At 28.9% G+C, this 270,235-nt stretch overlaps 11 protein-coding genes across 34 annotated transcripts; 10 read left to right on the top strand and 1 right to left on the bottom strand.

Annotated features, from left to right (window-relative positions):
• Positions 1-10,936: 10,936 nt before the first annotated feature.
• On the top strand, positions 10,937-52,210 carry LOC149892904 (uncharacterized). Its single transcript, XM_090092290.1, has 14 exons — positions 10,937-11,054; positions 21,292-22,646; positions 23,329-23,445; positions 25,008-25,139; positions 27,126-27,332; positions 27,525-27,617; positions 27,708-27,817; positions 28,626-28,803; positions 28,970-29,078; positions 32,239-32,444; positions 32,583-32,708; positions 37,158-37,257; positions 51,627-51,666; positions 51,807-52,210. Exons 1-14 carry the CDS (start codon positions 11,023-11,025, stop codon positions 52,089-52,091), a joined length of 3,090 nt encoding a protein of 1,029 aa, XP_089948416.1. The 5' UTR covers positions 10,937-11,022; the 3' UTR covers positions 52,092-52,210.
• Positions 52,211-57,556: 5,346 nt separating this feature from the next.
• LOC149892903 (uncharacterized) lies at positions 57,557-96,383 on the top strand. The gene is made up of 14 exons (XM_090081496.1): positions 57,557-57,709; positions 64,149-68,020; positions 68,563-68,679; positions 68,947-69,078; positions 72,137-72,343; positions 72,553-72,645; positions 72,732-72,841; positions 77,981-78,161; positions 78,328-78,436; positions 89,040-89,245; positions 89,384-89,509; positions 93,920-94,019; positions 95,743-95,785; positions 95,930-96,383. Exons 1-14 carry the CDS (start codon positions 57,678-57,680, stop codon positions 96,212-96,214), a joined length of 5,613 nt encoding a protein of 1,870 aa, XP_089937622.1. The 5' UTR covers positions 57,557-57,677; the 3' UTR covers positions 96,215-96,383.
• Positions 96,384-104,060: 7,677 nt separating this feature from the next.
• Positions 104,061-118,737, top strand: LOC149892902 (uncharacterized). The gene is made up of 4 exons (XM_090081632.1): positions 104,061-104,203; positions 113,994-115,204; positions 116,530-116,664; positions 118,281-118,737. The coding sequence occupies exons 1-4, from the start codon at positions 104,172-104,174 to the stop codon at positions 118,373-118,375; spliced, it is 1,473 nt and encodes a 490-aa protein (XP_089937758.1). The 5' UTR covers positions 104,061-104,171; the 3' UTR covers positions 118,376-118,737.
• A 9,352-nt stretch (positions 118,738-128,089) lies between these two features.
• LOC145187905 (ubiquitin-conjugating enzyme E2 Q2-like) lies at positions 128,090-136,757 on the top strand. 8 transcript variants are annotated; one of them, XM_090081701.1, is made up of 13 exons: positions 128,090-128,296; positions 131,398-131,708; positions 132,024-132,227; positions 132,532-132,603; positions 133,802-133,845; positions 133,940-134,030; positions 134,110-134,194; positions 134,331-134,394; positions 134,823-134,916; positions 135,350-135,408; positions 135,696-135,843; positions 136,024-136,096; positions 136,243-136,757. In XM_090081701.1, exons 2-13 carry the CDS (start codon positions 131,544-131,546, stop codon positions 136,272-136,274), a joined length of 1,131 nt encoding a protein of 376 aa, XP_089937827.1. In that variant the 5' UTR covers positions 128,090-128,296; positions 131,398-131,543; the 3' UTR covers positions 136,275-136,757. The 8 variants fall into 8 exon arrangements, 6 of the variants coding, with proteins under 6 accessions (XP_089937827.1, XP_089937846.1, XP_089937842.1 ...); XM_090081694.1 differs by lacking the exon at positions 128,090-128,296 and adding an exon at positions 128,324-128,462; XM_090081685.1 differs by lacking the exon at positions 128,090-128,296 and having other exon boundaries at positions 131,334-131,708.
• Positions 136,758-138,293: 1,536 nt separating this feature from the next.
• On the top strand, positions 138,294-153,886 carry LOC145187594 (recQ-like DNA helicase BLM). 2 transcript variants are annotated; one of them, XM_090081552.1, is made up of 25 exons: positions 138,294-138,507; positions 138,915-138,959; positions 139,647-139,683; positions 139,926-139,960; positions 140,138-140,277; positions 141,645-142,421; positions 142,537-142,583; positions 142,761-142,873; positions 143,102-143,255; positions 144,806-144,942; positions 146,495-146,562; positions 146,747-146,842; positions 146,949-147,041; positions 147,283-147,539; positions 147,651-147,884; positions 149,042-149,169; positions 149,363-149,497; positions 149,671-149,797; positions 149,958-150,142; positions 150,249-150,453; positions 151,677-151,823; positions 151,914-152,126; positions 152,423-152,719; positions 153,260-153,459; positions 153,657-153,886. In XM_090081552.1, exons 2-25 carry the CDS (start codon positions 138,940-138,942, stop codon positions 153,829-153,831), a joined length of 4,020 nt encoding a protein of 1,339 aa, XP_089937678.1. In that variant the 5' UTR covers positions 138,294-138,507; positions 138,915-138,939; the 3' UTR covers positions 153,832-153,886. The 2 variants fall into 2 exon arrangements, with proteins under 2 accessions (XP_089937678.1, XP_089937686.1); XM_090081560.1 differs by having other exon boundaries at positions 138,298-138,562.
• A 294-nt stretch (positions 153,887-154,180) lies between these two features.
• LOC145187841 (centrosomal protein of 120 kDa-like) lies at positions 154,181-169,569 on the top strand. Of its 7 annotated transcripts, none has more exons than XM_090081572.1 (20): positions 154,187-154,420; positions 155,649-155,833; positions 156,233-156,322; positions 156,422-156,545; positions 156,989-157,140; positions 159,229-159,423; positions 159,741-159,968; positions 160,093-160,251; positions 161,762-161,859; positions 162,062-162,211; positions 164,767-164,872; positions 165,072-165,127; positions 165,830-165,926; positions 166,066-166,197; positions 167,090-167,218; positions 167,494-167,592; positions 167,821-168,060; positions 168,142-168,333; positions 168,436-168,491; positions 169,069-169,569. In XM_090081572.1, the coding sequence occupies exons 1-20, from the start codon at positions 154,381-154,383 to the stop codon at positions 169,307-169,309; spliced, it is 2,769 nt and encodes a 922-aa protein (XP_089937698.1). In that variant the 5' UTR covers positions 154,187-154,380; the 3' UTR covers positions 169,310-169,569. The 7 variants fall into 7 exon arrangements, 5 of the variants coding, with proteins under 5 accessions (XP_089937706.1, XP_089937698.1, XP_089937710.1 ...); XM_090081584.1 differs by having other exon boundaries at positions 154,360-154,420; positions 156,979-157,140; XM_090081580.1 differs by lacking the exon at positions 168,436-168,491 and having other exon boundaries at positions 154,185-154,420; positions 169,069-169,101.
• Positions 169,570-169,707: 138 nt separating this feature from the next.
• LOC145187818 (uncharacterized) lies at positions 169,708-171,032 on the top strand. The gene is made up of 2 exons (XM_090081812.1): positions 169,708-169,833; positions 169,976-171,032. Exon 2 carries the CDS (start codon positions 169,993-169,995, stop codon positions 170,557-170,559), a length of 567 nt encoding a protein of 188 aa, XP_089937938.1. The 5' UTR covers positions 169,708-169,833; positions 169,976-169,992; the 3' UTR covers positions 170,560-171,032.
• A 308-nt stretch (positions 171,033-171,340) lies between these two features.
• LOC145187534 (transmembrane and immunoglobulin domain-containing protein 1-like) lies at positions 171,341-181,538 on the top strand. The gene is made up of 12 exons (XM_090081680.1): positions 171,341-171,818; positions 172,022-172,204; positions 173,334-174,305; positions 174,603-174,788; positions 176,279-176,404; positions 177,792-178,097; positions 178,587-178,718; positions 178,862-179,026; positions 179,455-179,565; positions 179,927-179,966; positions 180,898-180,993; positions 181,074-181,538. The coding sequence occupies exons 3-11, from the start codon at positions 174,194-174,196 to the stop codon at positions 180,977-180,979; spliced, it is 1,260 nt and encodes a 419-aa protein (XP_089937806.1). The 5' UTR covers positions 171,341-171,818; positions 172,022-172,204; positions 173,334-174,193; the 3' UTR covers positions 180,980-180,993; positions 181,074-181,538.
• Positions 181,539-195,998: 14,460 nt separating this feature from the next.
• LOC149892901 (methylthioribulose-1-phosphate dehydratase-like) lies at positions 195,999-198,893 on the bottom strand. Of its 5 annotated transcripts, none has more exons than XM_090081771.1 (10): positions 198,810-198,893; positions 198,584-198,646; positions 198,181-198,284; positions 198,054-198,102; positions 197,736-197,797; positions 197,140-197,198; positions 196,910-197,045; positions 196,669-196,729; positions 196,475-196,581; positions 195,999-196,235 (listed from the first exon to the last, which is right to left on the bottom strand). In XM_090081771.1, exons 2-10 carry the CDS (start codon positions 198,611-198,613, stop codon positions 196,157-196,159), a joined length of 687 nt encoding a protein of 228 aa, XP_089937897.1. In that variant the 5' UTR covers positions 198,614-198,646; positions 198,810-198,893; the 3' UTR covers positions 195,999-196,156. The 5 variants fall into 5 exon arrangements, with proteins under 5 accessions (XP_089937897.1, XP_089937904.1, XP_089937922.1 ...); XM_090081778.1 differs by having other exon boundaries at positions 198,742-198,847; XM_090081796.1 differs by having other exon boundaries at positions 198,595-198,646; positions 198,810-198,825.
• Positions 198,894-200,502: 1,609 nt separating this feature from the next.
• On the top strand, positions 200,503-239,952 carry LOC145187969 (adhesion G protein-coupled receptor V1-like). 2 transcript variants are annotated; one of them, XM_090081476.1, is made up of 64 exons: positions 200,503-200,691; positions 200,913-201,263; positions 201,428-201,529; positions 201,849-202,706; positions 202,925-203,183; positions 203,322-203,603; positions 203,941-204,062; positions 205,463-205,546; positions 205,695-205,776; positions 205,949-206,049; positions 207,005-207,155; positions 207,681-207,892; positions 208,032-208,537; positions 208,626-208,846; positions 208,955-209,139; positions 209,277-209,418; positions 210,266-210,468; positions 210,668-210,768; positions 211,150-211,263; positions 211,632-211,858; positions 212,126-212,355; positions 212,502-212,802; positions 213,098-213,316; positions 213,531-213,799; positions 213,910-214,345; positions 214,550-214,716; positions 214,963-215,224; positions 215,431-215,681; positions 218,725-218,945; positions 219,061-219,446; positions 219,528-219,967; positions 220,070-220,349; positions 220,553-220,880; positions 221,201-221,835; positions 221,999-222,366; positions 222,681-222,926; positions 223,141-223,540; positions 223,889-223,965; positions 224,102-224,256; positions 224,477-224,932; positions 225,170-225,530; positions 225,683-225,721; positions 226,184-226,671; positions 226,985-227,147; positions 227,466-227,707; positions 227,920-228,070; positions 228,171-228,474; positions 228,570-229,249; positions 229,722-229,854; positions 230,352-230,581; positions 230,794-231,020; positions 231,355-232,993; positions 233,119-233,393; positions 233,494-233,695; positions 233,803-234,510; positions 234,643-234,930; positions 235,006-235,110; positions 237,068-237,190; positions 237,284-237,365; positions 237,573-237,675; positions 237,829-237,986; positions 238,166-238,287; positions 238,460-238,627; positions 238,872-239,952. In XM_090081476.1, the coding sequence occupies exons 1-64, from the start codon at positions 200,542-200,544 to the stop codon at positions 239,259-239,261; spliced, it is 17,961 nt and encodes a 5,986-aa protein (XP_089937602.1). In that variant the 5' UTR covers positions 200,503-200,541; the 3' UTR covers positions 239,262-239,952. The 2 variants fall into 2 exon arrangements, with proteins under 2 accessions (XP_089937602.1, XP_089937609.1); XM_090081483.1 differs by lacking the exon at positions 225,683-225,721.
• A 1,948-nt stretch (positions 239,953-241,900) lies between these two features.
• On the top strand, positions 241,901-268,731 carry LOC145187608 (sodium channel protein 1 brain-like). 5 transcript variants are annotated; one of them, XM_090081511.1, is made up of 28 exons: positions 241,971-242,029; positions 244,771-244,820; positions 244,952-245,232; positions 248,065-248,273; positions 250,095-250,223; positions 250,896-250,987; positions 251,098-251,295; positions 251,477-251,525; positions 251,956-252,100; positions 253,334-253,471; positions 253,734-254,318; positions 255,147-255,335; positions 259,230-259,415; positions 259,514-259,672; positions 260,276-260,438; positions 260,574-260,614; positions 260,707-261,105; positions 261,210-261,383; positions 261,642-261,767; positions 261,935-262,252; positions 262,372-262,509; positions 262,866-262,979; positions 264,407-264,677; positions 264,829-265,071; positions 265,256-265,408; positions 267,118-267,375; positions 267,691-267,801; positions 267,970-268,731. In XM_090081511.1, exons 3-28 carry the CDS (start codon positions 245,158-245,160, stop codon positions 268,599-268,601), a joined length of 5,295 nt encoding a protein of 1,764 aa, XP_089937637.1. In that variant the 5' UTR covers positions 241,971-242,029; positions 244,771-244,820; positions 244,952-245,157; the 3' UTR covers positions 268,602-268,731. The 5 variants fall into 5 exon arrangements, with proteins under 5 accessions (XP_089937630.1, XP_089937656.1, XP_089937637.1 ...); XM_090081504.1 differs by lacking the exon at positions 244,771-244,820 and having other exon boundaries at positions 241,901-242,029; XM_090081520.1 differs by lacking the exons at positions 241,971-242,029; positions 244,771-244,820; positions 244,952-245,232 and adding an exon at positions 247,454-247,650.
• The last annotated feature ends 1,504 nt before the right edge of the window (positions 268,732-270,235 follow it).

The following is a 270,235-nucleotide window of genomic DNA, read 5'->3' as shown; positions in this document are numbered from 1 at the left end:
GGACTAGAAAGGCACTGAGCATGAACTTTAGCGAATTAGTATTATCAGATTTCAAATCGAAAAATGGTGCTAGGCTAGAACATAAAAATGAACATCAAAACCAGGCTAGAACTCGAAGAAATGGATCAGATTAACACCGAGCAGAAGCTTCTTCGCGCAGTCAATCAAGCCTGCTACGTTTCATTTTTGTTATGTAAAAAACGAGCATTTTGCGTTCTTATTATATTTTAAAGTTTATAAAAAGGATTTTTAGTTTGATTTAGGACTTTAAGAAGTTAGTAAATTTAAAAGAGGTGGATTTGAACAAAACTAAGTTTATTTGCGCTAATGGTTTCTCCTGTACGGTCAGACATTTTAATGTCTTTCACAGCAAGCAAACGACGTTGAAACAACGTTGAAATAACGTTGATCAACGTTATTTCAACGTTGTTTCAACGTCATGTGCTTGCTGGGTTATTTGTAGTACAATGTCTGGTAGGAAGAAAAGTGGGTGGGACTTGAGGAAACTTGAGGATATTGCAAATACTACATGCCGCCCACTTCTGGAAACATGATGATATTGTTTATCCACGTCACAAACCTCCGTTTGCAAACGATATTTTAGGAGCCTGATTTTTTTATTGTGAAAAGAAAAATAGTTATAATAACAGATAGTCCATTTTATTTAAAAACATTATAGAACTTTTGTGGAATATGATGCAGCTGCTGGTTAATTTTTCTTATAATGCGCGAATTTTTTAATGTCGTAGAACAGCAATGACAACATTAATTCAATACTTCGTTTTATATAAACGTTTCTTATCTGAAACTTCATTTTAATTTATTTCAAGGTACAATTTTAAAAAAGACACAGGAATCATTTCTAAATCAATCAGCGTCATTGTCTACGGAACAAGCGCTCGTGAAGTCGGCTAAGATAATAGGAGTGCGCTTTGAATTAATAAAGCGCTTAGAAGTTTTGCTAGAATGCATCAACTCGGATCGTAAAATCATTTTGGATAAATTCAAAACCTACGCAAGAGAGACCTATAGATTGAACAATATGGATGATATCTTATGCCTATTACCCATTATAAAGTTATATTTCATGGCAGAGCCATTATGGAAACGTGCATTCTTCCAATAGGACAACATTCTGAAAAAGCCCAAGAGGTTGGAAAAAAACAAAACAGGCAGTTTAGGGAACATTTTATACGGAAAACATCACAAATGGACACAAATGCTGATTTTTTAAACAGACTGCTAATTACTTCAGATCCGATTATAGCAAGTTTGAGAGCATGCCCAAGAACTAAGCATATTAAAATGAATTCTGAATTGTTAAGTTTGTTAGAAAGTGAGTAAATTAATACAGATTTAGAAAGTGACAGTTTTGTGGACTAATCTGAGGATTCACTTGATGAAAATATCATCGCCAATGATACCAAGCAAATTAGTAATCTATTTTTACCTCTTTCAAAATAGGTTTTGTGATTTAATTGTAAAATGTAAATTTAAATGTCTCTTTCATAAAAATTCTTTTAATGTTGAAATTAAAATCTAAAATGATTGTCATATTAGGGTTTGAGAGGCCAATTTCATTAGGAATCATCCAAGAAACCCTCAGGAACAGAAAATTTTTTTTAAAAACGCAGCCCTGTGCTATTATATGAAAAGATAAGAGTGTGTAGCTACAAATTCCAATCTTATAATATTCTTAACGCACAGCTCTTTTATAATAATGTATTAACTATAATTAGTTTGATATTATTGAGAGAAAATTGATAATAAAATTTATTATTAATTTTCCTTCAATAATATTGAGTTTAAAATAATTATAAAAGGAAGATAATGAAGGAATGCGTTTCAGTTAAGCATCTAACAAGAGGTCTTAAAGACGCTGTAAGTAAACCTCTTTTAGATATCTTTAAGAATTCGTCTTACCGTCTTACGTTTTAAACGTCAGACGGTAAGACGAATGACCTTACTTTTAACAGAGACGTTTTAAAGACCAAAATAAAACCTCTTAAGGACCTCTTTTAGACGACTTTGTGGCGGCTGAACAGAGATTTATATTAGTAGTCTTCGCAGAAGCTTTAAGACGTCTAAAATACGCTTGTGTCAGCAGGTATTCATTGATTCGCGATATTTCGACCTCTTGAACAAAATATAATCAATCTTTAATCCAAAATTTAGCCTTACACTCTAATTTTTTCTTTTACATTATAAGAGGTTTTTTTAATTTTTTTTCCTTCAAACTCAAAGTTTTTAAATTCGAATTCAATTGCTTTTTCTCAATCAAATCGTGTTTTCTTTCCTACCATTAACACTTGTTACAAAAATAGTGGTTTGAATATTTTTGAAATAATATAAGCATATCTCCAAATATTTTAAAATATCAGCTGGTTTTATTTCAGGGGAGAAGAAACGTAAGCTAGATTTAAAACTAACTTCCAGAAAAACTCAACAGAATCTGAGCCTGTGTGGAAACCATAACAAGGTATATTCTATGGAAACCATTGTAAGGCCTCCAGCAACAAGAAGACAAAAACTGCACAAAAGGATCCGTTAGCAGTGGGATAAGCCAGTGCATTTTTACAAAAAAAACTCTTGTGACGAAAATAAACAGCAAAGTAACAACACTTCACAAGCAATTGGCATTTTTCTAACTCCATTTTCTGGAGTAGATGTTTGAAAATCAGACTATATATTACACCGAGCAATTAGTAGATGGACTTTGACACACCTAAAAACATCAATTTAAAACGAAATATTGGGTATAAAAATAGGAATGGCTTTAAATAAAAGAATGAGGAAATAATTAACCCTACTGAATGAGCATTCATTAGAGATTGTCAACTATTAAAAAAAATACTGACACAGGCCAGAAACTTTAGAATTTTACTCGATTTATACCGAGCAGTCAGTAGAATCACTTTTAGCTACTTACCAACACAGGATAAACTATTGATAATCAGGCACGAATCGCACCAAACAACTACTTAACCCGCTTTAAAATGTCAATTTCTAAACAAATACTGGCAGGGGCTAGAAATTAGAGAACTAGACTAGGCTATCACTGAGCAATCAAAAGAAGAACTTTAAACTAATTAAAAACTTAAATTTTGTTTCAATATTGAAGTTGGCTGGGGAATATGGGAACTAAACTAGAATTACTCCAACCAGTAATTTAATTCACTTAAAAATGTCAATTTTAAACAGACTTGAAGTTTGAGAAAATTAGATTAGATATGTAGTATACAGTACCTACTCATATTATTAGACTCAAACTCAATTTTTAGCTTTTTGTCTTTTTTGTGTGTCTAAAATGCAATACAAGCTTAACTTTTTTGTTATATAATCTATATATTACTACATACAAAGCAAATTAAGAAAATTAATACTTGGTGGTGAGTCCTTTTGACTCTATAAGAGCTTTGACACGCCTGGGCATACTATTTATGCACTTTGAGGTCAATGCTTTAACTTCAGCATCTATAACCCATACATCAATCAGTTGTTCTGTAAGCTTTTGTTTACTCGTTATTATTTCCGCACTGATTTTGCGTTTTACTAGCTCCCACAGATTTTCAATAGGATTCATACCTGGAGAATTGCCTGGCCAATCAAGAAGCTCGATACTCTCATTAGCATGAAATGTCTTTATGAATTTTGCAGTATGGCATGGAGCACCATCTTGTATAAAACCTATTTTTTCACCCTTAGGAAACCACTCTCGTATCTGTGGAATCAGGGTGGTCTGTAGGACAGTCTTGTACTGATCTTGCTTCATTGTCCCTTGTACAATGTAAAGTTGATCGGTACCCCTGCTTGATATGCATGACCATACCATTATGGATGCTGGGTGCTTTACCGTGTTTACAACACATTCTGGCTTGTGTTGTTCTCGTGGTCTGCGGCGGACAAATGTGGCTTTGTCTTCTAAAGTTTGAAAGGTAGATTCATCACTAAATACAACCTGAATATAGCAATAATAATTGATGTTTAATAATATTTAAAGTATTAGTAAAATCAATTGGGGAAACATCACTAACTTTACCCATTATTAATCCTAAAACCACAACAACATTTACTTAGTTGTTATATGACAGGAATACTTTAAAAAAACACTTAAAAACAACTGAAATTTCATTATTTGAGTTTTTAACACAGTCTACAGTATTATTAACATATAATTGAACATATAAAGACATAATTTGAGTTATGAAAGATAAAAACAACTAAATGTTTTTAATTTTTATATTATTAAAATTTAGCATACCTTTTATAGAGTTGAAAATATTGTTTAAAAGTGTATATATTTCATAAATGTTTCTAATCTAAAACAAAAAATGAATGATAGGAAGTTATATCACATATAAATAGGAAAACGTAAACAGCATTAACCCCTACCTAACAAAGAAAATCCAAAAAAGTAACAGTCCTGAATTTTTTTTTTGAGTCTAATAATTTGAGTAGGTACTGTAGTTAGCTATGAAATGAGCACAACGTAAATCGACCACACTTAATTTAGTGAGTGGATACGCCGGCTGAAATGGTCAACTCGAATATTGGAAGCATAAACACCGCTGGTTTAATTATCCACTGCAAAAAGTTAAAGCATCTATATCTTCAATCCTGTCTACAAATTCAACAGTATCCTCGACTCCACTCGGCACAGCTCATCTAATATCCAATATCAACTGTGTTAATCCATTCTATTTTAAAACATTCTACTAAGAAATGATTTATAGGAAAGTTAATGGGCTCCGTGGAAAAAGTACTTAAGTAAAATTTGACAGTTTTGAGAAGAACGAGGTTAAAGTTTTTAAGATGACGCTGAAATACCATGCATTTGGTTAAATGAGCTGAAACATTTTCTTCCATCAAGCACATACTGTTACGTATTTGAATAGCGTTTTAAACTTGATTTGTAAAAAAAAAAAAAATGTTGATTTCTTGGTGAAGTTAAGGTTTAGCACTTCGGTATTTTTAAATCTAACATTTTAACTACAACAATTTTTTATTAGCTTTACCAGCAATGTTTTAGTAATTTAAGCCTTTTTATCAATCTAAAATAATGCCCTTTATACACTTTGTATTTGTAGTTCAAGCAGCTGTTTCTATGCTGCTTAAAATCCCAAATAGATGAAACTTTGAAAGTTCATTTCTTTCAGACACTGAAAAGTACATTTCATTCAGACACCGTCACTAGTATACACAAGTGTCACAAGTGAAAGAGAAAATTAGAAAGTTAGACTCTCTGGAAGGTGAACATTTGACAGAAATGACTAAATGTAGGTTTCCACTTTTTCAGTAGACTCAAGGTTGTAGCAAGAGGGCCAGTCATTATAATTCTGCCGACAGGGGTTCTAAAGCCGTGTAAACAAAGCTCCTCTTGGAATAGCAATACCGTAGGGAGCTTTTATAACCTTATCTAGACTAGATTTAAAATCATTTACCCTGACCACAGGTTAATCATCAATTTCAAGGTTGTCTGTAAATGGATGCTCTAAATAAACATTTTTTCAAAAACTATGAACATTTGCCTTTTTTATAAGATTGAATATGTCAGTTTTTGATACTGTAATATTGCATTCTGCTGTGATCTGGAACTAGGTATTTAATTACTATTTCAATAAAATTGATGCTAAATAAAGTTTGTAAAAATGCAACAAAATATTTGCTATTTTTTCTGAGAAAAACAGTACACAACTGGAAAGAAAAGTTTAATTTGTATTTTTAACTGAAATTGGAATTTATTTTAAACTGATATTGTGTTATCAACCAAAACTTTCGCAATAAAATTTAAAGTAGTATTCTTATTTTGTATACCGCAAGAATACAGTGTTAATGGCATCCCTGATACACATCCCTGATATCAAAAATGCAAAAGCTGAAAAGGAACTACTTTGTTCGAAAAAAAAAAAAATACCTTTTCAAAAATCTCATTTTTTAACGTATTGTTTGAATGATAGCTTTATAAATTTTGCGTTTTTTACAGTATAAGTACTTCTTTCTATTGAATTATGAAATTTTAATTTTGATTTGATAATAAAAATAGGGCTTATGAAGTTTTTTTGTCTGCTAAAGTTTCTTTATTTTTTTAAAATCTCATTTAATGACACATGAAATAAATTGCAAATTCTTGTTTTAGCATTTTATGGCATAAGTAAATTTCCATCAAATTTTTCGAATCGAACTTTCACTTCTATTCTGATGGTGGTAAGTAGAATTTTCAAAATTGTATTTTCATCAAATTTTTGGGAAACAGCTGTTGCTCATTTAATTTGCGCATCAAGTGTCAACAAAACTCACTATTTTGAAAATGCCAAATATAATAAAATCACATGAAGACTGAAGGAAGACCGTGTGTATACTTTGTATGAAAAAGTGTACTCTTACACCATTTCAGATTAAAGGAATCAAAGAGCAGTATTCGTGTTAAATTGACTTTTATGATGCAAGTGTGCCTAAAGGTATTTGTGACAGTTGCAGAATTAGTTTTCAAAGAAAGCACGATGGAGGGAATATCAGTATTTTTCAATTTTCCACTATTGTTATTTGCCCCACTACAAGGGGTCAGATTTGTAATTGCTTGGTCTGCAAAATTAGCCGTTCAAAGCTAAATGAAAAACACCCCTTTGGAAAACTTGATCACTTCTTAACCTGCAAAAGTTGAGAAGAGGTGCTCAGTTTGCTTGACAGTAATTGGAAAAGGATTGAAACACAATTGCACTCAATATACCTTTAGAGAAAACATGCTCCAACTTGCTTCAGCAGACCCCATAGAAGCTAAACAAATTGTATCTTCAGTTATCACTTCTAAAGATGCTTCACCGCATGGCACTATCAGAGTCAAACAGGCAATAGGTGGAAGACCACTTCCGTTTACACTAGGTAAAGTTTTAAGCTAACATAACTCTGCAATATTTTATGAGATGAATTTGAGAAAAATAGAAAACATTTTATTTTTGCTTCAATCCAAGTTATTTGTTTTAAGATTGAAAACAAAAGAAGTAAAACTAGGTCTATGAGTGACAAATCCCTTTCAGTTGAACAAACATTTCAAAAATGTTTATTTATCAAAATTTGTTTAAAATGAGCATCAGTTAATTGAAGTTTTCATATCTGTTAATTATCTTCATTTGTTAAATCTAAGTGAATATTTTTGAACTTACTTTTTGACAGTAACTTGTTAATAGTATTCTTTCAAACACTTAGTTTTGAAAAATACAATGTCCACTATTCATTACAAAAGTACTTCAATGTAATTCTAGGTCCTTTTTGCTCAAAAAAAAAATATTTTGGTAGTAAGTCAAAGTTGACAGCAGAGGATTTAGTGCAACTTTAGTCAAACACAGAGTTGTCTTATTCAGGCATTAAAAAGCTTGCCAACACTCTGAAACAAATTACAAAATCACCAATTGCTGAACCAAATTATAGAGCAAAGTTTATGCAACTTAGAAGTCAACTTACCAATTATTTTTCTCAGAGTGCAATAGATGTTTCCCTGGATCAAACAAAAACAAGGCAACAATTTGTTATACTCTGCAAGAATCTTAAAGAGATGCAAAATGCGATCTTGACACAGAGAAAAATATACTCAGAACATTTTGTCAAGCTGGGGTTTGATGGTAATGGTGGCTTTTTCAAAATCAGTCTTGGAATTCAAGAGCTCAATACAAATAGTCCTATTCCGTGCCCTCCCCTGCAAAAAGACCTTGACTTGCCACTCTGCAGCAGACAGCAGTGTGAAACGACAGCTTCTTATTGCAGTTGCTGAAGAGTACCAGAAAATTATAATGCCACATTTGTCCATGGTCTATCCTGAAAATATTCCATTTGTTGTGTCATGTGGCTTGAAATTAGCAAACAATCTCTGAGGTTTGCAGTCACATGCAAGTAGCCATCCGTGCACATTGTGTGACACTGATTTGTGGAATATGGAATTATTGGAAAAATGTTGGAATCTTCGTACTCTTAGATCACTTCGAAATTGCTTTGAAGCCTTTAAAGCTGCTGAAAAAGATTTGAAGAAAACAAAAGATTTCAAAAATATGGTCCATGAAACTCCTTATCTCTATGCCAAAAAGTGAACTTGTATTTGACTTGATTGAACCCATGGAGCTACATCTTCTCCTGAGGGTAGTGAACCTCCTCTAAAAGTATTGAAAGACAGTGGTCAAAAGCAGAAAAAGGGCCTACTGCACTTCACATCAAAACCCAGTCTTTTCATGGAGGTTATATTGCAGGAATTGTTTGCCACAAACTACTGAAAACCATTGATGTGCATCAAAGGCTTGCTGAACAGGATAGTACTTTCACAAATTTTGGCATTATTGACACACTAAAAAAGTTCGGAAAAGTTATTTCTTCCTGTTTTGGAACATCTCTTGATGAGAACTATTCCTAAAAAATAACTGAATTTAAGAGCTTATTTACAGCCTTGGAAAAAGTACGCCTGACTCCCAAATTTTATGCTGTGTTCTATCACATTGCAAAATTCATTGAAAAACGAAAAGAACCTCTTTGTAAGTTCAGTCAACAAGCAGCTGAATCTCTGCATCACAGTTTTCATTCTCACTAAAAGCGATACAAAAGAGCAGCTATCCTGAATATAGGAAATGGCTGCAAATCTGTGTAATGGACTTCAACTGTAAACATTTGTAAATTGGAACAGAAATAACATAAATATCCAACATAAATTTTATGTTCATTTGCGTTTATAATTTATTGTTATTTGAAAGATGCATTTCAGAAATCATTTTTAGAAAAGCATTACTAATGCTATAAAATATAAGAAGCTGTCATTAACAGATTATGTTTAATAAAAAGAGAATTTTAAAAATGAATTTTTTCTCTCCTACAAATAGTTTCATTTCGGTTTTTTCAATTTTGATATCAAAGGTGTGTATATATTACTCGCTCCAAAGGGTTTCTCCGGAACATCAAGTTGGGGTTATAACAGTCTTGGGCCATATGTGTTAAATGCATAACTGAAAGCGAGGTTTTTAAACAAATTTTTATTTTCTGATCGACAAGATTTTAGAAAAGTGAGTCTCAAACTATGCTTTATCTTTTGAAATGAAATCGGATAAAAATAATATAGGCGAAAAAAAACAAACCAATGAAAATTTATGAACTTTTATTCGATTTTATTTATAATAATATTTTCTTTCTAATAATATTTTCTTTATAATGCAGTAGCAGACCCATTCTCTCTAGTAAGAAAGGGTAATTTTTAACAAACGAGAATCAGACAATTATATCTTTTAATGCTATTGTCAAGTTCATTCATAAAGGTTCTCAGAACTGAACAATTTAACACGGATTTGATTTCATGATCGGAAAATTAAACACGGATTTGATTTCATGATCGGAAAATTAAACACGGATTTGATTTCATGATCGGAAAATTAAACACGGATTTGATTTCATGATCGGAAAATTAGCTTTATTAGTTTTTTTGTGCTTTTATAAGCTTAGTTTAGAAAAATATTTAAGAAAAGAAAAGATTCGCAAGAAAAGTAATTTTTAAAAAACGAGCGGCGTGTTCTACTTCATATAAATTTCCGTACTTTTTATTTTTAAAAAACTAGTGGCGTGTTCTACTTCACATCAACTTCCGCACTTTTTATTTAACAAATCATTTATTTAATTAATGATTTGTTATTTAATTATTATTAAATAATATAATTCATTAATGTTATTTAAAATATAAATATATAAAAATTATATACGTGTTTTAAATTTTTTAAAAGGCTAAGATGTATTTATTACACTATTTCATGTAAATACATTTGTAAAAATGATGTTCTTAATGAAAAGATGGCAGAAATATAATTTTTTTTTATAAAAAGAGCTATATATGAAAAGCTATATAAAAAGAGTATATATTGTCGGTTTGATGGAAATTACGTCCATCTTCAACGAAAATGAGTGTTTTACACAGAACACATGATTTTGATGTCTTTTTTACACAGAACTAATGATTTTGATGCCTGTTTTCTTGTGGGAGTACTCATTTCGTCAAAAAAAGCTGTCCCTGATTTGTTAAAATTAATCATATCTTCTCACTGAGTGAATAGTTGTTACATATTAAAAATTGCTACTTAAAACACATTTAAACTGAATTATTAACAAATTAGTTAATAAACTAAATTATTAAACTGCGCACTATTAACTAAAGTAAGGGTTAATTAAATATCCATTCATTTCAGAAATGTAAAGCTTACGAGTAAAAACAAAAACTGAAACAAAATTGATAGTAAAATTTCTGAGTAATGAGACGTAATGAATTTTTCCACCGAGCCGTCAAGATATTCTTACTTCAGCTATAAACTGTAAATGTTCTTGATGTAAAACCAACCTTAAAAACAACTCAGTTTTTCTAATATATTTTAATAAAATCTTAACACCATTAAATTTTTAAACTGCTTAAATCATCTTATGTAATATGAAGGTATCATTTGCAGGTAATGATGGTATATGAGAAGTAAAGGTTTGTTATCATACCGATGCTATTACCTTACCACAAATCACTTTTGCACTTGTTGTATTAGCGCTTGAATATGGGTCTTATCGGTATCAGTGGCTGCAATGCTAAATAGCTTGTTGGTGTTGAACTTGAATTACTGTAACGTTAGGTTAATCGCTTTTAGAGCTGCAGCGCTAAAGTTCATTCCGTTGCAAATACTCGAATCTATATCAATATTATTTCCGAAATAATTCAAATTCTTTAAGTTAAAATAGAAATATTTTCAAATTTCACGAAGCAATCAACACGATGTCTCTCTGGAATTCAATTAAATTCTAACAAAAATCTGCTTCTCGAGTGAAGCAAACGACGTTTAAACTGTTTTAACGCATCTCAAATCATTAATCTACGCCGGAATTTAAAATTGCTTTTCTAACTATTCTTTAAATGCGCATGCTGATGTAATAAGCATGCCCATTTTAAATAATATGTACATTTAATTTATATGTCATTCAATTCATTTTAGCTCGCAAGTGAACAGCTTTCACGAAATCGACTAAAATATGAAATTCTATTACATCATCTGCATTGTAATGTAAGTTGATATTTTAATGTTAGACTACTTGTTAATTATGTGAAAATTTCACGAGAAAAGAATAAAAGACAAACAAAGAAAGGAAGGCATTAAATTTTCCGAAGATAATATTAACCCTAGCCCTTGCTGGGATTATTATGGGGTTTTCATCGGTACAAGGCAAAAGTTATATTAGCTCATAACATTTACCTTAGCAACGTGAATAAAAAAGGATTTGAAGAATAAAGCTCATCCAAGTTTTGCCGTAAGAAAAATGAAACTCATCCAAGTTTTGCCGTAAGAAAAATGTTCTGTTTTAACAAACAACTTCGTTTGTAATCTAATTGAAATAAATTGTCGATTTTTAGTTGAAGAGTTTGACTCGTAACATAAAAGCAAAGCTTTAACATGGTTTTAAGGAATCATTTTGCCAGTGATTATAAATGATTAATATGCAGAGTAAAATTTTGTATTTGCTTTTTGAAGCTTGGATTATGCAAAACTTTGAAAGTCTAAAAGCAACTTGCGGTCAAAAGCTGCAAATTAAATGGACGCGCTAAAATCTATATTTTCTAACTTTGCTGGCGTAGGTTATGAGATTTTTATCACTAATTAATTAGTCCTGTGAATTTCATAAAAGCACTTTTAAAGCAATAATCAGTTATTATAAATATTGTTTTAAAACTTATAACACAATGAAAACCTATTTAAAAATAGGAAGGTAGTAATACATATATCAGCCATCCTCCTCTTTTCAATCATTTCTGATAAGAACGTTAGTTTTTTCTACATCTTTTTCTAAATTTTTAATCAGACGAAGAAAAAAAATTTTCCGAATGCATGAAAAGGCTTTTTTTTTTATGATAAACCAAAAAAAAAGAAGAAAAAAGAAAAAAACCAAAAAAAAAAAGAAAGAAGAAAAAATGAGCTACTTTTTTTATTGTTGACTAAGAAATTTTTGCTTCTTTAATAAATCCAATTATTGCGAATTGATTTAGATGAGTGGCATTGATTAAAAGCACTAAACACGCTGACTATCTAATGGAAGAATGGCCTGCCAGTTAGTAATTCAGCTGATTTTTTTTTTTTTTGCAGTACTGCTGATTGATTTTATCACAGACCCTAAACTAATCACACCATATTTTTTATCTAAAGCAGCAGCTTTTTTCACAAAAATTAATTGATGCAATATGTCAGTTTACGAACACGAGCAACAAAAGCCATAAAACTAGGTTGATCGTGCAGGCATTTTATCAAGACGTATAGCGAAAAGCTGACTTCATATACTCATGAAATGTAATAAAAACCTATTAAAAATGTTTAGTTAAAGAAAAAAACTAAAGATTAAAATAAACTAAAGATAAAAATACAAAAAGATAAAGATAAACTAAAGATAGAGAACTAAATGTTTTTAATAAGTGTTTATTACATTTCATGTGTAAATACTGAATATAATTTTGATCAAAGTTGATTTTTCTGAAAGAATTACACCTAAAGAAAGTCATAATATTTGATTTATCTAACAAAAGTTAATCAAGTTAAATTTGATGTTGCAAACCAATGCAGCACCTATTTATTACGCAGTACGCATTTAGTTTTATTGCCTTCTGCTGGTTAGAGAAGACCAATGTTCGATCGTCAGTTAAAAATCAAATATATATATATATATATATATATATATATATATATATATATATATATATATATATATATATATATATATATATATATATATATATATGTATATATATATGTATGCATATATATATATTTATAAACTTTTTTTTAATTACAGCCATACCTCAGGTTTTTAATATTTTTTTACAACTTTTCCAAAAATTTATTCCTTTTTCATTTGAATCTAGCAATTTTTTTTTATGGTGCAATTGTAGAGATGTTAAACAAAGATCGAAAAGAAATAGAAATGTTAACAATGATGATGACCGCCACTGAGGCTCTTCCATTTAGTTGAAGCTGTAAAGAATTAGGCAAACTTACACAAAAGGAGATAATTACTTTTCCACTTCTCTTAGCATACACGGCTTTTTTGATGGCGAATGAGATAGGATATATTCTAAATCTGCTCCAAAATCAATAAGCAAAAGCACAAATTTTTAAGCTAAATTGTAAAAGGCAAAATTACAACTTTCTGAGTGTTGCTTTAATTTTATAAGTGATAATTTTTTGTACAATAAGCACTGATAATTAAATTTTATCACTTTACCAGATATGAAACGCCGTTAACACTTTTCACATCTGTAAAGGACTAGTGTTGAGTATAACCAAAATAAATCAAAGAAACCACCTTGTTTTACTGTCTTTAAATTGCGTTCTTTAAATTACCGTCCTGAGTTGCGAGCTAGGATAAAATATGTCTTCAAGAAAGTACCTTGCCCCTAGCTTCATTGTTTCCACAATCGCTTGGTAGAGCTATGTTATTGTACGCATGCGCAAAATTTAAGGAAAAAATATCGTTTTTAAAATGGTTACGGCTCTTAGCAACGAACGTAATTTTTCTCTTGAAACCAAGTAATTGCATAACCTCCAATATAAATAAGTTTTTTTTGTTACTGTTTTAATTTCAATTAGTTTAAAGATAACCAAGATGTGTAGTAAAACACTTGAAACAAGAAAAGAAACATCTAAACGTTTTTTAACATTTGTTGTTGAGAAAGATGGCTAGTTAACTTAGCGTGATTTGTTTACACCTTTTGGACTCTACGTTCAAGGTTTTTTTATCGTGGAAATGTAACCATATTTCTTGAAAAAGTTTGAGGAGATCTTCTTCTATTTATTTTTTATGGCTGATCTTAGCATTCAATTTTTTAATGAACAAAAAAGGCGCTTTTCTGCATTCCTTATTGACAATTAAAACTAGATTTTATTTGCCTTTAGTAGAGACAAATAAAAGAAAAGAGGAACTATATATTATTTAGAAATGTAGAATGCTGTTGCCGAAAGGGTTTTTAAGTTTGACAATTTTCGTTTTTTCTCTTTCTTTTTCGTGATTCTGGAACTAACACCCTACTTTTAGGATTAGTTTTTTGATGGTAAAATTTTAGGATGTCTTTTAAACGATTTGTTGGGCAGGGGATAAATTGATAAATGCGCTTTAAATTGTTGAACTCAAGATAAATTGATTCTCCACCTTTTTCGCCATACATTTCAAAGACAGCGCCGAATTTTTTCAAAAATGGAATAGCGTGATCTTCCCAACATGTGTAACTTCGGAGGCACTAAAGCATCAAGCCAAGTTGTACTATAAAAATGCATCCACTCAACAATATTTTTTTCTAAGAAAAAAAAAAGATAGCAACATGAATTATGTTGTACTTATAATCCCAGCTTTGTATGTTAAATCATCATAAACCATCAAAATTATGTTGCTAGGCAACTGTTGTGGTTTCAGTATACTCTTCAACCTCAATAACTATAAACACAATAAAATTCCAAAGCGCTTTGAGAAAATCATTAAAGTTCATTTGATATTTCATTTGTCATGTATCTTTTGAGTAGAATATGCAATAGCATGCAAAAAATTTATGAAAGTGTAGTTAAGATTTTGTAATGCTTTCCACCGCTTTCTTGTGCAGGTTTGTCCCAGAGAATCCTTCATCATAAACAAGCTTTGTAATAGAGTTACATAACTTTAGCATAAAGTTTTAGTAAAAAAGAAAAATGTCTCTTTAAAAGATATATTGCATGATTTTATATTGCTTGTTATTATTGTTATTAATAATAATCTTTCAGATATGAAATAAATTTATTTATAAAAGAAATAGAACCTGAAATATTCTATGCACATGATCTCCAATAAAACTTTTACCATGGTATGGTTATCGCTGAACTTTCAGTTTTTGCAATATAGCTTCAATCTGTTGTGTGCATGGTCCTCGCCTTTCTTCAGTGTAGATTCAAACTCCAGAGTATTACATTGTTTTGTCTATAGAAGTGTTACAATTGCTTTTAAATTAAGATTAGTTAAATAGTAGTTTCCAAGAGGAAGCATCGCATAATTCACCAGGTGTATTTATTCATCAATATTAAAAATAGAACTTTGAAGGTCTGAGAGTTGTTTTTGCTTTGACATAAATTTATGCCATTTTTCAGAACAGATGCTGCTATTATTTTTTAAAACTTCTTCTGACGCCTTCAGAATATCCAATTTCATGGACTTCTTCTACAAACATGCTGAAATATTTAAGATAAATCCAAATAGCTATGTGCAGAGTTTGTAAAGAAACCTAGATATCTATGTATCTGTATGATTTATTATTTAAAAAAAAGTTAACTTTTAGTGGCGTTGTACAGCAAATCAATTATCACTAGTTAAATTTGAGTTAAATAAGAGAAATAATTTTACTTGTTCTAAAAGGCACCTTCAAAATTGTTTCTGTTATGGCTTTATTGAAATTTTTTGTATCTTTCTTGAGATGCTCATTACACATAAATCTTTGATAATTGCTTTAAAGACTTTTAAGTGCCCGACATTCTATTTCTACTCTTTCTTCTTTACTAAGTGTCATGCCAAAAAAATACTATAATTTATAAACAATGCTAGCTCCTTGAGATGCGGCACTTAAACATAGTTTAGAACCAGCCAAAAGCAGGGCAACATATGTTAGCGTCATTTGTAAGCCATTAGCGTAATGTAAAAAATTAGAATGCTCAACAAAACTTGATTTGTTAGCCTGTATATAGACTAAATTTCGGTGTTAAAAAAAAATCTAGAAATTTTACGATCAGATTTTACTTTATTTGACTTAAAAGTTCTCAGTTTTCCCTTTATTTACAGCTTCTTTTTCAGTTCTTAACATTCGCGCGCAATTGAATTTCAAGGTTTTTTTTAAAACATATTCTTTGCTTATAACACTGGTCAACAAAAAAATACTTTTTGAATGCACCATGAATCTAAATAGCTTTTTCTAAACCAGTTTTTTGCGCTGATTTCAAATCTGTTTTCAGTTTTCTTCCAGCACGTCTAGTTCTTGAGATATTTGGAATTTTAATTTTCGGACATTCTATACTTTATCCCAATACATAAACATTGATAAACATTCAATATTTCAAGCACCACTTAAGTTTCTATACAAATAAGTCAAAGTCTCTGTAACTAGGTTTATTCGTAAACATTTATACACATTTAATAGTTTAAAGACTGTTGACTAAAGCATATAAATCACTTAAAATCTCTTTGAATATGACTTCCTTTTGTAGACTTTTTCTAGTTCATCCCGATAAAGCATCCAACAGTAGTCAGCTAACATGCTTTCATTCCAGAATCCTTGGTAACGCTTTTCCATCACTTGAATATCTTGGTGGAATCGTTCACCTTGTTCATCACTCACAGAGCCCAAATTTTCAGGAAAAAATGCCAAATGCGAATGCAGAAAATGCATTTTCAATGACATACGACAGCCCACTTTTTGGAAAGAATCGAGTAGCTTTTGAATACAATTTTCATATCCACACAATTTGTGATTCCCCAAGAAGTTCTTACAAACCCATACAAACGCTTTCCACGCTTCTTTTTTGTCGGAAGTAAGTGACTCTTCAAATCCATGGTCTTTCAAAACCTCTCGAATTTGGGGTCCGACAAAAACGCCTTCTTTGAGTTTCGCTGCACTAATTTTGGGAAATTTTTCAACCAAGTATTGAAAACCCGCTGATTCAGTTTTACCTAATGCTTTTACAAAGCCTTTTATCAAACCAAGCTTGATGTGAAGCGGTGGCAAAAATATTTTGTCTAGATCAACCAGCGGAATATGGTAAACGCTGCTTACACCGGGTTCGTATTCAGTTCTCAACATCCAATCACGTTTTACGTAATGTTCGTTCACAGCACGACTATCCCATAAACAAAGAAAGCAGCAGAATTTGGTAAACCCTGTTTGCATACCCATTAACATACCAATCACTTTCAAATCACCACAAATGTTCCACTGATGAGTTTTGTAATCAATAGCGTCTAGTATTATTTTCATATTTTCGTGAGTTTCATTCAAGTGTACGGAATGAGTGATTGGAATACATGGCTTCTGATTGCCAGTATGCAACAACACGGCCTTCAAACTCCTCTTGGATGAATCAATGAAGAGGCGCCAATCACGAGGCGAATGCACTTGGGATAAACTTTCAAAAAGACCATTGACATTGTTGCAGTAGCACAAGGGTCCATCAATGGTGAAAAACCAAGATAAATCGTTGTTGCGCATTCGAAAGTGGCATACTTTGACACCAACTGCTAACAAATTCTTTTCTTTCAGTCTTGACGCTAAAAGTTCAGCTTTTTCCTTGGAAAGATACAAGTCTCTAACCAAATCATTCAGTTCACCTTGTGTGAAAACTTTGGGCTCTTCGCTGTCAATATCTGGATCAAAGTCAACATCAGCCGCATCTTGACGTTCAACATCAACAACACATTCCTCTTCAACAAAGTCTAATCCATCAGCTGGTGGTACTGGAATGAGCAGGGTGCTGTCATGAGGAACAGGCCTTATGGCCGAATCCAAATTCGGGTACACAATTTTGTGCTTATTTTTCGACGAAAATCCAGCAGTATTAGCAGTGCAAAAAATAGCAGTCATTGAAATGATCTTTTGGTTCCCTCCAAATCATCGGTAGAGCAAATCGAAAAGAAGACCTTCGTTTGTTGATCCAATTTCGTAATAAGCTGCAACAACTATAACAAGCCACATGTGGTGCCCAAGTTTTATCTTGATCTCCTAAAGGACAACCGAAATACAGCTTGTAAATTTTCGAGATTTCTGGAGTGATTTTCTTTCGCTGCCCTGATAATGTAAATTGCCCACAAATGTAGCAAAAAGCGCCTGGCGAATTTTTGCAATTTCTAGGCATTATATAAGTTAATTTTATTGAAATAATTACCCTGAAAATAAAGAAACATTAGTATATTTCACACTTAAACTATATATTAGTGCAAAAAACACACATACATCATCTCAAGATTCAGACTTGCTGGAGAAAAACTAAACACAGATTTGGAATCAGCGTGAAAAACTACATATATCCTATATTTACATTTTTTTTAAAGATTTAAATTTGTAAAATTATTTTAGAAAATGTCAGGATTGGAACTATTGATTAATCATAAGTATTTTAAAGTTAACATGGCTTTCGGTTTCTATTTCTGGTGCATTCGCATAATAAAATAGCGCTGTTTCGCTTTAGGTAAACGACCGTGTTTCAGATATATTGCAGCATTTGATAGTTTTGCTACTTCAGATGGAATGAAATTTTAGTTTTGACTTTCTTTGATTTGCGTGACCTCTAACAAAATTTATCTCCAAATGTTATACAAACTATTCTTATATTGTACTGATGGCAAACTGAAGAAGACATAAACACCATATGTACTCTTTGCTTGAGAGAATTATCACGGCTGTATGATTAGATAAAAAGCGAGAGCAACTTAAGTTGATTGAGAGAGAACGATCATGCATCTCAGTGCTACATGTGCGCTTTTTCAATTAAAGAAACAAAACAAAGTTATTAAAGATCATCAACACAAACCAATTACACAGCACAATTTCACATATACAAACGCAATAAAAATTTTTTTCTTTGTAAGTACAAGAATTGAGGCAACTTAACTTATTTGATAGAAACCTGCTGTAGATTATAAAGATTAACATTTAATTTGAATATTATTCAAAGAATGTTGAAAAATGGCTTTAGTTGCCAGAGACATTCAACACCCTTTGTGATGATGAGAACTTTTCTTAAACAATATTGAAAGTAGATTTAGATTGAACAAACCTATGAAATTTTAATCCCAATTATTTGTTATTTTTGAACTCAATCCAAAACTTTTTTGCTAAGTGTAAGAGTTAGAAATTGAGGCCAACAAAATAGTATTGGTTGTCCTAAACATAATTCTCTTTCTTTCGTCGTTCAACCACAGAAAATTGCAGATCGCTTTCATTTCTTTGACGTTTGAATAATATGACTAAATCAAATTTCACGATTACACGTCAACGCTACGTCACTAGAAATGATTTGATTGCATACGCTGTGATTATTTGCAGTCAGATAATGCTTCTTGGTTTTCGGAGTCTTGTTCTTGTAACATAGACAGTGCTTTTTTTATTTTTATATCTGTCCAGGCAAAATAATATCTGCAGAGTGGTACACGTTGCTTGACTTTGATCTGTTAGAGTAAAACTTCTCATTCCTTATTAGGTGAAACAACATCAAAACAGCCTCAAACGTTTATGAAACATTTTTATTACTCAATCATAATTGAATATTCATAATTTTCTTGCTACAAAATTCACTTAACTTGAACTCAACTTGGGGACCATATAAGGCATTATTTACAAAATGAGCATCATATCCATCAAAGAATTGTGAATATTGACAAGAGGCGCCAATAATTCATGCTAAATTTAAATTTAAAACAGATTATGCTTTGAAATGGAAAGATTATACAGCAAAAAGCGAAAATTTGAAGTAGATTTAAAGAGTACCTTTACAAGTTTTCTAAAGAAATTTATAATTACAAGAAACTAATGTATGATAAAATATATTATCTAAATTAGATAACTTCACCTAACATCAGTTAACGTTATTCCAAATAAATCGCAATAGGTTTGCTTTGGTTTTTGTTATGTCTCTACTACAGTTTAGTTAAATGCTGATAAATTGATAAATTCATCGCTTTTTCCAAGATCTTCTTCAAAAATATTAACGATTAGTTTTAAGCTTGGATCAAAAAGCCGGGTTTTTTTCAAAAAAAACCCAGCCCACTGGGGTTTTTTTGGTTTTACTATCTAAAAAAACTCTACAGGAGCAGGAAATGTTCCCTAAAAAAGGTATAATCTAGTGTTTCTGCAGATGAGTCTTGCCTCATAAAAATGGTAGCCAGTTGTAAAAGAGAAGTCTGCTCATGTCTGCCTCTTAAAATTTTTCAAGTTTTGTGAATTTTTTGCATCTTTATACTCCTGTCAAGCCACTTCACCCTCATTTTCATTAAGTCTGAATGAGATGAACTCATTAGTGAATACTAATATCATTTAAACTTATTTATTTACATGCTTTTAGTTCACCAACGAGATAAAAACGAGTATTTTAAAGCGTTTGGAGGTTGGGGACTTGAATAATAGCTCATTTCTGAAGAAAAGACAAAATCCTTGAAATATTTTTTTGAAGAGTAAAATATATCACTTTTTTTAATGAAAACAATTGCAATAAAAGACTTGATTTTCTCCCTAAGTCAAACTTGGAATTTTGCAACAAATGACAACCAAATATTTCTAAACAAAATATAAAGCTAACAATTATTACATAGAATTCTTTTTGGTCATGAAAATAGTTTGAAAGAAACTTTAGGCATATTGAACAGGTGTTAGTAAGAAACAGTCAAAAGAATAATAAAAAAAAAAAAGTCAAAGAATCCTAAACTTCTTGATCTTATTGGGTTTAAACCTGGGTTGAAATAAAAACAACACTCTTTAGGGTTGTAAGACGAGAAAAAATTTATTTTTATTGCAAAGACTCTAAAAAACTCTAAAAACATAACTTAAGTTGCTTTTTTTGGTATAGTTAAGCAGGACTTTATGCTTTTTTTGAAAAAGACGGTTTTTTTTAGGTGGCATTTTTATGACAACTCTAATTAGTTTGAATCAATTCTTAATATTATACTCGGGCTTTCTTATCGTAATTTCATCAGTTTCCATCAGCACTTTTATATTCGAAATATGTTAACACTATTCTTGGTGTCCGTTATCAGCACCTACAAGAGTTCAAAAATAACTCATATCCTTGGTCATATAGTAAATATTTCATATAACTTTTTGAAGTTATATGAGATATATGACCGAAAACTCTGGAAGTTCATGCATTTTTTGAGATTTTCTTTTTGCTAAGAAATGAAGATCAAATGAATAACTTTTTGATGAGAGAAGCTCTCTTTTGTAACTAAATAATGATAAAAAAAACTTTGAATAAACAGTTTTTAACTAATCGAACAGCGGCATGCTTCAAAGAAAAAGGGGATGTTTTACATTTCCCAACTTCATTACTTTAAAGATCAGTTGCTTCTATGGAAACAAAACTTGAAATGAATAGGATATTTTTTTAAAACTCGCTACCTAACTCTTACCCGAAACTTTCTTTCATTCTTTAGAGGAATTATTTAAACATAAAACCTAACAAGATCCCCCTTTATAATTGTTTACATTTTACTAGTCCCCCAACTATGCTTTTCACTTGAAATAAAAGTATTATTTTTCTTTAGATTCCAGTTACTAAAATACGGTGTGAAGATGAGTCAAACAAACTGCATTTACACTTTGAATACTGTGATAGTTTGTCAATACACTTCAATAATTGAGCTATCAAACGGAGTTCCATCAAATGTAACACATCTTACTTTACCTTTTAACCTATTCATTAATCAATCTGAGCAATTCAAATCATTAACTTCATTAAAAGTTCTTCGCTTCAGTTCGAGTCCTATAACTGCAATTCCATCGGACGTATTTATTTCATTAACTTCATTAACCGAGCTATATCTTAATAACACTCAAATAACCAGTCTTCCATCTGACGCATTTAACTCATTAACTTCATTAACACATCTTAATTTAAGTTCCAACCAAATATCCATTCTTCCGTCAGACGTATTCAAATCATTAAACTCATTAACATATCTTGAACTAAGTTCGAACCAAATAACCAGTCTTCCGCCTGACTTATTCAAATCATTAAATTCATTAAAATTTCTTGGTTTAAATTCCAACCAAATATCCAGTCTTCCGTTTGACGTATTCAAATCATTAAACTCATTAACATTTCTTGAACTAAGTTCCAACCAAATATCCAATCTTCCGTCTGACGTATTCAGTTTCCTTACTTCATTAACATTTCTTAATTTAAATTCCAACCAATTATCCAGTCTACCGTCTGACTTATTCAGCTCATTAAAGCCTTTAAAATCTCTTTCCTTGTCATTCAACAATATATCCAGACTTCCGTCTGACATTTTCAAGTCATTAGCTTCATTAACATATCTTGAATTATCATTCAACAAAATATCCGTTCTTCCGTCTGACGTTTTTGAACCATTAACTTCATTAAACTTTCTTGATTTATATCACAATCAAATTTCCAGTCTTCCATCTGACGTATTCAACTCATTAAATTCACTAAGAAATCTCGATTTATCTTTTAATAAAATATCCCGTCTCTCGTCTGAAGTATTCAACTTTTTTACATCATTAACATTTCTTAATTTATCTTACAACCTAATATCCAGTCTTCCGTCTGACGTATTTAAGTCATTAACTTCTTTAACAACTTTTCAATTTTCATTCAATAACTTATCCATTGTTCAGCCTGACTTATTTACGACGTTAACATCCTTAGAAGTTCTTGATTTACAATACAACCAAATAGCTAGCCTACCGCCAAATGTGTTTCAATCAACGACTTTGTTAGATAGACTTCTTTTGAATGGCAATCCATTGAACTGTGACTGTGACCTCGCAACTATGAGTGAGTTACTACAATCTAGAAAATCAAATATTTTTGGAGAGTGCCTTGATATTACAAAAAGATACGGTACTGCGTTGGCACAGTTAAAAGTAAAAGGTACTTTTCATAAACGAAATGAGTAGATAATAATTTAAATAATTGTAATAAATATATTATTTTTATATTATTTATTGCCCCAGTGATATATTTTTTAATTATTTAGTTGAACAATAATACTATTTTTAAATATTTGTTATAGGAAAGTTATCTTTTACAAGTTTCGAAATATGAGAACTATTTTGAGATAAATGCCTTTTTGAAATCTCTATTTTGCAATTACTTTAAAGTTTTACATGCTTTTACAGACCAACAAAATTATAAGGTTCTAGAAAAAAATTTGTGATATCTCAATTAATGATTTTAGTTCAAACTTTTAAGACATTGCACAAAATTCTTTAAGTCAATTGGATATACTTGGGACAACAGGGGGTAATTTAGGACAAAAATATTAAATTAGTTTAAGTAAGTTTGGAACCCCAATATTTAATAATTATTTGAATTAAAATGAAAAATTAGATAAACTTTTAAAACGAGCCTAAAACATTTTTCGTGTTAAACAAAAGTTTAAAGTTGGATAAGTTTTTTAATTTATTTTTATAAAACCCACAAAGTACGCTCAAAAGTGATAACAGCAAAGCACATGAAATCAAGAGTTTATTACTGATAGTATTCTTTAAAGAATTGCTTTTATTTCTTCCAGTGTCAACATGTAAGCTTAAACTTTTTTTGTTTCTATGAGATATGTGCTGCTCACCTAATGCCGACTTAGTAAGTTTTTATGGCAGTAACAAATGCGTTTGTAAGGACGGTTACCAAACAATATTGGGATATGAAACATCTACACAAAAATGTGAAGGTGAAATTTTTCTTATTTTTTTGTGTTTTAGAAATTTAAAATTTACTTTACCGCTAAAAATGATTAGTCCAACATCTTTTTTCATTTTTCTCTACATCTACAGTAGCGTGCAAAAATAACCGGACAAGCGCATAACTTGAGATAACTTATTAATGAAAAGTGCAATTTCTTTTAAATTTTCACTGGAATGTCAAAAAATTGATAGCAATTCGAAAAACGAATGAATTTTTACTAAATCTAAGCAATCTAATCTTAAAAATTCATTTACTGAAATATGCGCGTGCTAAAGTATTCGTGCTAAAGTTTTATTATTAAACATTTTTTTAATTAAAAATATTGTAATTTAAAATAAATTACTTTAACGCTTCGTCAGGAAACCCTTGGCATTGACTACTGCTTGACAGCGACAAGGCATTGAGTTGACCAGCTTCATAATCACATTATTATCAATTTTTTTCCTTTTCTTGTTTCAGAATTTTAAATAAATCATGTTTACTTGTTGTTTTTCGACCTGAAATTTGTCGATCAAGGAACTTTGCGAAGGCCATTGAATTAATCAAATTTTTTTAGTCTTGAAAAAATCTTTCACGAGGGTTGAAGTGTACTTCGGGTCATTGTCCTGCTGAAATATCTATCCTAGAAGCAAGCCCAGACCATAACGTTTCCACCTCCATGCTTTACTGATGGCAGCTGCTATTTAGGATGGTGTTTTTCGATTCTTTATAGAAATAAATGGCTTCTTTGCTGGACGTCTTGCAAATAGATTTGCAGACTTAAAGCGATGCTTAGTTGTGTCAACACTACATTTTACATTACAAAATTCTTTTGTTTCAGCATTTAATAAGACAGCATTTTTGCGTGGATCATTTTTTACGGCACGAATTAAAGTTTTATCTTATCTTTCAGATGTAATTCAAATTCTTCCTGATCTTAAAGAAATTCTATTTTTATTTCTTTCCTTATATCTTTTATATATATCCGCTACTGTTGATTTTGGTATATCAAACTGATCCGCTATGTCTCTTGTAGTTCTACCTTGTTCAGTTGCACGCAATACCGCTTCTTTGACAGCTAAGCTTGTATATTTTCCCTTCGCTATTTTCAAAGTTTATTCAAAACAATCTTCTTTTTAATAAACATACTTTCTGTTTTATTCACCGTTTTTAAATATTAAAACCAACAAAAGTATTGGAATTTTATTATTTTAGTTCTACCCGTATACTTTTGCACGCGCATATTTCAATAAAATGAACTTTTAAGATTAGATTGCTTAGATTTAGTAAAAATTCATTTGTTTTTCGAATTGCAATTAATTTTTGACATTCAAGTGAAAATTTAAAAGAAATTGGACTTTTCAATAAAAAGTTATCTCAAGTTATGCGCTTGTCCGGTTACTTTTGCACGCAACTTTCACAAGTTTCAATAGTTTTCTTAAAATTATAAATGTTAAACAAGTGTAGATTATTCTTTTGGACAATTATTTTTCCGCAAAACCCCAAAGCCGTTGCTATTTAGTTTTATGGGTAAGCTTAGCTTTTTATATTTTTTATACTTTCTTTAAGATATTGACGAATGTTTAAAAGATATCTCTCCTTGTACACAGAATAACACTCAGTGTGTCAATAAAAACGGAAGTTTTTCATGCCCCTGTCAGAATGGTTGGGTATTAGATACAGACGGTATCGGCTGTGTTGGTGAGTTTTTTAAATTCTTATAATTGAACCAAGTTCTGAAGTGATTTAAAGCATAAAAAGTTTAATTAGGAATTGTAGTCTGCTTTTTATAGAATTTTCTCATTTTACCTAAAAGTTCAAGCCTCTATGTTGATTCTTTGCAAAAAAAAAAAAAAAAATTTTGCCCTAGATGCAATCGGAACCTTTTGATGCAAAATAACTGCTTAAAACTGTTATGTTAAGATATTAAAATAATTGCAACATAACTGTTAATAAACCTACTTAATTATTTGCTAAATGAAATTTCGCAACAAAATATATCTCACTTGAATTTATATCTACTTTATCTACTTTAAGCAAACATATTTCATTCCCGTCATGAAAATAATGTGATCATTTTTTACTTTCATAATACTAAATATTTTTGCAAACACATTTTACTTCGAATGTCTTGTCTTTATAAAATGTTCATATGATTTACTTAGAAAATCGTAATTTGTGAAAATCTGCAGTTGGCATAAAAAATGATAGCTAGCAATCTTTTAGATAATGGTTTTTTTATGGAGATGCGGCCTCGTTTTCTTTTTTTAATGGTAAATAACTTCATAAGTTAGAACAGCTTCATCTTGTTTATAAACAAAATGATTGGTCAAGCGAGAGGTTTTTTTTATTTTAATTAGGGACATTTTGACATCACGCATATGAAATGTCAAACTGTTTATACGGTTTTTTCAGTATTCATAAGGTTTTTTGAACAAACTTACGCGGCAGCAGCGTTTTCAAATAGTTCAACTGTATTACTAAAATCAGTGTTCTTTTTCGTGGAACTAATATTGCGCCATAATAGCGAACTACTTGCTGCTTGAATATAAACCCTGAGACCTCAACAAGATTTAGTTTTAACAGGACAGTGCTACTTGCTATTCAGATTACGAAACAATCAATTTACTACGTAGTCGTTTTGATGACCAATTTATTTCTCGTCTCCGACCGGAGATATAACCACCAAGCGTGTGATACCACACGTGTAGGGCTTTTTCTTTGGAGCTATCTAAAGTCTAAAGTCTTTGCTGATAAACCAGCTATGATTGAAGCATTGGGAGTCATTATTATTTTTGTTCTTTACGATATACCGATGCAAATGCTCGAGGAACTCTTCGAAAATTAGATCCTCAAAGTTGATGAGTTAAAATGGAGTTGTGGCCAATATTTGAAAGAGATCATCTTTAAAAAGTAAGTAACAAGAATGGTTCTATATAATAAAAATAATAAACATTGATCATTGGAGATTAACTAATTGTGCTTTTTTTTAATTAAAAGAAAAACCTCGTGAATAATCATTCTTTTTTACTACACCTGTTAATTTTTGAGGAAATTATACATCGTATGCATTTTATCGGAAAATAAAAACTGATTGAAGATCTTATTTTTGTTTTTGTTACATGATTCAACTTTTCTAATATTCATTATATTATCGATATTTTCATTCAACTATGCAATTTTCCGAATCCTAGCAATTTTAAAAAGACAAACTCACTAAATCAATGAATATAGTACCTAAAGAAAAATATTCAAATGATAATCAACGGAAACTTGTTACAAATATGATTAAACAAGAAAATTCTTAAAGAAAAATACGAGAAGTTAAAATATTGCTACTTCAATAACAGTAGAAGCCATTTAAAAGGAATACAAACATTATGACACAATTGAAATTCACACTGGACTAGAACGAAAGCGAAGAAAAATCCAAAAATAATAGAGAAAAAATTAAGAATCACAAAAATGTTATTAATAATCTCGCAAAAAAAGGAAAAATAGTTTCCATAATTTTTGGCATACTAAAAGTTCTAACGTTACCATTTAAAGTTTATTATTGACTCAAAGATGTTTCTGTTCATACTTTCTCTTTCTGACTTATTTTAAAATGCTTTACCAATTATGTCTAACATTTAAAGTCTCTATTATCACTGATCATTCAAAAAAGGAAAATGTTTTTGCTTTTAGTATCAACAATACCTAGATTTATTTACGTTGAAAATGAAGAAAAGCAAAAGTTGAATCTGCATTGGAAGCCTCCGGAATCCTCATCCAGTGCTATTTTAGGTTATTTATTGTGTTATCAGCAATTATCTATGGATAGAGTTTTAGTGTCGGGGAATATCATTTGTAAGGAGACTGGAAATATTACAGCATATAATATTACTGAACTAGGTCGGTAGGTTTTAATTTGTACCAACTGTGCTACTGTAACATTATTACTAACGACTTTGTGACTTTCTTAGATTTCTTTTTTAAATCAAGTTTCATCAAAAGATACTCTCAACATACTCTTTGTTTTTATTTTATGACTTTATTGTCTTGCATGCCATTCAACGTAATTGTTTGCATATTTTTTCGCTATAGGCAAATATAGCAATTATAGCATTCAACTTTCGGCTAAATACTCAAATGGGAAAAGTGCACCAGCTATTTTTTCTGCATTAACTCAGCAAGACGGTATTCTTAAAATTTTTTCTATACTCAATTTTTATTACTAAAAACATTAGCTGATTGTTTTTTATCGACGTTAAGCTTCTTTTCTTTTAGTTCCTACCAATATTCAAAATGTTGACTCATTAAGCGTTTCAACAGAGACTTCAATATTTGTAAAATGGAATGCTCCTGAAAATGTTTACGGAATCTTAAGAGGTTACACAGTAAGTTTAATATAAGTTAAGTTTTATTGATGTATTCTGAAAATGACGAAGTTGTTGTTGACGACGTTTATGTATGTACTCTGTAAATTACAAATTAAAACAAAAATTGATTTAAACAATGCAAAAGTATACTTGAAGTTGAAAAACTGAATACAAAATTTAATGAGATTGCTTCTCTGTAGAATGAAGTTTAAGTATTTTTAAATTATTTATCACAAGTTTTCATTTTAGCTATTTCCGAAGAATGCATTTCAAAAATCCTTCTCAAAATCATATACTTAAAGCTAAAAATGGCATTTAAAACAAGAATCATGTTACTTTGTTTTTTTTTATTTGAGGTACATTAAATTCATTGAGACAGAATGCTCTAAGCCCGATTGCAGTCCTTGAACAATATTTTTTGCCTTTATGGTTTGTTTTAGAAGAACTGCGAAGCACTTTACAAAATTAATTTTGGGCAAAGTAAAGTACAACCCAAAATTAATTTTGGGCAGAGTTGTAGTTAACCCTTCATATTCATGCTTAAGTGCTAAAATGTGCAAAGCCTACTTCTTTCTGAAGTCAAATTTCCATTTCTGTTATAATGAAAACTTTTAAAAGTTAAACTGTAAGCATTGTTTAAAATGAATAAATACAATATCATTTCAATCAAACTTTAGGATGTTTGAAATTTGAAGGGAAATTTTCTTAATAGTTTTTACCGTTAACAAATTTCCTTTTATAGGTTTGTTGGTCATTTTCTTTTCTTTTGGTAACTATTTGATAAACATACCGTTTTAAAAGGGTTTTATATTTTCTTAACCTTTAGGTATATTACAAGAAAGGGTTAAACTACACCTGGGTTTTGACTCAATGTTACAAGACAAAGAATGAGACCTGTTTAATTGACAATCTGTCTCCGTACACAAACTACACAATAAGAGTTTTGGTTGAGAATGATGTAGAATACAACAGCACTATACTTACAATAGCAACAAAGTCATCAGGTATGTAATTGATTTTCTGCATCTATAAAAACTTTCTTTTATGATTTAAAAGCTTATTCATTAGTTAAAATATGATCGGAAAGCTCAGTGAACCATCACTTATCGTATTAGTAATCTGAATGATTGAAAATTTTTTTATTTCTCTGATTTTTTCTTTTCGCTTTAGTCCCCCCAAATTTCACCGATGCTCTACCAGCTGTGGAAGTAAACGACATAACCGAAAGCACATTTACAATAAAACTTATTCGCTTTTCTGAAATTAATGGCCCCATCAGGTAAATAAGTTTCGTTTTTTGATTTCATGTCAGACGTAGCTTAGAATGAGTCAAATAAATTAAAGTAATTTATGCTTTAAGTTTACCCATTCACTAAGTCAGCCTACTTCAATTCCATCGCGAAGAGCACTGGGATTAAAGTAGGCCGATTGGTGAATGGGCAAACTTAATGTACATACAATATTGCTTAGTTGTTAGTTACATTTATTTTAAACTAATATTATTTGAAGTTATATGAAACAGCTTTTTTATGAAGATTTTTGTGTGCTACTTTTTGATAATCATTTAATATAATTCAATTTGTAAAAAGAAGAGTTCCTTTCTTAAAGAGAGGAGATCTTGTTTTGTTGCTGTGCTTGCAGCAAAAAAGTTTCAACTTACATGTTACAAAAACTCGTTCAGTATGAATGATATTGTAAAGAACTGTTTGCTACTAAAAACTTGTCTTCAATGATGATCTCTAAATGGTCAAAGTTGCAAGGATGGAATTGCACTTTCTGGAAAATAGTGGCAAAAGCCATAATCTAATATTCGTTTAAAAGTTAGTGAATGTAAATTCTAAAACTGCTCAAAGGTGCAACAGTTAAACGAAGTTTTCATGAATGCATATTAAATCATGACTCTTGAGGATGAAACAATCAAATCACGTGATGAGTTCTACTAAAATATTATGAGGAGCATCCATTCCACCGTCGGAAAGAGCGAACTCTGGGTCAAGTTGTTGTGGAACATTAGATTAGAACATGGATGATGTCAACAAAATAAAAATTAAAAGGAAAGGTCATGAATCAGATTTTGTTGCTTTAAATAGATTTCAAAAGGGAAATGAAGAGATGGACAAAGCCTTGACCGGTTGTTTGACAAAGCTTTACAGTACGTGATACCAAAATGCGCTAGAGCAGATCATGAAAACGAACTACAGAGTTGCATAAATATAAAATGGCTCAAAGACTATGACAAAATATATTTGGACCGACAACGGAATAATTATAACGAAATCTGACCTGTCATTGACTGGAGAGAAGTTCACAATTTTATTGAGACATAAAGGAGATGCGTGTTGAGAAACTTAGATTGCGTGTTGAGAAACTTAGATTGTTGGGAATGGGAAACAATGGAACGGTTATTGATAAAAATTAATAAATCTCTTAAGCCTTTCTAATTCATGGTTTTTCGAAACAAAAAGTTGTTTGACTACTTGATTTTAAACAAAATGTTGCACCAGTGATCAATGAAGTCGGCTTTTAGCGCCATTAATTATAAATAGGTCATGAGTGGAACGTCAGTTTACGTAGATGACTATGTTTTCAACCAAAGTATGACGAACTTCAATTGTCAAGACACATTTTTAAAAAAATGGATTAGAGAGTAATAAAAGTAAACAGATGTAGGACAATAGAATATGTGTATTGGAACTCAGTGTGCGCAAAGTGATTTGATCTGAAAGGAGCCAATCTGAACCAATCCCGCGAGATTTAACCAAAATAGTAGTGTTTTCAGCTAGTGGACAGTTATGTAGGTCATTTACGAGTCTGTTGTAACTTACGTATGATTTGTTGGCTTTCAAAGAGAAGAATCGTATATTTCACGAATGATTGATATTTTCAAGTACAATTAATTTCACTTGAAAAATGTGTGCATGGTAATAAAGATTAAGTGCGGGATGATTTGTTTAGCGTTGGTGCACTGTTAAAATTGGCGAAATACTGTTGAGGATGCATGGCTGTGAAAAGAAAGGGTTTAATGTTTGTATTAACATCACAGAATAAGATGCTGTTATACGAGGAATGAGTATAGCTCTGACGTGAAAACTAAAGAAAGTTTACTTTTTTTTACTGATTCCGTGACAGTATTCCACTGTGCTTTTAACGCTTTTACTAAAAAGTCAATGTTAAAGGAAAAGGTAAAATGATGAATCAAGAATAGGAAGCGCATTTCAACAACTAACTAAAAAATACAATGTTAATGCAGAAAGTGATTGTCTCCTAACCTTGCTGCAGCTGATTAGACTATATACATTGAATTGAACTTCCTGTAACTGAGCCATCTTAGTCTAATAATGATGGTTTACACTCCAGTTCCAAGTTTAATGTAAGTCAACCGAGAAGATTGAGTTCTAATCTTCTCCAGAAACTATAAAACACAGCCAGACAAATATGTAACAAATTATTCTGTTTTTCTATTATGCTAGTTAATGAATCATTTTGTGGTATAAATCTTTTTTAATGATTGTAGGTTAGTAGGTAATAATTGTTTTCATTTATAACTATAGTCCACAACAACCACACATTTACCTTGATTACATAAGGAAATATTTCCAGAAACCGCATCATCCTAAGAAGGAAGACCTTCCAGCATACCATCTGGAAGGTCTTCCTTCTTAGGATGGTGCGGTTTCCGGAAATAACTAATGGTACGTCACATTATACGACACATCACTCGAGTTAATTGGTTTTGGCGCAGGAGCACTTTCTTAAAAATGACTCCTGGAACTTCTCGGTAAAGCTTGATGCCTCCAATGAAATAGAACTCAATGCAGGCTTTGTGGATACTGGTTCCGTGGAAACTGGTTCCGTGGAAACTGGTTCCGTGGAAACTGGTTCCGTGGAAACTGTTTCACAAATTGTTCATCTTGCTGGATACAGAAGTTTCTAAACCAAAGAAAATCAATATGGTATCCTGATGATGATGTGCATAAAAAAACATGCTGCATCCTAATGATGATTTTTATGTTGACCATTTATTTTTTATCAACATAAATTATTGCAGCTTACTTTGAGTTGACATTGCAGAGTTCAGATCCAAGCATAGAGAGTTAAAATACCGAGTGAAAACCCGTTATTTAACCAAGTTTTAGTGCATGGAAGATTTTTCTGTTCATTTAAATCATCGATATTGTTTGTATTGCAACCACAAACTTAGCAGCATATATAACCAATGTCAATGTGAGAGAATTTAGAGTAAGAAAAACAAAGTGATACCACGGTTTCAGCACCCATAAACAAAAATGATTTAAGTGATTTGACTTAAAAACTCTCAACACATTTCTTGGTTAGGTATTGTTATTTTAAATAGATGAGTTTTCTTCAGTGTTTTGATTTTTAACAAATTTTTTTTGAAAAGAACTGAAGCAAATTTACCTTTCTAAAAATTTGTTTAGAGATTACCATGTTATTGTTAAAAAACTTGACAGTCCTAATCTTCCTGCAATTAGCCCGGCATCATATTCCAGTATAGATATTCAAAGAAAACTGGATGGCATCTACCTTGCAGGAATTATTTCAGATAAATCACAAACAACATTTTTAGTTGGCTCTAGCTTAACTTCTAAACGTAAAAAAAGAGAAAGTCAAATAACAACTATTGGTGAGATACTTTGCTGTTGAAAGAAATCTTTATTGCAATTTTCATTTTCAAATAGTGTTTGTTTTGTTTGTTTCAAAAAACTGTGAGCCTATTTTTCTATACATTATATTTGTAATCAAAATTGAAGCTTCAAATTAGATGTTAGAAATCCATCACTTTCTTCTGAAACATACTACACTGTATTTCTACGTGGCTATGTCTCAGACAGCGTGTATCAAACAACTGGATATTATACTCCTGTTAAAACAGCCAAGAGTCCCTCAAGTAAGTAGATTTACGTTTGGAGGTGTTATGTGAAACTACATAATGCCAATATACTAAAATTGTCATTCTATTATCTTTGCAAAAGTTAAGAAAAATTTACAAAATAAAATGGCATAAAACACTTCCTCTTTACTTTTACAAGATTTTCTTGATGGTAAATTGAGAAAGGTTAATTAAAAAATTCAAATTTGACTAGTCCATTATTGACCAATCCATTTTATAAACCATCAATAAAAGTAAGAACTGGGAATTCATTTTTTTAAAAATGATTTTGCGATATAAGTCTGTCAACATAGGGGTGTCATTCTTCAAAACGGCAAGTTGACTTTTACTTTGGTTCTTTGTTATCTATAAAATTACGTTTATTTTTTTGCTTGTAATTCAACGGAAAGTTTTGCGAAGTGGATGCAATATAATTTCACGAAGAAAACAGTTCATTATTTTAATGCTGTGCATAGAATAATGCTGTGCATAGATTTCAATTTGAAAAGTAGTTCCTATTTGAAAAGTAGTCTTTCCAAGTAAAGACCTACCTTTTTGTTTAAAACGAAAACTAAAATAGGAAACACTGTTCCATATTAGGAAGCCTTGGAATTTAGTGAATAGGACTCTTGAGTCTAAAATAAGTAAGAGTTGACTGGATCGAATGTTTACTTTAGTTTTGGTATTAGAATGATTTTTGGAATATCATGAAAAGGTTGCTTGCAGTGGTATTTCAAATTGCAGAAAACAAATACATACCTAGTTTATTTAACAAGTACAAAGGCTTAGGCAGGAAACAAGTAGTATTAAAAACTCTTGAAGAGATTTCTCGTTCTCTGCTTCCATCGGCCGCAGTTGACTTCAATGTGTAGAACCAGTGGCTTCAACAGAGTGTCTGTTGATTTTTTATAACTTGTTACAGCAGTTGATGAAATCTAACAACCATGATGCTCAAAGCATATATAATATTGTTGTGCCTTGGATTTCAACAGTTCAAAAAAAAGGCAGCGATTAATTAAGTTGAAAAGAAACAAGCAGATATAAAGTTTGGTCAGTGCAGAGAGAGGAAAAAAAAAACCCTTTAGTTAATTAAACAAATTCTGTGTTAAAGTCAGTAGAAGTGAATAAGTTCCACCCATGGTCATATCTAAACGATAGAAACGGCTACAGATAAGGAAGGAGATGGTGCGCAAGAAGCCAACGTTGCGTTTTCTTTTGACACATTTTGTCAAATGGCTAGAACACTTTGTTAGTTGGTAAAACTCTTTAAAAAAAAAAGGATTTTCTAAATTGTTTGTGTTGCATTCAACAAGGATTTAACTATGGCAATTGCAATTGAAAGCTTTGCCTCCTTTGGATATTGGCCAAGTTTAAGAGCTTTTTTCAATTAAAAGTTTTTGAATTATAATTTGTTTGTCAAAGAGTTTTTCCACCAATCAAGTCTAGCAACAAGTGTAATGGCCACCTATTGTTGAATCAATTGGCCACCTATTGTTGAGACTGAAAGAGCAATTCGTTTAACTGGATTTTTTTTTAAATAAAACATAAAATTGTCTTAACAGATTGTCATTAAGTTGCAACAACTTTTTCTTTTTCTTATGAAGGTACTTTAATTCACGAAAACAAATCTAAAAGTGCTGTAAAAACGTAAAAATTTTAAAATTATGTGCATTCTCTCTTTAAAACATTTAACCGGGGATGTTACCAAAATTTCTTGCTATCATAGAAAGAAAATTAAGCCAAGAATTCACATCCTCTGAAAATTCTGTGGAGTACCCTAAAAACATCCTTAACGCAATAGTGCTTTACAGCTAAAAAATGAAGGAGATATAATTTTCACCTAAAAAGTTACCTTCTGAGACACTTAACGGTGTAATGATAATTAGTAAGACATTCAAGTCATTGTTTTGAGAATTTAGATTATCGACGATGATCTGAATTCTAAGAATGTCTTTGTACCATCTATTATCTATATCCATCAATTCTAAGAATATCACAAGATACCATCGAAACAATTATTCAGGATCATCTTTATTATTGCTAATTATTGACTTACGAAAATTTAGCTGATAGCACTTAAAAAATTCATTGCTTAGTGTCGGAGAATCTCTAATAACAGTCATCCGTTCAAATAAAGCCTAAAAATATGCTCCAAATGATAGTCTTCTTTTTGATCCACTTCCTAAAAGATTTAAAGAAAAACTAAAAGGAGTTCAAATATAGATCAATGACTGTCTCATGCTTGTTGTTAGGGCTATTGAGAAGCAGCATCTAACGCCAGACACCCAAAGCAAAACAACCTTGAATGACAACGCGAAGCCTTACTATGTATATGTCATCTGAGATTGCCTGAACAACGATGCCATTGCAATGATAAACCGTCCACCGCATTCGCTGAGTATGGAATACTTTAATTATGAATGAGTTATAGTTTGAGCTATTACATTCTTTTGTTCTTTTAATTCTTAATATCAACGTTTCTGGACAACCCCAGGTAACTTAAAAAATTGATTGGATTGTTTTGAATCAGTAAATAAAACTTTTTTAAATGCAGAAGCCCGCAAAAAGTGATAAATAAATAACTCTTTAAAGTTCTTCCGACATAACTTTTTGCCTTTTTATTGAAAATAAATGAAGTTTTTTAGAATTGTCCCTCTAATGAGATTCCATATTATAACTAACTCAAAAAAGTGATAACTTGTAACGGAAGAAAGAAATTCCAGTTTTATTATATAATAGAGAATGACCATGAAGTAGAAAAAAAAAGAAAGGTTTTGATATAGATTCTTAGTTTCAATGGGCAACAAGTTGAGCATTTTGATAGATAGCATACTGAGTTGTTACAAGAATTGGGCCCCTCATCAATATGTAAGCGTTTGTAACTAAAAAATCATTCCTCTTAATTTGGTTTCTTGGTTTCATCAGAGAAGATATCAAGGGATCAACGAATGAAGAGCTGATTTATTGTAAATAAAAGCTTTCTCGACCAAAAAGGATACATGAAACGTCTTCAAAGGAATTCTTAAAATGATAAAGCAGATAAAACATTAGACTCTTATCAGCTTTTATTCGACGGTCCCACCATGAGAAAGAGCTGCAAGAAAATATATTAATTTTTAAGATAAACTGATCCAAATTAAGATAAGATTTCAAGAAATTTATATAGCAAAGCATACTATTTGTATCAAGAGAGAAATTTTTTTTTCTTCTTGATATCAAAAAAGTATGCTTTACCATATAAATTTGCTATAAAAAAAAATTTTGTTTGAGAATACTTTTTCTAGCATGAAACTTTTCTTTTTTTCTATCCTTATATAGAAAAATTTTAACTATTTGTAAAAGTATTAAGGAATTTACATCTAAATAGTGATTGAAACTCGACTATTTTATGTTGAAAAGTATCAAAACAGACATACGATGTAAAAAATCATTTTCTGTGCAGTTACTTTAGTTTTTGTATAGAGGAGATTCCTTTACCGAGTGACTCCCTAAACTCTGAGCTACCTTAATTTATTTGATAAGTAAGTCAAATTACTTTGTCATGTATCATAAGATCTTTAAAATAAATTGCTATTTTCCTCCTATTTTAACAATCGGATGTGGCTTCTTGTGCAGTTTATAATTGCAATACGTTGCTAATGGTCAGGGGTAAACTTTTGGTGTTCCCGCTCTGTTTTTTACAATTAAAAAAAAATACTCTGAGTTGATGTCCATAGCTTTTTTAAGAAATTTATTTACCGAATGGTATATAAAGATAGTCTCCTCTCAGTGTTTGATTTTCAGAAAAAGCCATCTTGTATGAGATCATCTTGTTTTGTACTAAAGGCTATACAGTTACTTTCTATCTAGGACTGCAACCTGATCATTATATTTTTGATCATAAGTTAGATTATTTAGCTCTGATTGGTGCACAGCACTTTTTTCGCCTTTACTTTAGAATGCCATTTTATGAGTAAAAAAATGAATCGTTTAAAACGTTATTTAAAAAATTTAATATCTAAATTGACATTTGAAACATATTTAACTATTTTAATTATTTACGTTAAACATTTTGAGATCAAACAGAATTGCTTCTTTCTTGCGCGTGTATAAAAGATATTTGTTAAAATTATCTCCAAAATTTGTTTTTTTAAAACTTCACAAATAAAAACAAAAAAGTATATCAGTTTAGCTTATGTTTTTTAAAAAGATTACTGGATACGCAGAGATATTTGGTTTTTGAATTTAATATTTTATTATAGCAGAAACTTTCAATAAGTTATTAGATGATATCAAGATGGTTTTAAGATGATTTCAAGATAATTCTAAAGTGATTAGAAGATAGTTACATGATGAATATAAAATAATTGTAAGATGGTTATAAGATGATCTTAATATTATTAAAACATGATTATAACGTAAAATAAAACAATGCAAACAGTTAAAAGCAAGTTGATTTTGATTAACAAATATATACTTTTAATTTAGATAATTCTCTCTCCATTATTATTGGAACCGTGGTGGGAGTTGGCATTCTGATTTTGCTTTTTATTGGAGCTGCTGGCTATTGCATTCTTCTTCGCTATAGGTATGAAATTCAAATGTAGTTATTGCTCATTGGAAGCATAATGCAAAAACGTTTTTCCTATAAGAGAATTGAAATATTAATGCACAGTTGAAGAAATCGTCCTTTTTTTTATTACAATAAATCACATGATTAATAAAACATAAGTTTCAAGACATTTATATTCTTGAATCTATAAATCTCACAATATTTTGAATTTTTTCAGGGTTGCCAGGTTTTATTTCGGCAATAAGCCAAAAAAGAATAAAAAATAAACCAGAAATAAACCAGAACAAAAAAAAAAAAAAAAAAGAAGTAAAGAAGAACTATTTTATTCAAAAATCTGTTTGGTTAAGTATTAATCTCTAAAACATTTATGAAAGTTCCGTCAATACGTGGAGGTCGTCTTCATTTTCGCATGCATCTGTTGCGTAAATTTCATTTCCGACCTTTGAAATCATTGATTTGGGAATGTTAAAGTCTTTACAACAAATCTTTCGGCTCATTAAATAAGACTTTATGCGAATAACTGCATCCAAGACTTGGTTTGACATTCTGTTTCTCTGTTTGCTTTTCACATAGGTGACCTGTGAAAAGACTCTCTCAACAAAACAGTTAGAAACAGGAATACATAGACAAGCAAGGCAGTAGTCAGAAATGTTGCGAAAAGCGTGATGTCCAAAAATGTCGACATAGTCTCTTAAAGTTATCCAGAATTCAGCAGTATTTTTAGGAACTTCTTTTTCTTTAAAAATATCAGACTCAGCCCGTTCAACGAGACTTACTTTTCTGTATTGGTTTTCAATTTCTTGACTTTTTGTACCCATTAGGTGAGGAAAAGGTAACTTTGAAAATGGAACTTTTTTAACTTGGGAAAGAACTTTCATTGGAGACAGATTTGACAAGCCGTGAAAAATTGATCTGTTCTCTGGAAGTCTTTTTTCAAGCTCGGTTATAGCCCTCTGAAGAAAATCATGACAGTGAATTTTTACATTTTTGACTGATTCTTCAGCATTCAGTTTTGCATTTGGAGGTTGCCCTTGAATGTAAATTTCGCACTCTGAGGAAAATTTGGCTCCAAAATCAACACACTGAAGAGGAAGTACAAAGCCCTTAGTATCAAAAACACGCTGCTTTAAGCTTTTGAAGTGCATATTTAGCTCATTCATTAGATTTTCTGGATCAACATTTGACCCTTGAAAGAGAGAGTTTAGACGCTCAAACTCTTGAATGACTAGAGTGAGAAAAACAACATAGAGGTAAAGGGTGTTGTCTTGGAACATTTAGCTTATTGAAGAGATTTTGTAACGGACCTCAGAGTTTGCATTCATTTCAGCACAAATAAAGAATGCTTTTAGTTCCTGCTAATTCACAAGCAAGTTATAAAAACTCTTTCCTCGAACCAACCAACGAGTTGCAGAAAACTTCTGAAAAGGGGACGGGGTTCCCACGCGGTCATTGTTTCGATTCATGAGTTCAAATAGCTTTTCATACTCGTTTCGACGAAGAACGCTCTTGTTAAAAAACCGGGTAACCTCGCTCAGAAGAAAACCGATTGGAGATGGAATTGCATTAAAAGCATTTTGCGCCACAAGATTTAGAGAGTGACAAATGCACCTCATCATAATACAATTAGGCGATTTAGTTAGTACACGAGACCAGACTGAGTTATCTATGCCAATAACATTTGAAGCACCATCTGAACTGTATCCGATGCAGTTTTCAAGATTTAATCCAATAGAGTGGAGTTTGTAATTCAAAACATTAAAGAGATCTTCGCCAGTTGTTGAGATCACTTGAATGAGGCCAAGAAAGTCATCAACAATTTGTTTCTCTTTTTCTGAAAAATATCTCACGCATATTGTAAGGTGCTTGATTGAACTCACATCCGTTGATTCATCAATGAGGATGGAAAACGGCTTTGATTTGATTTCTTTAGAAATTTCTTCTTCTAGAGTTGATGAGATAACGTTCTGGATTACTTTAGTGCACTTAGTGCGGTGGAGTTTTAGATGTTCCAGGGGACTGCCTACACCAAACTTAGAAATAATTTCACAAAAATGGTCAGCAGTTGAAATTGCTGAGTGACAGCATATACACATAGCAAGCTGAATGTCTGCTTTTTTGTTTACATCTGAAATTTTTACTTGACTTGGAAAATTAATCTTCTTTTGAAACGGATTCAAGGTTTTTTCTCTTTTAATGTGTGAAGCTGCTTTTTGATGTTGCTCTAAGCTACCTTTGTGTGGACGTAGATTAGTGCGGCAGAGGCGACAAAAAGCTTGTTCAGATGCATCAGAGCTTTTTTTTACCCAGGTAAATTCTTTTTCCCATTCACTTCGATAACTACGAGAGTTTTCATATGATTTTTTGTTTGGCATTGTCTGTTTAAAGATGTTAATCTAAAACAAAAAATCAAGCTACAGATTATTAAACTTAATAACCAATAGGTATGATCCAGGGTCGGACTGGCTTGAAAAAACGGCCCGGGAAATTTTGGTCACGGCGGCCCACTTCGTTGTATGCTGCATATATTTCATATATATATAGGGGCGCCGAGAGCCTTCACGCCGCCCATGACTGCGACTATGATTAACGCCCTTATTTTTCTAAATTTACCTATATTATATTTGTAAAGGACTTTTTATTTTAAGTTGCATTATTGTTTATTATTATTTAAAGTATAAAAAAAAAATTTAAACTTCCCAGCCTAAATATTGATAAAAAGAAATATTTCTAAAACACTGCTGTAAGTTGTAGTCTAGAAATAGTAGACACAATCGCTATTCAATATTGACTAGTATAGCAACTTTTTCATCGTTTGACTAGTCGATGCCAAGACATCAATTATTGCATCGTTATTAATTCTCGGAAGAAGGTCTTTTTCACAAGACATCAACATGAATGACTGTAAACTTGACTGGCTCATCAAAGTTCTTAATTTGTTCAAAATATACTTCAATTTCGAAAATGACCTTTCACAAGCAACTTGTGATGAGGATAATGTCAGCACAAATTTGTAAGCCAGAAACAAATTTGAATACGCAAGACTATGCAAGTTAAACTTCTGGAGGACAAAGTAACAACAAACAATACATTTTTTGCAAGATTTGCATTTATTTCTGTGGCTGTCACTGTTTTCCACTTCTGGGATTGTAAAGACAGTTTCAGATTCTTCGGATTTATATTGTTGCATGTTGTCCGAGACAGAGTCAGATACTTCCGTGTCAAATATCAAATTATATTCATCTTCAAGAGTTATTTCGAAACTTTCCCATTTCCTTGCAAAGTCCGATAATTCCGTTTGAAGCTGATCCTTTGTTACACTAGCATCAAACTTTCTGAGCAACCCACTCAGATGCTGTAATGCAGCACTAGGCATTTTTTTCAAAATTTCTGCAAAATTTCTTGGATCTAAACAAAATAAATCAGCATATAGACTACTATGCTCTGAGAATCTCTGTTTTAAACTACTGATTACTTGATCCATTACCATGTTGTGAACATTGATACGAAATTTATCTTTTGCACTTTCAAATAGTTGATTTGCTCTAATTCTTTTCTCTTTCAAACCAGTCTGAACTTCAATGTCGAGATTCCTTTTTCCCAGTTCACTGTTCGCAAGTTCTGAAAAATGTGTAGCTGCTTGAAAAATGGAATCAAAATTTCTATCTACTTTTCTTAACTCATTAATACTGTTTTGAACCATATTATAGGCTCGTAGTACATCCATTCCAGTTGTTTGCAAATATTCAGATAATGGCGTTGTGTGCTCAAATACTTTTAAAAACAATTGTGCCGTCAAAATAAATTCAAAACTTGTCAATGAATCTAAAAGAGCTTTCGCTCTGTAACGGACGTCATTATTGAATTTGATTGATGTAGAAATATCATGAAATGTTTGTAACATGTCAATGTACAAAAAATCAATAACTTGTGTTTCTTGATCGGAGGTTTTGATGAAGAAATTTCCAAATGCCTTAGTAAGAGCTCTGTCTTTCCCCCACCAACGAGTTTCACCGATTACAGATATATATTTCAATTTGCTAAATTCACGCCAAACATTGAAGCGTAAACATGACTCCCGTAAAAACACTGCACATGTGTTCAAAACACTAAATAAGGTAGCAACTTCAACAGCTTTTTTAGTAACATCACCCATTACCAAATTTAAAACATGGGCATAACACCAAACATGAATCTGACCTGGGGAAACTGTATTTAACCAGGTATTGAATCCATTGTATTGACCTTGCATATTAGAAGCTCCATCGGTTGCATTGCCAATACATTTACTTACATCAATGCCTACCTTTTCAAAAACGCCACAAACCAAATCACACATTCCTTTTCCAGTTGTTGATGTGCAATTGACTATCGATATTACACGTTCATGTACAGATTCGGTTACATATCGGATCACAATAGAACACTGATCCTGTACATTAATATCTTGTGTAATATCAATTTGAGCACTAAACATACCGGCTTCTCTAATCTCTTCCACAATCATGCTCGTTAAAGATGTTGTTATTGCATCAATGACTTTATTAACAGTCGTTTTTGACAGAAAAGTGACCAAGTCGCCACGACCTGTTCTGTTGCTAACTAAATCATGCCGGGATTTGCTTTTTTGAACCACCTCTTTGATATGTGCTTCCAACAACGGATCAAATTTGCCAATTAGCAAAAGAATCTCTAAAAAATTCCCATGATCTACACTGTCATCAAGCAATGTGTACCCAGACTCTATTGCACCTCTGTAGAGTCCACGCTTACCAATAACTTTTAAAGTTTCTATGATTCTTTCTAAAATTAAACGATTCTTTTTAACCTCTTCACCATGTTGGCGCGTATAAATACTTATAATATCTTTGGCATTAATTTTTAAAACATACGACTCTGTGCAGGCTGCATGGAGTGCACTTCTTTCATGTTCTGATATTCTTTGATAAATATGCTTGGAATTTGCAATGTTATATCCACTAATGAACGTTGATTGATCTGAAGGTTTGCTAAATGCCAGACAAAAAGAACAAAATAACTTTTGTGTGTTTTCTTCAAAGGTCAGCCAGTGACGAGGTTTATTGTTTCTGAAATAAACGCTCTGGTAATTAATTTTACCGTTTAGATCAAAATTGTTTTGTTTCGGATGAAATTTAAAAAATGATTTCAAAATGTCTGCTTGTGGTTTCGAAAAATAATAATAATTGTTTTGAGTTTCTTCACTTGGCTCGCATTGATTACTGTTCAATTTATATTGAGTGTCAGAGTTAGGATAAGAGGTTGCATTGCCTTCAAAACTATCTGCCGTTTGAAATTTAGAACCATGTACATCTGCCTCATTAGGTGATAATAATACCGCATCAGCGGGATTGCAAATTGAATGGAGATCAGTTATTATTTCTGTTGTTGCTACATCAGCCATATTGATATTAACTATTGAGTTAGTACTAAAAGATGTTGCAAACATGTTCGTTAACTTTTTACATTTCTGGCCATCGTTCTCTAAACGTGCTTTCTTTCTTATTCTTTCTTTCTCAGCACCTCCTTTTCGTTTATTCATTTTCTATGGGGTAGAGTATGTACAAACGAATATATACAAATGTTTAGTATTCGAATTTCGAATACTAAACATTTGTATAACTATTAGACAAATAAATTTGGTTTGAAACCGTAAATTCAAAAGAAACTAAAGCTGTAGATGACTTTACTTTTTCTTTCTTATTTTCTTTTTCATTTTTTTTTATGCAAATTTTCTTGTAAGTTTGTTTTAATTGTTTATAGCACATATATTTTTTGGAAATGGTTTTAACTTAAAAATAAGTTATGAATAATTAATGACTTAAAACGCACTTGTTGAAGTTTTTACGTGCCTAACTTTTTTAAAACTTGCAGTGGAAGCACGCTGGCTAACGCTTGTACTAACACCGCCTAAAGATAAAGCGCGCATGCTGAAACTCACTATTAATATAATACTACTTTCGATCAGCTCAAGATGGCCGCCAAAATTTATATAATTAGCCGGCAAATGGCCTTTAATTAGATGTAATTAGAGGCCAGAAAAAAAGTTATTATATTTTTAGTTAAATTTTAATTTATATTTTATTTGGAAAATAAAATGTAGCCTAACTAAAAATATAATATAATTTTTAATGCCAACCGGCCCACCGGGAATCTCCCGGTATCCCAGCGGCCCAGTCCAAGCCTGGTATGATTAATTTTTAAATTAGATATTTTAAGAAGAAAGCATGATTAATTATAAAACAAAAAAGCTTGATTAAATTGATTTATCAAAAAAAACAACCCAGAATTAAACCAGATTTAATACAATAATCCAAAAAGAAAAAAAAAAAACAAACACTTTTAAATAAAACCAGATTTAAACCAGATTTTCTAAAATAAACCAGAAAAAAATTTCAAGCAAAACCTAAAATAAACAAACCAGATTTGAGAAATCTGGCTTGAAAAAAAACCAGATGCCAACCCTGAATTTTTTCTGTCTTACCCATCCTATCCAAGTTTTTTTTATCGGCGGTAATGTGTAGGTAATCAAATATAAACCTTATTTAGAGGAGTTAACAATTAAATAAAAATAGCATTTATTTATCTATAATATTTTCGTTATCTTTAAAAAACTAATATTGAAGTTATTGAAAATAATAGGGGTTGAACAACTATACAAACGTTTAAAAAAATCTTTACAGGCTATAAAAAAAGATAGTGGGTGAATTACAAACAGCGAGCTAATATCCTTCATGTCGAGTGTTATAGATCCTTCTTAAAATGGATTGTTGGCATAATACAAATAAAAATTAAATGCGTTACTTTCGCGCTTTTTTTATGGATTCCATTGATTTATTAAAAGCCAATAGTACTTTAGTTGGCATTTAAATAACATGTATACCCTTTGTTGAATCCTCCAGGAACTTAGTTGTGTAGAATATTTTAAGACGGCCCGAATTTACGGCTTCTTGTTGTAAAGTAAAAATATGTATAATGGAAGCTTACAGTTTATAACCTTGATGTTAATAAATATCGCGTAGATTTGATATCTATTACCTTTAGCTTAGTAGATCACTTTCAAGATTCTATATTGGAGCCCACGTAGAGAGAGATAGATATTTACATTGAACTTGCTTGTTGAGTTTTAAACCTGTATTATAAGTGATTACAAAGATTTAATCGGATTAAAGTGTGTCACATGTTTAAAATTTAACAGCTTTTTTTTTGCATATCACTGAGAATAAACCTGTTTGCATATTTCTGTATAATGTCTCTAGCAAATAAACGTCGATTTCGCACGACTAATATCAATTCTATTAAAAAACTGTTTGAAAAAGCTTTTTCTTGTATTAACACTTATGATTCTGTTGAAGATGCTGTTGAAAGTCTGTCTAGTTTTCAAGATACACTTGTTGAAAAATTTAAAAAAGTTGAACAGTTTAATGACGAAATTATGAACCAAATTGAGGACGATGCTGAGTTAGAGATTGAGGAAGATACTTCTACTGAGTTCAGTGTCTACTTTCGTAAGAGCATTTTATTAATAACAAAGTTTATTGAAAAAGTAAATAGTTCTAAATCTGATGCAAATACAAGTATTTCTAGTCAGTCGAAATCATACTCAGTCAAATTACCAAAAATAACCCTAAAACCATTTAATGGTCAGCCTGAAAATTGGTTGTCATTTTATGAGAGCTTTGAATGTGCAATTGCCAATAACAATGATTTATCTGGCATCCAAAAGCTGACATATCTTCGCAGTTTAGTTGAAGGACAGGCATCTTCTACTATTAAAGGTCTTGCTTTAACCAATAGCAATTTTGATGTTGCCATGAACCTACTTAAAGAGCGGTACAATAATAAACAACTACTCATATCAGCTCACATGACCTCTTTGCTTACATTAGATAAAGTTACTGATATTAGAGACGTATCAAAACTTCGAAAAACCTATGACAATCTAGAAATTCAAATACGTAGTTTAGAGAATTTGGACATAACTTCTTCTATGTATGGTCCCTTGCTTGTACCAATTCTCATGCAAAAATTACCTGAAGAGTTAAATCTCGTTATCTCAAGACAATTTCAAGGCTGTGACTCTTGGGATATAAAAACAATTCTTGAAATTTTTAAATCTGAACTTCAAGCTCATGAAAAGTCAATTTTGAATGCTTCTGCTTATGATCAAAGACCCTTATCTATTGAGACATTGCATTCAAGCTCCACATATAACAATAGAAGAAACAATAGTACTTCTTACAATAAACATAATAAAAATGAAAGTTTTAAGTGTGCCTTCTGTGACAAGGATCATTTATCCCAACAATGCATGTCTGTAACACAATTAGATGCAAGAAGAAAAATTTTAAAAGACAAAAAACGTTGCTTCATTTGTTTACGCATAGGACATATTTCTTCCAAATGTTTATCTCGCATAAAGTGTTATGAATGTTCAGAGAGACATCATTCAGCCATGTGTGATAAGAAAAATCAGCTCAGACTACCAGACAACCAACTAACATCTGTTGCTGGAGTATCAAAAGGAAAGTCAGTATTGTTACAGACTGCTTTAGTTACAATAACATCTGGTACCACTGAATTACGTAATTGCAGAATTTTGTTTGATAGTTGCTCCCAATTGAGTTATGTTTCACCCTCTATTCGAGAAAGACTTCATTTAGAAACTATTAATCAAAAGAAAATATCTATTAAAACATTTGGAAATCAGTGTATCACTGAAAATCTAGATAAGGTCCAATTCTGTATTCTTGATATGAATGGTGCTCGCATTCCCATTTCATGTTTTGTGAAGGAGATATGTGCTCCTATTAATGGTCAAAACATTAAGTCTGCTATTGAGAATTATAGCCATTTAAAGGGTTTGAAGCTGGCAGACAGTCATTTTACTGAAGGGAATGTACGTATTGACATCCTTATCGGTGCTGATTTCTACTGGTCCATTGTAGATAATGAGATAATTAGAGGTGTTGAAGGTCCTGTTGCTTTGAAATCCAAAGTTGGTTTTTTATTGAGTGGAAATATTTTTGACATTTCAGATAGTTGTGGTGTGCTTCACTCTCATATTTTGAAAATTGCTTCTGAATTCTGTAATGATAAAACTGTTTTTCATAGTTCTATGTCATCTTTTTGGGACTCTGAAACTGTAGGAACAACAACATCTGATATTAACGACTTAGTATATGAGAACTTTAAAAACGAAATTCAATTTAATAAATATTCTAATCGCTATGAAGTTGGGTTACCATTTAAACTCAACCATGATTTAATTAGTGATAATTACACTTATTGTATCAAACGCCTGGTACCTGTACTTAAAAAACTCAGCAAAGACAACAAACTTCTTAGAAGCTACAATGCGATTATAAAAGAACAGTTAACTCAAGGTGTCATTGAAAAAGTAGACAATCATGAAATTAGTTATGGAGATGTACATTACCTACCACATCGCCCTGTAATAAGAGATGACAAGACAACCACTAAAGTTCGCATGGTCTTTGATGCTAGTGCAACTATTGATGGACCATCCTTAAATGACTGTTTAAATGCAGGTCCAAGCTTAACAACCTCTTTGTTTGGTGTACTTTTGCGATTTCGATGTAACAAGTATGCATTTATCTCAGACATTGAAAAAGCATTTTTGCAAATATCTTTAAAAGAAAAAGATAGAGATTTTGTTCGATTTTTATGGGTTGACTATCTAGATTCTGTAAATGGACAAGACCTTTTATCATCTCCAATTGTTACATATCGTTTATGCAGAGTTCTGTTTGGCGTAACATCGTCACCATTCCTACTCAGTGCAACATTAGTGACTCACCTTCAAAAATACACTGAAATTGATCAAGAATTTGTTGAAAAGATGTTGCTTTCTTTACATGTCGATGATTTAAACTCTGGAAGCAATGATCTAAACCAATGCTTAGAGTTCTTCAATAAAGCTAGAAATTGTTTGCAAGAAGCAAACTTCAATCTTCGAAAGTTTGAATCAAACTCAGTTGAACTTGAACAAATGATTCAGTCAAATAGTTATGAACGAAATAATACAACTAAAGTACTTGGTCAAGCATGGGATAAAGATTCAGACGAATTGACATATTCATTTAATGACATTCTTGAGAGCGTTAAAAAAGTTCCTTCAAAAAGAGATGTTATGAAATTTATTGCCAGTATTTTTGATCCAATGGGACTTATTAATCCTGTTGTTGTTAGATGTAAGTGCTTCTTTCAGAGATTGTGTGTTGAAAAGTTTTCTTGGGATGACTTGTTGTTTGGACATGCTTTAGATGAGTGGAACGACATCATACTAGATTTTCGTTCATTAAATAAATTATCTTTGCCTCGATGGATTCTAACTGACTCTTACTTATCCAACACTAATATTAAACTTGAGTTTCATGCCTTTGCTGATGCAAGCCAAAAAGCATTTGGTTGTTGTATCTATCTTAGATGTATTGTTAATGAATCACACTGTTTTGTCTTGCTCATTGCCTCTAAATCTAGAGTGGCCCCTGTAAATAAATCAACTATTCCAAGACTGGAGTTAAGAGCAATGTGTTTATTATCCTCTCTGATGTCTGCTGTGAGAAAGGAACTTAAAAGCTTGAACATTAATGACATTTTCTGTTGGACTGATTCTACTATCTGCCTTCATTGGTTGAATAATATGAATCAAACTTATGAGACATTTGTACAAAATCGATTGATAAAAATTCGTGATTTATTTCCTATACAATTTTGGCATTATGTGGAGACTACACGAAATCCTGCTGACATTATATCCCGTGGATGCTCCTTCAAATATATTATTGATCATGACATTTGGTTTAAAGGCCCTGATTATCTTAATGATGTTTCAGTTCCATGGCCCTCTTACAATTTAATTGAACATAAAGATAATGAAAGTAAATTGTGTTTATTAGCTGCCACCAACCCCATTAACATTAATCTTGAGTTTATTGGTATTGAACGTTTTAGTAGTTATGAACAGTTGAACAAAGTAACAGGCTGGATTCTGCGATTTGTAAACAATTTAAAGAGTCATGTTCAGAAGACACATGTCACAATGACACCGACATTATCTGCTGACGAAATTGAATGTGCGAAGATACTGTGGGTGCGATATGAACAACGTGATGTCATGAAAAGCAAAAATTACAAACAGTTCAGAAGAGATCTTGGACTTCAAGTCATCGATGGAATTGTTCGATGTCATGGAAGAATGCAGAATGCTCCAATTCCAAAAGAAGCTAAATTTCCAATTTTTGTTCCTCGTAGTAGTCAGCTGTCTAAGTTATTGATTGTTTATTTCCATAAGTTGGTGAAACACAATGGTTTAAAAGAGACTCTTTCAGAGCTGAGGACTAAGTTTTGGATTCCTCAGTGTAGACAACTGGTTCGCAACATAATTTTAAAGTGTTTCCTGTGTCAGTATTTTGAGGGAAAGCCTTATATATATCCTCCTTCTCCACCTCTACCTTTGAGTCGTTTATGTGATGACTACCCATTTATGCATACTGCTGTTGATTATGCTGGTCCTGTTTTTGTCAAGAATATTTATGGAGACTGTAGCACTATGTTTAATGGGTGGATATTTTTATTTACCTGTGCTACTACCCGTTCTATATGCTTGGATTTGGTTTCCGATCTTTCATCTACATCATGTATTCGTGGACTAAGACGTTTCTTTGCTAGAAGAGGTGTACCAAGCGAAATTCTATCTGATAATGGTACACAATTTATTGCAGAACAAACACAACTCTTTGCAAGTGACAAATCGATTACCTGGCAATTCAATGTCCCAGCTGCCCCGTGGTGGGGTGGGCTGTTTGAAAGGATGGTAAGGATGGTAAAACGATGTCTAAAGAAAGTCGTTGGTAAAGCTCGTTTAAACTTTGAGCAAATGTTAACATTGTTACAAGAAATAGAAACTGTAATTAATAATCGACCCCTTACCTATGTATATAACGAACCCTGCATAGAAGCCTTAACACCAAATCATCTTGTCTTTGGGCGAAAGCTAAACTTAAATGGTGTAAATAGTGATAGTTATATTGAACATGACTTAAATAAACGACATAATCATTTCCAAACAGTACTTGAACATTTTATAAAACGATGGAAGAGTGAATACCTAACAGAACTGAGGGAATTCCATAAATCTAAACGAAGTATTGGTAGCGTGCAAATAACTGTCGGCGACATTGTTCTGATAGAAGAAGACAAAAAATCACGTTCGCTCTAGAAAACTGCAAAAGTCGAAAAAATCTTGGCATCAAGTGATGGTTGTTCACGTGCGGCAACAGTAAAGTACTTACAAGGAGATGGATCTTTTAGGCATGTAAATAGACCCATAAATAAACTTGTTCCTGTTGAATATGCGAATCAAAGAGAAGGCATTAATGAACTTAAAGTAACATTCGTAAAGGAAAATGATATTCCTCTTGTAATCAAACATTAAAGGCGGGGGAGTGTTGTATCCTCCAGGAACTTAGTTGTGTAGAATATTTTAAGACGGCCCGAATTTACGGCTTCTTGTTGTAAAGTAAAAATATGTATAATGGAAGCTTACAGTTTATAACCTTGATGTTAATAAATATCGCGTAGATTTGATATCTATTACCTTTAGCTTAGTAGATCACTTTCAAGATTCTATACCCTTGACGCAAAAGTTTAATATAGCAACATACGTAAAGTATCATCAAGTTTTCTTAATCTATGGAATGTTATCTTGTAATAACATCGATATGTGAAATTCCATGGACATGTTGCCAAATCTTATAAGTCTTTTAAAATACACCCGAAACATTACAACTTGCTTTTAACTTTATATTTGATGCATGTAGATGTATATGCTTTTAATTAGTAATTGAAACATTTTGAGTGAACAAATTAAAACATCACAACTTGCAGACTATTACTAATATGCATGTCTAATAGACATTGTCTATATCCTTTTATGAAATGTTGATAAAGTTGATGTAAATACTTATGCAAATTAATTGTACCTATTATTTAGCTCATTACTGTATTTAGTCAAAATAATTTTTGAGTAGACTTGACCAATTTTAAAATTTAGGTACAATTAATTTACAGACTTTAAAAACGCTTTAGTTTTTCACTATTGTTTTTAATTTTTTATTTAATAATCTTGATTATACTTGCATACCAAATGCACGTTGTAAAGTAGAATAAAATACATTTATTATATATGTGGTCAATATTATTGCTTAATGGCTGCACCTGCTTAATGATTTAATCACAACATTTTGTGCTTGCATGCATAGATTCATATTTGAATGTGAATCCATGCATGCGATTTATATATGTTACAAAGAAAAACCATTTTCAAACCCAAGGTGTTTTCATTTGGACCAATTGCACAGCTGTTGAGACTAATGGAACCATAATTCGACTTCAATTATTAACAATTGAAACCAAAGGGTTGCTCTAAAGACTCATAGGGTAAACATGAAACCAATGATGTCCAAGTCAACCCATCAATTAAAAACCATCGGGACAACTTTGGGAACCCATGGCTTGAGCATGGGGCCTTAGAGGTTTCGGTTGGTTGGCCGTTCAATTCTCACCGAATGTTTCCGATAGGATATAGAAGCAATCTAAAAGTTTTCTATTTCTTATTGAAACTCAAACTATCGTAACAAATCCTAAAACGTAAATTTAGTACTGAAACTTAAAATTTAATTCATGTTCAATGATTTTTTATGAGCATCCTCCTGCTTATTCAACCTAGATTTTAGTATTCAAAACCAATTTTTTAAATCAGATTTGTATTCAGTTTTCTATAAAAGCAATCATCATTTGGAGAAGTGTTTAGCTTATATATATGTGTTCTTCGATGTACAAATAGGAGAATATTATAATTCAAGTAACATATTTTGTATCTTTTATACCGCAACTTTTAATTGATATATAAAAAAAAAAGAAAAATACTTAAAGAATTTGCTAGTCAATTATCCTCAAGAGACAGGTTATTTTGTAGAATTAATTTAGCAAACTTAAATTGCAAAAAGATGCCCTTTCTAAAAGCCTCAGCTGCATAGTTAAACTTCAACTTAAAAAGGTAGCAATCCAATGGGATATTATATCAGCATTCCATATATACATCCAAATCATACCAAAAATGAGAAAACTTGAAGAAAGTCATTAAGTTTCGCTAAAATAAGATAAAGTATAGCAGAGGTTTCATTCCCTTGTTTTTTACTGAGTTTGATATACTAAATTTTTCAATGTTTCTAAACGGAATATGCGTAGTATGAATTTTTATACTTTTTGTTTTTAGTGTAAATGTGCAATAACTTAGTTAATTTATATCTTTCCAAATTTTCTTCTTTAAATACACTTTCCAGGAAAAAGATGAAAGTTTTTAAAGAACAAATCGTCAGAGAAGTATGTTTTATTTGTAGTATATTTTAATTGTTTCGATTATAATTGTTTTCTTTTTTGTGGTAGTGGGTTTTTTCAAACTCTCTTGTCTATTTTTGTTATCTATTTATATCAATTTATGTCATTATATGACTTTATAAAAGGAGAAGAAGAGCGAGCAAGAAATGAAGCAAGTTCCCTATACATATCAGCCAGATACATTTGTAAACTCTTACAACTCGTACCAAGGCTTAATTGATGGAATATCAGAAGGAATTTATGAACGTGTAATTGATGTACATCCATATGAGGTTGCTCAAAATATAAACTCATCTCATGAACATAGCAATCAAATCCCAAGAACATTTTCATTAACCAATCCACATCACAACGAAAAAACTAATGACGGCAGCGATGTAGTCAATGAAGATTATTTGGTTATGTTATAAATCAATCGTGTAGATAATTAGTTACTACTTTAAAAACAATTTTTTGTAAATTTTTTTCTTTCCTTTTTTGTAAATAAAAGCAATTATTTTTACATAGAATAAAATTAAAGCTAGACACTGATTTGATGTAAAACATTAAGCATCCTGATGTAAAACATTAAGCATCCTAGAAGTAGCTAAAATTTTTGAGAATTAAGGTTAGGATCAGGGGCGTTCTATATCCTATCGGAATGCTTCTATATCCTATTGGAAACATTCCGTGAGAATTGAACGGCCAACCAACCGAAACCTTTAAGGCCCCAACCAGCACTTATTAAGAAAAAAAAACTGTGAAACTCAATATTTGATGTATATTCGAAATAAATTGGAAATATATAAGTGCGACTTTTTGTTTTGTTAGCTACTGAATTCTTTGTTACTTTTGTTTCGCTTTTAATTGTTATACTTAAATATATTGAAAAATTTGAAACGCTTTTTTATGGAATTTGAAATAAAAACACAATTTTTACTGGCCATTTTTTGTCAAAAAATAAAACAAAGAATGCAATAAACGTGAATTTTGTGGCATGTTTATGAATTTAAACAATTTGTTAATGCAGTAGTTTTAACATTAATAGATCACAAAAACAAAAGTAATAGACCACAAAAACAAAGGTAATAGACCACAAAAACAAAAGTAATAGACCACAAAAACAAAAATAACCAAACACAACTTAATATTGATCATTAGATTTTGACCAAAAAAAAAAAGAAGATAAAAGCAATTCTCATAAGTCTTTTCCATTCCTGGACAGTGATTACTCAAAAATGGTGTTATTTTCTTTGAAATAAGTAGGATCCTTAAGTTGACAAAAGTTTTCAAAGTTATCAAAATCAGAAAAAAAGGTCTATTTCTGACAATCCTGCTGTATAAAAATCAGTTTCAAACTGTGATCAAACGACTATAACTTTATGGGGTTTTTCTCCATATCCTTGTAATTTTCCAAGAGATCAAAAGGAACACAAACTCCCAATCTTCATCTCTTTAGTTAAGCTGTAAATTGGAGAAAATATGAAATAAGACAGGCTCTTTATGAGTAGCTAGGGGCTTCTCTCCAATAACGGCTCCGTTATTTAAACCAGCTTTTGGTTTTGTAAATGAATTTCACCCAAATGTGATCAACAATTAGAAAAATATATCGTATGTAAAACTATGCAATCGAAATAACTATTATACCGCTTTAATGACGTCTCACACCCAAGCCTCAAGAAATTTAGCTTGCAAAAGTGAGAATGATCTTTATAAAATTATTTTTGTATAGGAACAAGGCTAGAACTTTCCGTAACATATCTCGGTGCAGTAAAGTTGGTTGCTCGCCGCTATCAAATCATAGAAAATATCTCGGATGGCAGTTACGATTCGTCTAAAAACGAGCAAACCAATTTCGCTTTTCGCTTTTTGCGTTTTAATGATGATCAGAAATAGGAGATTAGAAATAGTTACCTTAAGGTTAGGTATTTTTGAACGAAAAAAGAGAGCTAACACAGCTTATTTGATATTAAATGTTCACTAAAAGAATGAGTTTGACATAAGAAGTTTTAGTGGTTAAGGCTACAAACAATGACAGAAATATGGCTGAAGTCTTTCAAATGAGTTCAAAAACTCTTTAGACAAAAGAACTCCTAAGCAATTTTTGTTATGGCTCTGCACTCCGTTTGAAGTTATGTGAAGCACATGTTATAGAATCATCATTCCAATGAAATTCCTTTTCGGAAATAGTCTAAAACACTATTCCCTTTTTAACCGCAGCCCTGTTCTTTGGAAAATCCTCTTAGAAGAGACAACTCAATTATTGTTTGTTACATAACGGAGCACAAGGATTGAAGCAGTGAGCCACTAGCAAGGAAGCCGAGAAGAAATGTTTAATGTTTAAGAGAACTTGACCTTTTTACCAAAAACACCATTAATGTGCATTCTCTCAAAAAAAAGATAGTTGCTTTTGAATTAATTACATTCACTACGTTAACGACGTGAATCTTATTTGATTCACTCAATTCAATCTGGATGACAATTTGATGACTTTAATGGCATTTCGAGAAATCTAAATCGAGTTTGTTCATCTACGTACTATATTTTGAAAGAGAAAACAAAAGTTGCAGAGAACTTTAAACTTGATGAAATCAGGTGTGCAGAGAAGAGAAATTAAAACAGAGATCTTCAATCACGAAAAAGAATTTCCCAAAGAAGTTTGATAGTTTTTTTCGGTATGAAGAAGTATATCAAGAGGTAAGAAGTATATCAGCTACCGGTAAGCATCTTGATTTTCTGCGCAAATGTGAAGGATCTGAATTCACCTTTTCCCCATGTGTCACTTTATGTCGTTCAGTCTTAAAAAACGAGAGATCTTTCAGCAGGCTTGCTTTTGTAATGAGCTTTTTACGCTCTGCAGTATATTAGAAGAAATTTTCCCTGTTAGCCCAGTCAGAAGAAGATATTGCACTGTAAGCAGAAGAGATTGAAGAGTAGGACTTAGTTTACTACTATCAGGCGTGTGATAATATCATCCAACATTAAAGCTAGTCCAGCAAAAATTGGAAGAAAACTTTTAAGATTTTGGCCTTTTGGCCTTTAAGATTGTTTTGCTTTAAGAACTTGAAATCACCATTCCAGCCACTTTGAGAGACGAATGGTTGATACTAGAAAACAATAAGGTGTGGCATCAAAGTTAGATTCACTCGGCCGTTTGCGGCCCCGATTTTTCAACTTTCGATGAAAAGGATTTGTTTGCACATAATGTGGATATCAGCTGTCATTCTTGATTTCCAGATAATCAGAGATAGGTTTGCTGGGACTCCATATGCGGCAATAACTGGTTATTGGTGAACTTAAACATAACCAAAACTTCAAGGAGCCCCGTTTCGTCACCATTTTTACACACACGTACAAACACAGACATACACTTTCAACCACACATGCACATCCTTGAAAGATCGTTTGAAAAACATAAACAGTCACCCACATCATTTACGCGTGATGATCTCTTTAAGCGGCTATTACAAATCAAAGTTGTGTCAAGCGCAATTATATGATCTTGTTAATTACGCGGGTCGAAACACAAGGTGTTTTATTTTTTAAATCCGTTAGAGATAATTTTTTATGTAAAGCAAACATCAAGATAAAGTTTAACTTAGGATTTCTGTAAAACCAATGTATTTAAAGTTCATTTTGATATCTCTCCTTAACTTTTTTGATTGATCTATTAAATACTTGAAGATTTTTACACGGAAGCTTATGGCTGTATTCATCAGATGGAAGACTGGATATTTGTTGATTGAAAAATGAAGAGCTTTGTATATAATGTTACAAACAATCTGTCTAGGTAGGGTTCAAATACTTGGTTTTCTTACTTGTTTCCCAACAAAAATTCATTCCTTACGACTACTAATCTCTTACCTGCTGTTGTCTACATTTTTATTCCTTTTAGTGGAACTGATTGGTGCATTGGCCAGCAGTTTTTTACTAAGAAGTTTACATAAGCTGCCATTTCGTCCTTGCCAGACTCAATAGATGCATTGCGAATAAAATCCGCAATACTTTCCCCTCCATTTGTTACACGAGTTTTTATTGTGCCTTTTCTTCCTACTTCAGTTTTACATTTTTCTTTAGTGGCTCGCCTTATCCTACTGTCTTTTTACTAAACCTTTTAATGAATCTAGGCGCATGCGTGCATAGAGCAACTTAAGGTTGTTAGTTCTGTCACATTATTTATATGCTTGGTTTATAACTAATACCGTTTTTGGATGCTTGTATCAATTACCAAAAAAGCTAGTTTATTGTTGAGCAAAGCTGCATTTCACGTTTGTTTAACTTCAAGCCTAATTCAAGTATTTTAAAAAAAAAGGTTTTTCTAATTTCAATGGTAACTTCAACTCAAAATGCTAAGTTTTTAGAGCAATAGATTAGCGTTGATATCCTTAGTAACGTGTGCCATGAAAGGAGAAACCAATATTTCTTATATTTTCTTTCTTTTTTTTTTGTAAAAAATAACATTTATTTCTTGATATATTGTGAATTTTACGATTAGCAGTCGATTTTCAAAGAAATTAAATAGCATCAAAACTTTATTAAACTAAAAAGAATATAAACAGTAAAATGAATCGATATTTTCTTTGAAATTTAATCCCATGGACGAACCTGAAGAAATTTAATCCCATGGATGAACCTGAAGAAGTCATGAAAGTTAGAAAAAAAAAATTACTTTCCTTTTTCTTTTAATTTTCAACCATCCGCGCATTTAAAACTTTTTTCTTTTTTTTGCAATGAAAATCGCTCCACCTTTTGCATATATTGACGGGTTGGTAGAAAAACTCACTACGTCCATCTTCAACGAAAATCAGCTTTTTACCCAGAACTAATGATTTTGATGTCTGTTTTCTTTTACTCATTTATTCGAATAGACAGTCCCTATTTTGTTAAAAATAGGGACTGTTTATTCGAGTGAAAATTTTTAATTATTAGGTCTGTAAAAGCATGATTTAACTAAATTATTAATAAATCATATTAATGAATTAAATTATTAAACTGCCCTTTATTAACTAAAGTAAGGGTTGATAAAGTATCCGTTCAGTTCAAAATGTAAAGCGAACATGTAAAAAAAAAATCGAAGCGAAATTGAATAATAGGATTTCTGAGTATAGAGAAATAGAGTGTTTCCACGGAATCGACGACATATACTTCTGCAGCTATAAACTATAAATTTCTTGATGTAAAACTGACCCTAACAAACAACTCAGTTTTTCTAATACATTTTAATAAAACGTTAACAACATTAATTTTTAAACTCCTTATATTAGCTTATGTGATATGAAGGTATCGTCTGCAAGAAATAATAGTATATAAGAAGAAAAGGTTTAGTTTCATACCGATGGTATTATTTAACCACAAATCTCATTTTTTGCGCCTGCTGCATATGAGCAGGAATATGGGCCTTATCGGTATTAGTAGCTCCAGTGCTAAATAGCTTGGTATATCGCTTATAAAGCTACAGCACTAAATTTTATTCCGGTGCAAACGCTAGAATTTTTATTTTTTTATTTCCTAAACATTTCAAGATCTCTAAACAATCTTCACAATGTCTCTCTGGGATTCAGTTAACCCATTCACCGAGAGTGTCTCCAATAGAAGACAGCAGTTTGATCGGATTGTTTCATTAATAAAACTGGACTACAATAATCAAATTTGGTATCATTTAAAAGGGTCAAGAATGTAGTTTGCTGCATAGTTAGCGACTGATATCTGGGTTGTTCTAAAAAGTATATTCCTAAGAAATATATATTTTTAATATATGTTTCAATAAAATCCACTCGCCATTGGTGAAAGAGCTAATTTCTAATAAAAACTTGCTTTACGGTATTTAAACATGACGTTTAAGCTGTACTTACGCATTCTAAATCTTTAATCTACGCCGGAATTTAAGTTTGCTTTTTTTAAAGTTTATATATGCGTATGCGAAGCCATGAGAATGCGCAATTTAAATATTACCTACATTTAATTGTATTTGTCATTTTAGCTCGCAAGTTAAGAGCTTTCACGAAATCGACTAAAAAATGAATTTCTATTATATCATTTGTATTGCAATGTAAGTTGATATTTTAATGTTAGGTTACTTGTTTATTATGAGAATGTTAAGTTTCATGAAGAATGAATAAAAGAAAAGCAGAGAAGGAAATGATTTGGTTTTTCCGAAGATAATCTTAACCCGAGCCCTAGCCCTAGCTAGGATTATTATGGGGTTATCAACGTGGGCTCTAACAACGTCAATGAAAAACGATTTGAAAAACAAATCTCAATTAAATTATGCTGTAAAAATAATAAAATTGTGTTCTTATACCAAACAACTATGGTTGTAATTTAAATGAAGTGTAATGTGAATTACAGGACGAAATGATCAAATTATCCGACCAGATATAAAAGTTTTTTTATGAAAGAAAAAAATGTATTCAATCCTAAAAATAATTGATTAAATAATTCTTCCCTTCATAAAAAAACTTTTTTTATTTGTTAGTTGTTAGTTGAAGAGGATGACTTGCAACATAAAAATAAAGCAGAGGACATGGTTTGAAGATGACATGATTGAATTGATAGTTTTAAGGAATTATATTGCAAGTGATTGCTAATGATTAATATTTACAGTAAAATTTTGCAGTTGCTTTTTGAAGCTTGGTTTAATCCAAAACTTTTAAATTAGGTATAAACGTGTGGTTAAGAGCTGCGAATTAAATGGATGCGCTAAATCTTTTTTAAATCTTTTTTAAAATTTTCTGACTTCGGTTAGGTTTTGGGATTTTTATCACAAATTACTTTTTCTAACTTTATAAAAACAAAACAATCTTATAGCAATGATCTGTTTATTTTAATCTTTCCCGAATATATTATGTTCAAAAAACAAAAAAACCTTGAAAATACAGGATATGTAATAAAAGGGTTTTAACAGGAGCTTTTCTCAAGTATATTAAACAGATTTTATCTTTAATCTTCCTAAACTGTGCACAAGTGTTTTACAAAAATCATGAAAATCCTCAATTGCTAAAACCCTTTTTGTTTTCTATTAATTTGCTGTACAAACAAACTAAACTTCAATTTTAACTCAGTTCTTTGGATCAATTTACTTTTATCAACCAATTAGTTTTTACGTTTTACTCAATAAACTTATAAAAAATTACTTAAATAAACTTTATAAAAAACTCAATAAACTCAATAAACTCAATAAACTTATAAAAAATTACTTAAATAAACTTTATAAAAAACTCAATAAACTCAATAAACTCAATAAACTTATAAAAAATTACTTAAATAAACTTATAAAAAATTACTTCATAAAAAGTTACTCTAAAAACAAATTTTAATGAAAACATTGAACAACAGCAAAACAAAGTAATTTTAGATCATCAACACAAACCAATTACACTATGCAATTTTACAAATGCAAACGCAATAAAAAATTTTTCTTCGTAACAATATTGAATGTAGGTTTAGATTAAACTACAGACAAAAAGTTTGAGGCAGGATAGGAACTTTTAGAAATAAGTGAATAAACAAACTTTTTGAAGTCTAATTTATAATTTAATTAATATATTTAAAAAAACTAATAATTATTATACATTTGTGATCAATAATTTCTAATTTTAACTAGCGTTTTAATTAAGTTTTTGATTCGTCAAACTAACCACCTTTTTTCTGTATTACAGCTGTACAGATCCTCGGCATACGATCAATCAATTTAGACAGTTTATTCAGGTTGTATTGCATCCCATTTTACTTGCAATATGTGCCAAAGGTCTTTCACAGAAGATGGCTGTTCTTCTCGCACATCTTTATCAAGTTCTTCCCACAACAACTCGATCGGATTAAAATCTGGTGATTGTGGTGGCCATTACATTATTTTTAATATTTTCTCCCTTATAGATCCGCTAAATAAGTTTTGCAGATTTTGCTGGTATGCTTCGGGTCATTATCGTGCATAAAAACATACTGATCGGAAAATAGGACATCAAATGCTGCCTCTCACCAGAAGGCAGCATTTGATGTCCTAAAATGTCTATGTACACCTCTTTTGTCATAATTCCTTCAATTTTGAGTAGGTTTCCAATATTCCCCCCAACAAAATTCCCCAAACGACCACAGATCAACCTCCATGTTTCACAGTGGGTATTAAACATTCTTCCGAATACCTTTCCCCAGCAAATTTTCGCACGAAAACAGAACTTTTTGAACCAAAAACTTCAAACTTGGATTCATCTGCTCAAAGGACGTTTTTCCATTCTGACCAATGTTTCTCAACAATGTTCTGACCAATGTTTCCAATTGACCAATGTTGATGATTTTTAACCAAATTTAGCCTTTTTGTTTTATTAATTTTTGCCAAACTATAAATATCAAAATTCTGTGCTAGTTGCTTTTCTTTTTACTACAAAAAAGTATACCACACACAAAGTTTATTAATTTTCATTCTATTAAAGGTATTAATCTCACTATTTCTTAACAGTGAGCTATTTACTGAATAACTGATTATTTTGACAAATCAAAACTCGTACGAGTACAATTAGAAAACGCAAATTAAAATTGGAAATTATTGATCAAAAATGTGTAATAATATTTAGTTTTTGTAAACATATTAATTAAAGTATAAATTAGACTTGAAAATATTTGTTTATTTGCTTATTTCTAAAAATTCCTAGCCTGCCTTAAACTTTTTGTTTGAAATTGAGACCAACAGAACAATACTGACTGATCTAAACATAATGGTCTTTCTTTCGACGTTCAACCACGGAAAAACCGCAGATCGTTTTCTTTTTCTGGCTTTAGTACATTGTAAAAACTGATCTCAAAATATAACTGGAGAGGGTATACGGGAAATAAATTGAAGCCAGTTTTGGCATCCCAAGATGGCGGTTGACTTAACGAACGGCTATGTGAAAAATAAGAAACTGATAACAATCAAGTTTTTTATTTTTAGCTCAAACACTGATAAATACTTAAGTTTCAAATAGAAATCTTTTTTTTTTTGTTTCACATAAAATTAACGAAATATTTCATATTTACTTAAATTTCAAATATAAATATTTTTTATTTAACAAGACATACTCTTACAATAGCTTGTATGTTAACTTTCCATTTTTCATTATTTAGAATAAATATAATAAAATAATATACAAATTCTCAGTAACACTAAGTACAAATTCTAATTTTAGTTTATTTAAACTTAGTTTGTTTAAAAGTTGTGAAGAAAAAGTATTTGTTTGCTTGTGCAGAAATCTCAAATTTCAAATAATTAGCATTTTTTATATAATTTATGTACCTTTTCGTTCTTAATTACACAATGCTGTGAGCTAGAAGGTAAATAATACAACTACATGGTAGGCAGCTGAGTTTCTTTTTAAGATAAAATATTTTTTATGCAAAAACAAGTATTGATATATCCATAACAAGTATTTATATATAAAAACTCTACATTCGTATATCATATCATAATATAATAAAAATATTTTTTATTAGTTTTTAAATGGGACAAGTTTAGTTAATTGCTTCCTAAGCTTTTCTCCAGTTACTTTTGCAGTGTGCTCTTTACTTAGGTGATTAAGATCCATTTTTGAATTGTTTTCTGAAGAAAGTTTTGTCAATGAAAATAAATGGCTGTCAGTTGTAGCTTAGTTAAGCATATGAGAAGTTTGTTCATTAACTATTTCTATATTCAAAAGTTTATTAATAAATAATGAACTTTTTTTAAGGTGTTTTTACATTCATTTATATCTTAAACTAGGAGTGATTATCCCTAAACTTTAAGGGATAATTCACATAAAAAGATATAAATTTATATGTATCATACATTTTTTGATAAAATGCATAATGTTGATAATGGTTTTTTTAAACATATTTAATGTATGTTATCAAAAAATTCCCTTCATAATTTTTAAAGTCGTTTTGAATAACAAGTTAAAAACAGTTGACCTAATTATTGAGAGCTGGAATATTACAAAGAATTATATATAAGTAACATAATATATAATATTATAAAAACCATATTTTGTATTTAATATCTTTTTAAATACCATATCCATTAATTACATTTATGCATTAAATAATCCTAGAAGGAACACCTGAGTTGTGTGTACTTACAGCACTCAGCTAAAAGTTCATGTAGCAAGTACATGTAATATCTTGCTACAAAAATTGAAAGTATAAACTTTGTCAAAATTGTAAGTAGACACCTCTGCCGCTTACCATGCAGTTATGTTATCAACCTTCTAGCACACTGCAACCAAAATTGGTTTTTCAGACTAAAGCCAGATTAAAACCTATTTCGGTTTTTTGAAAAACCGTTATAAATCGGTTTTTCAAAAATCCCAAATATTTCGTTTTTCAAAATACTCAAACAGGTTTTTTGAAAAACCAATACTTGTTTCGTTTAGTCGGTATTTCAACAAACCCATTTCTTTTTGATAAACCCAACTACCGGTTACCATATATCGCATTTGTAGGATATGTTAAATGTTTAGAAAAACGAAATCTAAGTACTGAAAATATTCTCGAAAAAGATCATTACAATTTTTGTAATTAAAGTTTGCATAGCTTTGAAATTTATTTAGCTGTTTTTCAAAGTTTAACTTTATCGGAAATAACATGGTGTTCGATAATATTTAGTGCTCTTTACAGTGGCTCAGGGTAAGCAATATCAAATATAATATATGCTGTCATAACCAAAGTAATGCCACAAGAAAAAATCTGGGATGTATTTTGCAACCAGTACTTTATCAACAGAAAGATCTATTGATATTGGTATAAGAACCAGGTCTCTAATCCGGAGAATAGGAGTGAGACAAGCCAGATACTAAATCAAAATAAAACACCAACTTGAAATTAAGTTACAATGAACAAAATATTTTCACTAGTCATACTTATTATAAAACCACGTCAAAGACATATTGAAGGTTTCTCTCCTCAGAGAACAGATGAACAAGCATATACTCCTTAAATTCTTTGATATACCTAAAAATGATAAAACGCTGCTTACAAAAAGTATAAACTTTTGATTAGTAATGATCGATATTTATATTATGTATATATTTGTATAAATTTATATAAATATATGGAATGAATTTTATAATTATGCATATCACTTACTCTCGTCTTATTTTTCATTGATATCAATTTAAAGGGACCAGCATTTATTCTTTAGACTCATTTTTAATTCTATTAAAGTTTGAAAGCCATTTGAAAGCCAACAAAACCGGTTTTTTAAAGAGGTGACATCAGAATGCAGCTTATATCATTCGTCTAATATTAGGGCTAGTAGATCCTCAGTGACATGTTCTTCCTGTAAAAAATTACTTTTCTAGTTACAAAATTATCTAAAACTGGCTACATGTGCAACTGAATTTATACTTTAGTTTTAAATGATTTTTGGAACTTATATATGTGTTTGTATATAATTGGGTAAGTCGGTTTTACCATTTTTTTCGAATATCAAATTGAATAATGTTACAGCTACTGTAACTAAGGTATAACAACAGATCCACCAATTTTCAGGAATACTGTATTAGAAATGGCTTGTCGATTTGTATTTAAAGTCCTTACATAAAATATGGGCTAAATTTGTTGGTAGCTAAAATATTTGGAATTTCAATCTTTGAAATTTTAAATTCCAAACAAGTTCTCTCATTTCAAATTATCTCGTTTTAAACATATAATGCAACCAATAAAGTGTTATGTTACAGGAGCTAATCAAACTTAGCGCATGTGGTGATTATTGAATCCCTAATCGTATCTACAATCACCACCATCATCAGTTCAAAATATCCTAAATAACTATTTGAAAATTATGGATTTTTCATACATTGACTTGAGATTATACTTATAAAAGGTAATTTAGATATTCTTATAAAATATATATAAATTAATACATATATATAAAAATAACACATATATTTATAATAATGTATACATATATATAAATATATATATATATTTATATATATATATATATATATATATATATATATTTATATATATATATATATATATATATATATATATATATATATATATATATATATATATATATATATATATATATATATATATATATACACACACACACATAATTATAAAATATACATATACTAATAAAACCTAAAAAAAAATAATATCTTGATGACAGAAGTTTTGTATTAAAATTAAATAATGATGAAAAAACATTGGTCTACACTTTTAATCTAATTGAAAATTAGAATGTTTCATTGAAAAGAGGCGGTATTTTACATCATCCAACATCATTAAATTAAAGATCTGTTACTTATATGAAAACAAAACTTAAAATGAACACGAGATTTTTTTAGAAATCGCTAAAAACCTGATTTCCGGAGTTTTTTATTCATTCTTTCTGAGAATTTTTTAAACTTATAAGTTGAGTTTTTTTATTATTATTTAATAATATCCCATTTATAATTACTTAAAAAACACTTTTTACTAATCTTCTAATTTTGATTTTTTACTAAAAATAAAGAAGTTTTTTTCTTTAGAATCCAGTTAATAAAATACGGTGTAAAGATGAGTGAAACAAATTGCGATTACATTTCGAAAACTGAGACTGTTTGTGAATACACTTCAATAACTGAGCTATCAAACGGAGTTCCACCTAATATAACACATCTCACTTTACCTTTTCACCTATTTATTAATCAATCTGAGCAATTCAAATCATTATCTTCATTAAAAGTTCTTCGCTTCAGCTCAAGTCCCATCACTGCACTTAATTCAGACACATTTAATTCATTAACCAATTTGACCGAGCTTTATCTAAATAACACTCAAATAACCAGTCTTTCATCTGACATATTTAACTCATTAACTTCATTAAAATATCTTAATTTAAGTTCCAACCAAGTACCCAGTCTTCCACCTGACGTGTTCGAGTCATTAAAATCCTTAGAGACACTCGAATTATCTTCCAATAAAATAACTGATCTTCCATCTGACGTATTCAAATCATTAAAAGCATTAAAACATCTTGATTTAAGTTCCAACCAAATACCCAGTCTTCCACCTGACGTGTTCGAGTCATTAAGTTTATTAGAGAACCTCGAATTATCTTCCAATATAATAACTGATCTTCCGTCTGACGTATTCAAATCATTAAAAGCATTAAAACATCTTGATTTAAGTTCCAACCAAATACCCAGTCTTCCACCTGACGTGTTCGAGTCATTAAGGTTATTAGAGAACCTCGAATTATCTTCCAATATAATAACTGATCTTCCGTCTGACGTATTCAAACCATTAAAAGCATTACAACATCTTGATTTAAGTTCCAACCAAATACCCAGTCTTCCACCTGACGTGTTTGAGTCATTAAGTTTATTAGAGAACCTCCAATTATCTTCCAATATAATAACTGATCTTCCGTCTGACGTATTCAAATCATTAAAAGCATTAAAACATCTTGATTTAAGTTCCAACCAAATACCCAGTCTTCCACCTGACGTATTCGAGTCATTAAGTTTATTAGAGAACCTCGAATTATCTTCCAATAAAATAACTGATCTTCCGTCTGACGTATTCAAATCATTAAAAGCATTAAAACATCTTGACTTAAGTTCCAACCAAATACCAAGTCTTTCACCTGACGTGTTCGAGTCATTAAACTCATCAGAGACCCTTGAACTATCTTCCAATAAAATAACTGATCTTCCGTCTGACGTATTCAATTCTTTAAAATCATTAAGATTTCTTAATTTAAGCTACAACCAAATATCCTGTCTTCCACCTGACGTGTTCGAGTCATTAAGTTTATTAGAGAACCTCCAATTATCTTCCAATATAGTAACTGATCTTCCGTCTGACGTATTCAAATCATTAAAAGCATTAAAACATCTTGATTTAAGTTCCAACCAAATACCCAGTCTTCCACCTGACGTGTTCGAGTCATTAAACTCATCAGAGACCCTTGAACTATCTTCCAATAAAATAACTGATCTTCCGTCTGACGTATTCAAATCATTAAAAGCATTAAAACATCTTGATTTAAGTTCCAACCAAATACCCAGTCTTCCACCTGACGTGTTCGAGTCATTAAGGTTATTAGAGAACCTCGAATTATCTTCCAATATAATAACTGATCTTCCATCTGACGTATTCAAATCATTAAAAGCATTAAAACATCTTGATTTAAGTTCCAACCAAATACCAAGTCTTCCACCTGACGTGTTCGAGTCATTAAGTTTATTAGAGAACCTCGAATTATCTTCCAATATAATAACTGATCTTCCGTCTGACGTATTCAAATCATTAAAAGCATTAAAACATCTTGATTTAAGTTCCAACCAAATACCAAGTCTTCCACCTGATGTGTTCGAGTCATTAAGTTTATTAGAGAACCTCGAATTATCTTCCAATATAATAACTGATCTTCCGTCTGACGTATTCAAATCATTAAAAGCATTAAAACATCTTGATTTAAGTTCCAACCAAATACCCAGTCTTCCACCTGACGTGTTCGAGTCATTAAGGTTATTAGAGAACCTCGAATTATCTTCCAATATAATAACTGATCTTCCGTCTGACGTATTCAAATCATTAAAAGCATTAAAACATCTTGATTTAAGTTCCAACCAAATACCAAGTCTTCCACCTGACGTGTTCGAGTCATTAAACTCATCAGAGACTCTTGAACTATCTTCCAATAAATTAACTGATCTTCCGTCTGACGTATTCAATTCTTTAAAATCATTAAGATTTCTTAATTTAAGCTACAACCAAATATCCTGTCTTCCACCTGACGTGTTCGAGTCATTAAGTTTATTAGAGAACCTCGAATTATCTTCCAATATAATAACTGATCTTCCGTCTGACGTATTCAAATTATTAAAAGCATTAAAGCATCTTGATTTAAGTTCCAACCAAATACCGAGTCTTCCACCTGACGTGTTCGAGTCATTAAGTTTATTAGAGAACCTCGAATTATCTTCCAATATAATAACTGATCTTCCGTCTGACGTATTCAAATCATTAAAAGCATTAAAACATCTTGATTTAAGTTCCAACCAAATACCCAGTCTTCCACCTGACGTGTTCGAGTCATTAAGGTTATTAGAGAACCTCGAATTATCTTCCAATATAATAACTGATCTTCCATCTGACGTATTCAAATCATTAAAAGCATTAAAACATCTTGATTTAAGTTCCAACCAAATACCAAGTCTTCCACCTGACGTGTTCGAGTCATTAAGTTTATTAGAGAACCTCGAATTATCTTCCAATATAATAACTGATCTTCCGTCTGACGTATTCAAATCATTAAAAGCATTAAAACATCTTGATTTAAGTTCCAACCAAATACCAAGTCTTCCACCTGACGTGTTCGAGTCATTAAACTCATCAGAGACTCTTGAACTATCTTCCAATAATTTAACTGATCTTCCGTCTGACGTATTCAATTCTTTAAAATCATTAAGATTTCTTAATTTAAGCTACAACCAAATATCCTGTCTTCCACCTGACGTGTTCGAGTCATTAAGTTTATTAGAGAACCTCGAATTATCTTCCAATATAATAACTGATCTTCCGTCTGACGTATTCAAATTATTAAAAGCATTAAAGCATCTTGATTTAAGTTCCAACCAAATACCGAGTCTTCCACCTGACGTGTTCGAGTCATTAAACTCATCAGAGACCCTTGAACTATCTTCCAATAAAATAACTGATCTTCCGTCTGACGTATTCAAATCATTAAAAGCATTAAAACATCTTGATTTAAGTTCCAACCAAATACCCAGTCTTCCACCTGACGTGTTCGAGTCATTAAGTTTATTAGAGAACCTCGAATTATCTTCCAATAAAATAACTGATCTTCCGTCTGACGTATTCATGTCATTAAAAGCATTAAAACATCTTGATTTAAGTTCCAACCAAATACCCAGTCTTCCACCTGACGTGTTCGAGTCATTAAGTTTATTAGAGAACCTCCAATTATCTTCCAATAAAATAACTGATCTTCCGTCTGACGTATTCAATTCTTTAAAATCATTAAGATTTCTTAATTTAAGCTACAACCAAATATCCACTCTTCCGTCTGACGTATTCCAGTCATTAACTTCATTAACAATTCTTCAACTTTCGTTCAATTACTTATCCATTGTTCCGTCTGACTTATTCAACTCATCAGCTTCATTAACAATTCTTGATTTACAAAACAACCAACTAGCTCGCCTACCACGTTACATGCTTCAATCTACAATTTTGTTTGATAGTCTCTCTTTGAATGACAATCCATTGAACTGCGACTGTGACCTCGCAATTTTGAGTGAGTTGTTACAAACTAAGAAATCAAATATATTTGGAGATTGCATGAATAATACAAAATATGCTACTGCGTTGGCACAGTTAAAAGTAATAGGTAATTTTTTTGATGAAATGAATAAGTAATCAATTTATACAACTGCAATAATTATATTACATTTATATCATTTAGTCGCGCTGTTATATATTTTTTATTTATTTAGTTGAATAATAATACTTATTTTAACTATTTGTACTTATTTCTTATTTAATACTTATTTTATTTATCTGATTTAGGAATGTTATCTTGTCCAAGTTTCGAAATATAAGAATTATTTTGTAATATATGCCAATTTATACTCGATTATAATTCCTTTCGAAATTTCTTTTCTGGAATTATTTTGAAAGTTTGTATGTTCAGATAAGCTTTTAAAATGACCTTAATATATTTTTATTTTCAAACAAAGGTATAAAATTAGTACAATAATATAATAGTAAGTTTATTAATTTATCTGTATAACCCAGCAAGTATGCTCAGAAATGATCACAACAGCAACGCACATGAAATCAAGAGTTAATTACCGATGTTATTCTTTTGAAAATTGCTTTAATTTCTTCCGGCATCGATACGTTAGTTTAAGTTTTTTATCTTTCATTAAGATATGTGCTGCTTACCAAATGGCTACATAGTAAATTCGAACGGTAGTGACGAATGCTATTGTAAAGCCGGTTACCAACCAAAATTGGTAACTGAAACATCTATACCAATATGTGAAGGTAAAATTTTTCTCATTTTTTTATATTTCCGCAAACATTATAATGTATGTTGCCACAAAAAATAATTACTACACCATCTCTAAATAAAATACTCAACACATAAAAACTTCAAATAACTCTTATTTTTTTTTTTTTTTTTTAAAAAATCTGAAAGCAAAACAAGTGTAGGCCAATATTTTGGTAAATTATCAATGAATAGACCCCAAACCCATTTCTATTACACTTAGGTTAATATTTTATAATCATCATTTCTTTTCCTTCTTCCAGATTTCGACGAATGCTTAAATGCTACCTCCCCTTGTACGCAGAATAACACCAAGTGTGTCAACCAATACGGAAATTTTTCCTGCCCCTGTAAGGATGGTTGGTTTTTCGATACAGACAGTGGCAGCTGCTTTGGTAATTTATTTTAATCTCTTTTGTTTGAAATATGTTTTGAAGTGAAATACGTTTTGAAGTTTAATAAGGAAGATTAACCTGATTTTTGTTGCATTTTCACAATCCAAACTAAATGCGCAAATCTCTATGCTGATCGATAGCAGAGAATAAAATGATATCAATTTACCTCCATGCCCAGCAAGCACACAACGTTGAAACAACGTTGAAATAACGTTGATCAACGTCGATCAACGTTATTTCTACGTTGTTTCAACGTTGTGTGCTTGCTGGGTGGTTATCTCATTAATTTATCTATGGTTTTATTAATCAAACTTTTCTGTCATTGAGTTCTCAGTAGAGATACTTGAAAAATGTTGTAAAGCAATGTTTCTTTTTCTTGTTAATACGGCTTTATTTTATAAAAAAATTGTGATAAAAATATCGTGTTATGTTTACAATAATCAAATTAAATGTCCAGTAGAATCATTTTCAAAATTCTCGGGTAATTAATGCAAAAGGAAAAGTAATATAATATTGAAATGCATTGAAAACAGTTAAAATATATTTGCAATAATAATTAAAAAAGAAATAAGTTCTTAACAATAAATATTTAAAAATCTATTTCCAAATATTTCACAAAACAAGCCATCCAAAATGACATAAAAATTTATATCACATTTTTTTGTATAATTACATTCTGTATCATTATTTGAGATGTGGCGGGGCTGAGTGATCTAAGTGTCAATAAGTGAATAATATATTTTATTAAACCAAAATGATCTAAGTGCATATCCCTTTACAATGCAAGGAGATCTAAATCCAGAAACTAACTCTTTATTAGAAATTAACAAGATGGAGCTGTCTGTTTGTCCACGCATGTCATTTTCTCTAATTGATCTACTCGCGCCATTATTAGACACGCATTGTTTACATTACACAACTTATTTGTCGGTTTGTTAATGCAATTAGTTATGATTCTTATCATTAATGTTATTTATGGTTTTATTTTCAATTATGGATGAATCTGCTTTCAAACTAAATGAAAATTTAGAAAACAAAGTCAGAGAAAAATGGAAAGTGAAAAAAGAAGGAACGGAGTACAAAACCAGTGAATTAAAAAAAAAGTTGTTAAAAAAAAAAAAGACACCTACAAGTGGGGAGATTTTTAGGTTTTTGTTTTTTTTCTTTTTTTATATTTTTAGTTGATTGGTAATTTTAAATTTAGTTGCCCTAATATTTTGCGCATGAAAAAAAGCTCTTCGACAAACTAAACAAGTTGGGAATCAATAAACAGTGAAGCTTTTTAATGGAACTCGTTTAAAGAGATTGACATGGGAATCCCAAACCATGAGGGGTAAAAAAGTTCTAATACAACTTTCACGATAGGAACATGTTTAAAAACCACATTAATAGCATTCTCAGGGATGAAAGCTGCTCAGTTCCTAAGCTTTGATTTAAAAGTGTTAACAAAACGTGTGATCTTCTTGATCTTAAAAGAAAGAAAAATAACGTACAGGTAGCCTCATCAAGATAGAAATTGATATGCACTATCAAACGTCGATGCCGTCGCTAAAGTTATCAAATTCGATACTGCTAAAAGTATATTACCTGGAAGTCAAATATAAACTATTACTACCCAGCGGGCACACGACATTGAAGCAACATTGAAATAACGTTGATCAACGTTGATCAACGTTATTTCAACGTAGTGTGCTTACTGGGTATGGATCTACAAAAGCTCCACAACATACCCAAATTCTCGTCAGTTTTTATGCTTCAACTTTGGGATTCATGAAATAGACATGGCTAATAGCATTATGTGCGTAATCTGAACAGGGAGGAAACAAAATTGCTTCGTGTTTATGGTAAGCGAATAATTCAGGACATTTAACCGCCTACAAACTAAATCTAGAAGTTAAGGTGGCAACTATGAATGGGAACTTAAAAAGAGGATGCCTTTTTTTCTTCTACATTTGATTTATTGCAAACGAAATATTTGATCCAATTAAGCATAAGATTTTTATAGCTACTCAGCTTAAGATAGAGACTTAGCCTGTATTGAAAAAAGTGCAAAGCAGTGTAAGTTATGGAATGAAGACGATGTAAAGCGTGCTGCTCGCAGCTCTAAATTTGACAAATTGTTCAAGGTCCTTGACATTGATAAGAAAACGCTTTTTTATTTTGACACTTCATGGACTATATTTTTGAATGTAGTCGAGGATATGTCAAAACATGTAAAGATATCATTTTTGTCATTTTTTTTATTACTAAAACGTTTATTTTTTTTCTTAAATATTTTTTTAGAACATGGTTAACCTCACGTTTCTTATCTAATAAAAATTTATTAAATAAAATTGTTTTTTTTTAAATGGAAATTGGATTGTTTTTTTGAATTTTCCCAAAACAAAAATTTTTGGCATATAGGTCACTTAGTTCACCACGCCTCATTTATACTTTTTTTAAAAGAACACAAAATGACTCTGAACAAGTAAATTCTGTTCAGACTGTATAATATATTTATATTTATACGCTTTCCATATATGCATTCTATCTATCTATCTATCTATCTATCTATCTATCTATCTATCTATCTATCTATCTATCTATCTTTCTATCTATCTATCTATCTATCTATCTATCTATCTATCTATCTATCTATATATATATATATATATATATATATATATATATATATATATATATATATATATATATATATATATATATAGATAGATAGATAGATAGATAGATAGATAGATAGATAGATAGATAGATAGATAGATAGATAGATAGATAGATAGATAGATAGATAGATAGATAGATAGATAGATAGATTGATAGATAGATTGATAGATAGATTGATAGATAGATTGATAGATAGATAGATAGATAGATAGATACTTTCGCTTTCCTACTATTTCAAAATGTTTTGCTGATTAAGTTTTACATTGAAAATCTTTATTATCAATAATCTTGGAAAAAAAGGTAAAATCTTCTCTACAATTTTACCAATTATGCCTTACATTTAAAATCTCTATTATCACTAATCAGTCAAAAAAGGAAAATATTTTTACTTTAGTATCAACAAGGCCTGGAGTTTTTAACTTTAAAAGTGAAGAGAAGCAAATGTTGAATCTTTATTGGACGACTCCGGAATTCTCATCCGATGTTATTTTGGGTTATTTTTTGTGCTATCAACAAGTGTCTATGGATGGAGTTTTAATTGAGATGAATAAAACTTGTGAGGAGACTGGAAATGTTACTGCATTTAATATTACTAAACTAGGTTGGTGGGTTCTAACTTATATTCATTTTTATTACTAAGTGCGAATGACACTCTCTACTTAGGGCATTGTCAATTTTCTCGTTTTTTTATGTTTCTTTAGAAGATGACATCCTCAAATTTTCTTTTTATTTTCTTTTTTTTTTTTTTAATGTTTTTCTTATTTTGCATGCCATTTAACGTAATTTTGTTTGCAAAGTTTTTCACTGTAGGCAAATATAGCAAATATAGTATTCAACTTTCGGCTAAAAATTCAAATGGGCAAGGTGCACCAGCGAGTTTATATGCATTTACTCAACAAGACGGTATACTTAAAACTTTTTCAATTTTTTTTTTACTAAAAATATCAGCTGATTTCTTTTTTATCGGCGTTAGACTTTTTTTCTTGTAGTTCCCACCAATGTTCAAAATGTCGAATCATTAAGCTCTTCAACAGAAACGTCAATATTTGTAAAATGGAATGCTTCTAAAAATGTTTATGGAATCTTAAGAGGTTACACAGTAAGTTTAAAATAAAAAGTATTTTATTGATTTACAGTGAAAACATAATGCTTGAAGAATAATAAAAAATCAACTATAATGTAATCTAATAGCTTTAATGGCAGACCAATGTTATTTATCAAATTAATCAATTACTAAAAGTTATAATTTACCTAATTCCCAGGATTAGCCACCCGATGGGTACATCCATTTGTTGACGATATTTATATCTTTACATTCTTGAATATATTGTGTAAATTATAGATAAAAACAAAAATTGATTTAGATATTGTAAAAGTGTACTCGAAGTTGAAAAACTGAAATTTAATGAGATTGCTTTTCTGTTGAATGAAATTTAAATATTTTAGAATTATTTATAACAAATTTTCATTTTTGTTATTTCCGAAGAATACATTTCAAAAATCCTCCTTAAAATTATATACTTTAAGCTAATCATGGCATTTAAAACAAGAAACTTTTTACTTTCTTTGTTTTTGAATTGAAGCACATTAAATTCAATGAGACAAAATGGTCTAAACCCGATTGCAGTTCACAAACAATATTTTTTGCAATTATGGTTTGTTTTAAAACACTACAAAACACTTTGCAAAACCAATTTAATGTGGTATCATTAGAAAAGTTTCTTCAAATTCCAGTACAAAAAGTTTAAAAATGCCTAAGTATTTACGTTATTTTGGGGTTTCTTCAATTAGTTATCGATTATTTTTATAGAACCAAATGATAATTTAATGCTCATGCCTGCCCGGAGAGCCTCAAAACATAAAAGTCATGCTCAAAAAATAAAACCAATTGGGTTTGGTAGCCCATACATCCATGTTTCAAAAAATAAAAAAATTAAAATCATCTGCCTAGGTCTAAGGAAAAAAAATGACTTTGATTTTTTAGATTTATTTGTTCCTTGCTTCATTGCCCGGAGAGCCTCAAGCCACAAAAGACACACTCAAAAGTAAGAAATAAATAATAAAACTGATATTACTACTATTGATATGCATAGTCTATACATAGAGGCTTTAAAAATAAAAAATTAAGCCATCAGTCAATGTGTAGGAAATCATTGTTACTTTGAACTTGTCAGTCATTTTGACCTTACTTTTAATGGAAAAAATTTCTTTAATCACCATTTTTTCTTTGAATTTGAATCATTTTTAAACTTAAAACACTGTCGCAAAATAAAAAAAAATATTAAAGTAGTGTTTATAATTAAACTTTGGCAAAGGCTGTTTCAAAATTCTAAATATTATAGGTTTTATTTACTGTGGGTTTTTTTTACAAATTACAAATATACAAAGATAAAACAAATAAATATTTAAAAAGATTTAATCTCATAAATAAATTTTTGAATCAGTTTAAATAAATCCGTAGGTATTTTCTCAGTTGATTTTTTTTGTCACAAACACTTATTCTAAAGTAGCAAGGTTTCAAAATTCATTAAAGATGCAACAGATATATTTCACCTAAATGTGCTTGCTATTACATTCAACCTCACATCTTTCAAGCCAATTTCCATATTGTGGATGTAATTTTGAATGTTTGAATCTTTGCCACTGGACAGAAAAATCGTGATGAAGAGCTTCTAAAGATTGTTCACTGATAGGACCAAGGGATTTTTTCTTCATTCTGATAAAATCATCAATGTGAAAAAAAACGTTGTGCACTTTAGGGGTCACACTTACAAATCCTAGACTTAAAAAAGATGTCAGAAATTCTTCGATTTTTTTTTTCATATTCCTTATCAAGGAAGTTTCCAAAGCAGGCTCTAACAACAGCACTGAATTTTTTGAATGCATCAATTATGGCCAAAACTGATGAATCTAGATTCTCAAAGAGCTGATCTATCACTTCAATATTTTCCAGGTGTTTTTGGCAATCATTTCCAGCAAATTGTCCACCATGATATAGTTGGATTATGATGTTGAGTCTTTTTGGCCACTCATCTGCTTCTGGCAATGTTTCTTTTAGTGCTTTGAACAAGTGATTTACTATCCCAATAAGCAGATGAAGTTCCATTGGGGGAATTAGTTCGAAAATGAATTTGCTTGGATCAGCTTTTAGAAGCGGTTTATGGACAACATTGTTGAAAAACTTTGCCCCACTAATGTCACCACCTTTTGAAACCTCCATCAATCCCAACTTTTATGAGATGACCTGCTTGAAGTTGTCTCTTAAGTGAAATTGCTAGAAAGTCAGAGAGATTTTTGCAGTGAACAGCTGTGTACTCTTTGTGTGGGATTTTTTTGCCTGATGATGCAGTTGTAGCTTTTGTAAAAAAAATTTGCAAGTTGCAACCCTGCGTCATGAAAATTTGCTCGATAGTTTGGCTCAAAAAGAGGCGATTTGGAAAGCAAATTTAGTGTTGTTGCAAGTTTTTTTACTCCGATATTAGACATGCCTGTAGCTTGCTGAATTTGCACCTGGTCTTGGGCACTTAACTTATACTTTTCTGCAGTTGTTGATTTTGAACATGATGCTCCTAAGGACAAATTTTAAAAAACCTTGTTATGAAATGTAATCTTAGAAAAGACAAAATGGGACCATTAAAAACAGGAAAGATACAAAATTTAAGTTACTGAGGGTAACAGGTAATGGACGACCTCCCTCAATCACTGACAGCCTGATTGTCCCACCTGGTGATGACTCTTGACCTTTGATAGTTGCAGAGGCTACCTGTTCAAAAATTTTTTTGTTTTCTGCTGAAATTTCTCTAAGGTTTAAGTTCAAAGAAGTAGAGTTGCATTTATGAGGTAAGCCTTTCCCAAGTGATGACAAACATTCTGAAAATCTTTTCAGGGGATTTTTGGGATTTGAAGTTGTAGAATTATCCAAAGGAGGTTTTTCATTCAGCTTCAGCTTACCAATTTAGCAAATCAGGCATTTACAATTTGAGCCTCTTGTCACAGTCTTGACATTGATAGTTTGAAAATTGTAAAGAGTAGGCAGCTTGACAAATACTCCTCTTTCAACCCTTTTAAGTTGATTTCTACACGTTCCACACATTCCAGTTGGAACTCTAAAGTCCAAAATGTCAATGGCCGTTGAAAAAATATTTTTGAATCTCTCAAAGGCTGCACCAGAAATTGGTGCAGCCTTTGAGAGATTACATACAACACACACTGTTTTTCGACACTCTTCGTGAGATTTGGTACTATTGGGTATTCTGAAAGAGTCCAAGTAAAGTTAAAACTACAAAAATTACTTGCTTGTGTTTTCATTTGATTAAGCACTTATTTTATTGTCAGCAACTAATAAAAAAATTTATGTTTTTACAGCTTCCTTATCCATTAGTATTAAGTACTTTACCGCTTCCTTCCTTAGCATTAAGTACTAAGAAATAAAATAGACCTAGGTATTCAAAAAATGTGGGCTTAAAAAAACGTTTGAAACATTTCACTTTTAAAAGAAAGCGAATTAGCAGGTAAAGATACCCCTAGGGTTATGCAATTTAAAACGGATTAGCAATGAAAGCAATCTAGTTTCATTTTGTTCATTTTATATAGTTATTTTTTATCAAGCTTCATTTTTTTTAGTGATTATCTATCAAATTTTATAGTTATTCATAAATAACTATCATCTTTTCTTCCTTATGTCTTTAGGAAAGGAGCCAATAACATGAGAAAATTCAAAGTCATTTTTTTTCCTTGGACACAGGCAGATGATTTCAATTTTTTTATTTTTTGATACATGGATATATTGGCAACCAAACGCAATTAGTTTTATTTTTTGAGCATGACTTTTATGTTTTGAGGCTCTCCGGACAGGTGTGTGCTGTTATATAGAGCACAAGTGAAGTCTAAATTGCCACCATATGTGAAACAGATGTGTAGCAATAACTTATTTTTTTGGTAGAACTTAGTACCTAGTCATAAAGGAAATGCGAACTAGCTGGAAGAAAAAAAATGATATGTCTGAAGGACATCTTTACCAAATATTTCGACAGATTAAAACCCTATTCATTTTTTAATTAAGTTAGGAGAGGTATATGGTTGCATTAATTGCTACTTAAAAGTAGCGAGTTAGTAGTGAGTATGTTAGATTTATACAGCAGGAGCTGAAGATCTTTGATTATTTACATGCGTACAAGAAGCTTTTGAAGTTAACCTTGCTGTTTTTCGGCATTTCATTATATTTTAATGTATAATTGTCCTCGAATATTTAGTTCATAGCTCTTCCATATCCAGATTCATCTAACTGTTTTTAACCTATGAGACCTTAGTAAGATTTGTAGACGTGTTTTAAGACGTTGTATACATGCAAGAGTCAAATACCAGTACCACAGAATTGGAGCTCCCTCAAGCAGATTAACTCAAAGCAGCAAACAAAATGTGTTAAAGATCTTTAAAGCAGTCATGGCTTGAATGAAATGGTAGTTGGCCTCCAATTATACTTGCTGTGGCTAGTGAAACACAAAATATCAATGTAGTGTCTGCCTTAACTAAAAACCTAAAAAGGACATACACTTTATGCTTTTTTATTATGATTTTACTGAAGAATATCCGAAAAAACTGGTTTGTTCTATACCTCGTAATTGTGAATTATTTAAAAAACACATCTTGGTCGATGTAAAATACATTTTTTGTAATAGTTTTTACTATTAAGAAAATTTCCTTTTTAGGTTTGTATTTATTATTTCATTTTATTTTGATAGCTACTTGTTAAATATAGCATTTTATTAGTGTTTTGTATTTTTTACTTATTAGGTATATTACAAAAAAGGATTAAACAGCACCTGGGTCTTGACTCAATGTTACAAGACAAAGAATGAACATATTTAATCGACAACCTACCTTCGTACACAAGCTACACAATAAAAGCTTTATTTTTATTTAGTAGCTTTTGTACGGAGTCGACCTTTTATTTCTATTTTAATAGAAAAAAATAAAAAGCTAAACTACAAATAATATTCAAAATGCATAGCATAATTATTTATTCAAAACTCTAGAACTTTTGGTTTTTTAAGTCAGTTTCTTTATTACCAGTTTTTCGTCTTAATACACGGAATGCTTTGAAGGCCATTTGACTATTACTTACAATTAAAAAAAGATTTTTTTTTTTACAAGTTTTTGTTTGTTTTGTTATGCCATTTAAGTAACTTTTTTTTACGACGGAGTGTTTTATAGGTGTTTTGTGTTTTTTAATTATCAGGTATATTACAAGAAATGGTTTAACAGCACATGGTTACTCTTTACTCAATGTAACCAGACAAAGAATGAGATCTGTTTAATTGACAATCTGTCTCCTTACACAAACTACACAATAAAAGTTTTGGTGGAGAATGATGTAGAAAGCAATAGCACTTTCTTTACAATAGCAACAAAATTATCAGGTATGTAACTAACATCCTGCATCTTTAAAAACTTTCTTTTAAGCTTTAAAAGCTTATTCAATGTTTAAAAATATCCTATAACTGAGATAACCGTTATTCATAGTATAAATATTCACAATGAAAGAGTTAGTTTGTAAATTTTTGTCTTTCTGATATTTTGTTTTAGCCCCTCCGAATTATACCGATGTTCTACCAGTTGTGAAACAGGACGATATTGAAGAAGACAGATTCAAAATACAACTTATTCGTTTTTCCGAAATTAATGGCCCCATCAGGTTAATAAGTTATTTATTTTTGTTTTTTATGTCAGATATGAAAGTCTATCCCGCTTAAAAAGCTTTTTAGAATGAGTTAAACAAGTTAAAGTTAACTGCACATACTAAGTTGACATAATGAACGAGTCAGCCTACTTCAATTCCATTGCGAATAGCGGTGGAACATTAAAAATTGTTACATGGTTGAAAGTTTTAATAAGTTTATACCAATAATATTTGTAGATTAGTAAGACGCAGCTTTTAATGATGATTTTTTAGTACTACTCTTTGTTTATCGTTTAATGTAAAGAAATGTAAAAAATGGTAAAAAGAAGAGCTTCTTTTTAAAGAGATCCGGTTTTTACTGCTGTACTTGTAGCAAGAAAGTTTTAAGCTGACCTAAATGTATCAGTAACTTATTTAGTGTCAATAATATCTAAAAGAACTGTTTGATGCGAAGAAGGACACATGTTTGATGCAAAGAAGGACACATGTTTGATGCAAAGAAGGACACATGTTTGATGCGAAGAAGGAAACGAAAGGACACCAAATAGCATCAAAACGCTCAAAGTTTCAGGAATGGAAGTACAGCTTCTGGAACAAGGTGTCATAGGACACAATCTATTATTCGTTTGAAAATTAATATTATGTTTGCAATAACTCTGATATCAAATTATATTCTTCAAGTATAAATGTAAATACTAAATTTGTTCAAAGGTGCTAACATTTAAACAAAGTTTTGACACAATCAAATCACGTTATGAGTTCTATCAAAATATTATGAGGAGTTTTCACCGTCGGAAAAAGCGAACTTTTGGTCTAGAGAGAAGTTCACAATTTTATTGAGGCACATACAAGAGATGCAGATGCGCGTGTTGAGAAGCTTAGCGAATATAGGGGAATAGAAAACAAAGCTACGGCTATTGATTTGCCCAAAATCTTAACTACAGTTTATAAACTATTAAACTTCTTTAGTCGTTCTAAACTTTGGATTTTCAAAACAAAAAGTTGTCTGAGACTACATGATTTTGTATTAAATGTTGCACCAGTGATCATGAAATCGGTTGTTAACGCCATTATTGATAAATAGGTCAAGAGTGGAACATCAGTTTACGTAGATGACAATATTTTCAACCAAAGTTTTGATGAGCTTCAATTGTCAAGACATTAGAGAGTAATAAAAGTAAATAGATTTAGGAGAATAGAATTTGTGTATAAAACTTCAGTGTGTTCTTTTTGTGGACAATTGGTAGGTCGTTTACTAGTGCACATTAAGTTATACAGTGGCGAGCAAAATAATTGGTGCGAACCAAAAAAAATTAACAAATACAAGAATATCTTTGAAACAAATAAAATAAAAATTTGAATTTTTATTAGAACTTTTATTTTATTACATAAACAAACAGAAATTAATAAAAGTTAAGTTATTAAATATATATAATATATTTTAATTTTAAAAAAATGAATTCCACACCGAGCAAAATAATAGGTGTAAAATAAAAAATGAAGATGGAAGTCAATAGGGTTGCAAATTATTAATATTTTGTTGCATACCCTTTATTTTTTAATACTTCCGTGCATCTTGACGGCATTGAATCCACTAGTTTTCTGCAAACTACTACAGGAATGCTGTACCAAGCCTCCTGGAGCATCATCCACAGTTCATTTCTATTTTTTGGATTTTGTCCAGAAATTTTAAGTTTTAATTGCCTCCATAAATTTTCAATAGGATTTAGATCCAGTGACTGAGGTGGCCATTCTAAAACTTTTACATTATTGGTTGTAAACCACTTTTTCGCAGCTTTGGATGTATGTTTTGGGTCGCAGTCCTGTTGGAAATGCCAAATTATCGGCATATTTTCTTCGGCAAATGGCAACATGACATTATTTAGTATGTCTACGTATGTATATTGGGTCATAATATCTTTGATCCAAAAAAGTGGCCCCATACCGTACCAGGAAAAGCAACCCCACACCATTATATTTCCTCCGCCGTGTTTCACTGTTTTCGCAGTGAAGCGAGGTGAAAGTTCTTGCTTTGATGGTTTTCTTACATACAGTTTTCCATCAGAATTAAATAAATTAATCTTAGTTTCATCACTCCACAAAATATTACGCCATTTTTTGGTCATATCTGGTCCCCGCCAAGCAATATGATTTTTTGCAATAATTTTTCTTTTCATAATGTTCTTTCTACCAAGTAATGGTACTTTCCTCGGAGTTTGAGCTGGCAACTTACTTTCTAAAAGCCTTCTTCTAACTGTCCGAACACTAATATTTTCATTAATTTCATTTAAAATTTTTGTTGCTGGCTTGAATGGGTCTTTTTTTGAAATAATTGCAATGTGATCATCCGTACGCTGACACGTTTTGCGTGGTCTTCCTCTATTCTCATGTGATTTTTCTCGTTTTAAGGCATTTGTAACTTTATTTTGAGAACATCCCATCGTAACTGAAATTTCCTTTTAAGTTTTTTCTTGTTTTCTTAAATTTCTAATAAGTTTTCTTTCTATCGCTGTGCAATGTTTTCCTCGTCCCATTTTATATCTAATTCTAATTCAATACAAATATGATATGTTATTATTTTATATAAGTTGCATAGATATTGACCTTACCTTTATATCAACAACAAATAAAAATAATAAAGTGTTTTTATTCCTGCAGCAAACAGGTTAAATTAAACAAACACCTGTTATTTTGCTCCACCAAATTTGTAGGTTAAATATATAAATAGGGTATTCCCCTCATAAATTTGTAAGAAATCGGAAATATACTGCTTTCTGTTAAAATAAAATAAGCATAGCTTGTGTAGCAATCAGTTCCTTGATGTCACTTTATAAAATATACTGTAAAATGTCAATTTAAGTGAAATTTATTATTCACACCTATAATTTTGCTCGCCACTGTATATGATTTGGAGGCTTTTATAGAATAGAATCGTTAGTTTAGCAAGATTGATTTTTTCAAGAACAATTAATTGGCGAAACACTGTGGAGTATGCAACGTGGCTGCAAAAAGAATGGTCGGATGTTCGTATTAATATCACTGAACAAGGCGTTGTGATACGAGGAATGAATATGGCTCTAACGTGAAAAATAAGATAAATATTTTTTTTACTGATTCCTTGACAGTATTCCACGGTTTTTTTAACGCTCTTACTGGAAAGTCAAGGTTAAAGTCAATAGCGATGGGTAAGATAATAAATCGATTAAGACTATGCGCGTTGGAACTAGGAATCGCTAGTATACAATATACTAAAAACTAAGTTTACGGTCTACAGTAAAATATACTGCATATTTTACCGAAATTATACCGTAAACTAAACTTTTAACTTATTAGTTTCTTGGCCGAGCCTTAATACAATTTGATTTGCATTGTTAAAAGGCTTAAAACATTTGTTTGTTTTTTATTCAACTTTTTTGATTTTGTGTTTTCTTGTGATACTTAATATAAGTAATATTATATAACAAATATTCTTTTATCTACAACTGGTACAGTTATGTTATATGGGAAATCATTAGCATCTATTGGCCTTTGCCCCTGGTTCTCCCATGTGATATTGGTTTCATTTTTTCTTTTAACATAAATTTTAAATCATTTTTTTGGCAGGGAGAATTTGCACAACCGGACAATATAACAAACCTCTGCATAATAATGCATCGATAATTTTTCAACTGTTGCGCAACTTTAAATAGTATTCCAAGGGTAACATGTTTAACATTCCAAGGGTAACATGTTTCTCCTTTAAGCCCATCTTCTCATTTCTTTAAAAGCTTTTTAGTAGACCAAATACAACTCAACAGGGGTTTCAGAAACCGGTTCTATGTTTGAATTTGGGTCTTTTTACAAAAAAAATATTGCAAGATAGAAAATGTCCGCATCACTCTAAATTCACACAAGACTTTTATCTTTGGATTATAGAAGCCAACGATGGAACCAGACAAATTTACTTTATTTCCGAACCCAGCCCCCATCTAAAATAGTCAAATTAGCGCACGATTAAAATGATTATTTTTGATGTTGCATATCATATTTAACTACTTTAAAAGTAAAAACAAAACAAAAAAAATTGAGAAAAATTTTGACAAACTTTTTATGTTTACTTATATAAGGAATAATCACTACTAAAATTTAATATATGCGATATCATTACACTGGTCCAGCCTGTCCTAATACCACAAAAATTTGTTTTTTATTTTTGATGGGCCAGATAACCCTATAAAAATAGTAATTATAAAATTTGTTCTGCATACTCATTAGACGAAAAAAAAAGATGAAAGGGTTGATAAAAATCATCCTCAACATATTACTAAATTATTATCTTTTTACTTCATTCTTAAAGCAAACCTATTTTTTTGTAGAAAATTGCTTTTTAAAATAAATTCTTGTGTTTTCAAATAATTTTGAAAAAAAAACAGCAAAATGAACATACTCAAATGGAAACAGAAATAAAAAAAAGTAATAAAGTAATCAGAAACATATTAATCTTTTGCACAAAGTTCGAATAATATTTTTTTATTATGTTATTTATAGATTTTTTAAACTAGTTGTAAGTAATTTAATGAAGTTTTTAGTTAATCAACTGAGACAACATATCACTTGTATCAACTGAAGTCTCTAAAGTGAAATCAACAGAAATATTGTCTTCATCATTACCATGATCACTAGTATTAAGAAGCAATATATTAGCAATATTTGTTGCTTTTTCATGGACTGTGGCATTAGTAAACATGAGAACTCAGCCAATTGCTTTATCTTTTGCATATTGGTTTATTTGCTTTGAATGTATAAAATCCTGCAAACTTCATATTCGTTCACTTGCAGCTTCAGAAGTAAGAACAGAAAAGACTATGCTAAATATGGAAATTTACTTTCAATTTACTTTCATTTTCTTTATGTGACTCATCATGATCAACAAAAGATGTTAGTTGTTTGACAAATGCTGTCAGTTTTTTTGGCTTTTCCAATATATCCACACATTCAGGAAGAAGGCAAATATCTTTTACAAAAATATTGATTGTATGGGCAGCACAATCATTAAAAAAATTTTTTTGAAGTTTTCTTTCTTGACCAGTAGGTTCAACTTTGTAAGCAATAGGTTTCATATTCCTATTTTCAACAAGAATTGAATAATTAATAACATAACTCCCATTAATGTTTGAAGATGCATCAGTCACTACACTTATATATTCAGAACTATAAACGTATTCTTTTATTATACATTTTTCATCATTTAATGCATCTTTATAAAGGTACTCTTTATAATGCATTTTCTAGATGGAGGTTTATATGCAGGTCTAAGATTAACATGATGTTGCTTTTAAGCAGAAGAAGGATAAGATGGAAAATTATCCTTGCAAATAATTTATCTATATTTTTGATTTCATCTTTGTTTATTAAGTCAATATGAATTTAGTATAGTTCTTTTAGCAAGCTGCCAAGATTCTTTAAAAACAGAATGTTCAGAGGTTTGTTAAGTCATATTATCATTTCCTTTTGTTTCAACTAAAACACTCAGAATTTTATATAATTATCATTGTTATCATTATTATTACTATTACTATTATTATTATTATTATTATTATTATTATTATTATTATTATTATTATTATTATTATTATTATTATTATTATTATTATTATTATTATTATTATTATTATTATTATATTATTATTATTATTATTATTATTATTATTATTATTATTATTATTATTATTATTATTATTATTATTATTATTATTATTATTATTATTATTATTATTATTATTATTATTATTATTATTATTATTATTATTACTATTGTTATTATTATTATTTTAATGTTGTTGTTGTTGTTATTATTATCATTATTGTTATTATTATTATTATAAATTTGACTCAGATCAGAAAACTCCATAACATAAACAAAAGCAAGTAAAAAAAAGAAAACCCAAAGTACTATCTTAAAACGTTGAAGAGCAGCACAAACAACGTGATATAAAATATAACAACTTAACAAAATATAGATTTTTGTAAATCGAAGAAACAAAAATCGAAATAAAAAAAAAACACCTTAAATATGATAAGTCAAATAATAGACATGGTCCAGTAATTTAATTCATTAAGATAATATAATTATCAGATTATCAAGTCAGTCCGAAAATATTTCACAAATAAAAGTTAATAAGCTAACTAATATGTATACTAACTTTTAGCATACCAAGTTATATGGTAAAGTATACCGTTAAGTTTGTATACCATATATTGTAACCGGCAATGATAATGCAACTTAACTACTTCTTCGAAGATAATTTTGCTGACACATTAAAAAAAGTTTCCATTAGATTAATAAACAAGTTGAATGCAACTAAATGAACAGTTAGATAGGAGAAACATGTGGCTGAGCTCTTTTTGGATTAAGGCTCGATATAAATAAAGGCGGAAACTTTTAAACAGAAGGTTATTTATTGAAGAGAAGATTTTTTAGTTTGTTGTTGTGCTCTTTTGTGGAAAATATGTAACTTACATATTCTATTTTGTGGAAAACTTCACTTAGGCATTCTTTAGATTAATTTTTCAATTGAGTTTTTTAAAGCCAAAACTGAAAGAGAATTAAGTAACTTACATATTTTATTGAATCACCAAATTATTGTTATCTTTTAGTAATGAAGTTATATACTTTATTGCTAAAAGGTAACAATAAACCCATGCCGAGGATGGAAAAATTTTTCTAAAAACTTACTTATGCTCTGTGTCGTTAGATTGGCTATCCAAATATAGTAATAAAAAAGTCGTAATACCCATCAAATATCATACTTTAATGTCTTAAAAAATGTTATATTGTTTATCAGTATTATCCAAAAGTAGCTTAATAATCAATGTGAAAAAAATTATCTTTGAGGTTCAATTAATTCTAATCTTATTAAAAGGTTTGCAGTAAAAATTTACCAAAGGAACATTACTGACTTTGACAAAAATGACAACTTTGCATATTTTAGCATGGAGATCACACCCTGTAGGAGATGACAAAAATTACTCTGCAAAGCTCCATAAATTCTCTTTGATCTCAAAACTGTAAAAACTGAAACCCTTTACATCTGTCTGCAGAAGAAAAATTTGTTTTAATATCTTAATTATTCTAAAATAATAGGAAATAAAAGCACTCCACATTATTTGCATTTTTACAATATCATAAATTTTATTTTTATTCAAGATTTTCATAAACAAACAAAAAATATCAAAGTTTGAAAAAGTTAGGGGCCAGATTTAGTTCTCTATTATCTTTTTTTTATTATCACTTTCAATTTCTTTACAAGCTTTTGCTGTTAAAATCAACCAGACTTGTTTGCAGCTATTTCCCATACTCAGGGTGATCAATTGGCCTTTTTGAATCTATTCCAGTGAGATTGAAAGTTGGTGTGCAAAGCTTGTAATGCCTGTTCACTGTATTTTTCTAGTGGCTTTTTTCGTTTTTGTAATTTATCATTACTGACCTTAACTTTTGTTTCAATGAAATGATCTTTGAATTGTTTTCCTTCATCACCAAACTTTTCATGGAAACTAGGCTCCAAGCTCTGACCCTTGGACATATGATTGATGGATGCATCAAGCTTCCTGTGTCAACACTGTGTTAACTTGTACTTGTACAAGATCCTGAGTGCTCAAGATTGGAACATCACTGAAGAGTCTTTTTGCACTAGAGGAACCTAAAAGTTCTCATTACAGCAAATGACTACCTTCAGTGTTTTAAATTCAAAGTAATCTTGTTTAACTTTTTTTAACTCTATTCAATTACAACTTTCTCATTCAATGGACTTTATTAAAACCCTTAACAATGTTTCACTAAATAAAAGATACTTAAGTTACCTTTGGTTAGTGGTAAAGGGCGACCAACGCCTGCATGAGGTAGTTCAACTGTCCCATGTGGAGAAGAATCTTTGACAGCAACATATGCGGTTGCAATTTGTTACCTTATATTTTTCCGACATTTGAATGTGTTACAGTTTTGTGAGATACCTCTTCCAACAATGGAGAGACAGTCTGAGCATCTTCTTTGAATTTGAGTTATTTCCAATTTTTCTCGATTATTAGTCGGTGCTTTTCAAAACATTTGGATCAAAAAAAAAAGAAGATTAGGCAATCACAGTACTTGTCTCTTGCTGCTGGTCGAACCTTGACAGATGTGAAACCAAAAAGAGGTGGTAGTATGACATCTGCTCCAATTTTTTTTCATATGGTGAATCGGCAAGCATCACAAAGTCTAAGAGGCACTCTGTGAAATCAAGGCTAGATAAAAGTATGCTCCCCAACTCATCAACCATAATGTTCGTGAGAGCCCTGAAAAGAGTTACAAAAGCTCATCAGATATTCTATAAAAAAAATGTATATATGCTTAGAAATCTAATGATGAGAGAAAAAGTGAAATAAAAAGAGAAGAAATCGTTTGAAAACATTTCCTTGAGCAATTTTTATGCAGAGAAAACAGAGAGTTTTTCTGCAGTCATAATGAGATTTGGATTGATTTGGCATTCTTTTTGTTCAGTTTCAATTTAGTAAAAATCCAAAAGTTTCTAAAGTAATTTTTTTGAAATCTTTGTTAATTTAAACAGAAAAAAAGCAAAAAGTTTTAAATATTTGATTACAATTATTTTACAGAATATGCTGAATGCTGAAATATCTTTAACGTTAAAAATATAAGAGCAATTTAAAATATGAACAACAGCTCTTTCCGAAAATAACCCTATATGCAATTTTTTGTAATAATTAGCAACTGTAAACCAGTACAACTATATCAATTTGGAACATTGTCAAAATTAGTTGTCATTACTGCTGTTTAAATGCTAAAAGCTTTGAATGCTGTTATTTACAATTTTTTATAAAGTAAAAAAACTTAAAAGTAAAATATTTTCTTCAAACGAATGTAGAGGATTTTAGTTTTTACAGTTTTGAGATCAGGAAGGAGTCAAAATTGTTGCCACCAAAGGGTTTTTATGGAGCTTTCCAGAGTAACTTTTGTCATCTACTACAGTGTATAAGATCGGAAATCAAGACAAATTTTAATTTCCCAATAAAGTATGCTGGACTTTTGTTAAGAATCTAAGGAAATGGTTCAAGAAAGAAATGAAAATATTTTGTTCTCTCAATACCCATGGCAAAGAAAAGTAAAAAAAGTATTCAAAAAGTTGTTAGTTTGCTGCGTAATATTTCTGGATGAACTATAAAAATAAGAAAGTGATTGTCTCCTAACCTTGCTTCAGCTAATCGGACTATAATGAATTGACATGGACTTTCTTTACCTGAGCCATCATACTTTAATGTAGACCTTTTTATAGTCCAGTTGCATGTTAAGCGTAAGTCATTCGAGATATATCGAGTTCCTATTCTCTCTAGAAACTGTAAAACACAGCTAGTTATCACTTTAACAGGACATCAGTAATTTGCTTTTGTATTATGCTAATTAGTGGATCATTTTGTGGTATAAACCTTTTTAAATGTAGTAAGTTAATGGGTAATAATTGTTCTCATTTATAGCCATATTGCACAACAACCACTCATTTACCTTGATTACATATGAAAATAAACTTTTAAAAAAATAAAATTTAACAAAACATCTACATTACAAGCCAAAATTTTTTTGCATAAAGTTAGTTAATACTACTTTAAGCAAGAAACATGTTTGGAACGGAATAGGAAAAAAAATTGAATAGAAACACAATTAAAAAAGCGTTGTAGCAACCAAAGAATACTTTTGAAGCAAATTCTTCGAAAGGATTATCTCTCAGGGCTTCAGCATACCATCTGAAAAGTCTTCGGATGATATGGCGTTTTCAAATTAATAATGATACGATCAGATGTACACATCACTCTCTTTACGAGTTCTTTATTAGTTTTGGAGAATTTTCTTTAGGGCTCCTGTAACTTCTTGAAGCTTTGTTACTTACTCTTGTGCCTCCTCACTGAGCATGTCAATTGGCAAAGCTATTTGATTAACGAATGACTACTATGAATTAGAACTTTAAGCAGGCCATGTGGCAAGCAGTAATATAGATATAGGTTCACAAATCGTCCAGCTGCTTGGACACTGAAGTTTCTATATCGAAAAGAAGCAATAAAATATTCTGTTGATGTGCATAAAAAAACATGCAGTATCCTAATGATGAAGACATCCCATTGGAGAAACTCAGCATTCATCTTTGGATTTTGAAAATAGCCATTTTTTAAGATGCTGAACCACCCGACCTCCGCATATTAATTAAAACCAAAACATCTTTGCAAAATTTTTTTTGAATGGAAACCTTTACGTTTTGAATATTTTTTTATTGATGATGATGATCTTCATTTCGATCACTTCTATTTTGTTAACTAATCTTATTGTTGCTTATTTTGAGAAGACATTCCGGTATTCAGATCCAAGCGTAGAGAGTTAAAATCTCGTAGTTTAGCCCAGTTTTAGTTTATGGAAGATTCTTCTCTTCATCTTAGTCATTTAGTTTTTGGTGGTTTAAGTGATTTGGTTTAAAAACTCTCCACACATATTTTTTTGGGTATTGTTTTAAAAAAATTAGTTCCCTTCAGTGTTTTGATTTTTAACATATTGTTGTTGAATAGAACTGAAGCAAATTTACCTTTTTTAAAACTTATTTAGAGACTACCATGTAATGGTTAAAAAACTTGAGAGTTCAAATTTACCTGAGATTAACCCGGCATCATATTCCAATATAGATATTCAAAGAAAGCTGGATGGCATCTACCTTGCAGGAATTATTTCAGATAAATCACAAACAACATTTTCAGTTGGCTCTGGCTTAACTTCTAAACGTAAAAAAAGAGAAAGTCAAATAACAGCTATTGGTGAGATACTTTGCTGTTGAAAGAAATCTTTATTGAAATTTTCATTTTCAAATAGTCTTTATTTTGTTTGTTTCAAAAAATTTTGAGCCTATTTTTCTATACATTATATTTGTAATCAAAATTGAAGCTTCAAATTAGATGTTAGAAATCCATCACTTTCTTCTGAAACTTACTACACTGTGTTTCTACGCGGCTACGTCTCAGACAGCGTGTATCAAACAACTGGATATTATACTCCTGTTAAAACAGCCAAGAGTCCCTCAAGTAAGTAGATTTACGTTTGGAGGCTTTGTATTAAACGACATAATGCCAATATACTTAAACTGTCACTGTTATCTTTCAAAAAGTTAAGAAAAAATGACAGAATGAAGTGTCATAAAACAATTTCTCTTTACTTTTACAAGATTTTTTCGGAAGTAAGTTGAAAAAGGTTAACTATAAAGTTCAAATTTGACTCGTCCATTATTGACCAATCCATTTTATGGAACAATCAAAGAAGTAAGAACTGCTAAATCTTTTTTTTTTTATTGATTTTGCGAACTAACTTTAATTTTTTGCTTATAATTCAACGGAAAGTTTTGCTATAAAGGCTCTTCTTCGATATTTGAAAAGTGGATGCATTATATTTTCACAAAGAAAACAGTTTATTCCTTTGTATTGCTGTGCAAAGATTTCAATTTGAAAAATGGTTCGCCTAGTAAAGACCTACCTTTTTGTTTACAACAAAGCAAAAAACTAAAATAGGAAACACTTCCATATTTGGAAGCCTTGGAATTCAGTGTATTGGACTCTTTAGTCTAAAGCAAGTAAACGTTGACTAGATCGAATGTTTACTTTGGTTTTGGTATTGGAATTTTTTCTGAAATGCCTTACAAAGAGTTGTTTGCAGTAGTATTCTAGATTGCAGAAAACAAATACATACCTGATTCATTTAACAAGTAAAAGGCATAAGCAGGAAACAAGTGAGATTAAAAACTCTTGAAAAGATTTAAATGTGTAGAACCAGTGGCTTCAGCAGGCTGTCTGTTGATTTGTTATACCTTGATGCTAAAAGCATATATAATATTGTTGTGCCTTGGATTTCAGCAGTTCAAAAGTAGGCAGCAATTAATTAGGCTGTAAGGAAACAAGCAGATAGAAAGTTTGATCAGAGCAGAGAGAGGAAAAAAAAGTCCTCTCGCAAATTTCACAAATTCTGTGTTAATGTCATTAAAAGTGAGTAAGTTCCACCCATGGTCATATCTAAACGATAGAAACGGCTTTAGATAAGGAAGGAGATGGTGCTCAAGAAACCAAGATTTTGTTGAAATGAAACATTTTGTCGAATGGTTAGAACACTTTGCTAGTTGGTAAAACCCTTTAAAAAAAAAAGTGTTTTCAAAATTGTTTGTGTTGCATTCTACAAAGATTAAACTATGGCAATTGCAATTGAAGGCTTTGGCTCATTTGGATATTGGCCAAGTTTAAGAGCTATTTTTCAATTAAAAGTTTTTGAATTATAATTTGTTTGTCAAAGAGTTTTTCCACCAATCAAGTCTAGTAACAAATGTAATGGTCTTTTAATCAATTGGCCACCTATTGTTGAGAATGAAAGAGTAATTCGTTTAACTGTATTTTTTTAAATAAAGCATAAAGTTGTCTTAACAGATTGTCATTAAATTGCAACAACTTTCTCTTTTTCTTATGAAGGTACTTTAATTCACGAGAACGAATCTAAAAGTGCTGTAAAGACGGAAAAATTTTAAAATTATGTGCATTCTCTCTTTAAAACACTTATCCGGGGATGTTACCAAAATTTCTTGCTATCATAGAAAGAAAATTAAGCCAAGAATTCACATCCTCTGAAAATTCTGTGGAGTACCCTAAAAACATCCTCAACGCGATAGTGCTTTACAGTTAAAAAATGAAGGAGATATAATTTTCACCTAAAAAGTTACTTTCTGAGACACTTAACGGTGTAATGATAATTAGTAAGACATTCAAGTCATTGTTTTGAGAATTTAGATTATTCACGATCTGAATTCTAAGAATGTCTTTGTACCATCTATTATCTATATCCATCAATTCTAAGAATATTCCACGATGACATCGAAACAATCATTCAGAATATTCTTTATGATTGCTAATTTGCGACAATTTGGCTGATAACACTTAAAAAATTCATTGTTTAGTGTCGGAGAATCTCTAATAACAGTCATCCGTTCAAAAGAAGCCTAAAAACATGGTTTAAATGACAGTCCTCCTTTTGGTCCACTTCCGAAAAGACTTAAAGAAAAATCAAAAGGTGTTTAAATATAGATCAACGACTGCCTCAAGCTTGTCGTTAGGGTTATTGAGAAGCAATATCTAATGCCAGGCACCCAAAGCAAAACAATCTTGAATGACAACGCAAAGTCTTACCATGCATTTGTCATTTGAGATTACCTGAACAACAATCCCATTGCAATAATACACCGTCCACCGCATTCACTGAATATGGCAGCTTGTAGTTTTTGAGAATTTAGCAAAATCAAACATTACCTGACTGACTAAAGTTTCAGATTACAGTAATAGTAGCCGCAATACTCAAAGAAGAGAGGCTAGAGAGGTAGTTGAGGATACTTCAGCAATATAGAAGTAATAAGAGGGAATACGTTATTTTTTGATTGAACTATAGTTTTAACTATTATGTTCTTGTGTTATTTTAATTCATTATATTATTGTTTCCGGAAAACCCAAGGTAACTTAAGAACTCGATTAGATTGTTTTTAATCAGTAACTAAAACATTTCTAACGTTACTAGCGTGTAAAAGTATATAAATAGCTAACTTTTTCAAGTATTTTTTTTCATAACTTTTTGCCTTTTTACTGAAAATGAATGAAGCTTTTACCAATTGTTCCACTAGTCTGATTGCATAGTAAAACTAACTCAAATAATTGATAACTTGTAATGGAAGGAAGAAATTTATGTTTTTTTATCACCATAATCATTAAAAATTTTAAACAAATGAAAAATATTTAAAATAAAATATTTGAGAGCATGAAGTAGAAAAAAAAAGAAAAATTTCATTAGAAACTCTCATCTTCAACGGGTCAAAAATTGAGGATTTCGACAAAAACAATTTGATAAAAACAATTTGAACTGGTCACTGAAGTTGGGCACCTAATCAATTTGTAAGAGTTTTTAACTGAAAAGTCATATCTTTTAACTTAAGTTCTTGGTTTTATCAGAGAAGAAATAAAGGGATCAAGGGATGTAGAACTGTTTTGGTCTGTATAAAAGATTTCTGGAATTGAAAGAATGCATCAAATATCTTCAAAGAACTTCATAAAGTTCTTAAAATGGTATAGCAAATTAAACATCAGACTCGTTTCAGCTTTTATTCGAAGGTCCCACCATGAGAAAAAGCTGCAAGAAAATATATTAATTTTCAAGATAAACAGATCCAAATTAAGATGAGAATTCAATAAATTTATATGGCAAAGCATTCTTTTTTATATTAAGAATAAAAATTTTATTTTCTTGATATAAAAAGGTATGCTTTGCCATAATATTTGTTATAAAAAAACTTTTGTTTAAGAAAACTTTTTCTAGCATAAATCTTTTCTTTTTTTCTTTCCCCAATTTAGAAATTTTACTTATTTGCCAAAGTATTAGGGAATTTACATCTGAATAGTGATGGAAACTCGACTATTTTATATTGAAAAAAATCAAAACAGACATGTAAAAAATCATTTTTTGGAAAGTTACCATTTTTTAAGAAGTTAATTTTTAGATATGCATAGGGGAGATTCCCTTACACAGTGTCTCCTTGAACCCTGAGCCAATTCACTTTATTTGATCAGTTAGTCAAAATACTTATCAGTTAGTCAAAATATCATGTGCCGTGCAATCGGTAAAATAAATTGCTATTTCATTCAATTTTAATTATCGGAGGTGGTTTTTAGTGCAAGTTATAATTGAAATACGTTGTTTATGGTCTGGATTTTATCGTCCCATTTCTTTTTTACAATTGAAAAAAATCACCTAGAGTTATTATAGATTTAAGAATATAAATGTCAATATATTTTGATCACAAGTTAGATTGTTGGAGCTCTAATTGATGCATAGCACTTTTTTTTCGTCTTTAACTTTAGAGTGCCATTTTACGCGTAGAAAAAATCTTTCGTTTAAAACATTATCATAAAGGTTTATATTTAAACAAACATTTGAAACATTTTTAACTGGTGTAACTAATTAATTAATTAGTAATTATTTACGTTAAACATTCTGATACCAAACAGAACTTCCTCGTTATTGCCTATATTTTAAAGATATTTACTAAAATTATTTGCACAAGTTGTTTTTTTTTAAAACTTTACCTATAAAAACAAAAAAGTATACCAGTGTAATGTATCTTTTTAAATGAGAAAAGAGGAAACGCAGAACCTAAGGGTTTTTGAATTTAATGAATATTTAATAGCAGAAATTTTTAATAAGTTGTTATAAGATGATTATTAAATGATAGCAAGATGGTTTTAAGATGATTTCAAGATACTTGTATGGTGATTAGAAGATGATCCCATGATTGTAAGATGATCATAAGATGATGATAGCATGATTTTAGCACGATTATAACGTAAAATAAAATAACGCAAAATAGTGAAAAGCAAGTTGACATTTATGAACAGAAACAAAATATAATTTTATTTTAGATAATTCTCTCTCCATTATTATTGGAACGGTAGTGGGAGTTGGCACTCTAATTTTGCTTCTTATTGGAGCTGCTAGCTATTTTATCATTCGTCGCTATAGGTATGGCTTTTCAATTGTATTTGTAAAGTTTTATAAATGTCGTTTTTGTTCAGTTTCAGTTTTGTTCAGTCATTTTTATAAGTTGAATAAATCTAATTTTTTTATTGTAATAATCCACATGATAAATAGTACATGAGTTTGAAGACATTTATATTCTTGAATCTATAAATCTCATAATATTTTTGATTTTATCTCCCATGTCCATCCTAATCGAGTTTGTTTTATCAGTGGTAATGTTTAGGTAAACAAGTATAAATCTTCTACAGAGGAAAGTTGCATCGGTGTCAAGTTTACAATTAGATAAAAATCCCATTTACTTATCAAACGTTGACAAAAAATGATTACAGGGTGTAAGAAAAGTTAGAGAACGGGATTGCAAAATCAAAGTAAATTATATGTTGAGCGTTATACATCATTCCTAAAATGATTTATTCTGTCAGAAAAATTGTTCTAAAAAAAATTGAATTAAAATTAAGTGCGTCACATTCAAGCTTTTTTGATGGATGCTTTTGGTCTATTGAAATCCTATGGTATTTTTGCTCGCATGTAAACACCATCCACACCCATTAGGCATGATTTTAATGACCCAACATACAAATTAAAATGCCAACTTTTCATGATCGAATGAATAATATCTTGGAATGAAGTCAATATATGAGCTTTAATGGAAGTCTTACTGCATGCAAAGATTCATATTTATAAATGAATCTATGCATGCAATCTGTGTGTGTTACCAAGAAAAATCATTTTTAAACCCTTGGTGTAATCATTTGGAAACTCAAGTATCGTAACAAACACTAATAAGTAAATTTGGTACTAAAACTTTAAATTTAATTCATGTTCACTGATTTTTTATGAACATCCTCCTGCTTATTCAACCTCGATTTTAGTATTAAAAAATCAATTTTTATATCAGACTTGTATCCAGATTTCTTTAAAAGCAATTATCATTTTGAGAGGTGTTTTATATATATTCATATATTCACATATATATATATATATATATATATATACATCCTCTTCTTAGAAAAACTAGTTGAAATTGTAATTCAGGTGACAGTTTTTTAAATTAAAATTTGATATTATCTTATTCAGAAAAAAATCCTCTACAACATGATCAAAAAATATTTGCAAAAAGTTTATTCAATAATTAATTAAGAACAAAAGAATAAGCATAGTCATAACTATTTCATTCCACCCTCTATTTCATTCTACCCTGTTTTACTATACTATTCCAATGAGATCAAATTCTTTCCGTCGATTTTTTTACTGAATTTGAAAAGCTCAATTTTTCAATGTTTTAAAGTAGAATATTAGTTGAAAAAAAAGTTAAGAGTATGGTATGATAATGCTTTAGTTGTTTCATTCCATTTAGACTTTCAGAGCTTATTATTTTATGTGGTTAATTTACATTATTGAAGGAACAAAATTTACCGAAAGCTACTAATCAAGTTTATTGCTCTTATTTTTGATGCCATGAATAGTTATTAAAACTATTTAAATAAGGCCTCGTAAATGAAATACAATTAAATTAGAAACGGCATAGAGGAAGCTTATCAATTTTATCAGGCTTCTTGTTGAAAGCATTTCAACCAAAACTTAAATCATTACACAAACTGTTTTCAACCTATTTATACTTTTTGTTTTTTATTTAATGGTGTTTAATGAGTTATTTTAATTTGTGACTTCTTTCAAAACTTTCTTGTTTAAATACACTTTCCAGGAAAAAGATGAGAGCTTTTCAAGAACAAATTGTCAGAGAAGAAGTATGTTCCATTTATAGTATATTTTAGTTGTTTCGTTTTTAGTTGTTTTGTTTTTTTTTGTGTTGTGGGAATTTTTTCAAACTCTCTTGTCTATTTTACTCATCCATTCATATCAATTTATTTTATGATATGACTTTACAAAAGGAAAAGAAGACCGAGCAAGAAATGAAGCGAATTGACAACACATATCATCCAGATACATTTGTAAACTCTAATAGCTCGTACCAAGGTTTAGCTGATGCAATATCAGAAGGAATTTATGAACGTGTTATTGATTTAAATCCATATGAGATCCCTCAAAATTTAAACTCATCTCTTGAAAATAGCAATAAAACCCCAAGAACTCTTTCAATAACCAATTCACATCACGACGAAAAAACTAATGACGGCAGCGAAGAAGTCAGTCAAGATTATTTGGTTATGTTATGAATCAATCGTGTTGATAATTAGTTTATATTTTAAATAAAAATTTTTTGTATATTTTTCAGTATTTGATGGCTGTTCAAAATATATTGCATGTAATAAATAACTAAATAACAAATAAAACAACGAATAATAATTGTAACTTTATGCTTTATTAGAAACTGAATTCTTTTTCTTTTTGTTTCACTTTAATTGTTTTATTTAATGATATTGAAAACTTTGAAATGCAGTTTGAATTTAAAACACACATCTTTACTGAACGCGTTTTAAGAAATAAAACAAACGAAGAATGCAATAAAATGGAAATTTTATGGCGAGTTTTTTGTTTTTGAATTTAAAAAATTTGTTAAGTGAGTAGATTTTGGGTTAACAGCTACAGACCTCAAAAACAAAACTATATGGAACTGGTGATAGAAAAAAGACAAGGAATTAAAAAGAAAATGAAAACAACAATAAACAAACACTTCTAAATATTGATTGTTAGATTTTGACAAAAAAAATGAAGATAAAAGGAATTCTAATAAACCTTTTCCTTTCCAGCACAGTAATTACTCACATCACTGACGTCATTTTCTTTGGAACAGGTAGGATCTTTAACTTGACAAACATAACTATATCAAATTTATTAAGATCAGAAAAAAAGACACGTTTCTGACTATCATGCGCTATAGAAATCAAATATCGAACTGTGATTAAATGACTATAACTCTATGGGATTCTCTCCAAATCCTTGCAATTTTCCAAGAGATCAAAAGAAACAAAATTGCCCTAACTTCATCTCTTTAGAAGAACAGTAAGAAGGAGATATGCAGCTTTCTTTGACGTCTCACATCCTTGCTTCAAGAAATTTAGCTTTCAGAGTGAAAATATTGTTTAATAAAATTATATTTGTATATAAACTTGGCTTAATATTTCAGTAACTTTTCTTTATTACTGTTTTAGGTACGACAGTTGACTAAATCGATTAATGTATATTTCAAGGTTGACAAAAATTGATTAATACTTTTTAAAACCACATAAGTCGACTAAAAGTCAATTCAGTTGAAATATTTGAATAAAAACTTTATTATAATTATATACTCTAATGTTTCTTAAGAATTTATTTTTTAGATTTTAATTCATCTAATCTATTAGATGAATTAAAATCGAATAAAAAAACATAATAAAAAGGAAAATACAATCACAAAGTAAAGAAAAAAAACAGAGGAGTATTTGATATCATTTTTAACAACAATTAAAGCAAGAAATTAAAAAAAATTTGATTATCAAAAAACAGTTGTTTAGATAGTTGGGGGCGGATTGGCGGCTAAAAACTTTCTGGGGTGGCAGATTTATAAAACGTTTTCGCATCCTTAACTGAGTACCATAACACATCACCTAACATTTTGTTTTCAAAAGCATCAACTGGTGCAATCAACACCATAATGAGAAAAAGGAAACATGTTAATGAAATGGTGGTAAATACAGTAAGATAAGAGTTAAGTTTATGTGATACAGCAAATTAGATTCAATGTTCAGATATTTCGGTTGAATTAAAAAAACCGCAATGATTGATATTCTTAAGCACGGCTCAATCTTTACAAATAATTTATCTTTACAAGATAAACTACTTATGAAGATATCTCTTTACTAATTGGTCAGTATCATAACTGTGTTAAAGACTGATAAAATTAAATCAAGTGAAAAAATAGAAAAAGGATGTTAGAATGATTAGCCGATTAAATCTACTTTTAGTCAATTAAATTGACTATTGGATTTTTCAAAGTCGACTCATTTTAACTTTCGACTAGTCAACTTTTAGTCGATTTAGTTAAAGTCGATAACAAGATTTGTTTGAATAAAAGAAACTCTAAGCAATTTTTGTTATTGCTCTGCACACCATTTTAAGTTATTTGAGGCACATGCTATCGAATCATCAACCCCTTAAAATTCTCTTTTGGAAATAATCTAAAGCACTGCACTCTGTTTAACTACAGCCTTGTGCTTTGGAAAATGCTCTAAGAGAGAAAACTCAATCATTGTTTATTGCATAATGGAGCCCAAGGATCGAAGCAGTCATTCTGTAAAAAAAAATCTTTTGGAAATTATCTTATTGTAATTGACCAACATTTCAGATTTTTATCATCATTTTAGAAACCAAAATTAGAGATTGTAAAAAAAACTCACTTTTTTAATATACTTTATATACAGTAGGAGGAATATTTTGGTGTTTAAAGGTATTGTGTAAAAATATCTCTTAATTAGAAAATAGTTTTTGTTTGCCACAAGCAAGGAATTTTTAAGAGAGCTCGACCTTCTCACCGAAAAGTCAACCGTTCACCTTAAACATTTCAGCGAAAACAGCAATAAAGTGCGTTCTTTTAAAAAAAAGTTGTAGTTTTGAGTTTGTTGCTTTCACTACTTTCTGATGGCAGTTAACAACATGAGACTTCCTATTTGATTCCCTCAATTCAATCTGGATCACAATTTTAAGGTCCTAAATGGTTTTCTAATAATCTAAACCAAATTTGCTCATCTGAGAATTATATTTTGAAAGAGGCAACAAAAGTCGCAGAGAACCTTAAACTTGATGAAACCAGGTTTCATCAACTCAGCACATCTGGTTTCATCAAGAAACTCAATGAATCCAGGTGTGCAGAGAAAAAAATTGAAAACAAAGATCTTCAACCACAAAAAAGAATTCCCTTAAAGTAGCCAGGTAATTTTCTTCGCTAAAAAGAAGTATATGGGAATAGTATTTTTAAGGGTTTCGACGTTGCTTTAACGTTGTTTTCAACGTCTTGTGCCTGCTGGGACCTACACACTTAACCACACATACACATTTTTGACTGATCATTTCAAAAACATAACTACCCCCTTCCTTTGCGCGAGATGTATTATATGGACGATCGCTTTAAGTAGTTATTTACAAATCAAAGTTATGAAATCAAAGCGCAAATATATGATTTTTAAATTCGTTAGGGATAACTTTTTACATAATAAACTATTCATATATTTTTAAAATCAAAAATCAAAACAAAGTTTATTTTGATGCTTCTACAAAAATGTCATAATTAATTAAAAGTTTTCTAACTTTAAACAAGGTGAAAAACACTTTCCTGGCTCAGTAAGTTCAGTCGGTTCGTTCGTGAGGCGACGCATTTGTTTGGAGTATAATGAAAGTAATATTGGTAAAATTTATGGTTTCGTTAAATCAGATGGAAAACTGGATATTTCTTGATTGTCAAATGAAAAGCTTTATTTATAAAGCGACACGCTTTTTATCTTGATACGGTACAAGTATTTCGTTTTCTTACCACTTTCCCGACAATAAATTCATCCCTTTCGGCTACTAAACTCTTAGCTACTGCTGTCTGCATTTTTATTTCTTTAATTGAAAGTAATTTAGGTGCATGGGAAGCTGATTTTTCACTGAAACTTTCATTTGGTGCCGTCACTTCGTCTATATCTGACTCAGATGAATCGGATGAAGTACAGTTTTTGGAAATAAAACGCGCGATACCTTTCCGTTCTTTTTATAAGTCAAAATTGTATGCCTGCAATTTGGTTATGCAATAGGGAACCAACCAAAATTTTTTTAAAAAAATGAGTTATTAATTGGAAAATAAGCTAATTATAAAAACCTGTGATAATATTCTACTTATAGTCACAGCAAGAAGCTGAAAAGGTATTTGTTAATAATTTCATCTTGTAAAACTGAAATTTTGTCTAGTTTTAAAATTGTTTTTCTTATTTATCTCGAAATATTGTAAATTTTGGTTAGTTCCCTAATGCATAACTGGGTCCATTTAATTTTCCATCTTGCTATTGGAAAATAAGTTTAAGGCATACGATTTAATTATTCGTTTGATCTAGATCCAGAAAAATAAACAAACGTCATTGGCTTGTGGTCCAATAGAGCTTTAAAACTTTTTCAATAGAAACATAAATGCAGCTTTTATATTCTCCATACGACGCAAAAGCCTCTTTCTCTCTGATGCTGCATTCAGCTGATGTATATGATCTACCTACTTAGCATATTGCTTTCTTCTCAACACCTTAAAAAACATCATTATATTTTTTCTTCCTACTAAAATTTTATATTTTTGTTAAGTGACTCGCATAGTGCTGTTGTCTCTTCACTAAACTCTTCAATGAATTTTGACATATACGTGCACATAGTAAGATAATTACGTAGCTCACTGCAGCTGGCGCTCTCGCATTCATAATGGACTCTAATATATTTGGTTCAGGACTAGTTCCATTTTCGGATGCTTCCATGGAATACCAAAAAACTTAGTTTTTTGTTGATCAATACTGTATTTAAAACTTATTTAACTTCAAGCCTAATTAAAGTGCTTTAAAATACAGTAGCTTTAATTTCTATGGTAAATTCAACTCAACTGAGGTCTTATAATATCGTTACTGATAATTTTTACTCCATCTATGTTGAAATTTATCATTAGCAAACAATCTAATTTCTAAATTCGATTAGTTTCTCAGGAATCTGTAAAATATGTGCTTGTAATAAACTAGCCATAGGACTTTAACGGAAATAATTCAAAAGAATTTTGAATTATTAGTTTTATTTGATTAAAATTACTAAACAAATTTGATTAAAATTACTAAACAAACACACAAATTTATAAATTTGAGAACTTTTTTCGTGTAAATAATGCCTGTCAATGATAAAATAGATCTGTAAGGATAATTTTAAAATGGCTAAAAAAGTATAGCGAAATTTAAAAAAGCTTAAAGTTTTTTGTCAAGATCTGTTTTTATTCAATTTTTTGGTCCGTCATTCACCAGCTTGGTCCTTCATTCACCAGACTTTTTTATAATTCATTTGATAATGCAAAACCTTTTAAAAAGTTATCCAAATTTAAAATTATTTTGCAAAATACGGCCAGATATTTCATGTTTTCGTTTTTCATATTTCAATTATTATTTCATTTATCATAAAAAGCACATAATAACCCTTTAGTTTTTCTCAAATAAAAGTATATATAGCTGGTAAATCATATTATGTTAATATTAAATACTTAGCAATGCTTCCCGTTTGCCATAACTTGGCTTTTATAAATTCTTTAAAACTGTGACATTTTTTCTTCTTTCTTGTAAATATTTTATGTATAAGTTATTTATCCTTAACTGTATATATTTCTATTGTAGAACAACTTAAATATGACAACTTTAGGACGTTTTAAATAAGACACCCTACAGTGCTTTATTTTAGACCAGTTTAAGACAACTTTAAGACGTCTTAAATAAGACAACTTTAAAGGCGTTTTTAATTAGACGACTTACAATCTTTCATTTGAGACCAGTTTAAGACATCTTTAATACCAATTTCAAGTCGTCTTAATTTTGTTTTTAAGACGACTTGTTGTTGGGTGGGAAACGTCCAAAAACACGTCTTTAACTAGTTGCAGACGTTTAGACGGGTTAAAGATAAGTTATATACGTTTTAAAGTCGTCTTATGTTGGGTAAGCTGCTCTTTCTGAAGGCATTGAACCATTTCTTCTAATCATTTCAAGGCCATAGTGACATTTGTCTGAGCATTTTACATTAAAACAAAAGTATCTTCTAGTTCCACCAGAAGTCCACTCAACAAGAGAAATTGAAAATCTTTCTCTGCTTAACTTTTTTTGCTGAAGCTCCTGAGTAATTTTTAATTTCATTGAGTTTGCATAGTTCATAACAATTGCGTTTATAGCATGTCGATCATCAGGGATTTGTAGTCCTTGAGATTTTCAGCCATTTTTAATATCTCTTCAGCTTTGTTACCTATTTTATCAAATAGGTAGCAGAGCTTGGCTGCATAGTTTTTGACGTATTTGAGACAACTTTGGTTGGCAAAGTTTTATGTTTGTGCTTTAAATGATACAAGAAACTTGAAGTTAATGAATGGAATTTTAGTTCAACTGAACAATGTTGGCACTTGAATATTGAATTGTCTTTAATTTCTGACAAAAAAATGCATCCAAACTTTAAAACGAATTTTTTTAGACAACATTGTAAATGGCGACCAGGCTATTTGTACAACCGCACTGAAAACATAGTACAATCTCTCTAATTCGAATTTTATGGGGAAAAGTAAAAGTTCGAATTAAGGAGATTTTCGAATTATAGAATATTGAATTTTATGGGGAAAAGTAAAAGTTCGAATTAAGGAGATTTTCGAATTATAAAATGTTTACTCTTCTCAATCGCATTTCACGGTGACTTTACATTTAATCGAACTACGGAGGTTTTCGAATTGCGGAGATTCGAATTAGAGAGATTTACTGTTTATTATTTATTTACATTTCACAGCGGTACGAGATAAAAGTTTATTGTCAATAAACGGTAAATTTTTTTGATTTTTAAAACAACTTTAAATATTAAAACGCTTAAAACGCTTTTTCAAATTATTCGATTAATCTTTTAGAAACTAATCGATTTACGATTAACTTTTTTTAATTGATTAATCGTTAAACGATTATCATCCCTATAATTAGCTTGATTTACACAAAATTGGTCGATGAACTAGTGCAAAATTAAAGTAATATGAATTTCATATTTCTTTACTTCTGCACTAGTTCATTGTTGGAAATTCTTTTGATATTTCGGTTATTAAAGTGGTTTCACAAACTGCTTTATTATTTAAAATAAAAATGCGGTTTGTTGGACTCAACTTCGCACCGTTATTCAATTGCAAGATCCTAAAATCACACAAACTAAAACATAGTATGCCATATTTTGAGTAAAAATACATTCTGATAATGACTAATCAAGATAGTTTTTCCAAACTTTTTTCCTACATATAGCATGAAAGTTACTTAGCTATTTAGAACTTATTATGACATGTTAATAGAGTACCAGTTAAACGAAAAAGGAAACTTCAAATATCTATCGATGTTATGTAATTAATAACAATAAACTAAAAACCGAAAACGTCAATATTGGTCGAGAAAGATCATCAAGGAGGCTTGAATTTGCGGGAGAACCAAAATAAATTTAATTGAACTAAATATCTCAAGACAACAAAAGTGAATTATAACGATAGAGTATTCTATGATAGTCTTTTATTTTACACGGAAAAGCCTCGAAAGACGGTAAAAAAAATTGCAATCAAATGGTTTAGACCATGGATCGGGAACCTTTTTTAACCGAAGAGCCATAACGGCTAAAAAAAATTCAAAATAGTAATGAAGAGCCACAAAAATACAAAATTTTAAATTTTTTTTTTTTTATTGACTTGAAATCATAAAATGAAATTCACATATTATACTAAGTAGATAGAAAAATCTATAGTTGATAAACGATAAGCCACATTTTTTTGAGAGCCACTATTCTTCAAGAAAAGAGCCGCATGTGGCTCCGGAGCCGCAGGTTTAGACAGTACTGGTTTAGACAGTGCGAGGAAGTGACTGTAAAACGCGTTAACAAAAACGAGTATGTACGTCAAGGAGTAGCACTAGTTACTTCAAAGATACACTAGTTACTTCAAAGATATGAGCTCTCCTCTGTGTTTATTTTGTCTCAGTCAGATCCACTCACAACGGAGCAGTTAGTTTTTTAAAAGCTTTTACTTAGCTACAATTCGCAATATTTGCGCCTGCTGTAGTAGCTTGAATATGGTCTTTAACAATATCAGTAGTTGCAATTCTGAATATTTTGTTGGTGCCAAATCGACTTACTGTGACATTGGGTCTTATGCTCATGAAGCTACTGTACTAAAGTTTGTTCCGGTGCTAATACTCGAATTTATTTCTATCATTTCTGAAAAATTTCTATGATATTTTAACAACTTATACAATTCCTCTGTGGGATTAAATAAAGCTCTAATAACAATTCAAGCACTCGAATCTATAGTCTATAATTCTTTAAATACGCATGGCACGAGCATGCGCATTTTAAATAATAGCAAACGTAGATTTAATGCATGTCATTCAGTTTGTTTCAGCTCACAAGTTAACAACTTTTGACATTGGCTAATAAATGAGTTTCCACTACAGCCTCTGGATTGTAATGTAAGTTGATATTTTGATGTTTGATTATTTGTTATTATGTAAAAAGTAAGATTAAACAAAAATAAAAAAAAAGACAAGCAGAGAAGGAAACGTTTTTTTCTAACACTAATCTTAACTCTAGCCCTAGCTAGGATGAGTCACAGGCTAAATAAGCTTCATTAATTATCGTCAACACTTAACGTCAATCCTAAGAATGTCAATGAAAAAAGATTTGAAGAGTAAAGTTTAAGCAAACTTATATATTCTGTGAAAAGGATAAAATTTTTCTCTTTCACCAACCCAAGTCTGTTTTTAATTAAAATGCGATGTCAATTGCGTGACGAAAAAACATTTATTTCTTCTTTGAAGATTAAATATTTCTTTCCTTGATGATACCTTTTATTGTTTTCATATGATGAATAGACAGCATGACTAACAATATAAAAGCAACGCTGATGACAGGGATTTTAATAAATTATATTCTTAGTTATTACTAGGGATTAATATGCAGAGTAAAAAATCGTAAATAAAAAAAAATAATAACAAAAATGCCTTTTTTAAACTTTGGATTAATATAGAACTTTAATTGCAAAAATAAACTTGCAATATTTTTCAACTTCGCTGAGCGAAGGTCAATTTGGTAGTTATCACTAATTGCAAATTTCATTGAATTGCATCAAAAGAACGTCTTTAAATAAAAGTACCATTATTAAATCAAATTTACAGCAATAATAATTTATTACTATTAATATTATTTTAAACCTTTTAACGCAGTGAAAACTCATTTAAATAGCGTCAGAAAATGCATGTATCATTCTACCAGATAATAAATATATCATTCTTTGAGCCCATTTCCATTGATAACATAGTTTCTAAATCCCACGCATAAGAACGTTTTCAAAACGCCTAAAAAGGTATTTTGATGATCAAAATGCTAAAATTTTAAAAATGTCAAATTCTCTCTTGATATATTCTTTTTATATTGGAAAAACGAGCTGCTTAATTTACCACTGAGTGATTTACACTTAAAATGAATCCGTCATTTGCCTATAGATTCAAGAAGAAGTCCGATATCGAATAAAAACACGCAGATTATCCAATGGAAGAAAGCCCTGTTGTTGAATGCCCTGTTGTTGAATCCCCTGTTGTTGAATCCCCTGACAATCAATAATTAAATTAAATGTTTTTCAGTATTGTTGTTGGTTTTATCAGTCACAAACCTCAAAACAATCGCACCATATCTTTCAAATATAGCAGCAGCTTTTTTCATAAAAATTTGTTGATGCAATTATATCTGATTGCAAATAGGGTTACAGAAGTCATGAAAGCTTCATCGTGTAAGCCTTTCATCACTTTTATGACACATAGCATTGAAGTTGACTTAGATTTTGGAAAATTTTTTGAAAATTTGTATTAAGCATCACTAAAAAAAACCATTGAGTATTTAATTTTCAATTATAAAAAAAACAATTTAATGCACTACTGACGATTGCTTATCCTCCAACAAGCAGCAGGCAGTAAAAATTAATACTTGGCGCTGATTTATAAGCTTGAGCAATAACAAACTGTGTTTCGCTATATTTCTTTACAGCTTTAAATGCCGTAACTTGATTAACTCTTTGGACGTCAAAGAAAAATCAACTTTGATCAAATATATGTGTATGCATGCAACATATACATATATGTAATTTAATAAAATCAACTCAAAAATTGTAATTAATTAATAAAAAAAAAAAAAAATTAATTTTTCCTCAATAATATTAAAAATTTCTGAAAACTGTCCAGGGTTATAGGCTCATAAATAACAAACCTATAACCTTTGACAATTTTCAATTTAAGTATGGTGACCATTTGTATTGTGGGAAATTATTTAAACAAATACATTTCGGCCATTTTAAATAATTGGCTTCATTTTTGTTTTATTTTTCGTTTAACTTTCGTCTTTGTTTAAGTTAAAATGAGATTTTGTAGCCTTTTTCCATAACAACTAAACATAACAGCTAAACATAACAACTAAACATAGCAACTAAACATAGTAATTAGAGTTACATTAATAATTCACAATTTTTTTTTGTCAGGGCATTGTAAAGGCAATTAATTGCCAGCTTTAGTAGGAGACATGTATTTTGAGATTAGCATAATTTAAACTTTTACGTAAGCTTACTAAAGTAACACACTAAGACAAAAAGGCGAATGTGGATTATAAACACTTATTAAACTATATAACAATCTCTTTATAAAATCGGCGTGTGTTTTAAAAACTTATGCGTTACTGCAATGAGCCTCAAATATGCTTATGAACAGATGACTGTAAAAAGAAAGTTGAAAATTTAGTTGTTGCACAAATGCTTTCACTAGATATAATCATTAAAATGCTAAAAATGCAGTTGAATAAGATAGTTGCTTAATTCAGCTAATTATGTAAAATTATAAATGATGTAAAAAAATTTAAAATTATATATTTATATTTTTTGTTTTACATTATAGTCATACCTGAGGCTGGGTTTATTTTTATTGACGGCCGTATATCTTACAATTTTAAGGGAGAAATTAAGAGGCCGGTTTTTAATGTTTTTGACACAGAAAGTTGCTAAAGTATTATTTTAAAAAATGTTCTTCTTGAAGAATTTACTAATTTAAAGAAATTATACTTAAAATGGTAAACGGATATTAAAGCAACAATAATAAGCAAATCGCATCATTTCATTTTTCATCACATCAAAACTTAAATCAACTTTGGATTCGATTTGTTAATCGTTCATATTGAATTCCAACAAAACATTCTTTTTTATATGAACTTCATTTTGAAGATAAATATATAACTAGAGGTGGTATATACATCCTGAATTGGCTTATGAAACCTGTTCCTTCAAAATATTCATGTGAACTTTTGCAAAAAAAATCACCTTTACTAGTTTTAAAGACTTGTCGAAATCCTCCTAAAAAGAGAATATTCCGAGAAGATCAGTAAGATACATTTGAGAAAAAATACACACTTACAAGTTTACATGACTTGAATGAAGCAGTAGCACCATATGGGTTTCAATTTAAACGATTTAAAAAAGGTGTTGTATTTTATATTAAAATAATTAACGAACAAACATACTTTCCAACTATATTAGAATCAATAAGTTGATGCAGACCTGAATGTGCATTTGCCCTGCAAGGGGATAACACTTTTTTCTAACACCATTAACAATTTGGTTCGTTAAAGGACATAGTGCAAAACTTGATAAAACTAGTATGTTAGAAAATTTTCCTTCTTAAAATAGAAACATTAGGCCGGGTGAATAAAAATGAGAAATTGCTTTTACTCAGTAATTGGTCAGCTTAACGTGAATAAAAACTTCAGCAGTTTTCCTCATATATTTATTTATGCAAAGGTAAGCAATTTACTCAGTAATTCCTCAATTTAACGTAAATAAAAACTTATCAAAAGTTGTTGAAGTTTTTGTTCACGTAAAGCTGATCAGTTACTGAGTTAAAGCTAATTTTTATTCACTTGGCCTATTACATTAGATAGGATTAAAGATAGAGAGCTTTATGAGCCGCAAGGCAAGCCACCATATTCTGCTGAGATGATTCGGTATGAATTACTTCTAAGATATACGGGTCAGATCATTATATTTCAACCAGTTTCAAGAAAACTTTGTGGGGCACCATCTCTGATTTTCCTGATTTTTACATATCGTTATCTACATTACGTAAAAAGGTTAAATTTGCACTTTCAAAGTTCCAAGTGCAGCGGTTTAGAAATTATAGCCTTTTAAACACTCTTGGGTGGCCCCCCAAGGTTTCTTGAATGGTAAAAATAGACAACTTTAAAGTCTTATAACTTTTTTCTAACCTTCAACAAGTGACTCATTTTTTCTTGAACTATTTTCAGGATGTTTCTGTCTTAAAATTAGTGATTATTATTAACTTGTATCATATTAGAAAGAAAATATAACCTCCTCAACTTTGGAAAAATTCTGAAAAATGCTAAAAAATGGCAAAATGAAGTTAACCGTAGTTATTTTCTACATATCAACAAGTCCTTACATGTTAGTTTTCTGATTAGCCACTATCGTCTGCAACAAACGGGCTAAGTATAAGCAGCTTGCTACATTTTAGATATCAAATATATCTAGAAAAACATAGTCCACTCGGCTAAAAAGTCCAATTTTCAGCTATTTGGGGATAGCTCGTAAATTTTTCTAGCAGCTTGTATTGATCTGATACTAACAGCAAGTAAGACCATTAGACCTCACTATATAAAAATGTAAACATTATAAACTTGCCATGTTCACAAGAAAAACGGCAGCATTTTTTAATAACCCTGTTATTCAATAATTAGGGTTGAATAGCATTAATGAAAACCATTGCCCCTCTAACAAGTCTCATGCCTCATTTGAGGAATGTAATTTATTAAAATCATTTCTTAAAAAAGGTATGGTTGATTGTGTCCTCCCTGATCTGGTCTTTATACTGAATAGTGGCATAGTTAAAGGAGTAGTAATTATATGGAGCCCTGAATTATTGTTTAAATGTGATACTCAAAAATAATTTTACTTAATCTTAGTATTGCAATTTAATCATTATTTGTTACCTTTATTTTTTTATAGTTGATTAAATGCTAACAATTTAGACAAAAGTAGGACATTTGATTTATGCATTACTGGCAGCATGAATTAGAACCAGACTAATCAAGCCATTATAATATTGATATGATGTTTTGTGAAAATAAATTTTGTAATAAATTAAAGATTGTTAAAGGAAACCTGACAACTGTCACTCTGGAGCCATGGCCGCCGAGAGAAATTTCGGGCCCCGGGGAAGTTTACTTAAGGGGCCCTCATTATGATCAATTACATACTCAGGACCAAAAGAAGCGTGCTCTGGTCATTGTAAATGAAAAATAAAAGTTAATTAAATCTTTTAAAAGTCAAAACAATTTAAATATTTTAAAAATTGCTTTAAAAAATTGTTTGTACACACGCGGGGCCCCGGGAATCTTCCCCGTCCACCCCCACCCCCCTCTCGGCGGCCATGTCTCGAGCATAATAAACTGAAAATCAAGAGTGTTGAAGAAGTTGACAAGAGACTATTCAGGAAACAATAAATTAATTTAAAACAACTCAATTTATAGTGAGGCAAACTTGAGCTTTGTGGGACGATAAAGGAATCCTTGGTGAGATCTCAACAGACATATGAAGTCCTAAAAAAATCGACTACTGAAGTTTTAAATCAATTTGTCAACTTTTAGGAGGATGATAGTAGCAGCAGGTTATTGTCGAGAGCAAAGTATTATATTACTATGAAGACAGTTGATGGTAGACAACACATTCAGAAGTGATTCGTTACAAAATCTTTCAGAACATTACCAGAAATGATTAGAAGAATCAAAATCCATTAGTATAGTTAAGGTGATACTGAAATCGTTCACTCTTTTAAGGCCACAGCATTGTATTGTTGCTGGAAAATCTAGCACTCACACAATCTGTGTTTCTATCGACCATCAAAATCAAATTTTATGGTAAAAGCATTAAATGAATTGAAGTTAAAAGATCTGATTGCCTTAGCTGTATGTTCAATAGAAAATTAACCATGTATGTTTCATGAGTCTGAAAAGTGTCGTGGAAAAGATGGAGTTAAAAAAATTTAATTAACTGGTATGGGATTCAGTGAATGAAATAACATACAAGCAATGGTTGAAGACTGGTAGGTGCTCCTTAGAAGTAATTGTTAAAAGTCCTAATAAGTTTCTATAAGAGTCAAGAGACAAGCTATATAAACTTACAAAACATCATTATGTCAGCAAATCCCAGACATGCTTTTTAAAGTAGATAAAAGAAAACACAAAACCAATGAATCCTGTATCAATATTGATAATTAGATATTAGAAAATCATTTTAGTGAATACTTCCCTGGAAAGATAACTGCTTATAAAGGTGTCATGGTTTGTGTTAGCTGTTTGTAAAAAGCTGCAAATTTTTCCAAGTATCTAATAACAACAAATATATATTGATATCCAGTTAGTGACATTATCACCACATTACATACGCCTAAGCTCAAAAACACAAGAGGCTTTTACTCTTATTAAAGAAAAGGTGAAATGAATTATCGTATGTATTTGTTTTCAATTATTCCCCACTTTATTGTGCATTATGATTATTAAGGAAATATACAAGAATTTTGGGAAAAAGATTATTTTGTTTTTGACATAAATAAAAATGCTGCTATAAAAATGGTTCTTATAGCAACTTCGTAAAATTTTTTAAAACAAACTACAAGCAGTAGGTTACATTCCTCACATAAAGCAGGAGGCTGGTTAGAGGGGCAATAGTTTTTATTAATGCTATTGAACCCTAATTATTGAATAACAGGGTTATTAAAAAATGCTGCCGTTTTTCTTGTGAACATGGCAAGTTTATAATGTTTACATTTTTATATAGTGAGGTCTAATGGTCTTACTTGCTGTTAGTATCAGATCAATACAAGCTGCTAGAAAAATTTACGAGCTATCCCCAAATAGCTGAAAATTGGACTTTTTAGCCGAGTGGACTATGTTTTTCTAGATATATTTGATATCTAAAATGTAACAAGCTGCTTATACTTAGCCCGTTTGTTGCAGACGATAGTGGCTAATCAGAAAACTAACATGTAAGGACTTGTTGATATGTAGAAAATAACTACGGTTAACTTCATTTTGCCATTTTTTAGCATTTTTCAGAATTTTTCCAAAGTTGAGGAGGTTATATTTTCTTTCTAATATGATACAAGTTAATAATAATCACTAATTTTAAGACAGAAACATCCTGAAAATAGTTCAAGAAAAAATGAGTCACTTGTTGAAGGTTAGAAAAAAGTTATAAGACTTTAAAGTTGTCTATTTTTACCATTCAAGAAACCTTGGGGGGCCACCCAAGAGTGTTTAAAAGGCTATAATTTCTAAACCGCTGCACTTGGAACTTTGAAAGTGCAAATTTAACCTTTTTACGTACTGTAGATAACGATATGCAAAAATCAGGAAAATCAGAGATGGTGCCCCACAAAGTTTTCTTGAAACTGGTTGAAATATAATGATCTAACCCATGCTTCTTTGCAGGCGTACAAACTGTTACTTAAAAAGTTCCCTTAACCATAAATATCTTCGTTAAATAAGGAGGTGTTGGTTTTTTAAAGGTTTTAAAACTTCTACATGAAAAAAGAAAAAAGTTTCTAGTGATTGTATTATGATGGTAGACAAAGTGTATTTACGTAAAGTGGCACAATATCATGGAGGAGAGAATGTTTGTGCTGAAGACAAAGACAATTCGTACAAAGGAACAGTTGCATTCATGATAATAGGACTAAAAGAATCGATCCCTTATATTTTTCAAGTAATCCCAGAAGTCACATTTTCTGGAAAACGGCTATCATAAAAAATAGCTGAAAACCTTGAAAACCTAATAGCTGACGGATTCCCTGACAGACAATCATTCAATTAATGTTAATACATTCTCATCATTAGCTACAATGTTCATTTCTGAATCAAAATATTTTATAAATCACTTACAGAAATATGGAAAGAAGATTTACATATTTTATAATAGTGTGCATTTAGTCAAAAACTTTAGAAATAAATTACTAAATGGAAAAAAAATTTTTTTCCCAGATTTTAAAAATCATAATGCAAATACCAATATTGATATATTACCTTTTAGCCCATTATTGTTATGATATAAGATTTATCATAACAATAATGGACTAAAAGGTAAACTTAGAAAAGCTCCTAAACTTACATTGGAAGTATTACATCCTGGAAATAATAAATAAAATGTGCCACGTGCATAAGCATTTACAGATGAAACTAGAATGGCTGCTTATTGCGGAAAAAGTTATTATCCAAATTGAAAAGATGTTTTTAATTTTCTAACTATTTTTAACATATTGGACACTTGCTAAATCTAAACAAAGATTTTCACCTAATATTATTGACAATGCTATTGTATCAGGAGACAAGAAAATGGCTTTTTACCAAATTCTGGCTGGTTTGATTAGTGGTCTCTTTCACCTGTATTCACCCTCACAAATCACACTGCATCAGCATTTTTAGTCAATCTACATGCTTAAGCAGTGCTTGTTGAGGAGCTCCTGAATGATGGATATAATTATGTGATGACAGCTTATTTACAATGTGACCCAATAGATATGTTTCTCACAATGCAGGCAAATGAGTGGGGGCAGATTTCTTGTAAGTTTAGAGAAGGTTTAACTTCAGAAAGAATTTTGTCATGTCTTTCCTTAATTAAAGAGCATATAACCTTTTGGTTAGAAAATCTACTACCAATAATTCATCCTTCCTTAACTATACTTGATGAACTGTAAGGAAGTTATGGAAAGTTCTCTTGATTACAATAAATATAGCAGGCCGCAAAAAAATTATCAAAAAGGTGTAAATGTGAAAACTGCAAAGCATATTTGAGACTACGATCTTGAAAATAACTTTATCTATCTTATCATGTGGTGGATTATTTGTTCCATCCAGAAAGCCTGCAGAATTTGTTCGTAGTGTATTTACCATTGCAACAACTTTTATAGGATTATTCAAACAAATAAAGAAAAAATTCAAAGAGAAAGTCAACTCCCCATAAATTTAAAATGTAATGTCGAAGCCGTAGATACGAAAAGTTGTTTAAATATTGAATAACTGAAATAAATGTTACTACTATACAATTAATAAAGAACTTATTTCTGACTCGCAATTTGTTATTCACCTAATGATTACCTATTTTTAAGTGATCAAGCATGTTAAAATGCCTTGAGTAACCCTTTTAAACAAAGCTCTGAAAGAGTGTCCAGCTGTTTTGTCTAATGGATGCGGTGCTAATTGTATGAATTTGCTGGAAAAGATATTCCTAACACTGCTATTTTGAAGCTGATTGTAGAAATTCAAAATTTCTGGATTATATAGAAAAGATTGTAATTTTTTTGACTAAAGGGAAAACATTTGAAGCCGCCCAAGATAGTATTCAAGGATATCTTGTCATGTCTGATACTGTTAACATATGGTACTTATTAAAGATGATAAATGATCTGGGCCAACACTGTAATGCAACCAAAAAGAGGTTTAGAGAAGTTATGCAAAACTTTTACTTCCTGGTTCGCATGTTTGATCACCGCTAACTTGAGGAATGAAAAATATCCATGATCCATTAAATGAGAATATAAATGAAGAGAGGCTGGTCTAAAGTCATCCGAGTTTCAACTCTCAAGGGGCACGAAATGTTCCCTAAAGGTTTGCTCTCGTGTTCTCTCCAGACTAATCTTATCCCATCTAAATATTGGTTTGTTGTGAAAGAGAAGTTCATGTCCCTCTCAGAGAATACTCATCTAACTTTGATGAATTTTTTCGGTCTTTTTACTCCTGATCAGCCAATTCAGCCTCAATTGAGAGGTACTTCTCAATATTTGGGTTATTTTGGACAAAAGTCAAAAACTAATTGTATTCAGAGAGGGAAATGAACCCGATAAAAATCTAAAAATCTTGACATAACCCTGATAATTAGGCAAATGTATTAAAAATAAGATAGTACAAGTAATTAAACAAGTTAATCACAGACAGACAGACAGACAGACAGACAGACAGACAGACAGACAGACAGACAGACAGACAGACAGACAATACATACATATGTGCATATGTATGTAAGTATATCTGCATATTTATGCTTTAATATATAATAAAGTTATTAATCTACTTTTTACGTTATTAATCTACAATGAATGTTTATATGACTGAATGACAATCATACTTTTTAACGTGAAGCAAAGTACTATTTTTCTTTAGAATCCAGTTATTAAAATACGGTGCGAAGATGAGTCCGACAACGTGTATTTACACTTTGAATGCTGAGACAGTTTGTGAATACACTTCAATAACTGAGCTATCAAACGAAGTTCCAACAAATGTAACACATCTTTCATTACCTTTTCACCTATTCATTAACCAATCTAGTATATTCAAATCATTATCTTCATTAAGAGTTCTTCGCTTCAGTTCGAGTCCTATAACTACACTTCCATCGGACGCGTTTGATTCGTTAACCTCATTGACCGAGTTGTATCTTAATAGCACCCAAATATCCAATCTTTCTTCTGATGCATTCAAGTCATTAACTTCACTAACAACCCTTGAATTATCATCCAACGAGTTGAGAAGTCTTCCGTCTGATTTATTTAATTCATTAACTTCATTAAAAAAGCTTTATTTATCTTCAAATCAAATCTCCAGTCTTCCGTCTGACTTGTTCAAGTCATTAACTTCATTAACACTTCTTGATTTAAAGTTCAACGAAATAGCCAGTCTTCCATCTGATGTATTCAAGTCGTTAACTTTATTAAATGAACTTGATTTAAGATACAACCTAATACCCAATCTTCCCACTGAAGTTTTTAAGTCGTTAACCTCATTATCAGTTCTTCTATTGTCATTCAACGAAATATCCGATCTTCCATCTGATGTTTTCAAGTCATTAACTTCGTTAAGAGTTCTTTCATTGTCAATCAACCGAATATCCAAACTTGCACCTGACTTATTCCAGTCATTAAATTTATTATATTTTCTTGATTTAAATAATAACCAAATATCTATTATTCCCTCTGACGTCTTTAAGCCATTAACTTCATTGAATCATCTCTTTTTTTATAACAACGGCTATTCTAGTCTTCCGTCTGACGTATTCAAAACATTAACTTCATTGATTAATCTTGATTTATCTTACAACAAAATAACCAGTCTTCCGTCTGAGGTTTTTAAGTCATTAACTTCATTAAAAATTCTTAATTTACAACACAACCAAATAGCTAGCATAGCGCCTGACGTGTTCCTATTGACAACTTCGTTAGAAATACTCTATATGAATAACAACCAATTTAACTGTGATTGCGAACTTGCTACAGTGAGTGAGTTATTACAATCAAGAGAAACTAATATTTCTGGAGAGTGCTTTGATAATACAAAAAAAATAATTACTGCGCTGGCACTGTTAAAAAAAAAAGGTATTTTTAATGAATGAAATCAATTCATTTTTAACAATAATTTTAGTTTCAAAAAACAATTTTCTCCCGAACATAGAAAAAATTTATTCTTTAAATTATTTTCTATATGAAAAATTCTAAAGCGTTTTTATGTTTGTCTGTGTGTGTTTGTGTCTGTGTGTGTATGTGTCTGTATGTATGTTTGTGTCTGTACAATTTTCAATAAGTAATATTATCATAGGGTAAAAGGTTTGTTTTTGGCGTTAACGTGCTTTTTGCGGTTATTTGAGCATTATATCTGTTTTTTGCATTATTTTAACGGCAAAGTTTAAACTTTGCATAAAAGTTTTTTAGACACCTTTTTTGATGAAATAGAGAAAGTAACAAATCCTACTTTATCTCAAAAATATAAGAAGTATGAAATTCTTTCTCTAAAGCTTACAAAATATTTTCGAAGGATTTTTATCAGTTTATTCTGCCCTCAAAAAGTACCATTTAAAGAAGCAACAAAATGGAGAAGGACTGAAGGAAACTAGTCCTGAAAATGTGTTAAATGAATTTTAAGGAGGACAGTTGGTTGAATGGCTTGGTGTGTCATCATATTTTGGGGCGATCCTAAAACGAAGTATGATTTAGATAAGGCTACTTCAGATGTACAAAAACTTCGTAAATCTTCGGATTCTCCACCGTTTAAAAATGGACTTCTAACTGAATTTTGGAAAAAGTCCTTTAAAAAAATCCTGGAATAGTTCTCTGTACCCCTGAATCTTACATCAGAGGAGCAGCAATAGTTTCAGTGAGCAAAATTAAGAATTTTTTTGAAAACTTCTACAATTTTTTAGAAATGAATAGTTTGCTTCAAGTAATTGATCGTCCAGTTGCTTTTAAAAGTATTGATTTGATAATTTTAAATTTGAATTTTTAATTCATTTCATTTATTGTAAGTTAAAGTTCAATGAAAAAAATTTTACCTAAATATTTATGTAAACTTATCACACCCTTTTTTTATAACAATTTCATTACGGTCATTTTTTAAAATACCGCAAGACACAAAAGTTTTTACCGCAAGAAACAGATTTCATACCCCAAAAATTAGATTTGTTGGTTCGCTTCGTTTTTTTTAGTAAAATTGTTACGATGCAACTAAAATGGGATAGTAATATGTATAATATTTTCTTTACCACACATTTCGGAGTATGTTTCATTTGAAAAGAGCGTACGACTCAAAAGTTTTAAGTGTTCAAAGTTTCTAAGAACGAAGATACCACAAAAAAAACAAATCTTTTAAAAATTACTCTCATTCTTCCACTAGCAATATGTTAACTTGTGTTTTGTATTTTATAAAGAAATATGCAACTTGATGCCGTACAACTGCTCACCTAATGCCAGACTTATAAATTTGAATGGTAATAACATTTGCATTTGTAAGAACGGTTATCAAACAAAATCGGGATTTGAAACATTTACGCAAAAATGTGAAAGTAAGTTTTTTATTTTATACTTTAGCTATTTAAAATATATCACTACCCAGAAAAAATTGGACGTCCAAGGAAGTCCAATGTTTACTGGGTAGATCCCCAAAGCCGTTACTATTTAGTTTTATGCATTGCTTAGGCCTTTATGATATACTCAACACAATGCACAACGACCGGAAACGTTTTCCAACCTAGCTGACTAAGCTTAAAGCCAAAAGGGCTTCAACAGCGCTTTTTAAATTTCAAATGGCTGGTTTGAAACATGAAGAACTTACCGCGGTGTAAGGTGGTTTATAGTAACGGTTTTGGGGTGTATATATCTCTATCATTAAACGACAGAAATTGTATGTTATTTTGAGTAACAGAAAGTATTTAACATTTGAAATATTATAATTACTATAAATCTTACTTGGGAAATTTATAATAAAACTATAAAAAGACAAAGATGTTAATTTAAATTCCTTTAATTCTAATTCGGGACTTTCAACTTTTGAGAATATTTTTTGTGACTTTAATAAACATCGTTAAATTTGTTAGGATGTAAAGATTTAAATTTTGTACTTCGACAAAATCACAAAATTTCTTTTCTCCGAATGTTTGTGGTTTTGCTAATTTTATTAAAATCAGATTATAACGGAAATATAGGAATGACCCATGTAATTAGTTTCTTTTATTCATCCATATGACATTTGAGTTTTATTATATATTTTTCTTTCATTTTTTGTTTCATATACGTTTAATACATATATAGATAAATATAATGTTGTAATTAATCTAATTCTTAAAACTTTAAATATCAAAATGTGAATTTACTGCTAGAATCATTTGTCACAGCTTCAAGGCTTTTTCCATTAAAATTGATCAGAGATTTTTTTAAAAGTATTTAGCATAGAAGTTGTTACTCTTGGAAACCCTGATTCTATACCAAGAGCAATTGGAATAGTTATAAGTAACAGGTTTTACAGTTTGCTTTGAGCAATAACCTAATCCATGCCCTCATTTCGCACAAAATGGAACTACCTGGTTCAAAATACTTAAGCTTGTAACCTAACAGTGATTCCAAAATCTTCAACATGTGTTCAATTATGATCTTTAGGATTTTTTTTCTATATTATTGAAAATCAGGCCACACGTTTTGTTGAAAGCTGAACTTAATAAATAACATGTAACCTATTGTTTTTAAAAATATTTTTTTTAAATTTGAATTATAATATATAAATTTTCTTTCCTTGTGTTTAATAGAATTTCAGGAAAATTGGAAAGCATGTATTTATCATAAATAGATATTTTAAAAAAAGATTTTTTTTTTAAATGTTTAAACTTAAATCGCAGAATTCAATAGTATAATAACGTAATAAATATGTAAAGGAGAAATTTTCCGAAAGATAAACTTGAACATTCGTAAGTTTACAAATATCAACAATTTATAATTATCAACAATTTATAATTATCAACAATTTATAAATATCAACAATTTATAAATATCAACAATTTATAAATATCAACATTTTATAAATATCAACATTTTATAAATATCAATATTTTATGAACAAAAACTGACGTTTTAAACTTATAAAAGTTCAATTGTTTTAATTTTCTACCTCTTTAAATTTTATTTTCAGATGACAGAAATGTTGCTTTAAGGAGAGTTTATAAAATTACTGCTACACTTAGAAGAAATGGGTGTTATTTTCTTCATAAGAAATGTTCGTCCTGAAAAGCTGTAAAAGTGGCGGTTGTTGTATTAAAGGAGTTTAAGCGAATCAAATGAGATCAAAAGCTTAGATAGTTTTTTGCATCTCGTTAAATGTCAACAATGATTCGTTAGTATTCGGTTACATTTCAATGAATTTTTCCTCAAAGAGCAGCAAAAACCTGTGAAAAATAGCTGCCGCTTAATTCGCTTCTTCATGTAGTTTTTACTGCGACAAAGAGGAATGTTATGAAGGAGAATGTAAAATGAGTCACAGTTTCAGTTTATGAACGACATTTTTTTTTTTGTATCAATATTGTTTTTAAATATGAATATTTTTACATAAATCCTTTCATGTGAAAAGAATGAATTTTTGTTACAACAAATTTTATAACATGACTTAATATGAGGATTTCACAAAAAAAACTCAGATAAAAATGAAAATAAAAGAACACAAATTGACTCAAGCATGTAATAATGTTAGACGCTCAAAAGTTGACAATTTATTGCTCACAGCTCAATGCAATTATTAAATAACTTTTTTTGTTCTTCGCACTAACAAAACCAACAATCTAAATGTTAACAAAAATAGTTTACATAATTACAATTCTCATCATAAATCAAATCTCACTATACACCTCTTAATGCATGAGAAGGAAAATGTCAGATTTTTATACAAGAAAAAAATGTTCAATAAGCAGTATAAGACTTTGCATCTCCACAAAGAAAAAAAATTTCACAGTAAAAATAACGATCCTTATTGAACAACCTTAGACAATATTAAAAATGTTTAGACTACAAAACTATCTAATCTTTTGATATTTCAACGCTAACAATTGACAAAATAAACCAAATTGAGTTAAGTATTCAGAAACCACTTTAGGTACGTCTAATTTGTGTACAAATAACATTTTTTATATAATTTTTAAAAGATTTAAAAAATTTTTTTTTATATAATTTTTAAAAGATTTAAATAGCTTTGACTTTTAAAAGATTTAATTAACTTTCATTTTTAGTTTTTAATGACCAGAGCACGCTTCTATTGGTTCTGGGTATAAAATTTATCATAATGAAGGCCCCTTAAGAAAACTTCCCCAGGGCCCGAAATTTCTCTCGGTGGCTATGTATATATATATATATATATATATATATATATATATATATATATATATATATATATATATATATTATATATATATATATATATATATATATATATATATATATATATATATATATGCCTATTAGGGTTATGAATTTTTGACTATTTAAAAAAAAAAATTTCCTGCTTCATAAAATGATGAACTTTTGTTGGAAAACAATGAAAGCAAGTTCAATTCCTCTCGGTTGTAAAAAAAAAAAGGTCACCCCGCAATTAAAATTACGATTCGCCATTTATTTAAGCTTGTTACTGCTACTACTAATACGAGTGGCTTTGCTGCAAATCATTTAAAACTTCTATAGATTAGAAGGGTTTAGAACTTAAGGACATTGTGTAAAATTCCAAAATATTTTAGACAATTTTAGAACATTCTGGAACAACTAAGAATATTCTTGAACAATTTAGATTATTCTAGAAAAATTTTGACTGTGTATATATAGCTGTTTATCTAATTTTGCAGTAATAACAGATGCAGCACAAGGCGACGTACAGGCCTAGTGATAGTAGCATTCAGAAGAACAAGGATGTCTGGACCAATAATCTGGTAAAATTTGAAGATTCTCGCAAAAGTAAAAGAACGGTCCCTTTGGAAGAATATTCACTAGAAGAAAAGTACAGAATGCCTCTCCAAATGCAAATTATCGCACGCTACTATTTCTTTGGACCAAAAATCAAAGGAAGAAAGGAGCGAGTAGTGGAAATTTCTAAAGAAGTCACTAAATTGTGGAAGAATAGACTGAATTTTTCTTAACTATCTTATCAAGTTATACGAGCAAAGGTTGATAAAATACTGAAATGTTATGATGAATGTGTCAAGCGGGGAAGCTACGAAACTCTTGATGAAGTTTTGATATTACGAAAGTGGATGGAACATGGTTATCTTCCGAAGACTAGCAGTTGTGCCATCTTCAAGTGGAAAACAAAGGAACATTGGAATAATCTACAGGCCAAGCGGCCAGTAAAGGAACAACCCGTCCCTCTAAAAGATTAAAACTTTCTAATGGGTCATCCAACTCATCATCTTACTATCCTGTTTTGTGATTCTGACTCTGAGGCTGACGATAGTGAATATGAAAACGATGAAGAAGACAAAGTTGAGACAACTCCTACGCCAAGCAGAAAACATCATAAAAGCAAAACTGTAGTTGACTTGGTGACCTAAACAAGAGTATCAACAAACAAAGCTCCTATCATATGCAAGCAATTGGCTGGTGAAGGCATTGACATCCCAACTCTATGTCAATCAGCTATTTAAAAGTCAACAATCAAAGAGGCAATCAAGCTGAAAAAAGAAATGATTGAAAAGTCACATATGGAAAGTTGGTTTTTACAATTTAATGGCAAGCACATCGATGGAATCGATTATCAAGTGGACGTCCTTAAAAATGAAAGAAGAGAAATCAAATTGATGCCCCAGGTTTCGTAGATGGCAGGGGAAAAACTATTGCTGAAAGAATTTCTAAACCCCTCAATGAAATTCACCTATGGAATTCAATACAGATAATTGTTGCAGATACCACCAGCGCTAACACTGGAAAAAAGAATGGTGTTGTTGTAATATTGCAACGTATGTTCATAGAGAAACGCATCAACAAATAACCAAAAACGACTTTAGTAACTTGGCTGAAGTACTGAATCCATACAAAAAGGCTTTAAGCTCTTTGAAAAATAACTGGAAGCGAGAGCCATCCATACTACAGATCCCCAGAAGTAACCAATGCGCAGAGTGCGCAATCAATGAAATGGAGGAAATATATTCTTCATGCAAAAGTAAACCCAATTTGCACCTTCTATTCTTTCTATGCAACAAACAAGAGCAAGAGCAAGGTCAACGGTCTGAGTCATTGTTGGATGGAAGATTAGTTCTATTTCATGAAAAAGACATCCTTAATACATTTGAATACATAGTAGTAATTATGTCAAAATCGATTTTTCAATGGCGGAATAAACATTTTTCATAAGATATGCAAATAACAGTTCGTATCGTGCTTTTTAGGTAAAAGTTCATCAAACTACAGAACAGGAGCATAGGGTTAAAACAAAAATCATAACCCAAATGTCTATATACATAAGTATTTAGAATTATAAAGAATCAATGCCCACTGGAAGAACGATCAAATTGCTTGCTGTAAAACATGTGACAAAGCTAAACCAATCGGAATCGAGAAAATTGTAAACAAACCTGTTGAAATGGCGGATGCTTTTGATTTTCCTCAAGTGACGGACATGCCGAAGAAAAGAAAATCATTGGGTTTTAAAAAAGATAACGCAAAAAAAGCTCGAACTTCAAGCCACACAATAGGCAATAACTGCCAGAGTAGGGATGGCAAAATCCCGGACATTCTCAATCCCGGGATTTCAGAGTTAAGAGATTTATCCCCGGGTAATCCCGGGATTTGATAAAAGACAGAAATTGGCGGTGAAGCTGTCAAGATCAAAATGCTCATCAAACATTGAAAAATGATTAATTTATTGATAATATAATTATATTATCAATAAATTAATCATTTTTCATTTTCTAGTTAACTAAAATAGTTTGTTTACTTATGAACCTAAGTAATTTAAATTGTAAAACAATTCATTAAAAAATAACACAGTATAAATAAAAATAATAATTAAAAATAATATGAGTATAAATGAGTATAGAAAATTTTTTTAAATGTAGTAAGAATTTTATTTATTTTTGAAAGTACCACTTTAAAAAACTGAAAGCGTCAATCATTTCGTCGTTCGAATTTTTAAGCATAAAAACCCAGCCTCTGAGATTGCTCGTTTGGACTCCACACTTGTTAGCCGTGTAGATAGTATATAATCATATGCTTTTTGAAGGTGATTACCTCTTGTGGCACCACTTTCAAATAACGAAATTTTTTTTTGAATTTCAGAAGTTACACTTCTACCCTTGTAGGTTGTAGGTTAAAAATATTTACTTAAGTTCTAACTTTTTTTTAAATTTCTAAAGATCTTAAACTATGTCAATTTACTTTTCTTAATCAGATCTATAATTTAAACTGAATCTGTTGCTGTGAAAACAATTACCATTTTGAGTAACTGTAAAAAAGTTTGTTTACTAAATAAACCTTGTTTTGAAAACTTCATTAAAACCGTAGTTGAAGAATTTTTTAGAATCACGTATACATTTCGTTGCATAAGAATCATTGGGCTCTATCTAATTTTTTTTGTTGTTGTGAAAATTTAACTTTCAATTTTTCTTCGTTAAAATGTTTTATTCCTGTCATTTTTTATAATTAAAACTAAACGTCTTTTTTGTTATTTATGTTTCATTGTTAAACTGAAAATAGTATTTATATAACTTTTAAGTTTTTTATTTTTATTACTAATTGTTAATTAAATCTTTTATTAATAAATTCTTATAATGCAAAAAAAAGCAGATAAAACCCTCTTATTCTCGTGAGACGATTTAGAATTAAAATAAAGCCGAAAATTTGAAATTAAACTAATTAAAATATTGCAAAGAGAATAAACAGCTATGTAACAAGTACTTTAACAAAGACAATATTTACTAGACACTTTATGATCTACAAATAAGTTAATAGCTTAATCCCTATTTATCTTTACTTTTTTTATTACATTCCCGAAATCCTGGGAATTTTTGTGAAAAATCCCGGGATTACGGGATCAACAATTTATAAGGGATCCCGGGATTTCGGGATGCTTGGATCCCGGGATCGCCATCCCTATCCCAAAGCACATTTTTGAAGTGCTTTGAAAAAATAAATCTAGAAGACAGAGCAGCTCTTATTAAAGCATTCGATTCTTACCCTTAAAAAGACGAACAAGACTCATTTCTATGTTCTCTTAATACGACAAAGAAAGTGTTAAAGAGAAGACCTACTCGTCATGAAGGGGAAGCCCAGTTCCATGAATTTAGCTATTCTTATCATGTACGAGTCCTGCGTGGTGGAACTTATGTAGAACAGAAAGTCTGCTTTAAGGTAGTACATACACATAAAATCAAAAAATCAGAATAACAAAATGCACAACAATTTACTATTTTTTATTTTATTCAAAGCAAAATAATTTGAAAAAATTAAATTAAAAAAATAGTTGATCAAGCCTTTTTGCCTCGATTAATACTTAAAAAAAGGGTTATTTTATGACATTTTTTAAACATAAAATCTGGAAAACTAAAAGAGTTTGAGATTTCAAAAGTTTACCAGTTCTTTATTGTATAGAAATGTAGGAGTTGACCCAAAACTAAGTCATAATATAAAATATTTCAAAAGATACTGATATTTGTTACTGATTGACATTATTTTGTATAGTTAATGCTCATAAAAAGTGCCATAACATTTTTATTTTTTGTATCAAACATTAGTTTTGGTTCACCTCCTGCTATTAAAACTAAAGAATGTACTGTGAAAATTTCAACCTAAACGCTTATGTGGATCTTGAAATATCATGGTTTAAAGTTAACAAAATCGCTAAAAATTAAAAACTGAGAAAAACACAAAAATAAAATTAAACTAACAAAAGCATTATGATTTTATTAATATGAGCCTGCTGAATAAGCTGGGATTCTGTCATTTTCCTTCTCTTTACCCATTAATCCTTTTCTGATAGCTCTTAATTTTCTTCTCATCTTTATGCCTTTCTCTGAATGTTCTTTATGCGGTCGGTATCACTTTTTCTAAACGAATTTAGCATAAACTTTGAAACTGGCAATCCAAGTGCTTGTATTATTGGTGTTAAACCAAATTTATTTGTTACATGATCTTCTCTTTTTTGTGTGTACTGGTTACAAGCAAATGATCTCTTTTTATTTCTAGAATGCGTTCTTGGCATATTGTTTATTCAACGTTGTCAATGAAAAAGTGTAATAATAACACATAAACAAAGTATGGATTTGCACGCTTTACAAATCTAAAACTAAACTAAATTGTAATTTCAAAGTATGACTGATAACTTTAACTTAACAAGCAGCTAAAGAAATTATCATCGTCAAAAACTGATCATTAATATAACTTTAAAACCAAGTCAGAGGATGGTTGCTAAGGGCGTCGCTATGTCTGAAAAAATAACTAGTCTTAAAAAAGGTGCTTATTTCACTATTTATGTTGAAAATGTTGAAAAAATAACTTTAAAAATGCATTCCTTGTAAAATTTTACGTCTAATATGAAAATGATAATTTTTTTCAAAATTTCAATAAATTAAGAGTATCTACCACCTTAAGAATGCCACAGCTCCAACAACTCTAAGTGAACTTTGTAATTTTCTTGCTCTTTGCACATATATGTCAAGATTCGTTAAAGAGTTTAGTGAAAAGACAATGGTACTACGTGAGTTACCAAATTAAAATATAAAGTTTACGAGATTTAAAAAAATAAATTACGAGAAAATTAAATAAAAAGATAAATATTTGTAGAATTAGAGATCGCAACCATTTGCTCAAAGCATTGCAAGATGAATTTTTACTTGCCAGCAGAAAAGGAGTTCACAATGTTTCAAAGATATAATACCAGCCCATCTTTTGTTAGAGATTTATTAATTTTATTTGATGGAAATGCTGGACATTTTTCATTCTACATTTTGTAAGATATTTTTAGAACACTAAAGTCCATTTTAAAATATTAATCATAATTTTATGTTTTGTTTAAGTTTTAAAAGTTGCCTATGATGTTTTAACACACCATACTGGTACTTCCTTCAGTTAAGACATAATTTTTAAGTATGAAGTTTACTTCTCAGAAAAAGTTATCTTTACTTAACTTAGTGACTTTGAGACATTGTAGAATTCACTAAAATTACATCTCAACTTAGTTTCATCAGTTTTTGCTATTTTTTAAGAAAAATTACCGATGAAAGAATTATTTACCAGAATATAAAAAAGATATTGTTGAGATGTGCTTTAAAAAACTAGACATTGTTCATTTGATGAAATTAAACAAAAAGTTGCCTTTAAGTTTGTGATTCCTGTTAAATCAATTCAAACGTGTTCAAACGTGAAAGATACTTCATTTCAATTCTTTTATCTTTATCAAAAACATCATTCAAAAAGAAAACTTGAACGAAGACATTCATAAAAATGTTAAAAGAAGGTGACAATTTTTTGCTATATTTGTTGCCGCATATCTTTTTTAAAAAATTTAATGGCATTAAGATATTTTCGAAAATATTTACGTAAATAACAAGCTAAGGAATATGCTTGTAAAATTTTTCCTAATTAATTCTTTTTTGATCAATTTTTAACATGTTTTGTTAAAGCACGATGTTTACTTTTTAAAAATTTGCAAGGTTGTGTCAGAGAAGACTTCTTAATAGCACATGGAACTGGATCTAAAATATTCAGCTATAATAAGCAGGAGTTTCTGCTTTGCGTGTACATATTTTTGAAATGAAATATTTTGTGGTATGTACCATGTAAATCCACAAAGTATATATGCTAGACAAGAATCAATTCCTTTCTTAATTAATTCACGAATAAATCATTTAAGTTCACGAATTAATTAATTCACGAAATAAATAATTCTTAATTAATTCACGAACAAATCATTTAAGTTCACGAATTAATTAATTCACGAAATAAATAATTCTTGATTAATTCACGAACAAATCATTTAAGTTAATGTACCAAGTTGATACAAATTTATGGTGCATTATACAATATCATGTTTTAACAAGTTATATTAACAAATTCATCATATTATTTGTAATAATATTCAATTAGTGCGGGGGGGGGGGGGGGGGGGTAATATTTATACTGAATTTTATTACTGTGTTTTTTTCTGTCTAAGTAAGATATAATGTTATAGCGTTGGAGAAAAAAACAGCATTTTTTTTATTCATCTGAAAATACATAAACAATTGAAATTAATGCAGCACTTTTTTTTATAAATTTTAAACACCTCATTAAAAATACGCTGTTTTGTTACTTGTACAGAAATAAGTTATGTACACAATAAAAAACCAGGAATAAATAAACATCAAATAAAAATAAGCTTTGTATAAACTATAAAGTTAAGTTAAGTTGGTATGCAGCAAGCTATATACGGGAGCAACTCTAGACGTACAAGCATTAATATGAAGCTATCGTTGGTTTGATGACGAACGCAAATGTACAAACTACTTTCAATTTTAATGCTTAGTAAATCTCCTTATCACGTATTCATTTTCTAATCGCAAATTAATGCTATTTTTTTTAACTTGATACAAAATAATCTAAAATTTAAACGGTCCAATTGTATTTTTAGACACTGGACAACCAAATATGGCATAATTTGCTCAAGGTAATTCAAAAATAATAAATAGAATAATTTTTTTTAGTTTTAGTATTTTAGAATTATTCTCTTTGGTAGAATAAAATCAATACTAAAACGAATAACTAGATTAAACTCAAAAGTGAAATGCGAAATATGAAATTAAATAGACGTTCGAAGACTAAGTTCCTTTTTTTTTCTTCTGTAGGTGGGGTTCTTACTTCTTTACTCTTTCATATTTTTTGTTTAGCTTCCAGTTTTAATAGCAAGATAAATATTTACACTTACACTCGAATTATTTGTTCGTCATATTAATATACAGCGAACTAAAAACGATCTGATTTGTTTGTGTTTCATCACGGAAGGAAAGTAATGTTTTGTACATAATACCTACGTCATCCGGAACACAGAATAAGTAAAAAAAATCTAACAACTTGTATGCATTCATCTCATAATTATTAAGGGATTAAGAATACCACATATTCCTATCATAATTACTCCTGTCATAATTATTCCTATCATAATTATTTCTATAATAATTATTCCTATCGTAATTATTGCGTAGGATTTACTTCAGCAGTGTATTTAACGTTCTTAAGAAGTTAATGAGATTTCAGTAAAACTTAAATGTACGGAATATGGGAAACAAGTTGTTTCTGGGAAAACTCTTGATCAAATAAGAACCGTATTTATTCTTATGGCTTTCCAGCAATTTAATATTTTATCTGCATAATTATCTTAATGGGTGTCGCTTTTAAGTTTTAAGCGCATTTTTGAGCTTGTAATATTATAAATCTTGCATGAACCTTTGAAATAAATTATTTACATAAAAAAAATAATAAGAAATTTGAGTTCGTTTTAATATTTAGTAAAAAAAAAAGTTACTTAAAAGAACTTTGAGTAGAGACTCGATATACGATTGTTTTTCAATATAAAGTAACGTAAGATAATTGACAATTGATAAAATAGTTCAGTGAATGAATATAATGATTTTGGAGAAAACATTAAACGCACCGCAATAGATTATCGATAACTCTAGAAGAAAGTAAAAACAAAAGTAAATGATAAAAGCTAAAGTAAATGCCTCAGAAAGTAATCAAAGCCAAAAAGAAAAAATTAACGAAAAAATAGTCACATGAACCTGTGTTATACGGAAGTGTGCATGAGCGTAGAAAATAGGGTGCAGTTGGCGGGTTGAGATCAAGGTGCAATTACGTGTGTCGTCGCTGACATTATGCAGGCGTCAGGCACGTATTTATTATTAAAAAATAAGTTGACATATAGAATTTGGATTTGTCTAGAATCTAATAAGCTTACTGTGTACTAGACAAAATAAACTCACTTTTAACCGCTTGCGCAAATCATAAATGTTCCTGGGGTGGAGTACCAGTTAAATTGATAATACTTGATGATGAGAAGCCTAAAATCTCTCATTCAACAACATTAAAAAATTAATACGCCAATAGAAAATCTCTCATTTGATCACATTACAAGATCAATATAATATCGATGAATATGGAAAAAAATTCGTCATACAAAAACATTACAAGATCAACAAAACAAAGGTTCGTACATTAAATAACACAACAAGAATATTAAATAAATAAAGTGAAAGACTGTTAGGTTAACATAAAGTATTTGGAAATATAAAACATAAAATATATGGAACTTTATAAATATATTGAATTATATAAATATAGGAGAATGTGTAAACATTTAGGGAGACTCAAGGTGAGTTTTTAAAATTTTTTTTTATGTAAAATATAAAATAGAGATAGGTTTCATAATCTAAAAACCATGAAATGCCTAGCTTTAAAATTTATTGAAGAGGAGTCATTTAACCATTAGAAAGGCTAGAGAGTTCTTTAAAACCCTTGTACTCGATTGACTGAAATTTTGCCGACTGCAATTAAAGCACGTTTTATAAAGCGTGCTTTAACTGCAGTTGGTATGATTTCAGCTATAATAATTTTGGAGGTCGCTTTTTTTAGATGTCGCAAACCATAGTGAGCTAATCATTTCATAATTTATGGATTATGAAACCCATCTTTGTTATATACGAAGCTCTTGCTCTTTTGTTGTTATATTACAAAAACACTCCAAAAATAATTATGCACTACATTTGCTAATATTATTAATCTCTTCCTTAGTCAACTCTTCCTCCACAATCGTTCCTAATTTTGATAACTGGTCCAATACCTGTATATATGCTGAATGGACATATGGCTAGTGTAAATTATAAAAGAATTCGGAAGTCCCGAAGTCTGTTATAATTTACCCAAGTCAAATGTCCATTCAGTCTACAGGTATTGGACCGGTTTGAATGTCAAACCAAGAATAAGAACTCAGTCTTAACATATTTTCTTAACCCATGTTTTGATATTTGGTATGCGCAGCGCGGGTTAAGAAGAATGAGTAAAATGAAAGAAGAATGAATAAAATGTTTTCAAAAACAAAAAAATTTATATTACTGCTTTTTATTTTAATGTAATTTATTTTAATGTAAATTTCGTGATGAATATAATGTAATTTTCATGATGAATACAATGTAATCTTAGACTAAACTCGAAAGCGCACAGTAAGTCACTATTGAACGGTTAAAGATTTAGTTTAGGTTTTTCACAACCATAAGTTGTAATTTTTGGCTTTTCAACAAATTTAATCCATTTATGAATCTCACAGGAAAGAGATAAAATAGAGTAATAAAATAAGAAAAATCAACAAAGTTTAACCTAAACCACGTTTATGGATTCACAAATCATTTTCAAATGACTTGTTATAAGTTAATATATTAACTTCTTTACATTTCAGCTTGATGTCTTTCTAAAAGGCCTTATAAGAGAAACTATTTAAAAGAGCACAAAAAGGTGACAAAAAGAAATAAACAACAGAACAGTAATAATACAGAACAACAGGACAAAAAAGAAAAAAGGGAAAAGAGATAAAAATGTTACTCAAATGATTTTGTTTAAATAGAACTTTTTTTAAAATAAAACCGGCAAAAAAATGTGCAAAATAAGACCACATGAGCACCATTTGCTCATCGAAGATCTGTTGTTATGTTATTCTTACTTCTGTTTCACAAGTTATCTGACCATGGGTTTCAGGTTTCCCTTTTAGTTTTATCTTAAGGAAGCCTAGTATGCTTTCAACAAAGTATTAAGACACTAGATTAAAACACTATGCCAAAAATCTCCAGATTAAATGCAATGAGAAATCTGTTTCATCACTTAAAGTGATTCAATTAGCTTCCATTAAGCACAAAACTGAAAAATGGCAAGCCACTCTTCATTCTGATCCCGCAGTATCCCGAAGTATCCCGCAGCATGGCGTAGTACCCCATAGTAAATAGTGAGAACAATTATTAAGATTTTAAAATAATCCATAATTTTTTTTCATCTGGTTTTTAAGTTTTTGCACCAAATATAATAAAACTTACTTCTCAAGCTAAAATGTCAAAGTACAAAGATAACACCACTATTTAATCCAAAATAAATGTTCTTATGTCGATTGTGATTATGGAAAAAAGACAGAGAAAGTTGGATAATGCTTTAAAACAATGAATATATCACCGATTTAATTTCATGGTATTGCAAAACACAAACATCAACTGAAAGCTAAATTAACATTACCAATTCTTGGAGTTGAGAAAAAAACTCTGTTTCAATATCCGAGTTTAAAAAGAATGCAAACTTGGAGAATAGCAAAGAATTATAAGGATTATTACTTTAAAAAAAAAAAAAGGCTTGCTACACATTAGTTTGAATGAACTACAGAACTAAGCACAAAGTTTTTTCGAGAAATTACATAAGTAAAAAAACGACCGATATTTGGAATTGGAAGATTTTTCGTGAAATTACATAAGTAAAAAAACGACCGATATTTGGAATTGGAAGATTTTTCGTGAAATTACATAAGTAAAAAAACGACCGATATTTGGAATTGGAAGATTTTTCGTGAAATTACATAAGTAAAAAAACGACCGATATTTGGAATTGGAAGATTTTTCGTGAAATTACATAAGTAAAAAAACGACCGATATTTGGAATTGGGATGATTTTGCTAAAAACGTTCAATTTGTTATACAACTAGAAATGCAAGGCTACCACCGGCGTAAGAGACGTTATACTTGCATTATGTTAAGACTTAATTTAAATATGGTGGTTAGCCTGTTTTATATACAATGATATGTATTAACTAGATGTCTAACTTCACAAAAATTCCGTAAGAAAAAGTGAAGCAAGTTTTTTAAGTTTTTAATGCCGGTAGCTGTTTTATTTAAACTGATAATATTTCATTTTTAGCTTGCTTTAATTTATCATTACGTCATTTCAGGCTGGCAAATAAACTTGGGCTGGCAAAAAAATTTGTTTCATTGCGGAAGCGCGAGTTACATATCTAGTTAATATATATAATGGTTCTCACCATTATTCTAAATTGACACCATTTTTAAAAAGATGGTGGATTTTTTATTCTGGTAGGAAGGGGGGTATTTGTAATTGTCTTTATCAGATAAAAAGACTTTTGCCAGACGAAAGTTTGTAATGCGGACCTATAGTAACTGTTTAGTTATTCATTTCCCGAAGAAAAAAAAAACGAGTAGCGCGCCTCAAACTCTTGCTGAAACTTGTTACAAATAAATTTTATTTTAAAATTTTCTTTTTAGCTATAAGTCACATATATTTGTATAATATATAGCCGTTTTGTGGTATCAGTAGAATGCTCGTTTTTTCAAGACTTCATATACCCTTCACAAAAATAGTTTTATAGACATTACTGTAGCTGTTTGGGTTTATACAAAGATATATTAGTATGTCATCAAAGTTTAAAGATTTACGAAAAGAAATAAAGTATTTAAAAGAACTATTCCCAAAAGACCATAATGTGTTGCGTGTATTGACAGCAAGTGTAGATGATATAGAATTGTCTTACAATGGTTTAAACAACAAAAGTCATTGTATATCTTGCAGTATCACCGTATGTATAGTTTTGTTTAGAAGTTATCAATTTTTCTAAATACTATACATTTATCTAATTCCTATTTGTATAATAATTGTTTAACAACTATGGTATGCTTATTTATCACTTGTTTTTTATATCATCCTTTTGAAATCTCAACAAAAGATTAAGAATAAAATTTCTCAAATAACTGTGTTCACAGTGTTTACAAAATGTATTTTAAAGTTGTTTATAATTTATATCATTTCATCATATGGCATGTTCTTTTGATGAAATCAACCATTTTTTTCACAGTACTTTTGTTATATTTAATATAAAAAGTTGTTTTATTAGGGAAAGTATCCAGATGTTTCTCCAATTTGGTTTTCAGAATCTGAAGATCCAAAACTGTCTGAGATTATTGAATATACAAACACATTAACTGCAAAGAAAAATCTCTTGGTTTCAATGACAATAACTCTGGCCACAGAATTGCACAAATTGAATAATCTTGAAATTCCTGCAGTATTGAAAGATCATAAGCTTCCTGATGACTTGGTTTATGTTTATCTTATATATATATATGTTTGTGGTTTAATTTTCAATACAAAGAGCTCGGTTTAAGATATAATTTACACTATAGAAGTTGAAGCTGTTTTGACACTTGTTTTTTTATATATAGAGAGATATTTGTGTATGAAAAGCAGGGATATACTGATAGTCAGAAAGAAAATATCAACAAAATATAATTGATGGTTGGCTGATTGCTTGGCACCAATAATTAAACTAAATATTCCTACTAGACAAAGTAAAAAGGCTAATTGTCAGAAGGACTGAATTAATTTCAAATAACTTCCTTTAGGATGACTCAATTGTACCAGAAGAAGCTGAAGAAGATGCTGATATGCAAATCCATGATGGGATAGATGATGATGTAATAAGGAATTTTTTAAAAAATTTTAGATATGATCTTATCTTTTTAGTTACTTCAAGTCTTAAAAAAATCTTCTCTTTTTTTAATGAATATTTTATTTAGTAAACTATATTTTTGCGTAGTATTTACAATAAAAACTAAGAAATAAGAAATATTACCTATTAAAAATAAGACTTATTTATTATTATCACTATTTTTGTATAGTTTAGGTATATTTTAGATATAAAACTTTAAAGTAAGTTTTACAAATAAAATAATATTAAAAATTTTCTTTAGTATGATGTATTTCGAAGCACAGTGCAGCACACAAATAATGCCAATATTGAAGAAATAACCCTTCTCTTATATAATCGTGAAATGTCTGCATATTTTTTTTTGCTTGAGTTAATTCGATTGAGATTATTATAGTTATACAAAAAGTGTTTATGCTTTTACTCGGTCTGCGCATTTCTGTAGGTTAACCACGCTTGAGTTAATTCAAGTGTTTGCGTTAAAAGGTTAATCATTTATCAAAAATCAAACGATAAATGATAAGTATTTAAGGTGTGTGTGTATATACATGTAACTGTGTAAGTTGTGTATCTTAATATATAAAAAAGTATGTAACTTTCTCAAAAAATAAGTTTCATGAAATAGCTTTCATGAGGTGAGTTTTACAAAAGTTGGTAACCAAAGAGCAATTAAAAACTTAATGTAGTTTTATTTCCTCCATTTTTTGCTTTCTTAAAACATGTAACGATAGTTAAAATAATTTTTTCAAAAGTTGTAATTTCAACCTAGGAAAGTTGAAAAAATATCTCAATGCCATTTAAAGAATACTTAATTTTTGCCTCTGAAGATATAAATATTATGCAACAGATAAATTTATGAAAATGCTTTTTAACTTAAAAGCTTTAAACTTGATGAAAAATTTTATCTTAAAACTGAAGAAAGTTTCTTTATAAAAAGAAAGAAGTTTCACATTTTCCATAAAATTTGTGAAATTTTCCATAAAATAATGAGAAAAAAGACATTAAAAATGTTTATGGTAAAAAAAAAGTATAGAAAAAAAGTATATATAATATAATGTAAATATATGTATATATAATATATATAAAAGTATATATAGATCCGCAGGTTTTTTTGATTTCTTTTTTTTTAAAAAAAAAGATTATGATTCAGTTTATTGTTTAAAGATTATATCTTTTTTTGAGTGCAGGATGAATTTGATGCTCATGTTGACTTTGATACAGATCTTTTAAAGTATGTAAACTTTTCTAAGTCTTTGCTTTTGTTTTATTTCAAAAAAAAGATAGCTCTACAGACTTATTGGATTTTTGTTTTACACTTCTTTTAGTGAAGAAAAAACAGAAAAAGAGGAGCTTGGTTTAGATAACTTTACTCAGTTGCAGAAACTCCGCACATTTCAAAGACAGGAATTTTTATCAGTAAGGTTTTTGTAACTCAGCCTTAAAAAAAGTTGGTGATAAAAGATGATATTTATTGTAAAAAAAGTTTTAATTTTAGGGTAGAGTGAGTGGTTCATTACAAGCCACAGACCGCTTAATGAAAGAACTAAAAAACATATATAAATCAAACAGTTTCAAATCAAGTAAGTTGTGGTTGTTAAGTTGTGAGTTTAAAAATAAGATTTTATAAGAATTTTTTTCATTCTTTTTTTTTTGAAGTTTAGTTAAAGTATTGTTACAATTGTCCGTTAACTTTTCTTTTTTTTTTTTTTTTTTTAGAAATTTATACTATAGAATTAAAGGAAGGTAGTAACTTATATGACTGGTGTGTAAAGCTTAAGGGGTAAATTATATTTTTTCTTGTAGGTACTAAATTAATATTTTACTTAATATCAGTTTTAAAAAAAGCTACAAAAGATTTTTGCAATAGAATTCTCATATTTTGAGATGATTTTTCAAACTTCTGACTTGTATTTATGTAGATTTTTTCACAGAGGTACTTTTTTGAGGAGTTGCCTTAAAGGATTATTTCCTATTGGGTATATTTCCAGAGCATTATTTTTTAATGAGATTTTCGTTCAAAATGTTCTAAATTTTTTAGTGATGTAATTTTTTCAATCATAGTTCAAAACTTTTACCATTAACTTTATAATAAAACAACCTCAGAATATCTAAGGGGTTTCTGAATTTTAGTTCCTGAAATAAATCCTCTGATATTCAAAATTTCCAAAACGAATATGCTTTTTTGTAATTAAAAAATTTTTTTTTTAGATTTGACAAAGAAAGTAGTTTGTACATAGACCTGCAGAAATTACATAAGAAAGATTTAAAAACAGATCACATTTGTTTAAACATAACATATTCAGTAAGCTCGACTTCCTTTTATTTATATTTTTCTTGTATATGTTTAATTTATTATAGTTATGTAAATTACTAAGTATTTTATATAAGGCATTAAAAATATGATGAAATAGGCTTGCTATAAAATAACAAAATGTTTTCATAGAAAATTTGTCAAACTTGTTGTTTTTAACAGTCTTCAACTTTTAAAAAAAATTTTTTTTTTTTTTTGCCAAACATTTTATTGCTTTTTTTGGATTTTTTTCCTTTTTTTTTCCCATTTTTTTAAGTTTCAAACATTCTTGATTTTAAGTTCAAACATTAATCTTGATTTACCTTTACAATTAAGCTATCAATAAACTATAAAGCTGTTTACTGTTTATTTTGCTGCTGTGTAAAAGCATCTTTAACAGCTTTTCAAACTATGGCATAAAAGTGGCATAAAACATTTTGTTTAGGCAAGATTTCCAATGGAGCCTCCCTTTGTCAGAATATGTTATCCTGTCATATCTGGAGGGTGAGTTTTTTTCTTAATGCACCTGATAATCTTTAGTTTGAACCCAAAATTTTGTCAACTAAGTTTTTTTGAATTTTTTTTTAACTAGCTGTAAACCAAACATCCCTTTAGGGTAAAACAAATATGATAAGCTGTAAGAAATCCTATTAATATTATTTCTGAAGCAGAATTTCGTGTACATCTTATTGATAATACAAATTTCCTTCTTCCAGTCATTTTCTTATAATGAATGGGTCTTATTGACTGACATTATTAAGATTTTATTAAAGCCTAAATTGTTTATTTAGTTATGTTTTAAGTGGAGGTGCAATCTGCATGGAGTTGCTAACACCTGAAGGATGGAGTAGCGCTTATAGTATAGAAGCGTTAATAATGCAGATATCAGCTACGCTGGTAAAAGGGAAAGCTAGGATTGATTTCATTGGCACCAGCAAAGTAAAAATTTAAATTTTAAGTTATTTGAGATCCAAAAGACAATTTAAAGCTTTTGTTGGCTAGTTTGTTTGACCACAGCGGAAATTTACAGTCAAGATTAAGTTCAATAAGATGTGTGTGATTTTTACAAAACAACTGCATAACATTTTTACGTAACACTAAATACATTGTTACGTTTAGGTTGATATTGTATATTCTAGTCATAAAGCGGAAGCAACTCACAGATCTTTGGTGCAGATACACAGAAAACGCGGTAAATCTTTTGTAGCTTTAAAGCCTTTTTTTTTATTTTACCCTGAAATACTTTATCATGATAATTTTATCCCAAATTCTAATGCATAAAAATCTTTAAATTTTAGTTATTATCTTATACAAAAGAAACTTTTTTTTTTTCGTTAGGATGGTTTACACCACCAAAAGATGAAGGATGATGAAGTTCTTTAAACGTCCTTGTTCGATCATTGATTGTAAATCGCGCTGTGTGTTGCGTTTTATATTCTTCAAAGTATAAATATTCTTTACGAGGACAAAGCAATAACTTGGCTACCGACTTTTCCTATTGATTTCCTTATGCGAATAAAGAAGTATTTTATTAGTAAATTCGTATTTAAAAATTTCTTTAAAAAAAAAAAAAGAAGAAGAAGAAGACTGATTATTTCCTTTGGTTAAATTTAAAGATTAAATATGAGCGTATAACAACTCAATCTTCTTTCGTACAAAATATTTAGCAAATCTAATTTCAAACTCAAATTAATGTAACTATGGTGTCTTGTGTACATAGCATTCTGAATTGTATATATAGCGCTTGTTTAAAAAATCATTTAAAAAATTTATGGAATTATATTTCTTTATTTGAATTGTGATTTTTATACTTTTTCATCATTATCGACCTGAATACATTTTTAACAAGTTTATAATTGTTATATAAGTCCTGTCTGTTAAAAGAAAGTCATTACTTTTAATTTATCTTTTAAATAAACTATTCTTCTTCTATCCACCTCCTCCTCCTCCTCCTCCTCCTCCTCCTCCTCCTCCGCCTGCATTTTACTTTCATAGAGGTATATGCCTTTTGGTTTTTTAATGAAAAGTAATAGCGAATAAAGTAAAAACTTCTATATCAGTCTTAAAATAAATCGAGTATGATTAAGTTTATTAAAATAAAACTTGAAAACTCCAAAAGCTTTAGTCTTTTAAATTGATATGTATTTAAATTCGCGAGTATAAATTGTTATGCGTATTTGAATAGTTTTTAAATATTGTTTGGTACTCGTAAAAAATAGATTTAACTAATTTAACCGAATGGCACGATTTCACAATAATTCTAAGAGTTAAATAGAATTCTTAGAAAAAATTATAGAATTCTAATGAAATTTTAACTTTTGATGTCTGAATGTAAAAAGTTATTTTAAATTTTATCTCAAAAGTTTTACTTAAATTTTACATAAAAATAGCGAGTCAGAAATGAAAATAGTTTCCACATCACTGCTCTAGGCCTTAGGTAAAGAATATTTAACTTCAGCAAATGACGAGTTATTACATGATCTATCACTTAAGTAAGGCACTTCACTTCAGTAATTTATACTTTTGCACAGACCGTATTAATTGTCACAAGTTTGGAATATGGAAACAACTTTTTTGAAATCCATTAACACATATTTTGAAAGAGAAGGAAAAAAAGAAAGAAAAGAATGAAGTTAAAGAACCCAGCTAAGACTTTCTCAATTCTTCTTGGGTTTGCAGTGAAACGAAGCTTCATCGAGCAAATGGTTAACTTAACTAAAAGAGTGTTTAATTTTCTTCCGTTCGCAGTCTTCATGTACTACTTTACAGAGTTACTAATTGATAATTTTAAGACCTGCTTTTAACAATAAGGCCTGTTTTTCACCCCTAAAAAAGATTTAAACAATGCCCTCAGAAAGTTAGAAGGAACTCTTTATCCTTCAGAAAATTTCTTTTCAATCCCACTATGTTCTCAGAAAATAGCCTGAATTGACCTTTTTGAGAATTTATAAAAATGGGAAAATGTCTCAAATTTTGTATTTCTTCTATTTAGAATACCAAAACATTAGATTGGTACCTATAGAAACGGTGGGTGTAATTCAAGCTAGTTAGCAGAACTTGAAAGAAAACATTTAACAACCTTTCTAAAATAACAAAAACTAGAAAGAAAAAAATAAAAGTAACTTCCAACTTTCACCAAAGTTACTCTGTAGTATTTTTCAAAACTCAAGAAAAACTGATGCAATATAAAAGCTCCCACCATAGTTAAGAAAAAAAAACTAAAACTTGTTCGAGCAAATGAGACATAATTTCGAGGACTCGTCTTACCTCGCCGCCTGCTTTTCCCCGTTTTACGCAATTCTTCAATAATTCTTAATAAAATAATTCTTAATAAATCGCTCTTGCAATTCCGACTTAATTAAGCGCGGCATATGTAACTAAGTTAAAAAAAGAGTTACATAAAAAGATCTGCGTGGACAAATAAACAAACGTTATGACTGAAACTATATTTAAATTTTAATTATTTTTACTAAATCAATTCCATTAAAAAAAATCCCGGCTATACCTTATTTCTGAAAGACATGCAGATTGTAGTATGGTACTATACAATGATACATATGTCAAGTACTTACGTATTTGACACATACATCTTATCAAAATAAGGTAGATATACCAAAAAGGTTACCTGGAATAGCGAAGTGATTTCTTAAGTTTTCATGTAATTTTCTATAAAATTTCTTTTACTTAAAGACTGCAGCTAAATTAAATAAGAATTATGTGTTAGCATTAACTAATGATCTTAAATGGCAAGGAATGTTATCCAACCTTATGAGCTGGATGACATTCCTTGCCATCTAAGATCATTAGTTAATGCTAATAAAATTATGCAAGTTTCACTTAGATTTCCCGATCTTTTTTGAAAGAATCAATTTTTTTTGTTTCCAGGTTCTCTGCAGGAATGCACTAATTAATAAACCCTTGAAAATATTTTTGGAATAAAGTTTAAATCTATAAGTTATTGTTTTGTTAGCTTCATATAATATGCACTTTTGATTTTTCAACTTTCACAGGAGCTAAAAACTCACTAAATGGATTATGGATAGTGTAACCATAAGGTCTGTCCATATTTTTACTTTATATATTTATATAGCATAATATAACATTGAACCAAGGTCAAAACATAAAGTCTTCATATCTTTCTAAAATTTTTAGAATTTATTTGAAATTTTTCAAATATTGAAAAAATATATATATAAAAGGTTTCAAAGATTAACAATGATATACTTCAGTCATTAAAAATGTCTCTAAAATGAACAAAATCTTTAAACCTAGTTAGTCGAATACTTTGAACATTCATAAAGTTATAACCATTCTTAGAATCTGAAAATCTTGTGTTCTCTTAATTTTATTTTTTTCATCTGGAAAAAATTTCAGAAAGATTTGAAATGACCATTTATTGACCTTTGTTTACCATATGTTGGAGCAGCAGTACAGCAGAATATATATATATATATATATATATATATATATATATATATATATATATATATATATATATATATATATATATATATATATATATAATCATATTACATTTTAGGAAAGATTTAACAAAATTTTTTAAAGTTGTGAGTTCTTAGTAAATGTTATCATTACAATAGATTTAAAAAATTATTACAGATAGGTATCTTTTTTAAGAATGCATTGACTTAATGAAATTTCAATGTAAAAGTTTTAGTAATGTTAAATGCTATAATAATATTTATAAACTTGTAGATCTTCCATTTTGTTAACATTTTTAGAGGCTTTAAATTTCGCCGAAGTAGTCTTCCTGCGCAGGTTATAGTTTGTTTCACTTATTGTACTAAATCTCTCTTCTTTTTTTTTTGCTTGTTTGTTTTTGTGTTTTTTACATTAAGCTTTTTATTACTCAGATTGTTTTTAAGGTGTTTATATTGACTTCATTATTACTCTTAAATATCATTAAAATTTTTTCACTAAAAGAAGTTGTATAATCAGACTACACTCGAAAATCCATTAGATCATAACATCTAAAATTTATTAATTCTACCATTTTTTAGGGCACCCAAAGTAACCAAAGTTTGCACAAGAATAGGTACTTAAAAACTTTCATAAAAATTGGCAACAAATGTTATATATTCGTTTTTTTAGTTTATTTATATTTTACTATTTCTACAGATACTTCTTCCTTTTAATTTGAGTTTAAAAGTTTTCAATCAGATGTGAAATTGATGTTAAAATATTCTAAGCTGTACACTTATTTTCTTCCCAGCCATGAAAACAGCAGTGTTCTGAAAAAGCAGGTTGCAAGGGTATCACCTCTTGTTAATACAAATATAAATCCCTCACTAAGCACATCATTGAAATGCATGTATGATGAAGGTAAAAGTATCAGTTTGGAAAATTCACCAGGTAAATCACCAAGTTTTTTTTTTATTGCTATTTTTAAGGATGTGCAGTGTTTCACCTGTTGATTACCAGGTCAAATTAACCAATCAAACTTAAGATCATGTTGACACCTTATCTTATACATCCCTGTTTAGCATTTGCAATCAATGCAGATTGCTCTCATTAGACAGATAGTGTTTCTTTCTAATGGCAGGCAGTGTTATTGCACAAACCCTATTTTTTATTTTCTAAAAACAACAAAAACTCAATACTACTTAACAGGTGGATATTTTATGGAGTTTAAACTTTTTTTGTTTGTTTACTTATGATAAAATATTATAAAGTCTTAAAATTTAACCAATAGATCCTGATGTTTTCACTGATTAAAAACTAACCAGCACCAAGTAGCCCTAAGTAAGTTTATCCTAACTATTTAATGTTTACGAATAACAAATATTGATGATCAACTACAAAGCAATAAGCAGCAAGTCTAGTTAAAACTTTGCAAAGAGACTTCAGTATTTAATATACAAGTTAGCCTAAAATTTTTAATGCATTTTCTCTGTTTCTAGTAACTTTATATTTATCTGCTGTATTATGCTTTGTTGCAAAGATTTTTATATTGATTACCTCCTTTTTATGATTGGAGATTTAAACATCAATTACATCAACCTTGTTGAATTATAAACTAAAGTTTTCCCAATTTTATTTTACTATTGTGCTTAATTTGTTTAGAATAATTCTCTGTAAGAAAATTTTAGGAGTAGAAACAAATTTGGTTCAACTCCAAATTTTAAATAAGACCCAAATTTAATGTTTACATGGTTTCCTGTCCTTAATTGGTGTTAGAATTTTTATAAGTTTTGAGAAATATAAAATTTCATGAAAACTAATGGTTTTTTTTTTTTAGTATCAATGTGTACGGTGATGTTGCAATTGGTTTTTTGACATACTTAGAAATAATAATAAATTATTATCGATTGTAGTATTTGAAAGTCATTTATACTGTTGAACACATTTTAAGTTTGCAACATGCAAACAGGAAAATACTGCCCAACTTTTTCTTTTTTTAATGAAAAGTTTTGAGTCAAATAAGATTATAATTTGTAAGTAAGTTTGAGTCAAATAAGATTATAAGTTGTAAGTAAGTTTGAGTCAAATAAGATTATAAGTTGTAAGTAAGTTTGAGTCAAATAAGATTATAAGTTGTAAGTAAGTTTGAGTCAAATAAGATAAAGATTATAAGTTGTAGAATTAAGTTCTCTCTATTTTTATATACATATTTATAGTGTTTAGTTATACATTTTAAACTATTAAGTTGTAAAATTTTTGTTGATATACATTTTTTTTATGTTAAACATTTTTAAAGTTTCTCTTTTATTCACTTTTAGTTGCTCTTATTGACTTAACTGATGATTACGGATCTAGCCAGGAAGTAATTTTTACTCCACCAAAAGATAACCAAGACTTAGAAAAAGCATATTCTGATCAGCATGAAAATAGAAGCTTGGATTTTCTTAACAGGCTGTCATATAGTACATCAAGTAATGATTTAGTTAAGGAAGCTCCAAAAAGTTCATTTATTGATCGTGTTAATAACAAACTATGTGATAAATCAACAAAAAACAAATGGAAGTATGATATAGTTGTTAAAGATATTTCTAAGTCAACTAGTTCACCAAATCAAACTCTAACTGTAAATAATAGCAACAATAGCAGAAAAATTGAGTTGGTGTCAAATTTAGAAATACCTTCAAAAAAACTGTCTTTTGAAACATGTTATCTAAATGAGGAGATGAATGATTCAAGTAGTTCAAAATCTAGTAAACATCCAATCAATTCAGAAGAAATTCTATCTGAAAATGTGTTAGAGTCTAAGTTTCAAAATAATCTAACAACTAAATGTTTAGAAAGTGATCTTGATGATTTAGACTCAGACTTTGAAATTAACTATTTAAATCAAAACTCAAGAAGAACTAGTTTGAAGCAAAACAAATCTAAAAATTCTAAAACATCTGATTGTGTAAAAAAAAGAGTTTCTGAAGTGCAGGTTCCACAAATGCATCATATACCACAAAAAAAAGATAGTCCTATTTGTTCTATGCCTGATGAAAAGCCAGTAAATCCTTGGGCTGAATATGATGTTAATGATTATCCTGATATTGATGGTAAGGTTTAAACTCAAAGTGCTTTTTAAAAGTTTTAGATTTCTAAGTTAAATTTTTTCAGGTTTAAATATGCATTTAAGTATGCCCTTCATGTTTCTGTTATGAATATTTTCAGTTGTTAATGATGAGGAGGTTGCAAATTGGAGTGATAAAAGTGATTGTGTAGGTTTTTAAAAATTCATGTTTTTTACTTCATGATCATGATCATCATGTTCATGATCATCATCATGATCATGATCATCATCATGATCATCATCATCATCATCATTATTATCATCATTGTTATCAAAACTAAAAGTCTTTGATTATAATAATTTTGTTGATGCTTTAATGTTGTAGGAGAAAGCTAACTTTAATTTTAATGAGGAGGAAATAGAGTTGTTCGGAAGTTGCAATAGCGAAGATAGCAGATCTGCTTCACCTTGTTTGGTATCTCAGGAGATTGTTTTAAGGTAGTATTTTGTTTTGTGTTTGTTTTAAAGAATTTACCTTAATAATGAGAATTTACCTTAGCAATAATACTTTTAATCACTATAATACTTAATATCAGTTGATTGGTAGATTTAAAAAAAAAAAAATCAACTGATAGTAAGTATTATAGTGGTTAAATAAAAAATACTGAAAAATGTTATATGAGAGATTCTAAAAAAATTTTTACTCTTTTATTTTTGTAATTTCAGCAAATCAAGCATCAAGCAGCTTCCTCCAAAATCCTATGCTTCTATGGGCGGTAAAAATTTCTCTACTCATTTTGAGAGTAATATTTTATCTGAATCAAGTGAGAAAACTAAATCAAGTGAAACTCAATCAAGTGAAAAATCAGCTGCTAAAGTTGTAAGTTATTCTAAATTAGTTGTAATCATTCCTGCGGTGATAATTTACAAGCTTTAACTAAAAACTACATAGTAAATTGAATTGACAAAGTCTTAATTTAGGCCCAAAGGCAGACAATATTTTTATGATATGATAGTTAACATCCTTAACAGCCTGGTATTTAAATATTTATAGTGTTTACTTCAAGTTAATTCATTACATTTTAATTATTTTTTAATTTACTTACTGTTCTTCATTAAAAAATTTCATTTTCAATCCAAATAAAAACATTTTTTTCATCCAATATCCACCTAATATATTATTGTATAATAATATAATTATATTATGTATATTATCGTAAAAAAAGTTATCATATACTAAAAAAACATCCTTATTGTTTTAAAAATTTCATCAAAAAATGAGTTGTTCATTAAAATATTTAATTTTTTTTTTTCTAAATAACTAATCAAGTATTGTTTTAAAAATCTTTTTAAATATTGGTGAATAAATTGCTTATCAAACCTAATGAATTTTAGACAATAGTTCAAATGATGCATGAAACTGTATACTAACAAAAAAAGTCATTATTTTTGTGTAAGTTGAGTGAATTAAATGATCAAACTGCTTAGTAAAATTTAAAATAGCTAATAAATATATTTTCATCCTAGAAATAAAATATAGTTTTCTAGCGAAATGGTGTTAAGAAAACAATATTTGTTTTTTCATTAACAAAGCCTCATAGTTGATTTAAAAAATTAAATAAAATTTTTCTAATCATCAGACCATCAGACCCAAAAAGAAACTGGAATTCTATTTACTTCAGTGTCCTTAATTGTTAAGAAATATGATCTGATTGGAACTGTTGCTATTGTGGAAAGCAGAGGACAAAATGCAAGACTAAAAATGCATTTGATTGCAATATCATCATTAATGTGAAAAAAAATAGGTTTATTTCAGCAGCTAATTTAGCTGTTAAAGTTCAAGAATACCATAACATCACAGTGACACCTCAAATAATCAGAAATCATATCAAAACAAGGTTATAGAGGTAGAGTAGTTCAAAAAAAACCTTTTTTAACTGTAAAACAAATGAAATGTTAATTGGAGTTTGCAAAAAAGTACAGAGAAATGCCAATATCATATCAAAAAAACGTTTTGTGGTCAGATAGTAAACTAATGTAGTGCCTTGCATGATTAAAAGTTTAAAAAGTTTTAATGCATGTATTAACACCTGTATTTTTTTGGTGCTGCATTATTTGCCAAACACTAAAAAATTTTTTTCCTCAACTTAATAAAGTTTTTTCCAGATTACTTGAAGTTTTAATCAAGGTAATTTAAAAACAATCAAGTAATCCAATATTTACTAAGTAAAGTTATCTTAAGATATGCAAAGCCTTTCAAAATTTGCCGACGAACTTAGATTAGTGTACTTTACTACTCGTTCTAGTACTTAAAAAAGGGTAGCCATATTTCTATGGATTGATTTTTATTCTGAACCTAATTGGTTTCTAAAAATATTATTGTCTTATAAAAACAATTTTCAAGTTTTAAAATCATTTTTTGTTTTGTAGACAAGCACAAATAAAAAAGAAACTCTACTTGCTAGTGCATTAAATGTGTGTCATGTGATTGAAGAAATACCTGAAGAGTATCTCAAGCTACTTCCAAAGCAATTTTTCCAAAAGCTTGATGCTGCTTTAAAAAAATGGTGGGTTCTTCATGAGCACTTTTTAATATCTTATTTATATACTTGATTATACTATAGTGCTAAAAGTATGTTTTAGACTTAGATTTTGTTATTAATTTTTGACTATTTCTTTATTCTCCAGTAAAATTATCTGTAATTAAATATACTCTTATTGAGCACAAACATAAAATATAAATTTTAATGTTAGTATTTTGAATATCCTCTTTTTGTTCACATAGCAGCTTTTTCTCTCTGAAAATGGATCACTACAAATTTGAAATAAGATCTTTTGGAATTTTGTACTTGACAAAATTTTTTTCTTCAGCATTTCAAGGCCATATTTGACATTTTTTGTATCCTAACTCTCTTAAACACTTTCAATTTTTAATTTAGGCTTTGGGGAAACTGCTACAAGAATTCCTTTTCAAATATTTCTTGTAAATAGTTTTCTGATATTCGATTATAGTATTAAATTTGTTGTATTAATTTTAGTGTAAGTAATTATTATAATAAGTAATTGTATTAATTATAGTGTAAGTAATTTTCAGGTATTCTATTCTATTGTAAATTTGTGATCTATTTGTCACATTCTAGATGGTACTGCATACTTCCTTCAGATGCCTAATTAGTATGTTTGCTAGTGAGTTTGCTCTCAGATTTGATCAGGTCACTTTCGCCAATGGATTAAAGACTTCAAACTTTTTTCTTTTATTTAAGTTCATTCACAATTTATACATATTTACAATATCTGTTTTAAGAATCTCATCTTATTAAAATGATATTTAATAAGCTTGGCTCATCTGGAATGAAATTTAATGGAGCGACATTTAGTTCTATGGAATTCTCTGTGAGGTATCATCAAGCTTAATGGAGCGACAGGTATTTAGTTCTATGGAATTCTCTGTGAGGTATCATCAAGCTTAATGGCCACCCATCCTTGCATTTACAAATGGAAATGGTGTGACTCATTTATGAAAGCTGAATCAAGAACTCTTAGCTCTATGAGAAGATTAAAATAATTATTTAGAATTAATAAAATCAAAGAAAAATTGTTACAATCAAAATGCCTGTGTAGAATTTCTCAGTAACTAATTTATACTAGAGATATTTTCTGATCATTTTAAATTCTCTGACTGTAGTACTTACAAAGATATTTTCTGATCATTTTAAAATCTCTGGCTGTAGTGCTTAGATTCCTAACATTGTAGTAGAGTTTAGGTTTTAGTTTTTGTGATTGTGAGTTTAGGTTTTAGATTTCATAATTATAGAGTTTCAAACTCAAATTTAAAACTCAGTGTGCAATTCTTAATCAGATTGGACCTTTCTTAACCAATCAGAAAGATGTTGGATTCTATATTCAAATGTTTTAAATATGCCTGTTTATGTTATGCAAATAAAAAATGAGATGTAACTGCCTTGGTCACTTTTTTCAAAGCTAATTTTTTTATTCAGAAAGAATGCTGTATAATAGAATGTTCTATAGTAGGAGACATGTTACAAGTAATATGAAAATATTTTTTTTTGTGAATAAATATTTAGCTTATATTAGTTTTTTTTTTTTGTTATTTTACAGGAAATTGGTTAAACAAGAAAAAGATTTAGTTAGAAATAAAAAACCTATTTCTTCTGCAAGCAACACATGTAAGTGTTTCAGAAAATAAAATAAGTTGTAATAAATTTCTGAGAAATGCTTTATTTAAAGGACAAAATAAGTTAATCAAATATATTTATCCTTTAATGTTAAAATGTGTGAAATGCATAAAGATTTCAGATTTCAGAAAAAATGTATCAATTTTTGTTAAACTTTAAGAATTTTTTTTGCTAGCATCATCCAATCTTGAGATTTCTCCATGGACTTCTAAATCTGATAAATTAGCTTTGATTAAACCTATCTCAGCTTTTAACAAGGATGTTTTACCCGGTACAATTTCTCTTATCAATCTTATAAGGTATTTTGATAAGGTATACTTATAAAGTATAAAGAAGTATATGTATAAAAATTGCTCATGAAAAGACTTTTGTTGCAGGAAAAACAGCAGATAAAGCTCTTGCTCACTTTGATTCTGATCTTACAATGAATTTAAATGAAAGCTTCGCTGCTGAAAGGAAAGCCACAACTAGTAAGTTTAAGAAAAGTCTTATTTTATTATTACTGTGGTTTTAGCTGAATGTTCTTTTCAAAAGTTTAACTGAAACCAACTCAGTTTATCAAGGACACTTAATTGTTTATTTTAAGCAGGAATAAAATAAGCGTTTGAAAATTTTTGTTTTTCAAATGTTTTCACGCTTTCAATGCAATTAAATGGTTGTTTAATTGCGAATCAAATGCTTTATTGGTTGTTTAGTTGAAAATATTTTTAGATGACAATCATCCTTTAAAATATCGAGTCACTGAAGTTCTTAAGTCAGCTTTTGGTTTGCGCGTTTTTCGGCAGAATCAATTGGATGCAATACTCTCTGCTCTTGATAAAAAAGATTGTTTTGTGTTAATGCCAACAGGAGGAGGAAAGAGTTTATGTTATCAATTGACAGCTCTTATTACCTCTGGTCTTACTGTTGTGGTTTCTCCACTTCGATCACTCATTATTGATCAAGTTCAAAAGCTTAAATCTCTCAAGGTTGTTTTTTTTTAGGACATTTGTTTGAATCATAATGATAAAAGTTTAAAACATTTTGAAAACTAAGTTATTGTCATTATTAATTTTCTGTTTTTCTTGATCTTAATTTAGATAGCTGCAGCATATCTTTCTTCTGATGTTACTAAAAGTGTTGAACAACAAGTTTATCTTGATTTAGCTACCAAACAACCATCTATTAAACTTCTGTATGTTACACCAGAGAAGTTAAGCATAAGTAAAAAGTTGATTTCCTCTTTGCAGAGTTTGTACAATAGAAATCTACTAGATCGTTTTGTTATAGATGAAGCTCATTGTATAAGCCAATGGGGACATGATTTCAGGCCTGTATGTTAGTTTTTGCTTATTGCTTGCCCATTTTAATATTTTTTTTTAATGATTAACATAAGTTTTAGATTGAAAGAAAAAAAATATGAATAGTTAAACTAAAAAAAGAAGATATGTTATTGAAAATAAAATTTACATTTGTTATTCTTTACTTGAGTTATTAATTGGAACTTATCTTATTAAATAAAACTCTAGTAAAGAATTAATCTTTACAAGAGTTTTATTTTCATTTTTATACAGATGAAGGGACCTCAGAATCCTATGTATTTTTAAATTAACATAAAACTGTTTTTGATTTAGTTTGCTAGTTTTTCCTATTTATGTTTAATACTTTACCCGAAAGACTAAATGGTGCTATTATAGTTTGTTTTTTTATTATAAGAAAGTCATTTTTTAATTAAGGACCAAAAAATGTTAGGTTTCATTAATCCTGCTTTGAATTGTACGCAGATTGCAGTCATCCAATATCAGCATGAGTTATAGAGGAACATATAAATGCAATCGAATTTTCAAATATTTAACAATGTAACACTGGGATATTGGAAGGTGATATTGATAATGGTAGAGTTTATAGTTATGATGAAACTACCCTCTTAGCATTTCTAATGAATAAATAGATATGTTTGTTGTACTTATTCAGATGTAACCCCTTGATCAATCAAAGGTTTTAATGAAAACCAAAGTTCTAAGCAAGAACTCCATTTATGCTTATATGCAAACAAATCTTGCACCAATTAATCACTCATGTTCATATAAAAAGAAAGTAAATCTTTTAAAAGTAACTAGAAATAAGAGAATAAAACGAGAAGACCAATTCACAGTTGCATGAAATAACAAGTGTTTGCAACAATACTCCTTGCACTGCCACTTTTTTTTTTCATGTCCTTGCTGTCATAAAGTATTATGATCTTCAGTAATGTATCATTCTGAAACTGGTAGCAAAATAAATATGATAAAGTGAATGAATTAATCATGTTGATTTTAACTTCAGACCAATGAGGAGACATGATTTTAATTTTCTTACAATCAATCAGAAGACCATAAATAAAAGCTTTTATATCATAAATTTGCAAAATAATTATTTTTAGTTAATAGAAATATGTTTGGAACCTTGTCACATTTTCATTTTAAAAATATTCATTTGGTTTTTTTTTAAGGATTACAAGAAGTTGAACATGCTTCGAAGTAACTACAAAAATGTACCTGTCATGGCGCTAACAGCAACTGCCACCCCTCGTGTCCAAAAAGATATACTTAATCAACTTTGCATGAAGAATCCTGAAATGTACTTCATTTAAAACTATATCAGTTTTGTATATAATAATTTTAAAACAATGTATAATTTTCTTTCACAATCATATTTTATAGTTATGTATGATTAAAATTCTTTTTGTAACCTTATAAAATTATCTATTATCTTTTAAAATTCAGTATAAATTCATATCAAACTACAACTAAAAAAGTGTTTTGATTTGCAGCTTTATCCAAAGTTTTAATCGAATTAACCTGCAATATTTTGTTGTTCCCAAATGCAAGAAAACACTTTCAGATATGGTAAATAGTATGAAGACCGAGTTTCAAAACAAGTCTGGCATAGTTTACTGTTTTGCAAGGTATTAATACCTTTTTTATAACAACAGTTTGACAAAGCAATAGGTTGCGATGCTAGTGATGGCGATATACATTTCTTAAATAAAATAGTTTGAGATCTTTAATGCTTTTAATCTTTTAAGTTAATTTTTTGAATTTTTTCAACTTAAAACTTTTGGATTTAAAACAATTTTAGGCGAGACTGTGACAGTGTTGCACAGTACTTAATATCCAGTGGAATAACAGCTGCTGCATACCATGCTGGACTTAGTGATGATGAGAGGAGTAATGTTCATGAGTCATGGCTCAAGAACAAATTTAAAGTATGTCTTGCTGTGAATTAAATTTTTAGTATGCTAAAACTAGGTTTTAAACTATGTTTGAAGTTAAAATGTTGTTGATGAAAAAGAAATCCAAATTAGAGTGTTTTAGGATTACTTACCTAAGGCTTTAATTTAGTTTTGATAAATTACTATTTTTCAGGTTGTATGTGCAACAATTGCATTTGGCATGGGAATAGATAAACCTGATGTGCGCTTTGTGTTTCACTACACCATTCCAAAATCTGTGGAGGGCTATTTCCAAGAGTCAGGGCGTGCAGGTCGAGATGGACGAAAATCTGTATGCATTCTCTACTATCAATATTCTGATATGTATAAAATTAGAAGGCAAGTCAGTTCTTAGGATTTTACTTTTTTGTTTTTTTGTTTTTTTTATACAAATCTATTTTAGCTTTGTGTGATTTTTCAATCTAAAAGTACTTACTATTTAAAGAATGATTGAGGCTGACCCTGATGTCAACCAAGAAACACGTAAAGTACATATCGACAATTTATATAGAGTTGTACAATATTGTGAAAATAAGATTGACTGCCGAAGGGCCCAGCAAATTCAATATTTTGGTGAACGGAATTTTGATTCATCACAATGTAAACAAAATACAAGCACGACTTGCGATAATTGCTCTAATAATACCAAGGTGCGCTTTCTTATGTTAAATAATAAAAATTGCTAAAGTATGTCACTTTTTAAATATCTTTTAAAATATGTCATGCTAATAGAGTTTATTTCAATATATTTTTAAATATGTTATACTAATAGAGTTAACCATTAAAATTTATACTAAGAACCAAATAAGTTAAAAGTCAATAATAAATTCAATAAATCTTAGAAATAGCAAATAAATAACATAATACTAACCAAAAAAAGATATAAACCTTTATATATTATTATTAACAACATGAAAGAATTACAATAAAACTTGGATACTGGTAATAAATATTTTTAGACAGTAATTTTCAGTTTGGAACTACTAATCTTGAAATAAGTATTGCCCCCTTCCCTCTCTCTCCTTACTTTCCCTTAAAGTATCCTAATTCTTTTTTTATCTTGAAGTTTATATTTTTTTGCTTGGCATCATTCAATGCTACATGTTTATATTTTACAGCTAAATTCACATTAGCTATTAGTTCATGATATTTTATCTAAAAAATGTTTTAATTAAATCATAATTAACAGTGTTAAATCTTGGGGAAAAACTATGCAACCTCATCTTACTGTGACAAGGTTATTCTTGTAACAGTGAGCACCAAACTTAGTCATCAGATTTTGCTCAATATTCACAATACTTCATTTTTTCTCCTCCTTCTCCTCTGCTAAGTCATCATTTTTTTGAATCTCTTTATTATTTTTAAATTTCATTTAAAAAGAATAAAGAGATTTAAGAATAAAACAGTACTTCGATTTTTTTAAAATTTCCTGTCTTAAAGATCATTTTAAAACAAGACTTAGATTAGGATTTGAAGGTTTGCTAGACCTTGCCAGATTATTGCATTTTCTCTTAACAAACTAAAGGCTTCAATTTGGTGCTTATTGTCTGTAGATTTTTCAGAATCCAAAAAATACGCTCAGTATCTATCAGTTAAAAAATTCCAGGTCATCATTTTAATCAATCTAGAAAAAGCATGGGCTGCACTCACAGGAGCATGCTGAGAAAACCATTTACATTAAATTGTTACATTATTTAAGTTGTTGTTTTCACATTGATTATGGTTACTTTCTCTGCTTTATAAGTTTTACCTCACCTGAAATGTTCACCTGACTGATATACCTTCATTTCATATACCTTCATTTTTTTGAAATGAAAGTATATGAAAGATGTTATTTGAATTTTCCTTTTAATTGATTTGATGTGAGTTTTAGATTGAAAAAGCTGATGTTAGTGAAGATTCTAAAATTATTGTGCAAGCAGTTAATGAGATAGCACATAATGGTAATTTCAATTATCGACAACCTATAAGACAACCTGCCAATCAACTCACAATAATTCAGTATATAGATATTTTTAAGGTATTATATATATGAATTATATTTAGTTTTATACTTTAATGAATGTAATTGAATTCATAAGGAATTGATTAATTTGACTTTTTTTTATAGGGAAAATCTACAAGCAAGAGTAAAGCATATGAAAATTGCTCATTGTATAATAAAGGACCAATGTATCATCGTACTGATGCTGAGAGATTATTCCGTCATCTTGTCCTCACTCGTATTCTTTCTGAAGAGTTAGTCATAGGACTTCATGAACAAGTTATATCTTATGTCAAGTTAGGACCAAGAGCTTTAGAGCTGATTGAAGGGAAATTTAAAGTATATTACTTTTCGTAATTTAAATTTTTTTTAAGATATTTTAAATTTTTTTTTCGGATATTTAAATTTTCTTTTTAGATATTTGTAAGCGTAAAGTGATTTATTTTTTCAATAGATAATTAAATAATTAAAATAAAATTTCTTTTTAAAAATAAGTTATTAAATAAAACTCTTTTTTCTTTATTGATTTTGCTAGTTTTTATTTTAATATATTTCAGATTAAATAATCATAACTTTTTTTTTAGTTTTTTAAACAATTAATTTTTTGTCACTGTAACACAAAAACTTTTTTAAAGGTTTATCTTAATGTTCATTGTAAAAAAAATGCTGTGGCTGAGTCTAAAAAGCGAAAATCAGTGGATGTAAGTGAACCATTTGAACTTTCACAGTTAAAAGAAGAATGCGTAGAAGAGTTGATAGATTTGAGAACACAAATTGCTAACCACAATAATCTTGCAAACCCAGAAACCATTTGTGGTATTAATGTTTTGCATGGACTAGCAGATAGTTTACCATCAACTAAAACAGAAATGATGCAGTGTATTGGAATTACTGAATATTGGTTTCAAATGTGGGGTGATGATTTTCTCCAGGTACATTTTATGTTTTTTGGGCTGTTGAAATGTTTTTACAAATGTTGAAATAGTACCATAGATTTCAAAAAAGGTTTTGTTTTTTTTTCATATATTTCTGAACGCTTCATTTTAGAATTTTTTATCATTATTAGTTTATATAATGGAAGGACTTCTTTCATTTAATATTTGATTTCGGTGTTTAAAAAAAAAAAAGACAATCATCACAAATAGCATGTAAATAATAGATCTAATGTCTAATGCAGCAATACCTTCTAAGCTGTCTGAGTTTTACAGAGGAACATAAAAACTGTCTTAAATTTGCAATAATTTTTTAACGATTTATGATAAGAGTTATTGCTTTTTTTTCTTTGAGTCTTCTGTGGCTTACAAAGTGCTAGTTTTACACATGTTGGCATACATAACTCATTTTTAACATCTTGAGCACTATGAAGCCTGTTAATTATTGATAGATTTTATTTTAAGTAATATTTTTTGATGATGATAATGATACAAAAAAAGTCAATGTTCAGATCATTAAAATCAAAACTCATTTTTTAGGTTACTAAGCAGTATAGAGAAAAGGTGGATTCATTAACTAAAAGTTGTAGCATAGCTGATGGCTCTGAGGAACTGTCTTCACATTATTTTCAATCTAATGATGTTGGTGATGATGGGTTATTTTATGATGATCAACTACCACCTGCTACAGTATCAAAGAGGGGAAGAGGAAAAGGAAGCTTTAAAAAAGGATTTAGACAGTAAATTGAGTTCTTTGATTTATTATCAAAGAATTGAGTTCTTTAATAATAATTTCAATTCTTTGTCAAAGAATTTGAATTCTTTGATAAAGAATTGCATTAGTTAAAATATTTTGGTGATTGTGTTAAACTGTTTCATTTGTGACAATCATGTGTGAACATTACAGTTTTTGTTTTATATTTTTTTATTTTTTTAGTAAATTTAGCTATAAAAAAACCAAGAAAACTTCTTATAAAAAAAGTTCAAGTAATAATGGTTGGCCTCCAGCGTGGAGTGCAAGTCCAAGTACAGCAGCTGTGAACAAATCCACTGTTGTCAAAAAGTTAGGTCTAATGGCTCCACCTCAATTGAAAAAAACACGATATAATTAGCATGTTATATTTTATTTGCAAATATTTCTAATTATTTATAAACATTTTTTTGAAATCTTTGAAGAAAATTTCTTTCAATTTTTAAAGAAGATTTAGCCATCACGGTCATAATCACAGAGAGTGTAAAATTATAATCATTCTCACAAATTTCTGACAAAAGCTTAAAGGTTGATTAATCTTCTCTCAAAAAAATAAAGAAATTTTTTTCCAATAGATTATTGGAGTTTTATAAAAAAGCTGCAGATGCGAAGATTTTTTGTTTTTATAGTTATTTTATTATTATACATTTGTAGTTTTATTTGGTTAATCAAGTGTTAACTAAGTTAGATTTTTGTTTTTATAAGAAAGAAAAAACATTTTATATGTATTAAAAATTTCTAAAGTTGATTATCATTTATATTTTGTATCATAAATATTATAATTATCACCACTGTTATAGTTAATGATTATGTTAATAGCCTTCTTATTTCAATCAACACCTTTATTGAAATTTTATGTAAAAAGGACATCTACTTTTATTTTCAGTACAAATAAAACCTGAAATTGATTATGGCAGAGAATATTTTACTTGTGTTAAGTATAATTGAAGGTAAGTGACACTTTTTTATTAAGTATAATTGAAGGTAGTGTGTGGTTTTTTAATACCAGCTTCTGTTACTCTCCTAGTGTTATTTTTTTTGTTTTTTTTTTAAGTCCTGCGTCACCAACCTCTCACTTTAATTAAATATCTTTGTCTTTTTTTTTTAATCTGAAGTGTAGTTTTTTTAACACCTGTCCCCTTTTACTCTCCAGGCTCTAAAACTTTGTAGATAACACCTCTTCTTTCATATTCAGAGAAAAAATTATTCAACTTATCTTGTTATACAGTTGTTAAACTTATTTAAACCTACCAGATAATTATTTTAAATGGGTTCATAAAGTGAAAAATCAACCATTAAAAAATTAGAAATGGTTATTAATTAATAAAAATGGATATTTAAATAACAGTTTTGTGTTACATGAATACCTAATTTTAAAACTACAATGGTTATTTGGAATTTTAATTTTAAGCAATAAAAATTAGTTAGGTTGTTGATTTACATTAAACTGATTTTTGAGTTATAGGATTTTTATTGATATTGCTGAGAAAATGTCAGAAAAAATGTACTCTAACTAATGAAACAAGCCAAATGTTCAGGTTGGAAAATTGTCAAAGTTAACATAAAAGTTTTTTATTCAAATCAATTTTAAATGTTTGTTATGCCTTATTTGCCCAATATCATATTTTGCAACAACATTTTTTAAGTTTTTGTAAATAATTTATTTTTTGAGTTTTTAGTTAAGTATGTAAAAATTTTATTTCTTTATTCTATACTTTAACTACCTCTCTACAATCTGTTTTTTCTTTTTTTTTTTTTTTTTTTTTTTTTTTGCAATATAATTCAAATGCATAAACCATAATTTAAAGCAGAGCTTTAATATTTCCTCTCTATTGCGTAACAAAATGGAGTTTGATGAAGTTTCCAAAATTGTTTTATTCAAAATTGAAAGGATAACAATCATCAGAGTACAGTAATAATCTCTTGAGTAAAAGAGATGGCAGAGTGCTATTGAATTTTTAGTGCTATTTTCTATTGAATTTTTACTTATAAGTTCTTTTCTCTGTTTATTCATTTTAGTGGTGATTTAATTGTTAGTAATTTATAGTAATTTTTTGTGACTAATTTTTGTGAATTTTTATTTACTATTGAAAATCAGGGATGATTCATTGAATGTCCTGTAAATATATACATTTTTTTCTTGTTTAACATTTAAGTTTGTAAATCTCTATTTGATAGGTCGCCATTTTCCAAAGAGACCTCATCATAAGTTAGTTATTGAAGCTAAGTTTGATGGAGAAGTCTTGACAACTGATTTGATAAAGCACAATGATAACCCACAGTTTAACACTGAGCTGGCTTGGGAAATTGATAGAAAGGCATTGCATCAACACAAGCTCCAAAGAACACCAGTTAAAGTTCAGGTGAGGTTTAAAAACTGAACTATATTATTCATGCTATTTTTATATTGTAAAGTGTTATTATGTAGTATTGTGTTATAGTTTTTTATATCAGTAGTATTTATACATTATGTATTCTAATTAAGTATTATGTGTTATACATTTTTTTAAATGAGAGAATATTTTATTATTATTATTGTTGTTGTTGTTGTTGTTGTTGTTGTTGTTGTTGTTGTTGTTGTTGTTGTTGTTGTTATTATTATTATTATTATTATATATTTATGATTTAAGCAAGCTACTTTAGAAAGAAGAGTTTTAAATGCTTGTTTTTTTTTAATTCTTGCTTATTTAAGTTGCTTTCAAGTCTTGTATTAAAAAATTTATTGCTATTACATTTAAACTAGTTTTGCTTTGATGTTTTAGGTTTATGCTGTAGAGTCCACAAATTTGAATAAAGAAATGATTGGTTATTGTGTTTTAGATATTCGTGCTGCTCAATTGAAAGGCAAAAAGGTTCGTTAGTTATTTAAAAATTTGTCATTTTGTTTACAAAGAATATTTTGATTTTGTTTATGTTTGAGAAATGGGTGGTTTATTTTGTTATTATTTTAGAAGGGAGAATGGTCAACTTTATTAAGCAGCAAATATCAAAGTGTCAAGCCTGAAATTAAAACTGCATTAATTCTTGAAATTGATCAAGTCAAAAATGAAGATGAAAAAAAAAACACCAAAGCAGGTAGTTGGAACAGTTTTATTGTTTTTTGAAATTGTTTTCTATTTTTTGCAAGTATTGTTCACAAAAAATAAAATATCATAGAAAAAAAGGTGAAAGTGGGGAAACAAATTTAACTTATTCAGAATGAAAAAGGTCTTACTTAAATGAAGTTTATCTTTTCTAATGACCATAGGATAAAACAACTATCTATTTGTTAATTGATTCTTTTTTATTCAAGAACTTGTATTAGCAAGTATCAAATTTTTAACAAGTCTTAAATATGGTTCCTTAAAGAATTACAAAAATTGGTTGACCCAAAGCCAGCAATTTGATGTACTTTCTGTCCTAAACTAGCACATCCACTGATGACTATTACTTTGAATGCCAATCAAATAAACATCTTGACATAATACCATAATTAACACAATTATTTGTTATCATGATAATGCAGCAGTTTTTTTTAGTAAAATCAGTACCACATGTTGAAAAGCAAGATAGCTCATTGGAAGTTGTTTTAGACAATGAAAATGGGTATTATTTGATTGGTCAAGAATGCAATGAATGTAAAGTATTTGTACTCTCTGTTTCCATTGGTGGTGCAAAAAATTTAGTTAAGGTAGTGTTTTTTCTTTCTTTTGTTCAACTTTTTTTTTCTTAATGGTTGTATATTTCTAAATCCTTAAATCAATTTAAATCTAGATAATTGATTTCAATATTGCATCAGTATTTTTAGGGAATATAATTTTATATATATATATATATATATATATATATATATATATATATATATATATATATATATATATATATATAAAATGTATATATATGTATATATATGTAAGGGTGTATATATATATAAAATGTATATATATGTATATATATGTAAGGGTGGTAGCCAAAAATAAAATTTTCAGATAATGAATGGAACAACCCTTAGTTATGTTCCTTAATAGGATAATCTTTAGTAATGTTGGTAATAGAAACTATTGTGAAAAATATATATTTAAAACATTCCAACATTAAGGGGTGCCACATGACAATACAAATTTTGAACCTTCATGCTAGCACAGCCTCTAAGCCAAAAAATAGCATTCCATCTTCAGATATTAATTAAAAATATTATACCAGCATATATGACTGAAAATGTCATGTATTGTAATGCTTTGTCAGCTAATAAAGTTCAATCTAATCAAAAAAATCCTCATTGCTTAATTATCCAAGTTTGATGAAAGTATAGTTGCATCAGACATTTGACTGTAGCATTTTATTTTCAGTATTTTTTATCTAAATGAAATTTATACACACACACACACACACACACACACACACACACACACACACACACACACACACACACACACACACACACACACACACACACAGAGGGTGCGGCAGCAATTTGCGAACTAATTTTTGGCTAGGTTTTGTGATGTAAATAAAATACTTCCTCAATTTGGTTTTGTTGATTAATGCTCAATGACCATCTTAGATTTTAATAAAATTGTGAATAAAAAACATTTTAGTTAAAAGTTTTACAATGGAAGCCAAAAGAATCAAAGCTTTAAATTTGATTCACGCAGGTTTGCCTGCACGTGAAGTGATTAGTGCTTCTGGAGTGTCTATAATTACATTTTACAAAGTGAAAAAACGTGACAGTGCTGAGAGAGCCAAAATGCCATCTCCAGTGAACAAAAAATGTTGAAAAGAATTCTATTGTATCCATTAGAAAGACAGCAAAAATGCTCAATGTTGATGAGAGGACAGGCAGAAGAACTCTAAAAACACTTGCAAAAGTCAGAGTGGCCCGACCTTCATGTCAACTTTTGACAGAAAGACTAAAAACTTTACGATTGGAGTGATCAAAAAAACTTCTGAATCAGCTAAAAAGCCATGCTTCATCAACAGTTAATGTTTCTTAGATAAAAAAACTTTTTAGTGTTGACTATGTGATAGGTAGGTGTAATGACAGATTCATTGTGCAGAAGAGTGACAAAGCACCACCTGTGTATCACACCAAGTACCCTCAGTCCATCATGATGCTAGGAATCATCGCTCCTAATGGAGAGAAATGTCCACCAATCTACATCAAAGAGAAAGAAAAAGTTACTTCTGATGTGTATATTCGCTTACTAAAACGCTATGTGGTGCCATGGCTGAAGAAGACATTCCCAGAAAACAATTACATCTTTTAACAGGACAATGCACCTTGTCATGGGTCCAGAAAAACTCAACAATATCTTCAGGACAATATGGCTAATTTCTGGCCCAAACACTTTTGTCCACCATTTAGCCCTGACCTGAATCCCCATGACTACAGTATGTGGAGCGTAGTTGAGAGTAAAGCTTGCAAAAAGGCCCAATCAAGTGTCAAGTCACTAAAGTCATCAATTACCCGTGCTAGGAAATCAATGTCAAGGGACTGTATAATAAGCATCTGCTAGTCCTTCAGAAAGTGATCAAAAAAAAAAGGAAACCTAATTAAATGTTAAGGTGGGAAAAGTATTTATCTTCAACTTTTCTCCTATTAATATTCTATGAATACAATTTTTTAGTTCTTTAAAAATTGATTTTGATAAATGTTCTAAATAGTTCGCGAATTGCTGCTGCACCCTGTATATATATATATATATATATATATATATATATATATATATATATATATATATATATATATATTTAATCATTTTACAGCATTTTCTTCTAGTTATTGAGTCCTACATCAGATATCAACTCAGAGAATGGTTATTATTTTTATTATTCATTGTTTGATAATGATGTCACTAATGAAACATTCTTTGACTTGTTGAGTCCTTCAATCCCAACTGAACGTGCCACAGTTCGTGTTTGCACAACAAGTGAAAGGTTGTTTAATTATCTGAAAAACAAAGGTGTGCTTGATGTAAGAATATTTTCACTTTTTTTTTTAAATGTGTAAACAATTATTTTGTAACAAATATTTTTTATTCAAAATTTTATAAAATTGGTTTTTATGAAACTAAATTTTTTTTTGGTGCAGAGAAAAATCTGTATCTAAACTATTAATTGTTCATGTAATTTTTCATATTGCAATAAACTTGCAAGAAATCATTATCATAATAATAATCTTTTGTTAAGCAAAGTTTGTTATTGTATTCAGAAAATTATTGTATACACTTTACTTAACCCTATAAATGAAATTTTTTATAAAAGACAAATTTTCTACAATTACAAATTTAGATCTTCCTTTGCACTGGGGAGACTTCTCTTGGCAAAACAAGTGTTTCCTTGGATCCACTACTCGTTGACCGTCATTTTTCTACATCTGTTGCTGTAGAGGGAATGTTCCCTATTTTGACAATGTCTTCTTCATCGGATGCCTTATTAGGTGTCTCAATAGTTTTAAAGAGAGAAGAAGTTATACCTGAACCAATGGTTAGCCCTGTGATTGCAACACAAAGCCAAATTGTATGATTTTTTTTTTTAAGATATTTTTGCTGACAAGCTCATTTTCCATTTACTAATACAAAATTAGGATAATCACCAACTCAAGTTTTAAAAAAATTTCTACTTGCTACTGCTATTTTTATAGGGTCAAAGGTTGTTAGATTCAAATATTCAGAAACCTCCAGATGTTTTATTTGCACAGCATACAGCCAAAAACCAAAACCAAAAAGATCCTGATTTTGAGCAACCACTTCTTAACACTCCACCACATAAGCTACAAAAAGAAAAACTCTCACCATCGCAGGTAGTGTTTTTAAACTTTAGTTTTTTTTTCTATCCTATTTCTTCTTCATAATTTTGCATTCTGATTTTTATCAAAAAAATATTCCAATATCAAAAAAATTTATTAACCAGCACAACTAAAAAATAAGACAAATTTCTAACAGGATTTTTCAGTTCATAAAATCTTAAATTTTAAGAAAATTGTTTTAGTTATGTAGCATTATACATATTTATTGCACAGAGCTGATACAAGCATATTTTGTACAAGCTCTTATTGATATTTCTCAAAGTTGATATGATCTTTGTCTTCAAAAAGTTTGACTTTTAATTCCAGTCATTTTCATACATCATCATTTCATACATCTTTAGCTTTAAATGACTGCAAAAATCTTATATTGGTTTTGGAAGATTAGTTATAGTCATATTTTTGGGTTCAAATCAAGCATTCAAAGTTTGAAGATAGCTAAGGAGTGAATTGGCATAAAGAGTGCTTGCTGACCTAAATATACACAAACTTTGTCTATGATGTTGACAAATAAATGTAACTAAGGAATCTTTTAAAGATTTTTTTCTTGTTCAACTTCCAAACTAGATTAGGAAAGTAAAGTTTTGCTAATTCCTCAAGGTAAAACTAGTTTTTTAACAGGTTTTTACATTGTAGTCTAGCTAGATTTTTCTATGTAGCTGTCATCAAAGGTGTCTTTGTTCTTTTAAGACAAACCTGACTTTTGTGTAATCTTTGAGTTTCTTGGATATATATTGCTGGTTTACATTAAACCCTCTAGATTTTTATTTTCTTGATTTTTACAAAATTTTAAGCTGTTATACTTAATCATGGTTAATTTTAGTGCTATTAGAACAAAAAGAAAAAGGAGAAAAGAGCAAATTTAGCTAAAAAAGTTTTTTTTAAATTTATCCTAGGAAACTTTTGTATTGTGTATTCATATTTATTTGACCAGTTAATTGGTTTGTTTTTATTTAGCAACTTTTTTTGTGTTGTTTTTGTTTTAAATTATCTTTAAAAAAAAATGAATATCATTTGTTAAATAAGAAATTTTATTAAAAAGAAATAGTAAAAACAAATGTTAATAGTAATAATAATTATAGTAATAATAATAATAATAATAATGATAATAATAATAATAATAATAATAGTAATAATAATAATAATAATAATAATAATAATAATAATAATAATAATAATAATAATAATAATAATAATAATAATAATAATAACAGTAATAATAATAATAATAATAATAATAATAATAATAATAATAATAATAATAATAATAATAATAATAATAATAATAATAATAATAATAATAATAATGATAATAATAATAATAATTGATGTTAAAATATATATATAAAACATAATGACAAAAATAAAAATTATAGTATAAACAATAATAATAATAAAAATACTAATAATAATTATAACAGTAACAATGATAGTATAAATTATTAATACTAATAATACTGATATTAAAGTAAACTAAATATTAAAACTGTTATTTTTAATAAATAAGGTGCAGTCATTTGAAGAAAATCACCATTTTTCATTCTCTATTGATCTTCGAAGTATATCAAATGAGTCCCATCAGTTTCCATTGAATATCGTATGCAGGTCATTTTTCTCCTATTTTTTTTTATATAAATATATTTCAAATTATGTTTTTGTGTGATATTATTGTTTTTAAAATTATTTTTTATTCAATAATATACATGCAACATTGTTTGCTAAGATATCTTATGTTTGTTTCTTCATTTGTCTCATGTTTCATAATTATCTTGCCTTTCATGAAGCATTTTTTTATTCTCTTAATTAGATACATTTATTCGTTCTTTGGAAGCTCATCTCCTGTTATCACATATCCTCCCATTATGGTACAAAGAGGTTCTGAAGTTCTTCTTCCAAACTCTTTCTGCAAATTTGAGTTTGCATCTACTCTTCAACTACTGCAAACTACATTCAGCAGGTAAATGATTTTTAATTTACAAGTTGCTAATAGAGGCTCAGATTTGGGAAAAAAATAAGCGTATGTAAGCATATTCCTGAGCCTCGATAAACTATTTAAAAAATTTAAATTTTATTTAATCAAAAATTTTAAATATATATATTTCTAAATTTAAACCAACAAAAACAACAAAAATCGAAGTTTATGTTTTGCAATGCAATGACTTAATGAAGTAATGAAGTCATTGTATTGCAAAACCTAAACCTCAATACTTGAACATAAAAACATAAAGTTTAGAAGTCGCTCTGAAGTGTTTTATTTCTCTCTTTTTTTTTCTCTCTCTCGTTTTTAATGTGTAGTTTATTTAATACCATATTTAAATTGTTTATTTTATTTTTAAGTTTTATTTTCAGATACTGATAAAATAGTAATAATAATGTCAAAGATAATAAAGAGAAAGCAGCCTACATTGGCAGCGTTTGCTTTCACAAAAAATGTTACGCACAGAGGAGAAATGAGTGCAATCCGATTGCCGTTAGAAGCTGTTGAAACTAGTGTTGAATGCAAACATTGCAAAAAATTATTTAAAAGCCAACAAGGACTAGCTTTTCATGTTAAAGTTATTCACGGAATTAGCAAACAAGATTGTAAACATTCACAATCACAAGTTCTTCAAAGAAACGAAGAACTTATCACTCTAGCAGTGAAAGATGTGCTCAATAACATAGTCAACAAATTTGTTAGTGAAATGAAAAAAAGTGAAGAGTCTCGCAAATTAGCTGGTAAGAAACGCCACCAATATACTGCTGCCTTTAAAGCAGAAGCAATTAACGCTTATGGTTATGAGGCAAATCAAGAAACTATAGCAGAGTCGTTTGGTGTAACACAAACTCAGATTTCGCGATGGCTTAAAAAAAAATTATTATTAAAGATGCCGAATCATCCTATCGCAGATTGTTTCTGAAGGGAAGACGTTCCACAAAATATCTTAAACTATACGAAGTTATTTACAAAGAATTTTTACAAGCCAGATCGAAAGGTTATATTGTTAACTTTTCCTGGCTTTGGAGTAAAGCTAGAAATATACAATTAAAAATTGATCCAAACGTGGAAATAAAACTTCATGTTATAGTTCGATTTTTACAAAAAAAAGAGTTAAAAATGAGATCGAAACAAAGAAACAAAAGGAAACATAAGAAAGAAATGGAACCATTATTACAGAAATGGCATGTGACATTTAGAGAAAAGTGTATCAGAACAGGTTCTAAAGATCCAAATTACGACAAAAAATGGGGATGGTACCAACCTGGACAAAGGCTCAATGTTGACCAGAGCCCACTTCCCTTTGTTGTTCATGGTAAGAAAACTTATGAGTATGTACCCAAGGGTCAAGGTGCAACACATAATACATGGATCTCACAACCCGGCTCAGGATTGGAAAAAAGGCAATGTTCCCTTCAAATTATGTTTCGGCCAGAAGGAGAGCAACCAAAGCTAGCCATCATTTTTAGAGGTCAAGGAAAACGCATTTCAAAAGACGAAAAGTTAGCATGGCACAAAGATATTCACGTTTACTTCCAGCAAAATGCTTGGTTAGACCAAAACGTCTATAAGCACTGGTATGATAAAACACTTCTTCCATTTGTAAAAGAACAAAAGCTTGATAAATTTGTTCTTTTGCTAGACAATTTGAAGGGACAGATGCAGGAGGATTTTAAAGATGCTGTGGCTGCTGCTAAAGGACTTCTCTGGTACGGTCTACCAAGTGCCACTGACCTTTGGCAACCAGTTGACGCAGGATATGCTGCCACTCTGAAAAGACTTATTGCCATTGAACATCAAAAATGGCTCGATAGAGATAATCATTCTGATAGATGGTTCAGTAATGAAATGCCCTACACTGCAAAAGAGAGACGAATTTTGATTACACATTGGGCAGGGGAAGCATGGAAAGCTTTAAACACTTCAAAGTATGACAAGCAAAGGAAGAAATGTTGGACGATGACTGGGTGTTTAATGACTTCTGATGGCTCAGAAGATTCGCTTGTTAAACCAGAGGGCCTTGATTGTTACAAAGTTCCCCCACCATCCATCATTGATCCTGGAAGTGATCAATCCATAGGAAATCAGGGTGATATTCAACCAGTGGAGGTAGATGATGCTATAAATGAAAGTGCCAACAAAATTCTTCCAGATGACACCTTTATTGGTCCGGACGAGAAGGAATGCGAAGTCCATATCTTTGATTTTATTGATAACATTTGTATATAGTATATATGTTTTATTTTTTATTATCATACTATAACATTAATTCAGCTACATTAAAACCAAAGCAAATACAGAGCATAAGTCAACTTTTTATTTTTCTTATACCCATTAACCTTTAGTAATGCACACACTTTAAGAAATTATTGAAATAAGCATATTTTATTAGAAATATGCTTAAGCTTTAGCATATTTTTGAGCCACTTTTAACTTTTTGCTTAAGCATACCCAAGCCTGTTTCAAAAATTTCATATGCTTATAAAAAAAAAAACATGTATTGCATTGGAGAAAGTATGGCACTATTTTTTTAGAGTTCCTTTACTTGTGGAAGTTTGGCACAAGGAAGTCAACATGAAAGACATGTTTGTTGGATTAGCTCAGCTTCGACTTGCTGATGTTTTTTTAAATGAAAATAATGTAAGTTTTTTTGTTTTGTTTTTTTTGTTGTTTTTTTTTAAAAAATTTAATTTTTTGCAAGGCATATCAAAGGTATAATTTTTTGCGAGTTGCATATCAAAGCTACCAACTTGTTTTCTTGAATCCAAAACCAAATCCTAATGAGCCTCAAACTAAGCTGCTCAGTGTTCAAAAGTTACTTTTTTTTTTTTTCACTTAGTTAAAGAATGGTCCTTGTATTAAAAGCAGTCGAGTTCCAGTAGTTGCTGCTAATAAGTAAAGCTGTTTTTATTCCTATTGCTCTTTGTTTACTTATTAAATAATTTTAAAATACAGTAAAAAAATTTTTACTATTGGAATTATGAAGTTTGTTGACTTTTAGCTATTAGCATAATCTTCATCTAGGTATAACCTGATGCAATTTTTAGAGCTCAATTACAGTTTTCTTTTGCCACATCTTAAAATTATACAAAGTTATGTTTGTGAATTTTATGTTATTATCCTAATAGACAACATCCTTTGTGCTGGTGTACCAATTAGTGCATTTGGAACTACATCCTTCCATAGAATCTGTACGGGTTTTTTTATCTCATTTTTGAAGGAAATTTAGCTGTTACTGCCAGGGTTTAATCATTGGTAACTTTACTGCACCACTCAAATCTCAATAGATTTTAATTGGCGTTTCCCCTTTTTTCAGTTTAAACAACACTAGTTTCCAACCCTTTTTGCATTTCTATGTCACTTTCAAAAATATTGCAAAATGGTGAATACAATTGTAAGCTCACTTATGGTGCCAGTGCATAGATTTTCATACATCAGCTAAAATGCAGATTTAGTTTTCTTTCTAAGGGGAATCAATAGTTTCAGATAATCCCCACTTTTAATAATATCAGCTGATTAACTGATCATAAGTTTACTAGAAGTGCTGTAATATATTGTATTTTTATGTTATTATAATTTTATTTCCATATTTTTTAGTCCAAGTCAAAGAATTGGCAGCATCCATATTGTCATTGGATTAGAAGATCGTGGCAAAGTTGCAACAAAATTACAAGTGCATTCATCAGCATCTCAGGTTCAATTTTTTCTTTCATTGTTGTAAGCTTAGCACAATAATGGCTTTTTGCTTAAAATTATTCAAAAAAAGTAATTTTTTTTTTCTATAAATGAGTGTATTTATTATTATTATTTTTTTTTTTTTGTCTTTTTTTTAGACAGATTCCATTGAGAACACATTAAGTGAGCCTGTAAATTCTGCTGAGCCGCCTCGAAAAAGTCAAGAATATCAAGTAGCAATTGCTTTGGAAATGTGGAAACATCAGCAAGAAGAGATTTTTATGGAACAGGTTGATTTCTTAGTTTCGTATGTACAAAATATTCTATTGATATAGCATGGATTTAAAAAAAAAATTGAAAAGTATTCTCACTAAGTTATAAGTTCACATAAGATACCTTAGACTTCTACTCTATCCTCTGTCATGATTTAATAAAGTGTTGTTTTTTTCGCTTTTTGTGTATAAATGAATGGTTTTTTTTTACAGCATCATTTAAGTTTTTTAAATAAATTTCAATACTCTATTACTTTCGCCTAAAGAAATTCGTGTAAAATAGAAAAATACAAATTAAATCCAGTAGAGGGGAAGTTTTCAGGAGACTAAGAAGTGTTCCTTATTGCATAAAGCAAGCACTTTTTTTATTTGAAGAACTGATTGAGTTGAATTTATTCACTCATTAGTTATCAACAATAACCTATAATTTAAGCTACATGATTCTATTCTATAACATACATTTTTTAATGTTCTTATACCCCCCCTTCCCCCCCCCTATCATTTAATGGGGGAAAAGGCAGGGTTATGGAATTTAAGTTTGAGACTAAAAATTTAAATTATGTTAAAATCCCATATGTTTAACGTCAAATTTAAAATCCTTGACCCAAAAAACCTCTATTATTTTTGTAGCTTTCATATCAAAAGCCCTTATATTTTTGTTAAATTTGATACATGTTAACTTTGTTAACTTTGATACATTCTGGCTCACTAAATATAATACTCGTTTTACTCAAATACTCAATATGATACTTGTTTTACCCAAGTTAAATTACTTTTTAATTTGATTATTAGTAAATTTTATACAATTTACAAGATAAGTTTAACAAAAATTTCACATGCAAAAAGTTAATCTTTGTGCTGAACTTGCAACAATAATAAGTTATAAAATTAGTTGTTGTTTTTTTTTCAGCTTGCAAGAAAAGAGAAAGAACGAATGAAAGTGCTTGCAGAAGAATGGAAAACAAGAGACATGGAGCGAGAAATGCTTATTAATAAAAAGTTAGAGGAATATCGGGCGCTGGAATCAAAACTTAAAATTGTAAGATTATCCTAATCAAAAATAGATTTACAGATATTGTTGTAAGTTGCTTACAATAGTAAATTTAAAATACTAAAAATCTTTTATACAATAGCGATAAAAATATTATGTAAACTACCAAATTACCCCCTTTTCTTGTATTATTTTTGTATAAACAATGGATAAAGATAACAGGGGAGACAAAAATTTGCAAATTGTTTATTAGTTTATTAGAAAAAAAGGAAAAGGTGCTTATTACATACCATTTGATATTTATTTTCTATTATACACTGTAGACACTTCAAGAAGTGGAAAACCACCAAAAGGATTTAGACAAACGAGAAGTCGAATTAGCAAGTAAAGAGAGGTTGTTAAAAGAAGATTTTAGTTTGAAGGTATTTTTATGATGTCTTTTGTAGATAAGTTAATGTCATAGGAAATTTTTAATTTGTATACCTTGAATTTGTTAAAAAATTTTAAGGTAACATCTTTCATCTTAATATTGTGTTTCAATCAAAATGTTTTTTTTCTCTCTGAAATTTATCCTTTTTTGTATCTAATTTCAAAACTGAATTAGATATGGCAGTAAGATGTGTTTTTGGTTTTAAATATTCACACTTAAGGCCAATGAAATGCACGAAGCTTCTAAAAGAGTCAAAGAGCAATGCCAGCATCAAATTTATTTAGAGCAACTGTATCATAGTGAAGCTGAAGAGAGATATAAAAGGGTAGTTGAGCAGCTGCATGAGGCCGAGAATAAATTAAAGGATCGTGAAAATGACATATATAGACTTAAAGAAAGTCTGTTAAACAGACCGGAAGTCAAGTTACAATCAGAAATGCATTTGCTACTTTTGGAAAAGGTTTGCCTTACGGTTAGATAAATTTACTCAATAAAATTCTTACCTAGTTAAAAACCTCAAATACAAAAATACTTGATATAGAGCGAGCTGGAGCGAAAACTCGAAGCTGTTTCAAAATCAAAAGTACATTACAAACAACAATGGGGAAGAGCCCTACGCGAACTCGCTCGGCTGAAGACGGGTGAGCAAGAAGCTGCTAAAGCCAGACTGAAAAGACAACACGACGAACTTGAACATATGAAGTTGAGGTACATTACTGCTGAAGAAAACCAGGTAAAGTGAGCTTTAGCAATCAGAATGTAATAATTTCTTAAGAGTTTCAGGATCAGAAAGTTATTTTTTTATTTTTTTATTTTTTCAATGTTTCTTTAAAAGCTCGTTGGAAAAGAAAAACAGGAGTTAGTACAAGTAAAAGAAGAAATATCGAAAAAGTACGTTTTTAGTAGATTTCCTCATATTATTAACTTTTTTAAATACATTTTATATTTCAGTGTATCGTTCTTTTCTAAAGTACACGCCATTCATCGTTTTTATTTTTATGTTTGCATTTGAGCTTTAGTCAAAGTAATAAACTAAGGTTAATCGAAGAATTAACCTTTGTTTTTGTTCAATTTACAACTCAAGTAACGTGGAATATATTACCGAAATACTTTCTTTTTACCTAAATATCTTTAAATTTTTTTTTAATTTTTTTTTTTTTTTTAAGTTTGAGGCTTTCTAATGATCAGGTTTCTTACATAATATCTTCTAAATAAAAATTACTGCGTAGGTGGGGCCCCACCTACGCAGTAACTCCTAATTTAAAGTTTAATACTCCATAGGATAGTTTAATGGTTGAAATTTTGCCCTATGGGACAGTTTACCGGTTGAAATTTGAAAAGTGAAGTATTAAATTTTAACGAAATCTTTAGGTGTAATGATTTTGTTGAAACATAATAGTTACTTATTTAAATTTGTTACTTACAAAAATTCTCAATCTATGCATCTATGTAATTTTGTTTTCTTTAGACTTGAAGAGCTTCAAATTGCTCGTAATCAAAAGGAACCTTACAGTAGTCACACCAATCAAAAATATTATCACGGTGAAAATAAAAGTTTAGGAGGAAGTTATGGCGCTGAAAAATCGAAAATTGCGAAGTTAATCGACGAGCGTGATACTCTATTGCAAACTGGAGTTTATACGACAGAAGATCGCGTTATTAATGAATTAGATAAAGAGATACAAAATTTAATTTCTACTTATCAATAATTTTTCTCACAAACACCAATACGTTGTATCATTCCAATGAGACAATATTTCCCATGGATTCAAAGGATGTTCCCCATGGGTTCAAAGGATGTTTTCTTATATTAAGATTATTAGAACTAAAATTTGCCCTAAGAATGTTACTTCATGTTTTTATTTTAGATATTTATTTGTTCGGATTTTGACATTGATTTTTTGAAACAAAATTTGAAATTTTTTAATAGACATCTTGTTTCACTGTTTTGATTTTGTTTCTTTGTTAATTAGACTTTTTTTTTTTTTAAATCCTAATAAACCAGAATAATGACATTTTTTTTCCTCTTTCAGCTTTACTTTCATTCAAATATTCGAATGATTTTTAACCAGGTGCATTTTACTGCATTTTCAAATGATTTTTAACTAAGTGTATTTTACCGAGTTTTTTTAAGAATTTTGATTGTGTTTCGTTAACCTTTAAAATTTTGTTAAAGGAAATACGGACCTGAATGAAAGTAAATAGCTTCTGATAAAAAGGAAAACTAATTAAGGTGAACTTAAAGACCAAAATCCTTTTCCTTTTTTTTTTAATACTTCTAAATTTAAGCTTTATCGTTAACTTGAAAAACCTTAATTTTAAAATTGACTTTTCAGATTTTATACATTGTGCGTAACTGAATTTTTTTATTTTAGTCTAGTATCTGTTAAAAATGCCTCATGACAGTTGTTCGATCCAAGATGCGGAACAGCACGAATTACAAACACTTGCGGTTAAAAATGATTCATCGTCTCATGAATCTTCATCAGAAGAAGATTTATATGACTATCCTTGGAAATGTGATTCCTGTGATAAACAATTTCGACAAAAACAAGGTTTGGTACAACACGTTAATGGTGTTCACGCTGTCGATAGAAGTTTTGCCTGCGCTTTATGTCATAAAAGATTTAAAACACAAAATAGCCTATCAGCTCATATTACTCAAGTTCATGTGATTGCTAGAAACTTTCGGTGTAAGGAATGTAAACTTACTTACAAAACGCGCACATCTCTAAATCAGCATGTAAAACACATTCACGGTTCATCAAGAAATTTTGAATGCAAAGAGTGTGACAAGTTTTTTAAGACAAAACAAAACCTCGCGTTGCATTCTGCACAAGTACATTCAGATAAACGTCATCACGCTTGTCCTGTGTGTTCAAAAGCTTTCAAAGTAAAAATGGCGTTAAACCAGCATATTACTCGTTGCCATGATGGCCAACAAATTGACGCGGATTAAAATCTTTTTCAAACGATCTTTTTACCTATATATTATTCACTTATATTATTATATTATTCAAGTAATTTAATTTTAAATGTATATAACATGCCTTTTTTTTTATAAAATTTATTTAGGCAAAAAAAAAGTTTGATGTGTTGGTGTCGATAACTCTAAGTTACTTCTTTCCACCATTAAATTGTTAATAGGACACTTATTTTTATCTTAATGTCTTCATTCATATTTTTATTTATACCTAATATACATATCTTAATACATATTTTAATACATGTCTTATATTTATCTCAGTTCGAACACTAAACTGAAACAAAATTTAAGTTAATAGTTGAACTACCAATCCAAATGTAAACTCGTCTTCTCACGTGCATTTAGTAAAGAATAGTCAGTCTTGTGTAAAATGGAAGTAAATCGTTTTATAACGCCTGTTCACAAACGGGGTTATAAATGGGGTTTCTTCACTAACAGCAAACAGGAGTTCGTGTGCCAATCAGTAAAATGTTTACCAATTTGTGTTTAATCCAATATCTGTATTGTTTTCGCGACTCACGCTGGATCGAATTTAATTCTCACTTACTCAGCTTTCGCTTTAAAATCTCTTTGAAGCTTTGTTTATTTTCATACGGAAAAGAAATGTTTAAATAGTTTTTAAGTGTTGTGCTTTATCGTCGCAAATAACTGCTGAATCTCAGTTAATGAAAGCTAACTTGTTTTAGTGAAAAAAATAAGTTTTCTGTTGCGAACATAGTTACATTGATTTTATCTTAAATCTTACGTCATTTAGTTCATAATTTATTATTGCAACGCAAAATGAGCACGTTTTTGGTTGATGGATGTGAATAACTGAAATTTAAATGCAAACTTTTCATATATACTATTCCTAATTGAATAAATGTAAAATAATGTAAAAAATTGCTCAGTTTGAAACTAATTTCGTGTATGTATAAGTGGGTGCGTGTGTGTTTATATATATAAGTGTATACATTATGCATTTATATATATATACATATGCGCACACATAACTGTATGAATGTCAGTATGTGCCTTCATACATAAATGCATACATACATACATACATACATACATACATACATACATACATACATACATACATACATACATACATACATACATACATACATACATATATACTTACGCATGTCAAATACTTAGCTAAACCAAATACGACGAATGACTTTAATACTGAAGAACTTGTTAAGTATTCAACAAGTACTCATAAGTGGCTCACGAGTTCATGTTTTGTAAGGCCTTAAAATTCTCTTAACTTCGTCACTTAGCTGCAGTTTTGATATTTTCGTTTCAAATTTTTTATAAGAATGCCGTATAAGTCTTTGCAGTACCAAAATTTGATGAACCAAAAAATTTGTTAGAGTTATGAGGAAATTTTGGGTGGAAACCCCTCACTAAGCTCATTTCTCGTATTGCAACTCCTTTGATTTTACAGTATGGAAGTATTTGAAGTATTTGATTGGTGAACATTACGCACAATTAAAGCAGACTTGGAGAACTCAGAAGTTAAAATTTTCTATAGTTGAACGCGATTCGTGCAATTACAATTGAATTGTTGCATTAATTTTGATTGGAGTATCGACATTTAATAGCAAATTCGTGTTGCTGAACCTTAAAAGTGTGTTCTTATTTCTACCATTATCGTTTTTCTTTTGTTTTTTTTTTTTTGTTTGTTTTATTTACATTTTCATCACATCTTTTGTTCTAATCCAAGTAAACAGTTATGGCATAGTCTTGGTTCGAATGGAGTTCACCGTTCTGGACTAAGAATGGCTCAATTTTAGTTTCAAAAAATATTGTCCAAGTTAGAGAAAAAGCTTAATTATAATTAGAAAATCAAAGAAGATTACTAGGAAAAAAGTATGTTTTTTCTACCAAAAAAAACCAATGTTTATGCGTTAATTTTTTATAGATGTTAAAGTAGTATTAAATTAGTTTAAATCTATTTTAACTTTTTTATCTTTTCCATAGCTTTTTTTTTTTTCTTTGTTTAAATTTTAATCCAGCACTAAAAACTTCAAAAGCTTTACTTTCATTGTTTGAATTATTGCACAAGCGCGATTATCTACAAAATTTACAGATAAGGGTCTGCTTACACTTTTAATTTTGATATAAATCCAGTAATATTACGATAAAGCTCAAATTTTATAAACCTTACAATTTTATGTTCTGATCTGCTCAGCCCAAAGTTGATACTCTTTTTTATATATCTTTGTATGCGTAAATAAATACACATATGTACAGATGCGCACAGATAAAAATAAAAAAGCAGAAGTAAGATTGAAAACAACAAAAATTTTACTGAAAAGGAAAATGCTAAAAAGAAAGCAATAATTAATTAAATATTAAATAGTTTCATTGAAGTGCGTCAAGAAGAGTTCAACAATTTATAACGGTTACTTTTTAACAAATATATATATTTTTTTTAGTTAAAGAAAGTAGAAAAATCCATTTTGGTTGACCGAATTTTTATTAGGAGATGCTATGTGCAACGATTTATGTTATTATCAATTTCATATATTAATGCACACAAACTTGTAATAAAATTGTAAGGTTGCCGACTAATCAGAGCTTAGCATTTCAACGAGCATTTTTTGCTGTTATTTAAATCGGTTTATCTTTAAAAGTTTTCGCTATTTTTTATAACAGCACCAATTAATATTTTTGTAAATCAAATAAAAAAAGGCTATTACAAAAAATTCATTGAAGAAGTCGAAAATAGCAGCAGGAAAGGTTCTTTTCTTTAGATTGATAATCACGTGATTGACTGCACAAATCGATGACAACTTTTTAGTGAAAGATTAAGGTTTTGAATAAACTGGTGTAACCGCATTTACACCGTCGTGAAATTTCGTACGCTCACGTAATATAAATTTTTTGTTTTGTTTTGTGCGTTTTTGTTTTGTAAATGTACAGTATAACTAATCAATGAATTTCTTTCATTGTAAAAAGTAAACTCCTATTTCTTTTTTTTTTTTCTTTCTTTTTTAAAAAGTTTTGAATGTTCCTTTTAAAACGCAGAGAATTTATGATATTATCAGCAGCTGATCGCTTATTGACCAGCTGATCTTTTTTAATAAATTTTCTTCGTTAACTTAGAGAGTACAAACGATTAGGCGAAGTGGTAAAATTATATGGATCATCTCAATTTTACTATTTTACAGCTGCTTTTTTTCGACTTTATATTTATGTTTGTTTAAAATAAGTTAAATAATAACTTACACCATAATGACCATTTCTTATGAGCCTCGTTTGAAACTTAAAAAAACACCCATTTTATTTGTTTCGAATATAAGTCAATATTTGCTAGATAGCGATGTCAGCTTGTCTTATCTCCATATATTCAGTAAGCTTGCAAATATAAGTCGACATCTGGGAATATAAAAATAAATAAAATGACAATAAATTCAAGACTCTTGTGTTTTTTTTAATAAATACTTTTTAATATACCATGCAATTTTATTGGGTATGCAGATAAGTTTTTACACAAATAATTATATTTCACAATAAAATCTAAAAAAGTCAAAAAATATAAGTAACTTAAATGTATAACTTATTATTTTACAATACACAAGGTGTTAAACTTGGACTTATACTTTGACAAAGTATGACAAAAAATATGATTAAAATACTTTTTCATTTAGCTAAAATAATTCAAGATATGGAAATTTTGCAAGTGTGTTTTCTTCTTTATTTTATCAAATGCTTGCATGCAGAAGGTATAATAAATTTTCAGTTATCAAAATATATCTAGTTGTTTATATTTCATGGCTATCATCAATCTTCAAGTTTAGGTTTCCTGTGTGTGTGTGTGTTTTTTTTTTCTGTTGCAAACTTTGTTTGTTTTTCTAATTGAGTGCTAAAACCTCTAATAGTGAAATTTCTATTTAGCATTATAAAATATTGCTTTAATCAATTTAAAAATTTAGTAGGGATTGGTTAGAAAATTTATAAGTAAAATACCAAGCAACTTTAATATGCTAGCAATAATTTATTATTTTTGTAATTTATTTTAGTTCATTTTATTGTTACTCCAAATGATCAAGTTGTTGTATCAGAGAATGCAAACTTTACTGTTACTTGCATTGCAGAAGAAGAAGACACTTCTGAAAAAAACCCACCTGATGCTTACTTTATGGCTGGGAATAAAAAAATTGTAACTACTGAAGATAAGCATATTGTTGTTAATACTACAAATATTGGTAAAAAAAAATTCAGATTTTTTTTTTATTTTTAAATCTAAGTATTTATTTTAACCAACAGCATTTGCTTTTTGTTATTTTAGTGTTATTTGTTACATGTGCTTGTTTTTACTTGTGATACTGAGTAATTTTTATGGTTCATATACTGAAAAGCATCTTTATGAGTTTCATGGTAAATAAGTGGGTTTTTACAATTGATTAAATGATCTAAGCAAAATACCAGTGCTGTAAAAAAAAATGTTACTAGCATGCAAATGTTGGCAGTGTTTAAACTTGTGTATTTACTGGGTACATTTTCATATTACATTTATCTGTAAACTTTATCTATAAGCAAACAGTTTTAAACAACAAACAGATTTGTTAAGTGTTGCAAAAATGCTTTTTATAATAGTTAACAGAAAAGATCAACTTCTAGCTAGCCATTAAATAAAATGCTTCTAGGCTCCTTCTTTCAACTCTAGAAAAAGTATTATATAAAGCTATAATATTGTAAAACTTTCTCTTTTTCTAACACACAGCTTTTGAATGACATGGTTATATTATTGTTAAGTTTGAAGAAGAGTACACAGAGTTATTAAAACTCTTGCTTTTTACTTCTTTACAAACTATATCTTTTATGATTTTTAGTTTTACTTCAGTTTTTTTGTTTCAAAATTACTAACATTTCATAATTTATTTCATTATTATTTCATAAACATAATTACCTAAAATTTCATTTAAAAAGCAAAGCAAATGCTCTTTTTTCGCACTTTTTAGATTTATATTTTAAGGCTACAAAACTTTAAGCTGATTAAAAACCATTTCAGTAATACTTTTTCTAATGCTTACATATAGCATATATTTTATATTCTATATAGTATATCGTATATAGTAAATTATATATTGTATTCATCTTAAGAACTCCTTAATTGTATATTTCTAAAAAAAAAACTCAAAGTTATTTTTTTATAACTTCTATCATTTCAAACAAGACCCAAACTTCCCATCACTGAACCCTTAATATAAACTCCTCCTAAATATAGTCATTGACAAGGGAAACAAGTTGGATGCAGTAACAGTGAGCGTTACAATTTAATGGCTGTTGAGATCTGGAACCTTTTTGGGAGTATCTATTTAATTTTAAAATGGAGTGCCCACCCTGTTATAATATTGTTTGATAAAAGCAGGTGTTTATTGAAAATGGGTTGGTATACACATGTATTTAAGTACATATATTCCACAAATATACTTACTTACAATCTGTACATACATTCTAGATAAATTCTGTATGTGTGTATGTATATGTGTGTGTGTGTGTGTATGTATGTATGTATTTATATATATATATATATGTATATATATATATATATATATATATATATATATATATATATATATATATATATATATATATATATATATATATATATGCATATATTTTGTAAACATATTCTATAAATGTATATTCTCATTTTATTTTAGCTGCAATTTTAGAATGTTCCTTACTTTAGGTTTAAAGACTATCGTTCAGCTGAACATATCTCGCATCAAGCTTAATGATCTAAATGATCCTAAAAATTTATTGTATTGCAAAACAAAAAACTCAGCATACCAAATGTCTCTCTATATATTACCAGGTATTCATTTTTATTCAATTAATGCTTCTTTCAGTATATATTTCTCTAATGCTGACCACTTAGTATATTTTGCAAAAAAAAAAAAAAAAACTTTTTTTTTTTTTTTTTTTTTTTTTTTGTTATAAGAAGATTATTGCATAAATTAAAATGTTGAACTTATTATTATCTCCTAGACTATTTCTGTTTATCTATATTTATTATTCAACAAGTTGGTGAAACTGACCAAAGTAGTTTATCATAGTGCTAATTTTTTGTAACTATAAAAGTAATAAAATGGTTAACTTGTATGAGTTAGATGTTAAAAGAGAAAGGTGCAGCTGAAAATACTCTACAGCATTTAGAATTTGATTTTAACAGATTACAATAAAAGTTTTGTAAGCGCTATGAATGTTGATTTTAGAACTTTTTTGTGCCCAATATTTCCTATTAAAGATTTCCAATGTTGTGTCTTAACTATTTCTGTTTCTATGATAGATGAAGGATGTGAAAATATATTTTTTAGGATATAAATATTTCTTAAAATTGTACAAAACAGTTTTGAATACTTATCTTGCATATTGTTTCTTGTGTTTGTTTATTCTTGCACTTTATTCATTTTTTGTTGAAATTTACTAGTTTTTGTGGTTTTTATTTAAGAATCTTAACAACTAGTTTTTCTTTTCCACTGCTATGTTACTAAATGTTATTTGCATTTTCTTTTAAATCTATGTATTTGCTCAATTAATCGGATTGTTCTTTTAGTCATCTCTTTGTTTTTCAATGACTTATAGTAATTGAGTAAAATGTAAATATTAAAAACACTTTTTAAAGATATACATGTGACAAAAACTTCAGACTTTAATTTTACACTAATTCAAAAAAGCACTTGTCCGTTTTGTAAATATTGCTTTTGTTCAACTGCTATTTAATTGGTTCAGGAATAAATTTATTACACCAAGCTGATGAGTGAACTTGTACCTGTCAAGTGTAAATATTGACATTGATTGATTTTAAACAAAAACTTCAATAAGCTAACAAAAAAAGTTCATATAAAGATTTTTTTTGGAAGTTGTTTGCTTAAATTCTACAGAATAAAATGTTTATTTGCAATAAAACATTGTTTTGTTTTTTTATTGATTGTAAACTTTTTTAAAAGTTTTTAAAAAGTTTTTAAAAATTTTTAAAAGTTTTATTTTAGTTCAATACCTTTATGCAGTATAAAAATTAAAAGATAAATTGATTTTTAAATAAAGAGTTACTGAAGACTTTATATTTTTCAAGTACTATTTAAAAGCATGAATTTAATTGTCAAAAAAAATTAACAACTTTTAACATAAAAGGCTTAAAAAAACCCTTTATCTTTTAATTTGAAAGTTTTTTTAAGACATTTAAATTTTTTTTGTTTTAGAGAATAATGTTCCACAGTTTATTAATGGAACTTCAGCTGTGCTGTCTGCTGAACAAGGTTCAGATTTGTCATTCACTTGTGGTATTAAATTCAACAGCACTTATAAAGTTGATATAGAATGGGGGTTTAAAAACCAGAATGGTAAACCTGAATTGAATGTAAAATCAGTCAAAAGTGAAACTTCTTCTGATCTCACAATTTCTAATGTACAGCTCATAAATGGAGGAAAATACTATTGTGTTGTAAAGTTGATTCTTCCTGATGGAGTATCACAAAACTATGTGAAGATATTTGAGTTGGCTGAAAGTATGTTTGTTTGTTTTTTTTATAGTGAACAACTTTTAAGATTGGTTAAAAATATAAGATTAAATCAGTAAGTAAAAACTAGATTCATAAATAGTTCATCAAAGTTGTTTTAAAAGTTATTAGCATTTAATCGCTTATGTAGGGATTTATAATTTTTCATGTGTTGGGGGGGGGGGGGGAAATTGATGAAAAAAAAAGTTTTTTTCAAATCATGGTTTTTTTTAAAAAAATGTTTTTGTTAATTAAATGATCAGTTTGTTGAAATATCTATTTGTACTTTGATTTGTTGGCAAGTTATCTGTATTTTTAAATTATGTATACTAAATACTACTTTGCAATTGTCTCAATTTGTTATCATAGCTGCTGTAGTATTTTATAAGTTTCAAAATAAGTTTGAGATTTTTTTTTTTTATGATTTACTATATCTTTACTTAAGCTTAAATTTTTATCCTAAAGTGCAAACATAAACAATGAAATACTTTTTAATAGTCACATCACAGATGAAACATAATTCGAAAGAACTAATTGTTAAAGCAGGAGCAGATACTACATTAGTTTGTGATATTATTGGTTTTCCAGAGCCTAAATATACCTGGAAAAAATCTGACGCTGTAATAGACAGTAAGTAATTGCTATTCTAAAAGAAAAATGATTTTGATAAATTTTTAAAAACTTTCAAGCTAATAACTTTAAATAACTTTCAAGCTAATAACTTTAAATAACTTTAAAAACTTTCAAGCTAATAACTTTAAATTTTTTTTTAGATAGCACAGATAGACGTTATTTATTTAGGAAGGGTAATTCTTCAGTGCTTCCTAATTGGACTTTTACAATAACTGATGTCACTTACACTGATCGTGCAGTATATCAATGTATTGCAAGCTTTAATAAATCACAAGTTGTAAAGTATTTCACCCTAAGAGTCAGAGGTATTTTCTATGTTAATTTCTTATATGTATGTAAGAGTCAGAGGTATTTTCTATGTTAATTTCTTATATGTATGTATGTATGTATGTATGTATGTATGTATGTATGTATGTATGTATGTATGTATGTATGTATGTATGTATGTATGTATGTACGTACGTACGTATGTACGTACGTACGTACGTGCGTACGTATGCATGGATGACTTCATAGTTGGTTGGTTGGTTAGATGAATGAATGGATGTTGGGTGTGGTTATGTGTAATATTGCGTTTGGTATTTTGTTATGGTGAACAAAAGTTGGTGTACTTAATCTTTTAAGTTATTAAAATTTATAAGTTAAAAACACATTTATTTCATTAATTCTAATCAAATATGATGTGAATAAAATATTGATAGCAAAATTAGATGTAGTTGAAATTTATTTACAGATCCCCTAAATGCTTTGTGGCCTGCGGTTGGTATCTTAATTGAAGCGGTTTTGCTAGCAATTATTATTTTTTCTTGTGAATTTTGCAAAGGAAAGAGGATGGAAATTAGAGGTAAAATCTGTTTTTGTTGGACTGTTTTACTTCTAAATTGCATTAGGATTTAAAATGAATTTTTTATTGCTGTAAAAATGCAAAACTGGTTTAACTGTAAGTTTAAAGGGCTTTAGTAATAGAGTTTTATGTCTATGAAATGTATTGTGTATGTAGGTGTATTTCAATAATTCATAGGCGCATTTCGTAGTAAAGTAAATAATCTAAGTAAATGGTCTCTAAAGTTTGAGTGAGCCAAATTTACTGATAAGGAACAAAACTTTCGCTTATCTCCGATTGCTTCCTTGATCAATCCATCGTTTTGTTTTTCTGTTTTAATTTTCAAAACGATATTTTTAAAATGAAAGTTTTTTTTATTTAGGAAGTAAAAAAGATGCCAACGAAGAAACCTCACCATTAGTGTAAGTGATCTTTTGGAAAACGAAGAAGTTAGAATCGAAATTATATCAGTTCTATGTTTTATTAATTTTAAAAGATATTCAGTGTCATGTTCTTAAAAGTAAAAAAACATTTTTCCTGTGCAAAACGATGACGGCCATAATTATATATTCTGTGCAAAACGATGACGGCCGTAGTTATATATTCTGTGCAAAACGATGACGGCCGTAGTTATGCATTCTTAATTTATTGATATTTGATATAAAAATTTTCAATTTCTTTTTTGTTTTTGTTTTTTATATATTTATATTTAACTTAATATCAATAATTTACTCTAATTTCTTTTAACATCTTTTAAAGGTTTTTTTTTTCTCTCTCGATCTTAGGTTAATTTTTTTAAACCAATAAAGTAGTTAGTTGTGCTAATAAAAGGAAAAAGCGAAAAGCAGGAAAACCTAATACGTAAAAAAAAAAAAAAAAAAAAATTTTAATCTACACTTTTTGTTTACTAATTTGCATTTTTGCTTTTTATACTGTTTTGTATTTTTGGTCATTTTTGTTTTTGTTTTTTTTTTACATTTTTTCAATGCGAAAGTAAATTCCTCCGGTGCTAAATTTGTGATTTTTTCTAGAAAAAGTAATTTACCTAGTCTTTTGTATTTTCGTATTGGTGCTTCATCCGCTTTTAAACTGTTCATTATTCTCTCTAAGTTCTGCATTTAAACTGAACATATTTTAACTCATAAAATATGTAACATGAAATTTTACTGTTGTATATAAATGAAATCATTTACTAAATCGTATACAATTAGAAAGTTCATTCTGAAGTATAAATCCTCATCTGAGGGGGGGGGGGGGGGGGAGAGAGAGAGACTTTAACAAACCTGATATTTTTTGAAGTTTTTGAAAATGCAAACATCTTGTCCATTAGACAGTTACTGTTTTTGGGTTTAGAGGTAACACTCCTATTAAAGTTTCGTATTCTGGTGCCGAAGAATCTGTTAGAATGCGAACGTCAAAAGAAGCACTTGCTTGATGCAATTATCTTGGGTGAGTTTTGCAGTTGTTTTTTTTTTTTTTTCAAACTTGAAGTAAGGATAGAGAATTGTTTCACTTTTTATTGTATTTAGACTTAAAAGTTACGCGATGGATTATGACGCGAGAACCTCAAACACCCGAGTGAAAGAATTGATGGGAATAAAAAGTATTTTAGTTAGATTTTTCCGGTTCGCGGTTTTATTTGATGTATTAAAAACAAAAAAAGCATTAATGCTCTCTCAATCCTCTGACTATACGAGATTTTTCTTAAAGGTCTAAAGATTGCCTTTGAATTCAGTATAGCGGTTGTATATTAAGAACCTTGACGAACTTGGCTTGGTGTTAATTTTATGTGAATTTTTTGTTTTCGATTAAAAAAGAAGTGAGAAAATTTTTTTAATGAAAAGTTATTTAATTGCAATGTCTCAAGTTAATTTGCATTCTGTAAAACACGTTTATTTAGTGATGTTGTAGTTTTTAATGTTTTGCTTAAGCTTTTGTAGAAATGTTTGATGCCGTGAGAAAAAAAACCACGTGTTAAACACACCCTGTAAAAATGACAATTAATACCAACTTCATGTCCCCTGGAAACCGCTTTAGGGGTAAATAGTATATGGGTACAAGGTTCACTACAAGAAATTTCAAAATCAAATATGGCCGTCTGAGCGAGATATTAACATTCAAAGTTTTTGGTCCTAAATCTCATTTTCACCATAAAGATATTGTCAAAACTTAACACATTTTTTTGTTTGTGTTTTTTTTCTATATTGAAAAGCTCTTTATTGTTGCTAATAGAAACAGCTACTATTTACAACATTGGCACCACAATCATGTACTTGGCAGAGTGGATATACTAGGCTGTAAGTTTTCACCATATCAAGTATTTTAAGCCAAAAATGAAACAGAAAAATAAAGATAACAAAGGGAACTTTATTCTGGTCAATTCATTTCAGCATGTGTAAAGAACAAATTCTGGTGCTATAGTTTCTGTCATTCAACATAAATTCACATATGTTTCCTGTTTAAGTCCACAACACATTGCAAAAGTTGAAGATTGTAATCAGGATGAGTTTGATCCCTCTTGAATCGCTGCCAATAATTAGCAAAGTTGGAGTGCATTGCATTTGTTTAAGAACAGTTATTTCTAGGAATGAACTGAGGAACATGGTGGAAAAGAGTATGAACGTTTGGTGTCACAGTTATTGGAAGTCTTAGGTAAAAGGTTTGAATGTCTCGATCTTCTGACAATAGTTGGCTTCCAAATGGTTTCCAAAATAGGCTGATACAACAGCATGAAGTGTTTGAAATGCACCAGTGAACTTTGCCACTTCTTGAGCTTTGTATTGGTGCAAGAGACTCCAACAGATCAAAATTTTCCAAAATCTTCTTGCATTCATTTCTATTTAACTGACCCCCATGGTATGATTCCATACTAATGTGCAGCTTCAAAGGCCATTCTTTAGCACCTGGCCACACTTGAAGCAACCCCTTGAACATGTGATTTCCAACTCCCAACATGAGATGCACTTCCATGGGTGGAATCAGATCAAGAATCAATGATGATTCATCTCCTGGAATGATTGGTGGATGAATAACCCTTTTGAACTCTCGAGCTTGTTTCACATTGCATCCTGTTAATTCAAAAGCTTTGAAGCACATCTTGATAGAGTCTATTGTTCCACCAACATTGAGAGCACCAACATAGGCAAGATCTGTTGATTCAATTCGACACCAGCAGCAAGGGTGACTACTAGAATGTGCCTGGATTCCACAGATGATGTTGGCAATCTTCAGGCTACATGAAACAACAATAGATACCTTGTCAACATGTAGAAGCCCCAAGACTTTTTTGATATTTTCATAAGCTTCTCGAACCTCTTCAGCCACTGCCACCAGCAGCTGTCTTGTCACTCCAGTATCTTTAGAGGCTTGATGAGTGAGAAGCCTGAAACTTTTTTGAGTTGGGTTAGTCTCATATGGTATGACTCCTAGAGTGACTTTAAAAAATGATCCACCACTATCCATGCTAATCTTTTGAAAGTAGTTGTTCTGCAAATCTCTTGCTTTTACAACCTTTTGTGCAAGTTGCTCAAGACTTTTGCAGTGACAAACGTTCTTTGTCTGTTCTTTCCCAGTCATATCAGTAGAGATACTGATTTGTGAGGTGGTAAAAAAGTCTTGCAAAACTCGACCAGTAGCTCAAAACTTTTTTCAAAATTGGGATCAACAACTTTGCCTGTTGAAGACTGATTTAATGTTGATACCAATTGTCTCATTTTTGTGTTAGAAAGACCAGTATTCAACTGTATCTGAACAAGGTTATCTGTTTTAAGCTGTGGTCCAAACACCTGAAAGCACAAAAAACACACTGTTTTTCTGCAGTCCTCATGAGTTTTGCTTTTGTTAGGCATTTTAATTTTGGAACTTTGAAATTAGAAAACAAACAATGCACAAAAGAAAATTAATCTATGAAAAAATATTTAAAAGAGGGTGAATGTTAAGTTTTGACAATATCTTTATCGGCAATCTACTATAAATGTACTTCGTGGTAAAATTTATAGATAGGAAAAATTTGTTACTTTTACAGAAGAGTCCCACAGATTATTCTAGTCTTTTCTAGAAAATAATTATTTTTTTAGGTTCACTCTCGTTTTGCCATTTCTCATTTCGCTTTTTAAAATTTATTTAGTGATTTCTCGTTTTGCCGTCACGCCCTAGAGTATTTTAATTCATAAACTTTGCAACAACCAAAATAAGCTATAGGAGGGTATCTTTTTTACATGCACCAATGACGTTCGCGTTGAATTTCGTCAATGGTACTTAGTAAATCAACTTTTAAAAATAATATTGAAAATAGCAAAACAAATATTAGGAGAAGTGCCATGAATTGACTAAGTTATGAAACAAAGACGAGTATAAGATCGCTGTTTATCAAGATTATTTTGTGTCTGCTCTTGACAGTTTTCTTCCTATCCTAACATAAACATGAAATAATACTAATAAAACAATCATCTATATCAGGCATATCGGTTGAACACGATTAAATTCAGCACCCTCTAGTCGTTTGTTAAAAGCTTTTTTGCAGAAGGAAACTAATGTTTTTTTGTTCAATTGTGTTAGTGTTAAGTATTGGTTATCGTTGTTATCGAGTTAAAATGAGTAAAACATTGAATCGAGAAAAAGTTTAGGAAATATTTTTTTTAAAAATCCCTCTTTCATAAGTTGACATTCAAAACTGACTGGTATTGCTCGATCGTCTGTTGGATTTATTTTTCGGCGACGTAAAGAGACTCGATCTATTGAAAGAAAAACGGGAAGTGAAAAAAAGAAAGGATTTAAAGATAAATACAGGGCAAAACCCATCATTTGCTCCATTAAGACAGATCAACCATGTCAGTCTCAGAAAGATATTGCGAGAAAATTTAAATGCAGCCAACCTTTGATTGGAAAAGTACTTAAATCTAAAGAATATGGAGCGTATCCTAAAAAGAAAACTCCGATGCGATCTTCGTCGCGTTGGTTTGACAAGGTTCTAACTGATCCGCGAGTAGTTTTCAGTAAATCAATGTTAAAAATTGTTATGTTCCTACCATCAAAAACTATTAAAATCCATCGATAATAGTATTTACTCATAAGTATTACTATTTTTTATAAAAAAATGTTTCACTCTTCATAGAAAAATGAATACCCCCAAAATGCAGTTAGAACCTCGTCATAGTGAAATAATCATATTCTCACTATGACAAAGTTCTTACTGCTGTTTAACGGTAGTTAGGAATATGTTAGTTACTTTGAAATTTTGTGACTAAAGCAGTTAGTTGCTTTAAATTTATGTAACTGAAACAATAATATAATAAAAAGCTAATTTTTATAAATTAGATTGTTTCAGTCACAAAACAAGGTTAGAACATTTTGTTTTCATGCTTATTTTATAGGTGAAGAACAACTCGATGGTAATCTCTGTCCTCGAGAGGCATAAACGGAAATGCAGCTTTAATATCTAAGTCTGCAAGTTCCTTTGTACAATTTTGAATCTTTAATTTTACATTCAAAACAGTGGAAGTTGATGAACTTGTTGCTGCATTCTTTCTGTTATGTTTTTCATTGAACTTGACTTTCGCATAGTTCATAGGTCATTGCGATCATGGGTAGATTTAAAATGTATAATGTGAGATGTTTAAGTAAATATTAGAACAGCAACGTTAGAAAAACTTGTAATTAAACAGCTTTACTGTTACTGAATACTCTTTGAAGTCATGTGGTTTCATTTGAATGATACGATAAGGATTTTTTCTGTTAACTTGTTTCAACATCCTTATCAATCCAATTGGACTATAAAAAACAGTTTTCTACTTGAGCTTTTCAATTTTACGGACATGATCCACCTCTTGGACGCATGAATGACCTGAAGGGAATATTTCATAGTGATTGAGTTAATGTTAGGATTGTCTCTTAAAAAATGTAACACAGCAGTTGATAATATACTATTCCGATTTTGAGGAACGCAGGAGTTAGACCAAGTAATTAAGTAACTTACTTCGTTTTCCTCTGCCACATCACTCAAAATTTTGCAAAAGGCACTGGCAAGATCATTGCCGTTTCTTCCCGCCATTGATTCAATGCATAATGAACAGTTATTTTGGTTGTTGAAAAATAAGCTGTCAAATTATACACGCTTAGCTTTCTCAGATAAAAAAAAAGGGAGCTAGTTTCTGCATGCGGAGTCAATATAACATTTTGAAGGTCAAAAAGTAAAACCGAAACATTTTTATCTTTTTTTCTTTAGCACGTATATCTCTCATTTCTTTTTTAGAAACTTGATGTCTTTCAAAGTCTTCTCTCGATTTTTCAGAATTTACCAGTGTTTTCAGCAACTTTAAACTTCTCACAAAGATCGTATCTATCCTTTTTGGGAATGTGAAAACCAAGATTGAATTCGGTGGAGAAAATATGGTACATAGATTTTTTAACTGACTCAACATTTTCGTTTATACATTTCTCTCTTTGTAAAGATTATACATTTTTTTAAATATATGGTGTGACTCAAGGTATTCTCTATTGGTACTTACACGACAATAAGACACAACTATTGGAAAAGGTTTTATTTGATCCCTAGCTGAGTTGGTGTACGTTTTGGTGCACTGTGTGGTGTACGTTTGCCTTTTAATGATTTTACCTCGTAGATCTTGTGCAGGAGTATTTGTTTTAACATCTTTGGTGTTGTGAGCTTTGTAAACTAGCTTTTGTGAAACTGATAGTGTAGTTAAGTAAAATGTTTTGCAAACACGGACTTTTTCTCCTTTTACATGAAATGAAAAAATTTGTTTTTCAGCGTGGTCATCAGTTTTTATTTGCATTTTCACTTCAACCGTTTTCCTTATGGTTTCATTTTTAACTACGCAGCCTGGTTTTTATTATTGCTACAAAAACGTTTTATTACAAGTTGTTTAAATTTTAATATTACTGATATTTTTGATTTAACAAGTCAAAATAAGTTACTTTGTAAGATCAACGTTCCAAAGTGCACATATATCGACTAAACGTTGTAGATAAGTAAAGAAAAATGAAGAAGTATTGACTTACATTCATGGCCGCCGAGAGGGGAGTGTGAACGGGGAAGATTCCCGGGGCCCCGTGTGTGTACAAATAATTTTTTAAAATAATTTTTAAAAGATTTAAATAGTTTTGACTTTTAAAAGATTTAATTAACTTTTATTTTTAATTTTCAAGGACCAGAGCACGCTTCTATCTGTCCAGGGTATATAATTGATCATAATGAGGGCCCCTTAAGAAAACTTCCCCAGGGCCCGAAATTTCTCTCGGCAGACATGCTTACATTGACAGCGGTAAGTTTGTAAATTTATTAATGCAAAAACATCGTTACTTTAAAATAAAAAGATAAATTTAGCTCATAATTCCCCTTTTATTTTGAATTATAATTATTATTTCTATGCTAATCGAAACCAGTATTTTGTTTCGAAATGTGACAGGTGTCAATTTGAGTAACGTTATAAAAAAGGTTTTTTTTTAATTTTCAAATAATACCTTTAATAGTATTTTATTCTACATCGGTGTCAAATTAGAACACTTTTTGTTGATTTTCAGACCTATTTTTTATATGATTTTTGATGGGTATAAAATTCTCTATCATGATAATTAGTTAATAAAAACCAGCAAGAGATTATGAAGTTATTGTTAGTTAGAACCTTTTCAAACTAAATATTAGTAAAATAAAGTTGCAGATAGAACTTGGGCACTTTAGCAGTTTGCTTGTTTTGCGCTATATCGCTGTAAATTTCAGTTTTTTTTGTTCATCATGATTTAAGTAGTTAATTTTGCCAAAAATGTCAGTTAGAACCTTGTCAAACCAACGCGACGATCTATCGATGGAGAAATTAAAGCACTTTGTTGTTCAAACATAAACTAAAAACTCGATTTTACCATATAAACATATGGATAATTAAACAATTTTAGGATCGAAGTTTTTTAGTTCTAACTTATGTTGTTTTTAAGCATTTCACAGTTTTTTACAGCGTAACACACTAAATTACAAGCATAAGATTACAAGCTTAAATATCAATTCTATAAGAAAGAAAAATTACTGCATAAAAAAAAAAAAAAAGTGAAGTATTTAGTCCAATAAAAGCATAGTATACAACTTTTATGTTTTGTTAGACAAAATAAAAGCTGAACGTTCTCTTTCTTTATACAGACTTCGAAAAGATCTTGAAGACATTCGATTGCCCGTTTTACGCACTGATTTGTTCTGGTTATTTCCAGTCTCGATGGTTACTGACTTTAAAACTTTTTTACAGAGTTTAACACTTTCTAGTGAACCTGCAAACTGTTACATAGCTTCTGAAAATCATCTATATTGTATATTTAGTCAGTAAACCAATGGTCTTACTATAAGAGATGAATTTACAAATAGAAATATTCATTTCTAAAAAAGGCAAACTTCTAGAAACGATATGAGGACGGGGACTTGATTATCAGCAATAAAAGAGATGCACTGGTGAAGAAGATTATTGAAGAACACACTTCAAGAAAAGCTTACCACGATCACCTTGACAACAAGAACAGAGATGTTAATGCTGAGCTACAAAGAATAGAAAATTTAATAATGTAAGAAAAAGAGAAAAGGAAATTGATGAAATCTTAAGAATTCACTTGGATGAGATGGCTTTCCCAACTTTCAATAAAAGTGATATTGTGCTAAGTACAGTATTGGACAAAACATTTGCAACCAAATAATGCTAATTTAGTTTCTTTATATAAAAGTGCTGCATTTTTTTAATTGAGAGAAATAACTATGTAATTGTTTAGAGACAAAGTTCTTCAAGTTTTATTCATCACAAAGCTCATTATTTGTACACCAAAATTAATAAATTAATCAAAAGTATTAAAAAAAGTTGATTTCCTTCTGGACAAAACAAGTGCAACTCGACAAAATGTTGACCAAGCTGTATTTCGCTATCAATATTTCGTGGCGAATCCTTTGTTGTCGATCACAGCCTTGCATCTTCGAGGCATAGATTCGATCAGGTGATCAATGAAACTTTGTGGAATCGCTGCCCAGGCCTTTTGGATTTGTTCAAACAGTTGATCCTTATTACGAACACCTTCACCATTAATTCTGCGGTTGACGATCTCCCACAGGTTCTCGATAAGGTTGAGATCCCGAGATTGAGGCGGCCAATCCATTTGTGCTAAAGTCGGGCAGAGGATCTGGGTCTATTTCGGTTTTTTTTTCGTTTTTTCAATCGTTTTTCGAACTCCCATGGGCCTCAAGGCAGATCCGTCGGGGTGATAGATTATCTGTCGCTAAGACGTTAAACGGGGTGATGTAGGCAAGCGTCGAACAACCCACCTTCGAATTAGCATTAAGCCGAGGGGAAGTAAAAAAAAAACTAATATTTCGTTTCGGCATTTTAGCCTTGGCTTTGGGATTTTAGCCGGATGTAAGTAAAACAAAATAAAAAAACAACTAATGTTTTTAAAGCTAACCAGAGTTAATAACGCCTCCCGGTGGCAAAGGAACATTCTGCCGAAATGCCATTTTTTTGGGAAGCGGAAGTCTTTGGCGATCTCTTCCCTTTGACTTTTTTGCTCGTAGAATGATCTGGCCTCCATCTCCAGTGGTTAACCTCTCCCTGTTGGTAGCAGGCGCCAAAATTTTTGTGGAGGCAGAATGCTTTGGAGGCCGTCGCCTATCGGGAGGTGAAAACTACTGGCGGCCGCCGTCAGAAGATACTTTGGGGTCAAAATGATTTGGAGGTTGCCTCCAGCCAAAAGAAATGAAGACAGGAAGATAAGAAGACACAAAGAAAATAATTAAGTTTTTAAATTTTTTGTTTAACCAATCGATTAAATTAGAAGCTTTATATTCAAAACAATAGATAAAGCTGGGAAATTTTGCTTCAATGCTATTGGCGAAAAAATCATTTCGACGAGAATTTTTAAAAAGTTTTCTGTTTTTGATAGAATCAAAGTTTTGAGGAAGTTACTCATCCGTTAAATTAAAAATGTTATATTTAGATAACCATTAGTTAAAAGTTTTTGAAAAATACAATATCCTTAAATATTCATTATAAATTTAGGAAAATTAATGCTTAAATGGAATTTTTTTTCAATAATAAAAACTTTAACGAAAATTGATTTTTTTTTCCCGAAGTATAATTTATTTTTTGAAACAGAATTGAAAATGGAAAATGCGTTTTAATCAAACCAAGTAATAGTAGGGACAATAGGGGGGGGGGGGGGAAGGACCGGGGCGATTTCGCCACTTGATATTGCGAGTAAAAGAGGTAATTTTAACTACTTTTGTAATAAATATGACCTGTAATATTTATTACTTTTACATAGTGCCGTTATCGATTTCGACTAAATCGACTAAAAGTCGATTAGTCGAAAGTCGAAATTTGTTGACTTTGAAAAATCGATTAGTCGATTTAATCGACCATGGATTTCCTACTAGGGGAAAGTGGCGTAATATGGGATACTTAATTTTAACGACCAATAAAAATGAAATTTTAAAAATTAATGTTGTTGCTAATAGTCAGTTAGTTTCAATAGCTATCAAATATTATTTCTGTAAAAGATGAGTCTAAAAGCTTCAATATACTTTGAGAAAATTTAATAAACAGAAAATGTTTGGTTATCCCATATTACCCTCAAGGGTGGGGTAATATGGTACACGTGATCAATGTCAGCTAAGGATGGTAATAAGTTATGCAAGATCTTATAAATCAATAAAACAAAACAAAAATTTATAAAAAAAAATAAAAACAGCTTTAATATTACAAAAAAAAGAAAAGATTAATAAAAAAGAATTTCAATTTTTAATCGCTGTCAATGCATAAATCACATTTAAATTCGTCTTCATCAGCCCCTGCACATTCTGTGTGGGCCCATTTTCTGCAAGTTTGGCACATGACCCACTGTTCTTCTTGGCCATCTTCCGAGAATAAGCCAGTACAGTATATGCACGGAGTGTCATTATCAACCATTAACGCACTCGTCATTGTTGCACCTGTTTGTTTTGACTTTTTATTTTTGGCTGAAAAAAGTTTTTTTTTCAATTTTGATTTTCCTTTTGTCTTTTTCAGGCTTCTCACTAAGCGATTGGTTGTAAGGGGAATTTGTCAGCACGGCAGTAAATCCCTTACGCCTTCTGGTTCTGTTCACCCTTTCTTTGGCTACGGGGTAAGGACTTATGTCACTAGCCAATATGGGTGTATCACTAGAAGTGCCTGGCTAGCTCAATACTGACAATACAATAAAAGCAGAATTAGCATTGAAAATATACTAAGATGAAAAGAAAATAATGGAAATTACGTGGATAATATGGGATGGTTCATGACCTTGGTTATAATGATTAAAAAAATACATTTTTTGCATCGCTATTTTGAGAGTTCCCCTGAAAACATAGGCGACGTAACTGTTAAATAAGGGGAAAGCTTATATCAGGATATCAATAAAATGGAGGAATACGATCAGAGAGGCTGGGATAAAAGAGTCATGGTTGATTTTTGTTGAAAAGAGACTGTATTGATGTTCTTCATCGTAAAAAAAAGAAATTTTTTACTGTAGAAACCAAATTAGACTTTTACGAAATCATCTAGAGAAAAATCTTGCCACGACGGACAAAAATGGGCGTTGACTTTCCGATTTATTTTTGCTCGTTCTAAAAAATCACAGAAACTTGGTTGGTAAACTATACTGCATTTATTTTGTATTTAAAAATTGGATGATGGAATGGAGCTAGATCCGCAAGCAAATCGGAGGCAGATCTTGAACTAAACGTGAATATCCCCTAAATGACTTATCAATGTTTTGTTCTCACTTGTGTGACTCCTTTTTTAACTGACTTTTTTATACATACATACATACATACATACATACATACATACATACATACATACATACATACATACATACATACATACATACATACATACATACATACATACATACATACATACATACATACATACATACATACATACATACATACATACATACATACATACATACATACATACATACATACATACATACATACATACATACATACATACATACATACATACATACATACATACATACATACATACATACATACATACACACATACATATATATATATATATATATATATATATATATATATATATATATATATATATATATATATATATATATATATATATATATATATATATGACAAAATAGTATAAACATTTCAAAACAAAAGTTACTTTTATCTTAGTACCGTAGAACAGCAATTTAATCAAAAACTGTTTCTAATCTGGGTAATTAAGGAAGAAGTAACTTCTAATAACGGAAGAAGTAACAGTTTTACAGATAATCTTTGATATTATCTAAAACACAGCAAATCTTGTTTAGTAGAAACATTTAGCAAAACTACAGGTGAAAGACGACAGAATGGTAGATTATATATGTAATAGTGTTATAAACACGAATTCATTGATGATTATAATGCTAAAACAACATAAGTGAATTATAAAAAAAAAAAAAGAATAAAATGGCTAAAAGTCGATTAGCTAACAAATAAAAAAACAAAAGAAACGTTGAAACTAAGCATTTAGGCGGACGAGTACTCCTCATACTAATTGTAAAATTATCAAATACGTGGAAAAAAAATAATTTGCTTGTGTCAGAGAAAATAATTGAGAAGTAGAACTCAATATTTCAGAAAATGCTCTACAATAACGTTTGGATGATGCAAGGTTGCATAGTTGTTGTACAGGTAAAAAAGTTTCATCTCCAAAGAATGAAAAGTATTTATGGAGTTCGCCAAAACGGATGATAAAACAGTGAACACACATGATGATCAAATGAGTTGAATATTATTTATTCGATAAATGAGTTGAATATTCTTTATTTGATAAATGAGTTGAATATTATTTATTTGATAAATGAGTTGAATATTATTTATTTGATAAACGAAATGTGAGCAAACTAGTTAGCAATCGATTCAAACCAATGTGCACTGTAGGAAATATAAAAAATGGGACTCAGTGGTTACTTTTCCTAAAATCGCGCAACAATTTAAAAACTTTTATAATAAAAAAATAATATATATTAAAGAATAAACATAAATTATGCAATATAAAATTATTTTAAAAAACATTTTCACATAAATTAATTCAAAATGATAAGTTTCCGAAATATTTTCCGAAGATAACTTAAGTTTCCGAAAATAGCTAAATGAGACTTTTTTGAAGGAGTGAACTTTGAAGGAGTGAACTCACATCAAATTTACTTTTAAAAAAGGGTTTGCATTACAAAAATATTTTTCAGAATTCTCATCTTATAAGAATTTTTCTGAATTTCTCAGAATTTGACAACAAGATATTGACCAAAAATGACCTTGATTAATTTTTAGGGTTTTTTAAAATACCTGTTTTGCACTAGGATTGTAAGCAATAGGATAAATTATTTAGAAAAAAAAAAAGTAAAGATTTTTCAGAATTTTTTCAGAATATCGAACGGATACTTATATTTGAGATGTTAAAAAACTGAATTTCAAAATGAAAAATGAAGCCTGAACTGAACTAAAAAATATGAAATTACTTTTACTTTTTCATAGTTCAGCAAAAAAACTGTAAATTTTAAAACATAAAATTAACTTAATTTCTTTGAAAAGTTTCGAGTTTGCAACGATTTTTGACAACCACGGTATCATGTGGTCAACGTTAAAAATATGTGTTGGGTTAAGAAAAAGAAGAATAATTAAAAAAGAAAAGTAAGACACAGCACACTAAAAATTAAAGCACAGCAAAGTAAAAAAAATGGAGATAGTACAAAGTAAGAAATAAAATAATCTGTAAATTTTTAAATTTTTTCTACTTGATCTTGAAAGATATTTCTAATATTTTAACTTCTATTCAAAAAACAAGGAAAATTGTAGGATTACACTGGGTTAAGGTCGCTAATATTGTACCGTTGCCTTTATTGTACTTTTTAAAATGACTAACTATCACTTCACTAAAAAAGAAGATATGTTTTCTTCGGTGTATTTATGTTAAAGTATAATTTATCTAAATTCTACGTAGAATCTACCTAGAATCTAAAATACCTTATCATTAGTTGTCATGAACGTCAGATGCCTAAATTGTTCCGACACAACCATTTTAGCCGCTGAAATACGTGTTAAGTTTAACCATGGATCTATAAGAGATGATCTCAATTTCTATACCATCATCCGCGTTATTTCTTAAAATATTAAGAAACCTGATTGTGTCAGTGGTTGGAATGCGGCGGAACATAAGTTATCTTTCCTCCAATAACCTGATCTAAACCCAGCAGGACCTTCAATATCAGTGTAATTTGCGGAACAGAAGTGGTAATTATTTGCTGATCTTTTTTTCATAAGAAAGTTATGCAAAGCTACAATCGCTTGTGTAATTAAAATAACTTTATCGAGATTAGCAATAATTGGCCTGCGAAGCATACGAAAGCGTGTTGTTGCAATACCAGATGTATTTTCTATAACTCTTCTGGCTCTTGAAAGTCTGTAATTGAATATTCGTTGATCTATACAAATATTTTTATTACGATACGGTTTCATCATGTGCTTTTTTAAACCAAAAGCATCATCAGCAACTAAAACATATGGTAATATTTTTTCACAATGACCAATGTTTTTGGGATCAGGAAAATTTAATTTACTATTTTCAATAGCATAACCAAGACTGCAGTTATTAAAAACACAACCATCGCTCTGTCTTCCCGAGTCACCAATGTCTACCATAGCGAATTCGTATTTAGCATTACAAACTGCTAGAAGGACAATGCTATGTGTTTTTTTATAGTTAAAATATTCTGACCCTCCATTATGTGGAGCTTGCATAATAATGTGCTTGCCATCTATAGCATGCGGGAAATCCCAAACATTTTCAAATTCTTTTGCAATTGACTTCCATTTATGCTTTTAAGATGGAACGTGTATAAAAGTTCTCTTTTTCAATGAATTCCAAATGGCTGCACACTTTTCACTAATAATTCTACTGATAATGGAAGCGGTGATTCTGTAACTTCCAGCAACAGTACACTCAGCATCTCCTGTTACAAGGAATCTAAGTGTTACGGCCAACCTCTCACTTGGACTGACAGGATCTCTCGTTAATTCTTTGCTTCACATTGGTAGGCGCTACAAACGCAAGCAACTCTTCGTAAATTGTTGGAGACATACGAAAATACTTAAAAAGCATTCCTGGTCGTGCAAACGTAAATCTTGTACTAATAAATATTCCTTACTCAGAATCGTTTCTTTAATTTTTCTCGTTTCATTTGCAATATCTTTAAAATATTTATTTTTCTACAAACAAAAGCAACTTTTTTCTTGTTAATAACATGTTTTCTAGCAAAAAAAAAAAGAAAAAAGCGCGCCAACTTGATGGTGGAAATTAAAATTCTTATTCGGCGAAAAAAAATGCCGCGAAAAAAATCGCATAGCACGAAATAATTCGCTCCGTGGAAATCCGCCTTAATGATCCCAAACATGTATCAGAACTCGCTAAAAAGGGGTTCATTACAAATAAAATGAGCGTAATGGAATGGCCAGCGCATTCTCCAGACCTAAATTCAAACGAAAGTTTATTAAAGAACTTAATGAAGTACGTTTGCACGCTATGTTCAGAAATGCTGAAGAATTTCAGCAGAAACTTCTGACTGTTTGGTCACAAATAAAACAATTTGAAAATGACAAACTTATCGAGTTTATGCCTTATAGATCTGCTGAGGTTATTAAGAACAATGGTTATGCCATCGATCACTCATCCGATATGCTTTTGACATACTCTAAAAAGTTCCTTTAGTTTTAGAATTAAAACCTTTTCTTTTTTCTGAAACTTTTTGTTTGCTATGTGAATATTTGTATCTTGCATAGAATAGGTACTTAGAATTACGTTATCTGTTCAAAAATGATTTAAAAAAAAACTTGCGACTTCCTTGTGGTGAGTGCTTGATATTATAAAAACACCAACGTGCCAAATTTACGAACGTTTCCACAGTAATAGCAATTTAATGATAGCTTGCACACCACCATCAGTAATCTTAATTTAGACTTATTTTGTCTCAAATATAAATAGCTTGTAAATAAAGGTAAAAAGTATGACTTCAAATGTAAATGAAAAAGCAACATCTCAGAAATATTAAAAAATACATAATCGGTATTGTTCTGTGATCAACGGATCATCTAAATCATCTGTGATCACCATCGGATCATCTAAATCAATATTTTTTGTGTGTAGAATTCAAAAGAGAAAGTGACGCAATATTTATAAATTTTAATATGTTCCCTTAGTTTTGGTGGACAGGGTGGACATTCTGTATTATATTGTAAAGAAACTATTTTACAAACTAATTAAGAAATTAATGACATGCTTTTTAGCGAATTACACGCGTTCAACTTTTTTTGGCCGTTCACTTTAAATAATGAACAGATAAATGTCGATGATGAGCAAAAAAAAAATGAAAAAAATATCCTTTCTAATTTTATTTCACTTATCATACAACTAAATAACTTTATATTATATATATCAATATCTATATTTTTAAATATACATAATATATCATATAACTAAATTTTCTGTGTGATAAAATTAAATCTGTAAACATGTAAAAGCAATGCAAAGCATACAAAGCATTATGGGGCAGCAGACGGATCCAGTCCGTGGAGTTTCATTTCACAAGCAATATCAAACAAATAGTGATATGTTTCACACCTAAAAAAAACCAACAGATTTAAATGTCAGGTAGTAAAAACTAATAATATTTGCTAAATGGAAAAAAATAATGAAAAAAAAAAAAAAAAAAAAAAAAAAAGTAATGGAAAATAGTAATGATAGCAATAATAATAGTAGTAATGAAAAAAAGTGGTATTAAATACTGCATAATAAATATAAATCTAAAAAAATGATTATCATGCAGCTTCAACAACTGCATTAAAAAATATAAAACTTGCATTATTTTTGCAGATTGCCATGTATCTCCCCATACATACACACCATGCCTCCTTACCAGTACTGCATTGGTTTCTGGGTATTTCAACATAGCTTCTGCCATACTATCCTTTAGATCAATAAAAGTATTATAAATAATATTATAGCAAAAACCAACCAATAAAAAAAAAAAAAAAAATAATAATCAAATTACAACCTTTAAATCTCTTTCAAAGGGAGTGTTCTCAATTATTGGCACAACTAAGAGGTCATCATACCTGAAAACAAACTCCCATTAACATGCCAAGTATTGTTATTTATATTTCATTTAAAAAAACGTAAGGTTCCATTGTAATAGTAAGAAAACAGAATACAAGTGTAACAATAGAATACAGAGGTAAACAACAAAATAGTAATCAATGTAATAAAATAGTAAACAAAAGAATGTAATAGTAAACCTGTGAGACTCAGAAGAAGATCCCTTTCTTATACCTTTGATCATTTCTTGGTGTGTGATTTTAAACTCATTACCGGTGTACAGCAGTGTTACCATTACAGCTTTTGAAGAGTGTGTGTGTATAACAGCACCACTACCTAAAAGTATTTAAACATTTAAGAATTGTTTTTTAAAGTCTTATTTTAGAAAGTTTTAAGACAAAACAAAAAATAAAAATATTTGTTTTTATACCTCTTAACTTATAAGCATTCATAAACAACGGCTGACATTGTGTCATTTTCAACTTTTCACTGTAATAAATCAAAAAATAAGACTTTTTATATCTTTTTATATTCTTTTAACATCTCTAACATTTACACAAAAATAGATCAAAATAAATCAAAATAAATCTTATATTTTAAAAAATAAAGATGGATGAACAATTTGAATTAGAAAGTTTAAGATCTTTGTTCTATTGAACTATTTTTCGCAAAAAAAAGTCAGATAAATTGGGACCTATTTAACTATCATTTAAGGCCACTAAAACAAAAAGATGATTGCAAAAAAAGATTAGTATAAACAGCATTATCAAGATTGTGATTCTATAGTGATGCCTCTAGTTTAAGAACAGGAGGTATTGCATCTTACTAAAAAAAATTTTTTTTAAGGCAAGCAAACAAAAATATGATTTGACAAATCCTCTACTTACTCTTTGTAATAAAAAATAGATGGTTAGCATATACACAAGTGTATATAGTAAGATTTAAATAAAAAATATTAAATATAATCCAAAAAATATATAATCAATTAAAAAAGGAAAAAAAAAGTTATTTTAAAAATGTTTGCACCTTCCATTATATGGAGTGCATATTAAATTTTCATCAATGTCTTGAATAAAGAGATCATTTGCCTAAAAAATCAAAAATTTTTTATACTATAAACTTATTTTTTCAACTGAATTCCTTTTTCAGCAAATATATATATATATATATATATATATATATATATATATATATATATATATATATATATATATATATATATATAACAAGATTAAAGCATGAATGAATTAGCTTCTTTAAATTATACAACTGCTCTAAAAATACATGATATATTAACCTAAAATTTGTTTTCTAAAACATACTCAAAACTTTAATTGAACTTACCTCTACTAATTCTTTTTGAACACCTGATGGCGCAAGATATATTTCATGCCTAAAAAATAGTATAAGAAATGTTATTAATGTAAATAATGATATTAATTATACAAGTCTGAAGACTAAACCATCCTACCCATATTTGATGCTAATTCCACCACCGCTTCCTGTTACCCAACCAAGATAATAAAACTGCTTCAACAATTTTGGAATCAAAACAAAAGGATGATGATCATTGCCCTAATTGCCAATATCTTTATTAAGTAAATACCTCTGTTAAGTAAATATTTTTAATAAGTAAATACTTATACTAGTAAATATTTATACTTAATAAGTAAATACTAAATACTAGAACCATATTAATAAAAGCCATTACTACTAAATAATGTTTATATATACTAGCAAAATAAAATTAGAAAACCCTTAATAAAATACTCAGTATACAAAGTTAAGAAATTGTGAAAGACTTAAATTTTAAGTATTATTGTATAAAATTGTTTACTTGATATATGTTAACTTGATATAAAAGTATCAATTACATTTTCTTTACTTTTTAGGACTTCTGCCATTAGAAGGATTTCAAAAAAAAAAATCTTCACAACCTATTTAAAAATAAATTATGTGAATATAATTCATTGTATATTTTAGCTATAGGTATAAGCAGTTTAGATTGCTATTTATAAATTTTACAACTAACTATAAAAACAAGCCAAAGAAAACAAAAAGGTCACCAAAAACATCACTAAAAAGTGAAACATTATTTACCCTCTTTTTTTGGATAATCTTTAATTAGAAACCTGCTGGATTAATTCCAATATTTTTCGGCTGCCGTGAATTTTTTTAACAAATGTTTTAAACAGTTTAGCGCTCCATAAATAACAGGTGAGTTTTTAAAAATGGCATGTGTGTTGCTACTGCGAGTCGTAAACAAGTGGGTAATCTGTAAATGAAAAAGCGCGTAGACATTCTGCGTAAAGCGGCGGTTAATATTTACAATGTATATATTTTTGTTGGTAAAAAAATTTTCGTTCTGAGATTTATCGAACTAAATAAAACTGTAAGTGCAAATAAACGAAGAAGTTAGCAAATTATAGATAGTTCAGCTACAAAAGTAGTTAACATTATAACAGTAACAACTTTGTTTTAAAAATTACATTACTTTTAATAAATATGTATTCAGATCAATTAAGTGATTATTGCTAACTCTCAAGAGTATGAACTAAAAAAAAAATAGAGAACCTTTTTTTTTATATGTTACTGGTTTCATTAGTTAGAAAATTTTTTTAAAGCTAAAGGTAGGTACTGTCAAATGAGTTGGCTCTAATTTTGATATTTCTTCTTTAAAGATTTTATTTACCGGAAGCTAGGATCATTCTCTCTCCGATGAACAATGCATTATTGAACATTATTGAACCTAATAGTTTTAATATCGAAGCATGACTTATTTCATCTATAATAACTTAAGTTAATTTTCATTTTTAAAATAATTTGGATTCATTTGATTATTTTTATATTCTCATTACACTTAAGTTAAAAACTTTCAGTTATTCCAGCTATTTTTTCTGAATTTTATATGGCATTATGTTTGCTCCTCTTACTGACAATCAAGTATTGTGATGATAGTTCTTTAGACATTTTTAAAGTGTTACATATATGAGAATTGTGTATTTTTAGCAGTTTTATGACCAATATTCACTTATATACTATCATAACAACATAAGTCTAAGAAGTTTCATTAACATAGATTGATTAAATTTAAATAGATTTTATGTTCAAAATCAAAATTTGTTTGCAAAGGCTTTCATCAAACATGTTTAGCTTGTTTTTAGTTGATTAAAAATTTAATCTTAAACTTTGTTTGTTTGCTTTTTTTAACATCAAATACCATTTTATAGCAGACACAGATATTTCCTGCTAAAATATTAGGAAATAAAGTTAAACCAACAATTGTGTATATCCTAGAAAAGAAAACTAAAAAAAAAAAAAAAAACAAATATAATTAAGTATAAAATTATTTGATTGATTACAAACTTTTTTTTGCATACTGTTATTTTATTTTTATATTTGTTTAATTTTCTGTATATTTTTTAACTTATTTAACATTACTGAAGCTTAAATCAAATGATAACATTTAATTATTAATTGTAGTTAAATGTTCATCTTTTTTACTATTTAAATGAAATTGAACTTTATGGTTTTTTAAAAGTTTCTTTCATTTTTTTTTCACAAAGTGTCTAAAAAATAGTTAATAAGATTTAAAATGATTTAACACAATTATTATTTTTTTTAGATTGTTTTGTTGAGCTATGGATATATGTCAATGCATACATAGCTCAGCTATCTTCACTGTAGCATGAATATGCACAACATAAATATGTGCAATTATACATCATTTTGAAGCATGTTTCAATTGTGTCCATGTTTATCCTTGCATAATAATTATAAACTGTTCTTTTTCTATTTAATTTTTTTCCCCTAGATTTATTATGAATAAGTGATGTTGATACTATTGTTTCTAAAAGTTGTTGTTTGTTCAATTCAATTTCGTGATCAAGATTATTATGTGGATGAAACTAATTACAATACTGTAGATATTTTTGTAGATGCTAACCAAATTTCTATTGATGATATTATATTTCGTTGTGAGGTAATATTATTTTGCTGCTACTTATATTCTTAGAGCATTTTCCCTTGATTTTATTATCGATTTGAAGTTGCATTTAAAATAACTTATCTGTGAAAAACTCTGAAGATGCTCAGCTAAAAAAAAAAATTATTAACTAATTGTTTAAATTTACTTGTATGCTGCAGATTTTAAATTCCTTTAATTGCTGCTAGCTTTGCTTTTTTATATATATATATCTTTAGTTGTCATCAAATGCTTCTGAAGATTTTTTCAGCATAACTGCTGTTGGGACAATTAAATCATCAGATCTTTCAGGAATTTGTCAGTTTACAATTAGAGATGATGATATCCCTGAAGCCAGTGAAAAATTTCCAGTTTCATTGAGACTTCTTCGTGGTAACACTACAGTACGGCAAAAAAATGTCACAATAACAATTCGTCCAAGTGATGACCCCTTTGGCTGTATTGGATTTTCACCTGCTGCAAATGTTGTTATTGCAAAGGAGCCTAATGAAGGCGATGCAAAAGAATTTTCCAAATTCTTGTTAATGAGATATGGTGGCACAATAGGAGAGCTTGTTATTACATGGAAGGTAATATTTATTTAGTAATATTTATAATATTTAATATTTATTTAACAGTTTCTGTAAAATATTTTCAAGATTTTTTTGTTGTACCCTGATAAATGGCAAGAACTTTAAAAATGTAATAATTTTTTGTTTTTTAAATATATATTTTTTATTTTATCTATTTTTAGATTTTACAAGAAACTACTGATGTTTATCCAACAGAAGGGTTCATCAGTTTTATTCAGGGACAAACTAACCAAACATTGATTATAGAAATACTCCCAGATAATGCAAGTATTTTCTCTATTTGGTCCTTCAATAAAAAGTTTCTTCATTTGAAAAAAATTAAACAAAATTTTGCATTAAAAAAACAGAGAAAATTTGAAAAAAAACTTATTTTACGTTTTTTTTGTATACTCTATTTTACATCATTCTGTAATTTTTTAAACTATTTTTTCTAAAAAGTTTAATGTGATATTTTTAATATATATATATTTTATATATATATATATATATATATATATATATATATATATATATATATATATATATATATATATATATATATATATATATATATATTTTAAAATATTTTTTAACTTATTTAAGCTTCCTGAAGCTGAGGAGATATTCTCAATTACTATACAAAATCTCAGTGGTGATGGCTGTATATTGATCAATGCTAGTGAGGCTGAACTGAGAATAAAAGAAAATGATGCACCTATTCAATTTCTTAATCATAAAGTATCTGTCTCTGAAGGATCAGTTTTTAAAGTTATTGTGTTAAGAGGTTTAGATTTAAGTGAAAACAGAGTTGGATCAATCTCTGAACCTGCTTCGGTTTTTTACAAAACAGTCCCTGTGTCTGCAACTCCTGGAAATGACTATATAGAACTTTTTGGAAAACTCATATTTGAAAGTGGAATAACAAGAAAAGAAATTTATATTCAAATATTGAGTGATCTGATCCCTGAGTTAAAAGAAACTTTTAAAGTTATACTGTTTAATACCACTCAAGCAATTCTTGGAAATTTGACTGAGGTCCTGATTGAAATTCCAGAAAATGATGACCCTTATGGTCTATTGATATTTGATAAAACTTCAACAGTTATTCAAGAAGATATGGAAGGGTTTGTTGAGATATGTATCAATCGAACTCGTGGTAGTTTTGGAAATATTACAGCTTTTTGGAAAATAAATGGGACAGATTCAGACTCAGTTTTTCAAGTAACATCAGGTTTTATCTCGTTTTTTTCAGGAGAAAAATATAAAAGTATTCTTGTGAGTGTTAAGAAGAATAATATTCCTCAGGAGGCATCTATATTTACATTGCAGTTAGTTAATGTAACTGGCTCAGCAAGATTTGAGAACTTAGTCACTGGATCATCAATGCAAATAATTGTTGCTGATAATGATGATGCTTATGGGACCGTTGGTTTTTCTTCAGAAGAAGCAAATGTATTTTTAGTGAGTTAATGTTTATAACATAGAAGTTTAGAGTTATTATTATGATTGAAAATATGAGATTAATGGTTGTACAACTTTATATTAAAATGTACAGAAAAAGTGTCATATGTAATTAAAATAAATAAAAAAAAGCATGTTGAAGTGTATGATTTTTGAAAAGATTTGAATTTAGACTACATGGTATGTAAAAATATTATGTTTTTTTGCTTTCATTCTAGTCTACAACTCCACGATATATTAACATAAAGCTATCTCGCGAAGGTGGATTGCTGGCTGATGTTGTTGTTCATTATTCCAGTTATTACTTTGTTGAAAGTTTTCTCAACATGTCTTCTTGGGCACTAATAAATCCAAATGGAACTATTGTTTTTAAAGTTGGTCAATCTAATCAAAATTTAACTATAGAGATAAAAAATGATGTTTTTTTAAGTTCAGACTCTTATTTTGTTATTGAATTAGACAGCATTGAAGTTGCAAGTAGGTAGAATATGTTTTTTTCCTATAATTTTTATAAATTGTAACATTACTAAATATAGATATAGTTAGAATTAGATATTTAATATAAATGTTGTATCTAAATTAAAACAATAAAAAAACAAATGTTGTTTTACCTAGAAACAACTCTTGTTGCTCCATCCTCACCACAATTAACCAAAGATCATGCAAAGAGAATTAATATAACCAGTAATCTTGCAAATGGAGAAATAGGTTTCTTTAATACTCCTATATATCTTACTATTCCTGAGCCAATCGAAGCCTTCTCTGTTGTGAACTTAACTTTAATGCGTGATGGGACAGCAACTGATGTAGAAGTGTTCTGGTTAATCTCCAGCAAAAATCTTATGTTTACAGAACAAGATGTAAAAAGTTTAAATGGGTCTGTTTTTTTTAAATCAGGTAAATTTTAGATTTACTGTTTTTATTGTTGTACTCTTACTGTAAAAACACACTTCTGGTTTAATACCTGTAGATATATTATATGCACTTATTGAAAAAGCTTAAAAATTAAATCTAGTAAAACTCTTCTACTTATTATTGTGTTATGAGTAAGAATGAAAAAAAAAAAAAAAAAAAAAAGGAAGAAAATAGGAAAGAAAACTGAAAAGCTGTTGAATCAAAAATTTTTTGTTATTAACTACTATTTTTAACAATGTAAAAATTATTTTATTTTACTTAAAACTGGCGTAACTGCTACTATACTAGTTTACTATAAAATTTTACTTAAACTCAAAAGGTATGGACCGGGCAAATCTTAGTATACAAGTTTTGGCAGATGATATTCCAGAGTTAGATGAAGAATTTGTTGTAGAATTGATTAATCTGTATGGTGTCAATGATCGTTTAAGAGAAGGAGCTGTGAGCATTTTTTGTTGTTTACTCAGATATTTTATCATACTATTTTTAAGTATTTGGTCTAGGAATTAATTCGTGCAGTTTGACAAGGGATTACAAAACTAGCTTATTGTCTCAGCGTTTTGTTTAGCCACGCATGCGTGCAAAGATCACTGTTATTGCGCATCATTTTCATTATAAATCATTTGATTTAAGCGTAAACAACACTATTTTTAATTTAACTGATAATGTTGATTTTTGTTCCTGATAAAGTGTTTTTGCGGGGGATTCTTCTTCATTACTTTAACATGAACAAAAGTGCTACCGAAAGTCATCGTATTTTGGTTGAAGTTTATGGTGACCATGCTCTAGCTGAGCGAACGTGTAAGAAGTGGTTCGCACGGATTAAAAGTGGTGATTTTTGTTTGGAAGACCAAGGGCAACCAGGACAGTTAAAAAAATTTGAAGATGCAGAATTGGCAGCATTGCTCAATCAGGATTCTTGTCAAACGCAAGAGGAGCTTGCAAAATCGTTAGGAGTTGAACAATCAACAGTTTCCAGACGCCTCAAAGCCATGGGTATGATTCAAAAAATGTCTCATTGGGTTCCACATGAATTGAAAGACAGAGACGTGGAAAGAAGAAAGACCATTTGTGAATTGCTGCTTGAAAGACAGAAAAGAAAGGGATTTTTGCATCGAATTGTTACTGGTGATGAGAAATGGATTTATTACAAGAATCCTAAACGAAAAAAGGCCTGGGTAAAGCCAAGTGAACCAGGTTCATCACAACCCAAACGGAATATTCACTGTGCAAAGGTTATGCTGTGTATATGGTGGGATATGAAAGGTGTGGTGTACCATGAGCTTCTGACACCTGGTGAAACTGTTAATGGAGAACATTATTGACGACAATTAATGCATCTGTCAAAAACTATTTGGAAAATGTCGGATGGGAAGTGTTACCCCACCTGCCGTATTCTCCGGACATTGCTCCTTCTGACTACTACTTGTTCAATTGCATAAATAACAATTTGATTGGACAGCGCTTCACTTCTTCAGAAAATATCGAAAAATGGGTCTCTGATTGGATCACTTCTTAGGATGAAGCATTTTTTCGACACGGAATTCGTAAATTGCCAGAAAGATGGGCAAAAGTAGTGACTAGCGATGGACACTATTTTCATTAATGTATTCATCCATTTAGTTTTTGAAATAAACCTTCAATTTTTAATTAAAAACCGTACAAATTAATTCCTAGACCAAATAAGTGAATTTGTCATTTTAGTAATTTAGTTAAATATTATTTTGATAAAAATATTAAACAGTATTATATATATATATATATATATATATATATATATATATATATATATATATATATATATATATATATATATGAGTTATTAATCTTTTTTTAAAAAGAGGCTTGCCAATGTTAAAATCCTTCAAAATGACAATCCTGGAGGAATAATCAGTTTTTCAAGGATTGCATCGATTACATTAGAGGTAAATTTGTTGCAATTGTTTTCACATTAAGTGATGAAAATGTGTAAAAGCATTATAAATATAATATGAAGCTTGGTATCGAAATGATATAAATTAATTAGCTTGCTTAAAATCTATTAATAAGTAAGAAAGCTAAATCTTACTTTAGGAATCTTCTATTACGGATGTTGAGGTTGTAAGAACTGGAGGATTGTTAGTGGTTCAGAAAGTTTTATTAGAAGTTTTAGCAGGTTGTTTATTTGATTTTATAATGTTGTAGGTAATAAAATGTCTATATATACTTATATTTATATATTTTTATGTATCTACAAATTCATATTATATTGATATTTTATAGTTTTGTTTTAATGTTTTTTTAGTTTTTATTGTAATTAACTTATTGAATAATTCATTTTGGTGCAGGTGAAATAGATTTTAAGCCTTATCAAGAAGTCATCACTTTTTCACCTGGAGTTTCTACAAAAAGAGTTTACTTAGTTCCTGATGATGATGACATACCAGAGGTTTGTTTATTTTACTAGTGAGTGTTTTACAGCAAAAGAAATTTTAAAGTTTAGATATAAAGAAGATATAAAATGAAAAAGTCAAATGAGAAAAAAAAGAAATATTAATATTTTCTTAGGTTTTTATAAAAATATATTTATGCTAATCTAACGAAAAAGTGTGCTGTAGTATCCCTACAGTTTAATTAGTTTCCTGTTCCCTTTAATTTAAAAGTATTTTAAAGTACTTTAAAATACTTTTAAATTAAAGGATTGAAACTATTCAGCTGTCCATAAGATTCTTCAAGGTAAGAGCCCAGTTGAAGCTTTCAATTTCATCTTTGATATTAGCAAGAAAAAGATTTGTTACAATTGTGAATCAATGCTTTAATGCTCTCAATTGTCCTAGTCAAGTTTTTAAATACAAAAATAAAAATAAATTTCATTTGTTTTGTTCTCTGTATTATTTTATTCATGGCCGTAAGATTCTCACAGCATTTTTCAAATATGTTTTTTATATATGATATGTTTTTCATATATGATGTTCTTAAAAAATTCTATTATCTTTAAGATTAAAAATTTTTAATTTTCAAAGCTTCAATGTTAGTTTGAAAAAATTTATTTGGTGCTTCAGATTTTTCTTGACGTGCTTGTAAGTGAAATGAAGTGCCCAGGTTAATTTTGATCCCAACAGAAATTTTCACTGTCCTGTTCCCGAAAGTAAAATTTGTGGGGAATAGTAAGCACATCTTGGTAATCATTTTTATGTTTTTGAGGAATAAACAATGATGAACTAACCACTCATAAATAAAAAAAAAAAAAAAAAATTTTTTGTACAATGTTGTTAAATAAAAACAGTTATAGTTTTATAAAAAAAATTATTTTTATTAATCAAAATCCATTACAAAAATTATGATTATTGGAATATTTGAATGCATTACAAAAATTTTGAAAATTTTTAAATTCTCTGATACAGCTCGACGAAACATTCACTGTTAGATTAAGTTCAGTATCTGGCTCAATTGTTGGAACTAATTCTTCTTTTAATATCACCATTCTATCCAACGATGACCCTCATGGTTTGATTTCATTTAAAGATATTTCAGAAAACCTGAATCAGGAAGTTCGTAAGTTTTAATTTTCTATTTAATTACTAGTTTATTGGATTCATTGAATCTTATAATCATTGATATTCAAATTATTATAGATATCATTTAATTACAAATTAAGTAAGCTATTTTGATTTTTTTTTTTTTTTAATTCTTAAACAGATCCAAAATATATTTAAATGACACAAGTTTTGTGTGAAAGTTGCACTGCTAATTGGTAGACTTGTTAGAGAAATATATTTTAATGAAACATAAAATTGAGGTTTTTTCTGAATGATGAATTAGAAAGCAAGTTGGTCCGCTGTAAAAAAATTCTATTGTAGATAAATTGCTTTTATCAGTAATTATTGCATATATCTAGCTGCATAGTTTAATGTTAATGTTCTAATTAATTCTTTATATTCTGTATATTTTAAAACTAATATTCTAGTTCATATTCTTAACATTCTCAGCTTAGGTTCTGATAACTGATACTAAATAGCTTGTTTTTATGTTCATTTAAAAATGGTACATACATTTTCCTACATCTTTCTTCATCTTCAGGAGAATTCAAGATGCAGACTGTTGCTGCTACTTTTCTTATCATACGAAGTAAAGGTTTATTTGGAAATTTACAAGTATCATGGACAATATTTGAAATACAAAACTCAACTTATAATTCAGCAGAAAAAGATATTTTCCCAACATCTGGAGTTGTAACAATAGAGGAGGGAAAAAGTTTAGCTTCAATTTCTGTTTTCATAAAGAAAGATGAGGTTTTTAAAAATAACTTTTTTTTTTCTTTCTATTTTTTATAGTTACGGTTTTTAAAAAGAATTAGTCTTTTTTAGTAATAATTTGTGAATACTTAAAAATCTTCATTTCAAATGCAAGATCTTACCTTTGTTTTTATAGGAACCAGAAGCTGAAGAAATATTTTATGTTATAATAACAAGTGTCCAAGGAGGTGCCACCATTAAACAGCCTTTACAGGCAACATTAAGGGTTCCTGCAAATGATTTTCCTGTGACACTTTTACCCTCTGTTTTATTTCTAAATGAAGGAGAAGGAGCAAAACTGACCATTCATCTTAGTAAAATGTTTATGGAAATTATTGTTGTTGAAGTGAAAATTCTTTTTGAAAGTATTTCAGAAAGTGACTTATTACCTTTTAATATGAGTATAACATTTTTACCTCTTGAAACAGAAAAGGATATTTTAATCCAAGCAATACCAGACGGTATTCCAGAGATGAACGAAACATGTGTTGTCTTCCTTGCTTCTACAACTGGGGATACAGTCTTGCACATGAATTTTTCAACCATAGTTACAGTTTTAGCTAATGACGATCCATATGGTGTATTTGACTTTAGTGATATAAATCCAGTTTACATAGAAGAGGGAAGCAGCATAGTTTTAAGGTAACTAATGAGGGATTTTTACTGCAAATTAAAAAATCTAAGATCTTTGCTATGTATTTTAAAATGATAAATTTTTTAATTTTTCCAGAGTTAATCGCCTCATGGGTTTGTATAAAAATGTTACTATTCACTGGAATACATTTGCATTAACCAAAAGTTTATCATTAGAAAGAGATTTAGAAAAATCAAATGGAACATTACTATTTGAGGATGGTCAGAGTCAAAATACATTCAGTATTACAATACAAAAAGATGGTTTGCCAGAATTAGAAGAGATATTTATAGTGCAGCTTCTGAATATTACTGGTGGTTTGTATTTTATGTTGTTAATTTGTTTTTTTATCTTTATAAGAGTATATTATGTTTACTAGCAAGTTTATTTTAGGATCTTAAAATCATTAAATATTTTTCCCAAAGCACAAGCAAGACTGGGGGCTAATACAACTTTAAATGTAAATATTCAAAGTAGCGATTACCCAAATGGAGTTTTTGAAATCAATTCAAATCTCTCAACTATGTTTCTTGCAGAAGATAAAGATGATTTACCTTTAGATGGACAGCTTGTGTTTGAGCGTAAATATGGTAGCTTTTTTTCAGCAAAGGTAATTTCATGCAAACAAAGTTTTTTATGAAAAGATATTTTAAAAAATCAGATAGTTCACTGCATCTAGATTGCTATGAGGAGGGTATTTACTCTGAAAAGATTTGAGAGATTTGTATCAATTCCCATCTTTTTTAGATTGTATGGCAAATATATGAAGATTCCATCAAGGAGCCAGCACAAGTTTGGGATTTGTTATTTCATGCTGATAACACAGAGAGTCTTTTTCAAAGCCAAGGCAGAATGTATTCTTCAACACCAGCATATTATTTTAAAAATGGTAATTATTGCTTATACTACTATTAGTTGTTATTATTTATTATTGTTTTATGTTAAATTTTGTCAACAGAAGGATTAAAAAAATGTAAATATTCTCTGATCATCATGATCATCGATCTTGATATTTATTTGATCATCATAATCATCTGATTATCATGATATTTATTTGATTACCATGATTGTTCGATCATCATGATATCTATCCAGTGGAATAGCCAGAAGAGGGTAAACATCAGAGATGAAGTTCATAAACTATTTAAAAACTTATTAGGCTTTGTTATAAACACTCCATTTCAGTTATCTAACATTAACAGGCTACACCAATGTATTTATTTGATTATGTTGATATTTATTTGATCACGAAATTAGTTATTTATTATGATATTTGTTTGCTCATCATGATATTCATTTAATTATCATGGTTTAGTGCATGTATTTTTCAAAGAGTTTTATCAAAAATTCTTCCCAACCTAGTTTATATTACTTCAGTCATTTAGGAATAATTTGTTACAGTTAGTCTTTTTATTTCTTAAATTTCAGAGTAAACAAAACCATTTGAGGGATATGAGATTTATATGTATATAAATATAAACTTTTTTAACAAATGGCTTAAGCTATTATTCTTATATATATCCAAATTATTATTATTATTATTCTAAATTGATTTTATTGAGCTTCATAAAATCCAGTTTATTTGTCATAGCAAATATTTGACAAATTTCTTTTTTTTTTTTTTTTATTAAAATTTCTGAAGATTAATTAAAAATTTAGTACCAAAAATTATATAATATTATGAAATTAAATTTTTTGTTTATGATAATATCTGTATATATTTTTTAATTTTTCAGAATGTGTGCACCTAGATATGAAAAATTGTCCTTACAATAACTTTGACTCAGGATTTACCATTGGTGTATGGTTTAAAACCAATGTCTCATCTCATGGAATGTCTTTGTTAAAAAAAACATCAATCGATGGAGTTGTAGACATAGAGATCACTGTAAACATGTCTAAGTTTTCTTTACTGCTCAATAAAAAAAGATTATCAGAAGTAAGTTTTAAAGTTGTTAGCTAAAAACCTATTTTTACTTGTCGGAAATATTTTACATAATAAATAAAGCATCTTTGTTAAATTGTGAGGATATGCATGCTTTTATATAAAATACTTACATAAATTAATTTATATAAAATAGTTTACATTTGTGTAATGATGTTATCTCATTTATATTTGTTTAACATTTAAATTTTAGTCTACAAAATCCCTTTATGATGATGAATGGCACTCTTTATTTTTTGCTGTTAAGTCTGAGATGATTACTATTTATTTAGATGACAGCATATTGAAAAATAGGTACTCAGATTGTTAATGTTTATTTATATTTTATTTCAATTTTTAAATTATCTAATTATTTTTATTTCATTGAATATTTATTTTTGCTATCCTCTTTGTGATAAAGAATGTGTGACCATTACAAAAAAACTAAAAAAATTGCAACACTTTAACTAGAATTTTACTACATTTTTGTCAAATGTCATTTGTATAAGATGTTACCAAAATTTTTTTCAGAATTGAGTTCATTCCTGCTTGTTAGGTGTAAAATAAAAACTTATTTTAAATTAAAAATGTTTTTTGTATTTGAAGTTGAGAGTAAGGATAACATATTCCAGATTATTGTATACCTTTCCACTTTTGTGAGTTTTTAATTTCTTGACTAAGATTAATTCTTTTTAGCTCTAACCCTGGTGTTACAATCAAATCATCAGACAAAATTACAATAGGATGTGGAATGTATTCACCATTTAATGGTTTTCTTCAAGATCTGCAACTTTATCAAAGATTTTTTTGGTGAGCTTTTATCGAAGGTTGATTTTCTAAATCATAAGAGTTTATATCATAATAAATTTTATTGAAGGTTGATTTTCTAAATTATAAGAGTTTATATCATAATAAATTTTAGCAAATTATAATTTCAAACTAGGTGTCAGTAAAAATAGCAAATATTAAATTAACATTCATTTCCTACGGTTGCAACATTTTCAATTAATGCTGTATGATGATTATTAATGGTTTAAATTGAATGTAATTTTTTAATTTTTTTTTAAAGCTGCAAACACAACTATAATATTTAAATTTGAACTATTTTTTTCTGTATATTGGTTTGTTTTTTTTCTCATAGGGTTATTTTTTTCTTACAGGGATATTTTTTCTTATAGGGATGTTAAAGCACTTACTCTGCCATATCCAGTAATTTCTCCATCAAATGGAGTGCTAACTTTTGATGCAGGAGAAACGAAAAAGATAGTTTTTATTCAAAGCATTGATGACACCATACCAGAAACTGATACTCTATATGGTGTACATATAATTGATATCAAAGATAGTTTGGTTGTTAGAGACAAAGCTGTGATCAGTAATGAAAAATCTAAATTTCAAATAAATGGTATTAATTTTAACTCTTGTGTCTCTTCTGTATTAAAAAATAATACAAAAAATATTTCAAATCTCTAAATTCAACTGAAAAATAACTTTTCAGCTGAATTTTGAGATTTGAAATATTTTTTGTATTATTTTTTTAACAAAATAAAATTAAAAAAAAAAAAAAGAAACTTTAACTTAAATCTTACCAAAAAATAAAGTTGAAAGAAAAACTTTTAATCATAAATTGTTGAATAAAATGATAAATAAAAAAATTTAAATTTTCTGTTAGTTTTAAAGAGTGATTTTGCAAGTGGTATTTTTCTGCTGGATCAAGGATCTTGTCCTTATAATATATCTGAGTCCTCACAAGGATTTAATATCACTATCATCAGAGTGCATGGGTTATTTGGTTCTGTTGTGATTGAATGGAATATTAAAGGAGAAGATGGCAACATTGCTGATGATGATTTTTTCATTTCTAATGGAGCAGTTGTTTTTATGGAAAATGAAATCAATAAGGTAAAAAGCTTTTCTAGTAAAATATTTTAAAAATGGATTAATGTATAGGGGTTAAATATTAATTGAAGAATCAATTTAAGATTAATATAATAATATAAAAGTTATAGATCAATATAATAATATAAAAATATGTTCTTTTATTCTAGGTTATTTTGATAGTGCCTTATGATGATTCATTTCCAGAGTTAGAAGAAAGATATTCTATAAATATTAAAATTAATTCATCCATAAATAAACCTGTAAAAAACTTTGCAACAGTCAATACATCATCATCTCAATGCAATTTTACAATAGCAAGAAATGATCATCCATTTGGTGTATTTCAGCTAATGACTAACACCCAAAACATAACAAGCGGAGTTATGTTGTCCGAACCTTTGAGTGTGAACATTCAAGAAGAAGTCTCTTTGTTAAGCTTATATGTTGTGAGGCTTTTTGGTGATGAAGGTATTTTTTACTTTCTTCAGCTTTTTTTCTTTATTGTTCACATCCCATTATTGTTTGCTCATTTAATCACAAAACCATTGATAGCCTTTGTTTCTTGACTTTTGTTTCTTGATATTTTCATGTTCTATAGTGAGTTGATATTCTCTTAACAAACAAAACAAAAAAAACACTGTCGTAACAATAAGAATGAATATAAATATGAAGAAACATCCCTGAAAATGTAAAAATTTATTCTTAAAAAAGTGTTTACTTTTGGTAAAGGAACAAAAGCTCCCTTTTAATTTTTTTCAACTAGGTTCTGTCAGTGTAGAATGGAGAACTCGTGGATTTGATGGTACCAACAATACATCAGGTTTGACTGCTATTGGTGGCTTAGATTTTGAAGAAAATATTGGCGTGATAAAAATGAAGGCTGGAGAAAAATTTGTCAAAATTTCAGTGAAAATATTTGATAATAAAAAACCTGAGTTAACTAAATCGTTTCTAGTAGAACTAAAGAACCCATCTATGGCTGGTATAAACTTTTTTTTTTTAATAAAAGAATTTTTAAAAATATTGTTGTTTTTATGTGTATTTATTGCATTTGAGAATTACAACTTAATTCAGTGTTAAAAACATATCTTTCTTAAGAGATTGATTAATAAAATTTTGAATTTATAAAATAGATTTTTTAATTGAACAGTTTTGTATAAATAAGTTTAGTTTACTTCTCTTGGATAAATTTATAGAACTTGGTATAGCATCAGTCCTTTATATTCATATTTTACCAAGTGATGATGCACTTGGATTGTTTTCATTTCCCATTATTGATTATACAACATCTGAAGGTCTTTATGTGAACATCAGTATAAAGAGGAGTGGTGGGGCACTAGATAATGTTAACCTCATGTGGAGTTTAGTAAATGGATCAAATGAGTTTAGTTTATCGCAAGGTGAAGTTAGTTTTCAATACGGTGTCAAAGAAAGGTTTATTTTACTTCAGGCTCTAGATGATGAGGTAAGTAAGAAGTTTGTATTATAACATAGTTTAATATTCTATTCAGTTATATTGTATTATTGATTTTAACATTATTTTTAGTTTATTTTAAAATTTATTGTTTTTATCAGAATCCTGAACTAACCGAGATATTCCTCATTCAACTGTTAAATGTGAGTGGTGGGTCAATATCTGATATTAACCAAACTGCTACCTTAAGAATACTTAGTAGTGATTACCCTTATGGTTTATTTGAATTTGAGAAAAAAACTGTGGATCTAGAAGAGAAAAATAGTCTTGTTTTTTTACAAATTAATCGAAACAAAGGTAATTTTGGACACATACGACTTCATTTTAACACTACTAATCTTATAAGTAATCAGTCTAGTGCTGTGATTAATGAAGATTTTAAACTCAATGAATGGTACGTTGATTTCTTAATTGGACAGAAATTTGCCAGTATTAATATCAGCATTTTAGATGATGAGAAGCCTGAACTTCTTGAAACATTTGTAATTAGCCTGACTAATGTAGAGATAATACACGAATTCAATGCAACAAGTTTACGTAAGTTAAAATCATTTTAAAAAAAACCATCGATATGACAACTTTCTTAATATCTATTTCATAAATTTATTTTACAATATCTATTTTACACAATCCTTAAATAAATTATATTTTATTTACTTAATTAGTATTATAAAATACAATCAGGATTTTAAAGACACATATATCCTCAAATCTTTAAAATATATTGTTATATTTTTTTAGCACTTGAGGAAGTTTCCATAAGCATTCCAAATATGATTATTGTGAATATATTACCCAATGATAACCCACATGGCATTCTACAGTTTAAATATGCAAAAGTGCATGTATTAGAAGACTATAACTACACATTTTTATCTGTACAGAGATCAAAAGGCTTATATGGCAAAGTATAGAGATTTGTTTTTATTTGTTTATTAACACTCTTTTTTATTATGATGCTCTTTTATGTTATTTATATCTTTCAATCAGAAAAAAACTTTTTGCTGAAAGTTTATGTGATAGATTGAATTTATTGATTGAATTTATATCAAAATATAGTTGTTTTAAAAAATGCAAAAATTAAAGAAAAAAGCAAAACATCAGTTTCAATATTATATATGACATGTATAATTTCATATTTGTTATATTTTCAGGTATCATTCAGTTATTCAGTAGAAAGCATATCTGCTTATATTGGTTTAGACTTTTCCGTATTATCATTTTCAGCAATGATTGAGGAAAATAAAGATGAGACCATGCTTCCAATAATTACAATAATCGATGATTTACCAGAGTTTAATGAGACATTTAAAGTTAGCTTACTTCCTGGTACCTTTACAGGTGGACTTGTTATGGGGTCATTGAGCACTTGTGAAGTTACAATACTTGAGAATGATTTCCCTTATGGAAAGATAGGTATGCAAGTATATCATGTTTTAAAAATCATAAACTATTTCTTTATATTAAATTTTGTATTAATGATTATCTTCTTTTTTATTTTATTAAAGATAAGGTATTTGCCATCATTTTTAAGGTCTAAGTAATCATAATAATATTGTTTTTAAAATTTTGATAATTATAGCAACATTATTTTTAAAATTTTAATCCCAATTATTTTCAAGGTTTTAGTAATCATGATGATGTTGTTGTCACTGAACCAGAAAGTTTTAATCAAAAAGTTGTTTTAAGAGTCAATAGAGAAGGAGGAAATTTTGGTAATGTTCGGATACGCTGGGAAGCATATCCAAATATACCTTTATTTGGTGACAATGACTTAGTTCCACTTGAAGGTTATGTAGGTTTTTTAACAGGTGAAATATCTCAAACCATTGTTCTCAATATCATGCCTGATGATATTCCTGAAATTAATGAGGTATTTATTGTCCTATATTTTATTTTTGGTGTATTCACAGTCAGTGCTAGTTTTTTTTATCATTTAATCTTGATGTCTGCTCAGTAGGGCATCTTGTACTTTTCAACTTTTATTAAATAGGTTGGATCCAAGGATTCTTTTGCCTTTAGGTACATATATTAAGGGTGGAGATGTAAATTTATCAGAATAAAAGAAATATCTGCAAAAATAGACATTACTTTTTCAAATATTAATTCAAATAGGGAGAGGGGAGTGAAATTTAAATTGTGTATCTCATATAGGTATTAAAAAAACAGGTTTTTTTTTTCAATAGATGTTAATGAATATTTGTTTTTTGACAAACTAGAAGTTTCCTCATCAGCCTTCCTTCATACCCTTTGTATATAACTTGTTTATGTGCCTGGCTTCATGAATGCTTATTCTACAATACAATATCAAGTTTTTAAAACTCAATAAACAAAAATTAAATACATCCCTCTATTTCCATAAATTATTCTGTTAAATCACTTAAAATGTCCTTATTATTAACAAGAGGTATTATTGCTTTATTTTCTACCCCTGCTTGGGTAAAACCATCTCTTCTCTCAAAATGTCCTTATTATTAAGAGTTATTATTGCTTTATTTTCTGCCCCTGCTCGGATAAAACCATCTCTTCTCTCAAAATGAAAAACTGTTTCAGAAGTTGCATTTACCTAAAAGAAACAAACTGTTTTTTTTAAAGACTGTTTTAATGACAGTAAATACTTTTTTAAATTCATTAGTTAACATATTTAAACATTAGAGAATATAATTTTACCTCTTTAACTGCCCTTTCGTGTGTAAACAGGGAAATTCATAAATAATAACTTCAGAATTATTTCTAGATCATTATTGTTCATTTGAAAGTTTAAGATGGGTTCATAGACCTCTTTCCATGCTATAAGAGGTCAGTCAATATGGCTGCATGTCAGTTTAAATTAGGAATCTTTTATGTTCTGGTAGTTAGACTTCTCATTTCCTGATTTTTTCTGATTTCAAGAAACTATTATCAACAAATTCCCTTTCATTCTTGTTTTGCCTTCAAAGTAATTTTTGCAATAAGATTTCATAACAAGAACTTCACCCCAAAGATCATCAAAAAATTTTTCAATAATTTTTTATACATTTTTATCTTGAAGTTTAATAAAGGTGAGTTGGTTCAAGATATGTTTTACCCCTTCTATTCAACTACAGAAGAGGCATAACATATCTTGAACCAACTCACCCTTATTGGAGCCACATTGGGAAGTAAACTGATACAAGAAACTTGCTAACTACTTCTAATTTTTTTTAGCTCATTTCCTTGTAAACCATGTTCTTCATATCCACATTAAAAGTAAGAAAAATCTTTGTATTGAGCAACTCTGTTATGTTGAGCCAATCTTTTAGTAAGAGTTCCTGAAATTACTCTCTGGCATATTTTATAGGTAAGATAACTAAAAAATTTCAATTAACCTAGGATCTATAGATTTTGGCCTAAAATTGTAATTTCTTTATATTTTTAATCTTGTAAAGCAACTTCCCTCGGGGTCCAGAAAATCCTGTTTTTGTGATTAGTCTTACCATCAAGCTCATCTGTTAAAATGGTGAAGGCAAACCTCATTTATGTGAAATAAAAATTTTGCCCATACTAATTTCCTTTCTACTTTAACCTTTAAACAACAGATAATGCCTCCATTATGACCTGCATTTGTACCTGTGCTATTACAACCATTAAACTTTAGGATTGAACTTAAATTGTCAGCATTGTGCAAAAGAGATCAGTGAATCAGTGAAGTATTTCATTTGTAATATGTATACTCAAATACAATATGTTCAAATGTATTCTCTCAAATAATCTGACACTTTGATATAACCTTAGCTTTGGTCCTATGTATTTTATTTTTGTCTAGCAAGAAAAAAAACTGATTCTGGAATCATTTTAGCCTCTACCAAATTCTTTAAATAATCTGAATTAATTACAGCAGCAGCAGTGCTTGTAATTTTATATCTAATTGCTGTTCTTTGAATCTTAGTGTATATTTGCTGCTTTGAAATCCTTACTTTTATCTGATACATCAATATTTTTTTGTAATTAGAACATTTCAAGAAGTTATTAGAATACCCTTTCTCGTTGCATTTTTCCAAAAACTCATTAGATGTCTTTTTCAAATGGCTCCAATTTACCATCTCCTTTTCTTTGACCTTAATATTGTATTTTTTCTTATTACTTCACACTATTGCTTTTCATTTCCTTATAATCTCTTTATAATTTTTTAATCCTATTGCAATTTAAGTTTTCTCCCCCTTTTTTGTTTTCTGTGCTTGAATAAGTAACTCCATCAAGGGATTCCTTGCTGATTTTTTAAATATAAAGTTGATGTGAACTTTTCTTTCACATCTCAGACAGTTTGTTTCATTACATAAAAAATAGAACATTAGTAGTTAGTTATATCAACCAAAAAGGAATTGACAACATATAATTTATTATATTGTCAATTTCTTCCTTTTTTGTTAGCCATTTTTGAATTTCCTGTACATCATTATAAATTTTTTGGTCTTTCTGTCGATGGACTTTAAAAATTACTGGAGATGAAAAGTCTGAGTTATTTTTTAACAAGTTCCGGTCTTCTCTCTTCAACCCAGTCATCTAAGGGATAGGTTTTCTTTTGTGATGACTCTTTAGTCAGTATAGTTTTAAGAAAAAAAGAGCCAAGTGTTGGTAGTTCAGATGGCATAAATTCTCTTTCTTCCTCTGGAAATAAATTATCTCTCCAATATTCATACTAATAATTTGATAATTAATTATATATTGTTAATGATAATTTATTTTTACAAGAAAATATTATTAAAGATAATATTATTAAAGTAATAAAGTATTATAAAAATAATAATTTTTGAAAATTATGGAATCCCCTGCTACTCAGTTTTTCTTTTGGTTGTTAGAGTTTTGTTTGTTAGATGTCAGTTTAAAATTTTGTTTTGTTTTGTCTGAGCATTTCTTATGTAAACGTAAATATAAGAGTTTTTTTTTCTGTTTTATAGACATACATTATTTTGTTGAAAGAAGTTGTAATTGGTGATGCAGTCATAAATAAAGAAAAGTCTTCCATAAAAATTATTATCTTGTTAAATGATAATCCTTACGGGATGGTACAGTTTGTGAAACCATCTATTGAAATATTAGAAAAAGAGAATGATTGGAATGTAACACTCTTTATAAATCGTATAAATGGATTATTTGGTGTGCTGCGAGTGTTTTGGAGGTTTGCTAAAAATAATTTTTTATTTGCATTTTCTACACATTTTATGTAGTTTTAAATTCTTTATTGAATTTTTTTTACTTAAACTCTGTGCTTCTTAAATGCTAATATGTTTTAGGACAAATCAATTATCTAGTTTCAAGGAAAAAGCCATTGCCGGTAGTGATTATGAATCAATATCAAACCAATTTTTTATTATTGAAAATGGATCTAGTATATCAGAAATAAAAATTCTTATCTACCATGATGAAATTCCTGAACTTAATGAAGTGTTTCAAGTAGAACTTATGCGTATTGAAGTTCTCAATGAGAATATTCCCTTCCAACATTTGCCAATACTTGGTGCAATTAGTTACATGAATATTACAATCCTGCAAAATGATGAACCTTTTGGTATGCTGACACTGACACTTGATGGTTATGGACTTTCTAAAAATACTCATCCCATATTAGAACCAGAATATGATAATTTGACACTTCTTTTTTATGTCAGTCGCAAAAAAGGTACTTATATTCTTACTGTTTTAGGTACTGTACTAATACATGTTGTTATTTTTTTAATGCAATCAATCATTATATGTTCAGGTGCTTTTGGCAGAATTTCTGTTTCATGGCAAGTACAAAGCACAGAGATATCAACAGATGATATTTGTTGTAGAGGAGATATTATTGTCTTTGAACAAGATGAGAGATTGAAAACTTTTACTATAACTGTATTTCCAGACAGCATTCCTGAAAATGATGAAGAATTTTCTGTTTTTCTCTTAAATTCAACAGATGGCTCAAGTATAGATTTGAACTTCAATAAAGTGCAAGTTGTTATACTTGCTAATGATAATGTTGGTGGAATTGTTCGGTTTTGCAATGGATCAGTTGTAGTATCTATTAGGGAAGGGGAAAGGCTGAGTCTATGCTTGCAAAGAACTTTAGCTGCTCTTGGAGATGTTATTGTTACATGGAGAATAATTGGTGTTAATGTAACCCAAGATTTTATATCTGATCAAGGTTTTGCAAACTTCTCTGAGGTATTTTTTTTTTATTTTTTTTATTTTTAAAACTATTTTGTTGGATTTAGAATTAAACTTAAGAATTTTTGGTTGTGAAATTTAAAACTACTTCAACTTCAGGGTCAGACATTTAGTTCAATCACATTGGAAAGTATTATGGATCAAGTTCCTGAAACTGATGAAAGTTTTGTTGTGCGTTTGATTGCAATTGAAACAGTAGGTATTTCAAATTCAGGTTCTGCCATTTTGGATGAAACATTTCGAGAATCTTTTCTCACTATAGCTGCAAGTGATTTTCCTCATGGAGTAGTAGAAATTGCAAATGCAGACTCTCCATTGTATGTTCATGAGTATGAAAAACAAGTGGAGATACTTCTTATTCGGCAATTTGGAAAAATTGGTATATATTTGTGTTAGTAGGTCAAATGTAATTTCTTTTATCTTGATGACTATAATCTTGATGACTATAATCAAATAAAATTACTCCATCTCGTATAATTTGCTTTAAAATGTGTATTGAATTTTTTTAAGCTTTGAGTGATTTTTTCCAATAAAATATTGTTAAAATTAAGTTCTTTTTCAAACTATTCTTTTATTTTCAAGGCACACTAAGCATATCCTACAATGTCTTTGTTGGAGTTAACAGAACTATTAGTCAAGCTTCTATTCAAGATGATATTTATGTATTGGATACAAAGTTAACTATTGCTGATGGAGAAGACTCAGCTATTATTACAGTTGGAATTATTGATGATAATTTAGCTGAACTCGATGAAGAATTTTTTGTTGAAATATTATCTGTCAATTTGACAAAATCTTTTAAAAATTCATCATCCATCCCTGTGGTGGGGTTGAATAAACAAAAACGTGTTATAATAGTGGCAAATGATGCTCCTCATGGAGTTTTAGCATTTGCTCCTCATTCTGTTAAGTAAGTTTTCTTTTTAATTATTCAAATGTAAATTTAGAAAATGTTATAAATTTTTATGTTAGCCTAAATAAATAAATGGAAATAACTAGTTGCTGCTCTAAATTAAGTTGGGTTTGCAGAATCTGTTAGACTGTTTAATTTTAAATTAAAATTTTTAAAAGCTTTTAAACTGTTACTTGAGCTATTATGCTTATTTTATTGTAAAATAAAAATTCATGTATTTGTTTGCACCTAAAAAAGCTTAACCCTATCAAAAGTAATTATTATATTCTCAAAGAGATTTTGTTATTTGATTTTAATTTTAAAATTGTTCTTCAAAGTTTTGCTGTTAAGGAAGAAAACTCTGCATTCAACTTAACTGTAGTTAGATCATTTGGTACATTTGGTGAGGTTTACTGTTTTTACTTCTTAAACTACCTTACTGCTGATTCAAGTGACTTTTACATAAATGGGAGTGTAATGGATGGAGGTCCTGCAAAAATTTTATTTGTTGATGGTCAAAGTGAAGCAAATATTACTGTGTATATAAATGATGATAACATTACTGAAAATAATGAGTTTTTTGAAGTGGGATTAACTATTCAGAATGCAATTAATAATGGTGGAGTACAAGTTGGTGTACCGAGTCGCACCATTATCACTATCTCATCAAATGATGATGCACATGGTATCTTCTCCTTTGCATTGAGTTCCCAAAATATATTCCTTCCAGAACCAGAAAATCTTAACTTAATCTCCCATGATTTTGAAGTTGAACGCACTGGTGGTTTATTTGGAAGAGTTATTTTAGAATGGAGAGCATGTAATGCAACACCAAACTATGACATCTCACCAATCAGTGGTATTCTTCAATTTGAAGAGTATCAAAGAAGAGCTTCATTTAGAGTATCAATTCTACCTGATGATCTGCCAGAGTTAGAGAAAATTATTGTTCTCCAGCTAAATATGTTAAATGGTAAGCAATTTAGCAAAACTTTTAATAGAAAAAGTTTAAATATGCTAAATGGTAAGCAATTTAGCAAAACCTTTAATAGAAAAAGTTTAATAACAAAAAATTTAATAGTAAAAAGTTTAATGAGATTTTCCTTTTATGTTATCAAGTAATTTTTTCTTTTTAGGGAATGCAAGACTTGGTACAGTTTCTCATGCTACTTTAACTATTGCAGCAAATGATTATCCTTTTGGCTTGTTTTCTTTCTTTCCTGAAAATGTTATTTATGTAGAAGAATTACAAAAGTTAGTAAAAATTACTGTTGTTCGTAATGGAGGAACATATGGTGACGTAACTGTTGACTTTATAACTGAACCAAATACTGCTCTAAGTGATATTGGAAATCAGACAATCTTTGGTATTGACTTTAGTTTCATGATAGGTGATGTGATAGCATTCCATAGTTTTGAGATGCTTGGGGAACAATTTTTAATACTTGGTACCCAAAAAAACACAAAACTATTTGTATGGAGAGGAACATTTGTTTACATTCTTGTAAGTTTCAGCTTTGTAAAATGTAAATTATTTTTTTAGATTTTGATAAGGTTGTTAAAAGTCTTTAGGATCCTTACTTATCAGATAAAATATTTACCACTTCTGAATATTCTTCCTTACTTCCTTTCTTACTCCCTCATTTTAAATCTCTTCCTTACAATATCTGGTAGTTCAATGCATGGTTTAAAATATAAAATGATTTGAAAAAACCTTCAGTATCATGTCAAGTTTGATTGCAATACAAAAAATTGCTCCAGCTTTACAAAATATTTGCAAAACAAAAAAAATATTTTTGATATGATCTTATTATTTAGGACTTACCTTTAAAGAATTTGACTAAAATTGTAACATCAGTAATTGGTATGGAAACAATTCTACTAGTCAAAGATTTTCTCTCTATTCAAGTTTATTTGATGGGCAAAAATTTCTCTTTGTTTCATGTTCAAACAATATATGATGTTGGAATCTCTGATGTGCTACTATTTAAAATGAATAATAGTTTGTATTTCACATTTGCCAAGAGCAATGATGATCAAGGCGAAAGTATACAAATGTTGCAGGTGATTAAATTGTTTTTTCTTTTTTTAATTTTTTTAAAGTTTCAATTGGTTATTTTAGTTACTTACTGATGTTATTTAGTTCTATTACTTTTTTTATTCTATTTGTTTGTTTTGGTTAATTACTGGTTATTGTTTGTTGTTTAATGTTGTTTATTATTGTTTGTTATTATTTAGTGTTGATTAGTTTTAAATTTGAGATTTTTTTTTTTTGCAGTTGTACATATGGAACAAACAGAAATTTACACAGTTGTTGTGGTCTGGCATTCAAACATTCTTTGGTCAATCTTTAGCTTTTACAAATTTCAACAATGAGTATTATTTAGCTGTGGCAAATCGTTACAATAGATTAAGTAATTCCTACAATGTTAAATCATATATCTACAAATGGGATAGCAGAACAAAATACTTTCAAATGTATGGTGAAATTGAAACTTACAAAGCTGAAGAGATTAATTTCTTTCAACATGAAGGCACTTTGTTTGTAACAGTGGTAAATGGCAATGGAAATTGTCAGTTGTTAATGCATGATGTGAAAAGATATGACCATTTCTACTTAAAGCAAGAGTTTTACAAACCATGCATAAACATTAAATATTTCTATACTCCAAAACATGGTAGGATTTTTTCTTAAATATAAATTTTTATTTTTCTAATCAAAATGTTTCTGCCTAAATTTATCAATAAATATTTAAGTCTCAGTAAACTCAGTTGAAGAATCATTATTTTGTATCTTTTTTTATTTTCTTGTTTTTAATTCATATAGTTAAAGCAGCATTCATTTTATCATTCTTAAATATCAGCTGTGATCAAGTTTATTGGATTTTTTATGAATCAAATGAATTAAAAAAAGCAGCAATGAATTGATTTCTATTCATAGGGGGAAAAAAAAAATTAAGGTTTGCTATGACAGAAAGATATTTTTTAAGGTTGATATTTTGTTATGTTTTTAAATTTTATTAAAGCTTATCTTGTTGCTGTTGGGACAGCCTCCTATCTATATGAATGGAACAGAAATCACTCATTGTTTGAGTTTCATATGGTGCCTATTTTTTTTTTTTTTTTGTTTAAAGTATTTTTTTTTAAATCATTTTGTTAGATAACTTTTTGTTTCATGAAAATGTTGTTGTGTTTTTATGATAATCTTAGTCCTATTTTATTTTAACTTTATTTTTTAGGTATTACCCTTTTCAGATCTTTACTCGATAGAACCATTTTTTGTAACTGATCTCAATTTAAATGTGACCATCTCATACTTGGCTGCTTTTTCTGCTAATACCAGCAATATACTAAGAATTGCTTATATGAAAAATTCTTCTGACTTTGTTTTTAGGTGTGTTGAAACCAAAGTTATTTTTTTATACTGCTTTAAACAAGTTTAGTTTTATTTTTGCATGATTTTTTTTTGACATAAAAGGTAACATGGTTTCTTTAGTCTAACAAGTAACATGGTTTCTTTAGTGTAAGTGTGCAAATGGTGAGTAATATAATTTATTTGATTTTTTAATTGTTATTAATCATTCCCTGTAATTGTTTTCTTTTTCTTTTTTTAGAAATGAAAGATTATACTTTATGGAAGGTGAAAAAAGTCTGTTTTTTTTTGTTTCAATTGTTGATGACCAACTTCCAGAAACTGACGAAACTTTTAAAGTCCGCCTGCTTAACCCCTCCAGTGATGCCGCTGTGTCCTCAAGCTCTATACTTGATATTGTTATTATGTCAAATGACAATGCTTTTGGAAGATTTAAAATAGCAGACTCTTCATTGCATCAAGTTGTGAATGAGTTAAATATTGACTCAACATTTTTTGTATTGATTGAGAGAGAGTTTGGCAGCAATGGTGTGGCTATTATCACATACAACATAACTGATACTGCTAATAATATTCAAGAAAAAATTTATCCTCAATATGGACACGTTAAATTTTTCCCAGGAGAAAATTTGAAAAAATTAAATTTGTATCTAAAGGGAGATGTTACTCCTGAATTAGAAAAGAAAATGCTGCTAAGGTAAATATTTTTTTTCATATTTTTTTTTTATTATAATTTATGTGTAATCAGATTTGTTATAAAGTTTTATTTCCAACTTCTTATTAATATATGCACCAACACAACCTTTTTTTTTTTACATACATTTATAAATGTAAAATTTTTTTTGTTTTTATTTTCAAAAAATCCACTTTATATAGTTTTGTTTTGTTGTTTTAGTTTTTTCTATTATCAACAAGTTTGATTCTTTTCTTTTAGACTAGTAGACATTGAAACTGTCAGTGGCACAGATACAAGCCAAGCAACTCTTAACTACAACATTAATGTTGCTTCAATAACAATTCCTGCAAATGATGATCCATATGGTGTTTTTACTTGGAAAAATTCTATTTATGTAACAACAGAGAGCGTTACAACAACTTCATTGGTTTTGTTAATTTTAAAACGAGAAAAAGGTACATTTGGCTGTGTTACTGTCTTATTTGAAACTGTTATAGCATCAGAAGTTGGTCCTATGGAAAGGCCTGCTAAACCTTTTGTTGATTTTATACCCATTTACAGCAATGTCACTTTTACAGAAAGTCAGCGTGAAGCATTTGTTTTTATTGAAGTTATCCCTGTAAGAATTTTTAAAGAGCTTCTTAACCTCATTTTATTTTCAATATAGATCTTTTATATTTTAGATATAAATTTAACTCAAAAATATTTGATGCAGTAGTTTAATATTTTTAGTAATTTTTACTTTAATTTCTTTTTGAATGCTTTTTTCAGCTGCTAAAAGAAGAGAGAATTATAAATGCAACTCTAAAAGTAAGAATAATCATGAAAGAGCTTTTTAACCTCATTAAAATAATTTTATCTATGGTCATTAAAATTAGCATGATAAAGTTTAATATACTTTTTGATAATAATGATAATTTCATATTTCTTATTAAGAAGTTTAAATTATTTAACTTAAAATTTTCTAATAATTTTTTTTTTTTTTTTCAAAAGAAAGTTTTCATACACAAAAATGTTTAAATTTTTTTCATGTATATAAATAAATATAAATATATAAACAAATATATAAATAAATATAAATATATGAATAAATATATAAATAAGTATAAATATATAAACAAATATATAAAAAAATATAAATATATGAATAAATATATAAGTAAATATATAAATAAATATATAGATAAATATATAAATAAATATATTAAAATAAAAATGTATATATATATAAATAAATATAAAAAGACAAAAATTGTGTGTGTTTGATTGTAGGATGGCTTATACAACTATAATGAAATCTTCTTTGTTAATATCACCAACGCTTATTTAACAGAAGATAACCAAACCACTGTCAGTATTGTCTCCAGTCTAACACAAGTTGTAATTACTGAGATGGTTCAACAAAATGGTGTGCTTGATTTCAATTCTTCAGTTCAATTGATAACAAATGAAAATGTTGGTACTTTAGAAATTCCAGTTTCACGTTCAGTTGGCTTTAATGGGTCAGTTGGTGTTTACTTTGAAGTTTTATTTCACACTGCAAACATTTTTGACATTGCTCCTTCAAATGGAACAGTAAGTTTTGAAAACAATCAAAACGAAGCATTTTTACAAATTCAAATTGAAAATGACAACATTCCAGAACTTGATGAAAATTTTACGATAATATTAACAAAACCATTTGGTGGAGCTAAAATAGGCTCTTTAAACAACCTTACTGTGAAAATTTTGGAAAATGAGCATCCGTATGGTTTTTTTAGGTAATCATTTATGTTTATTCAGTTATTTATGTTTATGTAGTGAATATATAAATATAAAATGTTGTAATACTGTATATATATATATAAAAAAGGTGTTTTTAACTAATAATTATAGTTTTATAGTAACTAAGGTTTTTTAAATATTTAATTTTAAAGCAAATATTTTACTAATAAGTATGTTATATTTTTATTTATTAGAAATTTAATCATAAGCACATTTTAAAAAATTATTTGTTGGTATATAACACTCATTTTTCCCTCCCCTCAATTAAAAACAACAAGAGCAAACAAATCTCATTCCTTCTTTTTAAAGTATACAAGAAGATAATCGAAATATTATGGTAGAGGAAGGTGATGATGTGCTGATTCTTGTTGTTCGATCTTATGGTGTCATGGGAGATGTAGATATAAAATGGAAATGCAATGGAACGAACTCAATGACATCTTTACAAGAAGGAGTAGTTCATTTTTTTGAAGTAAATGATTTTTTAATGCTGAAATATATAAAATTAATATTTAGAATTATTAATAATATTTAGAACTATTAATAGTAATTAGAATTATTAATAATATTTAGAATTGTTAATATTTAAAATTAATATATTAGTTAAATTAATATTTCATTAAATTAAGTCTAAGTAATTTATTATAAATTATTTTTTATTTTTATAATTTATTATAATTATTATAATTTATTATTTGAAAAAGCAATATTTTTTGATATTGTTGCAATAAAGTCTCTAGGATTGTTTACTATTTGAAGAAGTTTTGTTTTTTCTTTACTCTTTTATTAGGGTGAAAGAGCAAAAAATATTAGCTTTATGATTATTGACGATGATATACCTGAATTGAGTCAAGTAATTTTATGTGAAATTACTTCAGGCTCTAATCATGTAGAACTCAGCAATTTTACTAAGGCTCTTATTATTATAAATGCAAGTGACAAACCATTTGGCATATATGTTGTGAACCCCATTTCCCGTATTCAAGCTGGATTTGAACCTATTAATGGAGTTGAAAGAAAATTAAATATAAGGTTTCTCAATTACTTTCTAGCCAACTTATATTATCTTAAAAAGTTGTAATAAAATATTTATAATAATAATAATTAAGTAAAAAATTTGTTAAAGTTTTTAGAAAAATCTAGTTTAACATTTGCTATCATACGTTTTATTTATGTTTTGATTGATGGGCAAGGATTTTTTCCAAAACCACTTTTCTTGTTAACTAAGATGTTTCATGTTTCAGTGTTCTGCGTAAAGTTGGACAGGCAAACTTAAGTACATTATCTTGGAAATTCAACTCCTCATCACATACTAAAGTCAAAGAAACATTTAAAGAAACATTTGGGACCCTCACCTTTAAAACTGGCGAGATAGAGAAGGTTCTTACATTAGAGGTACATTACAGCTTAAATTTTACAAAACCTGATTTTTTCTTATGCTTCTATTATTTTTTTTTTTTTTTTTTTTTTCAATAAACTTTAATCTTGATTTTAGATTCTTGATGATGATATACCAGAGGAAGCAAATATGTTTGAACTTATTCTTTATAACCCCACAAATGGAGCTGAGCTATCTTCTGATATCAATTCTACTGTTTCATATATTTATATTGCTGCTAGTGATTATCCTTATGGTTTATTTGCACTTAATTACAATCAGTGGGACGTAGATGAAAGTGTTGGAGTACTTAATATTCCAATTATAAGATCTGGCGGATTATTTGGGGGGGTTTCTATAGGTTATCATATTTTAAATGGCAGTGCAGCATCTGTGGAAGATTACAGTCCAGAGTCTGGTGGTTAGTATCTTAATAATTCTAGTTGATTAATTAATCTTGTAAAATTTTGTGTACTTGTTTACCATCATTGTTCATTTTATGTTTTATTTGTCTAGTTTTAGTTTTTGCACCTTATGATACAATACAAGTAATTCAAATCACTATCCATGATGATGCTATTCCAGAGCTCAATGAGATGTTTACAGTAAATTTGACATCTGCTCAATTGGATCATTTTATAGATTTTGATGAAGTTGTACAAGGCATAAAGTTGAATACACCGCCGTTGATAACTGGCTGCTGCCAAATTGTTGTTATCAAAGAAAATGATGATCCTTATGGGGTAATTGAGTTCTTAACAAGTAAAATATTTGTGCAAGAATGGGATTTGAGTCTTAAAATTCCTGTTGTAAGGAAAGGTGGTTTGTTTACAAATTCAAGTGTCAGTTTTACATACACCCCAATTAATGCCACTGCAAATTCAGATTTTGTTATCAACTCTACTGTAATAGAACTTCTGGAAAATCAGAATTTATCTTTTATTGAAGTTTGGTTAATTGATGATAATGAACCTGAGGATCTGGAGTCATTTGAGATAAGGTTAATGTCAGTAGCTGGTCTTTCAAAGTTAGGTATTCAAGACAAACTCCTTGTGGTGATTGAATTAAGCGATAATCCTAACGGATTATTTGGGTTTTATGATTCACCAAACATTATTTACATAAAAAATCCATTAAATATAACTGTTTTAAGCTTTAACATATCAAGGATGGATGGAACAGTAGGAACTGTTAATGTAAGTATAAAAATGCTAAACAGTTAATAATATTTCTTAAATTACATAAAAAAGCTAATGAAAATATATGCATATATTTATATATATACACATATATATATATGTGTGTGTGTGTGTATATATATATATATATATATATATATATATATATATATATATATATATATATATATATATATGTATATATATATATATATATATATATATATATATATGTATGTATATTTATATATATATATATTTATATATTTATATATTTATATATTTATATATTTATATATTTATATATTTATATATATATACATATACAAATATATATATATATATATATTTATATATATATATATATATATATATTTCAAGTCTACAATTTTGTAAATTTTAACAAAATTTCATTATAATCTTTTTTTACTTATTTTAAACTCTTTTGATAAATATAATTTGGAATTGAAATAAATATTACAATTTTTAGCTGGAATGGTTAATTGAAAGCGAAAATCATTCTCCTGTTTCAGAAGATATTTTACCAAGCAGTGGTTTAATAATATTTGCTGACAAACAAAGCAAATCAAAAGAACTGAAAATTTCAATTTTACCTCATTCAAGTAAAACTACTCTTCTATATTCTTATGCTAGATATTAGTTGCATTTTGATTTTTTAAGTTCATTAACTTAGAGTTTAATGATTAAATTAAAAATCTGTCAATAAACTTTTTTATTTATCATGATTCCGCTTATTGACATTATTTTTTTTTTTATATCAATGTCATTCTACTTATATTCTTCACATTAATAGTTTGTACTTTTATGAAAGATCAATTTTTACAGTTAATATTACAAAAAACATGAAAATTTTATTTAAACTGCTTGAAAATGACTGGAGTTGATTGGTAGAAATTTATTAAACAATGCTGAGATGGTACTTTTAAAGAAAAGTCACTCTGTTTTTTTTTTTTGTTTATAGAACTTTATATAGAACTTTAGGGGAAAATCAGATCCAGAACCTGAATATCTGATAATGAAATAAAAATTTTGTTTTAATATTGTGCTGCCTGTGATAAAATGCAATTAAATAAAAAATATTTTTTCTTCTGTTTTTAAGAGAATCATGAACTTGCAGAACGATTTACACTACGTTTGGTAAACGCAACTGGGGGTGGGAAGATCCAAACAAGTGCTGCTTATGTAACTATTGTTGTTGATAAAAAAGGCTACCCAAATGGTCTTTTCTCTTTTGGATTGGCTTTCTTAGAAGTTGAAGAACCATCATTTGGTTTTAAAACTGTCAAAATTGAGGTAAAGAGGGAATTAGGAATGGTTGGCACAGTTGAGGTTAGTTACTAATAAATAAACAAGTCACAACTTTTTAAAATTTTTATGAAAATTGGAGTAAATGTATATGAAAATAAAAAGAAATTAAAATTTCAAAAATAAAAATTATAGTCTTTCATTCAGATTATCTATAAGCAGCTTTTACATAAAAATCATGTGAAATCAAAAAAATGGCAGTTTTTTTTAAAATGCCTTTTTTATACTATCTTTAGATTACATGGTCATTAATTCCAGTATCTAATGGTAGCAGTTTTGAAGATGTTACATTTAATTTAAGCCCATTAAAATTCTTAGCTGGGGAAAGTTCTCAATATATTTATCTAAATATTACCTCCGATAACATACCAGAAATAAATGAGACATTCTATTTAAATTTGTTATCAGCAACTAATGAAGGGGAAATACATAAAAATATGAGTGTGCTGGAGTTGGTAATTGTGTAAGCATAATATAATAATTTACTAATTATGTAATTATGTATTTTGTTGTTAGATGTTTCTGCTTTTCTTTTAAACTATGTTGCAAAAGTCTTAAATTGATTTAGTATTCCCTTTTTAGTTATTTTCATGATTCTCTCTGAACTTATATTGTACTCTTAGAAATATTTAATCCATTGTTTCACATTTCTGATCATCTTGAAATTAAAATAAGGAACACTGAAGTGGATTTTTAATTAATTGCAACAAACTTTGTCTTTATGTAAAAATATTTAACAGAAATATTTAACAATTACTAATTATATTGTTTTGTACATTATTCATTCAAAATTTTAGTGAAAATGATGACCCTTTTGGTATCTTCAATTTACCATTTGTGGATCTATTTGTTGATTCCTCTAATCAAAGATTTATCAATTTCACTGTTCAGCGATCTGCAGGAACATTTGGTGAAGTAAATGCATTTGTTGAAGTTACACTTTTGAGTACCATAGTTCTAAGCTCTGAATTACATTTTAATCAAGGGGATGTTCAGTTGTCTAAAATTTTAAAATTCAACAGCAGTCTTTTTTTACCAAATGGCTCAGTATTAAACATTGAGCTACAAAATGTTACATTAGTTACTAAACAAATGACTTTACTATCTCCTCGAGTTAATCATACCAACTCAAGGAAACAACTGATACTCCCTGAACTCATGTGCAACTCAGTTGTAAACATTTATCCAAGTTTTGGATCATTAAGCAATGGAAATGTTTCAGTTTATGTAAAAAGAGTTGGGTTATTTTCTTCAATAACAGTTACTATAAATTCTTCATTAAATAACTACAAATTTAAGAATGGTCAATTAAATCCCTCATTCAAATCAATAACTATGACTCATGGTATGAAAGAGACTTTAATAGTATTTAAGGCTGTAATCCCAGATCCATTGATTGAACCATTAATATACAGTTTATTCATAGCCAACTTGCAACCAACACAAAATCAATTAGGCTGGCCAAAGCTTGGTCTTGAGACTGTATCTGTCATTGATCCTTATGGAATTATACAGGTTTGCAGAACTTGCATTGAAATGTCTGTTGTAGAAGGTGAACTTGTAAAAGTTGTTATAGAGCGCATTATGGGTGCTCAAGGCAAAATAAGAGTGTTTTATGAAACAAAATCTTGCAATCTATATTCTGCTTTACCTGGTATTGACTTCATTGAATTTAGTTCCTATGTGGATTTTGAGGAAGGGGAGTTTTTTAAAGATATTTACCTAACAACACTTGATGATGCATTGAGTGCTTTACCTGAAGATAAAAAATGCTTTTTATTTTCTTTGACTTCTGTGCAACTATTAACAGTTTCTCTGGCAAATGTTTCTCCTAGATTATCTGACAGCAACACATCTAGGATTGTAATAGAAGATAATGATTTTCCTTATGGAATTTTGTCTTTTACCAAGCCAACCATTGATCTATCAGAATCAAGCACAAGTTTTGCAGAAATAGAAGTTCAAAGGTTGTTTGGATCATTTAGTCTTGCAAAAGTTGATGTTGTAAGTATAGGTGGTGGGGAAATTTGGTCTGATGAATATATTGAACAATCCTCTATTGATATAAACAAAGAACTATCAAAGATACTTAACAGAGCATCAGCTGGATCTGACTATAGCATTGTTAAGACAACTTTGGTGTTTCCAAAAATGGATGAACTGAGTTTAAAAGGCCAAGTTCAAAAATTAAGTTTCAGGATTTTTCAGGATAATATTCCTGAACCTGATGAAAGTTTTCTTTTAGTTTTAAGTAATGCAACTGGAGGTTCAAAAATAAACACATCTGGTTCCTATACATTGTTGACTATTAAAGCAAATGGATTGTTTAATGGTGAAGTAGGATTTGAGAAAACAACAGCTGAAATTGATGAAGATGGAAGCCAGTTCACTGATTTAATAGTTTCAAGAAATGGTGAATCACTTGAAGATATCACAGTAAGTATAATCTGTTTGTTTTTTAATTAAATACTTTCTGTGAGCTTTTCACTAGAAATAACTTCGTTTTTTTTATCTAATTTCTTTTGTTGTTTTTGTAAAATGAGTTGCTTTTATGTGGCTAGGTATCATGGACAGCTTTTCATCCATTTGAACCTAATGTTCTCAACCAACTTCAATTAAAATCTGGGGAATTAGTTATATTAGCTGGTCAGCAAAAGGCAGCTCTTAGAATTAATTTGATCTCTGATGATGATCCGGAATTGGTGAAATGGTTATTGATTAATATTACTGGGGTTTCAAAAGGCGCTTATGTACGGAAACTTGATTCAGTTGCAAACATAACCATTTTAGAAAGTGACGCTCCTGCAGGAGTTATTGGATTTGATACTCAATCAAGGTTTTTTGAATTTATTAGTTGAACATAATTTTTAAGATGCTGTTTTTATGTTATACTATTGTTGTTTATATGTATTTATTTTAGTTTTTGATATTTGTAGGTATGTAGTTGTGGAAGTAAAAGAGAATTTTGCAACCTTGACCATAACCCGATATAATGGAACACTAAAAAATGTTTCTGTCTCATACCGCACATTAGTTGTCACTAATATTGTGAGAGATGCTGGGATTGATTTTAATCCAGCAATTGAAGGAAGTGATTTTCAGTTTACAAATGCAAAAGTCAATATGGCTGTAGGGCAGGTACCAATTTATGTTGTTTTTTTTTTTACAATTTACTGTTAATAATGTTTATGCTTTCTTTCTCTTTCATTTTTGTTTTCTACTTATTTTTTGTAATAAATTTTTAGTCTTCAGCCAAAATAAATGTAAAGCTTTCTCCAGAAACTGCCTCAATTGTTGCTTACCCAAAGATTTTCAATGTTATATTGGAAATGCCAACAAATGGTGCAATGCTTCAACAAGATCTTTCCAAAGCAGTGGTTGTGATTTCCCAAGTAAATCCACAGTTTTTGAAACTGCGCTCTACTTTGTTAAGTTTACCCATGTTAGATTCTCAGATAACGATTGTTTTATCATCAATTTTAAGCAATCTTCTATCTAAAGCTCTTTCAGATGAAGATCAACAAGTAATTAAAACAACTATAGATGAAATTCTAAGTTTTAAAAATTCAGAAAAGCCTGGATACATGCGTATAAATAAAGACTCACTAAATAATCTTCTTCAAATCTTTAATGTTTTACTGGATCCTCGGAGATTAGACTCTAAAGGAAAGTCTTTTTGGGTAAAAAGTTTGGAAAATCTAGCCTTCCACTTGCTAAATGATTTACCTTGTCCAAGTTCTGTTTTTTACAAAATGTCAAACTTTGATTTGAAAGCATACAGAATCAATGGTACATTAAGTGAAGGTTTTGTTTTGCAAGATGGTATTAATTTTTTGAGCTATTCACAAACTGAGTTTCCCTTGAATAATGCTGCAAAATGTTCAAATCTACAATTTTTAGTACTGAAGAATTCTCATTTGTTTATTGCTAATGAAAATGTTCTTAATGCCAAGGTATTTTTTTTAAATCATTTAAATCTTATGTAAATTTTTTAGAATTCTCAGTAAATAAGTATTTCAGTATGTTAATTAAGTTTTAAACAAAGTTATAAAATATGTTTTTTAAGCAGCATCTCTTCATAATAGGTTATGTCATCTTCTGTTTTCTCTGGATTAAATCCAGATCAGAAAGTAAACTTTCGTATTTATACTTCTCAAAAACGTGTCACGCGTGCACCTGCAAAATGTGTAATTTGGGAGCATGCTTTAGTTGGAAATGGATTTTGGTCACCTACAAATTGTAAACTAGTTTTGCAAAGTAAAAATTATGTTCAATGCGAATGCGAACATTTATCTGAGTATGCTGTGTTGGCTTCAAGTGATAACAACACTGGCTTTGAGATATACTTTTTTGTTGCCTGTTTCATAACTGGGGTATGCTTATTTTAATTTGTGCTAGCTACTGAATGTTAGTAAAACATAACTAACTTTATTTACTAATATATTTAGGGTGCTTGTTTTTTGGCATTGTTAGCTCATCATTGCTGCTCCGTTGAAAAAACATTTACTGCCAATCTTCTTATGCATATGTTTTTTGCTGTCATGTCTATCAATGTAAGAGTAATTTTTTATATTTGTTAATAAGTTCCTTTTTTTTATTATTCATTAAATACACCTATCTAATGTGTCTGGTTTTTTTCTGCAAGTTTTTTTTAATTTTTTTTTTTTTTTTAATATATATTCTTGTCTGTCATTTATAATTTCTTCTTTACATTGTAAAAAAAATTTAAAGGAAATATTACTTTAGGTTTGGATTCCATATCAACTTTAAAAAGCCTGTTTAACCATATCTCTTTGATTTTGTTGAAATTTAGTTCAGTTTTTCTGGAGAAATTTGCACACCAAATTCAAAGTAGTTCTTAAGATATTCAACTTTTAAATATGACCTAATTAACCATTTAGGGCTGTTTACAAAGAAACTTATATGCAAAGTAAATTAATTTCCCTAAAATCTATAGATTTAATTATCCAAAGATAATAAAGTTATGCATTTAGAATAAATTTTTCATTGGAAATCCATTTTAATGTTTAGAGAACTTTGGAGGCTAAATTTTTTCTATTATTGTAATTGAACTGTGAAGTAGTAATGTTGAAAAGTGGTAGACAAAATTGAAGTTTTTCTTTTATTAATGGCTTTTAAAAAGAACTTTTTGTAAATATGATTTGAGTGGTTTTTTTAACTTGTTCTTTAAAGTAGCCTCAGGAGATGCTTTGTTTTAAAAACAACAAAGGTGTTTATGTTTTAGCAAGATTATTTTTAACTGAAATCTAAACATTTGAGTGTTTAAAGAATTAAGGAAGGTAAAATTTCAAAAGAATTTACATAAACTTTATTAGGTTATTTTTAAAATAGTCAAACAAAACAAAACAAAAAAGCGTTTTTCTTAGTTATTCTGCATCAGTCAGAATCCGTTGTGAACCCATTAGTCAGAGTTTAAGTATCACTTTTGGTCTGTTTCTACACCAGTAATATTATTATTACACAATCATCTAACAAAATTAATTTAAAATATTTGTTTTTCAATATTTATTGACATAATTTTCATAATTTGTAACAATAACGGTTGATATGGAATTACTCTTTTAACAACTTTTTATTAGTTAAGTTTTACAGGTTCATCTGAACTTATCAAATTGTTAGTAAAATTGAATAAACCTGTTAACCCAAACTTATTTTCAATTTACTATGAGTTCAGCTCCATAAATCAATTGGTCAGAGGTTAAGTATCACTTTTGGTCTATTTCTAAGTTAAGGTCTAATCATTAAATACTGTTGTTCTTATTTTATGCTATTATCAATTTAACTTTACAATTTTTCAAACAAGGAAGATTTATTACAGTGAAGTACTATTTCTAAACTAGTTTTCAAAAATTTAAAGTACCATGTTGGTAGAAAATCCGAAGATCCTCTAACCCAAACCACTCCTATAAATTATACAGTGGTAAATAAATAATGAAATAAAGTTTAAAAGTTTTAAATTGCAATCACTAATTTCCTAAAAAAATTTGCTTATACTCAAAATAAAGCTATTATCCTTGATTTACAACATAATGAAGTTAATTCCTTATGCAATTTGATTTAGTAATTGAAAATACATTTCATAGAATGGTTGTGACATTTTAAGCCTATTTTTCATAATACTTCTACAAAATATATACTCACAAATTTGTAAAAACATACCAGCCTATTTAACTATTAGGTTGGTCAAAATTTGATTATAAGGGTTAATTATTTATTTATTTATTTTTGCTAAGTAATTGAAATAAGTAGAATTTCAGACAAATCAAAAAGAGCAGATATAGGTTTTCATATTGTCTTAAGTTTCCATACAAGAAGGAGAACCTTTTTCAACTAAAAAAAGAAAACAAATTAATATTATATATGAATAGTATCAAGTTAATGTAAACCCTGACTCAGAAGCAGACTAAAACTTAGTACCCAATTTTGAACTCATCAGTTTCTGGTGTTTATTAATATCACTGACTATACTGATTTTAAAAACGTTTTTAGGTTGTATATGCAGTAGGAGCTTATGTGAGCCCTACACTATTTAATAATCAAGAAGCTTGCAGTGTTTTGGGCGTGTTTTTACATTACCTATTCTTGGCACAATTTACAACAATGTTTGCTCAGGTAAGTTTTTTTGCTTTCCTTATTTAACACCATAACTTTCCTTCAACAGGCTATTGAATACTATTGATCAATACAAAATTTCTATGTTTTAAGGCATACAACTTGTGGCGGATACTTGTAAAGAATGATGAGCACAGTTATCGAAAGTACATGATCTTTTTTCTTATCAGTTGGGGTAAATATAAAAAATTTTTATTAGTCTGGTGTGTGTTTTATTAATATAGTGTGTGGTTTTCAGTTTATTTCAGTTTAGTATAGTTTTTTACTGCTTGCTGAAAGGTTTTGTTTCATTTATTAATAAGTCATAAATTAATAGATTAAGTAGGTTTGCTCCTATAATCCTCAAAAGAGCTTAGTTTTACTCCTTTTGATTTATTTTTAGGTTCTCCAATTTTTATTATTATTTGCTATGCATTTATAACGTATGCTGTTTGGGGATGGACTTTTAACAAAATGTATGCTGATGTTCATAACGATGGTGATATGTAAGTGCTAATATATGCAAATTGTTTTTATAGAACTCTTTTCTGATCACATGGTAACATTTGCTTTGAATCTTTAACTCAAAACCTCTTTTTTAGACTATTACAAAATTACTTACACAAGTGTAATCAATTTTGTATGATTTCTGTTTCAAGGTGCTTCATCCCACAAGCTTATGCAGCATTTTCAGTGGCAGTTATTCCGGTTTTATTGCTCATTTTGGGATCTAGTGTAGTTTTTGTGCAAGCCTATCAGCTTACTCCTCAATGGAAGTGCTATGACGATGTCTATAGAGGAAGATATAATATTATAGGTAAGTTTCTTGGGTTTTAAAAAATGAATTGCGTTTACATTTTATTTTATTGACAATGTCAATGTTACAAATAAGTTAAAGTGAATGTTAAGAATTTTTTTTTTTTATATAATTTGTTGTTCATTGAAATTCAGAATAAGTATCAAAAATTAGCCATGCATCCCATTTTAATTAATTAGAAGTGCGCCATTTCATGGTTCTTTTTGCTTTGATTTCAACAACGTGGTTGTTTGGTGGATTACATTTAGCATACAGATATTTGTGGATGATAGTTATTTTTACGTTCTTTAATGTAATCACGGTAAGAAATTTTTAGGCCTTCATATTCTTTTTCATTTTTCTGTCTGTAATTTGAATTTATTTTAAGTATTTACTTAATGCTGTATTATATTGTTTATATCACGAATAATATAATTTTCTATTACTGTTATTACTTCTTTATATATATATATATATAATTTTTTTTTCTTTAGGGTTTATACATTTTGATTATTTATGCGATTCTTCGAAATCAAATGCGTTACATTTTTAAAGGAGAATATTACGTAAAGCAATCCGAAAATATCATGGAGTTGCCAAATGTTGTTTATAAATCACCACAATTGAAAAAAGAAACGCCTCAAAGGGAGTACATAGATTTAGTAAGCATCCACAAACTCTATGTTATCTACTTTATTACTTTACTTAGTAGCTAAACTTTAAAGTCATTATAAATGTTTCTAGAAGTCATATTTTTAAGCTTTCGTTCATCTTTTAAGTTCTTCTTTTACCTTTAATTTTACCTTTTAACACCACCCCTTAATCTATTTTTAGACGGACAAATATTTCTCTAAAAAAAAAAAAAAATCTTAAATTTATTGAGCTTCTTTATTTTCTTTTTCCTAGAATGAGTGGGACACTGTTGATTTAAGACCTATAACACCTGCTTCAAGTTCTAAAACAGTTTTTAAGAGCAAGTCAATTGATCCTAGGCTGCGAGTGACACCATCATCTTCTCAATTTCGTGGTGCTGTAAATGAAATTTATAATGACGAGAATGATGATGATTATGACGATAAAGATGATGGCGATAATATCAGTGACAAGTTAGAGTCTGCTGAGTTTGAAGATTTAATTTTTGCTCTTAAATCAGGGCGTGGCTATGCTTCCTCTCTAAATGAAGATTCAATAGAAAATCAAAGCAACTTTTTTGAAAATGATCGGCCGATGTCAAATATGAACGTATCAGATCGTTCATCAGTTAGAAGAATTAAAATTGGTGATACAATATTGTAAAAATATTGATTTCCCTTTTTTGATTGATTTTACCCCATCCTATGGTATAATGGTGTTCTACAGCGTTTGGTTGCATAAGATATAAATGCATGAGAAATCTATGTAGTAGATTTGAATAAAGACAACGTCGCTAAATTAGTTTGTGCTTTGGAAATAATGCTTCAACATTTTAAAACCGGGTAAATTTTTTTTTTTAAAGAGATTGCGCATTAAATTTGATTTGCTAGAGTTGGGATGCCAGGTGTAAGGTGTCGTAATGTTCGTTTTAATTATTTGTTTGAGATACTATGTTAAATAGTTGCGGAAGAGTTTTGCTGAGTCAGCGATTTTTTTAAAAATCGCTCTAAATAAAAAGGAAATAGATACAAATTGATAACTAATTTATAGATATTTAAACAATTTTGTTTATGTTTTACAAATATTTACAAATCGAAAATTTTTATATGAAGTTTACGAATTTTTCATATCATAAAGATTTTATAGAAAATTTTTCTCTATAGTGTTTTTTCCTAGCTTGTTTTTCGAAAAAATTGTTCAAATTGCGAGGTGTAAATAGAGTTTAACATCGTTCATATTTCCTAATGCTTTTTAATCAATTCTCATGAAGGATTCTTTATTTTTTAATACTTTTGTAAATAAATTTTTAAAGTAAGTTATTTGAATTGAAATATATCATTTTAAATTAGAGAAATAATTTCGCCTCAGTCAATCATTTTGCGTTTGGTGGTATTAAGAACCTGCGTATTTTAATCAAAACCTGTGTATTTTAATTAGGCAGGGACTAATATTCATTTAAGGAATACGGGCGTATGAATATTCGTTAAACAATGTTCGAAGAGAATTTTTCGTTCAAATATTCTTCGAACGAATCTTCATTTGTTCGAATATTTTTCGAACGAATCTTCGTTTGAACGAATGTTATTCGTTTGAACGAGTATTACTCATTTAATAGAAAAAATTCTCTTGTACCATTATATTCGTTTAAGTTTAAATATTTTATATAGCAGTTCTTACCCGATAAACGATTCGAAAATAACGTCTTTAATGACAATGAGATCGAATAATTTAAATTCAAATTCCCTTGACACAGTTAACTTATTAATAATTTAGCTGTGTCAAGGGAGTTATTTCTAATATTAAAAAAACTATCGCGTAATAAATCTTCTAGTAAGTAATCGTTTTTTAGATAGCTATAAGTTTGGATTCCATTGACGTTTGCGATGGGACTAGGGTAAATTTACCAAATTTACTAAATAATTTAGCAATATCCGACTAACTAATATTTTAGCAAGAAAATTTAAACCCAAAATGTAGCAAAAAAGGAGCAAGAAATTTAGCCTAACAAATGTATTTGTAAAAAGTAATCGTTTAACGAATATTTTATTTGTTAAATTTATATTCCTACGAATATTATACGAATATGAACGAATATTCATTAAGCGCATATTTTTTAATGGAATAAGTATTCGTTGTAAAGAATATGGAACAACTATTATTTGTTAAACGAATATTCGTAAAAGGAACGAATATTAGTGGTAAAATATTCTTTTAACGAATAATTCGCCTCTGTCCAATTTTAATCTCAACCTGTGTATTTTAATCTCAGCCTGCGTATTTTATTTACTCTAAACAAATGTTTGACTTGACATTTTTTAAAATTTCAAGTTTAGTCAGGAATAAATATTGTTAAAAAATTGTTATTATATGAAATAAATATGCAAAAGTAATTTTATGCACGTGATAGAAATGTCTTTACCATAAATGTCTTTAAATTTTTGTTCAAAGACTATGCAGTAATCCCGCTCAGTTTCGATTTACAAAATCATATAGAACCTGTGACGATAGCTATCATACTAGCAAGTGATAATGGCTATGTTTTATAGGTATCCTTTTACGTAAATATCATGGATTTCGCCTGTTCATATTACGTTTGAATTTCATTTTTACACTTCAATTTTATTTTACTATTTAACTTCGTATTATAATTTAGTTTTAAAGTTCCTTACAATTTATGATAATTTATGATAATTTATGATACTAAGCATTTCTCAAAAATTTTCCAAATCAAATAAAAGTTGTTTAAACATTTTATCAATTGGTAACTCCATTTACAATTCTGTCAATCTTTAGAAAATTATCCCTACTTCTTTTTCTTTTTCAAGTATCCTTCATCCACCTTTTGTCACCTTAGTGATGTTGCTTATACAGGGACATAAAAATCGAGTATGAATTACATTTGGTCTTGATTTTATCTTCAAAACATTCACTATTATCAATGCTATAAACGTTTTATCTTGCAATCTTATCACTCGACTCAGTTTAATAAATAATACATAATTTATTTGATATACAATTCTCAATAGGTTTCTTTCCTATTTTTATTATGCATATTCTTATAGTTCAAAATTTTTCTGCAGTTCTCATTATGATATGTATTCAAATAAGCAATTCTCTGTTTCTTGAATCTCCGGTCTTTTTCCATATAAAATTAAAGTCACAAGCAGAATCTCAACAACAAGAACACAAAAAAAAAAAAAAACTGAATAAGAATTGTCTATAGACTAAAACCTCAAAGCCACATTGGTTGTTTATGAAATCTGACAATAACTTTTTAACAGACTTCTTTTTTTTTTTTTGTTCAACATTTTTTAAACATTTTATGTGGGCTGCAGAAATTTATTTTGAAAAAAAGTTTTATAGAGTGTTTTTTTTTTTTAATGTAACAGTACAAGCATGCCGTATAATTGACGTAGCTTAGTGGATATATTGTGAGTATTGCTATTTGCAATTTAATGATTTTAGATAAGATTTTTTGAGGACGTACTTTTTCCATAATTTTTTTATCTTTGAATAATATATTTATAAATAATATATTTATTGAAAATAATCGAAAGTGAATAATTAAAAAATTAATTAAAATTAAAAAAGACTTGTTTTAAATAATTCGCCTCGATAGGACAAATTTTTATAGTTATAAAAATTATCTATTCGGAACTTGAGATTAGATGTTGCGTTTAAGATTCAAAACGCTGTTTGTTTTTAGTTTATGGGGAAAAAACTGTTTTTAAACGACTTGAGTGAATTCGATTTGTTAATTAAAATCCTGTTTCATAATTTAGTTAAATTAATAGCGATTCAAAGGTACATACTTTTGTTTACTTAAAGAGCTCCCTGCAGAGCGAAACGAAACGATGATATCAGTTTTTTAATATATAAAAAAAAAAAAACATTTTAACATCTTGTACTTGTTTAGCAAATTTAGTAAATAATAATTTTTTTCAAGTGTTTAGAGGTATTTTAAAAATACATAAACTATAACTTTATAACTATAGCAACAGCACTTTTCAAATAATTTGTTTTTTTTTTTATCTCGTCTTAAAATCTCTATTTGTTGTTTTAACTCTTCAAAATGCTATTATCATTATAACGTTAAAATTTAAATATTTTGGCTGCTTATAGAATTTCGCAATAAACAAAACAGCTGTAGTTTTTTAAAAATTTATTACTTAAACTATTTTGTGGCTCCTTCTCTCGTAAACATTTATGTTAAATATTTTGGTATAAATAGTAGCGATTTTTCAACAAGTTTCAAATTTGATGACTGTTAACAGCTCTATTGATCAAGAAACACTTTCCAACCTATGAACTACTCGTTAAAGAATAAAAAAAAACCCCATCAACAAACCCCTTCCCCTTCCCCCGATAAAGATGCATGTTATAATGCTCCTGCATGTTATGATACATGTTACAATGTTGCATTTAAGATTCTTATTACTTGCTGAAAAAGTATTTACTCGATCGATAATTTGAAGTTTTTTACGAAAGCCAAGTGTAGTACAAAAGAATATTGGGTTGAAGAAACTCTTGACCTGAAATAAAAAGTTTGGCACAAAAACTGTTTTTTTAACTATATTCTTCGCGTAACAATTTTTTTTTCATCCAAAGGTAGCACAAACATTCCAAATGTAGGTTTAATCACTGAGCTTCATGCTGTTGATTATGTGTTTATGGGCATAGGTTAAAAATTTTGGCATTTAAACAAAATCTATTAATTAGAAAAATATGGTGAAACTGTTGATCAACAAAAAATTTTTATTAACATTATAATATACAGAAAAAAAATTTAAGCGGCAGGAAAAAAAAAAAATGGATCGTTAAAAAAAGTAATTTGCTGTTGACAAGATGACAGTAAAAATGATTAAATTTTTATGGTTATTTCTTTAAAACCAGTGCCGTGGTTAAAAAACTAAAAAATGCGTTGAAAAATAACACGCACAAAGCATTGGTCACACTTAGTGTCTGGTAACATTTTGTTTTGTATACATTCTTAAACTTTGTTCGCTCGTTTCATTATGATTTCCAACTTGATGAACTGTAATAAAGACTTTATTTTCAGTGATAATGTAAGCTGCAAACTTAAAATATTAAGACGGAGAGAGGCATAGGTAATCTAACAGTGGAAGTAATATGGATTGAACTGACGCTATTTGTTCAAAGCTAAACATATTCATTAAAAAGCCGTAAGAAAAGTAAATGGAAAAATAATGGTTGCAAGATGCTTTATGTTAAATATATTTGCAAAAAGTTTTCAGAATTTTTAAGTGGTAACATCCGAAGAAAAGAGTGATAAAATGTAAATACCTGCTTAAATACATTTTAACAAAAAAAAAAAAAAAATATTTTTTTTGCCAAGTCTTTTAAAGAAATTAAGGTTTATTCATTTTTACAATCTCTTTAAAAAAAATCTGAAATACACCGGACAAGATTTCAGCCACTCATATAATTCTCGAAATGACGTGATTAAAGACGTAAATAGTTTTTCGTTTGATGGAAAAAAATAAGCTTCTAAATTTTGAACGTTATATTTTTTAAAAAGTTTCATCAGCATACACATTTTAAAGCTCTCTTGGTACCAACATCTCTTCGAATTTCTCTTTATATCTACATTTTATCAAATTACATAATGAAAATTATAATTTTGCTTATTCAAATTTCTTCTTCTTTTTTTATTTCAACTGCTTTAATATCCAAGGTCAAATCTACTTTAATTTTTTAGGGCGTTCAAATAAAAACTTTAAATTTTTTAAGGCGTTCAAATAAAATATCGCTTCAAGACTTTCAAGATTCGATTTAAGCTTTTTTTTTTTTCGTATAAACCACGATTTCCCATACTTTTTTTTGTTTTTTAAAGTTCAACTTTATTCTAATAAACAGTTTAAAAGGCTGTCATGCTGAAATATAAAATTCCAAAACTTAAACGGTATTATTGAAGCACAAAATATTTGATTAAAATCAGAAGATATCATATGTTTTCTACAGATATCACGTGTTTTCGTCATACCTTTGCTAACGAAAGATTTGTTTTTTCGAGGACCAATCAGCAAAGTAGTAAAAATAATCATTAGCCAAAAAATCTTTTCTTTATAGAAAAAAAAAAAAGAGAGTTGAACTTAAGAAATCTTATCAACATAATCTCTATGCCGTAAAAAAGAATAATTTTTTAATGTAGAAATTCAAAGAGACGCTACTGGCAATAAGACTTTCTCAGATAATTATTTAGCAAGAACAAGTTTTTATTTCGCTATATCCAGCATAAGAACGATAATATAACTCTGCTTTTATTTTATTATCTATCGCAAAATATAAAAACTTAATCAATGAGTTTAATTGAAAAGATTTTACTTCTGTAGATAAAGGATTCCCTGCTACTTTTAAACTTCACCTGTGCTGAAAGCAATAACACGCCGAAGCTACGAACCATCTCTCAAATCAAATCACAAATCAAGCAGCTACTCAATCAAACATTCTACTCCAAAAAAGTTCAAAAAAAGTTTTTTTCTTTCAAATCCAATTACTTTTGATGAGAAGATAACCTTTTAAAAAAATTCTGTAAGAAATGGTCGAAGAGAAAGAAACGATACGAAAATACAAAGATTGCCTTCTTTATGAATTAGTTGGATCAAAAAAAGAGGTAAGAAATTCTTTACTGAAGTGTTTACTGAAGATAACGGGTATAATGGTGATAACCGGATCCTACTTTTGTAAATTTAAACTAGAAGAATCAAACATGATTTCGAAAAAACTTTATTCAAATTCCAAGAAAAATGTTCTCTACATCCAAAATATCATAACACAAGTTCAGTGCTGAAAGTAACCTTTTTGGTTTTGTTGGGGATTTTTAAAGGAGATTTTAGTGAAGTTGATGGAAGATTTTAGCGGGAATTGTTCTGCTAAAGTTTAATTAATCGTTATTAAAATTTTCAAAGTCCCTGTAGCTTTGTTAATTTTTATCGACTGTTTTATTTTTACATCTGTGTTTTCAATTTATGCATTAGAAGTATTCTGTTTCATAGATTTAACAGAATTTCATTTTAGAATATTCTACGAGCAGTTGATGTTAACTCAATAAAGTTCTAAGTTACAAACAGCGCTTAAAATGTTTAAAAGGTGTTAAAAGTTTAAGCCTTTTGCGAACTTTTGTGTGACTACTAAGTCACGTAAAAGTTCGCGAAGCCACTTTGTTTCGCACGTTTCAGAGGGCAAAAATCCTTTTTTCTCTTTTCATTTTATTGAAATTAATAGTATAAAATCAATTGTGAAGATGACGTCTTTTATATCAAAAAAATTTTTTTAGGTCTAGATTTATTTAGCATATCATTTTTATTTAGTATAATATTTTTGTTTAGTATAACATTTTTATTTGAGTGCCATGTGCTTCATCAGTTTTGTACAACTAGCAACGTAACTTTAAAAACATCTTTTTAAAATGATATTAGAGTTTTTTCATAGAGAGAGCGTGAAAGTTTAGGAAAGGTTACATTCCCTTTTCAAGGAGTTTATAATTTTACGAACATGTTTCATGTTAACAAAAAAAATAAGAAAAGATATCTTTTTGAACTTTTTTTTTTCAAAAAATAAAGAGAAAAAAAGACCCATGGTATATTTTTTTAAAATATACCATGGGTCTTTTTTTCTCTTTATTTTCTTTTTTGAAGTTAAATAAGATTTTAACGAATTACATTCTTAACCATCTTTTTCAGACTTGCGATGCTTCGTTGTCTGATTTCGTTTTCGGGGTGAATATTTAAAGTTATCCCTTTTTTAAAAAGTTTCGTTTGGAATTTGCCATTATTCAAATTCAACTTTATATGTTTTAAGCTTAAATTTTTTAACATATTTTTTAGCAAAAAAACAAAAACAAAAACCTTATTTACAGATTTTAAACAGTAAATAATTCCGTTCCAGAAATTCAAAATCTGATTGTGCAAAGTTTACATGGCACTATTTTATTTTAGCTACTTAATGTAGAGTGATATTTTAAGGGAAAAATCCAGCTCAGATTTCGTAAAAGAACTTCTTCAGTTTATTTGTACATGAAAAACTTAAATATCTTTTATGTTTTGATGCATTTTTTTTGCTTGCTAAACAATTTTCAGTACATCATGCATTACTTTACATCTGAAAGGCAAAACCTTTTACTTAATACCAATTGATTGATTCTTGATTTGGTTGTTTTATGTTAAAGGTAGAGTAAACAAAGAAACCTAAAATCATTTAAAAAAGTCTTAGACTGTTTTTTAAAACTTTAGAAATTAGGACAACTGGATAGTTCAAATCATATGTGTGTGTGTGTGTGTGTGTGTGTGTGTGTGTGTGTGTGTGTGTGTGTGTGTGTGTGTGTGTGTATATTGAAGTTTTTTAAGGAAGTACTAATAAAGTGTATAAATCTCTCCGATCAGCCCGTGGAGTCGTAAGTTTATCTATAACTTTTTCAGCTCTCAATTGAAAGGAAATCGAGTGATTTAGCTCATTTAGCTCATTTGTGCAATACAAATAAAAGTTAGGAGATTTAAAAAAAATGAGTTAAATAATAGTTTGCACCCATTATATTAGAGATAATTTCTTTTTCAGCTTTTTTAAAAATTTCCACGATTAGCCTTTTTAAGGTTAACAGATCAGTATGTTCTGTATGTAAGGAATAATAAGGGTTTCATAGTTCTAGAATGTTTTTAAAATTCCACTGTTCTATTAACCAGTTTTCTTTTACCTCTTCGAGACAATCTTTTACCTCTTCGAGACAATCTTTTACCTCTTCGAGACATTATTTTTGCAAAAGTATTTCAATAGTTACTCATGTATAAAAAATGTTATACAAACAAACTTTTTAACTTTATTTAAGGAAAATAAAATAAATAATCTATGGTCAAAAAATTGAAGTCTCTTGTAAGTCCCTATTTTTTCTCTTCACAAAAGTTCACAAGACTATTAAAAACTGAGTATTAAGTTTCGTGGGATTTTACATGAAGATGTCTTAAGCTTTACCATTTATGAGCCATAGCGTTGGTTATTACTTCACGATAGTTACGAATTACAGCGTGCGCTCCACGTGGTAAATAGAATCTTTCAATATTTAAAACATCAAATCGATTTTTAAGAAACTGTTTCGCATAACAATTTATTTTTGTACAATTTTTTACAGCGTCCTTTTTTTTAGAAAAAACTTGTAGTTATATAATTTCATAGCTATTGTATAAAAAAATATATCTGATATATATTGAACTTTAATGGAGATGCGAAGTAGCACATACACTAACATGTACATCTGATATCAATATTAGAAATTAGTAACTATGTTGTTTACTTGTTTCTTACATAAATTAAATCTTAATGATATTGCTGCTTACATATTTTGTACCGTATTGTTTTGATTTTGGGTGTTAATACATTCATAGATCAATTTCTTGTTTATTATATTCTTATGTTATAACACTCTACTAATAACAATTTTTATTTCAATATGTAGGTATTCCTGGTTTTAGTACGACAATTTTCAAAAATTAACATATACTGTTTCAATAAAGAGAAGACTCTATGGTTGTTTGGTGTTAACAACCGAATCAGAAGATGGGCAATTTATGCAATTACAAATAAAATATTTGAATTTTTTATGATAGCAACAATACTTATTAATTGTTTGTTCCTGGCAATGAATAATGCACCTGAGGTTGCAGAGTAAGTAGAAACCTTTTTTAATAAGTTTTTAAATCTTTTGGGAACTTTTATTTCAATTGATGTAGGAAATTAACATTCCATGTCAACTCACGCAGAAAAATATTCACTTCAAGATTCTCTATTTCTAGTACAAAGTTAAACTATCATGTCTAAAATAACACAAGTTTTTTTGCATAGTTTTTAGGTTGTTTAAATCTGCACTTTCTAGGCCAATTTAATTCTGTTCACCCTTAGTGGTATATTTCACAATATAGAAATTGTGCATTTTAATTTTAGTTTTTAACTTTTTTAAAAAGCTATTTTACTTTGAAAGAAATTCCAGCAAAGATAAAAATTGAATCAATACTAAGCTTCATTGACTTTAAATGGAAATATTAAACATCAGGCCTAAAACAGTTCACATACTTTTTTCATGGTGGCCACCAAACTATGAAAGCTGGAAAACTGTAGAGATTTTTTTTTTCTTATTAGAAGATGCAAAAAATAATTTTTTCTGGTGATTATTTACTGTGACTTGGGCTATTTTTAACATTTGCTATCTTCCAGATATTGTAAAGATATGTAATATAAAATATAAAAACAATGTAACAAGGGGGTGCTTCGGTTTTTTGTCAAAAACCATGATTATTATGATGATTATGAAGCTTTTAAACTTGCCAAATAAGTGCATAATAGTTGGCTAAAATTGCAAAATTATTTCAGTTAGGCCAAGTTCAGCTGAATTTGTTATTGTTTTTTCATATCCAGGCTGGAAAAATGTATGGTTATATACAGAAAAAGCTGGAAAAACATGTTTTTTGAGAAAATAAAGCTGGAATTCGGAATGAACTATGGATAAAATGTTTTCTATATATGTAAAAATTCTATATTGTTTTTTTTAAACTGTTTTTTGTAAAGTATATTTATTTTATAGTTTATAAAAGAAATAATTTAACTACAGTTACATATAAATACATAAATTTATATAAACTGTTTGCAATATTTTTTACATTTATAAAGAGTTTTTTTATTATTCAATTTCATTAGCAACAAGTCAAATGATATTTATAAATTGTGTGTTGAAATTGTATCACCATCTTCAAAAAAGCTCAAATGAAATTGTATGTGAACAGTCTGTAAATAAATTTTATACCTTCTATACCATCACATGTCTGCTGTTGAACTCCAAATCTGATTTGGGGTGGCATAAGTTATATTTTTTGACTCTTGCAGCTGAACAACCATCTAAGAAATAAACAACTTTTTGTATATCTATCTTGTTTTCTTTTCTATTGTTGATAATTGCTTCTTGAACTTTATACACAAAGGGTGAGCATGCATTACTTTAATGAGTGCTATATTCTAGTTTTTCTTATATTAAAAAGAATTGAACCATAGTTACATACTATTAAAACACATATTTTAGTTTAATTTGCAAAGAGTATGTGAAAAATGTGCAGAAGTATTAAAAAAAAAAAATTTGAGTTTTTAATAGGAGCCTGAACACTGAAATCAACAAAGCACTGCATATTTCCAATTGTTATGTACTATTACATATAAGGTTTAAAACTTGATTACTAACATTTTAACAATACAGTGAAAGCCTGCAGTATTATGGTCTTTCATTTAATAACCAACAACTAGGTGAAGTGTACATTGATAAATCTTCCTATAGAAACATTTGTATAATCAAACTATAGTTCTTAGAAAAATCTCCATGAGTTATAGCACTATATATATATATATATATATATATATATATATATATATATATATATATATATATATATATATATATATATATATATATATATATATATATATATAATTTTATATTTATAGATATGTATTCACTGGGATATATACACTAGAAATGATACTCAAGATTTTGGCAAAAGGACTTTTATTACATCATTTTGCTTATTTGCGAGATGCTTGGAATTGGCTTGACTTTATAGTTGTGATATTAGGGTGAGGAGCTTTTCTTATTATTTACCTAAAATAATTGTGTGATTGTAAAAAAATTTTTATTGTTCTTTTTATTGATATTTAGTTCATGCTGTAAAATTTAAAAGGTGATAAGGTTGTTAAGAAAAAAAAAACTAACTGCATTTTAAATGTTTTTGCAACCAATTAGAAGGAATGTATGTGAAGAAAAATTGTTTTTGTCATGGAGTCAAGTTCTCTAATTGTGGATGCTAATCTTTTAAACTTTTTGATTAAATTAAATTTAACTAAATTATTATTTAGAACAAATAAAACTCATTTAAGTAAATTTAACTTCATATTTAAATCTGAAAATGAGAAGTTTTTTATGTGTTTATAAAATTATTTTTCAATTTTAAAAGTAGATACAATCAATTTTTAATCAAAATTTTTATGCTTTTAACTTATCCAATAAAGAAACTAATTTTCTGTATAATTTCATTTCTATTTATATAAATAAGTATTATAAAGATGATAAATGATGTGTAGATATTTTTATCTTTATTTCTATTTAAATGATTTTATCTTTAACCATTTTTATGATATGAAAAAATTTATCTATTTTTTTGTCTTTAAATGAATATGTTGAAAATAATTTTTATTGATTTTTATTTATATTTATTGCTTCTGTGTAATATAAATGAGTACAACCTTTAGTTACATAACATTGATGCCAGGTGTAGTTAACTTATCTGGGATAAGTACATTTCGCGTTCTCAGAGCCCTCCGAACAATATCTGCAATAGAAGGTTCTTTTTTTTAAATTAGTTTTTAACATTTATCTACTTTAAAGTTTATAATCTTGTTTTATGGCATTTTGATTAAAAAAAATTATTTTTTATTTAATTTTGCACTTCAGAATTAAAGACTATGGTGAATGCTTTATTGAATGCAATGAAAATGATGTCAAGTGTAATCATTTTGACAGCTTTCTTTATTTGTATTTTTGCTCTTATCGGATTGCAGATTTTTTCTGGAGTTTTTCATCAAAAATGTGTTTTAAATGCTATAATATACAATAGTTCTGCATCTTGGCTCAAGGAGGTGCAGAATCCATGTAATTCAATTTTACATCTATATATAAAAAAAACTTATGTATTTTAAGTGTTTAATATATTTTTAATATTTAGAGTATTTTTAACATTTTTATTATTTTTGATATTTAGAATCTTTTTACTTTTCTTTTTTACAAGAATTTTATTTTAAATAAAAAAAACCTTTCTTTTTCAACTGAAAAGTAAACTGGCATGCTGAAATTCCAATTTGTGGCAACAACAGTGGCTCATTGTAAGTTCAATTTGAATTCATTTTTATAAGATAAATAATGTTAGGTAGTTTAATATAAAATAGTAAATTATTGTTTAGTATAAAATAATATATATTGATGGTGTTAGTATATTTCAAATAAAATATTTGTGGAAATACCAAAATTATGTAAATGTTCTTTTGAAATGCTCAAATCAAATCAAATGATTTTTTGAAATAACAAAATCAACTAAATGATCAAATAAATCAAATAAAAAAAAAAAGATTTCTAAGTATGATAAAATTAAAGTATTTATGATGCAAAATTTAAGTTTTCAAGTTAAAATTACACAATTTTAATGAAGTTTTGCATCCTGAAAATTTGTATAAATATATTCTGAAAAGATGGTTTATCACTTTTTTGAAGTTGTTTTCAAAGTTTTAAATAGTTTTTTTTTCCTATTCATTATAGGCAATGCCCTGTAAATTATACATGCCAACAAAATGCTGCACCAAACCCTAACTATGGATTCATGAGTTTTGATAATATTGGCTGGGCCATGCTCACCTCATTCCAAATAGTAAACCGTGACTATTGGGAGGAAGTCTATTTAGGTGTATGTTTTTATTTTATTTAGGTGTATGTTTTTATTTTATTTAGGTGTATGTTTTTATTTTATTTAGGTGTATGTTTTTATTTTATTTAGGTGTATGTTTTTATTTTATTTAGGTGTATGTTTTTATTTTATTTAGGTGTATGTTTTTATTTTATTTAGGTGTATGTTTTTATTTTATTTAGGTGTATGTTTTTATTTTATTTAGGTGTATGTTTTTATTTTATTTAGGTGTATGTTTTTATTTTATTTAGGTGTATGTTTTTATTTTATTTAGGTGTATGTTTTTATTTTATTTAGGTGTATGTTTTTATTTTATTTAGGTGTATGTTTTTATTTTATTTAGGTGTATGTTTTTATTTTATTTAGGTGTATGTTTTTATTTTATTTAGGTGTATGTTTTTATTTTATTTAGGTGTATGTTTTTATTTTATTTAGGTGTATGTTTTTATTTTATTTAGGTGTATGTTTTTATTTTATTTAGGTGTATGTTTTTATTTTATTTAGGTGTATGTTTTTATTTTATTTAGGTGTATGTTTTTATTTTATTTAGGTGTATGTTTTTATTTTATTTAGGTGTATGTTTTTATTTTATTTAGGTGTATGTTTTTATTTTATTTAGGTGTATGTTTTTATTTTATTTAGGTGTATGTTTTTATTTTATTTAGGTGTATGTTTTTATTTTATTTAGGTGTATGTTTTTATTTTATTTAGGTGTATGTTTTTATTTTATTTAGGTGTATGTTTTTATTTTATTTAGGTGTATGTTTTTATTTTATTTAGGTGTATGTTTTTATTTTATTTAGGTGTATGTTTTTATTTTATTTAGGTGTATGTTTTTATTTTATTTAGGTGTATGTTTTTATTTTATTTAGGTGTATGTTTTTATTTTATTTAGGTGTATGTTTTTATTTTATTTAGGTGTATGTTTTTATTTTATTTAGGTGTATGTTTTTATTTTATTTAGGTGTATGTTTTTATTTTATTTAGGTGTATGTTTTTATTTTATTTAGGTGTATGTTTTTATTTTATTTAGGTGTATGTTTTTATTTTATTTAGGTGTATGTTTTTATTTTATTTAGGTGTATGTTTTTATTTTATTTAGGTGTATGTTTTTATTTTATTGCATTTTCAGATGTAATTCTTTTCCAACCTTTTATAAGTTTTTTTTTAATTTATGGTAAATATGTTTTATTCAATTTTATAAAAATACTGATAAAAATAAGTTTATTTTAGGTAACTTCTGCATTAGGTCCATGGTATATATTATATTTCCTAATGGTCATTTTTTTTGGCTCATTCTATCTAATTAATTTAATTCTTGCTGTTGTGGTTTTTTCTTATCAACAAGAAACATCATGCAATGTTGATTTGGTGAGTTTTTTTTGCCATAATTATTTAGAATCTTCAAACAAGCATTAAGTCAGTACAAGCTTTTGTAAATTTCAATGAAGATTTTTGATAGATACAAAGGTTTGTGAGAAACTTTTTAGGGATTTTAAAACATAAAGATGTTTAATCAAAAATGTAAACATGACCTCAGTTCAGAAAAGTTATAAAAAACTCACAAAAATTTGTGAAAGTTGTTTAAAATAAAGAATATTTCTTTAAAATTTAATTTTCATTACGATTTTAGGATGTTCAGTATCGCTTTCTACGCCAAGTCTTATTACCCTTTTGTGAAGACAGACATATTCTTCCAATAATTATTGTTGATAACTCTATTATTAATAAAATAAAAAATCTTTCATGTGTGAAGTTATGTTCCAATATGCTAATATTACCTTTAAAAGATGAGTTGAATGGAATCAGACACAACAGTTTAGCTTATAATTTTACCAACACAATCAACAGAAAAGTAGACCATAGGGTTGAATCTTATGACACTATTAACAAGAAAGTCCTAGAAGATTGTTGTGACCTCAAAATAAGTCTGAATTATGAAAATGAATCTTTGTTGTCTAACATACATAGGGCATCTATTAAGAAGAGCAACATTTCCAAAATATCGCAATCTTTTAAGCTTGAACTATATGCATCTATTTCTCATAATGCAGTTACTTCCTTACGGAAATTTAAGCAAAAGCTTAATCAGTTTGTTATATCTTCTTGGTTTGAGTATTTTATTTTAATATCTATTTTAATGAACACAATTTGCCTCGCTCTTGAAACACACGATATGCAAGTGAAGCTGAAAAATTACCTGAAGTTAGCAAACTATGTAAGTTAACTTGTTGATAATATAAGAATAATAAATTATATAATTTGATAATAATGATAATAATGACAATAATAATAATGATGATGATAATGATAACAACAATAATAATTATAATAATAATAATAATAATAATAATAATAATAATAATAATAATAATAATAATAATAATAATAATAATAATAATAATAATAATAATAATAATAATAATAATAATAATAATGATAATAATAATAATAATAATAATAATAATAATAATAATAATAATAATAATAATAATAATAATAATAATAATAATAGTAATAATAATAATAGTAATAATAATAATAATAATAATAATAGTAATAATGATAATAATAGTGATAACAACAACAGCAACAACAACAACAACAACAACAACAACAACAACAACAACAACAACAACAACAATAATAATAATAATATTAATGTTAATAAAAAATAATAATGAGTGATATTAGTAGTTATAGTAATTAGTAATAAAAATGATGATAATGCCACTAATGATAATAATAAAATGTAAATTTAATCGTAATAACAAGTTGTATATTTGATAATAGTAAAATATATATTTGATAAAAACATAAAAGTTGACAATTTAACTTTTTGAACTTTAAAATTTCTTTTTCAAAAGTTTTCTTTTATCTAATTTATTATTATAGATAGTTTAAATTAATAGATAAAAAGTGAAACATAATGAAAACATAAGACATGAAAAATAAAGCTGCTTAGTTGTTTGAGCCTAATGACCAAAAAGATATAAACACACTGCAACATATTGTAAACACATTAAGTAATAAATTTTTTATTTAGGCTTTTACTGCAATATTTGCAACCGAAATGCTTCTTAAAGTAATAGCACTAACACTCAAAAGATACATGAAACAAATGTGGAATATATTGGATGGATTTGTTGCAATTCTCAGCATTGCTGAAATTATACTTGAAATGACATCTTTTTCAAAACAGAGAGGATTTACCATTATACGATCTTTGCGTCTTGTAAGTGAAATCTCTTGCAGCTGTTTTTTTTTAAGTATGATTCTCACAAACAAAATGCAAAATTTAATTTATATTTATTTATATTTGTAAATAATCCAATTTTTCCTACTTAAGAAAAGAATCTTCATATGTTTAAATAAAGTATATGTTTAAATAAAAAGTAAAAGATTTTTTCACAACATTTAATTTTAATTTTTTGCATTTACTTTTGAATTTTTTGTTTTTTGCCTGTTTGACAGTAACACAACAAAATTAAAAATAATTAAGATTAGGTTTTTCCTGAACTTTTTTCAAAGCTTTTTTTAACAGTCTGGTCAATAACCGGGTACCTGGGTATCCATTCCAGTTTCCAAAGTAGAATTTGCTAATGTCCCTTTAAAACATTTTTATGACTGCTCGGATCCCCAAAGTTGAAGTAGTTTGACACCACTTTTTTGTCAAAGATTTTTGAAATCAATCATTCAATAGCAGTTATTAACTATCAAACTTGATACCTCCTCCGTTCAATAACCGGGTACCCCAGTATTCACTTAAGTTAATATAAATGAAAGCCGGGTTTATACACAATAATAAGACTGTTTATTAAAGCTTTTTTGTTTTTAAACACATTTCCAAAAAAAATAACAAAGAAGTTAATTATTTCACACACTCCTCACATGTCGTGGTTGAAACACAATGCTCATCACAAATAGGGGACTCACATATTGAACATGATTTTTGAATTTTGAAGCGTTTTTTAAGTTCGCTGGTGAGACAAAATGGCATACCCCAGTAATCTTTTTCCTTCTGGTTGAATTGAGTTATGTCTGGGGTTTAGAAGATTTAGATGCTGTTGGTTGCACATATGGATTTATTGCTCGACCAAAAAAACTTTAAATTGCTACTTTCGTAGTAAACTGCCTCATGATATGTGGATTATGCGAACATTTTTCAACAAACGGAGTACACAGCTCTCTGCCCAGTTGCCGATAAAACAATTGTCGCTTATATGATTTTTTTGGAAGCACTTTATTATTCTCATAATAAAGGATATATGCTGCAAGGCAGGTAACATCGAGAATATTGTAGAAAAATGCTAGAGGCCATCTTTGAGTTAATCTTTTAGTAGTATATCTACCAAGCATTTTATCCATTGTGTCAACACCAGCTTTTGACCAGTTGTAGAATTCAATAATTTCTGGTTTTTTCTTTGCATCATCACTGATCTTTGCTACCTGATGCATTGATGATAGCATAATCACTGCTTTTTTTTTTGGGCACATAACTACACATGGTTACTTTTTCATGAAAGCCAAACACGGTGGATAGTTCTTCTCGTGTTTTCAATGCAGTCATTGCTGGTGGAATGCATGTCTTATTTTTCTTTAAAGTGCCAACAATTGTTAGATCCCCAGATTGTAAAGATTTTGCCAATGACAGAGTGGTGAAGTAATTATCCATTGTAATGTTTCTACCGGATCCTTTGTATTGTACTACCAAGTCTTTTACAACTCTCTCACCAACATTTTTCTCATGACCGGCACTTAATTATCCAGTGTAAATCTGACCTGTGAGGGGATACGAGTTTTCTGCATCACATATCCACCATACTTTAATTCCATACTTGGCTGGCTTTGATGGAATATATTGAGTGAACTTAGTTCAACCCTGTTATGGGTAAAGTTGCACGTCGATGGTCAGGTGCTCTGTTGGGTTATAATTTTTTGCTAAATTACTATTAAGCATTGTCCAAATGTCTCGTATTGGAGCAGCTTTATCAATCTCCATGCGTTGAGTATGAGTATTGGCATCATCAAATCGAATAAAACAAACGATTGATGCCCATTGCTGCACAATACAATGGATATGAGTATGACTGCCACATATCCTTTGTATTGTCAGTATTTGAGTTGTTGGCGCCAGAGGTTATCCAAAATAGCCAGGAATGCATAAAATTCCTGAAGTTCAAGATTTTGCCACACTAGTTGTTTTTTCATTGGATCTTTTTCATTATATGTTGTATATGTTGAGTTTGCTTTTTTATTCATATGATGTATAATGATATCAGTCATTTCTGGAGTGAAAAATAATTTGAATGTGTCTAGAATTGACAGTATGTTCGTATTTCTTTTAGGCCCACACCTCTGTCACACAATATTATGCTTGCAACTTGACGTTCACTTTTTGTTATCTCAGTCCATTTAGTACCATCTTTTGCTGTCACAGTTGGCCCACTAACTGGCATTTCTAATTCACTTTCTTCATCTTCATCATCATCATCTTTTATTTCACTTTCTTCATCTTCGCCGAGTGCATTCTCATCAATTTCTTATAAAAATATACACAATATATAAAACATTATATTTCAAAATTATTGTTGCATAATAGAAAATAGAATTGTAAATTACCAGTATCATCAAAATCCGAAGCTGCTTCTTCACTCTCTGGTAAAAAATCATTATCGTCACTATCCAACACGTGGCCATTGGCAGACTCTTCACCATCAAATATTTCAAAAACATTTTTATTGAAAAAAGTTTTCAGTTTATTATTTTATATTTTGATTAAAAGTACAAAACAATTTATTCAAAAGTAAAACAAGGAAATTACTCATTACCGTTGAAAACCTAATTTATCCATCGTATAACCATTACTCCATCCATCATCCATTGTATTATCCATTACTCAATACGATTATTTACTTATAGTATTATTACTTTCTAATAAAGAAAAAAAAACCTCTCTTTTTCACAATAAATTTTGAATATTATAGTTTTGTTCTTTTCACTACACAGTAGGTGGGTACCCGGGTATCCGGTTATTGAACAAATGGTGAAATTTTGGTTATTGACTGTACGTTTAACTTTAAAACCCCTATTCAAAAACCATTTTTGGCTCGATGCTCATTTTTAGTATGAAAGTTGATGATTTTGTTAGAATAAATTGAAATTTTGGAATTTTTTTTTGTTCTTGGTTTTGATGCTGAATTGGAAATATATAAAATTCTTATAAAATGTCTTCATGATCTTTAATTGCTTAAATTTTAAATCTGAATATTTCATGAAAGTGATGATCTCTAATGGTTTTTCCAACTTTTTTTTTTTTTAGAGTAGAAATAATAACACAAAATGCTAAGTAAATTAGAATTAACAAATAATTGTGTCATTTTTTTTTTATATATATATTTTAACTTTAGGGTCAAAGTTATAACAAAATAGAATCTTTTGTTGGAATAATTATAAAACTATAACAAAATAGAATCTTTTGTTGGAATAATTATAAAATTATAACAAAATAGAATCTTTTGCTGGAATAATTATAAAATTATAACAAAATAGAATCTTTTGTTGGAATAATTATAAAATTATAACAAAATAGAATCTTTTGCTGGAATAATTATAAAATTATAACAAAATAGAATCTTTTGCTGGAATAATTATAAAATTATAACAAAATAGAACCTTTTGCTGGAATAATTATAAAAGGATGTACTTCAAAAAAAACATTTTTTAAAAATTAAAAGAGCAGCATTTAGGTATTTGTATCATCACAAGTAGATTTATCTGTAACTCCATCTGCAAAAATCTTAAAGAATTTTTAGACAAAGTTTTTCTTAATAACTAAGTAATTGGAATAAGTAAAAATTTTTGACACATTTAAAACAAATAGTAAAAAAAAGTAACATTATTGCTTTTATTTTTTAAAGTATTTTTAAAATATGCATTTCAGTACTTGGAATAATTTGTATTAATTGTATAAATGAACTTTTTGTATTTTAATTCGTATAATTTGTGTAATTGTATAAGTACTTGGCTTGTGTAAACTATAGATTAAAATAGAATAGTCACAAGTTTATTTCCTTGATCTAAACTTTTAACAAAGTTTTTTGTAACTAATCTCTTAATTTTCATTTAGTTTCGTATCTTCAAACTTGCAAAATCTTGGCCAACAATGCGACTTCTTTTTACTACTATTGCTAGAAGTTTAACTGCTCTTGGTAGCATAACATTAATTCTTATCATTATTTTATACATGTTTGCTGTGGTTGGTACAAAATGTTTTGGATACAAATATAAAGCAGAAAAATTTCCCCACAAAAAGGTTGACTTAAATTTCTAGTCATGATAATTTTAAAAAATTACTGAAGTATAGTAAAACTAGTATAGATTTTAAAAAATGATTCATGTCTTCATGTCTAGATTCCGGTATGGAACTTTACTGACTTTCACCATTCATTCATGCTCATTTTCCGGGTTTTGTGTGGTGAATGGATAGAACTGCTTTATGATGCTATGCTTGTGGGAGGAACTTGGGCTGTTCCATTCTTTTTAATTGTTCTTATTGTTGGAAATTTTCTGGTATAGTACTAATGTTACAATTTATCATTTAGCATGTAATGCTAAATTGTAAATTAATAATAGAGGTACATTATTTAAAATGTACCTCTATTTAAGCTGTTTAAAGCAAATTTGAGCAAAAAATTATTATTCAATATTAATTGAGATATATTTAAATTGACTTATATTTAAAGTTTCTAGAACTTAAATGAAAACTTTAAGTTGCAGAATCAAAAGAGGGCTGTTAAAAACGCATTGAAAATAATAAGTCGTTCAATTTTTAAACAAGGACATTACTTACAAAATGTAAAACAAAAGAACAAAATAAATTTAATTACTTATAATAAAAGGGTTTCCCAAACAACATTTATAAAGCTGTACAAAATGAATGCTCACTGGGAGTTGTGAACAATGCACTGTACAAATGGTGTATTCTTTAGGTAAAAATTGTTTTTAATTATTTCAAATCAATCTAATTATGTAAAACAAATTGAATTTTACTCTGTTAATTAATCATCACAAATTTTTTAAAACTTTAAATTGCTGACTCAAAAGAGGATTTTAACAGCTATTAATAATGTACTGAAATAATAACTTGACTCATTTAAAAATTATTTTTTTCAGGTATTAAATTTATTTGTTGCTTTGCTGCTAAATTCTTTTGCTGTCCGTGTTATGGAAGAAAATCTGAAAAAGCGAAAAGCCAGGCTAAACTGGGTATCTGCTGTTCAAAAAGTTAATATTATGAGAAGAGCTTTTAAAAGACATAAAAGTGAAGCTGTAGAAGGTTTTTATTTTTTGTGTTCAAAATCTTATGATCCTTTCTTTTTTTTTAGCAATTGGTGATTTTTTTTTGTATTTTTTTTTTTGTATTTTGAAGTTTGCCAAATTTATTGGTGTAAAGTAAAATATTTACTTTTAGTAACATCTGCTCAGGAAAACAATTTATTAAGTATTTTCAAGGTATTTTGTTAATATTTCGATTGCTTTTTTTTACATCTGAATTTTCAACATAAATACTTTACTTTTAAAGTGAAAAGTTTTTCCTTACTTAGATAAGTAGTGTTTCAGAAGAATCAGGCAAAAATTGTGATTTAAGCACAAGCATAGTAAATGTTGATCAGATAAAAAAAGATGAATTAAGCTGTAATAAGTTATCACAAGACAAGTTCAGATTCAATTTAAACACACCAAGACTATTTCAATACGCCAAGAAAATATATACTGCAAATCAAATGTTTTCTAAAGGAGCTTCAAACAAAAGAGTTAATCCAAGCATGCTAAAGAAGGAAGCTTTCATTTGCTGTATTAAGTATTGCTCAAAAGATGGTTGTTCTGGAAAAAAATATTTTGGAATTTTTACCTATTCAAGAATGAGAGTGAAGAAGTTTGTAGAGCATAAGTGGTTTGACAATTTTGTGTTAACACTGATCATTGCAAGCAGTTTTGTGTTGGTAGGTAAAAAATATTTTTGTTTTTAGAATGAATTTTTTCCTTCTTGACATGAAATCTTTAACAATTAGTAACAATTAGTTTTCAGTTCTGTGATTTCTTTTAGGTGTTTGATGACATTAATCTCTCAAGCAAGCCTGTTTTAAGCAAAATTCTTGAAGTATTGAATATCAATTTTACAGTTTTATTCTTCATTGAGTTTCTCCTAAAAATATTTGCAATTGGCATTGTTGAGTTTCTAAGGAAACCATGGAACAGCTTTGAGTTTGTTGTTGTTGTTGTAAGTAGTATTGTAAATTAGGTGAAGTTTTTGTAATTGTGTTTCAATGTGAAAAAGCTTTCATCCCACTAAACTAACACCAAATCTTTTTTGAGTTCTGTAAAGCACATTTTATTTTTTTTTTTAAATTCAATTTTTATCATGATAAAAATTTTTTTGTTAAAAATTGAAAATGAAAAAAAAAAAGAAATTCTTTATGTATTTAGTAAATATTCGTATCTTATTTTGATATAATTTGAATTAAACAATTCTTTTTAGCTATCTATGGCTAGTGTTTTGAATGATTATGCAAAAATTGCCACAAATGTGAATGCTATTCGCTCACTAAGAACTTTAAGAGCATTGAGGCCATTGAGAGCCATATCACGTTGGAAGGGAATTAAAGTAAATATATATTTTATTTTGTTTTACACTTTTCAATTTCTAAAAGAATATTTTTTGTTAGTTTGTTCCTGGATTGGAAAAATGCATAGGAAATTTGTAAATGAGTACAAGTTTATATTTATTTTTTAATTCTTTTTTTTCTTTTTTTTTTTTCTTTTTCTTTTGAGATTGTTGTGAACAGCTTACTAGCAGCGATTCCAAGTATAGCAAATGTTTTTTTGGTTTGCATTGTATTTTGGTTAATATTCAGTATTCTTGGTGTTCAACTTTTTGGTGGAAAATTTTTTAAATGTGTAAACCAGTTCAATGAGCGAATAGATGCTGCCATTATTCCAAACAAAACTATGTGTTTAGCTCATGGTTACCAATGGAAAAATTCCAATGCAAACTTTGATAATGCTCTCAATGGATTTTTACCACTATTTCAAGTTGCAGTTTTTGAAGGATGGATTGAAATAATGAGAGACGCTGTTGATGCAACTGAGGCAATATTGCTTTTACTCTTATTTTTTATAGACAGAAAAAATTTAAAAACTTTTTTTATACACATTTGATATTTTGCTATATTAAAACTTACACTTTTTTTTTCTCTTTTTAAATGAAGGTTGATATGCAGCCGGTATCAGATAACAATTTCTTTGCATATCTTTATTTTGTTATTTTCATAATCATTGGAGCTTTCTTCATATTGAATTTGTTTGTCTCTGTGATTATTGATAACTTTTACAGGCTAAAAAAGCAGGTTGGTTGTGTTTAAAGTATTTACATTTTATTTTGTAGTTCTTTGATGAATATTTTCTTAGTTTTAGTATCATTTCTCATGCAGCTCAAGTATTAAGGAATATTCTAGTACTTGTAGATTTTCAAAACCTGATTTATTTGAGTTTGGTCTTTTGAAACATGTCAAAAAATAATTTATTACATTTGTATCTTAAACTTTTTCTATTTGTAAACAATTAATTTCAGGCTTTGGCCTCAGGCCCATTAAAAGTTAAAAATATTTTATTTCTTTTTCTTTTTTATTTGATAAAAAGTTTTTGTTGGAGGGTATCTAATTGTTTACAATTTAAAAAATCTAAGTTGTGTTAAATTTTATAGTTTGATGGTTGTGAAACAGTTGAAGTGAATCTTTCTGCATTACAAAAGCAATGGCTCTTATCTGTCAAAAATGCTTTGGCTAAGAAATCAAATCGACTCCTTCAAAAGCCAAAGGTTGGGTTTCTTTTGCTAAAGAATTATGAATATACAGTCACTCTCAAAAGTATATGAATGATCATATTTTCTTACATAACTCTGCCATAAATCATGCTAAATTCTTTAACTTTTCTCCAATTATTATGCTATTAGTAAAAGATTAAACCACCTTATTTAATATGAGATGTTAGGTAAGAAAATTTTTTTACTTGCATAACAGAAAACTCAAAGTTCAAAAACATTTTGATGAACTCTTTTAATGTTTTTTTGTTTCAGGACTTTTTATCAATGAATTGCTAAAACATATTTCTTTTGATAAAGTTGATAAATAGTTTAAGAATCTGTGATTATTTGGACACGGCTAGCCAAAGTTGTTTAGCATCACCCGCTAAACAATCAATAGTTAGTACAGCAACTCCAAACAAGACCTATAGTAAAATTGGAAAAATATTTGATCTAAAAAAGCAAACAGTTCTCAAAGTTTGAAAGCATTTTTGTTCTACCAGATCTGTCCATCTATTGTAAAGAAGTCTGGTTGATCAAAAAAAGAGAGAAGACAAATTTCTCATTCATTTATCAAAAGTTGATCTAAGATTGAACGTAGTCTCTTAAAATGCTTATTTGAAAACCAATTATGGCTTAAACTATAGTATTTTAACTACAAAATATTGGTTTGAGGATGATTTTCTCATAATATTTTTTGCCCAATTCATCAAATTAAGGCAGAATGGATGGAAGTAGATACAAAAACATTATTAAAGATGTGATATCAAAACATACAAAGGAAAAAATGTCTTTGGATTGTATTTTGAAGAACATAATGGCCTAAAACATACATCAGAAGTCAACACACTTTCAAATTTTGTGTTTTCTGTTATGTAAGCAAGAATTTTTATAAATTAACATTTCATATTAATTAAAGTGGTTTAGTCTCTTACTAATATCATAAAATTTATTTGATGAAAATCTCAAGAATTTAGCTTTATTCATTACATAGTTATTCAAGAAAATGTGATTGTCAACATAATTTTTAGCACTACTGTATTTAACATATGACACTAATAAAATGAAACCACCAAAAAAAAAAAGAAATAGCTCCAAATAAGCAAAAAAAAAAATTGGTAAAATTGCATAATATTTCTTAATATCTGCTAAAGTTGTACAACTTTGTATCACCTCTAAATATTAATGAGTCTCATTTTTGGTTTAAGGGCTCCTTTAATTTATAGAAGCAAGGTCAATTATGACCTAAATTGATAGTAAAACAAACTGGTCAAACATATATGATATACATTTTCATCCCACATATATCATATAAAATTGATCAGTCAACTTTAAAAAATTGATAAACTTTCATTTTCTATCATTTAGCTAAAGGTTTTTTTTTTTTGAAAAGCTCTACATAAGAAAAGGTTTTCCAACAAATTCTTGTATTTTATACTTAGGACTTTTATCTCTCAAAACTATTTGACATTATTACAAGTCCCAAGTGTGAAGGCTTCATCATCCTACTGGTTGTTTGCAATATACTTTTGATGATGTGTCAGCATTTTAATCAGTCTGATTCTGTTACAGGAATGTTGCATTATGTTAATCTTATATTTACAACTATTTTTTCAACTGAGTTGATTTTGCGTTTTATGGCCTTACGCTGGTATTATTTTTCAAATGGATGGAATGTGTTTGATTTAATTATAGTTGTATTATCAATTGTTGGTGAGCTTTTTTTTAACTAAATTTTTAACATTTTTTTTTAAAAATCTTTAGTTGGTTTATTTTGTTTTTTGAATACGAAAAATTATTTTTAATTAAACATTTAATTTTTATATTACTTAAATCTTTAATTGGATTCTTATTCTATTTTTAGGTATTATAATGGAATCGTTAGAAATGACTTTGTCAGCCTCTCCAAATGTTTTTCGAGTTGCTCGTGTTCTTCGAATCGGTCGTTTGCTGCGTTATTTTAATAGTGGGAAAGGAATACGTCGTTTAATGATTGCACTGTTAGTTTCCTTACCAGCTCTTCTAAACATTGGTGCTCTTTTATTCCTGATTTTATTCATTTATTCCATTATTGGAATGTCTACTTTTGCGCATATAAAAAAACAAGGTTTGTTTACTTTTATAAAACTAGTCTTTATTTTTAATCTAAATAATATAAAATCTGCACATTGAGTAGTTTTTAAAAAACTTATAGCCTAATTGTTTTCCTTTTTCCCTTTTTTGAAAAAAGGAAGAAGAAAAATAAAGAGACACTTTAAATTTTAATATTGATTCTATTGAGTTATTTGCAGGTGCATTAAGCAATATCGTAAATTTTGAAACTTTTGGTAACAGTATTATGGTTTTGTTTCGTCTTGCTACATCAGCTGGCTGGAACGAAATTCTTGATGCTCTTGTTATTCAGCCACCCAATTGTGACCAGAATTTTAAAAACATTCCAAATGGTATGTTTAAGTTTTAGAATGGTTTTTGTAAATAAATTGAAAAAATTTTTAGTTTATTTTAACTGTTAAAGTAATAAGTAGAGTATAAAATAAAGTAAGTAAAAAAATAAAGTATTAGAAGTAGTCATTGAAATGTGGAAAAACATATTTTTCATTGATATTAACAAGTTACCAAACAAATTCAACCATGACAACTCATTTGTTAATAGTTCAATGACAAATATTTATTTAAAATTTGTTTAAAAACATTCCAAGAATTATCATTTTCTGTTATTGAAGCTGTTGAATTTGAGAATATTGAGTTTGAGAATATTTGCAAGTTTGGATTTTATCGAACCTACATAAATTAAAACCATCTGCTTGTTGTTGTGTTGCTAGTCTTAATCCTTTCTTTCCATCTTTATCCTGATAATCAAAGTTTGCTGATCAAAAGTTTCTTAAGAATTTAATTGCAATATTTTCTCTAAATGGGAAAAAATAAGTAAAAGCAAGAAGTTTTAGTAATTCTTAAATCAAAATTTATTTATTTTATCTATTTTGATTATATTTAGCAGAAAAAAAATTGAGAATTACACAAAAATAACTTCCACAATGTACAATAATGTGAAAGCATTATATATATATATATAATGTTGAAATCTATAGCTAATAATTTAATACTGTTGCTGTTCAGTATGTGGATACCAATCAACACAAACTTAGCCTGATGTGGTTTGTGATTTAAATTTTTAGCAACAACAAATTAAGGTATGGGTTCTCAATGCTACATGGCTGGATCAAGATAATGGAGTGTCTTCTCATAATTTCTAAATCAGAAGTTAAGAAATGGGTGCTGCAATCACATTAATGAAAAGAAAAAGCGAAACATAAGAATTTATTCTTCTAACCTATGAGATGAAGTTGATTTAGATTCGGATCTACACAAGTCTTATGGTTTTGGAACATCTTTTAATGGTAATAAAGCACAATGTTTTTAAAAGTTGCTGAACAGACTACCAAGATTCTTGAAATGGGCATCTCATTAAAATTGTTCTTGTAACCATTCAAAAATTGTCACCTGATTTTTTTTTTTATACTTATATCTTTAGTTAAAATTTAAAAAGTACTGCAAATATATTTTTTCACAATTGAAATGATTATGCTTTAAATGATGTTTTACAATTGAAATGATGAGTAAATTGACAATTTGGAAGTATAAAAATAAAATTTCTAAGAAGTCTTGTGAAGCATCTTTTTGAGAATGCTCTTGAAAAAATAAATGAAGTTCTCTTCAATTTTCATTTATCTTTTCAAATCCAAATTGTGTCAATATTGCTTAATGGCTTCATCCTAAAGATGATTTTCTAGATGATTAAGATAGTGTTTATAATCTTTTAAGCAGCAGCTTTTTATTGTAAAATTTTGTAAAAAAATATATAAAATAAATTTATACACCAAAGATAAGTTCATGAAAATCATGAAAAACTTTAAAAAAAGCTACGAATTTAATCTATACAAATTTAAAACTGTTTGGTTTAAAGAAAAAATAAAAGTGCACCCAGAGTTAAAAGTTGGGTGGTTTCTGCAAACCTTTGAATGCTTTGTATTTTATTTCTGCCTTTCAGTTTATTCTATTTCATCCATATGGTTTTCTCAATTAGGTTTTCATTTCATTTTTTCCTTGTAAACTTTTATTTACTTTAAAAAGTTTAAATCATTTTTTTTTGCAGGTAACTGTGGAACTCCTTGGGTAGCAGTTGTTTATTTGGTGTCTTTCATTTTAATAACGTTCTTAGTTGTCATTAACTTATATATTGCCATCATTTTGGAAAATTTCAATGAGGTTCATCGACATGACGATATTGGAATTACAGATGAAGATATCGAAATGTTTTATTCGGTGTGGCAGCTTTATGATCCATCTGCAACAAACTATATCGAGTTTCAAAAACTGCCATTTCTTGTTGCTAACTTGGGCTCTCCTTTAGGTGAGTCTTTTGCTTTTTTCAAATTTTAGAAGCTTTTTTTCTTTCACCAATACCATTCTATTCTCAATTCTATATTATAATATTCTCGATATTATAAAATTCTGTAACTCAGTTCTAGTTGTTGAGTTTTCTATTAATCTCTTAGGAGTTCCGACATTTTTTTTGAGAATGATTTATATTATAAAAACATGTGATCGTTTTTTATGATAAAAATAAGTTAAAAGTTTCACCGCTTGAAGGAGTATTTTTTAATTTTTACGTGTCAGTTAAGCAAGAAAATTTGAATTTTAGTAATTCTCTTTTCTTCTTTTATAGGCATTCCTTTTCCTAATAGAATTGCTGTTCATAATTTGAACCTGCCAATTATTGAAGGCGATAAAATACATTGCGTGGATGTTCTCCAGGCCTTATTGAAACGCAAATTTGGTTTGTATTAAATCCTTACCAGAATATTACTTCATATTCAAATTATACATATATATATATATATATATATATATATATATATATATATATATATATATATATATATATATATATATATATATATATATATATAATTTAATATAATGTTATATAATGCTTTTAATTTAGACGATTCGGACAGTTTTATAAACATTCGTGATGCGGTTGATCGTACTCTTGAAAATGTCTTCCCTGACCGTTTGAAATATACATCAAGAACGACAACCATGATAAGATTTCAGGAAATAAAAGCTGCTTACACTATACAAAAGTATTATAGAAAATGGAAAGAGAAAAATGATTTCAACAAAGGTGTCGAAATAGACGTCGTTAAAGATACAATAGGTAGATTTGCTAGAGGCTCAATAACGTCCGTAAGAAGCTTCTCCAAATTGCGAAACATACGGCACGAAGCTCTAGAGGATGGCAAATCAAATAATGAGAATTTATCGAACCTCTCTTGCAATAGGAAGTTCTCTCTTTGCTGTCAAATGAAAGGCCCAAACGCAGGTGACCATAATGAGGAATTTACCAGTTTAGATAATTTGAAAACGAACATTATATCTAACCGATTTTCTATAAATTTTATTCATAAAAGACGTTCGGAATGTGAAATTCATCAAAGAAGTAACGATACTGATCGCATTTTGTTTAAAACTAATAGATCGTATACAATACCTCGATGGGTTCCTAATCACAGCGATTGTAACGATGTAAACGAAAATAACTGTCACGTGAACAACGTAGATAAAAATTTTTGAAGTGGCTATGAAAAACTAACTTTCTTCTGCAGATTTCTACTGATAAGTAAGACTAATTTCTCTATTGTATAAAATACTAGATTATATTTTTTAAAAAAAACTATCTTTTGCAGTAAACAAATTTATGACAGAACCATTTAGTTCATTTCCTCCCTCAGTAGCCCCAACCTTAATATCTTTATAAACGAACAAAGAAGGCAACGAAGTTTATTTATTTTAGTTTTCTTTCAAATCTTTAGGATTAAGTTTATCTGTTTTATAATGCATTCTTCATAGTGCTATTTACTTGTGTTGTTAATTATTGTTAGCTGCTCTGTTTTGGCCAAATAATAAAGCAAACGGCTGTGAAGTAGTTTTGACGTTTGTTATGAAATTCATAAAGAAAACAAAAAACAAAAAAAGACAAAATATGCCCAAATAACAGTGCGTTGCTAACAAATAAAATATGGTTGAATTTTGATTTAACTTTTTAAAGTTTCTTAATTTAATTTCAATTATAATTACAACTTATTTTACATCATAAAAAATGAATGGGGCGAAGAAATGCAATTGAAATTTAACTCTACAGTAAATGTTTTATTGCAGGTAAAATAAAACTTGAATTTTTGCTGTATCTTAAGCTCGAGGAGGAACCATTAGTCAAAAACGTGTTAGCTGAAGGTTCAATAAATAACCACACCCACACTTTTACAGGTTTAAATATTTTTAGAGCTCATCTTCAACCCTGAAAAATTAGTGGAATAAAATTTCTTTTTTTCATCTCCATCTTTCAACCGTTTGAATTGTCTATATGCTAAAAGTATGAAACATTTGAGTATTTTGTGAATTTATTTTCACCTTTATGTTATCGAGCTACGACTTTTTGAAAGTTGTTCTGTATTCTGTAAAATAAAAATTAATACAAACTAACAGAACTACGTCTATTAATTTTTTAGAGAGTCTTTCATTTTGAAAGCCTAAAAAAAATTTTTTTACTTCCAACATTAAGGACACTGATCAATTGCTTTATATTTTTGTGATTTTTTAATTATAGCAACAATACTAATAATAATAATAATAATAATAATAACAAAAATAATAATGATAATAATGATAATAGAAAATTTAAGTAATAGCAAAAAATAAGCAAATTTAGCAATGTGGTTGAAGCTTGTTTGGTCATCATGAGATTCACTTGGTTGTCACGCAACCCTTGAAGCCAGTTCCCGAGTGGACGAGTATCTCTATGATGTGTTCTTTAGTTGAACATTTAAATCATTCTGCAAAGGCAATTATTAAAAGAAATTGCAACAGCAGAGTTGTAATTGTACAACTCTTGTTCAGTGCGTGCAGAAAAGATGGTACTCAGATTTTTGGCAAATACAATCAGTTCTGAAGGGACACCGAAGGGTCATTAAGACATAAATTAAATAATTGAAGTATGGATTGCACTATAGCATCCTTTATTTTGTCATAAGTTGGCAATTACGACATGAAAAAGAATGTTAGTGTGCAATCCACACTTCAACTGTGCTATCTTGATAAATCTTCACTTTCAAGCTGCCCACCTGAAGTGGATTCACCACAATTACTTGATAAGAAAATGCAAGTATTGTTTTTTGTTTTATTATAACAAAAGTGAATGAGAGGAACTA

This window comes from Hydra viridissima, unplaced genomic scaffold (assembly GCF_058129835.1).
Source record: "Hydra viridissima isolate aposymbiotic clone 2 unplaced genomic scaffold, HvirCarnegie_v1 scaffold_1, whole genome shotgun sequence".
Lineage (NCBI taxonomy): Eukaryota > Metazoa > Cnidaria > Hydrozoa > Anthoathecata > Hydridae > Hydra > Hydra viridissima.
Note: the sequence above shows the minus strand (reverse complement) of the source record. Positions and strands in the feature narration are given on the sequence as shown.

Bases quoted from the DNA above. Each gene is read 5' to 3' on its own strand.
- LOC149892904 (XM_090092290.1), top strand. From the start codon at position 11,023: ATGAAATTCTATTACATCATCTGCATTGTAAT. The intron at 25,140-27,125 runs GTGAGTTTTTTA...TTTTGCTTTTAG, and splicing joins AGACGGTATCGGCTGTGTTG to TATCAACAATACCTAGATTT. The intron at 27,333-27,524 runs GTCGGTAGGTTT...TTTTCGCTATAG, and splicing joins ATATAATATTACTGAACTAG to GCAAATATAGCAATTATAGC.
- LOC149892903 (XM_090081496.1), top strand. From the start codon at position 57,678: ATGAATTTCTATTATATCATTTGTATTGCAAT. The intron at 68,680-68,946 runs GTAAAATTTTTC...TCCTTCTTCCAG, and splicing joins ATCTATACCAATATGTGAAG to ATTTCGACGAATGCTTAAAT. The intron at 89,246-89,383 runs GTGAGATACTTT...GCTTCAAATTAG, and splicing joins AAGTCAAATAACAGCTATTG to ATGTTAGAAATCCATCACTT.
- LOC149892902 (XM_090081632.1), top strand. From the start codon at position 104,172: ATGAGTTTCCACTACAGCCTCTGGATTGTAAT. The intron at 115,205-116,529 runs GTATTTTTAATG...TATTTTATAAAG, and splicing joins GGCACTGTTAAAAAAAAAAG to AAATATGCAACTTGATGCCG. The intron at 116,665-118,280 runs GTAAGTTTTTTA...TTTTATTTTCAG, and splicing joins ATTTACGCAAAAATGTGAAA to ATGACAGAAATGTTGCTTTA.
- LOC145187905 (XM_090081701.1), top strand. From the start codon at position 131,544: ATGTCATCAAAGTTTAAAGATTTACGAAAAGAAATAAAGTATTTAAAA. The intron at 131,709-132,023 runs GTATGTATAGTT...TTGTTTTATTAG, and splicing joins GTATATCTTGCAGTATCACC to GGAAAGTATCCAGATGTTTC. The intron at 134,917-135,349 runs GTAAGCTCGACT...CATTTTGTTTAG, and splicing joins GTTTAAACATAACATATTCA to GCAAGATTTCCAATGGAGCC.
- LOC145187594 (XM_090081552.1), top strand. From the start codon at position 138,940: ATGGATAGTGTAACCATAAG. The intron at 138,960-139,646 runs GTCTGTCCATAT...TAACATTTTTAG, and splicing joins ATGGATAGTGTAACCATAAG to AGGCTTTAAATTTCGCCGAA. The intron at 142,584-142,760 runs GTAGGTTTTTAA...TTAATGTTGTAG, and splicing joins GGAGTGATAAAAGTGATTGT to GAGAAAGCTAACTTTAATTT.
- LOC145187841 (XM_090081572.1), top strand. From the start codon at position 154,381: ATGGCAGAGAATATTTTACTTGTGTTAAGTATAATTGAAG. The intron at 156,546-156,988 runs GTAGTTGGAACA...AGTTTTTTTTAG, and splicing joins AAAAAAAAACACCAAAGCAG to TAAAATCAGTACCACATGTT. The intron at 161,860-162,061 runs GTCATTTTTCTC...TCTCTTAATTAG, and splicing joins CCATTGAATATCGTATGCAG to ATACATTTATTCGTTCTTTG.
- LOC145187818 (XM_090081812.1), top strand. From the start codon at position 169,993: ATGCCTCATGACAGTTGTTCGATCCAAGATGCGGAACAGCACGAATTA.
- LOC145187534 (XM_090081680.1), top strand. From the start codon at position 174,194: ATGACAAAAAATATGATTAAAATACTTTTTCATTTAGCTAAAATAATT. The intron at 178,719-178,861 runs GTAAGTAATTGC...ATTTTTTTTTAG, and splicing joins ATCTGACGCTGTAATAGACA to ATAGCACAGATAGACGTTAT. The intron at 179,566-179,926 runs GTAAAATCTGTT...TTTTTTATTTAG, and splicing joins AAAGAGGATGGAAATTAGAG to GAAGTAAAAAAGATGCCAAC.
- LOC149892901 (XM_090081771.1), bottom strand. From the start codon at position 198,613: ATGGCAGAAGTCCTAAAAAGTAAAGAAAAT. The intron at 198,103-198,180 runs GTAGGATGGTTT...ACTATTTTTTAG, and splicing joins GGAATTAGCATCAAATATGG to GCATGAAATATATCTTGCGC. The intron at 197,199-197,735 runs GTGCAAACATTT...GATTTATTACAG, and splicing joins TGCACTCCATATAATGGAAG to TGAAAAGTTGAAAATGACAC.
- LOC145187969 (XM_090081476.1), top strand. From the start codon at position 200,542: ATGTTGATACTATTGTTTCTAAAAGTTGTTGTTTGTTCAATTCAATTT. The intron at 223,966-224,101 runs GTGCCTATTTTT...TTTATTTTTTAG, and splicing joins CATTGTTTGAGTTTCATATG to GTATTACCCTTTTCAGATCT. The intron at 234,511-234,642 runs GTATTTTTTTTA...TCTTCATAATAG, and splicing joins AAAATGTTCTTAATGCCAAG to GTTATGTCATCTTCTGTTTT.
- LOC145187608 (XM_090081504.1), top strand. From the start codon at position 245,158: ATGGTCGAAGAGAAAGAAACGATACGAAAATACAAAGATTGCCTTCTT. The intron at 254,319-255,146 runs GTAAGTTAACTT...TTTTTTATTTAG, and splicing joins ACCTGAAGTTAGCAAACTAT to GCTTTTACTGCAATATTTGC. The intron at 259,416-259,513 runs GTTGACTTAAAT...CTTCATGTCTAG, and splicing joins AAAAATTTCCCCACAAAAAG to ATTCCGGTATGGAACTTTAC.